Below are 288,358 nucleotides of genomic sequence, written 5' to 3'. Positions count from 1 at the left end.
GACCATGGGGCTGTCAGGCTGGGCTGCCCAGAGCACAACCTGGCTGGCTTGATAAACTTGCCACTTTTTGTGGTTTCACCTTAGCTGGCAACTAAGCATTGCACAGTTGCTTGCTCACTCTCAGACCTTCAGTGGGATGGGAGAGAACTGGACAAGTTCATGCATTGAAGTACAGGCTGTTTAATAGGACAGAAAAAGAAGGGAAAAATAATTAGAATATACAAAACAAGTGATGCACAATGCAACTGTTTACCGTCCCTTGACTGATATCCAGCCAGTACCTGAGTAGTGGCCCCTGGCCAGCTTTCCTCCTAGTTTATATCCTGATGTCATAAGGTATGGAATGTCCTTTGGACAGTGGGGGTCAGCTGTCCTGGCTGTGTCCTCTCCCACCTTCTTGTGCCCCCTAATCTCCTTACTAGTGGGGTGAGGTGAGAAGCTGAAAAGCCCTTAACTCCATGTAAACGCTGCTTACCAACATCAAAAACATCAGTGTGTTATCAACATTATTCTCATCCCAAATCCAAAGCACAGCACTCTACCAGCCACTAGGAAGAAAACTTTCTCTATCCCAGCCAAAATCAGAACACATTTCTGGCTCAACTCAAATCCTGGAGCATTTGTTTGTCCTGCCTTCCCCAGGCTTGCAAGGATGTGTGGCTCCTGTGGAGACTGAATGCAGGAGCAACCAACAGAGCAGAACTGATGGCTGCTGTGAAGGAGGCACAACAGGGTGTGCATGCCCTACATATGTATGGGTTCACATGTCATGCAGGTGTGCAGGACCCAGATAAATGGCTGCCCAGCTTGGCATCTCGCCAGCTGGTCATGTGTGCTTGGGATAAGTGGGAGAAAGAGACAAGTGTGTAGTGCAGCCTCTCCAAAATACTCCCTCAGATCCCAGAGATCTGAATTCAGGGATTCTCTGATCAGAGCTGCTTGGTTAAGCCACTGATAGGTTTGTCTTCCTTGACTTTGGTCCGCTGTCATTTGTATCCATGTTGAGCATCCCCAACACCCTGTGGCAAGGAATCCCAAGCCTAAGAGAGCACTGCATGAAGAACCACCATTTCTTTTTGGCTTCAGACCAATCCCTTCCCTCTGATGCTCCCTCTAGTTCTGGTAGCAGGAGGGACAGTGAACATCTCTGCCTTTGTCAGGTGCACTGAGATCTGCTTGGCTTTCCCAAGATCCTGGCAAGTCTAAGGGCTGGCTTAGACTGCATTCAGCTTGCAAGCTGCAGATTGCCCCTCACTTTTAGGATTTTCAATTTTCTGGACTCAGATGTCACCCTACAGCTTGGTCTTTAGCAAGGAAAGGGAGACCTCGGTAGATATATCTGCTGTCATGAAATTCCAGGGTCAAGGCACAGGCTGCTCAAGAGTTCTTGCTCTGGAGACAGAACTTGTAGGAAGACAGGCTGAGACCAAAGCTGTTCTGAGCTCCTGGTATTGCATCCCCCTTGCTCCTGTAGGCTTCCTGCCTGACTGGCACCTGGTGAACAGATAGGATCCCAGTCTGGCTATGCCACTCATGGGGCTTGAATACCTTGCCCCAGACAAAGTATGATGCAGAGATAAGCCTGTTCTCATTGACATGTGCATCAGGGGAGAGATAAGGCAGTGAGCCGATGGGACTGAGCCAGTCTGAAGGGCTGTGGCTGGGAGGAAAGCATCCTTGCTCAGTTCCTGTTCACCGAGTAGCAGCAGCAGCAGCAGTAGCTTATCTCTCCTGGGGTCTCCTGTCCTTTCAGCACTAGCCCTGCACACAAAGGGAGGCTGCTTTGCATGCCAGCAGGAGTGAGTCTAACCTTTGATCAGTACAATTGGCCCTTTCACTGATTTCAGCTGCCTTCTCCTCTCTGTACTCCCTGAAGGGCTGGAAGCAGTCCCTGGGGCACTGGGAGCCTGGAGATGGGAGCCCCTTGGCCTGGGGAACTGCTGCCCTGGTTATTTGAAGCAGCTGCTTGGCTCCTTTCAGATAGGCAGGTCTTTCTACCAAGAGCTGCAGCACTGAAACAGTGACACATCTACTCTAGCAGCTGAGGTCATTGCCGGTTGTCACCTGCACCTCCCTGTGCTGGCACTCAGAAGGGCAACAGGTGCTCAGCAGCCCTGCCAAGCCCAGTGCTTTGACCTGGCTACCAAGATGTGGCACCCCCTCTTTGGAAAGGTGCTCTGGTGTGCCAATGTACTCTTCAGGGATAGGGAAGAGTGATCCAATCCCTCTCCCTGGCCAGTGTGTTATGTGACAGCTTGGCTCAGGAAGCACTGGTGCACAGGACAACAGATCATTCCCCCCTTCTTTCCTCTTTCCTGTGTCTCAGGTTCTTCGTTCACTCTCTTCCATCATTCATTTCCCTGCTTTGACATGTTTTAGAAGTTTACCCTCAGTTTAGATGCTCCCCTAGAACACCCTTGCTTCAGAGAGGTGTACCAGGGAGTGAGGGATGTGGGGAGCAGCTGGTGCCAGCATCAGTCAAGCTGTCAGGAAGGCAGGTCTTGGCAGCCAAAAGGGGTAGAATATATATATAAAATATATAAATTTTTTTATTTTTTAAAGAACGCATAGAACCTCTAAATCCTAAATGGAAATCTGCTTTGTCAAAGGCCAGCCCTTCCTCCCAGAGTCTGCTGCCTTCAGTTTCTTTGTGCTCCCGAGCAATCTGCTCCTACATGTTAAGAAGCACTTAGTAAGTGACTAAAAGCCTCAGAAAAGGAATAACCTAAGGATTTAATAAACTGCAAACAAAATTATATGAAAAGATTTCCCAGGCAGTTGAGTTTTCAGTGATTAAGAAAATACAATTTCCTGTAATTAAATCTTAACAAGAAATGTTATTAAAAACGCTCTGTCCCGGCTTTTGTAATAATTGCCCATTCCCTCAGAACAGTAAACAGAATTAGAGTCTGCAACACACACTCTAATCCATGTGTCATTTTGATCAAATTTACCTTAATAACTTTATCTGGAGAGAAAAGTTGAATCACAGTGTCTGAAATGGAAAGCCCTGCACAGCAAATGCAGCATGTGTCTGCTTCTGGGGCTGGGGCAGCAGCCAGACTTGGTGGGTGATGCTGCCAGAATGGTTCTGTCCTTGTGTGGGCTCCCTCCACAGCTGCTGTGGCATCCTAAACACTGGGGATAAACATCTGGCTCTAACCCTCAACATCTCCATCCCAAAATTCCTTGGTGCTCTAGAATCCACCAGGCACCCCAAACCTCCCTCCTGGGAAGCTCTGCTCTGCAAGGGTCATTTGCCCTCATCTGTGGTTTCAGCCCCTTCCTACAATGTCTCTTGTGCCTCATAAAGCACTTCTGGTGCTCTCTTTCACATGGTGTTTGACAACACCATGGCCACCTGCATTTTAGAGCTGCTCAGGGGCTTTGTGCCAACATGTCTCTGTGCTCATTTCCTTGGGTCTGCCTGCCAGGGGGCTCTGGCTGTGTGGCTGCTGCAGCCTTGCCCGTGCTGCTTGACTCCTCTTCCCTGTCCTTGCCCGTGGCTACAGCCTGCTGTGCCATTTCTGCCCTTGCCTCATTGCAGCAGTAGCTCCCTTCTTCCAGCCCTTGGCTATTCTGCTTTCAGGCTCCCCAGCACTCTCCCATCACCATCTGGCCCTGGCTGCTGGCAGGGAGGTTTTTCTCCCGGCCCAAAAACTCTTCCCAGTGCAGCTGACAAGGTGTCATGCATTTCCCCTCTGATTTCCTCCAAAACCTTCTCCAAATGTCAGGTTTGGGAGTAAAAGTTGAGTGGAGCACAGGGTGGGGAGCACTGGAACATCTTTCCCAGGCAGCAGAGACTAACCAGGAGCTCTGTCAGCTGGCTGACAATTTCCAGCCTAACCTGAAATCCGTCTGACAGCAGCTGGGCAACCCACTCACCTGGTGGGTAATTCTTCAAGCCAGTAATTGCCTGTCATTGCTGCTGTGCCAGGCTATGCCATTCTCCCTGCAGCAAAGCCTGGATGAGGACCCTGCTTGCAAAAGGATGAAAGTTTCTCATGTGTGCCAAGGGTGGCCGTGGTAGGTATGGGGCAGCACCTGCATTTGCTGGGCGGAGTTGTCCTGGCTGCTCCTGCTCCTAATCTTGCAGCACTGGGGAGAAATACAGTCCCTGCTATGGAGAGGGGCTGTTTGAGGTGATGTGAAAGGGGCCTTGTGAGAGGCTTGCTGCAGAGAGCTGCTGGAAGATTTTTTTAGGAAGGGCAGAAAGACTTGGAAAGTGATAGTCTGGTACCAAGGAGAGGGGTGTGGGTTTGGATTCAGACTAGTCTAGCTTCAAGTTCTGCTCCCAGCCACAGGAAGAGGCTGATTTCTCTTGGAAACATTGTGCAGATGTGCTACAGGGCTGCACAGCCTCTACCAACAGTAGCAGAACATAGCACTGAGCAAAACCTGGATCCAATAGCTGCAGGGACTTCTAACATTTCAGTGGTTGCTTACATCCCTAGGTGGAGGTGAGTGTAGAAACTGGGGAGGTTTGATGGGAGCAGGGAAGCTTTTGATCTACAATTCCTTTTTTGTTTTTTTGTTAAGAGACAAAGCACCTGGATATGCTGTACAGTTTTGTCCAGCAGGACATTGCATTTTCCCACTCAGCTTGATTGTCCATTTGAGCAGTAGTTTAAGAACCTGCTGTCTTGGCTCTACTCTAGTGATCCATGGCAGGAGATGTAGGCTAACCCAAGCAGAGAGGATTCAGCTTCTCAAGGAGAATCTGAAACATGAACTATAAACCCTGCCAGAGTCTCTACTTGTGAGGAAGCATGGGTTCAAACCAGAAAGACCTAACGAACCAATGGCACTCTGTCTCCTGACTCTGTCAGTAGATTCCCAGCTGTAAGAAGGAGACAGATCCTGCCAAGGAGTTGCTGGCCAGCCAGCCTGGCAAATAGGCAGAAGAAAAGTGGTGGAATGAATGTCTCTCTCTCTCCCCCCGCCCCCGACCTACTGACCTACCTATTTTTCATTCCAACCATCCTTCTTCTACAGGCACACCAATCCATCCATCCATCCATCCATCCATCCATCCATCCATCCATCCATCCATCCATCCCTCTCTAATAGAGAAATTCCATATTATACTGTTTGATGGTAGCATCTCCCTCTCTGAGCAGTGTTTCTGTAGGGACAATCATTACAGTATCATGCCATCACCTACCTACAAAAGACAAGTCTTGGAAAGGCTCTGCACCTGTGAAATATGGTGTTGAACCATTTTCTAGCTCAGAAACCTCCAGACAAATACACAACAGATGTTGTATTTTCAAGCAGAGGTACCTTGCAAAACTAAGTTATTTGCTGTATGGGATACAGCAGTCCTGCTAGCTTGAAAAGATGCACGCTCCCATGAGACTGAGTCCTGCATTATTTCAGGGAGATAGCAGGGCAGACTGCACAGTCCACATACTCCAACAATGCATTTTGCTGGCCAATTTCTTATCTTTCAGAGTCTAAAATGCCTGCCGCTGTCAGAGTGTTTGAACAAACTGCCAAATCCTCACTCTGTGTCACACTGCTGGCATCTGTTGCTTGTTCTGGCAATAAACCAGTTTATACTGTCATGATCCAATCCAACGGTTCTCCTGAGTCAGTGCAGGATGGCTCGGGAAGGCAGTTTCCTTTTCACAAGGTTTTTATTAAAAACAACATTGGAGAGTAGAGTTTCTGTGCTGAGATGGTGGAAACAGCTGGGGAACTGGTTTTTTTCCAGCACACCATGCAGCAAGTATTTTATGTGCATTCTTCCTGCGGGGAATGGCCTTGATTCTTCTCTTCCTTCCGCAGGTGTAAAAGAGGAGTCTTTTTAATGGAGTTACCCTGCTGTGAAGCAGGTGTAAGTGAGAGGAAAATCATGCCCCTTCTAAAAAGAATTGGCAAAGTAAAAATCTTTGTGAGCATGTTGGAGATTGCTGCTTCAGTAGGTACTTGAGGAATATTCTCTGTCAACCCAGACAGCAGGGCTGCTGACAGTGGAAACCAAGTTTAAATAAAAACTTCCTCAGCTATTCAGTGAACAGCAAGGCTAGGGCAGGGCTAGGCTTGAAATACAAGGGCAGCCCCTGTGGGAATCTGCTTACCTCTGAGGGGAGGACTTGGTGCAACCAAGCAACTCTGATGAGAAACCAGGGATCCTGAGGCTGGTTTGAGCACCAAGTGGAATTTGAAAACAGGCAGCTCTGAACCTTCCAGCAAAGGAGAAATTATTTCAAAAGAATTAGTGTCATGAGTGACTGAGACATGGTGCTTTGAATTGGAGCATCCTGTGGCACCTCACCTGAAATCTGTTGGGAGTTGAGCTGTTTCATGCTTGATGTGTCCACAGCAGAGCCTTTAGCTGTGAGCCCTCACAAGTACAGAGAAATGCAGCAGAGTCTTGCCTGGAAGCTGGTGTCCAGAGGACTGGGAAAAGTTTGTTCAGAGCAAAATCATTTTGTGGTTCTCTCATTACCTGCTAGAATTCCAACTCAGGGGGATGATATGCTCCTGGTATTTCACCTTGTACCTCTACTTTTGGAAGTCTGGCCTCTTTGCCTGCAGGGGAGAGAAGTGATTGGAAGCTATCTAGCTCCAGCCACTGAAGTACTAGGCTTTATCTGTAGCAAAGGAAGGAGAAGGCATCCAGCTGGGCCACAGGAAGTGTTCCACAAGCCCTCTGGATGCATTATGAAAGCTGGAATGGTAACACTGAGACCTCAGATAGGATTTGTGAGGGAAGCAGGTACTATTCCTTGTGCACACTGTGCCTTTTGCTGGAGGAGCCTAATGGTCACCAGCTTCCCTTAGCTAAAACCCCAGCACCTCTGCCATGTTTAAAGAGGACAGTGCACATTTAGAAACTGATCCTAAATTCTTGTCCATCTAGTGATCCAACTCTTGGGGACCCAGCGCTGGCAGATGTAATCAGACCAGAGCTGTGCTGATACAAAGCTGTGACGTCAGAGGCGTTTATCCATCAGGAAATTGTCACACTGATTTCAGCAGTGAGGGGGTTTAACACCACCTCTGTGGTCCTGCCTAGCAGTCTACAGGCTTCCCACCTCAGTTCTTTCCCCTGGCCCTGCAAAGAGCTGGTGCCCAAGCTCACTTGTCTTACCTCCAAACTTCAGTGTCCATTGCTCTTCCATTTTCTTGGCAACACAGTCCCCTCCTACCTCCACCTCCTCTAGGGAGGAACAGCATGATGTGATTAAAAGCAGAAGGCTTTATGGAAATGTGGCTTTTCTGTACTAGGAGACACAAAGAAGAAAATCTACAGAGATGGTGTGGCTGGCTCAGTTTCTTTAAGGTTTTGAGCTTTTGGCTGATGACAGGTATTAAGTTAAATCACTTTGGTCATGTTTTATAGTCATTAAAATCACCCCAAAGATAAAAAGTGAGGGACCATAAGCCATTTTCAGGATTTCCCCTTCCTTGGTATTAATGCAAAATTTTAATTCTTTTGCTCTGCACTTTGCACTGACCTTTGGATGTTAAGACTGAGACCTTAAGCTGAGGATCGTGCTCTAATTTGGCATCACTGTTGCATAATATTACAGCTCCCTTGACACTTTTTGCAAATGTTGAAATCTTCTTCTAAAAGCTGCACTAGCTGTTGGAACAGCAGAGCTCTCTGCTTTGGCCTTGGCTCTTTTGAGCACCATTCACTGCACCCAGCCTGCCCTAGGAGATCATGCAATCAAAGTGACATTCTTCAAAGTCCGCCTGCCCTGCAGATGTACGCATGCAATTAGTAACCTCCCTGCATTTTTGGTATCAACCCTTCCTTCCCTTTGGAAACACCTCAGGTCCCTGTGATCTTCATCATCCATCTGAGGCCCAAAGAATGGTAAAGTTAAAAGAAATGTGAAAATAGTCTGTTTTTTTCCTAAGTGGACCCAATGCAGTGAAGATCCGTGAGGCTTTGAAGATGAGGAATTTCTCCCCAGAGTATGTTAAGCTGCCAAAGTTTACATGGGTCTGAAAGAGACTAAACCCAGAGGCAGCTCCCAAGGAGGACCTGTGCTCCTCCTTGGTCCTGACACCCCTTCCTTCTGGCTGATGGGTGGGCTGAGCTGATGCCCATCTTGCAGACACAAAACTGCTGCATCTACCCATCTGTGTCTCTGCCCATCTGAGGGGCAAGTACATTTCTGCAGAAGGTGCACAAATATATAAAGTAGGTGCATGTCAAAGTTACAGCACTTGCTTTCTGGAAGCCACAGACAGACGTTAAAGCAAAAATGCGCCTGTCTGCTTCCATTCATTTGAATTTTGCCTGGCTGTGTTTGGAAGGCCCTGAAAGGGCTCTAACTTTGTACTGTGTTATGCATGTTCAATAATGCATTTCCTGCTCACAATGTTTAAATGGTTATCTTCATTGTTATTTATTAAAACATCTTCAAGAATGTCTGGACATTCATGGCTCTGCATCTCAAATGATTCATTAAAACACCCACTTTCCCTGTCAGAAACTCCACTCTTGCATTATGTTTTGATCTCCACCACTGAGTGAGTGAAAGGCTCATGTCAGATGGAATAACATCTTTATCCAACTGCACATCCACAGGACAGAGGTGTCTGTGCAGTTTCTTGCAGATGGAGGTGAGCACAGACTTCCAGTTCTCCCCTCTAGGTTACAGTGAGTCAGCTCTCCCCTCCTGCTAACCCCTGCTAGCAATATGCTGGGCTGCACCTGCCCTGCCTGTCTCTGCAGCATGGCTTAGGAATTTAGGTGTCATGCCTTGATAAACCATCTACACTACTTCTGGATTAGAGCTGGCTGGTGCCAAGCTCACAACACAGGCAGACAAAGCTGGCTGGCAGTCTGCACTGCTACCTGCAGTAATCATGATGGAAAGCTCCTGCAAGTGTGAAGATGGTATTTGCAAGCCCAGGGAAAGCATGCTGTCTTCAGTCATCCGTCCCCTCTGTCTGGCGCTTGGAGAGAGCATCTGGAGTACCAGCTCCAGTTTGGGGCTCCATAGGAAGAGATACCAACAAAGTGGAATGAGCCAAGAGGGGGGACATGTTGGGGGCTGGAGCACCTGGCATGTGAGGAGAGTCTGGAGATTTGGGGCTCTTTGCTATCTTCTGCTATGAAAAGAGCCATTGCAAATAGGATGCCAAGTTGTTCTCAGAGATACATAGCAAAGGATGAGGGACAAGCATAAGTCCCAGGAAAATTTTGATCAGATATTAAGGGAAAAAAATCTTCCCTGTGATAGCGATCTCAGCGCTGAAAGAGGTACCTGGAGAATCTGTGGGATCTCTGTCCTGAAGATACTTGCAGAAGGCTGGACTAGATGACTTCAGAGGTCTCCACCATGAATTCTTACCTTTTTCATTTATTGGTGGCAACATTTTATAACCAGCTGTTCTCATAACAGTCTTCTCTTGATCTCTGGCCTGTTTCTTAAGCAATACTTTTTTTTGCTTCCTGTCACCCTTACACAAAACACAGTCAAGGGAGATGTTTCCTCCTTCCCAATGCCCAGACCTCCTGGCAGACTCCTGGCAGACTTCCTAAGTGTTGGTCTCCCACACTCTGCCTTGCTCCCTTGCAGGTATGACCACCCTCACCTCAGCCAGGTGTCCCAGAAGGAGCTTTGCAGGTCTGGGAATTAGGTCACAATGTTACCTAAAGTCTCTGGAGGAACAGCAGTGCCACCAGATTTTGGCTTGTTCCCTCTATCCTCCAATTCAAGAGCAAGTATCATCAAATAAAGCTATTGGGAGCTGGGCTTGAAAGAAGCAAAAAGAAGCATTTCTTCCCAAAAGAGATAATTACTCTCCCTGACTCTGCTGAAGGAGGCTATGATAGAGTTTCCACTAAATCCAAAAGAGGAAAGCCCACAGCTAATTACTAAGCATGACAAAACGACCTCTGTTTCAGCAAGTCTCTGTGTTGAAACTGCATGGAAAGGAAAGGGATTAGGAGGAAGTTTTAGTACACTCTTGTCCTGCTCTGCCCTGGCCCCTGGTCCCTGACTGGATCCTGGAATCCTGTGGAATACCACACAGATGTTCTTGTAGGGGGGGATGGCATTTTCCTCACTGCAAAACTCACTCTATTGCAAAAAGGCAAATAAAGATCTTCTGTCTTTTGTCACACAATTAGCTAAGACAATGAGTGGCCTGGGCTTCTGTGTTTCTTGGGAGACTATGCCGCTCCCACCAGCAGCTGTGCAGTCTCTGGCTTTTAACCTGGTCTATTGAGATTTTTCAGAGATGTAACATTTGACCATAGCTGTGCAAATAAGCGCTGCTTTTGCTTGCTACAGGAACAGCAGCATTAAAAAACCCCAACAAAACAAGCCCACAACTGGGGGTCATTGGGAAATTCATTATTTTTCCGTTTCCCACTGAAAAGAAAAGCAGGAAAATCATCTTGTGTTGAGTAAATTACTCAGTTTGAAAGCAAATGTTCTGCTTAGGGATATATTAAAAAAGGTCTAATGGGCTATTAGAAATCTGTAAAAATAAATGGCTATTTCAAGAAGCTAAACCAGCTAATTCAGAAAATGTTGAATTGGAGCCTTTGAACTTCTCAGTTTTCTTCCCCTAAATGGAAATAATTCACTGATTTTTGCAGCCATGCACGACTTGGTTTGGTCAATGCAAAGCAGAATCTTTCAGTAAGAAACAGTGACCCTGAATGTTGTCTCCTTCTCCTCTTCAGGATCACCCCTAAAATGTCCTCCTGCTCCTGCCGCACTGATTTTCAATTGCTGCAGCTTCACTGCTGTCCTTGTCACTAATCAGCTCGCTGGCACATCTCTGAGACACTGCTTCCCTGGTGAAGGTCCTCTAAAAAAAAAGCTGTTACAGTGTTGTCTGCCTCATTTCAGCCTTCTCCTCCTCAAGGGTCTTTATAATTTTTTTTCCTGAAGTGACTGGGTGGCTTTAGGTGTGCTTTCAGCTGGACAGCACACAGCATTTATTATGGTCCCTGCTTTTCTGCTTGACATGGAAAGTGCAGAAAAGGCAAAAGCAGCAAAAGTTGCGAAACTTTTGTGGAGACTTTTGTTATTTAGGAGGGATGATAGTGGGTACATCATCTGGCTGAAGGTCTTAGGATGCCACAATGCTTTTGCAATGCAGATCCTCATAGCTGAGTTCATCTGTTTTAAGAGAGGACAAAGTGGATGTTAAGCATTTGTTTTTAATCTTACAGTGCTAGGTGGATAGGGAGCAGAGGGGTGCACAGAGCTGTGGATTTGGAGGTTCACTCAACAGAGGAACATTTCAAACACAGGCAGGATTTCTGGGTATGTCCATGCCATGATGGTAGCTCAGGGCTTTACTCTGCATGCCAGCCCAAACTCCCTGGCTGTACCTTATCCTTGAAGGCTGCCCCTGGTTGGCATGGACACAGTCAGCTGGAGCCTATGAGGTGGTGAAGCTGGGGGAGGTGAGCTGGGGCAGAGTGAGGTTTTGCATGCTCTGCTGCAGATGGGTTGCATGTCCTCAGGAAAGAGATTTCCTCCCTTGTCTCCATCCCCTGGAGTGGCACAGGGAGGGTAACCTGTTTCCAGGGGGCTGTGAGTGAGGCTGAATTCATCAGTGTCCACGGGAGTTCAGAGGTGGCTGTGGGGAAGGCTCTGGGGAGGGCATGGTGGTAATTAGTCCCTTGTGAATGCCCCATGGTCACAGGGATCCAGGCACTTGCTAAACCCCATTCCAGGTAAGCAGAGTCCCTCTCTCAGCTGCTCTTCCTTCTCAGCCCCCTCTCACTTCCCAGAGATGAATGCGAAATTAACACATTTATCACACACCGTCTGAAAAAACAGAGAGTGATCAGTTTAGAACAGGTTGTATTTGCAAATATCTGAGCCCAAAATAACACAAACAAGCAGCCTCCTGACAACTCCATGGTTGCTTTTCATCTGAAGCCTTTCACTGAGTTGGAGCATGCCTCTTGCTTTGCTTTTCACTGTCCTCTGGCAGGGGATGCAATACACTTCCACACTCAAATCTCCAGTTAATCCAGCAAAAGCTCTTTAAGGGGCAACAAATAAGATCTCAGCCAGTGACCCATGTCCACTGCTGTCTGCCCCACCACCCTTGCTTGCTGCAGGGTGCTTTTCTCTGGGCAGCTGGGGTGTCCTTTGTGCTCTGATCCTCAGGAGAAGATGTTTTTGTCCACAGTGGACTCCCAGTCTGAACTGGGAGAAGCTGGGAATAGCTGCATTTCCAGGCTGGGAGACACTTTCTCCTCTGCAGTAAAAAGCAGAACCTGATTTTGCCCACACTTCCCATCAACAAACAGAAAACGTGGAGGTCCTGGAGGTAAAGGCCCTACCTCTGTGAGGACATACATTGCAAGAAGAACAGGCTCCTCTTCCAATATGGCCCTGCTAGTACATCTAGCCACACTCTCCAGAGATTCTGGTGGCTATGAAGAGCAGCCTGAGGTGCCATGGTCCTCAGAGCTCCCAGCCAATGCTCTCAAGGGGCTCTGCTCCCTAACATATGTTGTGGGATTTGTTTTGCTGTGGCGTGGGTCACTCCCATGGGCTAAGGTCTGGAGAGGTGTCTGCAGTGGAAGAGGCTCTCTGTACGGAGATCTTGGAACATCTGTGTGAGGGAAGGCAGTGACTTAGGAGGGGAGGAGACCTGTGGAGTGGATGGGACAGTCTGTTAGACTCCATTCCCTGCTGTCAATGACCCATGCAGAGACCTGACACTGGAAGTGTCACTCTCAGGGAGTTGTTTGTACAGACAGGAGGGGATGGAGGTGCAGTGACGTGTGGGAAGAGCTGTTTATTTTTAATCTATGCCAAGTTTTCAGAGCCCACTCCCTTCACTATGCTTCTTTCTCAGCTCTCCTCTCATCCCACCCTTCCTCTTGTCACTGTCAGAGGCTCACAAGGATGATGGATGAAAGGCCTTAAAAGCAGCTGGTTTCACATTTCATCACTGTCACATAACTTGCTTTCCTCTTTGCCTGAAATCACTCCTGCTGCCAGAAATGCCCTTGGCATCCCAAGGTGTTTTCCCTTGCTGGTGCCCAGCCAGGGATGGGCTGCTGGAGTCAGGTGTCTCTGTAGTTTTGCAGAGCCCCTGGATGCCTTGAGAGGAGGGATTCATCATAGGCCTCTGCTCCTGAGAGCTGGAGACAACAGCATTACTTTGGTCATGGGAAGAAGGGAAGATTTGAGGTTGGCAGGATTGTCCAGGCAGAGGTGATGGAATAGCTCTGATGAGGAAGGGAAGGGAGCTGGCATGGGAAACCTTGGTGGTCCAGGGACATGTGGGAATGCCTTTGGGACTCTCTGTGCTTGTGTAGCCCAACCTCCTGCTACTTGTGTGCTGGGTAGCTCTGCTCTGCCCACAGGGAGGTGTGCTTCAGGTGCAGTGGGCATGACAGTGGCTCCTTTGGAGATCAGCACTGGGTGTCTGGGGTCCCAAAGAGGCACCAAAGTGGCACCAAAGAGGATTCCTGCCATAGGCAGGAGCACCCTTGATGTGAGGAGCAGAGGAAAGCAAGTCCCAGAAGGACTGCAGTGCTGATGCCCTGATGCCCATGGATAACCACGCTGCATTTCCATGTCATCTCTCAGTGCCTGCGCATGGCAAACCTCAATCTATATCCCCTGTGCTGGCAGGCTCAGGTCCAAAGCATGCCTCCCAGACAATCCTGATCCTCAGGATGGATCTGGGCAGGGACTAGGTAGAAAATATTTATACAGTTGCTTCTCAAATTTCCGCCATTTGCAGTGCAGGCAGGTGAAAAGCTGGGTTGCGACCCCCCCCCCCCCCCCCTTGCGGGCAGATGTGATTGAATGCCTAAGGAGGGGAGGGGAGGGAAGGAGAGGAGGACAAGAAAAGAAATTATTGAATAAAAAACCCCTAAAGTAAAATAAGAATCAGTGTGAAGCGAGAGAAGACATTGTAAATCAAATTCTGCAAAAGGAGGCAGAGAGCAAACACTTCAGCCAGGTCTGAGCCACCACCAGTTATTTATTCAGATAACATATTATTAGTGAGGAGAGACACTCACATCTGATATATATCTCCCAGTCCCAGAGAAATATGAAAAGGCAGCTGGCTCTGCTCCTATCAGAACCATTCCAGATGTTTTCAGCTGGTGTCAGATGTGCTGCTTGGCATGACAAAGCAAAGGGGGGGGGGGGGGGAACAGAGAGAAAGAAGGGAAAAGAAATGACATAATATTTTTTTTTAAAACACAGAAGGAAAATAAATCATGGCTTCACATATTAAATGTTTCCCCTGGCAGCTCCTGGTGTAGTCGTCATTAACAGTTGAAACAGCAAGGGAGATAGCAGAACACAAGGCTTCTATTTACCATTGTTAATCAAGCACTAATTGGTAGTTTAGACATTCTAAAATTATTGTGGGGAACATTTCAAAAGTGTCATGAACCCAAGATCCATTCTCAGAAGTGTCACCCAAATCTGATTTCCACATCTGAGTCATTAAAATGCTTTTGAAAATTTTTACCTAAGCAGTCACAGCTGACACTGGAGCATAAATTCTGGTGCCTTGCACTGCTGCATGGAGCAGTGGCTGTGCCCCAAAGGTTTTGATGGACGTACAGGAGGAAACTCAGTCACCCTGTTCTACAACTGAGGGGTTAAGTTATGCAGGGATTAAGGGTGGGATCTATATTGCTTTCCTGGGTAGTCCTGGAAACCACCCAGGCTGGTGTGTGTGCACAAGCCAGCAGTGCCACCCCACCTGCCCTCACAGCATGCCTCTCGTGTGGCATCTTGCTGATGCCTGCTGGCACCTCCAGGCTCCTGCCAGGCTTCAAACACTAATGTTGTGCTTTGGTGATTAACCATCTCTGCTGTGGACCCATAGGGACTCTCAGGTGATGAGCAGGGAAGGTATGGAGTGAGGAAATGCTTTATCTGTGGGGATCTGTTTGTCTGTGGTTAACACTGTCTCTGGGAAAGGAGGCTGGGAGCTGTTACAAGACCTCACTTTTTGCCTTTGGTCATGAGAAAGGAGTAAGCTGCAAGTGGAGCATCGAAGATAAACACAAGCACTATTGAGGAGAGGCAAACATGGAGCTGGGATGCAGCTGGAGACAGTTACCATAGTTACTCCCCATCCCTGCAAGGAAGGAGGCTCAGGCAGCTGCCCACTGCTTTGGCACACAGAGCCAAGGTGTCTCCCAGAGCCCAGGGGTGCTGCTGGATGTGGGAGTCAGCTGAGGGGCACATCAGTCTGCTTGTCCTGAGCTTAACCCCTTACCTGTGCTGACCTGGGCAAGGGAAATGTGCCAGGCACCCGACAGCTAGCAGCCTTGGGGGTGGTGGGGCACAGCTGGGCAGGCAGGACCAGGGCTGGGATTTGCTAGAGGATGGGCAAAGCTGCAACAGTGCAAAGAGCATCCAGAGGTTGGTTGCAGACTTAGCTGGGATGCTTGTGTAGATATGGGCCTAGGAAACTGAGGGGGAAAGAGGGCTTTCCTTGAGAATCCTGGTTGGGATCAGGTCAGGGCAGGGCAGGATAATTGACATCTCCCAGTCTGGTTGAGGGATTGAGTTTAGATCTCCTTAGGGCCATTGGAAGAGGTGCATGCAGGATGATTATGCAGATTGATGGCTGAGATGCACGGAGATGATTATGCAGCCCCAACTCAAGCTGTGCTTTGGGCTGTCAATGGAATGACATGACATGGACAGCATGCTTTACTTGTATTCAGTATGAGCCTGAACCCCAGAAAAGACAGCTAGAAGCTTGAGTCATGCTACTTGGTGACTACAGAGAAAGAGTAGTCATTTTTCCCCATCAAGAAAAAGCCTTTTAATCACATCAGCTGATGCACAGTGACACCTCATTAGCCACTAGCTGGCTTTTCCTCTTAGAAAGAGTGAAGAGAGTGATGCACATGCAAGAGATAAGCAGCCTACAAAATGAACCACAGGGCCCTGGAAGGTGCCTGTTCAGCTCCAGCTTACCAATGGCCATCCACAGCATGTCATCTGGGGCTTGTCTCCTGATGGACAGCCCCAGCATCAGCCAGCCCTGCTTATTCTGGCTGCCAGCAGTCCCACTGCTGCTTCCCTTGGGTGCTGGGCTCACCGTGGAGCGGGATGTGCTCAGTGCTTCAGTGCCAGAAGTCTGCAGATACAGAGAGCTGATGCAGAGGTGGCAAGAGAAGTTGCCAATGGAAGGTGGTGCCAGGCTGCCCTGTCCCCTGGGAAGAGGTCAGGATGGCACACAGGCTCTCAAGGCTCAGCCCACTCCGGAGGATGTAGCTGGGAACTGGATATTGGCTGATTGGGACTGTAACCATGGCAGCAGCAGCTTCTGCATCGCAACATGGCTTGGGGACCTAAAAAAAAAAACAAAAACAAACCAAACCCCCCCAAACAAACAAACAAACAAACAAACAAAAAACCCACAAACAAAAAACAAAACAAAACTCCAGAAAAACAATTAGAAAGTCTAATAATTATGTAAGTTTGGTGGCAGATCAGGTTTGCTGAATGCCTTCCACCTAGGCAGGCCCCCCCCCCAGGCACCAGCTGAAGAAGTGATTTCTAGAGGAAGCCAAGCATGTGCTCTGGGAAATCAGGTTATGAGTGTTCAGCTAGTGCCAGGGAATGGGCTCTGCTGCCTTCTATGCTCCTGCAAGCTCTCATTACACTAACAGGGAGCATCGTGGGCAAAGACATGGATACCAGCACTCTTACTGTGCACTTAATAAAGTGCCTGAAGTTCCTCTACGTATTTTTATTAAAAAAACTGTCAGTGCCTCAGTGAAAGGCAGGAGGGAATGACTAAATTGCTGTTAAGTGACATGTTCAGACACCAAATCAAGCAGAGCGCTACATTTTTAAATTAGTTTTTGACAGTCTTTTCCCCAGCATCTCACCAGGCTGCAGCTTCTTGGAAGATGTGTCCAGTCCCTCTCTTGTTCCCAAAGCACAGAGGTGCATCTCAATCCCGTTCCTCGACTGGGACCTGCAGTACCAGGTTCTCATTTTGTGGAGGTGAGATGACCTCCCTGCCTTATGGACCCGTGCTCCTGGAGTCTTAGGCACCTGGTGAGAGCTGGGACAAGCGTGGTGGGTGCTTCAACATGTGTTGGAGTTCCTCTGGGCTTCCCCAGCTCATGTGGGTGCACAAGCAGCTGTGTGAGTGACCTGTGACTGCTTCATGCCATCATGGATCTCATGTCAGGGTGATGGGCCCTCTCTGGGGCCCTGTCTCCCAGGAGCTGGCTGTGATGACCCTGCCAGACTCCTGCTTAACCTGACTCAGTGATGATCCCAAGTTTCATGGCTCCTCAGTATGAGACTCTCCCACTGCCAAAAGCAGCTCTTGGTCCATGCCAGCCCAACCCACGCCCAGCTGCCCATCCCGTGCCCCAAACATATTTTGCCATGTCCCTGCTCTCCTGTATGGCAGCAGAGGTTGGGATGATGGTAAGGTACTGCTAGGGAGAATATAGGTGTGTTGGACTCTCAGCAGTGCAGAACTTACAAGCAGATTGAACTGTGTGTGGAGAGGCAGGCTTGTTCATGTCACTCAGTACCAGAGAACACCCCCCTACCACCCTCTCCCCAGCAGAGGGGTGAGGGATTCAGCCCAAAATTCCTGAGCTCAGTTTGCTTCAGCTTGTCTGGAATTTTCATGTGGGGGTTTAGATTGCAAAAAAAGGGCTTTGCAAGTTAGGAATCAGGGTTAGGAGCCTCATTAGCTGTTACAGAGAAGACAGCAGTGACAGAGTAGGGAAGGGTAGAGGAATAATGAGAAGCTCAGAGAGAAACTGTGGACTTGTGCAAAGCACTGGATGTCTTCAGGGTCACTCTGTCCCTCCTTTCCCAGCCCAGCATGCCGTAGGGGTTCCATTGATGTCTGTGAAAAGTAGGAGTTGTGAGCAAGGGGCTGTGCTGCTTTAGCATATGCATGCCAGGTAATGTGCTGGATACCAAGGAAGAGCTGATGCAAATTCAGGGATATGCTAATGCAAACCCAGGGATAGCCATATACTTGGCCAGCCAGGAGTCAACATGCACATCCCTGGTTCCTGTATCTCAGCATATGCACAGCCATGGTACCTCTCCTCCAGTGGCACAGCAGGGCAAGGGGCCCGTGCAAGCCTTGTGGCACACACACCTTCATCCCTGGCAAGCAGTCCTTGAGTTTAAGCCTCCTGAAAGCATCACAAGATTTCTCTCTGAGATTTTCCGAGAGCTCTTGGGCTGCATTTCTGGGTGCAAGAAGCTCACATGTACAACTCAAAAACTCACCTGCTGTGCATCTCTTGAAAGCCTCTTGGGTCAGAGATGTGACGACAGTTCATGGAGGGAACACAGGGGGCAAGCTGTCATCTTCGATGGGCAGGGCATTGCGAAGAAAGGAAGAGTTTCCTGTCTGACTCCCGCTGGTTTCTCCGATCCATCGCTTCTGTTATGGACTGTTAAAAATTAAGCGAATCCTGTTCGTCATTAGCATGCGCTGCCTTTGTTCTCCAGGCTCCTAGTACCCATTTGTAGGGCTTTTGTTATGTATTTTTCAGCACTTTGTCTCTTTAATTGCTCACTTCTCTCTGATGTGCTGGGCTGTGGTTTGCAAGTCAGCTGGAGGGAACAGAGGGGCATTTTTATCGCTCCAGACTGGATGTCAGGGAAGGGAAAGGCTCGGCAAGCCCCGGCTATAGCAGCCAAAGCTGCTACAGACCCTGCAGTCTCCGGCGCCTATGCACCAGATGCTCTTTGCTTCTAGGCAGGCAGGCAGGCAGACAGCTCTGGAGTCTTTAATCCATTCCCAGGGAGAGACAAGGAGGCTTTGCTGAAGCTTAGGCTGCCTTTGCTCCTTTTTACCCCTTTCCTTCCAGACGAAGTCCTGCTGCTTTTCTCACTCTCTGCTCTCAAATGTTGTAGCTACTTTTGGCACCTCGAAGTGCAGTGCGGGGCTGGCTGCACTGCAGGCGCTTGCATGGCTGTGGAGATACCTCCAACCAGAACCAGGCTTTCCTGATATTAGTCGCTTCTTCTGGACTTAAGTGCTGCCTTCACTGGAGTTTAGCTGGGCCAAGCAGGCCTCCTAACAGCTTGTATGGTCTGAATCCCCATAAAAATGGATGCGGCATGGTAATCCCACCAGCTGGGCTGAGACTGAGCAAATGCCAATCTCTTGTGAGCTTCTGCTCCACTCTTGAGGCTGTGGTGCAGGCATCACTGTTGCTAAAGGGAGGTGGGCATGCGAGACCGTGGTGATCATGAATCCTGAGATGCCTCCTCCCGCTGAGGGCTCCAGAGAGAAGGGGTGGAAACAGAGAGTGAGCTCAGTAGTAGGCACACAGACTGCTCTTGTTGTCAGGAGAGCTTTCTCTTTGCTGACCTGGGAGGAAGCCAGGAAAAGAGATTATAGGATAGGGTACTATTGCTGAGTCTCCTGGGGCACCCCGTCACTTGAAGCTACCAGTCAGGCTGGCAGTCAGCTGGAGAGCACGAAGAGATGGGTCAGCTGTTTGATGCTCATGCAGAGTGAGTCAGTCCTCTGCCCACAGCTCCCCAGTGGGATGCTGAGCAGAGCTGACAGGCAAAAGCGAAACATCTGCTTCAAGCCCTTGTTCTTTTCAAGCTCAGAAATTCTCAAACCAAGAGCTCACCTCATGGAACAGAAGTCCCCAAGGGAGAGGTACCAGGACCTGGGGTCTCTGATTCGGGAACAGGGGTCTGTTTGGCACTGAATCCTACACTTTTGCAACTTGGCAAGGAAGAAAGACTTGGTTTTCCTTTGAATATGGACAATTAAGACTAAGACTGGGACTTACCACTTTGATCAGCAAAAAAAAAAAAAAAAAAAAAAAAAAAAAAAAAAAAAAAGCCTAGACAGGATGTCTGCAATTCAACAAACCATGATATTAGGAAAGGCAAAGATAATGAGAAGTTTCTTGTGCCCTGAACCTCTGGGTAACACCCTGAATGGAGGAAAATTTTGGTCTCAATTACCCTGGTGAGTCTCCTAATGTTTCTTATTAGAAAGGTTGTAGATCCCCAAATCACTGATGTCTAAAAGCACATCAGAAGGACTCAAGCCCTTTTGAAAATGATGTAAATATTTTCCTTGGCTTCATTAGTGTTTGGATCAGGACTGGACTCATTGTGGTCTCTGCATGCCCACTGTGATTAAAACACCCAGCAGCAGGGGTGATGGTAGGAAGTGTTAGAAGGGGAAAGGTTGGTGTCAGCATTCCCTCTGAGAGCTTTAATGCCTAACATGTTGAAATTTAATAATTAAGGAGTTACTTTCAGTTTTTCTTTTTCTTTTTTTTTTAATAGTCTGACAGCATGAACTAAGCCATTCAATAATTAATTGATAAAGTTGAACTGCACATGCCAGCAGCCGAGCTGAGGGTGTGGGCTCAATCTTTGCAGACAAATGAAGTGAGAAGTAATTGCTTCATGAAGAAAAGGACGATATTAACATAAGATTTGTCAGGTCCCTCATAGGAATTCATCATAGTGGGTCTGGGGCTTCAAATGGGATTTGTGCTGCTAATTAATCACTAATTAACACTCTAAATTGGCCCAAACATGAGGAAGGGAGGGAGCTGGGGCAATTCTAGATTACAGCAAGAGAAGGGAGAGAGAGAGAGAGAAATCTTTTCTTTGTATGGGGGATGATTCAGAGTGAATAAGGAGGAGATAAATATGGACTGCTCATGCTGGACAATATTTACACGTGTGTTTGCTGTTAGGAGGGATCTAGCAACACCGGCATCCACTGGGATGATCCCAATGTCTGGATGGAGACTCAGTTCTGAGGGAGGGAGTTTCAGTTCCATTCCTGGCTGACTCCAGTCTCCTTCCTTCTCATCATTCTCGGGACATCTCTGCTGTTGCAGATGTTACATCTTTTCTGTTTGGTGAGATTAGCAATTCAGCCTGACTCTGGTGCCCTGCTGCCTGAGCCTCTCTCCATGAGAGCGAGCCTGTAAAAGAACAAGGTGCCACAGCGAGGGGAGGCACCTCTCCAACACAAGCTCAATGTGCCTCTGAGGTGCTGCTGTAATATGGGAAAAAACAGATCCTCCCAGCTGCCACCTACAAATGGCAGCTCTACCTACAATAGGACGTGACCCCTCAGAGTTGCAGCAATAATTTAAATCTGTCTCACCAGGCTATCTGTCTCTCTGTCTCTGTATGTGTGCTGTGTGACTTGGGTCTCTCCTAAGTACTTGTTACCACGTGGGACAGCTCCACAGGGAGAGACAGTGAGGGCTCAGTCATTGTGCCTGAACCTGGCAGCTGGGTACTAACTAAACTTGGGGTGCACTGTTCTCCTCCATGTGCTCTGATTCCCCAGCTATTAGAGGAGTGTCACCTTTCCTATGATTTTTTCTTTTCTTTTTTTTCCTTTATGAGAAAGCTCAAAAGCCTATTTCAGCATGATAAAACCAACAAAACCTTGAAAAATGCTTCTAAGAGTACAACTTTCTCCTTCCCATCTCCCAGTTTATTCCCAGGACAACAGATTAGTAGCATTTAGAGCTACAAAGGATCACTGGTTTAATCAATAGATTAAAAAAGATCACAACTGTTAGTGCCAGACTTTGATTTTTACACTGCCACTACATTTTATGTGGCTGCCTCTCCCTTTTGTGGAATTTTATAGCACTCAGGATACCTCTGTGTTACCTCAGTCCAATTTATGCCCTAATTTTATGCTATTCATCTATTCCTTTGCTATCCCTCATCTCCTCAGATCTTCCTGGATCCATGTCCTGCTGTGTTTCCATCATTCACAGGTGGGAAGCAGTCCCTCGAGAGACTGGCAGCGTTTGTGTGACTTTTCCAAGCAATGCAAGGGCAGTCTCTGTACTGCCTGCTTTTCACTTCAGGACCAGCAGCTCCTGATTTTGGCTCGAGGCTGACCAGGGACATGTGATTTGTGTCCCCAGACACTACAGCAGAGTACTGAGCTAAGCCTCTTCCCCATGAAGGACAGAGTGCCAGCCATGCTCAGAGCACCTGAGCAGGCTGCCAGAGTCCTGAGATGGGACTGTCAGGAATGGGGTCATATCCAGTGAAGAAAAGGTATTTCTCTCCCCTTTTCACTGTTTACAGAAGCTGAGCTACTTACTCCCTCTCCACCCTACATGTTTTTGATCTTTGCCTTGCCCGTGGTGACAACTCTGAAGCACTCTTATGAAAGACAAAGTCGCAGGCTTCAGGCAAAATGTACTGCTGTTGGCTGCTGCTCAGAAAGGGCAATGGCCAGAAGTGCCTCTGTGCCTCATGTTTGCAAAGAAAAATAAATGGATATAAAGAACACACTTGTTTCCTCAGAAAGTCAGCTAGGAAGGTCCCCTGAACTTGTGTAATCATTTTGCTGCCCGAATGTGACTAGATATGTGAGTAGATGGATTGAGGTGCTGCAGCAGGACAGGCTACAGACAGAAATGAAGGCACTGACAAATTACAGTGTTTCTTTGGTGTGGTTTATTCCAGAGACCTTGCTGCACTTTCTAGGGAAGGAGTTACTCTTGAGGGAATGCAGCAAGTTTTCTAAAGTCTCAGGAGATAAAACCTTCCACAAAAATGCTATATTGGCTTCCAGCCAAAACCCCTCTAAGGAGTATCTCTGGACCTTTTGGGCTTTGGATTATCTGTGGATTGCATGCACAAACATACCCCTTCCTTGTGTCATATACCCTGAAAAGGAAAATGTAGGTGTCAGCAGTTTTTATGACTTTTGGAAATTTTGAAAGATAGAAAAACTTAGGCAACTTCATTGAAGAGAGCTACAAGTCCATTCTCTGACTTCCTTGTACAAGTCCCTGGATGAGTTTTCTCTAGTTCTGCTACAATGAATGGAAATTTCTATCCCAACCTAAAATTAATTGGCATTGCGGCTCTCTACTCCATTATATTTGCAGATGGGAAAAGGAAAAATCCCCATGTGAGGTCTCCAGCTCTGTATTTCTGTCTCTGGAGAATCAGCCTTCATGTCATCCCCTTGGACATTTCTGATCTAGCAGAAAGCCCCCCACAAGATTTTTTTTTCTGCTGATCGTCAAATCTTCATCTTCACCAGATTTTCTCTTTGGGTTTCAGAGTGAGTTGGGAATCTTAATAGCATTTGAGCACCATCTCTAAGCCCAGAACAGCTATGTCATCTGATAAAAAACTTCTTGTTAGTCTTCTGTCTTAGCTACAGAATGATTTCTGCATTGGCTTGTGTTTGCTCTAGTGATGATGTGAGTTATACCCTGTTTCCCATGCATGCATAATCAGACATTGATTTGAGGGGGGTTCCTTCAAACACTGCAGCTTTTGTGACAATCCTCAGGATTCTATGAGGTCAACACCTCACTTGTACCTTGATGAGGACACTGAGGCCCTTTGTCCAGAAAACAGCAGGGGAACCTGGATGATTGTCAGCTATCAGTACTACGACTTCAGGAGAAAGTTTCTCTCTAAAACTGATCTGGGATGCACAGATCAGTACTGACCCAAAGGGTAACCATGGCAGACTAGAAATACCTGTTACTGGATCCCCAGAAATACAGATACCCGTGGCTTCTGGATTCTCCTGGGCGGTTTCCTGCCCCAGAGGCAGCCAAGGACTTAGCTGAGATTGTGAGCATTGCCTGAGTGTGTACACATGGTCCAGAGGATAGTGCAAGCTTCCTTCTTCAGTGAGAACAGCAAGTAGATGCAGCCTTGGAGAAAAGATCAACTCCTTTACTTCCACGGCAGGATTTTTAAGACAGAAGAGCTAGAGGACAGGCTCTGCTCTGTGAAATTCCTTTGGAATTGTGTCTTGCCACAGCAATGAAGGTGGGATTCTATCTAAGGAATGTTCGGATAGATTGGCTCTGCTTTTGGTGTGTGCAGGGTATATGGCAACTGGTGGAGAGAAGAGTGACACAACTGTGGATATTCCTGTCCCTTCAGGTGGGATTTCTGCTCTTTGCCACATGCTGTGTCCTGCAGCATTTGAGAAAAATGTATGAGGGTGAAAGTCTCTGATGCCTAGAAGGCAGAAGATTTCCTGTGAATACTTGGACCAAACAGATTTCAGCCAAACTGGGGCCCGTTGCACTAGAAAAGACTCCAGGTTAGGGGGTGGGTCTGTGCTGGCTATCAGGAATTCTGCTCCCATGTCTTTCACAACCTGGAATATTTCCCTGGTCTCACATTCAAGAGTCCCAAGACACATCCCAAAGTGCTATAAATCTTGAACCTTTTTCAGTTTAAATGGTACAAATCAGATTTCTGCTTTCCTAGCAACATGGAGGCTGGAGAGTCCTGGTTGTATTATTGCTTCACGGTGCCAAGGACTCTGCATCAAACCTATTACTTTTACATTCCTGCCTTCTGAAAAAGGGACGCAGGTAGCAGCAGAGTGTACCTGGAAAACACATCTGCAATGTTAGTTTAGGCTTGTGGCTCCCTGGAAAGTCCTAGTGAACTGCAAGCCATAGCAGTGCATCAGAGCATTGCAAGGAAAAGCAATCCATTAGCTCTGTACAAGCCCTGGTTTGGCTGCAATAGCCAGCTCAGGCAGCTCTAACAGCTTTGCACTGACTGTCTGCTGGAAGAATGACTCCTGGCTCGAACAACAGAGATGTATCTGTGGCCAAAGGAGGTTCCCTTGTACCAGCGGCTGCTGGGAGCTCTGTGAGGGACACTCCAACACTTCCAAGCCAGAAAATCTGCAATCAAAATGATCCTAAAATATCCACTTCAGTGACATTGAAAAGAAACCTTACAGCTTCATAAATCAAACTGTGGTGAGGAAAGGAAGTGGAGGTTCTGCAGTCTGAGTCTGGAGGGTATAAACATGGAAGGAGCACCTTGAGCCATAATGCTCAGGGTCGGTTTTATCAAATTTTTAGGAGCAAGCAATAGTGTCCTGGCTGTGTCTGATAGAGGATGGATGGCCTGGTACAGTCCAGGACAGGCAAATCTACAGCTGAGCAAATAGAACTGGACATGCAATACATATCAGGCAACTCAGCCTCTTTTCCTCCTGGGGGGAATGCCAGCCATCTGCCATTCACTAAATCCTGTTAGCATACAAAGTAATGGGAGTGACTTGCAGAGTGGGGAAATTATCACATTTTTTGTAAGTGACAGCAAAAGGATCAGCTGCGAGGGTCTGATCTGCCATGGCTTGTGGCAAAGCTCTGTAAACTTTTCTGGCCATCCTTTAGGCACATGTAGTGTCTGCTTTGCTTCTGTCGGCTACTTAGAAAATTGCCTGCCTTAAGTAACCTGTCCATCTGCCCTCCACTGGGGACTGGTGACTTCTTCTTCCTTCCAGTATCAGGGGTGGAGCAGAGGGTGGGGATGTTGCTGGTACTTCACAGAGCCAGGGGCCGAGTCAGCAAGAGATGGAGGAACATCCCACGGGAGCCACCACAGAGCTGACACTGATGGGCAGAGTTATCAGAGCAAGACCAGACAGGGAGAGCAGAAAGGTGTCACCTGCGCCTGGGGAGGAAGTTGTGGTGTTCCCTAGTCCCCTCCACAGCCCTGACTGGGGCAGCTAGGGAGAAACCATGCTGTGGGGTAAAGCACCAAGGGCAGGAGCCACCCAAATCTCCTTGGTTTGTCACCTCTTTACCCTCAGCAGAGCATTCCCTGTCCAAGAGGAGCTATGGTGGAGTGGGACAGGGATGTGATGTGGGGAAGGGGTGATCCCACTCCCAGCCATCAGTGAAGTGTGCTGCCAGCGGCTGCAGGGCGGTAACTCTCCCCCATGTAAACACTCAGCGGTTCCTTCATTCAGGCAGATGTAAAAGGAAATCCAATGCCGTTTACAAGCTCCCAGCCCATTACCGAACGGGTTCATAAAGCAGCCAACAAAGGCTAATCAATATGCTGAGTGCAGGGGAGAGGGATCCTGAAAGCATTGGCTAATCAGGGGGTTGCTGCCGGCCTTATAAATAAGGAGGGTGTCTCTGATGGGGAATGGGCCCAGGGAGCAGTTTGGCACCTTTCATCTCCAGTCGCCTCTAAATGTCTCTCTCCAGTAATGAGCCCGGCGCTCCCTTTCCTCCCCAGCGCGGAGCGGAGCGAGGAGGAAGAGGCAGGCGGAGCTGCCGCTAATGGTAACTTGCCACAGGGATCAATAGATGGGAAGCAAATTAACTTAGATCCCGTGGGAAGGGATTTGTTGATATGCGGGGTGACATCGGATCGGATGGCTGTGCCTTTTCGGAAATACCAGCCTGTAATGAACCCCCGAGGGAGGAGGAGGGAGGGGACCTTCCTGCCACTCTGGAATGCTGTCTTTCCTCACCTCATCCTGCCATTAGCATACACACTGCTTTGATTTTTTCCCCCCTAACGAGTTCCCTCGCTCCCTCTCTCCTTCTCCGAAGTGCTGCTCTCTCCAACAAAACTTCTTCCCCAGATGCCCATGGAAATAGGGTAGCATCCTCAGAGCCCATGGAAGGTGACCTAGGTGGCTTTGCCTTAGGATGTATCTGTAGCCCTTTGTAAGGGGCTGGCAGCCTTCTTGCCCTGGAAATGTGGCATGTGCCTGAAAGAAAAGCCCTAGTGTATTTAGCTTGCCTCACTGTCGTGGCTCAGTGCTGTGAGGTGGGGAGGTGGGCAAGAGAGGGCTCAGCCAGATGTTGCTCCCCCCTTCCTTCTCTAGGCCTGGGGAGCGAGGCACTGCTTCTCTAGGCAATGATGCTGGCAAACCAGACTCCTTTTCCAGCCAAGCCTGGCAACTTGGTCAGTCTTTGATTCCTGTGTGAGCACTCCCAGAGATGGAGATCTCAGGCCCCTCTGCCAGCAGCCAGCACAGGAGGCTGGAGGAAGAGGCTGCTCCCAGCCAGCTGCTCCACAGAGCAACCTCATGGCTGTGAGACTGTGACGAGGCTGGGATTAAGGAGCAAGCATCTTCAGCAGAAGCTGATGCAGCCTGTCCAGACTGCTAGAATCAGAGAATCATTTAGTTCAAAAAAGACCTTTAAGATCATCAAGTCCAACCATTAAAGCAGCACTGCCAAGTCCACTGCTAAACCCATGTTCATAAGTGCTCCAGCTACGACATTAGGGGAACAGCCTGACTTGTAGGGGGCTTCTCCTGCCTTTTCTCCTCTCCTGCACACAGGTAGCCCAGCACTGTGGGTGTTAGTCTTGGCATTCTGCACCTCAGCTGGAGCCAGAAGAGTTGGCAGGAGGAAAGGCAAGGCTCAACTGCCTGCTGGACCAAGAGTGGCTGGGAAAGGGCAGGAGCTGCAAGTTGTGGCACCTGCTGGAGATGGTTCAAACAGGAAAACTGCGTGCAAGTAGGGCTTTTAAGAACTGGAACAGCTTTCATTACCTTCATGCTCATATAAGGGTGGCCTGGCAGAAGGGTGGGTGGATTGGAAGTGCAGTAGCAGGGGAAAACAGTGGGCTAAGAAAAGCAAGTCCTGAGCACACACAGAGAGCAGGATGATCCTGCTGGAGCGTCAGTCACATCTGCAGAGCAGATCCATTTTTAGTATCTCTCATTCACTGCAGATTTCAAGGCATAGCAGAGAAAGGGATCAGTTGTTTCCTGATACAGCCAGGAACTGGATTTCCCAGGGCAGTCAGCCAAGAGGAGGGAGCCCTGGACTCCTGGAAGCCACTACCAGCATATTTGCAAGGCAAACTGTGCCTGAACAATGCTGAGCCTTCCTCCTGGATCTGACCAAGGAGACTCTCATTGTCCTGAAACTCACTCAAAGCAGAAGTCATGAGTGAGGCCTGAGTCCAGTGAGTTTTTTGGAGGACACCCAAAGTTCCCTCGGAAGTCTGGGGAGTGGGTGGCCTGGAGATGTATCCCTAGGCATGCAGAAGTGCCTCTCGCTCTCAACACTTGTGGAGGTGGCAGCAGGACAGGGTTCATCCGTCTGTTCTGTGGCAGGCAGTGAGTTCTGGCAGCCACTGCTCTGAAGGAGCGGGGGCGATCTCCTGGCTGTGCTGCTTGTGCTTCTCCGGCAGGGAAAGCTCTCACTGCGCTGCCGGCCCCGCCTCGCTGCCTGACAGCTTATGCCCCGGGGGGCTCATTTGGTGCAGATCCAGCAGCGAGTTCAAACCTCATTTAATTTTGCCCACACGCACAAAAGAGAGATTCCTGTTGTTTCTGCTGCTACCTGCTTGATTGGCTGTCCAAAAAAACAGGGAAGATAAAGTGACCCAGGGCATCTCTACTAAACCACAGCCAAGGCTCAGTTGAGCAAATGAACCTGCAGACAGAGAACAGAAAATGGCATGAATTTGCTCTGCCTTGGCTGTCCTCCCCACCAAACACTGCTGGTACCCAAAGGAGCAGAGTCTCCTGGACACCTTTCCTGCTGGGGTTCTAGGAGGACTGGAACAGCTTTCCAGGTGGGGAGGAGTGAAGGGAGTCCTCATTTGGGAAACAAGAGCACTGAGTGATCAGCATCTCGCTTACAAGGTCAAGGACAGAATTTCTTTGAGAGGTATGCTTTGTCCAGCTGCTGGGACTGCAGCTTGCTCGTCTGCCCCACTTCTCTGCTTTCCTCTCTGCTTATGGCTGAAGAGTCCAGTGTCTCTGGGCATACTTAGGAAGGCATGCTCGGGGCCATGCTATTTAACAACTTGAAAATAAACCTTCCCTCACTCCTTCTGTGTCCCCCTCACTGCCTTCTGCACCTTGCTTTCTCATCCTTCCATCTTTCCTTCCTGATCTCCACCTCCCTTCCTTATCATCCTTCCCGTCTCTCCCTCCTGTTTGATCTCATCCTCCCTCTGCAGTGGAGCTGTGCCTTTCAAGCAGCCTATTGAAGGGACCTGCTGAAGGAGCCATTAGCTGGAGGAAAAGCGGAGGCCTGTGGTGGAGGGCGGGGAGGGAAGAGCAGGTCTGTAGAATCCAGCTCTTCTCACTGCCAAGGCAGAGTGACCCCCCTCGCCAGGCATCACTCAGCCACGCTGTGACAGCCGTTTGTGAAGAGTTCAAGCATTCCCATCTGCATTCCCTAATGAAGACAGAGGCTCACAGAGCCCCAGCTGCATCACAACTCACTCCCTTCAGCCCCATTATGCTAAGCATGAGTACCTGCTGGAGTTTCTGCTCCTCTGGAGGAGGCCAGCTCTCGCCAGGAGGTGAGAGGAAGGTGTGTAACATGAGAAGGGACCTAAGAGAAATCTAGAGGTGGCAGCAGAGGTTGGCAAGCTCCTGGCTCTTTTAGGCTGTCAGAAACAGGTGACAATGACTGTATTGTGCCAACAACAACACATTTCCTTGTTGACATATCAGGGGCTGGGTGTGAAGGTCTCTTGCCTTTTCGTCACTATTGGCAGTGACCAAAGAAGGTCTGTGTATAAGAATGGAAAATAAGATCGGATTGGACATTCTGCCTCTCTGTGCTACAGCCCTTTGAGGTTAAAATGATGTCTGGATTTAGGAACGACTTCTGTTGGGACTGGTTGGCAGGATCTTCTGAGCGTTACTGTTCTTTCTGTAACAGTGAAGCCTGGCTGTGTCCCCAGCACCATCTGAGCACTTTCCCTGCACAAAGCTCTGCCCTAGCAAAGAGCCAGTGTGTGCCTGCGGGACTGCTTGCTCTTTCTGTGGCATCTGTGGTCATGGAGTGTCTTTGCTTGGGCAGAGAGAGGGTGCCTGCAGGATGGCTGGAGTTGTGTGTTCAGGGCTTGTGCACTGCAGCCAGTAAAATACTGGGATGCTATAATTTCATGTAAGCAAATGCTAAGATTCCAAATCCATCTGTTAAGTGCTTTAAGATCATTGAATGCAACGTTTGATATAAATGCAAAATAATTATTATTTTAAAAAATATTAATTTCCTTCCATTATACTCAAATGCACCAAGAAGTACGTTCCCATTGCCAGGCATTTGCACACAATCTCTAGAGAGTGGCTTGTCTGATGTGTTTATTCAGTGTAAATAAGTTAAATGCTGGAGAATGAATGGTTCTACTAATTGAATTTATTCTTGTAAATTTAATATGTCATTCTTGCCAAATGTGCCATCAAAAATGTGCATTATTTTGTTCATCTGCATGGTCATAATTGAAATTCAGAGAACACATTTGAAATCCTACTGCATGCTTGGAAGATACAGTCTTTCCAGCAACCCATGGAACTACTGCGTGGGATTTCAGTATTTGTATATCCAGAATGATGGCAATTGTAATGCTGAAATGTGCTCCCTGTTAGAGAAAGTACAGTTTCTCAGCTTTCCTTACTCCTTGCATATTGATTCTTTCTAGGCTTAGAGTCCCTCCTATGCTTGGTCTCTGCCAGAGAGGATTTTAAAGCAGGGAGGAAAGGGACAAGAAAAAGCTATCAGTTTTTGTGCTTTGCACACGTTGTAAGAATTATACCTGGGTGTAACTCAGCATCAGTAGGGTATCTTTTGCTCTGATTCTCCTGCTCTGTAGCTCTTATGGAGAACTGACTGCAACGAAGGAGCTGTTTGTGAGGACACAATTGATTTGGAAGACCTGAGGGTTGGAGTTTCTTTTTCAATCTGAGTGTTTAGAAGGTCTTTTACATTTCTTTAAGCTCTTCATCCAAATCTTGCACTGCAGAAGGTCATGTATCTGCTGCAAACTCGGTATCACACTTTTCAGCCTGTTGTGTGGCAGTTCAATAAGATGGTTCAGAGGTGGAGGAAGCTCCTGCTAGCCCAGCCACAGGGAGGAAAATAAAGCAAAGCAGAGAATGTCATTATGCCGCTGCCCACGTGCTGAGTAGGGTATTCAGCTCTGGCTCCTCCAGCTCAAATGCCTTTTATATAGTAGAGCTAAAAACAGCTCAGAGCAGCAAAGATGACCAAAGGTGGGAAGTGATCTGGGTGTGAAAAATTATTAACTGGGCTAGGACTCCCCTGTATGGAAGAGGCTGGTGTGGAGATGTGGAATTGTGAGTACTACGGAGAAGGAGAGCAAAGAACAATTGTTGTCCCAGCAACAGGACTGGGCTGGGGTTAGGAAGGAACAGGCAGGTGGTCTTTCAGAAGAGTCCAGAGAATGTGACTCTATGACAGGGGTGTTCATGAGCTGTGAAATACCTGGCAGCAGGCATCTGGAGCATCCCAAATGTGAGTGGACAACTCTGTGGCGAAAAATCCAGGAAGTATTGTAGACAACAATGACACGAGTGACTTAGTATGTCTGGAAGCCAAAAGTGGCTGGGAGGGTAATCTGGGTAAATCCTGTGGCATGCTTGCCCTCACCTGCTGCTGTTTGGAGGCAGGCTGTCACATGAGATGGGTGTCTGGTATTACCCAATATGATCATTATTGCACTTCTATGTCAATTGCTCAAAAAACACCCCGTGGTAGTCAGTTCAGCTCTAAGACCACTCAACTTCAGAAAGTTATGTGACTATTAACTGCTTTATCTTCCTACCATTAAGTATCATTAGGTCCCTACTATGGGTTTAGCAGTACCCCAATGAGCCAAGAGGGAGAAATAATTGCAGCCCATATGCTGAGATCATCCATTCCACTAAGGACTACAATTCAGCTTATGAGCTGTAATCACATCAATTAACCTTTGTTCCATTGAACATTAGGAGGGCCATAGAATTACAGTTTTTGTAATTAACCTCCTAAATAGGGATGTATCCAAAGCAGAGAGAGATCCCTATGTCTCCCAAGCCTGTGCAAAGGCAGGGAGAGGGGGAGATGAGGATTATGGAACAAAAATGAAGAGGGATTAAAATGCCCACTGAACTCTGTTGTTGCCTTGCAAAGGGAAGGGCTGCTCTGAGCCCTTGGGTCTTGTGAGCCTCCCAGACACGTGGCAGTTCTGCAACAAGGGCCTTGGATCCGATGCCAGAGAAAGGAGAGATGTGGGATCAGGAGTGGGGGAAAGAGGAAGCACCCAGACCTAAGCAGGGGTGAATAAAGGAAGCCCCCACTGCAGAGAGGCAGCCCATGTGGCATCACAGCCCCCGGGATCAAGTGCTGAGCTGAAGATGCATGGGATGCTTGAGACCTGGTCTCTGCTGCTCTGTCAGCGGGTCAGGCAGCAGAGCTGGCCTCAGAGGGGAGAAAACATGGGGCAGCCAGTTAAAAGAAGAAATGAAGATTCACTGAGCAGTAATGGGAAAGTAATTGAGCTAAACTGAAATGTAATTGGAAAATAATCATGGTGAGCTGCAGTTGAACACATTTTATTGTAATCTGAACAGAAGGTGCTTTAAGAGTTTGTGTTCAGCTCCATCTTGGGGCTTGTGGTGTGTCTATGATGTAGACAAAATACTTTTCCTGTGGCTTGGAACTGAAGCTAGAAAGATACTCTGCTCCCTCATCCTCACTGCCACCTCTGTCTCCACATTCAGTGTTGAGGCAGAGCAGGAGGAAGAACCTGGTTTCTCCAGCAGTGTGGGAAAAGGATGGTGATAGCATCCACAGCAGACTATGGCAGCTGCTGGCCATGGGGGACAATGCTGGGAGACCTCACTCCATGTTAGTCAAGAGTATTTTCCATCCATGCCTCATGTGTACTGTTCTGCTCCAAAGCTGCTTATAAAAGTGTTCAATAAATACCCCTGAAAAGTGGAGGAGATGAACAAAGTAATGTGAAGATTAATGAAATGTCCCTCAGCCTCTAGGGAAGCAATATTGACCAGCTGTGGAGAGAGCTCATAATGAGCCAACTTTACCCAGAGAGAACAATAATAGCCTTCCTTTCTGTAGCCCCTGCTTGCCATCTCTCTAAATTGTGTTTGCTCAAGAAAATTATTTGTGCAGGAAAGGAGCCAGGCAGCAAATGTGAAGTGGAAGGGATGATGTGGAGGGAAGGAGAAAGGTTGCAGGGGGAGTCATGGCTTGGATATGGCTCTGCACAGTCACTGCTGCAGACAAGATCTGCAAGGTGTAAAATGCTCCTCTGGACCCTGCTGGCCCAGGATCCTGGGGGAAGAAGGCTTTTGGGTCTGGGAGCCAGAGCTGGCAACAGGGAGTGGATCCTGTGCTCAGTGAGTGTGACCCTCGTCCCAGTCATGGTTGTCCCTTGCTTCACTCAGGTCTCTCTGTCCAAACCTCTGTTCTTTATGCAGGGGGTGTGATCTCTGCACTGGCCACACTCTGTCCTGACAGTCACTCCAGGTCCTGAGCAATGCCCCTGCTCCCAGCCTCTGTTCTGCTGCACCTGTCTGGATGGAATCAGGAAACTTGCATCCTGGACTCACTGACCAGTCTCCCCTGGCCCCTTTACCCACCACTGTCCCCTGTGGCGATCTCCTGAGCTGTGGCAGAGCACCCAGCTGAGATTGTGTGTCTGGGCAAATGATCAGCCCCACAGGGGTGTACCCAGAGTGCCCAGTGACAGGGCTGCAGTTTCACACCTGCAGTGCCTCTCGTCTTCTAGCTCCTGACCTGGGGTTCCTGGTGGCCTCTCCAGCACTACAATGTCTCTTGTTTCAGCAGTCATGGAGATTTCTAGAGAGCACCAGCTGTTCACCTGGTTTTAACTGTGCTATCTGCTCAGTGCAGCATCCCAGCTGCATTAACCTTGATCACATCATCCCTTCCATTCCTCATTTCCATTCCTTGCCCCCTTGTTATCTGGGGAGGCAACAGGTCTGTCACTTTGCCTTTCTGTTCTTCCTATTAATTTCTCTGCCTTTTACTGTCAGAGCTTCCTTTGCCCGCTCCCTCCTTGAGCAGCATGCCAGTTGGGACCAGCATCTCATTAGACTGCAATTCCCTTTGCCTTGGTCCGGTGTACAAAGTGCCAGAACATCTCAAATTGAGCCGGGACTGTTTCCTCACAGACAGCAAGGTCACTGCAATCCAAGGAGTTTCTAAGCCTGTGTGTATTTGAGGCGGCCCACATTCACACAGTGCAAAAGGCAGCTCTGCAAACCGTAGAGCTGAGTCCTTGAATGAGTGCATTAAAGCACCCACACACTGCATCATTTCTTTGGCAGATTTGGTTCTATTATCATTATTATTGTATCGTTTATTTCCTCTGTAATGTCCAGAGCAAAGACTCTGTTTCTATGGCATGTGAGAAGAAGGTGCAGGAGAAAACCCCAAATGGTTAAGACCTGGGATAAGGCAGGGAGCTGATAAGGGTGACTGGTGATATTAGACTTGATGTGTGGTAGATCACAGATACATGGTGATCTTGTTCCCTGCTACACTCTGATGCGGCCCATTGTATGGCCAAACCAGGCTGGGTTTTTCAGCCCTTTGTGTTGCTCTCCAGGTCTCACCACAGCCTTTGCAACAAGGGGTTTCTCCCCCTGAGCTGTGCACAATCCCACATGGCATCCTCATGGTGTGTCCATCATCCTCTGCCAGGCAACAGAGGGGTTAGGCTTCACTGTGCCCTGAGGAAAAGGCTCTGGAAGCTGTCAGCCTAATGCGAATTGGAAGAGCCCCCCTACTGTGTTCAATCTGTTGATTAAAGCAGTAACTGATCTTATTGTCATTCCTAGCAGATCAGCCTGAGTTTTCCCAGGCTGCCTCTGAGCCCATTGTTAGTTTGGCTGTTGCAATGATATGAATTTATCCTAAGGATTTTTGGTTTTTCCTTCTTACAATTTTGAGTCTGCTTGGAAAAAAACCTTCTTTTTCATTTTGTGTTCATTGGGATTTCATGTGGCAGAACCTGCCAACCTGGCAAAAAGACCTTTGATAATGAGCTGCTGAGAGCTGCTGAAGCAAGTCAAACTAAACCAAGCCATGTGAAATCCAAAAACTCTAAGCTATGACCAAACCAGACCAGATTCAAAAAGATCCATCTGACCAGCCTCAACCAGAGTAAACCAGAGACCTACTTTAACTTGACCAAACCTAATTGAATTAGTATTTGAGTTAGGGGGAATAGAAAGGCTCTTGGGCAGAAAGGCATTTTCTTTGCAGCATCTACTGACTCCAGGAAAAGTTCTGCTCTGCTTTTCCCAGATAAGTGGGCCTTCTGCTCAAGTGCAGAGCTCCCTAAAGTGAGAGAGTTCCTCAGAGAACTTGCCACAATGCCACAGCATTTCAGCAGGGATGTTTTTTCTATCCATAGTAAAAGACAAATAAAAGCAGAGAATTGTCCTTACCCAGTATATACTTCCTTAGGAACCTCTGGAAAGAGCATGTGGAATGGTCTCTTGTTATTACAGCACTGACTATGACTTTTCTGGTGTGGTTGACATCAGAGCTGGATTTCCTCCTGCCTGGAGGTGACACACAGCTGTGATCTGAAGGAAGGGATTGGGAAGCTTTGTGCCTGTCCTTGTGCCTGTGCCACACGATCACAGTCAGCAGCACCAACTCATGGCCTTGCTGCTGTCCACTCAACAGGTATGCAGTAGCAATCCCAATCAGGAACAGTCATTGTCAGATGGAACACTTCTTTGGATACCAGGTATTTACCAGGCTGCCACTATCCATTGAAGTCCCTTATGATTTTTTTCTCACAAAAACAAGGAAACAAACAACCCAGAAGAAATAATTTTCTGCCATCTCAACAGTTAGGATAAAATGTTTGTATTTAGACCTTCTCTTCTTCCCCATGCCTCAGGTTGAGCTCATTACTTTCCCCAGCTAATTAGCATGCAGCCTGCAGGTTCCACAACATCAGCTAAATATAAAGCATCCTTTTATTTTTTCTTTTTTTTTGTTTGAGGGCTGTTGACAGAGCTTTTTGTTCACTTGAAAGGTAGAGGATTAGCCATGTGAGGTTCATTCCTCATGTCTGTCTCCTGTCATCTCATTAGCCAGGCACACATCCAAGGCAATGCGCTGGGCAAGGTGTCAGACAGGAAAATGTCACAGCCGGACTCAAGGGAGTGAGCCGGGCTCTCATTTGGCCACAGTCAGGACAGGAGCTTAGCTCTCAGCACTCCTGGCTTTTCTTGCCTGCCTCTTGGCTGTTACAGGCAACTTACCTCTCCTCAAAGTGCTTTGTGTTCTCCACATTGTTTTACTGGAACAATTCTATTTGGGGAGAAGAGTGGCTGAGGTCTGAAGAGTGGCTGAGGTCTGTGACTAGAAGAGCTGGAGTGGGATTGATCCCAGTCATCATCCTTTTGGTTTAACCAGCCAGTGCCTGTAAAATTCTATGAGATTTGCTAAAAAATCAGCCTCCAGCATACATGGGGCAATGATATGTGTCCTCTCCATGTCCTTTCATGCTTCTACCAACAGAGCTGGCCCCCATCTCTCTCTTGTCTGCCAGTTTGTAATGTTTTAGGAGTGATGACGTTCCAGACTGAGGAAGAGTGAGCACAGTTTCTGATGTTAATTTCTCATCGTTTGGTGCCCCCTGTGTCCTTTTCATACCCATTAGGAGGACAGGGTGACATTAAGGGAGCCACAGACCGCATTTCAAAGCCTAAGGGATCCCATCTTGGCTGAACTGTAGCTGACATTTCACCCACCCTGGGTTTAAATTGCAGCAAAGACCCTCTGGGCATGATACACAACCGTTTTATAGAGCACTGAAACAGCATTTTCCAGCTGGGATAATAAAGGAGGGGATTCTTTTTTTCCAATGGCTCCTGTTGGAACACATTATGAAATCCTTTGTGAGAGGCTTTAAAAAGTGCCTTTAAAATTAATTCAAATGGAGTGAGACTTGGCAGAGTTTGACATGGAAGAAAAATGTGGGGGATGGAGAATCTCCAAACCAAGGGAAATCATTCCAGGAGCATGGAGAAAGCTTGTCAGCAGGATTAGATCTCTTTCTTCCTCCCAAACAATGAAGCAAGACTCAGATTTCCCTCCCTGAAGCTGACACAGAGTTGTCCAGTTCATCACTGAGTCACAGGTTTGGTCGCACTTTCGCTACCCTACAACAACAAAGAGCTTGGGGTGGACCCTCAGAATGTGCCTAAAGTGTTAAGATTGGTAGAGCCAGGGCTGATGTGTTAGAGGCTTTCTAGGGCCTCACAGTTCTGCTGGGTAGCCTGGAGAAAGTGGGTGCTTCCAGATAAAGGCTTGCTTTCTGACTCAGATTGAAGGGTTTCTGAAAGGAGTAAGGGATGAAATTTGAAGATAGAGATGAGTGTGAGAATCTGTATGGTAAGGTCTCTCCTATATATTGAAGTCTTCTTCAGAGAAAAGAGAAAAAAATTAGTCCATTGCCGAAGCACAAGAGAGATGGAGCTTTCTTTGGCCTTGGGAGAGGGAGGGAGGAGGGGAAGAGTGTTTATGGATCTCCACAGTCTGCCAGTGACAACTTCCGGTGCAGTTCAGGTCTTGTGTCATTGCTGTGATTTCCAAAAGCAGCCCGATGGCATCAAAACAAGAAGAGAAGCTAGAAATCCTGTGGCTCGATCTCTAGCTTGGCTCTGGTATCTTTTCCTTACATCCAGACTCATTGCTACACTAGAACCACTAGTTTCAAAACCTTGATTCATCTGTGCCTGCTCCAAAGTTGATCTGTATGTTAACTGTGCAAGCTGGGGTTTTCAAAACTGCAAATGTGCCTTGGGCTGTTTTAATGTTTCATCTAAATTGGGTCATTCATTTCTGAAGAGAAGATTAGGGAAAAAACAAACACCACTGCTCTGACCACACTGAGCAAAACTCTGACAGATGGGTTGTGGGGAAGTGCAAGCCTGCATGTTGGAGACTGGAATCAATGTTTGTAAAACTCCACTCAACCTAACTAGAACTGCCCCAGTGAAAAACCATGCATCTTTGCAAACTCCCTGGTCCATCTATTTTCTGTAGAGACTGGCTGTATCTGGACTGCTCTGTCCTCAGAAGCACCTGTGTCTGCTGAGCTTGCTCTGCCTTCCTGTAGCTCCTGCAGCCCAATATGACAAGCACTTCTAGGTGATTTTTCTGGTGCAGCTGTTACTCTGTTGTATCGTGGTAAAGTTTTTGGTCCACAAAGCATCCTACAGCACTACTGCTGAAAGCTGTTTCCCCAGTTCCCCATTTTCTAGAGGAGTATTCCCTGGGATGTAGGTGAGGGTAAGGCTGGAGGAGGTTCCCCCTCCAAGTGCTGCCTTAGCTACAGCTCATGGTGAATATTAGGAAGGACTAAATGAGGGAAATGCAAAATGCAGAATGATCTCATGCTGCCCACCCCAAGAGAGTGGCTTCTTTTCTTCCTCTGTCACTCTGCTCCTTGCTGTCAGGGAAAGGTGGCATAAGGTAAGATGTTCATTGAGAGCAACTCATTTCTCCTTTCCTGAATAATGAGCCTGATTTGTGCTGTTCCTTATTATAACCAGATGGATTCATGCTTCAAACACATAAAATCCCATGTAAACCCTGAAAAATCAGACTTCAAGATCTTTGCAAATCTAGCATCCCAAATTAATGATAATTTTGAATGAATTTGGCTTTTTTTCTGTCCCTCAGTTCATCAGGTGTGAAGATAATAAAGCCACCAGATTCAACAGGGAAAGCACTGATGAATAATTCATTAATACCTGTGGCACTCAAATGCTGTCATGAGCAGAACTGGGGAAAGGCTTTGAGGAAGATCTTGACTCTGCTGAAGGCTGTGAACGAGCTGGAGCCAGAAAGGCAGAGGGAAAACTGGAGGGATTGGAGCAGTGGGAGTCACCATGAGCAAAGAAAAATTACTATCTGTCATAGTGCTCCCTCAGCCTGGAAACCTTCTCCCTTCTCTGAGGGGAGAAGACATGGGGATACTTGTCTGGGTGTGCTTGATGATAAGACTGGAAGTGCTGAGGAATAACCATGTCCTGATACTCAGGAATAGGATCTCCAGATGGGATAAGAGGGTCATCTCCGTTACAGCATTCCATCATGCAATTCCCACCTATAAAGAAGCACTGAGCTGAAGAGACAAATGGCTGTTCTTGTGGGAATGTGGTATTAAAAGAGGAGCTCCACCAAGCCCTGGCTCTACTCTGTGTGCCGAGCTACAAGGCAGGACAATGTCAGCTGGCTTACCTGTCTCCATGCTGCTGGCCTTCATGATTCCTGCTCCCTGGCCATCGTGCAACCAGGCATTGGACTGGGAGCAGGCAGCTTGTGCCATCAGCCCAAATACAACCAACCTGCCAGGGAAGGAGAAACGTGTTAAATATTAAATAGTGCATGGCCATGAAGCACTTCTGAAAAATTTCAGCTTGGGTGTACAAACTCACATAACTGCGAATAGGTGGGTGATCTCCCAAGGGCTAGTTTGTGTCAACAGAGTGGATAAATGCTTCTGCACACAGTGCAAGGCAAAACCATCCCCAGAGCTCTGCTCCTCAGATGGGTTTCCTCCTGCTGTTTCTGACCTCACATACACAGTTTTCTCAACCCCCAAACTGTGTCTTTTCCCTTAGTGCCTCGAGGTGCTAAATTATTGAAGGGTTTAATTTCAAGTATCGGTACGACCAAAGGGCAAGAGGTGTAATGTGAGAGGTGGCTCACATAAAAAAAAAAAAAAATTGGATTCTTTGGCTATAATGGGGTGGTTCTCCAGTTACTGGGCAATTCAAAGCATCTGACATGCTTCTCATGGCACAGTGGTAGTATGAACTCCCTTTATGCCACAGAAGTCCATACCTTATCAAAAAAATCAAAGTGACCTAAGTGATGAGAATAATCCATCTGGAGAATTGGTGGAGGTAATACACATCCCCAGGTGATCCAAGTGTCTAAAACCCTGGTCACTCCAACTTCTTCCATGGTATATCACCAGAACATCAGGATATGGGTCTGCAAGAGTCTCTTGACTGTCTTGGCTCCAGGTGGACAGCCTAGGTCAGGTCAAGCAGTGAGATACTATTTTGCACCAGGTCAGAAGTTAACCTGATTGGGATAGACGTATACTTTGCAATAACCTGAGAATTTTGAGCTAATACTTGATCAAGAAGTGCCACAGCAATGGTGTTTTCCAATGGAAAGCTCCAGTTTATTGAAATCCAGAGTATGTAGCAATAAGAGCTGACTTCAGTGATGGGGAAAAAAAAAAATATGTGAAAGAGCATACATTTGTAGGGAAGGAAAAGTTCCTAGACTGTCAAAACCACAGTGAAATATTTGTGGCTTTCAATTTGCAGCAGCTTTCCATTCTTGAAAAGTTACTTAATTCATACATAGAAGAAGAAAAAAAAAAGCCTTGGAAACAGTAAAGGTTGAAGAGGCTGCATGAATAGAGGTCTGTAGCCTTGGAGCTGTTGGAGAGGCACTTTTGCCACATGGAGCCAGGCTGCCTGTCAGGAGAACAATATCTGCCATCTCCTCAGGGGAGTGCCCAGGCAGGCTCTCAGCCCCAGAGTGGTAGCCAGCAGCTGGCTAAGAGCTCCCAGTCTAAAGGGCCGTTTGGCAGAAAAAGGACACTGGACAAAGGGAAAGACACTGTGACTCCCTCTTCCTGCTGCTTTCCCCTCCCAAGCCACAGCTGGATCCATCCCTCTCTCTCTCAGGCAGAGGGGAGGGAAGGGGAAGATCTGGCAGCAAGGAGAGCTGGGTGATAGCAGTCTGTTTGTAACCTCGATAAATGCCAGAGTGCAGCCAGCGTGAAATGAAGAAATATTGCTTCTGGTAAATATTTATTTTATATCAGAAATTAGCATACCAAATGTAATTAAAAACAAATTTATGTGCACGTTCCTCCCCCCCCCCCCCCAAGTCTGTCAAATTACAGCTTAGAATAACTAGTCATAAAGAATGTGGCCTAATTAGCAAGCATCCCAGCCTACTGCTGCTGCTTGATAATTACCCTACAATGAGCTTCTGAAATAGGGATTTCATTCCTCCTTTCTGCTCCCCTCCAGACGAAACCAGCACCTTTCTGTTGGTGAATACCCGAGTGCTACATGCCAGAGCCATCCTTGAAATCCCTCGCTTTGCTGAGCTGGGGACAAGTGAGTGACACCTGCCAGCAGAGCCACCCCTGTCACTTGGGACAGTTTTTGCAAAGCAGGCACTGGGGTGTCACCTGTGCTCCTCAAACTCCTTGTCCAGACACCCCGGGGCTTGCCTGAGGTGAGAAGAGGGATGGGATGGGAGGGCTTGGATGAAGGGAGACAGAAGAGAGGCATCGGGAAGTGCAATTAGAAAGGTCTCAAGACAAAGAGGGAAGCCGTTAATCCCGATCTGGCGTGTGGCTGCTTAATTGCTTATCCCGGGGCTGCTCAGGGAGTGCCTGCGTGCAGAGAGCCTGCTGCCTCCGTTCACTAAGGCATGCAGGAGATAAAAAACAATTTTAAAGTCTTAAATCCCCCAGAAATGACCCATTAGTGGCAGGGAGAAAAAACAAAACAAAACAAAACAGCACAAGAACAACAACAAAAACAACAAAACCCAAACACCACCAACAACACCACCAAAAAATAGCCCCACCAGATGGTGCCTTGTGAAAGACAGCCTTGTTGCTACAGTAAAACCAAGGCTGCTTCCCCCAGCCCTGCACAGGTCGAGCCTGTGGAGAGTGGCTCCTGGGGACCCGAGGTTTAGGAACGTGTGTGGCTCATTTTCTCCTCCTGAGGTTTTTTATTGCCAGTGATCCTTGCATCTTGTGTTCATGTACACCCTTGTCTCACTCTGGCCCCTTCCTTGCAGATCCGTTCTCCCCCCACCAGCATCCTCAGACTCCCAGGGGAAGGGTGGATGGGAGACAGTCCCTGAGGCAGGTCTTCGGGAGACTGCCTGCCTCAGCCTGCTTGTCTCTGAGTCCCTTGCTCCCCTTTCCCTAGGGCAGAGGACATGGTGCTTTTAGGACCTGCTTTGTCTGACTTAGTTTAAACACTGACCTTAGTATGAGACAAATGATGTCATGGAAGTGTCTGTTTTCCTCACCTGACCAAGCAGAGACCACAGGGTTACTTGCTAGATAAGAAAAACCACAGTGAAATGAATCCTGTTCTGAGATCTTGTTTTCCCACAAACAGAGGCTAACCAAGACAAAAGAGAGGAGAGGGGCAGATAGTCTCAAAGAACAGCAGAATTAACTCTAATGGGAAGCGTTTCACAAGAGGCTTTTTGAAAGAAGCTTTTCATCAGCACACAAGAGAGGCATTGCCTTTGTCTGCCTTTGTCTGGGATGCTTTACCAAGAGGAATGAGGGCACAAAGAGATGACCATGTTGGAGAGAACCACAGCCGAAAGGGTCACACTGGAGTCCTTTGGAAATTCAGAACATTCATCAGTGGTGGTTTTGACAGCTTTGCTGAAAGGAGGAGTTTTAAGGGAGCCAGAGGCTTTAGGGAGAAACCTTGTGCCTGTCCAGGAAGGCCCTAGGGACTTCTGTTCAAGCCACCCACATCTCTAAGGGCAGAAGAACAGCATTGTCTTACTCACTGCTTCCATCCCAAGTGGACCAGAGACTCTGGATGCCCTCATGGGTTAATGGCTGGTGGGGCTCTTTGGGTGTGAGGAACACAAAAAGTGCTGTACTGCTGCTGGGCTGAGGCATGCTGATAGCCTGAGGGAGGGCTGGAACAGAGGGAAAGGCACCTGGGTGGGTCCGGAAAGCCTTCCTGAGACTCTGCAGTAGCCTCTGTCCTCGTGCTGACAGTGCTCCCAACTTTATGGAGACCTCCTTCTCTTCCTGAAGAGGGCAGAGAGGATCTCCACCCTGACACTGCAAATGCAGCAGCCCCAGGCACGGGTTTCCTAATTGCTGTGCATGGCAGAGTCCTCTTGGGGATCAGCAAGGAGGGTTATTGAAGATAGTGAAGGCTGGAGTTTCATTTAAGTCATTAGAGAATTCCTCAGGGAGCTGGAGAGCAGACAAAGTGAGAGGGGTGGTGGGGGAGAGAGAGGGAGAGGCAGGAGAAGAGGAGAAAAGGAAAGAATGAAGGAAGGTGTGGGCAAAATACGACGGAAACATGGTGAAGTATCTGGAAAGCGGAAAAAGAAGGAGAAAGAGTAGAGAGAAAGAAGAGTGGGCACGGGAGGTGGGGGGGTGTGGTGGAGGAAGAACGCCCCCCTGTTGAGGTACCGTGATGAGGGTAAAAAACCTGTTACTTACCAAAGCAAGGAGCAGGAGCACTGCAAGTTTTTTCCCTGGTGTGTGCTCCGATCCTGCGGCCATCTGCTTCTTCCACCCCTCTTCCCTCTCTTTTACCCTTCTCTTCATGTCACCTTCCCAGTGTTTCTCTCTTCAGTTAGCGCTCTGCTGAGCTGCTCTCCTGAGTTGGCAGATTTTTAACCTTGGAGGTTTTTATTTTAATTTCTTACAGCAGTGAGAGCAGCATGGTCTCATTCACCCACTCTCTATTTTCCTTCTTTCTTTATTTTCTTGGTACCTCCTTTCATCCTATTTTCCTCTTTTTCCTTTTCATTTTTCTTCCTTCCATTTTTCTTTCCTTCTCTCCTCCTCCACCTCTCCATGTGTCTCTCTGCTTTTGAAATCCTAAAGTCTTTTCCATCCCCTGCTTCCCGACCCTCAAAGGTGGGAAGCAGGCAGCGGCTTGCAGAGCAAGGAAAGGAGCTGACCAGCAGTGGAGTGAGCTTAGCATCACAGTCCGTACTCTCATGAAGTTCTAATTGGAAATAATTCACTTGTTTTCTTTGGAAATACTTTCTCATGAAAAAAAACCCAAAACCTCTTTTCTATACACTTTTTTTTTTCCGGGGAGGGGTAGCAGATTGTTTTTTCTATCAGATATTATGCTTTGTTGATGGAGGAAAATCACAAATTTGTATAACAAATATCTACTCTCTTCCTCTATTTCCACATAGGGAAAATTACATGCCTGAAAAAGTGAAGTATTTTCATGGGTTCTTTTGAAGAAAGTAATCTTTTTTTGTGGTTGTAGAGCAAAAGATAAAAAAAGATAGTTTTAACAAATTCTGCTGGCATTCTGAATAGACAAGGCAAAATAACCTCACTGCAGCTGATTCACTGCTGTCTTTTAGCAGGGGAAATTGAGACATGCCCAGCTTCATGGGCTGACTCAAAGGCAAGCTCTGAGACTGTAGGAAAGTGAAACCTCATTCCTGGCTTGCAGGCAGTGCTACACTTGAAATGACTTCCCTGCTGGCCATGAATCCCGTACATCTCAGAAGCTCAACATCTCTGTGAAGCCTAGGAGGTAGAGGGAACCACAGTTTTGCTTGCCCTGAGGATGGGGGAAGGGGAGAGGAGCTGGATTAAACTAGGCAGCTGTGCCCAGTTGCCTTACAAACAGTCACCACCTTCCAGGCTAAATTGCACCATGCTTTCTCCCCACCATGCACAGTACATTTGACCTCACCTGCTCCAGCTGCATCCCACCCCAGTGCCAGCTGCACCCTTGCCCTCAGGGCAGTGGGCACACTGGTTGAGAGCTGTCCAACAAGGATGTTTCTGCAAATGAGGAGGCCAGGGAGGAATGGGAAGAAGATTTAATTGCTGAAGCTCAGTATGTTTTCCAGAGCTTGCAACACAGACTTCTTCAAATACGGGATGCGTCAAACCTAATTGCTCTCCAGGCTGGCCTGCTCCTTAATTAGAAAGTGTTTTAAAGCCCCGTGTCAACTCCCTGCTGATAAAACTGCTTTGCAGTGTGAAATGAGATCCAGCTGCTCCAGCACCCTGCAGCATTGCTAGGACAGAGGCAGGAACACAGGCTACCCCCAGGGCTGTGGTGTCGTGGGGTTCAAGGGTGGCCTCTGCTTCTGGCTGACTCATCTTCCCTCAGCCTGTTTCCAAACAGAACTGTCCCACAGGATATGTGTACTTCCCTGGCATAGAAATTCTTCTACTAGAAATCCCAGTTCGGTGAAGATATGAGTGATTGTCATGGGTTCAGTCTTGAGGCTGGACAACAGGGCAAGCAGAAGAGTTGCTCCCAGGCTTTCCCTGGCATGGAGATGCCACTGCATCAGCCCTCCTGTCTGAGTTTTTCCAAGCTGTTGCAGACCCATGGGAGAAAGAGGAAGCAAATAGTTTCCAGCGCAGTTTCTTCTTTCTGAATGTGCCCCCCTCCTCTACCTTTCCCCAGTCTGCCATTGTCATTTCCCAGTTGGCCAACTCCACAAACATCTTAATTTCATGCCTGCTTGTCAGGGCTGCTTTGTGAAACATCTGAATGACATTAGCACAGTTAAGGAGTGTGACAGACTGAGGAGCAGCAGCCTCCTGTGATCTCCTATTCCAGATGGTTAAGTGACAAATCTCACTTCTGATATCTTAACTAGAGAGGTGCAGGAGGAAAATATCTCCAGGGAACACCAACACCCCACCCCCAGCTCTGAGCCTTTTCTGGGACCAGGCAGCGGTTAATGCAGACAAAGGGAGACATGCAGCAGATGTCATGTTCTTTAGGGACCTTGGAAATATTTTCCCCTCCCTCTGACTTGTTGCTGTCTCATATCAATTACATCAATTTGTCCATCAATTTATGGACAGCCATAAACAGCTCATCCATACCCAGTGCTTTTTCCAAGTGTCATTCACCCAGAGACTCTTCTCACTGGGGTGATACCCTCACACTGCTTTCAGAGGGTCTCTGCAGTCTCGTAGGAATGCTCCAAGCCCCAAGCCATTGCAGGGCATTTGGGAAATGAAACTGCACTCACAGCAGGAGTGAAAGGCAAACACTGCTGGGGGTGAGTTTAGAGTAAAAACTTGGGGGGGGGTGTGTGTAAAGGTAATGTAGCAGAGGCTCCTGAAGCCCCTGGCTCAGGGCCTGTAACCTGCTTGCATCTTAACTGCCTTGCTGCTTGCAGCTTTACTGTCCAGCGTAACCTCTCCTGGGTCTCTCATTAGTGTAAGAGTCTCCTACTCCCACCACCTCTGGGAGTGATAGAAATGCACTGTGTGACCAGTGCTGACAGGTTCAAACTCTGCTAGCAAGAAAAGCTAGAAGTTTCTGCGTCAGCACAACAATAGCGTGTGTGAGTGTGTTTATGGGTTGCTATTCTAACTCTTGAAATGCTGCTGACCACAGCCTGAAGCACAGCAGCTGATTTGGAAGGACAGGACTGGAGGTAGCAGGGCAGGAAGTGAAGCAAAATACTGTAAAACTGGGGAGGGGTAGTTAGTGATCACCAAGAGCTGGAGTTTTGTGCCTCCTCTGCAGTATAGCAGTGTTACAATGCTTCCTTTTGTCCATGCAATATAATGTAAATTCCCATCCTGGCTCAGGATCTGGATCCTGAGATGATGTTGTTCTTTCTCATGCTGTAGCAACAAATGTATTCTGGGTCTGCAGGCCACAAAAAAAAAATCAACACACAAGGTCAATATTTCGAGGCTGTGTCCTCCTATGCTCCCAGGTCTGTTCCCATTGCTATAGTTACAGCATCTGTGTGTTTGCTTCATAAATGCCCTTGCCTCCCCTAATCCCTGCCAGCCCCAGTCTCTATTCCCAAGCTCAGACACCTCAGGAACAGAAACTCACAGAGCCTTTGCTGCCAGCTCATCTGGTTTGCTTGTGTCAATAACCTGGTCAGGGAGCTGAGCAGCTTTACTAGCCCCCAGGCAGGGAAAAGTATCCATCCTTCCTGCCCTGATTCAGCCTCCCATCCCTGAAGAGAGGGCTCCCTGCCTCCTGGAGCGAGAAGCCGAAGTCATTAGCAATTGGTCTGGGCAGTGGGAGTAAAAGCAGCTGATCAGAAAATAAAACCAAAGTCTCTGGGGAGAGGAACTAAATCTGGCTTTTACTGATCTTACATAAAATAGCAGCAACCTTGTAGTTAGATAATTGCTTTTGTAAAATGCTTGGATTTCAATCTAATGGTTGAAGGTTTCCTGGTGATGCCACATGAATAAATTTGGAGTCGATGCAGGTACTGCTTTCGTCTTGATGAGATGTTTGCTTTTGGTGGCAGGTGACTCACAATTGCAACTAATGCTCTGTTCTGTGCTTACACTCAGCTGCTGCAGTCTGGAGGCAGGTCTGACTTGCAGGCTCTGGAGAAGTGCTCACAGGAGGCATCCATCAGCATCCTCATCTCTGCCTGCCTTCCTGCTGTTGTGATGGAGCACATCTGTTACTTCAGAAATATCCTTTGAGCCTCTTAGAAATAGAAATACTTGGGAATTAGTATGTGCTGTTGAAACCCTATCTTCTGCCCTCTGCAGATAGGAGGCAGAAATGGGGTTGGATCCAGACAGGATTACTCTGGATGGCTGAAACGATCCCCAGTCTGGTCCCAGAAGAATGATAGGCAGAAAAATGAATGAAGGGGGAACAGATGTCTGAAACCTTGCCAGTGGAGAAATGTTTCCAGTTAGACACTCAGAGAAGAAAGCAAATGTTCAAGGGCCCAAGACAGGTGACCTGGCCTGATTTAGTTCACCTGAGTGGCTCTGGGTGTAAGGAATCCCCTGCCCCAGCCTTGGCTGGGACATGGTGTTGCTCATTACCTCCAGCCTCTGCTCCCCTCCCCAGGATCCTGGAAGAAAGTGACAAGCAGAACAAAATGGAACCTGTGGGACTCGGGAAGACAGCAGCAAAGTCCCCAGCCATGAGTAAACTGTGCATTTCTCAGCGCTTTTAATCTCCTTATTATGGTAATGGGCTGATAACTGATTGTGTAGTTAAAATGGAATTTGGCACCAGGGCTGCCGTTTCTCTGACTTCAGAGAGATTCTGCAGTAAACAACCTGGTAAAGAGCTATAAGAGCTGATGTTCTGCTTCAAACCTGTGCTAATGGGAATATGAAGAAGTGCAAGAGAATAAAGGGAAGCTGAATTTATGTGGATAGAGGCATCAAATGGCCCTGGATAAATAAAGCATTTCTTGGCCTAGAAAGGGGATGGTAAGAGAGGTCACCCTGTGGGTGGAGATGAAAAGGCACGGGAAAAGTGGGAGCTGTGCAAATTAAAAACTCTGGGGCCACTGCCTTCAGTGTACAGCATCTGCACAATCCTGCTGCCATGGCTGCACACGTAGGCTCAGCAGGCAACTGGCTGAGCTGACATTGGTGGTCCCATCATCCTCTTACCCCTGCAGGGGCACATCACATTCTTCTGATGTGGCTCTCCTCTGTTAGTCCCAGCTGCTCACCAAGTCTTTTTACTACATTTCTTTTTCTTCTGCTGTTTTATTAATTCATAGATGCTGATTTTGTATTGTCTGCTGTATTGACTGCTATGAGGTCCAGCGTGAGACAGCATTTTGGCTAAGCATTTGCCTTCCATGGATTTCCTTTGAATTTTCCAAACATTTCAGGACTTAACTCTGTTGCTTGACATGATCTGACAGCTTTGCTCCTATCCTATCCTATCCTATCCTATCCTATCCTATCCTATCCTATCCTATCCTATCCTATCCTATCCTATCCTATCCTATCCTATCCTATCCTATCCTATCCTATCCTATCCTATCCTATCCTATCCCATCCCACCCTACCCTATCCTTCTGCACATCCCACTGTTCAGTGTAAGACTTTCCCAGCAAAGCACAGACTAATGTCCATGGCTTGTGGTTTGTTCTTGTATATTCAATTCATTGATTTGTCATCAAGCTGTGTTTCTACAAAGGAGGAAAGGGATTTCTGTCATGGTCCTAGCAATTAAGTTGCAGAGGATAAGAAACACCAAAGTTACAGGGCTGCAAACCTATCTTTGTCTCCATCCCTATGAGCACATTTATTCCACACTACAGAAAAAGAAGGTGAAGAACTTCTTGCCACTCACCCTTCTGAGATAGGTGACAGCTGATAAGGCAAACTGCAAACACCTCTGAACTGCTGGACTTCCGGTACTTTTCCAGATCCTTAATTCTGAGGGATTTCAGGTTGATGGCTGCAGGGAAAATCCTTGAGCAGTCCTGCTGGGTTTACCCCAATGAAGATCTCTAGTCATGCTCTACCAATTACCTTGCCAGCTCCATTCTCCCTTTGAAAAACAGAAAGGAAAAAACATCATGATGAGGATCTGCTTTTACTTTTTTCTAAATTCACAGTCAAGTACATTTGTAGGGGACAAAAGACCCATTGAATTTCAAGGTCTCGGGCAGCAGCTATTTCCTCCATTAAGCAAGCGGACATGGGGAAATGAGGGAATGTGTATTGATTGATTTTACCAAGGTCCATTATAGGTTGTGTGGATTGAAATATCAATCTGACTTTGACATTAGGCAGAGAGGAAGCTGGACTCCAGAGAGGATGCTGTAATGAGAAGGCACAGCCTTGGGTTTTTTGGTGGGCTCAGCAAGAGGAGGATGAACAGCATCCCCAGCTGCCAAAACTGAGGCTGTGTTCAGATGCTGCAGGTAGTCATGAAGTGCTCATAAGCAACCTCCCAGCCCATCCTCTTCCACCTAGAGAGCCATGGATGGTGTAGCCATGGGGTGTGTGAAGCCCCAGACCCCACCATGAGCACATAGGGATGGGGTTGCACTGGCTCCCCAGGCACCCTCTGCCCATGTGCTAGCACTGAGAATGACACTTAACATGGCTCCTTCACAAGAAAGGTTTGGGGACTGCACTCAGCCTGCCCCTGAGTGCTGGATGACTCCGGTGCTTGATAAAATAGCAGTATTTATGGAGGAGTCCACTGGAACCTAGAGCCTGAAAGGTGCTTCTTAGAGGAAGTACTGGTTGTCTGGTATGAGTAGCCGAGAATGCCATATGGCAGCTTTTATCCAGCTGCACACAGCATCTTCATGTCATGAGAGCAGGCCTGCAGAAACTCCTTGCTGGCCTTGCTCTGCAAGTGCTGGGAAGCGAGCAGGTCTGAGGGCATTACACTGTGATGCCCAACAGGGTTCATGGGCGAATGGATGTCTCACATTCACCTTTATTCTTGGCATGCGTAGAATAAGGAGAATGCACTGTGTAAATAAGAGTGAGTTCTGCTCCTTTAGGCAAAGCACTACCCCAAATCAAGCTGTGCTGGTGCACACAGCACGTGCTAAGCTGTGTAACTCCTTGACACAAGAAATTAATGGTGAGAATAACTTAACCAAGCTTGATGACACATACAGGTAGGCAAACCAGCATGTGTAGTAATACAGTCTTTGGGTCCACGGCATAAGATGGAGTTTCTGTTCTAGCTGTTAGGTCTAGGGGGTTTTCCCAACTGTTTTTTCAGCCTGCTAAACACATACATCTTTGCTATATGCATTCTATATGCATGCTTCTATTTGCACTAATTTTTTAGCAGGGGATTAGAGAGGTAACAAATGTTTTTAATCTACAGGATGCTGCTTGGCTGATGTACCCTGAATCATAAATGCAGCTCACAGGAGTCCATGTGGTTTCTTTCCTTCCCAGAGCTGTCAGTAAATCCAACAACACCATCCTACAGGTCAAGCCCCTTAACCAGTCTGGCTGTTGTTTGGGAAAATTTGTGACCTTCTTCAGTTCTGACAGTCTAAATTATGCTCTAACCTTCTGCTGGGAGAATCTCTTTGTCCTTTTTTGTCTACATCCCAGCTCCCTCATCCTGAACTTTGGACTTGTCAGACATTGCCCATCAGCTTGGAACAAGCAGAGGCTGTTTGCTGCCTGCTCTGCTGCCTCCTTCCTAGCCTGTCACTGTGGTTGCACACCAGATTCAAGGCGATGTTCCCTGGTGTGAGCTGGGCTCTTGTCTTTTCCTTCCCCTCCACTGCACATCATTTGTGTCCTTGTCACCTCTCTGATGCCATGATGCCTTCTCCCTGGCCTCTCCTCATTAGATGCCACTTCCAGCCATCCCTTCCCTTGACACAGTCCAAGGAACACCCATTAGCATGAGACTTCCCCTCCTTGCAAGTCACAGGCAGACCCACTCCTTTTGGGTTTAGTGTCTAATTTTAGCATTACTTTTTCTTACAGCTCCTCTTCCCATTAGGTCAGAAGTGAGCCTGCCCTGTCAGAAACATTATTGCCACCATCAAAGCCAGGCTTCTCAGAAACAAGCAACCTTTCTTAGGCATTAGACATGCTGTGATGTAGGGTCATTAGGCTAGGCTGGCACGGAAAAGCTCACACACACAACAGCTGGGGGTCCCTCCCCAGCCCTGCACTGGGCAGCAGAGGGGTGTCCCTTTCCTGCTTGGCACTGATCTATAACCGTGCTTCCCAAGAAATTACACACAGGCCAGGACTAATGCCATCTAAGTGCTGCCTCTGGGAGCAGCTCCCTCTTTTTCTTCCCAGTTCCCAAGGTGTAGGTGATCCCTGCAGACTCGCCTGGGTCCTTACCCAAAGGTTTTTATTCTGCTTTTGTGTTTCAGAGAGGCATTTAAGTGCTGGGGAGAGCAGAGTGCAGCAGAGGTCTCCCCTAGCTCCTCTGGGAGAAGGATGTTCTTTCCGAAGCAGGCATTCCCGGGTCATTCCACATCTCTGTGAGTATGGCTTTTCACAGAAACTGCCTCTGTCTCTGAGCTGACTGACACCCTCTGTGAAGTGAGCTGCCTTTTGGTAGCACTGCACTCATGCTATGACAGGGCTGTGTATTGAGGTTCTTCGTGAAGAAAGGCAGCCCATGAATTATTTAAGCACCTCTGTTTCTGATTAGCTTATGACTAATGCTCATTGCACTAACCCCTGAGACACAGCACGTTAAAACTAATGCAGAAAATATAATGGATTTAATTGCTTTCTAGGTAGCAAGGTACACACGGAGCTTTTGTGGACTCTTGTGTGTTTGTTTTGCTTTTAGTTTTAAATAGGTATGCTGAAAGAGAGCTCAGAAAGTCTGCTCAGGGATTGGGAGTCCACAGTGGGCCTGAATAATTTTTCAAGGTCAACAGGGAACAACGGGGAGTGAATACCACAGCAGACAAGGGAATAGGAGAGAAATCTTCTTCTGATTTTACATCAAGGTTTTAAAAGCCTTAAGACTAGGAGCAAGGAGGAGAGATTGCCTTGAGATAGCCTAGGGAATGAAGGGTGCATAAGCAACACCAGAAAATTTTACATCATGTTGAAGAAGCACAGAAAATAGTGTTGGTGGAGCTCAGAAATCAGAGCCTGTTGTTAGAACCAGTTAATAAATGCCTGGTGTGCACTGACCTCTTTGTGGTCTGTGGCTGGAATTGGAGGCCGTTTCTCCTGCTGGAGTGGATCTATGACAATCCCAAGTACCTGCCTCTTACCAGAGAGTGTGAGACTTACCTCACAGCTCAGCTACTAACTGCTGGTGGAATGAACACACCAGCTCAGGACCTGGCAATTCAGATATTTAACTAGCAGTTTCATGTAGGATTTAGATTTTCAACTACAGTTTTCCAAAAGATTCCTGTGCCTATTGGCATACCCCCTTGCCAGGTGGCAGAGCTGTCTTTGGGTCACTGGAGACCACGAATATCTTTATGTCTGCTTCCCTTCTTTCTTTGGGTCAAATGAGTTGAAAACTCTTAGACTGTGCTTCTTTATTCACATGCACTGACTGTTAGCTGTGTGTCCCTCTGGATACCTGTGTGCTGGCTTATTAATCACCTGAGTAGTATTTGCTAGCTAAGGGTCTTCATCACAAAACCCAAGCAACAATAAAAAAAAAAAAAAAAGAAGAAAGCTTCATTATTCATTGATTATTTACTGTATTGTTCCACAATTACAGAGCCACCTGTGCCATGTGTCTCAATGGTGTTAGTTACCTGCAGACCTTTTCCTCAGCTGAGCTCCCAGTTGAACAAAAGCCACTTAGAACAAAAGTTTGGGGTCCAGAAGGAACAACAGGATATTCCCTGCTGGGAACTTCAAACTCCTGCAGCCTCCTTCAAAACTTGCATCTGGTTCCAAAACTTCTTTTTTTTCCTCCATATAGGTCCTGTCTGGGTTCTTTTCATCTGAAGGAGCACTATTTCTTGGGTTTAGCAGGATTGTCTGAGACCCCACACAGCATCAAGAAAAAGGAAAAAAAAGAAGTAGGTTACAACAAAGATAAGAAACAAGGTCTCAATAGCACAATGTGCTATTCATTGAACTAAAGAGCATTTTCAGTGGGTGCTTCATCTGTTCTCTTCATCTGGAACAGATAAGATTTTTCTTGTCCTTAAAAATGCTCTTCTCCAATAAAAGGATCCTGGGGTGAATATTTCACACGGAGGCATGTGCACAGCAGACATGCAGAGGGTGAGCCGGAGGGGGCAGATTTGGCCCCTGGTTACAGAGGCAGATCACAAAGATGAGACCTGTCACTCAACTCTTCTACTCACTGCCTTGTAAAGCAGGAACCAAAGTGGTGTTTTCCTGAACAGACCCAACCAGTGAGTCCCTGTTTAGACTTGGGAGCTTCCAGCTTCTCCTGGGAGCAAAGGTGGATTCAAAATGTCTTCCAGGAGCTTCTCAGTGGCTCAGTTAATTTGAGGGATCCCACTGTGCAGTGGCTTGTGTGTGCCTGCATCTGATCCACAGCCCATTTTCCTGCCATGGGTGCAGAGGGTGTGGAGCACAGGCTCTCCCATCCCTGCCACCCTTGCCTCAGAGGAGGCCAGCTGAATCACAGCTCTGAATTCATGTGGGTGCCTGTTGCCAGTCCTACCTCACTCATCAAGGCATCTCCTCTATGTGTGGTGGGCACTTCTTGTCCTGCCAGTTTGCAGAGACTGCATATCTCAGGCTAAGGCAATAGATGTGGAATCTACTTATGCTTGCTCCCTTCTCTGCCTTTGGGGGGCTAACTAGGTCTTTCTAGCCCTCTGAATTCACCAGAAGGTCTTACCATAGTCAGGTTTTCACCAGATTTCCTAAAATAAGTAGGATTTTGCCTGGTCAGTGTCCCTGTGGGAAGCCTGCAGGGCACATGCAAAGGGCTAAACCAAACAGCAGTGGCATTCAGCATCACTGACATGGTGTGACATGAAGGGAGGCTTAGATGCAGGATGAGCAGTCTTGTAGTTAAATCCTGAAATGCCGACTGCAGTGATGCCTTGACAATTTTTAGCCCTGATTTTATGACCATACCACAAAGCTTGTGGAACTGCTTTGTGCACCGCAGCTCCCATTGGGGTGTTCATTGCTGCTTGCCTGATTTTTGCAAGTGCTGCCTCACAGCCCACCCCAGGGGCAGCTGCACTGCAGCACAAAGGGACCCTGTTACTTTTGGGAGTCCCTTGAGAGGGGAGATGCCACAGCAGTGTGTTGATGGTGGCACAAGAGGGGCTGTTGCTGGGGACCAGCTGCTCTCCCTCTCTGCCATATGTCTGTTTCTGTTTGCAGCACGAGTGCAAATACATTTTATTAAATAAAAACGCCTTTAATTCAATGAAACTTCCAAAGCTGGTAGGACTCCAAAAGCAATGTCAGCTCCAGGCACTGCTTTCCTTTTCTCTTTGACTTTTACCCTCTTAAGTCCAAACGTCTCTCAGATATTACCTCTTCTGCATTTTCAATTGGCAGGGCTCACAGGTTTAAAATATTTCTGTGCTCAGTTCAAGGAACACCATGGCCTCAGGACTGCTGCCAGCAGGATGCATGCATGAGGCCATCCTACTTTAGGAGGTGTTAGTTTAGCTGCATGGATGTCAGCACCACACCATGCTGTTTGCTCTCCTCACCAGACAACAGTTCTTGGTCTCTGAGACCGGGAGAAAAGGGTGTTTTGTCCTAGCAATTCTGGTCTCCTGATGTTCCCTGCCATTGCTTCAGAGCATTGAAGCCAGGCTGGCTATGGTGGGAGATACTTCACCTCCAAAGTCACCATCCTAGGAAAAGGATGGATTGAGCAATTGTTCAAGAAGATGAAAGCACTCAGAGAGGAAATGTACTGTATCTCCCTCAACAACATCTGAAAGGCATGGCACCAGTGTGTGGGAAGAGATTCCCCTTCTCTGACTATTGCTACAGAAGCAATTTTCTGCTCTGAATTGTTACCATCACTTGCACGATCATGAGTCTTGTGCATACCAAGTGTTCCTTTCAGCTTCTTTTCCATAGTGACCTTGCTACAAAACATCCTGCTGAACCTGTCCTCTCCTTCATCCTTTCAGTGTCAGGGTGCCTGTCCCTTTGCTACACTCTGCTGCAGCCCACTAAGGAATCTTTCTTCCTGGAGTGCTGATCCCCACAGTACACATAGTGTGCTGAACCAGCTGAAGCAAAGGCAGCTGCAAGGGACACGTGTCCTGGTGGTGGCATATGGACTGGGACCCCTGAATGGAGAGTTTGAGGGGTAACCAGACTCCAGCAGGGCGTTTTCTTCATTCCAAGTTCAGCCTGTGGCCACCACACAAAAGTCCTGGCTGTGCTCCTCCCACAGACACCCAGTGCCGGAGCATTGCAGAGTGATGTGCTCGGGCACTGTGCATTAGGCAACCTTGACATACACTGAACTGTTGTTTCCAAACAAAGACAAAGGCAGTCATTAGTGTGCAGACATTATCTCATCCATCCTAAAGAACCCACTCTGGCTTCCTCAGCGTTCCTCATGGCAGCCTTTCCACAATGACAAGAGGATGGCTTATCTGTCTGATTCCTCTTCATTGCACTTAACTGCTGCTCCCTGCAGCCAGCACCACAAAAAAACCTGTTTTCTCCTCACAATACTTTCAGGTTTGGGATTAAAGCAGTGAGAAGCCAGGGATATTTCCTTTCTATACAGTGAGGCTGTTGCCATTGAGAACCTTCATTTGACTGGTTGAAACTCAAGAGTGGAGCTCGGGGATCTGCAATCAGAGCCAATTGCTTCTATCACTGGATGCTTTCAGCACTCACCTGGACACAGTCCCCAGCTATACCTACTAGCATAATTTCTTGCAATGAGAGCACTTTGCTTTAGACAATTGTCCATGCTATGCTTTTTGCAAGACTCTTGCTTAATGCACTGCACAGATCATACGATACTATCACAAATCCCTGGCATCTTTAGTGCTTGTTTCAGGGGATATTCCAATTTCTTCAGCAGGTTTGGGGTCAAATCAGCCTCACTCTATAATCACTGGTTGGGGGTTGTTTTATTTCCCTGAACACAGAGTACCCAGTTCCTTCATGTATCATTTATATTCCCTGCACCCTGGCAAAGCTCTGGCCATTTCTCTATTCCAGCCACGTTCTCAGAAATGTTCATTTTCTTTCAGATTCTCTTTATAAAAACAGAGCTCCTCTATCATCTCCAATGACTCTGAGGATAGGTGATTTTATGAATTTTCCACAATCTCAGCAAATGCTTTGTCTGCAGATTTAATAGACACTGTTAAACTATGCAGTTGATTATAAATTTTAGCCACTATTATGGTGAGTAAACTGCCAGAATTTTTTCAGATGTTATGCATTGTTTCCTCTCATAGCATAGGGTGAGCAGTTTTCTCCCAAGACACTGGAAAAGCCTGTTTTGCCCAGAGCTGAACATGTTTAATCCTTTCTCCTTTGCCCTCTGCATGGCTGGACTCCTTACATCACTGTACCTACCCTGTGCAGCTCCCTGTGCTGTATGAGGGGGTTTTGTGGCTCTCCTCATTCACCAGTAGCCCAGAAACAGGATTGAGCTGAGCTGCAAAAATGGAGAGGGAGAAAATGGCTGTAAGTCCTGAGGGCTGGTTTGTATCCACAGCTTGGCAAAGAGATGATTTTGTGCACCCATCTGGGGGGAAGAACTGTACCCTCACCTTTTGTGCTGCTAGCCAGGTCTCCTTTATCTTTTCTGTCTTGCAATTCACAGCAGAAACTCTGCCAAACCCTGCAATGGGTTTGCACAGCACGGACCATGTTGTGGTTTAACCCCAGCCAGGAGCCAGGGCCCCCAAGCTGCTCACTCACTCCCCCACCAGTGGGGCCAGGGAGGGAATGGGAAGGGTAAAAGCTGTAGAACTCGTGGACTGAGATAAAGAGAGTTTAATAGGGAAAGCAAAAGACAAACACCCAGGCAAAGCAAGACAGGGAATTCATTCACCAGTTGTCATGGGCAGGGAGGTGTTCAGTCATCCCCAGGAGAGCAGGGCTCCACCACAGGTGCCAGTGACTTGGGAAGACAAATGCCTTCACTGCAAATATCCCCCTGCTTTCCTCCTCTTTCCCCCCACTTTATATCCTGAGGAGGATCTCATACGGGCTGGGGTCACCCGTCCCAGCTGTGTCTCCTCCCAACATCCCATGCACACCCAAATTCCTTGCCAGCCATGGCAGCATGGAAAGCAGAAAAGGCCTCAGCTCTGTGCAAGCCCTACTCAACAATAACAAAATCATCTCTATGTTATCAGCCCTGTGTTCAGCACAAATCCAAACCAGCTCCATACCAGCCACTGGGAAAAAAATTAACTCTACTCTAGCTGACACCAGCATGAGCCAGCACCTCATCTTGGCTGGCATCCCAGTTGCCATGGCACAAACAATGCCAATCTGCAGAAAGGTTGCTAGCAGGCTGCTGATACTTCCATGCTGGAAAAATGACAGCCTGGTGGGCTCTGTGCAGGCTTTTGCCTTAGCTGGACTATGTTTGAAGCAGAGGGTGGCTGCAAACTGAGCAGGTGAAGCATTACCTGTACCTCCTCCTTCCCCAGGCCTAGATTTCTTTCTGAAGGCAGGGTGCTGGCTGGCTCATGTGGCTGCTCTGTGAGCCTGGACATCTCTAGCCAGGAGAGAGCTTCCCACCTCTTTCAATTTTATGGGCTGGCTGATGAGGATCTGAGGATGCTCAGCCAATTAGCACAACTCCAGGAGAGCTTCCAAATCCTCTCACTGTCTTCTAACTCTCTGGCTTCTGATCCCATTGTTTTCACATGACAGCTGGACTTCTCCTGACAGCTGGATTTTTCTCCTGGTCAGCTCTTCTCCTCTTTCTTCTCTCTGCAGCTTGCAGTCGGTTCAATGGATGGAGGCTTTGGGACAGGAGCAGGACAGGAGCAGGAGCTGGATGGACAGAGCAGTCTGTGAATGTGTGATCCAGAGTCCTCAGTGTCTTGTGCAGAGGGTGGGACCTAGGAGTTATGATACTGTTCAGTATCAAGAAGCTGGACACAAAATCCCTTCACTCCCGTGATGTAAGATGGAAGTGTTGGGATGGCCAAGTGGTCTCTCAGGCAGAAGCAACTGAAGCAGGAGGAGAAGGGCTTTACTGATGTCTCTCAGCCCCATGTCTTCAGACAGAGGTTACACGGACCATAGCAGTCCCAGTGCTCCTCCAGAGAGCTCTCTGCTCTGGGTTGAAGTTGTCTCTGCTGAGCCATTCAGGGCCCTGGAGTCCTGGGAGAGATGGATTAAAGCAGAGCACACCTAAGCTGTGGGAAGCCCACAGGATCTGATGCAGCTGAACAGAAAGGCAGCTATTGAGTCTGCTGAATGTTTTATAGTGCATTCAAGTACTGAGACCACTCTCAAAGCTGGACATTATCCATTTAGAGCCTTGTCTTCAAAATAAATGATAACCCTTTCAGGATGAGCTGCTGACAAGTGAAGAAGAGAGGTTGTATGTCTGATATGGGAAGAGAAACTATACCAAGAAAGCTGAGCGTCCTCACCTGAAGGGCAGAAGAGATGGAAAACGAGCTCACAGAGTGCAGGCATCCCTCAGATCATGGCATCATCCAAAGCAAATTTCCCGGCAAACAATATTTTTGTATTAAATTGGAGAATTTTGAAACCAACACTCCCCAGAGGAGAGGGTTACCTTAGCACAGATGGCTTGGGAAAGAAAGAAGAAATAAAAAGGACTGTGCTGAATTGGGAATGTGATGCCATAGGCACTGGCATGCAAGGGAAGGCGACATGGGTCTGAGGAATCTGAGGAAGGAGCTGTGCTCTTTGGGAATTTACACTGGGTGAAGATATTGTGGGTAAAATGGAGATGTAGGTGTGGGGAACAGGTAATGGGATATAGGAAGATTTGCAGAGATCTGCAGGGAGCAGTGGGACTCATGAACCCTGGGGGCGACGGGGACAGCAGTGGGAGAGGGCAGAGCTTCCTTCTGCAGGAGGCGTGCGGAGCAGGTGGCCATCACCCACACAACAGTAAAGCTCACTGTGTGCCCAGCCTTGCTCAGACACACAAAGAGACAACTGCTGCATAGAAAAACACATGAGCCATGAATCCAGGCAGTAAACAAAAGGGTGAGGGAAGGGGAAGCAGAGGGCCACTGTGAGCACAGGAGGTGCCACACTGGACAAGATGAATGTCCCTTTAGGCCCTTATCTCAATCCTGACAGCGGCTGATATCAGATGCTCCAGTGAAAGCTGCAAAAACTATCTTCACAACACATCTGGGCATCTGTTTGATAGCATCCCCACAGGGGCTCTTCCTGCCAGACCCCATTTGCTGATCAGCCTACACATGGAAATCAGAAGACTGAGAGTTCTTGTTAGTTTTGCTCTGGCTGATGTTGCAGCCAGAAGGACTTTCACTAATATAGCCTGCTAGCCCAGCTGGTTTCCTTCCCCACTTGCTCTGTTCTGTTCCGGTCTGGGGTGCTCAGCCCTTGTGGCAAGCCCAGACCCATGAGCTCTGTCCCTAATCCCCTTGTTCCTGCAGACAAGCACAGCCAAGGTGGACTATACCCATTCTAGCTCCATCTAATTGCCGTGGGTTGGGGGCTCACCCTTCTTCATCCTGCTCTTTTAAACACTTTGCAGCAGCATGCCACCACCACTCTCCCTCTGTGGAGGGCCATTCCTGAAGGTTTGCAGGAGTGTGAAGAGCAAACCAGGTGATCCACATATCACTGCCATGGAAGTAATGGAAGGACCAACAATGCTCCATGGCCCAACTGGAGGGTGTATAGCAACACTTCCAGGTGCTTGAGGCATTAAGTCTGCTGTCTTCATTCTGCACATGGCAGGACTGATGAATAGAGGAAATAAATTTGAGGAAGGATCCCAGGAACATAGGACAAACATCTGGGATTTACTGACAATTGCTGATCTGGAATTTATTGGCAATTGCTGAGCAAGTTGATGGAGTGCAGCATTATCACGAGAGGTCTTTGACAGGTCCTAAGATGACATTCCAAAAGATACCAGAGTATAATCTACAGACCCATTGTACATAGATCTCCTAATGGAAAACCTACACTATCTGTTCATACTCCAAGTACAAGGAGACCAAACAACAAGAGAGAGAGAAATTAAAAAGGAACGAAGGAGCTTTAAAAGTTTTGTTTGGCTGTAAATGAAAGTTGCTCCTGGCTCTCTGCACATGATGCTCTTCTGGAGAATTTCTCAGCAGCTTGGGTGGTCACAAAAATCACAGGTGATGAAACTCTGATCTAATAGATTTTCTGGGATGTGATTAGATGTGAGCCTGGGGCTGCCTTCAGAAAGACCTTCCCTCTCCTCAGCACTGTGTGGGAAGTTGCAGCATAAACCACAGAGGCTGCTGGCTCTCAGCTAGTTCAGTTCCTCTGACAGACTGCTGGTAACACTGGGAGGTGTGGGGCTTCGTTTTCAGCCCTCCTGTCCCTTGCATGCACACACATGCATACATGTGCACAAGTGCCAGTGGTTTCAGGTCCTTGAATCTGTGATTTCCCCCAGCTGCAGGATTACACACCCAGCCAGCAGAAGTGGTTTTGTTCTATTCCCCATGCCCTCCCCCAGATAGCTGATTTGGGAACACACTGCACCAAGTCATTGCTACTCATTGATGTCCCTACTGTGACATCCTTGACCATGGATCATGGTCCCTCTAGCCTGTTAGGTGTGTTTGGGCTCACACCACTACAGCCCCAGGCAGGGGCTGAATCTCACTCTCCTCGCTGTGCCTGCTCCTGGAGGAGCCCCAGGGAGGTGAGTGCTTGGCTGCTCCCTGCTGCCAGCTCTCTGGATGCCTGTCCACATGTCCCATCTGCCCTCCATGTCCCGCTGCAGCCCCCAGAGGAGGCGGCTCTCTCTCCCTGACTGGCTGCATCACGGGGTCACAGCTGCTGCCTGTGCCTTGTCACTGCATGGCATGTGGGACCACCTGAGCACAGCAGGTCATTCACAGGAGTTCCAGCACATGGCACTTGGCTGGGTACTCCAGCTGCATTAAAATCCATCGGCAGACAAATCAATGGCTCTCCAGGGAGGATCTCTCCATGTACTGGCCCCTTCCCTCTTCTTTCTCCTGGCCTTTGTGGTGAACTCTCAGCATCACAGAGAGGTAAGTAAGGACACTTGAAATCTATGATTCACACTTGTAGGCCTATGCTGCCAGATTTTTTAAGGCTCTTTTTTATTCGCTGCTGGGACACCACACTTGTACTTTCACAGTTTCTTTAGTGCGACTGTGTTCATCACACAAAGCACTGTTCTCCATGGGTTAACACTGCCCTTCCTTGGGAGCAGTGGCAGTTCTGCACACTGCTCGTTAAGTTCAAGGTGACAGCAATAGGTAATATTTCTTGAACTGCTAATGGCTCCTGGTTCGGTTCATGTGAGCTTTGTGGTTTCTGGTACTTGGTTTGTAGTGTGGCTTATAATGCCTAACGAAGAGCAGGGAGCAAAGCTTACTCAGAGACCACATGAATGCTTGCACTTTCTTTCCCTTTAAATTAACACTTTCACAGTGTCAACGTGGAGCTTTCCAGTCCACAGAGATTTGGGGACTTTATCCCCACTTTAATGTGATTTTTTTCTTCAATACTCATTGTTGGATTGTTGGTTTGTTGGTTGGCTGGTTTAAGGTTTGTTTGTTTGCTTATCTTTGTGTTGGTTTGGTTTGTTTTTTAGAGGTAGCAATGCTTATTTATAAGCTGCTTCCCCTAAAAAAAAAAAAAAAAAAAAAAAAGCCTTTAATCAGGGTGGGAAAACCCACAAATGATGCAAAGGCAGGTATGGGCTGACAGAGGTTACTGAAGGACACTGGACTTCACCACCCCTCCTTACAAGAGCCGTGTCTGCCATTAACACAGAAACACAGAGCAGAGATTCATGAAGTATTCCTTACACAGTTAAAAGAATCCCCATGAAATATCCTCCCCTTCATATAGATTATAACTACCCCTCCCTCCCTTTCCTCTCCCAAAATGAAAGCCCAGTTTGGAGCTAGGGTAACCCCACTATCCACACCGTGTTGTTCCACAGCTCAGGGACAGCAGCAGCCAGCTCTACACTGCTGCTCCCCAGGCTTTGCAGCGGGGCAGGGGTGCCAGGGGAGCGAAGGTTGTTTCTATGAAATGAGTTGGAAACAAAACCTTGGATTTTGAGCTTGGATACTCAGGAAGTCAGAAAAGGTAGAGATGGGAGAAGGGCATAACTGTGCCTCTGGCAATACAACCATGTAGAAATGTGTTTAGTTGAATAGAATAAGATCATCTCAGTGTCACAGAATATGTGTCTGTGTCCAAATAACTTGCCTCCAATGCTTCTGATGCACACACCGAGGTGGAGGACTGAATGATGGATTTGTAGCTCCCAAATTGCTCATAACAAAGATCCCAATAGTGATCCATGCAGTGCCTGTTATTTATTCTGTGCATAAACAAAAGAATTCATCCTCCAGGGACTCCGAGTCTAGTTTCTTTCATTAAGAATAAATGAAGTATTAATAACAACAAAAAAAATTACAGAACAAAAATTTTTAAAAGTGTTTTTTTGATTGGAACCCATTTCCGTAAAGCTCTGTCTGGAATAAGCAGCTTGTAGTGCAATGTATTTCAAATAGAGAGAAATAATGCCCTAAATAACCGGGCTAATTAGATGTACTTTCTCCACAAAACCACAATTCTAATGTTCCTGTCTCGCTGTAATTAAAGAAGCATTTACCATGCATTGGAACTTTTAATTAGGTCTAACATCTAATAAACTTGGAGTAAATGAACAAATATTTTCTCTGCCAGTGGGTAGTTTTTAATCAGTGTTTAGAGGTTTAAAATTTCAGATAGCAGATATCAGCCAGTGTCTAAAGAGCTTGAAGAGGCTTTTGAGCATAACCATTTGAGTAACTGTTGTGCTCACCCCGGTCATGTTGAGAGAACAAGTTCCCAGCTTTTTCCCTTTGGTAGTTTAATTTTTGTGGGAAGAATTACTCTAGAAACTGTATTTGCACAAGGTTTTCTGGGCTGTGGAGCAGATGTGGGTACCTGCTGGGTGCCAGGTGTGGGTTCCTTCCCCCTTGCAAACAGCTGTCCAGAGGCTAGACCAGCATTCCTGCTGTAGTGGAGGAAAAGTAGGCTCATTTCCTATCAAACAGTGTTTAAGAGAGGCGAGGCCTGCCCCCTGCAGAAGATTCCTCTCTTTCTCCATCAAGAGAGAGCAACTTAGTGGCCATCCCAGATTAAATGTCTGAATTTTAGACATCTGAAGAGAAGTAAGTGGTTCCCTGTCCTGTTCCCCAGGAAAGCCCTGCTAGTATGAGATGGAGTTGTGAGTTTGCTGACATGTCCCCACACTGAAATCAGAGCACGGCCCACAGGAGAGCTATTGGGAAGGAGAAGACATCTCCTGGTGGCAATGGGATTGCAGGAATCCAGTGGGGACAGCTTGTGCTAGCCATGTAATGAGCAGTGTCTCTTTCCTCAGGAGGGAGGGACAAGGCTCTTGGAACTGGGACCTGGATGATGAGGAGGACAGAGGGACTGGGGGCAGAGCTGAATCCACATGCTGTGCCTGTATGGGGTGGGGAAATGGACATGTGAGAAGAGGCTGTGAGTAGGAAGGCTGGCAGGCCATCCTAAGCAGTTTGCCATGGCTTTGTTCAGGTTCACATGACAGGAAGAGAAAAAACACATTGCAGTGGCTGGGCATGTACACAGATGGACAACAAAAGTGCACAGAGCTGTCTGTGGTTGACAGGTCTGAGTCCACGCAAAGAGGTCACCTGAGATCCTTAGGACAGACCTCCCTGGCAGAGAGTAGAGTCTGCAGTGGAGGAGAGCATCCATCTGCTTTCCCATGGCTGTTTCAGTGGGATCAGACAAGTGTAGATCCTTTAGGACTCGCCCTCTCAGGAAGTTTCCTGTGCAACAGGACAACCCTTTTGAATCATAAAACACAAATCCTTTTTTTTTCCTCTGGAAGGTGGGGCATGATGCTAGAGCTCCAAAGCATAATCAGCATATTGTGTCTCTACAGTATCCTAAACTGCCTCCAGGAACCAGTCATGCTATCTTCCCATGATGAAATAGCTCAGAAATTTCCACATTCTCTGCAGAAGAAAAAAGGGCAGGGGAGTAGAGTATAGGTATGTATGTTAAAGAACCAACTGAGGAAACAAACAGAGATGTCAGGAGGCTCATGCACAGTAAAGACTGGGGGTATGCTCTTGAGGAAGAGAGTGCTATGGAGGATTTGATACAGTGAAGAAAACTGGCAAGATGTGGAAGGGGTAAAGACTTTCAGATTTGGTCATGAAAATGGGGTTAGGACACTTTGGAGGGGCAGGATGAAGCCCAGGAGCTGCTGAAAAATGGGCACACAAGACAGTGCCCGTGAAGGTAATATTTGTTTCAGTACAACTGACACGTGCCAGTGCTTGTGGAACAGAAGGTCATACATTTTATTTTCTAAGTCTCCTGTGTCTAGGGAATTACTTTAATGTAGCTTGAAGTACCGATAAGTGGAATAAATATATGCCATTACCAATAACAATAACAGCCCTGGAATATTTTCTACCCAAAGATCTCAAAGCAGTCCTTTTTGTGATTTATTCATTGACTCTTTGTGTCCTCAGGGAAGGAGGGGATTATCACATTCACCCACTTTACAGATGGTGAATGGAGGGCAAGTAGCTGAGCTGTGAATAGAGCCATGACTGTTATCTCTCAGCATCAAGTTCCCAAGCCAGTGGTTTGGAAGGAAAAAGTTACAGCAAGTGCCAGGAAAAGCCTCTGGCATCCCCAGGATGATGCTGAGGGGTACCTGTTGAACATTTCTAATATGACTGTCATGTGAAGACAGACATTTGGACACCATGAGGGCAGAACCAAGCAGGCTCAGTCTTGCTCCAGGCAGGTTCTCTGGTGCTCTGGCTCCTGTGGTCTGGATCCCAGCTCTATTTGGAGCTGCTCAAGCTGCAGACCTGTTTTTGAGAAATAGATTTACATGGGTGAACCCCAGCTCTCTCTCCCCTCACTCCCAGATACCAGGCTGGTTTCTCACCCACTCACAGTGGGCAACTCACAAGTCAACAAGGGTGTTTGGTGTGATCTGAAAGTGTGGAGAATATTTGGGGTCTGCTATGTCTCTCTGGTTATAACTGATGTTCAGGCTGGCTTTTAAGCTACCAGACCAAAGGAAAGGGGCACAGGTCCACACAGCTATGGGTGACACAGTGGGTGTGCTCTATATGCTGTACTGTGTGCAGTACATACAGATTTAAATGGAAATTTGATAGGGAATTTCCTATCTCTGTGTATATCTTTAAGAAGCCTACTTGGAACTTATCTGGGAGCTATCAGTGCAATAGACTGATAGCTCCCAGATAAGGCAGCTCCCAAAAGGCAGCTTTCCACAGTTGTACAGAAGGTTGTCTCCAGAGGCAGAGCAGAAGTTTAAAACATTCCTGCTGCAGTGGGAAAAAGCTCAGATCCTAACTGGACAGGATACAGTTAAGTTGCTTGCCCACAAGCTCCTGGCCTAGTAGGAGGTGAGTGAAGCCTCTGTGTTGGTGAAGCCTCTGTCTCACTTCTGCCTTACCTCCTGACCCTTTTCATCAATGTGACCCCCTCTTTCTTCACTTACTGCCTCTACTGGATCTGGCTGAAAACACACACAAGGAAAGCAGACCATCACGGCCAAGCTCCTGAAGAGGTTTTTCCAGTGGGGGCCAGCAGACCAGCTCATCCTGGGTGGAAGGTGGCCTAACCTTGCTTACACTGGCTGGCTCTGTCTCTCAGACTAATACAGGCTAAAGTGAAAAGCCTGAACTTGCCTTCTGCAGCTGAGGAGGGGCTGGGGGAGTAGTGTGGCAGCACTGAGAGTTATTGCTGTGGCATTTATGGAGCATGTTGCTATGAATCGATATCTCACCATAATTACCTCATTTGCCCGTTTTTCAAATTAGATAACAAGGTTCAATGCTTGACCAGATCATTCTTCATCCATTTGCATTTCCTCCTCTCCTTTGCAGTGGAGGGGAGCCCCTCTCCTATTAATCAGCAGGCCTCGGGGTTGAGTGGGATTACACCCTGAAAACTCCTTTTGTCTCTTATGCTGGAACACTGTCATCAAAAGGTGGGAGGCCAGGCCAGACTGCCCACTCTGGGAGGACAGGGGGTTGTTTGTCCAGCTGGCTGCATGCTGAGATGGGAGGCAGAAAGCAATGAGCTCATGCTCTGCTCAGACAGTGACATTTCCGTGGGGCAGGGCTCATCCATCATGATGTGGTGACTGAGGAGAGCTGTTAACTGTTTCGAGCTGCCTGCCTGCCTCCTGTGCTGCTGCAGCTGAGGTTGCTCCCACAGGGAGCTCAGAACCTGCAGCATCCCTGGGGAAGCAGTGTATGGATCTGGAGAGAACTCCCTCCTAAGCAAGGGGACAGTAAGGAGGACAGGAGACCCCCACCGTGACTCGGTGTTTGGGGAGCAGAGAGAATCCATTTGTAAGGGAACTGCTTCTGTTTCACCCCCAGCCCTGAGGAGATTTTTTTCGCCTTTGGACTGGCTGTCCTCCTTGCAGAGGACAGGCAAACTCCCCCAACATGTTTCCTGCTTGTGCAGGAGCTCATGGTTTGTGTCACAGACATGCAGCCTCTTATCTCAGGGGTTGATTTCTGGCTGAGCCCATCACCCTCCATGTTGTGGCTGGGGCTTTTTTGTTTCTTTTGCTCAGCAAAGCATCACGCTCATCTGGGTGGTGACTTGGCTTTTGTAAAAACAGAACTTGCTCAAAATCAGAAGATAATAATATCCTCAACCCCTCTTCATGCCTCATTCTCCCGAGCCAGCCTCCAAGGCAATACATATTACCAGGTATTACAAGCAAAGCAAATTCTTGTAGTCAGATGGCTCATTAGCTCCTGCTTCTCTGGGGACGCCCCTCTGCCTTTCCTCTGCTCTCTCTCCCCTGTGAGGAGCAAAGGACTCCACCTTTTCCAGGGCAAAATAAAGAACAATTAGACAGTCATTAATCTGCAAGAAGGGAGGGCAGGAGGAGCACCAGCTGCTGAACTGCTGTTGCACAGCTGAAGTGTGGTTTCCCAGGGGCGGGTGGGAGTGCAGCTTGGATCAGAGATGGGGGAACTGTCTTGTGCCTCTCCCTTGCTGTCAATTAGTACAAGAGGTTGGCCTTACCTCCAAGTAGCCAGAGACCTCAGGAGCAGCTCTCAAAGCTGCAAGCAGACTCTTTGGAGACTAATTGGGGTCTTTCACCTCCTTTTAGCTGCTTCTCAGCAATGCACTCTGGAGTGCAAACAGGAGAACATATACTTATTTTGCCAGGGAGTCAGCAGGGATTTACCAATTCCCTGGAGCCTGAGGGGTGATAGAAAGAGACCTGGGAGACACGGCCCTGAAGTCAGCAAGCCACTTTCAATCATTTACCAGTAGTCCTGGCAAACTGGGGAGGACCCAGATTACTGAAGGTCAGCAAATGCGACGCCCATCTATAAAAGCCAGAGGCATGATCCAGGAAAATATATGCCTGTCATCCTGATCTGAGTACCAGAGAAGGTCATGGAGCATATCATCTTGGATGGCACCATGTGGCATGTATGGGACAATCAGAGCCACCACAGGTTTATTAAAGGTAGGCGCTGCTTAACAAACCTGATCGCCTTCTGTGACAAGGTGACCACTTGGTGGATGATGCAAAGGCTGTGGATGTATCTGCCTGGGCTGCTGTAAAGCCTCTGACACTATTTCCTCCAGGAGAAACTGGCTGCTCATGTCCTGGATTGGTGCGCTCTTTTGGGCAAAAAACTGTCTGGATGGCCAAGTCCAGAGAGTGGTGGTGAACAGAGTCACACCAGCTGGTGGCTGGTCACAGGTGCTCTTCCCCAGGGCTCAGTGTCAGAGCCAGTTCTGTTTAATTTTTATTGATAATCTGGATGAGGGCATTGAGTACACCCTCAGTCAGTCTGCAGGTGACACCAAGATGGATGGAAGTGTTGATCTGCTGGAGCATAGGAAAGCCCTGCAGAGAGATCTGGACAGGCTGATTGATGGGCCAAGACCAATTGCATGAGGTTCAACAAGACCAAGGCTGACAACAACCCCATGCAGTGATACAGGCTGGGGAAAGAGTATCTGGAAAGCTGTCTTGCAGAAAAGGACCTATGGTGTTTAGCCTGGAGAAAAGGAGACTCAGGAGGCATCTTATTGCTCTCTACAATTGCCTGAGAGAAGGCTGTAGTGAGGTAGGGGCTGGCCCCTTCTCCCAAATAACAAGTGACAGAAAAAGAGGAAATGGCAGTGAGTTCTGCTAGTGGAACTTTAGATTGGGTAATGGGAAAAAATACCTGAATGGGTAGTCCAGCATTTGAAGAACAGGCTGTCCAGAGAAGTGGTGAGGTCACCATTTCTGGAGGTGCTTAAAAGACGCGTAGATGTGGCACTGAAGGACAGGGTTTAATGCTGTGCTTGGCAATGTTGGGTTAATAGTTTGACTCAGGGATCTTAAAGGTCTTTTCCAGCCTAAATGATTCTATGTTTCAATAAGGTGCTTTGTGGCTGGAGAGAGACCCTTGCATGGCAGGTGGTACCTGCACTGGCAGCCAGCATGGAGGCTCCCCATCCCCAGCGTTCAGACCCTGCATGAGACTCCCTGCTCCCTGCTCATGTCCATTTCTGTGCCCAGGTCCTTGGGCCAATGCTCATCCAACCTGTAAGGGACCACTTGCCTTCTCCTCCATGGAAACATGTGGGGGAAAATGCTGTTTTGCCAATGTGCTGCAGAGGAGGAACGTGTACATCCACATGGAGAAGCCCCCCCTTTCTCCCTCCTGCCGCAGGCTCATGGTGGCTTACATGAAATAGTAACAGAAGTGTCCTGTGAAAAGGGAAGGGAAATGACTGCCCAGAGGTCTCCTGCAGGAAAGGTGTCTCCTCCTGGGGAGAGCAGAAAGGGATGAGTCCAGAGCATCTCTGAGAAGATGCTCTGGACTGCAACAGAATCTGCCATGCAACGAGTTTGAATGGCAACTGGTTATGAGCCCCAGTGGGGAGGGCAGCAGGATTCAGGCTCAGTTATTAAGACCATAAATCATGGAGACAGTCACGGGAAAGGCTGATGAGAAGAGTATGTGCAGCCAGGAATGCCAGGAGGGAGAGACGGTGGGCATCAGAGGCACAGAGCTTCTACGCATTGTGTTATTTTAAGAATTTTTCTTTTTTATGGCAGTGCTGTCATTTTTATCAGAAGAAGGGACCAAATGATTTTAAGCTCCCATTTCCTGAAGACCCAGGCATGAAGTCCAAGTTGCTCCTGATAAGAGCAAAGGCTGTCGAGTTGGGGGTGAATCAGCATTGGCCAGGGCTGTAGGGCAAAAGTGAAAGGCAAGGACAGGGCTGGAGTGAGGCACCAAAAATACCAGGAGCCACCTGTGTTTGAGGCAGGGGCCAGCCAGGATTTGGGACTGCAGTATTTTCACTGTCAAAAGCAGAAGGCAGGTTTTGGTGAGGTGGGGAGGTCAATGCACAGCACTGTCTGCGGGGGAAGGTGGGGCTGCTTGAGGTAGCTGGGAGGGAGGCTCTGCAAAGCCAGATTTGCTGCAGCCCTTTCCCTTGGGCAGCCTGTGTGGCACTGATGGCTTCTCTGCTGCCCGAGCCCTGCTGCTTGTGGTCAGCTCTGGTATCTCTGTGCTGTGCTGTAGTTGTGATGCACAACTACCTGAAGGGTACAACAGGCAGATCCTTGTCCGCTTGCAGCTGTCCAAGCCTCCCATATCTCCTTAGGAACTTTCAGCTCCTTCTGGTTAAATGCTGAAGTCTCTCAGAAATATCTGGGGCAAGGAGAGGCTGTCCCCCACAGCTGTGCAGCCAGTGTGCCTGGTGACTGCTCTCTGCTGTTGGGCTGAAGGAAACTGCCTGGCTCTGGCTTAGCTCTGACTTTGGTTTTGGCTCTCACTCAGAACATCAGGCACAGCTGGAGCTGCACAGGGACATACAGGGAGCTTTAGGCACTACTCATGTACTGACAGCAGGGCTCTGGCTTGCTGCAAAGCCCATTTAGGACACTGGGTTAGAAGAGGCTGAATCTTGTGAGTGTAAATCTACTGGATGAAAGATACCTCAGAGGTTTTCCTCTGCAGTGTAGCTCTTTTCAGAGGCAGATGAAGTTGAAATCATCCAGGGCAGCCCATGAGAACATAAAAACTGGTCCTTGTGTTTTGAACAGATGAAGTGCTAACCAGGCTGAAACAGGGCAGGAGCCTGTCCAGAGGCTGGAGCTCAGTGTTCAGGCATGGGATGGGACCCCCTTCCTTCTCAGTGGTGTGGAGCATTTTCTGATGCTTGGACAAGCAGGAGGTGATACCTTTGACCTGCTCTGTGGTCTGCTGACAGGCAGCCCTGCACCTTGCAGGAGCAGCCCTGGCCCTTCCTCCTTGTCTGCTCTCAAGAAAGGCCTTCAGAAGTATGTCAGTCTGCCTTTTGCATGGAGCAATCTGTGATGCCTCTGCTTTCCCTCGTGCCCAGGGGCTCACATGGGATGTGGAAAAGCCCTGCAGGAATGGATAAGTCATCTCTGAGCTCCAGCTGCCAAAATCTTTGGCCTGCCCTGGCATCCCCCATCATAGCCACCAGCTGCAAGGTACCAGACTCTGAGCTAGCCTGTCTCTTCTCAAGGCAATGTGAAATAATTAGCTAATTAATCCCCATTCCCTCTCTGTGGCAGGGAGCAGTACTGGCTCAGTGCCAAACCGAGGAGCAGGCAGCAGGCAAACAGGAGCAGGCAGTGCTCTTGCCTTATGCTACATGAGTGGAGCCATGCAGGAGGAGGGTACAGCGTCCCCAGCCCTGGGTGCAGCAGGTTACAGGGCAGCGAGCCCAGGGGACCAGACTGCAGCATCTGCCTCCCCCCACTAATCCCGAGTGCAGCAAAGAGGATCAAGATACAGCCAAGGGAGGCTGAAGGGAGACAAAGTGGCTGTCCTCGCACAAGGTGGGACAGTGCTCCCATAGAGGGAGGAGAGTTTCCCGGAGATCAGAGATCCAGCGGTAGCAAAAGTCCAGGAACAATCTGTAGAGGGCATCAGCACAGGGCTACTGCTGACAGAAAAGGGCTGGGGTAGGGAGTCAGGTTCATCCCTCATGGGGATGAATGTGGGGCATGTGCACGGGGCCACACATTGATGGAAGAGTGTGGCAGTGTGGAGAAATGCAGCTGGAGGGAGGTGCCCCCTCCATCACCTGATATCCAAGCATATGCTAATCCAACAGGTCTCCTCCTTGCCATCCCCACGGAGCTGATGGACAAGGCTTTCCCAGCCAGACTCAGGACCCAGCTCTGCTCTGGGGCTCACATGGGCTGGCAGGATGCTAATGTGGTAGGATGCAGCTGCAGCCTGTATCTCTAAATCTTCTCAGCTTTTTAGGTCACTTTGTTCTGCTTATAAATCCTGGTCTTGTCTTACAAACCATAAATCTTCCTCTACAGTCAGCACCATTTATTTTTTCCTCTGGTCTTGTTAAATAACAGGGTCAGAATATTTAAAATCCAGATTGTTGCATTTTTTGTGGTTTTTGCTCATAACAAGTATTCTCTCCCATTCTGGGAAAATGCCACAGACCTGTGGCCAGACAGCCTTGCTTAGGAATTTGTAGGAAGAGAAGAATAGGGAAAAGGGGGTCCAAAGGATATGCTGAAATAATCTGCCACTCACACAGCCCTTGCATGTATGTATAATTCCATGCACGTGCTTGGCACAGCTGATGCACCTGGGTGCAGGCAGCCTTACCTTCCCTGCTTTCACACATGTACCACTTCGTTGGCACCTGCCACCTCTCTTCTCTGAGGCACAGCCTTGCACAGATCAGTGCTACACCTTGTCCCTCCACCTCTAACCCTCATACCCTCATATCCAGTCCCAGGCATCTGGCAGGGAACAAGTGGTTCCCATCCTCTCCCTTGCCAAGCACGGCCATTCACACAAATCTGGTCTCTGCCATCCCAGCTTGGTGCTCTGAGCCTTGGCACCCTCCCCAGTGTCAGGAGCTACTTCCCAGCAACCTCCACACCCAGCTGTGCTCCTCACCCTTTCCTGCAAGGTGCTGCTGGGTGCTCCCCTGGCAGATGCAGCACCTCTCTTCTGCTGCCTGCCCAGGGAGGAGAGAGACTCTGTGAGAGTTGGGTTCATGTGTTGGCACAGCAGTAAATGGCCTCTGCCAAGCACCGGGACAGCCCTGCATGGGATCAGGAGCCTGCCAAAAAGTCATGTGTGATGGTGCAAGGCCAGCACTCCATGCTCAGCTAGCCTGGAGCCCGCAGATACGCAGTGAAGCATCCTTGCGTCTGCATTACAGTTCTCTTCTTAATGACTGTACAGCTCGTGTTTCTGCAGGTTTCACACGAAGGACTCTACTCACTTGAGCGTGCAGTCAATACTCCTTTCGATCTTCATCACTCACTGTCTGGCTCCAGGCTTTATTTATTGCACAGCATCAAATCACCAAGCCAAAGACAAAAGTGGCTCGCTCCCTTGTGGCCCTTTTGCTGGGCATTCCCAGTGATCCAGCTTTAACAAAATTAGCATTGCTTCTACCTTTGGAGGTGATACTGCTGTCTGCAGTGCACACAGGAGGGACTGAGCTGCAGCAGCTGTGCAATCAATAGTACAGAGCACCTTGCAGGAACAGCCTGAACCTCAGCCTGGTTTCTAATCTGCCAGCACATCCTCTTCTCCCGTAGGGAAGAATTGCAACATGAAGCTCAGGAATGTATTAGTGTGTGAGAGTGACCACAGATGGGGTGTCAGGCAAGCACAAACTAAACAGTAAATTCTGGGTTATCAGAGGTAATCCCCAATGGTGATGCCCTGAGAGAGCCAGAGCCCAGGCTTTTACAGTATATGTCATTTTACAGCTGACAACGCACTAAAAAATTTGAGTGCTTCTGTAAAGTAGACCTAGTGTGGGGACAACTAGAACAGCAAAAATTAACAATTAATGACAAAAAGGCAAAGTTCCAGGACAAAAGCTAAGCGGCTGGAGCAGACTCCAGCTCTCTGGGTGATTTTAAACAATCTTACATTTTCCTTCTTTGGCTGCCCCCCTCTACCTCATTTCCTTCCCAGCCTGTGCCCATTCCTTCAAAACACAGCCTGTTTTCCTGCCCAGTCCCTGTCCAGCCTCAGAGCTGATCTGGCCTGTGTGTGAAGGGAGAGGGACTCTGAGGAGGAGTCATGGCAGAGTGGGACTCTGTGTCTCATGTGCATGACAAGGGTGAGCTGAACTTGGGCAGGAATGACAGAGATGAGTGCTACGTGCATGCATATATATGCAAATATAGAATATATATGTATGTTACATATATATACACACACACACACACGTATTTGTTTAATAGTGCTTTGCAGTACTTTGACCTGAATCACCACATCAACTCCAGTATGCAGCTCCCTTCAGACTCCCATCTGGAACAGTTATTTTTCATTATGAGAGGGGAAAAGGAAGCATTTGCTAGGCGTGATTATTTTCACAGAATCATAAAATCAAACATCCTCTTTGCCAGTGGGTTTCACAACTGCTTGTTGTGAGGGAAGCACAGGAGGCAGAAATGTTGGGTTAGCTTGGAAGACCCTTCTGTGTTGCTTTGAGCCCTATCCCAAACTTTCTCCAGGCAACTCAAGATGCCACGGAGTCATCATCATTAACACCAGCTGAAGTGGTGTTAATGGCAGGGGTATGGCAGTAGTTCATGTGATCCACTGCCCCACAGTCAGGGTAGGCACCTGGGTACTGCTTTTGTTTTAGAGTTTGGTGAGGTTCAGCCAACAGCAGCTTGTGGCACGTAAAACAAAACTATGTTTGGCTTTCACACACAGTTCTCTTAAGTGTTGCTCTTAAGGGCTCAGATGAGGCAAAGTTAACTTAGGGACTAAGCTGAGTAGCCCTGCAGATCTCATGGTAGAGAAGACATGCACCCAAGAACATCTTAGGCATCACATGGGTCGTGGCTGGCATTGACCATTCTCTGATGGGTCCATGGAGTAGCTGGACCCATGCTGGAGACCCTGGGGTGGAGGGGAGTGCCAGGAAAAGGGGTCCTGGCACTACACTGATAGCCCAGAGCAGTTGGCTTGTTTCACACCTACTAGTTTTGGAGCTGCTGCCTTGGCTCATCTTCTTGTGGGAGAAGTCAAGAGCAAAGGACAAACTAGTCAGTTTTGAGTGGTGTCATCAGAAGCCAGCAGCCTCAACAGCTGCAGGTCTGGGATGGGAAGGAGAGGTTTAGAAAAGGCAGGAGGAGCTGGCATGTCCTATGCCCAGCCCCTGTGCTGGGGTTTGAGCAAATCTGAGAAGCCTTCCCCAGGGACTTCTAATTAGGTATTTTGGGAAAGACTCAGGGTCAAACACTGGCATATGCCTCAGTGCTGGGCAGCAATACAAGTTCCTCCCTGTCCCAGCCACTGTGAGCACCATTTGCAGGCTGCACCTTGTCACCCCAACCCCACAGAGAGGGACACACAGGCTCACCCACTCGAGTACTGCAGCTTTATTTGAATGAAACAATCCACGCTGAGAGTCTGTAGGTTACACGGCGGGTGCACTGGGGCTGGGGGGAGGTGGTAGATGAGGCAATGCTTATAAAACATCTCACCCTGTTTAAAAGGTTCAGTTCAGTCCCTTTGTCTTTTGTGCTTTTAACGATGTGGACAGCTTGGCATCATGGTGGCAAGAGGGTCCCAGCTCCACTCAGTGGTGGCGATGGCACTCTATGGGATGTGGAGTGGGGATGGGACAAGACATGGTGGCAATGAGGGAGGTGGGTGGAGATGAGGCTCTGTCCCAGGATCCTCACCTAGGACACTGATAGCAAAAAACCCAAGAGACACCAGAGGACCCCCCTCCCTCCTCCACAGTATCCCCACACACATGGACTTTGTCACTCCATTTGGGGCTGTTTCCAAACACTTCTGTCAGGTCAACCAACACTTTCCTACTGGCCTTGGTGACCTGGACGTGTGAGGTGATGCAGTCCCACTGGAACTAGATCCCACTGAAGTGGCTCACTGTTTGGCCTGAGCTGGTTCTCCCTGCACCCCAGAAGTAGAGGACGGGATTTTGGTGTGATCCCCTTCAATGGGATCCAGGGATGAAGTCTGCTGCTGTCTCTCCAGGCTGGAAATGAAACACTCAGTGAGGGTAAGTAAGGAGCAGGGGGATGGAGTGAGAAAGAGTGTGGAAATCGCTGTCTGATGCTCACTTCTGGCCAAAGGCAGATGCCACAGTTGTTTCCCCATGAGACAGTTGTATCTTGGATGATGGCCCCTTTCCTCTGCTGTGCGTATTGTGATACAGGCAGGATGGTTCTGACTGGGGAAAAGGACCCAAGCAAAACCATGCTGGCACTAAAGTTCCCATTCCATCTAGAGATTAGAGATTGTCTCCATGCTGTCAGGCAAGGGCTGTGACTAAAACCACAAAGAAGAACCATGTATCTGCAGCATTCACAGCTTTTAGGGAATGTCTTGAGATGAACGCATGCTGTGGAACCCCCTGCTGTGGAATGAGATGGTACATCTAGAAGATCCCAAAAACTGGAAAACAGGCCAAACTCATCTATTTGAAAGCACTGACACTTTACCCAGCTTTAACACTAACAATTACATAAATGTGCTGAGAAGCTGGGGATGGGCAGCCGAGACGAACAAAGTTTGACAAGAGGAAAAGGTCACCTCCAGCAAACTCTGAGAGAGCCTTCTTGTCTCAGGATGCTACATGCATAGGAAAGCTTCTTTGCTCCAAGTCTGTAAATACCTTTCCTCATCAGCATCTGAATTTTCCCAGGGAAATGTCTAGTGCTCACCAGTCCCTTGCTCAGTCCCTGTGTGGTACGTGCTGCCACCCATACAAAAGACCAAACACAAGTCCCGTCAATGCCTGTGGCATTTCATAGACAGAATGGTATCTATATTCTCCTCTCAGCACAATCTAGGTGCTGCCTGAGCGGACCATGCTGCTACAGCATGGCTGTCACTCTGTTTACTCACACCCACAGTTGGTTCTTGAGAACAAGGCCCAGTGAGACACAATATACCAAATGCCCCACCTTTGAAGGTACTCTGAGCTAGAACATGGACTGTGGGGAAGGGAAAGGTGGGGACTCCACCAGTAAAAGGGGCCCTCTCTCCTCCCTGCTGCATTTCTGGCAGTTGCAACACACCCACCCCTCAGCTTTTAGCTTTGATTCCTCTACAAGCTGCTAAGATAAACACCTTACCAGCGCCAGACCTACAGTGCAAGAAACACCTGGGAACAGCTTCATCTCAGCACCCCATTGCTTATCAGGGTCACCAAAAGAAAACCTGTTGGTGCCTGCCTGCAGAGGCTGCAATGCAGAAGAGGAAGAGGGGTTGCACTTGCTCTTGGCTAGTTTGGGCTCAGCCTTGAGCTGCTGGAATGCTGAGAACAAAGGAGGTGCAGCTCACTCAGCGGCCGAGCAGGACTGCTGACATCTGGCAGGTTCCAGCCCCTACCCAGGACCTGCCTTTGCTGATGAATTGAGGCTTGCTGTAGTTGTGGAACTTCTGAAGATCCTGGAGCATCTTTCTGTTGTAACAGCTGGGCTTTACACAACTGGAAGCCACTTCACTGCCAAAACGGCAGGACCAGAGCCCATCTCCCCAGCCAAAGCAGATCCCCACTGGCTCACAGCAGCAGCAGCAGCAGGGGGGCTTTCATCTTCCTACAGACTTGGCTGGCAGACAGGACAGATGCACATGGCTGGCAGAGCAGACAGGTACCCTTCACTTGGCTCAAAGCTTCAGGCAAGGGCCCAGCCATTACAGCATAAGGCACATCCATCACTATGAGCTCTGGGCACTGGCACTGCCTGGGGACTGGCACTGTATGACAGCTGTCCAGCTGGCCCTATCTTATACTAAATTTAGGCCATCCTGGGGGTAAAAATTCCCACTCTAATTCAAACATTCATAGCCTGATTTCCTTTTAGAACAATAGTTAGTGGAAGCACAAAATTTTGTCTCATTCTACAGGAACAAATTGTTTATAGGCCGTAGCAAATGTCAGCAAAACCTGGATTTACCACAGACTTGCACAGGTCTCTACAAAAATATCTAATCACCCAGCTCTACCTTTGCAACAGTAAAGACAGCATCTCTCCCTTTCCCTTGTTCTCTGTCCCATGCTGGAAAACCCTCACCAGAAAGGCAGCAGAGGGAAGGACAGTGCTCACAAGGTGGGACCAGCCCTTTGCAGCTTTCCTCAGTGATCACCCGTGGGAGGACAGTGGCTTGCCTGGCTTCTTCATGTGCTGAGGATCTGGAGCATTTTACTAGTGCATTTTACTGGGAAATCTGGTCTCAGGATTTTCTTTAGTCTCCTTGCCCAGCATCTGAGCAGCCTCAGGTCAGAGCCTGCTGCCTGCCCTCAGTGAAACAAGGGACAGTGCACTGTGGAGCTCATCTTTCCCCTCTCCTCTTCCAGAGAACACAGACAAGTTCTGTTCCATCCTTTCAGCCATGCATGGGACTGTTTGTGAGCCTCCTGTGCTCTGACGAAGCCAGGACATGACCCACACTAGGTCCCTGATGGAACCAACACATGCCCTGAAGTGCTCCTGCTCCACCACCACCATCCAGGCAGCCCCACCAGCACCTCAGGCTTTGCCAGGGCTGCAGGGAGCAAGATGGAGAAGGTGCCAGAGCAGATCCAGGTGATCTGGACCAAGCCCCATTCCCTGCAGCACAGGGACACAGTAAGTCCTGCTGACTTTGCTGTCTCTGGAGGTCTCTCTCTCTTTCAGAAAGGATGCCCGACAGCAGAGCCACTGAGCATGCACCTGAATCACAGCCCAGGGTCTGGGTGTGAAACACACATCTCAGACAAAATGGAGTGGGATGGCACTGCTTTTCCATGGCCAAGAGGTTGTCCTGCAGATGGCAGTTGCCTGCAAGTTGCATCCTCTCCCTCTCTGGAATGGTGGGTTGGTCAAAAGTGGCCCTGGGCTGTCCCACAGTGCTCCTTGGGGTGTTTAAAGCCTCCAGGGCACAAGTGGTCTGACATGACCATACCAAACTATAAGTAACCATCAGAAGACCCCAAAATCCCCTGTGGTGGGCTGGGTGATGGCAGATGGTCAGCCAAACCAACATGTGCCTTAATCCCAAGGGAAGAACTGAAAACACCTATGGACCACAGCCATCATTTGGGATGCTGGATGTACCAAGGCCTTTCAGCTCCCTGCTGGAAACCAACAGCTGCCAGTTATTACCATTTGATCAGGTTAAAATGCAATATCCACAGCTCTCCAGGACTTTTCTTCTGTAAAAGCCTTTTGTCTCAGGATGAGCAGCTATCAGTTGGGCTAAAGCAAATACAAATTAAGGCAACAGCCTGCAGAGGGTCCTGCTGTTGCACACTTGTTGTTATGAACAGGGGTGCACCCCCATTGAGGGCAGCCTGGAAAAGACAACATACCAGGGCAGTTTAAAGAGAGGCCTTTCCCAAAGCTAGGAGTGCCAGGAGGCCTATCCTTTGCACAAGAAATACTCACAATGCAACTGCTTGTCATCATTGCAAAGCAGGGTCCTTCTCCCTGGGTGCCAGAGCTGGGCATAGCAGGGGCACTGGCACCGTGTCCCACCACGCCCAGCTCGAGGCACAGAGCCCATGTGATAGGCTCCAGTGATATGCCACAGATATGTTCCTCTGTGCCACTGCTAGGACACCCAAAGGCACCCAGGAGGAAAGGAGTGCTGCAGCATTTCCAGAGAAAAACGGATATCTGCGTGGTGCTGACAGACAAAGGTGACTAAAACAGCAACATCCTGAAGCAGCAGCAGCTTCCTGAGCTCTCTGATTTAACAAAAAGGTTTGTCTCTCCAAGTGGGAGGAGGTAACACCATTTACTCCATGGAGGAGGGAAAATGCCCTGGTTCCTTTGCCTGTCCCTGCCTGGGGCAGCATGAGGACCCCCGGGCAATTCCCATAGATAAAATTCCCTGCCTCAGCCTCGCTGAGAGCTAATGGGGAGCAGGCCTTGCTCCTGACAGCACCTTGATGGGACGACTTCATGCTGGAGACAAGGCTCAGGGCTGTGGTGGAGGGATGCTTCTCCCACCAGCACCAGTGACTGTCCCCCCCAGGCTGAGAAGCACCCGGCACCAACCCAAAAGCCGGGCCCTTCTTGGCACAGAGTGACAGGAACAGGCTGAGGAGGAGAAATCCAGCCTCTGCTCTCCCTTTGGTAGTAAAGCAAATTTTTTGTAATTCTGGAGTAGTGCACCCAAAGGATTTCGTATAGATAGAAATTAAATTTCAATACTTTGGATAGCAATAGGGAATAAAATACGATTTGTATCATGTTTACTAAACTCATTCTCATATCTCTAAATTATTTTTGCAAAAAAATTACCAGCTTAAATATCTGAAGCTCCCCCCCCACCCCTAATTTTTCCCTGATTGCTGCCATATTTCTTTCCAGAAGAAAACCAGTTCCCAGAAGAAGGGCTCCCTATCACTGTTGCTACAGCTGTTCTCCAGGCAGCACACTGTGCAGCTCTGCTGGAGCAGCTCTGCACGCCTGCCAATCACAGAATCCCAGAATATGCTGAGCTGAAAGGGACCCACAAGCAGTTCCCAAACCATTTGTGCACTATGCAAAGTTTTTCATATACATGAAACAATTTTTCACTCTCATACAGCTGGGAAGAGTTGCACTCAGGTGTTCCTAATTACTTAACTCCAGATCAAATGGAACATATTAGGTCCATCACTTTCCAGTGGCTGATCTTTGTGGAAGAAAAATAGTCTATTATTATTACCAGCCAGGAACTGCATTTCAGGGCAAGCAGCAGGAATTGATGTTCATATTGTTAAAAGCCATGGATTAAAGTTCTGTTGATGACCTGCTATTTGGACTTGCACTGAACTGTAGAAAATTAAAACTAAAAAGTATATTTTTCAGAAGACGATGAACAACTACAAAAAGAGGTTTAAAATGTAAGTTTCTTTGTAAGCCCCACTTGTAACCACACAGCAGCATTCACTACTTCTAATATCTACAACTTATACCCAGGAGCCTGCACACTCACATATTTTCTGTTCTACACCCTGAAAAAAAAAGAAATTGAGTATATATCGGCTAACACCCACACAGCATTCTTCCTAATGTATTTCTACAACTACCAAGCAGAGGTCTCCTTGTAAATAAAAGCAGTCTCTTAAATTTATATTGCACTTTTCTTCTGCAGGGACTTTCATACTATATACAGGAATAATATCCACCATTGCTGAAATGCAGCCACTTCTGGAGTGGAATAAAGCAGCTACTTCATAGGCACAGAGCAACATAAAACATCAGGAAGAGAAACATAACATTGGGACTGCAACAGATATTTAAGAAGACAGACAGTAATTAAGCTTAAGGACTGTAATTTAGCCAGAACAGTGTGAAAAATGTGAAAGGATCTTTAATTGGAAGGGGTAAGGAGCATGGCTTTACATCTCACCAGGAATGCATTACCTCCACAAGGAGACTTGCCTCTCAAGCTTGGGGGTAGTAAACCACAAGTACCACTACCCTCAAAGAAGAGGGACCCTGCCTACCTTCCACCCCATCACTGCACAGCTTCCCATCCTTGCTGCTGAAGTGCCTCTTTCCCCTGATACCATCTCTCAGCACATCTGCCAGGGAAATGAAGTCTCTCCTGTTGTCCTCAGTACTTCTGAGAAGCAGGGGCACTTGGGTTAATGACTCTTCCCCAAGCTCACCACCAGCTGCTTTCTAGCCAGAGATCAAAGAGCAGAGGTCAAAGTGGGAAGGGGCTTCCTGAGACTTTTACTGAAGCTGAAGTTCACCTGACAGCAGGAGAAGGCTTCACCTCTGGCTGGGACAACCTCCTTGCTCTGCCCTGCACCTACAGCCACCAAAGGGCTTCTTGCCCCCTGTGCCATGGATTGGTGTGGTGAGGCTCTTACATCTTTCCTTGCAGGGGCTGGCAACAGGGCATGGACTCTCTCCCTGCAGGCATCCCTTTCTAAAAGTGTGGTGCCCTTTTGCTGATACTTGCCTCATGGGGAATGCTTTGTCCATCACCCTGAACCTTCAGGCTGCACCTCCCCAGCCCCACAGCACCTCTGATGCCCACTAAACACCAGCAAAACCTGGGTGCTTGTGCAACCTGGGCTGAGCAGTCTGTAGAAGCAAACTCTCAAGGCCTCTACCTCAGAGCTCAGAAGGTGAGATGGTTGCCCTGGGCTATCTCTTGCCAATGGGGAAGCACTCCTGTCTCCACCTCCTGCCCAGCAGAAGCCTCCTGCAACCAGCAATGCAACACAAATGTTTTGCTGCTGGCAGATCAGGAGCCATTGTGAAGCTCCCAAGTGCCCCTGGAAAGCACAGTCTCTCTCCTAGGAGTGAAAATGGACTCTTACCAGGAGCAGGGTGATGACTTCTGACCTCCAACAAGCACAGAGGAAAAGAAGAGCACAGGGCTGAAAGAGCTCAGCCTAAAAAGGCAGCCCCGGCTGCCCATGAAAATGGCAACAGACAGCAAGACACAGAACTGCTGTTGGCACCCACTGCATCCCATGACACTGCCTGGCCCTGGGCAACAGCCTTGGCTTTCCTGGTCAAATGTGCACTGTGATTGAGGTCTGGGCTCTGCAGGGAGGAGTGGAGACAGAAAAGACACAGTCTCAATTCCTGGAAATGGAGAAAAGCAGAATGAGCTGGGGAGACCTGTATCATGCCCTCCCACTGTCTTGCAAGGCCTCCTATGAAGAAGGTCCCCTTGTCCCTCAGAGCTGACATCCTTTCTCTCTCTGATGGTGGCTGGATCTGCTGGGAGTTAAGAGCTTTCCCCCTCCATCAGTGAAGGCAATGAGGCCCCAGCCATGGTGGGAAGCTGAGCAATGCAGGAGGCAGCTAATGCATTCAGGTGATTTCAGACAAACATGGCTGTCTTCGAGAAGCTGATATATTAATCAGAAAGGGGTAAGGTGCCATGGGTACTGGGTCTTCAGTGAAACAGCTATCTTATCTGTGGTGCTCCAGATAAGGATTTTGGATGGGGTATTCCTTAGGAGGAAGAGTCACACTTAATTAATTGCGAGTGTGGGCTAGTAAACCCCAGTTCACAGCCTTGTGGGGCTAACTCTGTCCTGTGCAGGGAGGTAAGTCATGACAGAGCTGCCTCCAGATGCAACAACACTATCACAGCTCCTGTTTGGCTGGTGCAGGGCAAATCCTTCTGGAAGTTCATCTGGAGCAGCATGTGCCTCCACCTTGAGGAGGTCGGGCCAGACCTGCTACAGGTCTGCAGCAGAGAGAAACAGCAGCTTCACCCACTCATGATATCGTCAAGAATAAGGTGAATTTCCCCCATCCCTGCTCCCTTGTTCCTCAGTGGCAAGCAACACCATAGCTCAGCACAAGCCCCTCTTTCAGGCCAACTTCCTGCCTGCATCCTTCTTGGAGCAGCTTCTTGCCTCTTCCACCTTTCAGCTTCTCTGCCCACTGCCCTGGCAGTGGAAATTGAGTGCCTGTGTGGCTGCATGTGCTGACAAAACTCAGCAACCTCAGCCCTGAGCCGTGATGCTGTTGCCACCATTTGCCCACACTGTAGTGAATGCACTGTGCATGTAAAAGGCCTTGGGAGGTGAGAGGGCAGCACTGGAACTGCCTGAACTGCCAGCCCAGGGGCTGGGTCATGAGCAGAGGACTTGCTGCCTGGATAAAGAACATTTAAATGCCTGACTCTTCCCATAATCCAGAAAACTTGAGGTGGAGGAAGTAATGGAATAAAAAACAAAATAAATAGGTAACAAAATACAGGCAGAGAAGCAATTGTGGGTTTAGGGCTGAGGCAGCTGCCATCCCAATATTCACAGGGGAAGCCAATGTGCAACTGCTCCACCCTTCCAGTTCCATCCCATCACACTCCACCCCTCAACCCCAGAGAGACCAGATTTTCTGTCTGCAGCTCAGACCTGATCCCTATCCAGCAAGAGTGCTGAGAGACAGAAAGAGGCTCTTGGAGGCCCGTGCTGCAGCTGGATCCAGACAGGACTGCACCACTCAGCGTGGTCCATGTCATCGGTCCCTTCCTTGCTCCATCTTCTTCAGGGCAGGGCATGAGGAGAAGCACAGAGCTGTGGGGAAAGGCCAAAGCAAACCACACCGGGGGCAATTAAGTACATGAGAGCCTGGGAGACGTGGATGGATGGAGACACTGAAGCACATGCGGTGCGAGGAAAGGCGCTCCGGCCGCCGGCATGCCGGGCGGCTGCTGCCCCACAGACAAGGCCGGTGCTACTGCAGGGAGCTGAAGCCGGAGCGGGGCAGCCCCAGCCAGTGGGAAAGCATGAGGAGACAAGGGGAGTACTGCAGGGTATCATCCACTAAGCTGTGGGCTCTGCAGCAAAGAAGGTAACTGTTCTGGTAGAAATTTGTGCTTTAATATATTTTTGTTTGTTTGTTTAAAACAAGTTTGCACTTCCCTGAGGAAGCCCTGTTCGACATTCCCAAGGAAACATGGGTGTGTTTTTTTTCTTCTTTCATTTGCTCTTCACATTTCTTCATTCCCATTTTTTTGTGTTTCATTCCTTCTTTTCTCCATGTGTTTCTTTCCTTCCTCTCTCTCTCTCACTGTCTCTCGTGCACGTGCTTTTTAAAAAAAGTTTTGTCTTTATTTTTAAATTTTGTTCTAGACATTATGACTTTCTCAAGGAGTGCTCCAGTTCTGAACCAGATCCCTTTGCATGGTCATGCCTGTCAGTCTTTGGTAACATATGGACACTTTGGTGTGCCAGTGAGGAGGGGAGGAAGAGGAGCAGAGGTGGCTGAGTAGGAAAGGAGCAGGAATGTCTTGGTCCGAAGACAGGAGCGCTCGCTTGCCATCATCTGAGCAGCACGTAAAGGAAGAAAGTCAATGGGCCACAAAGCCAAGGGCTGTGCAGGGCTGGGACACCACTTCCTGGAAGAGCAACAGCTGCCAGCCGAGAAGGGAGAAAGAGAATTAGTGATGGGACAGATACAGACCTCATCAAACGAGCTACATCTATGTTCTTCTCCCACCCCGAAGGACAGAGTTTCCTGACCTTTTGGAAGATACTTTGACCCTTTCCTGGACGTTCTCAAGGTTCCCCAAAACGAACTTTGGAAAAAAGGTTGAGTTTTAGACTCTTTTGCAATCCAATCCTTTCTTCCCCAGAACTTTCAGCCTGAGTCAAACACAGGCTCTCACTGTGTTATGGTTATATCCTAGGCTAAAAGAGACCTTTAACTGCATCGAAAATTTTGAAAATTTTATAGTCCTCTGACTTTTGTTTCCCTCTTCTCTGGAGTTAAGAAAACTGCTAGAAGTGACTCTTACTCTGAAGGTTTTCTTGCTTCAAAAATAAACAAACGAAACTGAACCTTGCTCTCAAGTGCCTGTCTGGCTCTGGTTTGCAGACCCTGAACATCTGATCTCTGGCCCACCTGGGGCATGCTGTCAAGGGCACAGGCAGGACTAGGGCAGAGGGCACACCAGGGATTCCCACCCAATGCCTATGCACACACCTCGCCGTGGCTTCAATCCGTGGTGCACCCTACTGACAATGGAGTTGTCTCCATTACTGCAGTGCTGGCATCAGTTTATGTGGGTGGACTGGAAAGGGGCTGGTGGGATCTAGCCTGGTGGTGCCTCTCTGCTCAGATGGCAAAGGAAAAAAAGCACAGCTCTCCCTTGTTCCACGCCTCCAAGAGCAGATTGTTTTTTTCTTGGAGTAGGACTGACTTAACACTACAGAGGCCATGAAAGCCTGCAGAAAGTCTTTCTCTTTTCAAAGCTTCCATAACTAGCGTTTCCAGGAAATGAGGTATTGCAGAAGTCCTTAGCTTATTGGGGATGACTTGCTAGCTCTTGACTGCATAGAGCAAGCCATGTTCTGAAATCAGCTGTGCAGCCCTAGCATGCACAGTTGTGAATGCACTCCTACCAGCTTGTTGGCCTCTGAGGCAGACACAGTCTCACCCTTATTCGGTCCAATTGGCTTCCTTGGGCAGTCTCCCTTCTTCAGAGTGACATCATCGATGGCAATGTCCCCCTCGTAGCTTGTGCCCCGCACACCTTCAAAGATGATCTACAAGCAGAGCATGGGAGAGAGCCCAGTGTGAGGCTGCAGGTGTGGAGGGCCCTTCCTGCACTGCAGGGCTTTGCAGAAGTCAGCAGGACACAGAGCAGAACTTATCAGGCCCCTAAGAGAATTATTTCCTTCCCGTTTCTCCAATACTCATAGGCTCTGGAAAGCCAGATCCCACTGTTTATGGGACCAACCTCTTTGTACTGAGAATCTGTGCAGTAAGAAATGAACATTAGAGCTCTGCTTTATTATGTGTCCTGCTCTAACAAGCCAACCAGTACTGAACAGAACTTGCAAGAGTAACTACACTCTTATTTACTATTTTGAAGTATCCAAAAGCACACTGGGCATTTTGCCACAGCGCCACAACTTAACCAGCCTGTACAGGGCAGCTCTCACAAACATCCTTACAACAGCAAAGTAGCCTGTTGGGTAAAAACCTCAGCCATAAAAGCAGCCCACTTCATGTCTGGGTACACATGAACAACTCGATGAGCACATGCAGAGTGCCCAGCTCATTTTCACAAGAGCTCCCAGTGCTCCCACCGGCCCCTGTGCTACAGAGGAAGATGTCTTCCAGGAAATCTACATCCATGGCCCACGGACAAGGCCATGACTCCTTGACTGTGGGCTTGGCTTACCTGGAAGGGCCCAGGGGGGTTGATGGGCACATGTGCTTGCTGCCACACGTTGCCCCGATTCCCACTGAGGGACCAGACCTGGGTGTCGATGGCTCGCTTGTTCCGCACGCGGACCAGCAGGTTCAGGGAGCCTGTAAGAGAGAAACAGGCCTCTTGGCGTGCTGGGGCAGGCAGCCAAGCCTGCCTGCTGGGCTGGCTCCTGGCACAGCTCTGGGCTCAGCCTTGAATCATGGCTGGAAGCCCCAGCTGGCCCAGGGACAGCCTGCAGAGCCGCAGTGGCCATCTCTGAAGGGAGCCAACTTTCTCCCGTGTTCATGGATAAGTCCACTGGCAAGGTTTCATCCACCTGGCCTTTCCTAGGGAAGCACAGACCCAGACAAAGAGGGGAAGGATGAGGAAGAAGCAGTGTGCAGCATGGCTGGGGTGGCATGAGAAGGGGCTGGCAGAAATGCTAGCTGCCAGGGACCACCAGAGGCATCCCATCCGACCTCCTGCTTGAAACTGTCTCCTGCTCTCCATGAGGGCAGCATGGTTTTGCCTGGCCAATCTTGAACTTCCCTGAGGAAATCAATTTTTTCTACTGTCCAGTATGAACCTTCAGCACTACCAGTTGTGGACACTGTTCCTTATCATATAATCCAATACTAGGAAAAGATTTTGGTTCCATTATCTTTGAATTTCCCCTTGAAACAGTTAGGGGACAACGGCTGATAGCAACCTCCTCTTTGCCAGCCTGAGCAAGTCCAGCTCCCTTAACTTCTCTTCCTAAGGACTCCTGCTCTTGGCCCTTGACCATTCTGATGCCCTTCTGCTGGGCCCCACCAATTTCTCCACATTCCACTTGAAATGGGGAGCCCAGAACACATATTTGCCTCCCCCTGTTCACCACTGACACCTGAAATACGCAGTGCAGCTAACAGGGCTCTCCCTGCTCTTTCCCTGGCCATCAGCTGTGGAAACACGACCAGTGTCCTCATTCACCACTTGCCCTGGGAGCAGCCTTGGAGTGAGCAGCTGTTCCTTGAAGCACCAGACAGTGTTGCCTGTTCCACCCCATCTGGTACCATCCCAGCCCAATGTTTTCAGAGGTTCACAAAGATCCTGCGAATCAATGCCGACTTCAGGTTCTTTCAAAAAAAAAACAATCCCAAAAGGTTTTGTCTATCATTAAACCAAAATCAAAGCCAACAAATCTCAAAGCATTTCCAGTTCTCACTTTGAAAACAGTGTCACAGCTTCCTACCCTGCACCCACACACAAAACCATCTCAGTTTGTCTTACTGCAGCATTTTGTTAACATGCCCTCAGATTACTTATTTTCCTTTTTTGCTTCAGTGAAAAAAAAAAAAAAGTTAAACATTCAGTCAGGGTTGACCTGAAACACTTTTTTTTCCTCAAGAAATCAATCAATCTTTAGTCATGCTGTTGCTCATCAGGGTTTCTGGTCTCCATAGACAGATATATTACACCTGAGAGTATGGAGGAAATAGTAACCCTTACTTATCCATCTGTAGTCTATCTGCACTTGGGATGCTGCCTTCCCACATGGCTATGCCCTTTGGAAAAGCACCAGAATGAGGTCAGGGGAAGAGACAGGGAAACAGACTTTCCTCCTACACAATCCTTAACCTCCCTCCTACATGATCCCCCCAAATCCTTCATTCTTGGCACATCCACCTTAGGGGCACTGTGTGAAGGACAGGCACCTGGAAATACTTCTATCAAGCACCTGTCAGAAACTGAGAGATACATCGCAGGGAGTTCAGATCATGATAAAGATGATGAAATGTTTAGATTCTTAGTGAATGACTTACAAGAAAAGGTTAAAAAATGAAAAATGTAAATTATTTAATGAAATGAGGACAGAAAACACATTATTGTCTGTAAATATTCAAAAGCATTAACTGTAAGGCAAGCTGAGAAGACTAGATGAAGGCCTGACAGGACATAGAAAGCATATCCAATCCCCTTCCCTGGTGATACTCAGTTTGGGATGCACACCACAACTCAGGACAAGGAGAAAAATAGCTTGTTTCTCTCTCTCCTGAGACCAGCTGGCACTGCACAACCTCAGAGGATCCAAGCCAGTGAGACCTCCCTCCTGGAAACCCAGTGCCACAGATAAGAGAAGTCACCATAGGAATCTCTGGCAAAACCAGCTTTGAGCTGCTGATTTCTTGGCATCTTCCCTGCCCTCAGCGGCTTCCTACGAAGGAAAGTCTCTCTAAGGATACCTAGCCCTCATGGAGCCCCTTGTCCAAACTGGCAGCTCAGGCAGGAACTACATAACCCCATAGATCAATGTCAACAGGAGTGTGTTCAGAGCAGCTAATTACACACACCAGGGCCGGTGAGGTGAGGGATTGAGAGCAAATGAAGAATTAATATGAAGCGGCTAGCAAGCAAGGATTAAAAACAACCATTGTCTATTCTATCCTCATTTGGGGACTTGTAGCTAGGATTTGCTGCACAATAGCCTGGCTGAGTAGTCAGCACTGGGACAAATCACGCAGCAAACGAACTTTGATGCCCTAGGAAAAAAGCAAAGGCGAGATAGAAAGAAACCCAGAGAAGCATCTGGAATGCAAATAAGTGCCTCCAAAGCACTGGCTGTGAATGCCTGGCCTAAACCCAAACCAAGCCTGAGCACATCCTGGCTGACAGCTCCGTGTCCTTGCAGCATCAGGAAAAACAACCTTTTGGCCCCCGAATTCCCTAATACAACAATACTGAATATGAGCAGGCATTCTTCAAATGGTTTACAATTGGAAAGGAATCTCCCTTATCTACTCACAACATGCAGTGTTTCACTACTGTCTACACATGGAAAACTGAAGGTCAAAACAGAAGAGCAGCAATCCCATGGCTACCTTAGAAGTCAGTCAGAGTTGTGAAGGGCAGCCAGCTCTCACAGCCCTACCTGCAATCCCTGCTAAGTTACAGAAGTTCCCTGGGACTGGGAAGGAGCTATAGTACCTCCATTTTCCAGTAACACTGTCACTGGGAATATGCTTCTGGGAGGCTCCTGGACGTGAAACAGTGATGAAACCTCTATCCCATCTGAGCTGAGTCCACAGTGTTGTAGATGTTAAAGTTTGTGCAGCTCTTTTACTTTACTTCCTTCTACCACCTGTCAGTCTGCCTCCAGTTGCCAGTAATGTTAAGGGCACATAGCCTGTGATGGAGGTACCTGTAAATGAACCTCCAGATCTGCACTCTAGGCAGATCCATAAAACATGGCAGACTTGGACTATGGGTGTCTCCAAGTCATCTTCCTTTCCAGGGCCTACAAACTCAAGAAGAACTGAAGTGTGACCTGCTCTCCAACTCCTCATCAGTGGAGATGAGAAAGACCCATCAGAGCCAGTTGCTGCAGTCACCCTTTTTGCCTGGTTTCACACTGCAATCATGCTTGGTTTCCTCTATCAGAGTCCAAAGCCAGCTGGACAGTTTTGTTGCATATTTCTCTCCTTGTTGCCCCTTCCCCATCTCCCCTGCCTGGCCCTTTCTAAGGGCCCCGCTGGTGAGGCACACAAAAAGTTAGACCATCTATCTGCTGCTATATCACTCCAGCTGACCAGAGAAAGACAAACAAAAGGGAAATCCCAGGACACCAAGAACCCTGTTGTTACCTCTTCCCATACAAGGCAGTCTTTGCATTTGTCTTGTAATCTGTATTATTCCTTCTTCCCAGTCAAAAAGGAGAATAAAGGCAAGTGATGAGTGATGAGGAATTAATTACAGGCAGAGCCAGCTGTACCTTCTGCTGGCTGCCTTGAAGACCAGAGATGGCATTTCAAAAGACTGGCACTCACACAAAAGACCAGCTGTGCTGCCAGATAGAATAACCCAAGGGATGCCTTTAAATGTTACCTTCTCACAACAAAAAAAAGTCTTCACTCAGTTTCCACGGGAGGGGGACTTCACTGTCACACTGAATTGCAGAGTAGCTCCAGAAGAGCTGGTGCAGGGAGCAGTGGAAGGGATGCAGGGCCTGTAGGGGCAGGGCCATCAGCACAGTCGGTGTGGGATGGCAGGGAAGGTAGAGGTTTCCTCAGGAGTTCCCTTGGGGAGTTAATTCAGGGTGATGGGTGGCGAAAAGGCTAAGGAACAGCTCAGTTTACATGACTCAGATGGAAGGCAGGCAGCTGGAGCAGTCAGGAAGCAAAGGGAGGATGGCACTACGCACTGAGAGATGGGGTGGCATGCCAAGAGCAGCAGAGCTCTGTGGGATGGGTAGGGAAGGCTGTTGGATCCACAGCCAGGAGCTGGCACACAGCCTGGTCCCACTGCAACTGCCTGCTGCACTCCTGTAAGATCCCTGCTCCAGTATGGGGCAATCTCAGGAGATCAGCTATGGATGAGGATTCCCATCTGCAGCTCCAGTTTAGATTTGGGACTCAACTGGGAATTCAGGGCTGAAAGCCCCCATGGAAATTCCCATGGCATTTCCAGTGCAGGCAAGGTAGATTGAGGTAAGAAGCTGACTGATTGCAAGAGACATCCAGTAGCTAGAAAGAGATTCATGGTGTGGAGAGGACTTAGACCTTGCACAGCTTAGCAGAGTCACTTGTAGACCCAAAATGAGGGCTAAAACCAATCCAGGGAGAAAAGAGCTCTTACATTTGCTAACAGGGGCTCTGAGCACTTCTTTGAGTGTTTAATGTTAATGCCACTGATCAGAAACTAAAAGCCCAAAGCTTAGTGCAGGCAAATACCAGGAGCCAGTGACAGTCTCCAGAAAGAATCTATTACTGTTTATAATCTCCACAACAAACACAGATCTCTCTTCCTCTCTCATTTAAATGGATGTTAATGAATAGCAGTCAGCATCAGGCTGGTTACAGAGCTGGGGGGAAAGTTATTGCTCTGAGAGCTAGAGAGCAGAGGGTGGAAAAGCAATTGTAGCACAGACAGAGATGCAGAAATAATACCAAGTGGTACTGACTCATAATTTCTAGGAATGTAAGTTGTCTCTGTGCCATGGTAGGATGTATTTACTCATTCACAGTCTCTCAGGATGCTTCACACATTATCATATGAGGAGTAAGACAATTAAAGCCTCTGGGCTGCTTTCCACTTCTGACTACAGAGAACTTTTATTTCTACATGTCTGTCACTGTTCTCAGCTTGGTGTGCAGGGTCCCCTGTGTCCAGTCCTAGGGTCACTGCACAGACCTGTTTCTGCAGCCACCACTTTGCTAACTTCAGAGCAGGAGGGTCAGAGAGCTCATACTGGTCGGAGTTTGGAAAGCTCCATGATCCCACCTCTACTCACAAGGCATCTGCACTGGGGCATGGAGAACGTTCAGCCTGTGCTGCCAGCTGATTGCTGTGGTACACTCCATGCTCCGGTACAGTAGGGAGGCTATGGAGAAAGGAATCAGGGGAATCAAAGCCTCCTGTTTCCCCTTGTATCTAGGACTTTCTGGGGATATAAACAGCAATAAAGTAAGTTTGATTGGCAATGTTTCCCCTACAGCAAACTTGTGAAAATTACTTATATATGGCTACAGGGAATTTTCTTTGGAGTTAACTGCGGATTTCAAAAACCCAAAGAAACAAACACATTTCCACCTCTGACCTCCTAAACCATCATCAAATGAGGCTGGGCTTGAAGCAATATTCCCTGACATGGCAAAGCCAATTGCACAGATTGATCTATGATCCATCACTATCTATCTGACCAGTCTGGCATGTATGGCAACTTCGGGATGGAGGGAATGTACCAGCAAAGAAGCAACAACACTCTAAAAAGGCAAAGCAGACATATGGCTGGGCTCCTGGGGAGACACACTGGGCAGGGGGAACCTGGGCCCTGCAGACAGTGGGGTAAGTGCAGTGCTATTGTCATTGCTGTCTCATGATGGGGAATAATGGGAAGAAGGCAGGCAAGCTACAGCTATAGCTCCTTCTCTCCAGCATATCCCCACCTGTCTGTGTACATAGAGAGCAGATGGTGATATGGCAGGAGCAGACTCACAATGGAGCTATGCTTGAGCTCCTTTGCTCATTTGATCCACCAGTCTAATTAGAGAAACTGTTAGCATAGAGAGATGAATGATACAAGACTTCCATCTTTGATACTGTGTTTATAGAACAAAATCCTGGCACCCCTTTTTATGGAAAATTCCCCGAGAGGCTGTTTGGGACCAGTTACAGGCTTTCTATGTGTGGACAACAGGATGTGGTTTAAGAAATTCAAAAGAGGGAGAAAAAAGATCTCCATGCTCCATAAAGTTAAATTTATGCTATCTCAGAAGAACAAAGGCCCATCTGATATGCAGCTGGAACAAAACAGAGGGAGGGCACAGGGAGGGTGACTCAGGGGTAAGTTCAGAGCTGGCCTTGTTGGGGCCATGGCTGCATAGGAGCCCAGTGCTTCTGCTGACTCAGCTCCAGGCAGGGCCAGGGGAGCCCCAGGTGCTGGGCAGGGAAATAGATGCTCTCCTTCATTTCTCTGTGCAGGTGCTGGCAAGCAGGATGGGAAGATGCCAATGGGGGCAGCTCCTTCCCTCTTTCCTGCTGTAGCTGCTGGTCCCCAGAAGTGCTGGATACTACTTTAGAGAGGAGAGGCCAGCCTGGGGGAAAATCATAGAATTGTTTACATTGGAAAAGACCTTTAATATCAAGTCCAACCATGAAAACTAAGAATATGATAATGTCTTAAGTTGCAAATGCAAGATGAGGCTGGGGGTGTGTATTCCATTGCCTGTTGGAGGTGGGACAGTTATTTTCTGTTAATTGGGCGAGCTGTTAAAACCAGGTAGGGCAGTTTTCTTTGTATCTTCCACAACCAATCCTCCCTCCAGGGAGGTATCTTCTGTTAATGGGCCATTGAGTCTCACTGCATGACTGATAAAATTACATCTTCCTATTGGAGACACTCCCAACAGGGGGAGGAGCCAAGAATTCCTACCTGGATATAATCTGAGATTTGGAACACCATAGGCAGCCTTTTCCACCACATTCCCAGAGGAAGACCAGGCCCCTCTGCACCACCACTGGACCTTCAGAGGAAAACTCCACCCTTCTATAAGATCACTGCTTCAACAGAACCACATCTGTCACTCCAGGAGGATTGCAGCCACCATTTAATCAGACTGCTACCAACATCCTGACCAACAAAGTGTCAGGTCATATTCTGACTCTGTCAGTGTTGTTTGGCATTACTGCATTTTTATTTGTTTTTTCCTTTATTATTTTTTCCTAATAAAGACTGTTATTCCTACTCCCATATCTTTGCCTGACAGCCCCTTAACTTCAAAATTATAATAATTCGGAGGGAGGGGATTTACATTTTCCAATTCAAGAGAGGCTCCTGCCTTCCTTAGCAGTCTTCTGTCTTTTCAAACCAAGACAAATAAACCTAGGAGGAAGGAGTTCTTGTATAGGCAACTTTTCCCACCAATTTTGTAGACTCAAGAAGCTAAGTGAACCATAGTTCATTTGTGAGGTCTGTTTGCTCCTTGTTCACCCTCTGTTTCATGACATGCCCAGATGCCTTCAGGCAATTCTCTCTCTCCTCCCAGCTTTGATAAGGGGCCCTTTGATCTTTGGCACCAGAGACAGCTGGGTCCTTTGCGGAATTCATGTGCTCAGCTCTCAGGCTGAGAGCACGCACTGTGCTCAGTACTCTCAACGAGCTGAAACAAAGTCTGCTTCATAGACACTGCCCGGTTTAAAAGTGCACAACAGCCAGACAGGGGACTCTGCCTGTCTCCCTTTTGTGGGCAGGCTTTGCAAAGACCTCAGCAAGAAAAGAAGGAGCCTCCCAGAGCCCACAAAATACAAAAGATGTGTGTGAAAGGCTGCTGACAAAACCCCTGCAGACACTGATGTACTTATGCTGAGGAAAATTTTGCCTGTCTCCTCTCTACCCTTATTAACAATTTCCCTATTTCCCCATCATCACCCTGTCCGTGGTGTCTCAGTCCCAGGAGCCAAGCACAGCAGCTGCAGGGCTGCAGGGCTTGGAGCAGATGGGCTGTTTCACTGCAATGCTGAAGCCAGCGAGACAGCAGGAAGGAGCAGCTGAGATCACATATTCTCCCTGCTGAACTGAGGACACCACTCAAAAGCTGTTCTCTGGCCTCATCCTCTGCCTGACCCAGGGAGATGTGAGAGGATGAATGGCTCAGGCCTCGAAAGTGATTTGCTGCAGGAAGGCTGTTTGTTAGAACAGCCTGTGCTCCCAGCTTTGAGCTCAGTATAGCTGGGATGCATTACAGGATGCATCATAGCAAGAGACTTTCCCCACTTCCTGCCTTGTAGTTTTGCACCACAAAACTTCAAGGCGACTAGCTGAGACAGTGAGACTCCAAACCTGGAACTGCAAACTCCTTCAAATGTTGGGGTGCCTGATCTTGCAGAGCTCTCTTTGGGAGACAAAGTCACTCCTAGAAGTGATGGTGGTGACTGACACTTTGATTTTCTGGGATTCTGCATTTCCATACATTACAAAATCATGTCTGGTTGAAGTTCAAGTAATGAGAGGGATGGATGCACAAGTAGGGTATCATAGTCTGCACTCTGTCCCCATAGCCTTTCTCCTGTCAGAACACCCAGGGGGATGTCCAGATGTGCACCTGCAATGACCAACAGTGAAATAATTAACGGTCTATGGAGATAATAGAAGAGTGACAAGGGAGTGCTAAAGAAGTAGCTGGATATGCTCTGAGAGCTCCCGTTTCCTCTTCAGTGTCTGTTAAGTTTTGTATATATCAATTTCAGAGTCTGAATAATTGATGCAACACCTGACGTCTCAAGAGATGATCAGGTTGCAGTGTTTCCTTACAGCTCCTCAACTTCCCACAAGGCTGCTGCTGTGATTAAAGTCTGAATGAAAAGATGTTCTACTGAATGAAGGGAGGGGGGACCATAGCAATGGTCCATCAGAGTAATAACTGTCTCAAATCAGGTGATCAGGAGCAAAGAAAATCTGTGGGAATTCAGGGCAGCTGCAAATGAAGCAATCTGTGCTCCAACAGCCTTCCCAACAAAACCTGTAGCAGAAAAGTTGTCAGATGTTCAACTGGTAAGACAGAAGAGGGTTTTTGAAGAAAGTAATATTTCAGTGCCTATCTGTGCTGGGAACTTGATTCAGTGATGCCCTTTAAGTCAGGGGCAAGGAAAGGCAGGGATCAGTGGAGCCACATTCAGGGTACTAAACAGAATGCCTCCATCAGCATGAAGACACAATATCTGGGGATTGAAAATGTCATGTCATAAAGAAGAATCTTTAGATGTTAAATTCTTTGGTTTAGGGATGACCCAATCCTACCTATCAAACATGTCATTGGTGCTTTTTGTAAGTTAACATCTAATGAAGGTATAGGCACATAGTATTCACTGGGCTCTAGCAAAAGTAATTTAAGGGAATTCTCTGCCCTTGGTTACGCAGGAAGCTTGATTAGATGATGTATCAATACCACTGGGTCTCAATAATCTTTAAATCTATGCCTTCAATCCAAAATTCACAGAATTCTTTAGAGAAACAATGACTTAATCAGTCTTTGGTTCAGAGCCACTGCATTGAACTTACAGAGGCTGAATGACACTTTACAAATACGTGGTCTTCTTGCTAGGTATTTACAATCCTTGCTCACAATCATGGTATTTGACTAACCTCCCAAAAAACCCATGCAGATACTACTAGAAGAGACCATTATCTATCCAAAGGGTCCATACCAAAGCCCACAGGAAGGTGCTGGATCTCTTAACAGATCGTTAGTCAAATACGTAATTATCGATGGCCAAAACCACATCTGAGTAAGTGGAAAAAGAATGAGCATTAAAAAACTTGAATGCACTTTTTCACTACAAACTCTTCACTTAGGTCTAAATGCAACTTGTTTTCAAGAGCCTAGAGGGAAGTGAATCATACTCATGAGGAAAATCAGCTTCTCCTCAATCAATCCAGGGATGTAATCCCTATTGTGTAAAGTAATTGCACTGGAGATAATGGCATGGATTTAATGAACGACACATTTCTATAGAAGGCAAACTTCTATGTTTCTGTATTTCTATATAAGGCAAACTTCATATATCCAAAAGAACTCATCTACCTCCAGGGTACCACCTGGATTACTGCGCAGTGGCAGGGTGCTGTGTTCATAAACAAAGTTTGGGTAGGAACGAGGGACCTGTGATGGTGGATCTCACAGAAATGATGCCTCTGTGGTTCAAGCTGGTTTTTCATTGACAGGACCAGTACCTCTCATTTTGTGTGACCTGACAGCTCTGGCTAACATGACTTGTCAAAAACAAGCCACACGGCACCCGCTGGCTCCTATGTGTGATCATCCACCATGGCCTTTCAGACACACTTTGCACTGATTGTCTGATCTGAGCTGAACAAATAAAGAAGCAATTCAGTTTGGCAGGCCTTCCAGACTTGGATTCCTCCTCAGCAGGAGGGCTTCAGTGATGGCACTGCCTGTGTAAGTGGCCGGCCCACAACCCAATTCCCTCTGTGAAACAGCCATGGCTTTCTTGAACTCAGATGCTGTGGCAAGCAATCTGATCAGGTCTCATTGTTTCCAGTGACTCAGAACCAAAACCCTTCTCAATCAGTCCCCAGAACTGCTCCTCATGGAATCTTAGAATAGAGTAGAAGTAAAAAAAAAGGGAAATGAAGGGAAAGAAAAGTTTGAAAGGACATACAACCGCCTGACCACTTTGATCACCTCTCTAGGAAGCCCATTCCAGTGTCTGATGACCCTTCCAAAAAATTTGATCCTTCCCTGATGCAGTTTTGAACCATTCCCATTCATCCTGTCATGGGATTCATGGATCGTCACTTTTCACCCCCTTTGCTTCCTCAAGAAGCTGTAGAAAGCAATTTATAATTTTATTGGAAACTTTCCATCCTGATTATACATAGACCAGACTTAGCTGGGTGTGTCAGCACTGGAACAATCACACCCTTAACTCTCCATTCAGTGGCTGAAATTTCCACATCCCTCTCAGCAACCTTCATCCTGTGAGCTGACCATGAAGCCATCTCTTGCTGCAGGGCCTGCAGGAGCATCCAGCAGTGAGCAGGAGGCTGCACAGATCACAACCTGGCTACCACTGAGTTAGGAGGCATGAGAGAAAGATGGCAGGGGACTGTGGTAGAACTAGTCTGTCAGGGAAACTGTCCTCTTAATGCTCCCCCTCTGAGGCAGCCCCTGAGAAGGGAGGAAGAGGAGTCTGACGGCTGAAGCAAGGACTTGAGGATTTGCTCCCAGCCACCTTGACAAAGAGGCTTTTTGAACTTGGCAAATAGTTGCTAGCTGCCATGGCTAGTCTCCTCCCCTGAGGAAAGCAAACAATTCCTCAGAATCACAGAATCTTCTGAATGGGAAGGGATCCACAATGAGCATCAAGCCCAACTCCTAAGTGAATGGCCCACACAGGGATTGATGCCATGACGACAGCATCATTAGCACCAGGCTCCAACCAACTGAGACTCATTTGACATTTCCACGCCAGCTGCAAGTAAGACACTTTTGTTCTTGAATGTGTAGTATATGATGTAGATAATTCATGCTTTGGAAACTGTATAAAAATTATAAAGATCCAACCATGCCTCTGACTCCCCATGGCCAGAAGCAGGGCTTTTCATTTCCAAAAGATTTCCCGGACTCGCCCAGATAAAACCATGGCCATTAACGAGTGAATGAGTCTTTCCTGGGTGATCAACAACCATCTCCCAAGAATGTCCAGAACATTCACCGAACAGTACCTGGGAGAGATTACATTGGAAAATGGCAATGTCTTGGCTACAGCTGAAAGGAAGACCATTTCGAGGAGCCCAGACAGCCATCCAAGCCTATGGAATGACTTTTGTCCGGGACTGCATCTGTATAGTTCCCATTATACATATGTAGGAACTTACAGAAATCTTAGGTCATTTCTGCTCCAGGCAGAATAAACTGTATCTCAGCTGGCTACTTGGAGCAGTTGGTGTGACACTCTGGGGAGACGCTGAGTCTACGTCGGTCTGTCCCAAGTTCACCCAGCGTCAAAGTCCAGGGTTGACGCTGTCTTGGCTGTGGCTGTTTCATAATATTCTATTTTTGGTTGTCAATCTCATAAATTTATAAATTTTTTTATAAATTTGTCTGCCGATTTGATCATTTACAACAAATGCCTGGTGGAAATGGGATTTCTTTTCTTCTCCTCCCCCTGATTTTTGTGTTGGGGCTGGCAGGATCATAGGGCAATGTGAATGCTTGCTACAGAGGGGGCCAGAGGAAGAAAAACAGATGACCAAATAACTTCAGAAGAATGAGGATTGCCTCCAGGGAGTTCCCCTTCATCCTGATCTCTCATCAGCTGAGAGATATTCAACAGTATCCTACTCTGCTAGTCACTGAATATTTTATATCATGGCTACAACCAGTGCATTTGTATTCTGTTTCTCTCTTTCGTCATATCTATTATAAACGAGTAGTGTCTGGGAACTCTCCCAGGGAAGATTTGCCTGGATGGCTACGGATATTTTATAGTCAAATTGTGAGAGTAAACCAGCTTTCAAGTTCTGTAGTGGGGGGGGGGGGGAAGGTAATAAAAGAGTTATTAAAAAAATAAATAAATGTCGGGATTTTATACAGCTACTTTTTGTAGTGACAGAGCTTCAGTTTGCTCCACAACAGAGACTTGGAATGGAAGACACCCTCTTGCTGGCATTTTCTGCTGACAAGACCAATCTGATACAGTCTTGCTGGCACCTGCCCTGGCAGCACTGTGCTGGCACTAGGTGAGCCAGGGGCTGTGACTGCAGGCATCAGGGATAGCTGGGTCTATGGGAAGCAAAGCATGGCTCAGGACTGCAGCAACCCCACCTGTGCCCTCACATTGCTGCACATGTGAGGTGGATGGGAGGGCAGGGTCTGTCTCCTCATTTCACAGGGGAAGTCCTACTGAGTCTTACACCCTCCTCTAACCCAGGGCTGAAGAAGAAGAGCTGAATAAACTTGTTTTGCCCTAAGAACTCTGAGAGGACTTCAGCCAGTAAGGGCACCAAGCCTGGCATCAAGGTACTGAGTTTCAATTTGCAAGCAGATATACGGTGAGTTTGCTGGACCAAGTCATGTATTTCACAGGCCAAGAGAAAAAGAACTTTTTACTCATTTCATTCTCTTTCAATCTATGTCTAATCAGTCTGATTTTAAAATTTGCCCTCAGCTCACAGCACCCACCATGGAAATCATATGGCATTAAGGAGTCTATCCACCTCACAGAAATTTGTCAGCCTTTGTACAGCAAGAGGAAAAACAGGGATCAAACAGAGGCCAAAACATTGGGTATGAAGAGAAAAACCAAAAGATATAAAAGCTGTCTGAATATGAGGAACAGAAAATGGTACTTAGAGGCTTTCTTAGGTCTTAGGAATCACCATCACTTTTGGAAATTTGTGGGTAGAGCAAATCAGTAAAGAGTTAAAATGCTAAAAGAAAAAAAAAAAACCATAATAAATTGATTCTCTGGCATGTCCAGTCCACCTCATCTCCAGACAGACTACCACAAAAGAACTGGTAAACCGAGCTCTTTTCCAAAATCAAAAAAATGTTGAAGAGCTTTTATTTCACCAGTGAAATGAACGTAGGAATCTGACATAAGAAAAAAATTAAGAGAGACCTCCTCTCCCCACATCTTTTTTTTGCCTATCTCCCACCAGTCTGGACCACTCTTCATCAAAGAATGAGACCCCTTTCCCAGCCTCCAGGAGAAGACAAGCAGGAATCAGGCAGCAGAGCTGACTTACCATAAGGGGCAGCTGCAGGGAACACATGAGTTTGCCAGACAGCATTAGCAGCTGGACTCTGTCAGCTAAGTAGGACCAGCAGCTCCAGGAAAATCTGGTTTGAGCCAAAACTGACAGTGCTCTGCCTGAGCAAGCTGCCACCGCCAGCATGACTACAGCATGGAGCAGCTGGTCTCCAGGGGAAATCCAGGTGTGTGAAAACACCTCTGACCTAGCCCAATTCCAAGTGCAGAGAGCAGATATGAACCCTCAAAACACAGACACAGATGGAGACCTGCTCAGTGAACTGCAGCCCGGCTCCTAGCCCCGACACTCATGGTGTCAGGGTTCCAGCCTTGCCCAAATTTTGCAGTTTAACCTCTCAGCCTTGCCACATGTGAACAGAGATGTGGCCAGACTCAGGAGCATGTTCCCTCCCAATGACATCTGCAGTACTGAGCAGAGAGAGGTTAATTAACCCCGCTTATTGAAGGGCGGACACATTCCTGCCTGGGCCCTGATTTTTCAGTCAGGCTCTAGTCCAGCAGGTGATTAATAACCCTGTGTGCTGTGCGAAGAGTGCATCTATTATTCAAATTAATGAAATTATAATCAAGAGGTGACGAATTAGCAGTTGCTCCTTGACTGGATATGGAAACTCATTAGTGTGCCAGGCGCTTCTGTGGTGCTCGCTGCACTTGAGGCTTACAGGAGCCAGGCAGAGCAGGCAGCCCCTTAGCCCAGCTGGGGGAACACACATCCTGCACACCCCAGAGCTCTCTGGTTCACAAAGCCCCTTCACCCTCTTCTCCTGTCCAATGGACAGACTGACTGTAAGGTGCTGCCCCAAGGACAGCCTGTGACAGCCTCACAACCCTGACACTGCTGGGTTACGGGACAAGTATTTGAGTGCAGAAGCCCACCCTGCTGCTTGGAATACTGGAGTAGGACTCCCACCCTCTGGAACAGCTGGTCGCAGGCACAGCTGCTGGAGCAAGAGGCTGGAGATCTTCCCCAAGAGCCCACGAGGCTGAGTTGAGCCTTCCCCAGAGGGGACTCACCAATGTGCTTCCCGTACATGTGGTAGTAGAAGGAGACGCAGTAATACTTGGCAGTGATATTGTACAGGGGGCTGATGAGCCGGGCTTTGTCTCCTGTCACACGGGGCCGGGACGCCTCGATGAACATGTAATAACCTGCAGAACGAGAGGGAAAGGTGGGCAAAGGCAGCATGCACTGGGTCTCCCTTCCTCCAAAGGATGGTGTGCCAGTGTGGCTGGGAGACCGCCCCTCCTCTGGGAGACACGGCCTTGCTGTGCCCAACTGCTCTGCACCCACCGTGATCCCAGCCAGAGACACTCGCAGGATCCCCCAGTGCCTCCCCTGCCTCAGCAGTATTTAGGGAGGCACGGGAGAGAGAGGCATCTGCAGACTTGCTGTGGGCACACGTAGCAGGTGAACCCCTGCACATCTGTCTGTGTGGACAAAGAGCCCCAGAGCTGGCTGCACTGTGCAGGGAGTACACCAGAAAGAGAAACCATTCCAGACTGATTTCTCTGCCTCAAGTAGAGGGAGAGAGGATTCGGTACATCCAGCCTGAACAATATTGTTGTCTAAAGAGAACAATACCAAAGCAATTGTTAACAGCCCAGGGAGTAAGAGATTAGCCATTTAATTTGTTAGCATCATTTTCAACGCTCAGTCAGGTTGGGTGTACCGAAAACTAATGGGAGAAACCATTTCCTTAGCGGGCCATTGGATGTTTCCCAGTTTTTTCTGAATTCAAAGATATATGTTTGCATACAAATTTACTTTTCTTATTACAGAAAGAGGGATGTAGTATCCATTTAAACTGGGAGCATGTGCTCCATACACAGCTAGGGTGAGCAATACATAACACCAGTCTCCTCCAGCTATAGGTAAGGCTTCCTTCCGCCCCAGAGGCAGCTCCTGTCTGGCCTCTTATGCTTCTGTGCTTGGTACTAAGGAGATCTGTTTGCATCCCTGAAAATTTCTTTGAGGAAACAGCTCGCTAAAACCTACAGGGCCATTTCTAGATGTTAGAGATATTCTCCTAGTTGTTTATCCATTCTTTTCTTCAAAACAAGCATCAAACAGTGCAAGAGCATTAGGCATAAGGCAATTAGCTGACAAGAACTAATGCTCACACGATTCCCTTCAACAAAGTTGTAGGTGTTTTAATTGTGTGTTTAATTCCAATCAGTAACATGCAAATTAACTGCGTGCTCCCTGCACCCCGTGTGAAGTAGAAAGCAGATCAGCTCTCCATCAGCTCCCAGAGCTGTAAGGCTTCTGACAAGAGATGGTGTGCACCTCCCCTCCCCTGCCAAGCCAAAGGAAACCCAGGCTGGTGCCGACCCTCCGGCGTGCCGCTGATGTCCGTGGGGGGCCCCGTGTTGACGGTGCGCTTGGGGTTCTGCGTCAGGGCGTTCTGCCGCGTCCAGTCAAAGTTGTCCATCTTGTCCTGCACGAAGCCGCAGATCTTCTCGTCCTCAAAGCGGCAGGTGTTATCTGTGGGGATGGGAAGGGAAGGGCTGCTCAGCTGCTGCTTTTGCAACACCCTCCCCAAGCTGCCTGGGTGCTCACAGCAGTGCTGTGCCACCACTGAGGCTCTGTGTCAAGCCAGGGGCAGATGGGCAGCCCCTGGCCTCAGCCTCAGGAGGAGGCTGAAAAGGAATGCATCATAGAAATCATAGAAATCACAGAATGGGTTGAGTTGGAAGCAGCCTCAAAGTCCATTCAGTTCCAAACCCACTGCCATGAGCAGGGATGCCATTCACTAGATCAGGCTGCCCAGGGCCCCATCCAATCTGACCTAAAACACTTCCACAGATGGGGAACACATAACATCTCTGGGCAGCCTGCTCCAGTGCCTCGCCATTCTCTGAGTAAGGAATTTACTCTTAAAATCTAATCTAAATGTCCCCTCTTTTATTTAAAAATGTTCCCCTTTTTCCTATCACTACCCATAATACATCAGTGATCAGTGTTACTACAGAAGTGTTAATCCAGGCTGATACATGTGATGGTCTGACAAAATGGAAAAAAAGCTATTATGGCTAAAGAGATTCTCTGAGAGATCTGAAGGGGCAAATGTAGAGGAAGGTAAAAAGACCACCAAAGGCAAACTGGCTACAAGGGCTTTTATATCAGAACAACTTGATGGTAGAATAATTTCCCCAGGAGAGAAGAAAAAGTAGCAGCAGATGACCCCCCTTCAGGCTATATATTTAACTAAACTATAACACACATGAAAAAAAATCAGCTGTGGAGAAGAGGTCAGCTCAGCAGGACAAACGTGTCATTTAGCCAGAGTACATCTAATTTACACCAGCTAAAAAGCACATTTGATTTTGCAGCTTATGCTGGTTCCCCTAACAAAATAAAACACGTAGGTAAAAGATTTTTATGTAGGATCAACCATATGTGAAATAGGGCTCACTTTTATTGCTACCACAAGACTGTTACACCCTACAGCAATATTGTAAGACAGATGAAAAATCTCGTGCATAGACCTAACTCAATATGGACTTGCAGAGATTGGAATGAATTGGACATGACCAGGCTGAAGATTGTAACCTTTGTGTTAAAAAGGTAGTTTTGAGTCACAAAAGCAAAGGTCAAGAACCTGCTTTACACTGCTGACACAATAGGAGAGGGATGGATAAAACAAGCAAAAAAAGAAAGAGAAAACAGGTCCAAGAACCAATATGAAAACTGCTGTGTGTTTTGAACAGTCCCTGGGCAGAAACCACGGCTGGAGAATGAACTGGAAGTGGGATCTTGGACCTTGTGAGTGATGTAGATATGGCAAGCACAGATATCCTTAATTGCTGCTTTTAAGTAAGAGCAAGGAAGTGTGCTATGAAGCTGAAAGATAAAGCCATGAAAGAACACATACACAAAGGAAAACAAGGCTCTCCATGAGGGCTTAGAATGTGCTAGGAACCTCATCCATGGCATGCTGGTGCAAGGCTCAACTTCTTGGAGTTTATCTCCCTCTATTATTTATCATGCCTGGATGAAGAGAAGCCCAAATGCCTCCTGGGGCTCCTGCATCTTTGTATCTTCAGTGATGACTTGCTCTGGTTCCTGGGCAGGAGACTATTCCTCCTAGCATGCATGACTCTGGCAGGACATGTAGGACAGGTCCTCAACCTTGGCTGGGTGCCAAGGATGGAACACACAAGGGAAGTTTTCTGCAATGCCAGGGCCAAAAGCTCCAGAAGCAGCACAGCGTGATGGTAGGAGCTTCATACATCTACCATATACAATAAAATCTGTTCTCTTGCACCAGAGAAGAGAGACTACCCATGAAATGTACAGAATCTTGACTCTGAGATGCTGCACCTTCTGGTGGCTACCCTACCTTCTGGTGGCTAGCATCCTCTTCATCCCCTCCCATTTGGAAATGAAAATGACTAATCCAAATGGACATCAAAGGTCTGCACACCCCTGGGGTAGGGAACTGGGCTCCCCTTCCTGCCCATCTCTTTCCAGCATCCCATCAAAGCAGTGAGAAAAGAGGATGCAGCCTCCTGAGGTAATCTGCAGAAATGTCTTGGCCAGCTTAGGTTGGACAATGTGTGGCAAGCCAAGGGCCTGTTTCACAGACCAGGGCAGCTGGGTTTTCAGTAAACTCAGCAGGAAACGCTGCATGCCCACTCCTCCTTTAGGCTGAGCACAGCCATCGGGAGCTTGTCTGGGCTGGCCACTTAACTGCTGATTAACCCTGGCTAAGTGCTTTCCACTCAATCTGCTCATTCCTAATTAGCATCCAAATCCAAATTAGCCACTGCTCTGCAGTGCCTAACACAGGGGCCCGAATGGCATCTGGAGCTGACGGAGAAGGGAGCAGAGGACAGGGCAGATGCTTGCAGGGTCTGAGACAGGGAAACTATGTGGGGGACCCTTTCATCCCCCGAACAAAGAGATGGAAGGAGAAAAGAGTCAGAAGGCACCTCCTAAGTGTCCTTCCTCAGCTGTTTTGGCTGAGAGAAGGGAGTTCATGGCTCTACCAGAGCCCCAGTAGTCCTCAAAGGAGATGCTGGAGCCCACAAGCTTGCTGATGTTGCTGGGTGGTGTAATACCCCAGGTTTCTCTGCACTGCACCGAAAACATCTGCATGACTCCAGCTCATGGGTTGCCAGCTGCAGTTACAAGAGATACATTTTCTCTCAGAATGGCATTATCTTACACAGCAGGATCCACAATGACTGTCTCCTTTTGCAAAAGCACCAGGGCAGTTTGCACCTCTGACCCTGTTGAGAACATGGACTTTCAAAGAAAGATGACATCTTTCTCCAACACAGAATTACCTTAACAGGGAATATGAGGTGGAAAGCAGAGTTGGGAGCTGTAACACAGAGGTCAGCCAGGCAACTGATTGAGAGGGAACAAACCACAAATGAGGAGGCACAGAAATCAAAGGAAAGGCAGATTAAGGAGAAAGCACAAGCTCAGGTGGGTATCAGACAGAGTTGTGCAAGGCAAGAGGACCTGAGGACAGCATTCCAAACTTAGCCCCAAGGCCTGGTTGTGACAGCCTGTGGGCTGTGGTGGACTACTCTGCCTTCATTTTTAAGAAGCCGCAGTCCCACACGTGGGATGAGCTTGTTGAGAGAAGTTGACTCAAAAGTCTTACAGACAGTTCTTTTAACATCCAAATAGGGCCCTGAGTGCATTTCTTCTTCTCACTCCAATGCAGCTCCTTCCAGAAGGCAATGCTTCCAGCAGAGCACATGAAATAGAGAAGGGTCCCGTGCACCACAGATCAAGCAATGCTGTTGCTTAATCAACAACATGATCCATCTTATGTGCAACAGCACTTGCTGTGCTGGAGTTTGAACCTCCAGCACATCGCCTCTGCTTAGCTTGGGAGCTCAAGGCTCTAATGAACTAATGAACAAGGCTTCCTAATTTCTCTGTAGCATAAGCAATGCCTCTTTCTACACATCCTCTGCATTACATGGAGGAAAATAGATGCACAAAGTATAAAGAGACACATTTAAGGTCACAGCAGGCAGTGCCTAAGCTGGAAACAGAACCCAAGTGCTCTGACTCCTGGTCCTTTGGTATAAAACAAGCCACAGGAAAGCAAAGCTCTGTGGTTTCTCTGAGCTACAATGGAGGTGCCATGAATAACTAGGAAGTGTTCAGTGTGGTTTGGGAGACTGCCAGCATGTCACCTCTGGATTGTTATCACCAAGGTTCACCAGGACAAAACTGGCAGGTCCAGCCAAGAAAAAAATCTTTATATCACCTGCTGTACCTCAGAGACCACAGAGGTGATCTGACTTTTGACCTTGACTGTGTGATGGAAACCTTCTTGAATACTTTTGCCAATTGCCAGGGATCGTGGTTCATCCTCAAGGAGTAAATGAAGATTCCTGTTTAAAATTTAAGCAGTGGACTTAAATACTGAACATAGAAGATGTTCTCTGGATTGTTACAAGTAAGGTGGAGGTGGCAGGGGAGCTGGCTCCTCAAAATCTGGACTTAGTGCTGTCTTCACCACACAGATTTCCTTGGCAGGCTTTGCAGTGGTGGCAGCTCAGAGTGCAGAGATGTTTGCTCTCAGTTACAGAGACCTTCATGCATTCCCAGGGGAGAGACCCTCTACTGTGGCTATTAGCATTTCTTGTTACTTTGCCTTCTTGAGAAACATAATGGAGGTTTTCCTTTCAAGTCCTTAGGGGAAAGCCATCCCTGGTTCTGAAATTCTGGCTGTGAGATGAATGCAAAAAATAATACTCCTATTCTAGCTGCAGACTATGGGTGAATAGCAGATGGAGTGCACTTGAATAAAACTGCCTTCATCATTTAGCTATGGTGTGACAATTGGCACTGGCGTGGAGCATAGAGGACCATGCTCTGAGCCCCAGCTCTGTTGCAGACCTGCTGTGTGACCCACAGCTCACATTTTCTGGACATCAGTTTCCCCATCTAGAAAATGAAGACAATGAGAACTATATTGAGACCTCAAAGTATGTAACGATCTAAGAAAGAATATTTAACAGTCTCTCCCACTGCAATTTTCTAGGGATTTGATACGCAGTAATGGAAGAAAGTTTCACAATGCTGTAACTGGTTAAGCCATCCTATTTGCCACCAGGATAAAAGGAACTGTCACCTCTTATCACCTTTGCATTACAAAATATTATTGAAGAATGGGCACAAAATATTCTTGAAGAATGGGCACAAACTCGAGTAATCCAACTCTAAACACGGGCTGACATCTCATTCCCACAGGTTCTCATCTGAACAAACTTGGATTCCTCTGGATTCTGAGAATTATCAGAGACCAGACACACCAGCAATAGATGGTAAGCAACAAGCCAGGCTAATCTTCAATAACCAACATCTGCCATGGATCACCACCCACTGTACCTGCCCAAAATCCCATGGTCCCAAAATCCCATGTACCTGCCAAGCCCATGGTCCCAAAATCATGGGTTTAGCACCACACACAGCCAGACTGCAGGTATGTGAGAAACAGTATTGCTGCTCTGAAAGGGCAAGACAGGTTGGCCAACCAAAAAATAAACCAGCAATCCCATATACTTCTTAATGACATCATCATCATCATCAAGGTTACAAGGTTACATCTGATAAAACAAGGGAAACCAAAACACCCAGGGAGAAGGAGCTGGAATGGCTTGTGGGGCAGCACTCCATAGAAAGCAAATGTTACATCCAAATAAAATTGCAGAGGAGTTAAGGACAGAGAAGATTCCCCAGCACTGGAATGTGGCCGTGACATTAAACCAATCAGTTACTCTAAGAGAACTTTAGGGTAAGATCTTAGAATTCATGTAATTCTTAGGCAATTTTTAAAACAAAATTTCTGCTTTTTAGAACCAGATTAACTGCTTTTTAAGATTCAGTCTTACTGGTAACCTCTAAATATTTGAAATTCCCAATGTCTTTTGTTCACTTCCTTTGCTTTTCCTTTCTAACCCAATGCCTGGCTCTGTAACCGTGCCACACGCATGCCTGCCCCAGTGTTATTAACATCTTATTAGGCTGAGAGAGAAAATGCATGAAGAAGTAATTGTATTAAGTGACTCTCAGAGTTTGTAAATTAATCACCATTGTGCATGCCCTTGGATCAGGCTGCCAGAGGCATTAATCATCTAATCTTTGCCTTTCACTCCAGAGCTTTCCATGTTTGCTCCCAGAATTTGGCTCAGCAGCCTAGTGTGAACTTTTCCCCGGGGGCGACGGTAGCAGGGGAAGTATGAAAAGCAGAGGTAGCAGGAGGGATTTCCATGGTTTTGGGATGAGAGCTGGGGAACTCAGCTGTGGTCCAAAGAAAGAGCTAAAAGCCTTTGGGCTCATCTTTCACTGGCAGCAGGTCTGAAAGGAAAGGGCATATCTGAAAGCAAGTGTGGTAGGTCTGATTTTAGGCAGTCAGTCTCAAGATGTGAATGCACAGGCAAGGCCCTCACCCCTGGCCCAGAGGTCCCAAGAGCCACCAGAGGCTGGGCAATTTGGGCAATTTATATCAAGAGGAAATCCTAAGTGTTGGGTTTACTGCATGAAAAACACGAGTGGCTGAGTTATGTTCCACCACTGGCAAATTTCCTGCAGTCGTTCTGGACTCGATAAGGCTGCCAAAGGTACCCCAGGCAGGCAATCTGAAGGCTCAATTTACAAAGACCCCAAGAGATCGACACAATTAGGACTGAAGTTGCTCTGGGTTTACCAGTGATTTATGCAGTGTAAAAGCAAGTGGCAAAAGGCCAGACTTTGTCACTTCCACCTGTGGGCTGGGACGCTTGCCTCCTCCAGCAAGTACTGAGGGACACATCCTAGAGTAGGTCCCTGGCAATATGTTCCATGTTTCCCACTGAGTCTTCTTTGGAGAATATTTAAAGTAGATCACGAAGTGAGGCAAAGAAAACAAATGGAATCAGGAATTAGAGCCACAAAATCCCAATGACTCTGTAAGGAACTCCTACTCTCAGGCAGAGTATGGTTCATCAAACCATCCTTGGAGCATGAATGTGCAAGAATTAACTCCTTGGGGCTGCCTAAACAAGAGAACTCCCTATTCTGCCATCACTTATCCTGGCTTCTCCTCTCTACTGGTACCCTGCAGTCCAGCAGCAGCCCTTACCTACACATAGACTAACACATACAAGCACTGAATACTGACTAAGCAGCAGGAAATGGGGAAACAGCCCCACGCTCTCCATGGAGCACTAACAAGTAGTCTGCCCATCTCTGCCCAAGAGCTTTGCCTGGGCTTACATCCTACAATCAAACTGAAAGGACCTCATTGCATCCCCTGCGGATCCTTCCCCCATCATTTACAGCAAGCTAGAATTCCTCTTTTATGCTCAATGGGCACTATCATGTTGGTGTTAAAGAACATCTTTCTTAGACATTGTGTATTCAGCTCTTAAAATCAATGGGAACTCTGCACGCTCAATACAGACAGGCCTGCATCTTGCCAGGAATAACCAGAAGGTAAAAAAGCAAGTTAACAGTGATGAGACTGAAGGAGAGGAAGAAAGGGACTGTGCTCAAAGAGTTTGCAAGAAGAGACAGATCTGAGCTGGAGACTGCTCCAGACAAGCCTGCAGAGATACCAAGTGGTATCATTCCTGGTCAGAAGAGGATGGGGAATATTCCTAAACACAGATATTTTGGGGAACATTTAGCAGCCTGCTTACTGGAAGTAGATTGCTCGTGCTGGGGCATGGGAGTGGGTGTTCAAGATCACAGTCTGCCCTGTCACAAAGATATCAGGTGTGAGTGAGAGGCATAACCCTGGCATAAATCTCCTGGCAATAACTCAAGGTACAACAAATGGCAGTATTTACTGGAAGCTTTATTGTATGCAATTTCATCCTCTTTTGGGGAAAAAAGATTTGACAAAGTCAGCTGTGTATTCCAGCTGCTTGTCTCGCCTGATCTGCTGGAGCACTCGACTGATGTACATTACATTCAAAGCATTAACACAAAGGTCTTGTTGCTTACCTGTTGGATTAGGATAGTTGATTGCTGGAAAAAAAAATAGAAAAACAAGTCAAAACAAAAGCACAAATCATAATCAAAGCCTGAAAATAAAACAAGCACATCAAGAAATGCACGAGTCTCCTGGCAGCATCCCTGCTAGAAAGCAATGCTTGGTGCCTGTTTTGGTGATGGAAAAAGATGCGGACACTCTGATGCAAGCAGCAAGAGACCTTAAGAAAACCCCACCTAAGGGGTGATCCTGGGATCACAGGAAAAGCCTTCTGGAAACCCAAGTAGTTTCCTTTTGGAGCACCCAGTACGATAGAACCCACTTAGATACCAAAGCTTGGTATCTAAGGGGGACATCAAAGCAGTTTGATGCACTGTGGAAGAGTGACGGGACAAGTATGCTGGGGACACTGGTCATGCTGTCAGTCCACAGGACAGGAGGGTTGTGCGAAATCAAGCAAACAGAACAGGAGAAGGATCTGTACTTTCTGCTGAAATACAGGGTCCAAACTCCTGTTGGGGAGCAAAGGAATCATAGAGTTGTGGGAATAGAGAGATCTGTGAACTGTTGGGATGATGCGAAGAGAAGTATGGTCAATGTATACCAATCAGACAATCTGGGATTCAAGGTATTGGACAGAGCTACGGCTTTAGGAGTGGCTAGCTAGGACAGGAATCATGCATTCAGCTCTGGAAATAACAAGTGTCCTGAGATTCTCTTACTTTTATGGGAGTGTGGCTAATACACAGCATCCAGTGGCTATCTTGTATGATAAGCCACTGCACCACAGGGAGCTGCAGCATGGCCTGACTGGGGCTTTGGGCATGTCCTGCCCACAGGGTGCAGAGTGCGAGTCAAAGCTGCTGAGGGAAGGATGAGTGGAGACTGACCTTCAGAGATCTCTAGTGCTCTGCATTGATGGCAGCATCCAAAATATGGCTTGAATGCGATCGCGCTGTGCCATCAGAACTCCTGAGAGCACAGAGACCACCCAAGGGTGACAGAAGAGCACCTCTGTGCATGCCCACACCCCCTGAGGCTCGGGCCTGCTCTCGTAGGCAGGACCGAGGAGGAGACACCTACGTTCCATGTACCGGATGATGCGGGTGGCCATGTCTCCAGCCCCAAAGCTGGTGATGGGCGTCAGGCGAACTTCATAGCTCTGAGGCACTTTCAGGTTGGGTAAGATGTGCTCCAGCAGCAGGCCTTTCTCCATTTTCTTCACAGGAATGAAGGTTTGGATGGTGTTTCTCTGAGACAGCTGCACAGAAAAAGGACCCATAGTGTTATAAAACCCCTGAAACTGAAAACTTGAGCAATTGAATCCATCATCTAACACCCTATTCCTCCTCTTTCTACACAGATGTACACCTGGCTGCCCCATGAGATCTTCATGCAGTTTTGGTTTGAAAATCACCATTCCTGGTACAAAACAGTGACCAGGAGCCCAAGTTCTCCCTGAAGGGAAGCCTTGGTGTCCTCCAAGGGAGAGACTGTAGGGACAATTTGAACTACAGGTCCTGAATCAACTTTGTGTCAGAAGCAATCATTTCAAGAGGGAGAAAATGAACCCAATTCACCCCTGTTAGTGCATCCAGGTCCAGTGTAAACACAGCATGGCACTGCACCAAGATACCCTTCAGGACACAATCACTGCTACAGAATTCATTCATTTGCTGCCTGGGCCATGTGGTACTTCATTTGGTGTCTCACTACTACCAAGCAATCAATGACCATACTGCCTCAGAAACCTTCCACAGGGTCCATCCTTGGTCTACAGACCAGAGCAAGGGGTCTATTTCAAGTTGATGGTTCTCTGGGGTCACTCACAGGCTCTCTTCTCCTCTGGTTCCCATTAGAAGGGCTGAATTATGTTAGCTGAACCATACCAGCTAAACACTGCTCAGTTTGCTAAGGCAGCAGGGAAGTTTCAAGAAAACAGGGGAAATATCGTTATCAAAATCACCATCACTAAAAATGATGAATTACATGTCAGTGAAACTTCCCTGCCATGGTCATGCTTGCTTGGCTGGGAAAGAACAAGAACGGGGATTGCATTATGAAGATAAAATTTCCTGCTTGTTGCTGTGCAGTGCCTGGATCCTTGTGGTAAGACACATTACTGGGGATGTTGGTGCTGGTAAAAAGACCATTGGCAGGACTTTCCATAGTCCAATGTTAACTAAGCTTTCCCTTGCCTCTGATATGTCCTCTAGGCTGAAGTTTCCATTGCAAAGGCAGTTCTCCTGCCAGGCAGTCTCAGAGTCCATCATTAACTCAGAAGTTGCAGGATTACTGGAACTGGGATGCATGGAGGAAGGCTTACAGCAAATGTGTCAGTGGGCCAAGAAGATGGAGTGAGGGCACAGCAGAAGTGAAGGCCACTATCGAAGCAGGGCAGGGGGCAAAGCTGATGTGGTACCTAGCAAAAAAAAAGGGCATGCAATTCCTGCTCTGCCTGTCTCCAGCTCTCACATATGTAACTCTAAGTTCAAACCCAGAAGCAATGTCTGCAGCTGTAGAGCCTTCTGTGCCAAAGCCCCATTCATTTCCAACACAGTCAGGACCCACTGACCCACCTCCTCGATCTGCCCACAGTCTGGAAGCTGGTCCCAAGTGAAGAGGAAGGGACTGGTCCCTGGGAACCTGTGGTTGCATGTGGTTCTCACAGCGAAGAACAATTCTGCACTTGCCTTACAGATTGCACCTAAAGGAGACCTTTGTACCTGCACACACCAGGGTGTAAGGTGCGTGAGGAACTACTTGCTGCACTCTCCTCCTCCTCCCCAAGAGGCAAGAGGGAGCAGAGAGCTGGGAGCTGTTCTGGTGTCTTCCCCCAGCTGTTCTGGTGTCTTCCCCCATCTTCTGGTGATGCTGCCCCAGGGAGCAGTCCTAGTGGGCAGGACCAGGGCAGTGGTTCCCAGAGGCTCCAGGATCTGCCAGGATCTGTTCATGTCAACAACGCCCTACCTGCACACATGCCAGCTGGGCTCTGACCCAGCTGATGTTCCTATTGCTCAGCCCTCCCATCTGCCAGCCCTCCACACCATTGCTCTGGCCAAGCAGTGGCAGAGCTGGCTCCCAGGGGCAGGGACTTAAGCTGGGCTCATTAGCACCAGACCTCCAATTATCTGGGAGAAAAGGAGCAGTCAGAAGCCAGAAGCAGAAGGCTGGAATGCCACAGCTCCTAGCATGGGACTTTTTGGGGAGCAGAGTGTGACGGGGAGGGCTGGAAGCAGCTCCTCACAGGCTGCCATTTGCTGGGGTGTTGGGAAGGCAGCCAGCAAATAGGAGGAGGTCAGGAGCCATTTCCCTCGTCTAGACATAACCTTTAGAAGAGAAACAAAATGGAGAGTCAGAGAGAAGCTTGAGGGTGAGATTCAGACAGTGCAAATTCCACCTCAGCTGGGACTTATGTGGAATTTGGGTATCTAAAGCTTCTGTGAGCAAGGTCAAATCACATACTCTTCCACATCATCTAATCCAGGACAAAATGAGAAATCAGCCTCCAGTCTGGACTGCAAAGCTCTGGATCCCCTAGTTGAGTCTATCCTCAGGGACTTGTGTAACCAAATAAATAACTGGCTGCCACCCACGTTTGGCTGCAAAACAGAAATAATTAAAGGCACATATGCTTCCTATGGGTTGCATCCTCCCTGCTTTCTAGAAGAGACCTGGATCACTAGGTAATGGGAAAGGCACAGCCAAGGCTCAGCATGTATCTCCTCCTGGTGCTCAGAGGTAAAGTTTTAAGATGTCTTTTCCCTCCACCAAATATTTTGTAGCTATATTTTCTCCCAGTGTATGTCCTGTCTCTATCCAATATGTAACTTGGACTGACACAGAAACTGGCTGCCAGCAAAACTGCCCTCTGCACATCTTTACTACAGTCTCCACAGTCCTGGCGTCACAACAAAACTGGATGTCTTTGGAAAGACTGGCTTCTCTGTGAAAAGCAGCATGGGCCCTGAGCTAGCTGCAGCTGTCAGTAGAAAGAGCCAGGTGTGCTGCCAGCACAGTTTAAAGGGCATGAAATTAGTGCAAGGGAGAAAAGGGGGCAGCTCCAGCCAGCTGCTTGCTGTGTGCATGCGGAGCAGGTGCTGGCTTACAGTCACTAGCACAGGTCCAGCAGACTGAGACATAAAGGCCAAAGTCTGCCTCTGCATCCCCCTCCTTAAACATGCTTTGTGTCCCTGGCTGCCAGCAGCAGGTCTGTGCAGAGCTGCATGCACCAGTCCAGTAGGAACCCATTTTTCAATCCACCTCTACTGCCAGCTGTTTCCCTTTCTCCTGCTCCACGTGTTCTCATGCTATCCCGGTATCTTCTTCCTTCCACCCCCTTCTCAGCGCCTTTCCTGCGGATCACGCTGACCCCGTGCTCCAGTTTAATATTGCTGCAGTGCAGTTAATAAAGCAGAGGCCGGCGCAGAGGACAGGGAAACACTGGCCACCTTATTAGAGACGCTGAAGCCTCACTGGAGGAGCTCATGCTACAAGCTCATTCATCACCAGGCTCAGCAGGCTGGCTCAGGGGCCAGAACAGGAGCACTGTGCAAAGCACACACTCGCCTCTGCCTTTACCTCCTTCCATTCCCAATACTCTGAGGAAGGGGATAGGAAAGGAAAAAAACTGAACAAATCCACAGCTCCTACCAGCTGGCTGTGACTATTACACAGGCTGCTGAGGTGAGAATGTTCTTGTAGAATGGGTTCTCTAGAAACACCTTACAAAGGGCAAAGTCAGCCCCATGCGGTGTGTGTGCATTCACGTGCAGTGTATGCAACCTGTCCCTGTCCCTGTCCCTGTCCCTGTCCCTGTAAGCAGTATTAGCAATCAGGGGATTGCTCACTCACATGCACTCAGCCACCCAACCTCTGAGAGCTGTAAACTGGGGCTGCCCTTCCTCATTCCTCACCATCACCTACCCTGTTGGTGGGCACTGTCTGTCACTTGAGCCAGCTTGTGATGCTTGCAGAGTGCTTGTCCCACTGTAGCCAGCCAAGCTGGCCCATGGACTGAGAACACACACCAAGAGTCTCAGAGACAAAAGCAGGATGCCACACTACCCCTCCTCCTGCTTCCATTCCCAGCTGGGGCATTGACATAGCAGAGGGCCCATGGTATGACACTGCCACATCTACATTTGCTGTTGATATAGGCTATTAAAGGAAAAAAACAGGATGATGTTTTCAGACTGAATAATGTTTATGCCAGATATGTACTAGCTAGAAGCCTTAATAAAGCTGAAGGATATTAATAAACACACCTGTCAAGAGTTACTGTCGTGGCTCTACACCACCACGACAACCTACCTGTGCTGAGACTGGTGTGGCTTGTGAAGCCGTGCATGTGGTCTCACAACTGTATATTAATGCTTGTTTGAAAGGAGAAATTAGAAAGAAAATCTGTTTCATCACCAAGCCCCAAGGTATTTCTAACAAACAACAACTAGAAAAATGAATATTAAAATCAGGTAGACCCCCCAACAAGCTGAATGGAGCAAAGGAAGTGTTTTGCAGGCATCCAGCTTCTCAGCATTGCAATTCACTCTTTACTTGTCCCACTTCTTCAGCAACTTCTCAGCTCAGGGCACAAGCACTAGCTCTGCTTTCCAATATCTCCATTCAAATCCTTTCCACACACGCTCGCTCTTTCACTCCTTTTTCTCAGCCTCATTCAAATTCCCCTGGCTGCTCCTTCCTGCAGCACCAAAGAGACAGGGATGGCTGCCTGCATTCCCACTCCAACCTCACTAACTGCAGATATGGACTGCAGGGACAGCTCCCAGGTCCTTCTGCAGCCTCTTCAGCCTCTCTGAAGGCAGAGGAGGCAGCAGATAAAGGCAGGCTGGTGTGGCACAGCAGCCTTGCACGCAGGCTCCATCCCTCTGACAGGCTCTTCCTTGCTCCCTGTGCAGCTCTGCACACCAGATAAATGCTGTCTCTGGCATGTGTGCAGGTGGGGTGTCCTAACCTCCCCCAGTCTCCCCCCCCACCATCTCTGAGTGTCAGGACACTCTGGACAGCAGACATCCACTGGACTAGGTGCTGTGGAGAGCCTGGTGGTGCAGGAAGCACAGGTATCTCACAAAGGTCTGAAAAGAAGCATGGGGCAATAATCTGGACAAAATAATCTTCAGCTGCCTGTGCAGCTGGTCGGCTGTACTCCTCAAGCAAGGTGGTCTTCAAAGCTCAGGGCCAAGCTACCCAGTTTCTCAGCACACATGGATATCCTTGTTTAGCAAGGGGCCAGGAGAAGGTGAGAGTAGCAGAAGGGCGCTTCTCTTCTGACAGGCAATACCACCCAGGGTGTGACAGAGCCTCCCATTTGTACCATTTCAGCCTGTTTGCACAGAGTCTTGGCTTCCTTATGTAGCTTTGTCCCGGAGTGCTGCAGGCATCATCTCTTATCAGATTTCCCCAGTGGCTTTGACTGCAATGACCTCATCCCAACAAAGTCCAGCTAAGATACTGCTGCTTCCTTCTTAAGGGAGTGTTGCTCACAAACACCAGAAACAATCACACCACTGCCCTCACCATGATGGGACAGCCAGGACAGATATTCCCAAGGTGCTGAGCTTGTTTATGGCACTGGTAACAGATCCTGGGATGAACATGGGGCTCTGCCATGCCAAACCTCCTGCTACTTATCAGTCATTCCCTGTCCTCAATTCCTGCCCCAATTGTGCCTCCAAAGCTACAAGATATGTGGCAGAGAGGCAACCTCAAAGAGTTCAGAAGCCATGGACTTCTTAAAGTTTTAAAAAAAAAAAAAAAAAGGAAATATGATTACAGAATTTATGTGTGTTGGAGTTTATAGTACCAAAGACTGAAAGAAAATTATCTAGTTCTCCAGTTTTGGAGAATGAGAGCTCAGCATATAAGTTCCATAAGTTAAGGTAGAAAGAATTTCTTGGGAAAGTGGAATGAAAAATTCTTAGGAACAGTAGGAACAGGGTCAGAAGGGAGGACGGGATAGGAAATTTTGGGGAATTCTCCTCTTGAACCTGAGGCTCCAATATGTTCCACACAGCTGGAAAAATATGACAAAAATCCGGCCCTTCCTTTCCCCTTCTTCCTATTCACTCTGACACACAGCAGTGGATTGAGATTGTGATCCTGGATGTCACCTTGGCACCACAGGGCAGAGCAGAGGAAGATGTCTTTGACATTCCTTTTGAACACTATGAATTGGATGCTTGATCTCTGTATTTTGGCAGAGGGATAAAACCCCAGAGTTCAGAGAAGGGCAAAACATGGCTTCAATCTAGGGCACAGCAGGGGATGTACACTCCTGGCTGACAGGGTCCAGTCCCCTATCTCCAGAGGAGCTGCCTCTGCTTATTAACTTTATGTATGTATCACGTCTTATCTTAAAAGTGATTTGTTCCTTTTAGACCTGCTCCTCCCCCTGGACATCTGTTCCAGAGCCTGACCGCCCTAATGTTCTCATTTCCAGACTGAATTTATTCACATGCAGCTTGCACCCACTTACCCTGGGCCAGTAGTGTCCTTTAGCTTCAGTGGCTCTTTTCCCTCGCTGCTGCTTGACCCCCTGATGTTTTACAGACAGGAATCTCGCCACCTCTCAGCCTTGGCTTTGCTGGGCTAAGCAGGCTGAGCACTCTGTGACTGCTCTTGTAACACAGACTCTCACTTTCCAGGACTGACTCTACAATGTTTTTCTGCATGATGCCACTTGCTGGAGTGCAGTGCCAGCCCTGCATATAGGATGTAGTGGCACTTCTCTACCTCGCCCAGAAGTCGAAACACTCAAGTTTCATCTAGGAGTACATCTGCCCTTTCTCACACCTGCATCTCATCAGCAGCTCCTTGAAGTCAACTCAGTTGAGCACTGAGCTCAGTTGAGCACTCATTTTCCAAACATGAGCTTCCAGCCTGCAGCACCTTCTGCATCTATGACCCTGCCTTTGTACCACTGCATTTCATCCCACCAGAACCACTCAAACAGTTTTCCATCTTGCAGATCTTTCTTCCAATCCTTCCTAATCTTTCACCAGGGTGGCATTGTCTCCCAGCCTGGTGTCAGCTGCACAAAATTTCAAGAGCACAATCCTAATAGGGGATTGTGAACTCTGGCTGGTATCAGCTGCAGGGAAGATGGCTGCCTACTCTGGAAAAACTATTTGGGTAAGTTTTGGGTAGGGAAGACAGTTTGGATATGAAGATAGTCATTGTTATGCTTCTTTATAATCTCTCGTCAAACCTTCTCTGCCTGTCACATTGAATTAAAATATTTTCTTTGGTTAGTACTTAATCACCATCTTGGATGGAAATGATGTCAAGCATTAACCTCATCTATTAAAGGGTTAAGGTAAGTTTAAAGTTGGATTTATTTCATTTTCCTTGCTTGATAACCATAACTCCTAAGAGGTTTCCAGAACAAATAATCACATTGCAAGCACAAAGCTGGCATTTCCCAGACAAGCACATCAGTGAACTGAAATTCATGCCTATGTTTTTCATCAGCCAAGCACACAGGTTCAGATCCTGGGATTAAGCAAGGATGGATGCCCAAACCAAACCCATTATTCAGTCTAAATGAGGAGTCCTGGAAGCTTTTTGTACAGAATTGTCCTTTATCAGGAGGCCCAGTTTCTCGGCTGAAACATTCCCAACTAAAGAGAGAGAAGCAACTGCAACCTTCAGTGGTTTCTGAGGACAGCTGGAGCCATCAAGGCTGGGAGACAGTCTCTCTCTCTTCCTCTTGCACAGGCAATCAGCTGCCCATCCTCATTAGGTGCAAAGAGCAGCAGTTTATGGCTTCCTAGAGAAGCCAAATTGGTGCTGTCATGAATTACTGTAAGTGCTTGTTCCACACTCTTCAATAATGTCTTTCATTAGGATCTGATCAGAAAGCAATATGTATTTTATTAACGTATGTTCCCCGGTCTAAGGAAGAACAGACTTAGCCTTCACTCTGTCAGAGAGGCAGTCAAGCACAAGCCTTAACTGAGCCTCTTTTCTACTGTCTCACAGCCTTATTTTCAACCCTGAGGGCACATGCAGTCCTTCTGTTTCAGACTGGAAGCTCTCTACTCTTACTGCAAGTTCCTACCTGTACTGTCTCTTGACTGTGCAGGGCAGAGCCTGAGATCACCTCTCTGTCTATTGTATGGGCACGAGCTGGGTAAGAGACACCATCTCTCATGTTCCTCCACATCCCCCTCTTGCAGAGAGAAATGGTTCCAGACTCTTTTGAGCTTCACATCTGAAAATCAGCACTGCTTGGTTCCTAACTGATCCAGCTTTATACCCATTCCTACATCAGTAAAAGCACAGTCTCCTCTTCCTCCAATTTCCTTGCACTGGACACATCTGCTTGCAGCCAGACCCATGCATGTGCCTATGCACTGTGCTGTCACCAATTCTGACTCCAAGAAAAAAAAAGCAATTTGGTTCTGCACAGCCCAAGTCTGCCCAGCTGCAGTTAGGTTGAGCTTTGAGCCACTTTGACTAAAATATGGGTGTAACTTGCAAGCAGGACATGCTCCACCAATGGGAGCTTTGTTTCTTCACTTCTCTACAGACCCTGGCAGAGCCCTCTGTTAGGGCACCTTCACCCTTGAAAACAACTAATAAAGGATGGGGCTGATGCTTCCTGGAGCAGAAAGAGCCTTTTTGTGTGACTCTGGACTTTCCAGTCTGGTACCTGTAATGAAGGTTTGTAGGTAAGTACCATTCCAGAGCCTCTAGGCTGTCCATAAAGAAGAGGCAGAGGCAGCACAGGATATGCAGGGAGATCCATAAAGCCCTTCACATTGTTCCATGCTGCCCGCTTCATTTATTTATGATACACAGCCAAAACATCCATCTAGTGCCTACTCCTTCCATTTGTGACTAGCTATGGGAGAGACTACATCTCTCTTCCAAACCCTTCCCCTTCATAATTATCTCTTACCTCCAGTGTGTTCTAGGAAGTGAGAGCCAGGTGGAAAAAGAAACAAAAAAAAGGAACAAAACCAAAAAAAGGAAACAGAAACAAAAGAAAGAAGAGGTGGAATATAGGAAGGAGAGCAGGAAAAGGTCCATAAAGAAAAGACAGTGAGGCAGTAGGAGGAACATGGACTGACTACCGAAAATAACAGATGAGCAGAGTAAATATGAGGAAGCCACATCACAGCCTATCAACAGGGACTTTCAGAAAGACTCAATACTAGCATGTACCCCTTGAAGCCACCGGAGTGTGGATAAGAGATGCACAAAAAGGACTGACTTTGGTACCGGGCAAGCATTTTTCATTCTGTACTCAGCTCTGTAAAACACAAGCCAAGAGCCTGCTGGATACAAACAAGCACAGTGGTATGGAAACAACATCTGTATCCTCTAAAGCTGCTATGAGGAGTCTTTTGGTTTGGGAAATGTGATTATCTCTTCTCTCACATTTTTCTCACCCAAAATGAACACTGAACAGTGGTGGTAGGAACTAGAAAGACATGAGATTTTCCTTCTAGATGTGTTTTAAGATCATATGACCCTGTCCAGCAAGATTATTTGAATTGCTCTTCTCAGTCGCTGCAGCTGATCTGAACACAGCTAAAACTGGGATATGTGCTTGAAATACTCCCTTGTACTAGGAAAGCTGAACAGTATCCTGCTTTCCCTCTTGCCCAGTTAAGTACTTGAACGGCATTAGGAGCAGTCCTTCGAAAAGTTAATGTTAGGACAAAATCTCTCTGCAAGGCACCTGATGAGTGGCCAGACACCTTGGAACACTGTCAGCTACCCTGTTTTGGGCAGGTTACCTTACGCTTTGGATCTGGCTGAGACAGAGGTAATTTTCCCAATAGGAGCCCTCACAAAGCTGTGCTTTGTGTGGGTAGCTAGAAGGAACTTGATAACACACCAGTGTTTTGGCTACTGCTAAGCAGAGTTCCCGCAACAGTAGTGCTGTCTCTCCAACACTCTCCCCTCACCAGTAGGCTGGGGGTGAGCAGGATCTTGGGAGGGGACGTCATATCCAGGACTGCTGATTCAAATTGACCAAAGGGATATGAAAGTATGACTGTGATGTTTGTCTTCCAGAGGAACTGCTGCATGTACTAAAGATCTGCTTCCCACAAAGGGACTGGACATTGCTTGCTGATGGGAAGTAGAGAATCCATTGTTTTCCTTTGATTCTGCGCATGGCCTTAGATGTTGGTTATTAAACTGGCTTTATCTTGACCCACGTGGTTTTTTCAGTCTTATTTTCTCTCCCCCTGTCCTGCTGGGGAGGGGAGAATGATAGACCAGTTTGGTGGGTAGCTGGCATCCAGCCAAGGTCAATCAACTACACTTTACTTACTTTGGGTAATCACAGAAGAGAAATGACACCTTAAGACTGAAGCACAACTGATCTGCCACTGCTCATATTAGTAATTTTCCGACCTAACTGATTACAAATGACCTGTGGACTAAGGAAAACCAGCTCAGAAAACCATGTATCATACTGAAGAGCAATTTGTGAATGCAAAAAGACAGAATTAATCAAACTAATTTCAGTAGTTAAGCATCATTTGCTAAGCTCTCATGGGCAAAGGGAAGAAGTCCCAATTGTGGCATTGGAGCCTGTTAGACTACCAAAGGGGGAAACCTTATCCCATGGCTACCAGTCATTTCCACTGAAACCACACCTGACCCATCAGTGCTGGTCAGGCCTGTGCCAAGCTTTCCTGGCCACCCTTGTAGAAAACACTCTGATCCTCTGGCTGACAAAGCCAACAGCAGCCATGGCCAGGCAGACATCTCCACCTGCAGTGAGCAATGGGAGGGGAAACCCTTCCTTTGTGCTGGTGGAGGCTCTGCTGTTATCGACTCAGCCAACAGAGAGTACAAACATGAAACATAGGAAAAGCTCCTTGTTTCCACCCCCACCAAACATTCAGCTATCCTGGGATCTTCCCTTATAACAGAGGTGGAGAAGACCTTGTTCTAGCAGCACCTTCTGTGACAGATTGCTAGGGATGAAAAGGGAGATGTCTCAATGTGCTATCAGCTGCAGTGACTGATGGTGTGTCCCATTTCCAGGCAGCAGAGAGCACAGCTGAGGTAAGATCCTGCTGTCTTCACTCCCATATGCCCGTGGCAAAGTCACTGCTTCACCTCCAGGTCCTGCACAGCAATCTTATTAAGCTTCAAGGACTGCTTGTCCACCATTAGTTATTGATCAGCCAGCTCTCCTTCCACGGGCATGCAGCTGACACTCAGTCCCAAACCCCTCCTCCTCTGCAGCCTAGAAAGGCAGTGCCTCCTCTCCCCCCTCTTGCTTTCCCTAGCTTTGCATCATGATGGCTGTTCAAACCATCCACCATGCACACCTCCCACTGGCACTGGCTTATTTCTGCATCCTTTTCCACCTCTTCCTTAGGGATGAATCCTGCCCAGCATCACGTAGGTCACTAGCACAACTGAATGCAATTGTCTTGAGAGCACAGATATAATCTGCCTATTCTCACTGCCTGAACAAAAGCTGAAATAAAAAAAAGAGCATCAGTAGGGAGATAGAATAGTTAGAGCTAAAAAAAAGAGACCTTTTCCACTACAGAGGATGGTTCTGCAGGTAGGTGGAATTGTGTTGATTTGACATCCCATATGACAGCAGCCTGTGATCAAACATCAAACTGGCAGACAAGGTAGGCAAAAGAAGAAGAGAGGGCCAGAGAAGCTTTCTGACAGATGTGACTTATAAGCCATCCTGTAACAGAAGGTCTGCTTTGAGATTCAATGCTGGGCAAACACTGTGAAGCCAAGTCACTGGAGTCCCCCTTCCTAACACCAGTGAAAGCCTGAGCCAGACCAGCAGAGCCTGTATCAAGTGCAATGATGAGGCCACCATGTGCTGCTTCAGGAAAAGCCACACTCCCTTCCTGGTTGCAGCCAGCTGTGACTGTGATGCTCTGGGTAAAGGGACTCACACATGCCTGTTCTGTGTGCCCAGTCTGTGTCCTACCCTGGACACCAAATTGCCCTGCCCAATTAGGCACCCTGTCAGCTGGAGGATTTTTTGGTGGATGGGGCATCACATTCCCTTTTTCCAGGTAACACCAGGCCAGTGCACCACACAGCATATTTTATCCAGAGCAGGATGGATACCTCCCTAGCTCACAAGCTGCAACTCTTCTTTAAGCTTTTCATTTTCCAGTATGAAGCCTAGGATAGCCCTGACTGCTTTTTAGTTAAGTCCTAAACCAACCTTAGCTCTTGCAGCATGCCCCAGCTGAAAACTCCCCGCAATACTACTGTGGCAATGCACAGGATGGGGCCAGTGGGGTCACAACGCACCAGAGAGCCTTGGGATGAGGGCTGTGGACCCAGCCTGGTCTGCAGCGGTTGCCTTGGCAATGGCAGTGTTGTGCTGTGGAGCCAGCAAAATGTCAGAGCCTCTGTAAAGCGAGTTCTGCCACACTGAACTCTGCCTTGTGCAGAGCTGCCTCCTCACCAAGCCTTTGGTGTCCCGTCCTCCCCCCCTTGCTCTGGGGTGCAGCCCCCAGGCACCCCCCAAGGTGCCAGCTGCTCGTTTTCCCCATCTTTGCCTGAAGCCATGGTTGCATGTGCAGAAGAAAAGGAATTCTGTTCAAGAAAAGGAATTTTGTTCACCTCCCAGAATACGCGGCTGGGCTGCTGCAAGAGCCACCACTGCTCGAGTACATCACCTTTCAGCAGTCACAGCCTTTTCTAAGCTGGACCCAAAGGCATTCCCAAGCAAACATTCATGGGGAAGTGTGGGGGGTGTGCTGTTCGTTCCCCCTCCCTGTCGTGCAGCACCACCCCTGCTTGGTATAAAGAGGGAGAGACACCCCTGCCCTCTGAGGGCTGGCCGCCTCTGGGAGCCCATGAAGCCAAAGACAGGCTGCAGCAGACAGACACTGCCCAAGTGGGCTCAGAGGAGGCAAAAAGAACAACTCAGAGGCAGAAATGAAGTGATACAGATCCATAGTCCGTGGACCTCGGCATAAAACCTCTCCTGCTGTGTTGGGATGGCCATCAGCAGAGTTAACCTTCCACTCTAATCACAGTCATTAAATTCCTGCTAACGCCCCTGTCCTGTGTCTGTCCCAACAGCTCTGTTATCTGTCACCTCCCCACATGGTAGGCAGGCTCCCCACGGCTGCAGCTCTCATTAATGCTGCTCTGGCTGGCTGATGAGGCAAGTGGCAGCCGGCTCCCAAGCCCAGATGAGTTTTGTAGACAGCAGGGAATGTTTATCCAACATGGAGAGGATGTGAGTACAAACAAAGAGGGACCATACAATTACTCAGGCATTGCACAGGGCCAGTCTCATTAGACGGTCTCCCTGACAGGAATTAATCTGAAGTGACAACCCAGCGAGTTAATTTAGCAAATGGGTCTGGGGCCTGGCCCAGTGCAAATTTCAGGGGTCTTTCTGGCACGTAGACTCAGCCTGCTCTGGGGAGGGGAAAGCCAGGAATATATAAAGCTGGCCCCAGTTCTGGCCTGAGCCTGTGTATGAGAAGGGACAGAGGAGACAGCAGCCTCAGGTCGCCTTGAGGGGAACAATGAAGATTAAACTTTCCTACTGCACCAAGAGCTTCTCCTTCCTCTTTCTCCTGAAGCCTCGGGTCACAGCTGGGTTCCAGCTCATTAAGTGCACAGTTATTCTGCCACAAAAATCCCCCAAAACCATAACCACCAGCCCAACTTAGATCTTTCCTCCATGATGCAACCTGCTTGCAGTATTAGATGGCTTTTCATTTCTCTTTAATGTTAGAGCACAGCCCTGGGACGGGTATAAAATACATAGAGAGAAACAAGCAACTTAAAAGGCTTTTATTTTTTAAGCAAAGATCTGGTTTGGGGAGGCTGCTTTGAATCCCCAAGCAATGAAAATTATTTTCAGTTGGAATGCAGTACTTCAGAACCTTTTCTACACTGCAAGAACACATGGAAGAAAAAAAAAGTTGACCAAACAAATAGCCCCAAAAGCCTTGTGGCATCTGCCCACAACCAAACCACCCAAGGCTGTGACCTCATTGAGGTCACTGGCTAAGGTGAAGCAAGGTGGTTGGCATTTGGATCAGTTGCCTTGCAGCAAGAAAGGAAAAACCTCCCAAGCTGTCAGGACAGACGGCTGTGAGGCCCCCGCTGTTCTGGACACGTTTTCCCCTCTGAACTGCAATGCCATTGCCCAAGCCCACCTGAACAACACCCTCCAGGAAATTACAGCCTCTTTGCTGGGACAGAGAGTAGAGGCTTCACAAGAAGCTTGCTCCAAGTTGCTATCATAGGCACTTTTCTGGGTCAGTGGCTCCAAGCTGTCAAGCTGCTTATATGGCTTTAATCAAAAGTTAATTCTTATTCTACTGGAACTGGTGCGTCTGTTGTGCCGCTCAGCCTGCTCTGCAGCGCTGGGAACAATCAGTTCTGGTGGAAGTGCATCTGCCCATCTTGCTGGGAGCCCCCACACATTGCTTAGGAAACCAAATTCCCCCAGACTGCTTGCAATCCCCCCAGTAATGCCCTAGGAAGCTCCTGAACAAGAAGAATTGGAGGAGGCATGGAGCCAGCCAATTAATAAGCAGCGCTCTGACTCTCACCCAGCCCCATTTTCAGCAGCTGCAGCAAGCAAATTTAATTCAAGTGTTCCCAGGTGCCTTGCAAAGCATCCTGCTACTTGGGGATCTTCACATTACATATGCCAATAGCTCCTTGAGCAAACCAGGGAGTGTGAAATGAAAACCAGCAAACTAAATTGCAACCAGTGGGCATCCCGGCAGGTTGCCTTTTGGATTCCAGCTCAGCAAGAGTTAATTCTCCTCTTTTCATCCCCTCTTCCCCCTGACATCCCCTCACTAACCCAAGACTGCAGGCTGCCACATCCATTCATCCTGAAGAGCCCCTGCCGTGACCACTGGGGCTGCAGAGCTCCCGGGACTGGGGGAGAAAGTGGGCTGGCTAGCTGGCTGGGTGAGCTTCCCCAGCTTGATGCTGGCAATAAATCACTTGTGTCTGGCCACATGTAAGGCCCATTTCACCTAAGGAGAATATTCCACTCCAATCCAAGATCTCTAGGAGGATTTTTGTGCCACCACAGCTCGTGCCTGGAAAGCCAGCATGTCCAGTGAGGAGTGTGCGCGGGCAAACGGCAGCTCCACACTCAGGCAGACAAATCCCCTTTCTTAAGAGCTCTCCAGTCAGTAACACTTCTATGCTTTTGAGCTTTTCAGTTATATTCACTAAGGCCACTATGTTTTGCAGTCCAACAATGGAACAGAAAGATGCGCAGCTTAGTCCAGGGACCCCAGCACAGAGAAAAGGGTGGGATAAAGCAGCAGTATCTGCAGCAGAATCTGCAGGACATGGGAGAGGGTGATGGAGCAAGGGAAGGAGTGAAAGGTCAGAAGGTGGCACACGGCTGCTTGGAGCCCAAGTGAGACGTCACAGTGAAAACACTGGGAAGGCAGCACATGAACAGAGGGAAGCAGCAGGCTGGATGTGATCCTCTGGGACAAGGAAATGAAAAGGACCCCATAAGACCTCAGTATGGCTCGTGGAGGTGGAGACCTCACCATGAAATGCAAGTGTTTTCATTGGAGAAAAGCCAGGAGGAGGCAATACCATGAAAACCTTTTCCAATGTGTCTTAGTTTCAGCCAGGGCAGGGTTCATTTTTTACAGCAATATCACAACACAGTATTTCCTTCTCATACTTGACAGAAGTGGGAACAAAGCTTCCCTCTCTCCTCCTCTCTCTGCCTTTCCTTATTCAGTCCCAGGCCTCCAGGATGACACCTGCAGCCATTTCTAAGAGCTTTCCCATACACATAAGACTGGGCTACAGCAGGGCCTCAGTATCATGCTCCTCTAAAACACAACACTCAGTAGTCACAGCTACATCATGATGCTGCAAAACAGTAACAGCAGTAACCAGTGGGGTATGAACCAAACTGGGTGTGTGTGATTAAATTTGCATGGCACTCAGCTCCCTCCATGTCATAACTTAAAGGAGAAAAGTGATTTTCCCTTTTCTTGATCCCTTTTAGTAGGAGCTCAATGAAGGATAGAACCAAGATTACTTTTAGACATTGTGCAAAAAGGAAAGAGACTCAGCTTACTGGAGAAGGATAAAACCCACAAATTTGTTCATTGAGTTGCAGTGCTGATAAAAGCAAAACTTGGCTCAGAGGGAAGATCTACTATGACAAACTGCCTTCATTATTAGAGTTTCCCCCGGGTCCTGTATTATTATTAAGCACTGACAACGTGCTCCATACGGTATGAGTAACAAACAAAGGCTGTCCCACCCCAGAGAGCTCACAATCAAATGGAGACATAAAACTGGAGCCTACTGTGCAGAACTAGAGGAAAGAGGCACTTGAATCTTTTTAATTATTTTGTTTTCTATCTACAGTAAACAAAACTTTCCTTGCAAAATGCATTTGCTTCTCAGCTACCAGTGAATGGCACGAACCACCAATTTTACGTGTCCCCATTTTTCAAAAATGTTGAACGCGGGCGCTTTCCTGGGCATGGATGAAAGCACCTGGCAATCCTGCTAAGATAATGTGCTCTTTAAAAACATCAAACTCTTTTCCCTAACCTTCTCCAACCAGTGATGTCTTCAGATTTCACTCAGTTCTCTACCCCAACCCCCAGTATGACTTTTCTTCAAACTCAGAAACCCTGAAACCCACTTCTCTTCCCCTGCAGAGTTCATACAGTCCAAATAGCTTAGTTAGTGTGACAGGATGAAAACCCTTCTGCAACACACAAACAGCCATTGACTTTTTCCTGGAGTTCCTGCCTGGAGAGCTCTTCAACTTAATCCCTTTTTTCCATACGAGTGAGGAGGGTGGAATTCCACTAGTTTGAATCTTTGGCCTACCAAATCTACACCACCAACTAATGGCTATAAGGCATCATTCCCACTAAAATCCCATTCAAAAAACTGAGCATGAACAGCCCAACTGGGGCCACAGGGCTTTGACCTCGGCTGTACCCAACCCCAGAGGTAAAAGCGAACACCGAGCTGTGCACCTGGCCTGTTTCTTCCATTCAGTGGGGAAGGTGCAAGACCATCAGGATCTGCCAATTTCATCACTTTCAGCTCTTAATCAGCAAGAAAACATTGGTGTAGTTGCCTCCTGAAAGGCCATATGCTGGGGCTCCAGGAGAGCAGATCTTACCTGCCGGACTTCCAGGCGGTACTTGAGGATGGGATCCACAGCATCAGGCTCCTTCTGGGTCCACTGCAAGACGTAAGAGTAATTCTTGGATTGCTTCTGGCTCAAGGTGGGGTTGGGAGTGTCATAGTAAAACTCTGGGCTATAAGCTTTTGCTGGAGGGGAAAAAAGAAAAAAGAGGGAGGAAAGTAAAAGAGTGGGATCAAGGGGAACAAAAATTACAAAGAGATGTGGTGAGAGTGGAAGAGCTCCGCTCACCCAGCTTATCGACCTGCCTCTAACACAATGGACACTTTTACTTTGCACAAATGTGCCACTGTTTTCTGTGAATCACTACTGTTTTCACAGCCTAAACTGCTGGGAGGATTAGCAGCCCTGCAACACCAGTGGGACATGACCAGCACCTGAGAAGATGGAAACAACTTCAGTTCTCCAACTGGAACCAGCTCTAATCTTTTCTCTCTTGCTTTGTAGTTTAGATTGAAGTAACAGCTTTAAACTGGCATTTCTCCCGTTTCATCTGCTGCTTTACAGAGACTCCTGCTAACAAACCATGAGGAAAGGTCATTTGGCCAGTAGGTCATAGGAAAAGTGTTATTTATCACACAGAGACCATGGCATTAAAAAGGAGACCTTGCTCCTTCTGCATCTCCCCTGCCTTGGCAACACAGTGCTCCAGCCTCTTTGTAACACAACAGTCAGCTCGGCAGCAAAGAGGACACTGACCTCAGCCTGGGTAAAAGCAGGGGGAGCTTTGGCAGGGGCGGAGATGTGTTTTTCAAACCCACGTCTCTCCTTAAAAACAAAGTGCAGATGGAGAAGGGAAACACGGAAGGAAAGACGTACCAGAGAGAAAACGAGCAGTTCAGAGAAGAAGGGACTACCCGTCATTTCTCCAGCAGTTTCTGTCCTGAATCACAACCAAACAGAATTCTAAGGCTCCTGCCATGCAGCTCAGCAGCTGGAGGACTAATGCACAGGGAGCACAGGTCTTACCCACAACTGGTTTTGCCCTTTTTGAAATTACAGTCATTTCACCCAGTGAATTTCAATTTTTGCCAGGTCCTGTCCTGACCTGGCAGGAGTTTGACCTGAAAGAAAGCTCAGGTGTTTGGGTTCAGGTCCAGTCTGAACCAGCAGAGACCAGAAGATGCCTGGGCAGCAAGGGATGCTGGAGAGCAGAACAGGAATAAACACCATCTCCTCAGGATGTCTGCTGCACCTTTCCATTTGAATCACCGGCCCTGCCATTCTGTATGGTTATAATTAGGCTCGACAGGATTCAATGTTTATTTTTTATGAACTCAGATGTATAATATTGATATTTATTTCCAAGTCCTTTTTCTCTTATTATTTTTATTGACTTGAATTTTTGCGCAAGCAAGAAGTTCAGAACCACCTCAGAGACTAATTGCTGCTTATTCAACTTGTATTGACTATGGAAGTCAAGCTTTATAATGGATTTCGAAATAAAATCAGAACTGATAATAATCATCATCTTGCATGATATTAATTCATTATTAATTGACTCCAAGATGGAAATAGAAGCTAGAAAAAACAAATGCTTTTTGATAGAAATGCTGCATATCAAAATACTTTCAGAACTTCCTTCTGGAAGCTTTTACTACTGCTGGAAAGTTTTGTCTTTTGCTTACAGCTGACGGGAAGAGCTGAAGATTATCCACGTCTCAATTACAGGCTCTTCTGTGCTTGTGGCTAGTGAGGGAGCAGATGATGAACAGTATGGGCTGCCCTGATAACTTCCTCAAGAGGAATGGGTTGAATGCTTCACTATCTTTCCAAAACATTTTGGAATGCTAATCACTCATCCAGAGAAGAAAGTAATCCCATCCTGGTCAGATACATGCACTGTATTTTCAGAGCACCTGAACACCCCACAGTCAAAAAGAAGTCACTTTTTGTTGCATAGGAAGGTTTATGGTATTTTTTAGCACAGAGAAGAACCAGAAACAGAAAGAGATCATGACACTTTCTCTGCTCAAATAGGAAGGCTGTGGCCAATGGGAATTAAAACTCCAGCAATCCTGAGTCCAAGCAGAGCAGTCTAGTCACTGGAATATTTTTCATGTTGCTCTACAGGCTCAGAAGATCTAATTAATTTGTAACTGTCCAGGACACAGGCAGAGATGTCTGGAGTTGAACAGCTACAATCAGATATCAATGTCTTGGTAAAGGAGAAGGGATGCAGGAAAAATGAAGGCTTGCTGCTTTCCTGATCAGTGCTCTCTAGGCATGAATCCTACTTTCTGCTGAGGGGATCTTATCTCAGGCACAGCATGGCACACAGGGTGCCAATAAGTATTTGTTGCTGCCACCAGCGAGAAATTCCTGGGAGCATTCCCAGGCTTGACAGGGATGCAGTTTTCTGTGATGGCTCATAGAGGGATATGGTTTGCTATCACAAAGTGATGTGAGAGTTACAAGCACATGAAAAGGGTAGACAGGGCCAAAGCTTTCAAGCAAAATTTGCTGCAAGACAAATGCCAGGAAATCTCAAGGGGTGAGAGCAAGGTCCTGAAAAGGGACCCAAATAGTAGAGGTAGTTTGGATTCCCCCATTTCTGTAAGCATCCCAGAGTTATAGCATACCTAAGCTTTCCCAAACCCTAGGAAAGGCCTGATTCAAAATTAGGCCTCTCTGGATGTTACTCATTCTCATTTTTTTCAACCCAGGCTTGAAAAGTATTATAAATTGGCCCTGGACTCAAACCTGAGTATTTGGACTGAATTTATTGCTTATTAAGGCAACTTCATAGGAGAGCTCTTCTAGAAAATTGTGCCCAGGTCAGTTCTGGGGTCATGGGAAAAGCAGATTTAATGCTCAGCTGGAGAGGCCAGGTCAGATGTGCACTTTTAGATGCTATAAGTCTGCCATTCCTCTGTGCAGTTGCAGGTGCTGCAGAGGAGGCCTGTTACAGTGAGTGGATGATGGATTCAAAAGAAAACTGTGAGCAGCAAATCCACTGTGTGCTAGCAACCATTCCAGCTCATGCTTTTTCTAGAAAGCACTGTGAGACACAGAGAGACAGGAGTCATACAGAAGGCACAGGAATACACAGTACAGTTTTTGTTTCTTTCTTTGTTTGCTTTTAAACAGGAAATCTGTTGGTTTGGAGCCTGTTGGAGGGATGTACAGAGCTTTTCACTTCCCCTTGGTCAATACTTATCGATGATACAGGTTGTCCAATCTTCAAAGCTGACTGTGGCCTTGAGTTTAAGTCCTGTAAGTGGTCAAACACTGCTAAAATCTAACAGGGGCTAGCACTTAGCTGCTCCAGGTCCATCTGCCTGAATGATGGAGACAGATCTCCCTGCTGGCTTATGGAAAATTATTCCTCCTGAACAGAATGCTGGGCACAGAGGAAGCAATAGATGCACTGTAGTGGCACCAGTTTATGAGGAGCAAGCTTCCCATGACTGTGGTATTCACATTCTCTGAACAGAGAGAGACAAAATTCCCAGGATTTTTCCTGGGAAAGGCAGTGAGAAGCTCAGAGGCGAAGAGAAAATAATTCTTATCTCTACTGTCTGCTCCCGTTGTCTGGGACATGTGGAATGTGTTATGGAGATTGTTTACCAAAGGTGATGGTTGTTTGGATTGGTTGGCCAATTAGGTCAAAGCTGTGTCATGGCTGTCTCCAGACAGTCACAGGGTTTTCTTGAGTATCTCTTTAGTATAGTTATAGCATAGTATTAGTGTAATATAATATAGCTTAATAAAAGAATTGTTCAGCCTCCTGAATCATGGAGTCAGAGCACATCATTCCCTGGCTGGGGGTCCCCTGCATCGATACATGACCCCATCCAACGTGCTCTGATGCGCATTCTGTGACTTACCAGACACCTGGAAGAGGCAGGCGGAGACCCCCACATCGTTGGAGATGCTGCACTCATAGCTCCCACTGGTCTCCCGGCTGACACTGTCCACCTTGAGCTCCGAGTAGTCCTGCTGCTCTGCCAGGGGCTGCGCCAGGAGGCTCCCGTTGAAGCGCCAGACGGAGGTGGCCACCTTCATGGGGCTGCCCTTGAGCATGGTGCAGCGCAGGGTGACGCCGTGCCCCATGCCCTGCCGTACGTCCTGGAAGGCCGGCTCCACCACGGGGGGGACTGGAGACCCAACAGAGCAACAGACAGGGATGCAATCAGGGAGCATCTGCCTCACCCAGCACAGCCACCCTGAGCACCTCTGAGAAAACAGGTACCTATGATTTCCAAGGGGTTGAAGCCAGATCCATCACATCAAAAGCAAAAGTTGTCTGACATTCCCTTCTGACTGGGCTGGGGCCACATTCTACCTCTCTCCCAGTTAGAAGGCAGGGGTAACCTTTAGCAAGCATTCATCCCACACTGAGCACTGCTTGGAGGAGCTACCAAGCTCTGCTCTCTCATGTGGGAACTGCGGCACCAGCAGCTGTATCACAGCTTGGATTCAATCCTCAGGTCTAATCAGAACGTCTCCTCCTTTTATACAGCACAAAATGCACTCCCCGAGCAGGCAGGTAAGCTCCCAAGCAGTCATTTCTCCTTGTCAGTGTTTGGCAGGGTTATCAAGGACACTGTGTTTAGATGGAGGGATCTGCACTGGCTCTCCCCACAGACCTGAAAGGGTTTTGGAGGGCCCCTCCCAAATACATCAATACAACACATCACGGACTGGCTACAGGGACTCTGGGTCCTATTTTTATCTCTAGCAACAATTCCCTGATGTTGGGAGGTGAGCCACATCTATCCATGTCAGCTTCTCTGCCAGTAGTGTGAGAATGGGAATGGCGATGTGTGCTCACCTCCTTAGCAAAGGGAGACTACTATGTCTTTTGCACTTTCGCCCTTGTAAAAATTTATGGGAACCTCATGATTTGGGCATGGTTGAGGCACAGCAAGGAGAAAGTCGGATTGGTACTGTTTGGGTTATTCCTTATTTAATACAATGAGAGAGGACTTAAATCCCCACTGTCTCTGATAGACATGTTTCATTTGCAATAAACTCTTAATTAAAACATTACAGCGTGGGGATAAACAGAAGCTCTCCATCTAAAATAGGAAAAGCTTCCTGAACACAAAACAGCTGTTAGCCTCAATGTAAGAGGGAGAACTGATTTATAGCAGTTTCAGCACAATCACAGCTGACTCCAGGTTCAAAGCAAATGCTCTTCCACAGTTTCTATGCCCTACAGATCACACAGAGCATCTGCATCCTCTAAAGGTCCACAGAGTTGCCAAGCACAACCAGACCCAAAAACATGCAACACCCAGCATCTGCAGCAGTTGTAAGACATGGGTCCACCAACAACCAAGGGTCACTCTGCATCCCTGCTGCCTTGAACAGAGCTATGCTGGGAAGGGCTTCAGCACACCAGTCTCCTCCCATAGCCTGACCCCAGCAAAACCCAACAGCTCTGTGACACTAGTGACATCCCTATCTTCCCCACAGATGAAGGTGCTGCATGCACTGTCCCATGTGTGGGCATGCAGTGTCCCATCTCCAGGGGGCACAGATGCATCTGTGGGTATCCCGTGTACCATCATCCCCATCATCCCCTCCACCTGGCAGCCTTTGTTTGATGGGGCTGATTGCTTTCAAGGTACCTTGTTCTCAGCTCCAAGTCTTTGGGCCCTTTGCTGTGCTTAGGTGGATTAAAAGCAGCCCTTGCCTGAGCTGAGGAGGCCGTGCTGAGTGGCACGGTCAGCTCATTACAGATGGCTTTCCTGGGAATGTGTCTCTGCGAGTGCTTCGAGTGCTGACTTGCCTTTGGCTCACACGTCTCCCACCTCACAGTGAGAATAATGTGAGAAGTTGTTTGATTAGACCTAGTGCCATGCATGTATCATCTCCATCCCTAGCTGCTATCCCATTTCTTCAGTCACATCTGATCCTTAATTGAAGCCAGTGGGGTCTCACATTATAATCTAGGCCAGCTGGTGATATAGGGAAAAGAAAGAGAAAAAGGGGAGAGAAGAGAAAAAAGAAGGCTCAAAAAAATGGCACAGCCACTTCAGATGTACTCAGAGCAGTCTGTCTCCTGAGGAGAAGAGAGATGGGTCGGAAAGCAGCTTCCCTCACTGAATCTAACTGTGCCAGGTATGGGGCTGGGACAGAGGAAAAGGTCTGAAACTGGACAAAGTGTCACCTGCAAAGACGTGCTGCAAGGAAAGTGCCCTGCTGGGCCTCACTGTGGGACTGTCTGGGGCTGGTAAAGGGTCACAGAGGAACTGGGCTGGGATGCTCCACAGACTTCCTTAGGTCACTGGAACAGCAGTGCAGCCAAGGATGCAGAAGATATTTAATCTTCTTCAGCTGGAAAATGGGATTTACTTGATTTGCACTGGGACAGGCTCCAGGACTATGTTACCATCTTGCAAAGGGAATGTCTGAAAGTGTCTATCAATTAAAAATTGATTATATTTTCTCCTCTTGTCTCTTGCACTAGAAAACACCCAACGAATATTAACTCTGCAGGTTGTCCTGGAGCTCCTGGGTTTTCTGGAGAGAGAGCTGAAGCAGGTTATCCCATCACTACAAAGTACAGAGAACTACACCAGGGGTCAGCTATTCCCCAAGGTTCCCAATGCATATGAAAACAAAGGAAGGTCAACAGCAATTACAGAGCCAGACATCAGCTCTGGCCTCCAATGCCTGCTGGGGAGCTCACACTTGGTCAAGGAGGTTAAACACAAAAGGCAGACTCACCACAAAGGCAGGGATTCAGAACACAGCCTTTTCTGTTTCTGTTCTTTTTCTCTGGCTTAAAGGCAAAAGAAAGCTTGTTTAAATGAGCTGGGGCTGCTTCTCCCCAGAACTAGGATCTGAACAGCTCCAGTACACCTGACATGGGGGGCTGTCTTGGAGGAGAGACCTGTGATATGAGCCCTGCACAGACACCTTGAGAGACCTGCAAAAAAGAAAATGATTTTCAAAGTGCTTCTTATACTCTCAGGGAAGCAGCATTTCTGCTGGCTATAAGGAAGTTGAATTTGGCTATTCTGGCTTGCTAAGCTGCTATGATGCTCTTTAAGTTTTTAGCCCAGTTCTAAAGGTGAGTCCTTATCCAGAGGCTCCTCAAATGCCTTCCTGTATCTCCCTTGAAATCCAGCACCTGTGTCAGAAGTGCTCTTTTAAGCAGCTTCCACATTGCAGGCAGCAAGTTGCTAGGCTTCCAGAAGGTAAGAAACTCTGTGCACATAGAGAAATTCAGAGTCCCTTGGCAAGAAACACAGCAAACAAATACAATTACTGTTCTCTCTCAGAACAGCTTAACTCTAGAAGAGCTTGCTGGCAAGAGCAATGATGAAAGGGGTAAAGAGGCAGTGTTGAAGTGAGGGTCCTTCACCAATCTTGTTAAGATTCCGCTGCTGCGAAACATGAGGCAGGGCGCTCTGCATTTGCAGCAGAATTAGCTGGTTAGGAGCAATTCCAGTGAGCCAAACACAGGCAACCTACCCCAGGGTGCCAGGCACCCTAAAGCAAAGCTGGGCTGCAGGCAGCTCCTTGCTGATAGCCAGAGCAGATGCTCTGCACCAAAGGGCTGGTGAGCTAACACTGCTCACAGTGATGAAGGGCAGCAGTGAGGGAAGAACAACAGTGAGATGTCAAGCACCAAGGAGTGTTGCTTTGTGTCCCAATAACCTCTTGTTTTCTTAGTTTTACTGGAAATAACCAGAACAGAAATGCTGATCCTGCTAGGTGAGTCAGAAGTGCCCTCCCACAGTTTAGAATTATGGTCTGCTTGGTTTAAGTCTGTTTTAGTTTTAGCCTTGAGAAAGGGTAAAACTAAACTAGGGCTTTTCCTTACAAGAGCTCAATGGAGCGACCACAGTCTCTCCTTTCACTGTCACTGTGCTGCCCTGCTTGGGCATAACTCAGCAAGGGCTACTTGGTCCTTGCAATGCTGTGAGATTGTTGCAGGCTTCCATCAAATTCAGATGCCTTCAGAAGGCAGAGATGTTTCTTTCACCAGTGATGAAGTCAGAGCATCCCAGGATAGCAGAGATGCACTTTGAAGCTTTTTACTCGTGGGCTAAATAGAGAAAAAAAATTTCCCTTGAATTAGAAACTGGCAGTGTTGTCATGAGGCTGCTTAATCCAGCATGGATGAAAGGCAAAGAAAGGTTCCTGTTAAGTGGACTCATGCACAGAAATCAGTGACAAGCCTAAAGACAAACCAAGATCAGCAGAACAGGGGAGCATTGAGTGACCTCACACAAATTGTTCAGACAATAACTGAGAAGGATGAACATCCTAGACATCACAGGATAATACTACTATGCAACACACATACTTCTACACTGTAATTTGGTAACAGTGAATAGCATAACCTGACCAAATCTCAAATGCTGGCTTGTTTTGGAAAGGTTGTCAGAGCTTGGGAACTCTCTCACAACCTGCTTTCTGACTCACAAGCAGCCCTGTCCCCCATGTAGCCATGTACAGCTGACAACAGCCATCTCTGTGGGTGGTGAGCTGCCAGCATTGTACCGCTAGTGTGTGCAGCTGCCATGGGCTGCTGCATTCTTATTTTGCTACAGGAATTTTCTTCCCACAACACTTCCTCTGCTGCAAAGAGCACCACAGCACAGCAGTGTCACGGGGAAAAGGAGAGGCATGAAGAGAAAGATGCCCTAATCAAGGTCACACACACAGCAATCAGACAAAAGCAGCACAGGAGTCCTTCATCCTCACCTTCGCTATACCTTCCATACTAGGACCCATATCCTGGTCCTTCTACTCTTAGCCCAGTCTTCCTGTCTGTGAGAAACACCCTCTCCTCCATCCTACAGAAGCAGTCTTTAAATTTTTATTTAAATCTAGACAGTGCAGTTCGTAACACAAGTGATGAAAATAGCAAGCTCTGCCAGATTAGAAAACTGCTTAATTTCAGCAGCTCTCATCCCACCCTACCCACTGACTACCTCAAAGCTTAGCTATGCATCACAGCACCAGTGGGACTCCTGACTTTGGTCTTCACCATGTCCCTTGGTGAGACCCAGCTGACCACCCATTTGTAGGACTAACACCGCAAACAAGGCACAGATAACCTGGCATGGAAGACTGCCCGGAGTGGTTAGTTACAATTCTTAGCTGTGTCTCATTATCTAAAGAAGCTATTGACAACAAGAAGTAATTTCTTTCTCTAGAAAGCAAATCAGCACAGGCAGCTATTTGGACCTTATGAGACCTATATGAGCCTATCCAGCATCCATTTATTTTCTTATAGGTATCCTTTTGCAGACTGCTGGATGCAGTCTTCCCTAATCTTCAACAGACAGCCAAAGCAACCTCAGCAAAGGATGCCTCCCTTTTCCAACCCCCAGCCCCACAACTTGGGGTAATAAAGATATCACAGACAGAAAAGATACTGCAACTGTTTTCTCACAGCAGGAAGAAAACTCCATGGTTTCAGTTCCAGGAGAGACCAAAACTCTCTACCTGGACAAGAGGGAAGCTCGTTTATTGTCACAAGGCTGGGAAATCACAGCTGAGCAATTCTGTCCCTTGCAACTGCACCTACACCCCACACCCTAGGAACACACATTAGGCACCAACAGTTTTCCATGTGGAGACAAATATCCAACCCATATCTACAAGCCCAGTCTCATATGCTTGTTTAATATACAATTGAGTAGTTAGAAGAAGGGAGATCCAGGAAGGCTTGCTCAACCTGTTTCAGCTAAAAGCCAAGTCTCATTCTTTTATCTTATGTGACTTTTGCCTTTGCACTTCAGTCTCTCCATGCATGAAGAGATAAAATGTGTGGTTTTTGCATAGTGCTTGAAAGCCAAGTTGCAAATATTGTTATTTCAAAGAAAACAAATTTGTTCGAGTAAATTTTCTGCTAGATGAGCCAGGGTCTGAAGAGGCAGGGCTCAGAGAATGCTTAGTTCTGCGCTAGTTGACTGCTTTTAAAAGAAGAGCAAATGAAATGTATTCACTACCAGCTTTTCTGCTTTCCTCTTTCCTGAACTTTCCAAGCCAATTAGCTCAACCAGTCTTCACCTATTAATAAAGAGGGATTTACTAAAGGATTTCCTCTTCTTCATGATGAACTGTGCTGATTAATACATGAGACCCCTTGCTCGCTCTACAGAGTGCTTTGAAGAAAGTCCATCCTGGGTGGGAATTTCCAGACCTTTAGCCTCATAGATATGCCTCCTCAAAAAAAAAGATCTGTCCCAGACATGCTGGAATGCCACTCAGACTCACTGCCCAATTAATTCACACTAACAAGACACTACAAAGACAAGTATTCTTCTGCAGTGTAAAGCCACCTCATTCCCATGCCTCACTTACCTTCTGGTGTCTCGTTTTAAAACAGTACACTCCCCTAATTGAAAAAGATAAGTAGAAAAAGATGCTGCATGTACAGAAAACACATACACATTTATATGTGAAATGCATGCTGCTAAGCCTTCCCCCACCCATACCCCACCCAATCAGCCAAGTTGTTCACTGGAGAAATATAGAGGATGAGTGGACATTTCAAAACTAATACCTTCAAGTACTGCCAGACCAACAGCAGAACCCCAAAATTAGATTTTTTTTTTTTCCCACAGACTAAAATGAAAATATTTTCTCTAGCTCACAACCAAGTCTGCTAATTATAACATGGTGAAGCAGCCTGACAGCCAGGCTGGATCTGCCCAGCCTTCATTCTCCTGCCCACACACACACCCACAAGAGGGGAGCCCTCCCATGTGTAGCAGTGCCAGACCACCAATGCTTCGCTCAGGTTCTGCCTGTCTTCTACAAGATAACAAGGTGTCACCTCATAGCCATGCATCTGTTATCACATGTCTCTGTTTAACAAACTGGGCTGGCAGTGACACGCCACTCCCAACTGCATATAAATAGTTTAGATGCAAACATTCACTAACAGTCAACCATTGATATTCTTTCCCCAAAAGCATCCTATATGCATTAACTTTTGGCAGAGAAACAGTTATCTTACTGTTCAATAATTCATAGGTGAGCTACTCAGCTGGGCAGTTCTGGGAATAAAGCAACTCATTGCCAGCGCAAACTAAGGAAAAGAAAAAAAAAACAAAATCAACCCCACAAGAAAGGATAAACGAGGTTTTTCCAAAGCAAAGAATCCACATCTTTCCTCTTCAGAGTTTACCAGTAATTTTTCTTACCATCTAACCTAATTCCCTTGCTTCAGTTGAAGCCTACTGCAAGTCCTCCCCATAGGTGTTTTCATGTCCTAGCAATCAACTCTGTACTACCCACAGGGTGTAAAGAAGGGAAAATAGAGGGAAAACAGCTAATCTATGAACTTCATCATCCTAGTACAGGCCCTCCACATTCCTGAGAAAGATTTGGAACAACTGGGAAAGGACAGATAACCTTCCCTCCCCAAGTATGACAGCAAAACTGGTGCTAGGACTTTAAAGCCCAAATTTATCACGTTTTTCTTCACTGATACACTCATCTTAGGAATGCCACCTCCCTCCAAGGCTATTAAGTGAGAGGGACATCTCCAGAGGATGATTCAGATGGTAGGAATTTCTATCTGGTATCTGAGCCTCTGTCCTGCACCTGTACAGGGAGCTTAAGGTGATGCCAGCACTCCCAGCTCTGCTAGGTGGGATGAAAGCAGAATGAAGCAAATGCATTGATGTGGCCAGTGCCCCCCTTCCCTATGAAGCGCTCATGAACTCCCAGTGCACCTTGTTTGATGAGTTGATCAGTAAGCTGAGTCTAACACACACCTGAAACCTGGGCAGCGTATCCTGCTCTTGGACAGGAGACACCTCCTGTGCTCCAACTGCTGTGTGCCACAGCAGAGCTCACCTGGGCAGGAAAACAGGCACCAGCCTGCACATTCCCCATAGCAAACACACTGAGAAATCTCTGGACTCCAGGAAATGTCCAATTAGTGCCACCACTGGGGCTCCTGTCCAGAGAACACAGCTGCCTCCTATGAGGAATTGCCTGAATTCCCCCTTGTCTCCTGGAGGTGAGAGCACCCCCAACCAGAGGAGCAACGGGGCAGAGGTGACTGCTGATTCCAAGCATCAATCCAGTAGCTCCTGTTCCATTGCCAGCTGCCATAACGATTCAATTACTTCCATATATTTACCCCTTTAATAAAAGAACTGAAATTAAAAAGCTGGGAGGCTGCAGGAGAAAAGTACCTCTGAGGACTGCAATCCTGTCGAAAAAGAGAAGAGCCCCTGCTTTAGAAATGCAGTTATTGTCAGGGCTGCAGGGGATCAGAGGCTTCTGCTCACAGCTGGACCACAGCATTACCTCACCTTCTGTTTTCAGTTTGAAAACTAACTTGGGACCACAAGACAATCCCTCCAGGGCTGCTTTCCAAAGAGGCAGGCAAAGTGAGAGGCAGCACTGCCAGAATCAGAAACACTGATTAAAAAATCAGACCTGCTTTAGTGTTAGTGAGTGGGGCCAGAGCTGGAAAGGGGAGAGATCCAAGTCAGAAAGAGCCCAGTAGGGGAAGGAAGGCCATCCAAAGCAATTAATATAACCAAATACTAACCAGCACTCCTTAATATGTTCACTTTGAAATCTTTGTTCACAGTAATAAACAAAAAGGATGCATGGGGCAAAGCTATACCAGAAAGAGTTAATACAGTGGTTCACCATTTATCTACAAGGTGGAAAAAACACAAGCTTCCCCACACAAAACAGGCTGTTCCTCAGCTTCTCCTTCAGACCTAGTGGAGAATTTGGACCAAGGATGAAGAATTCTGCATAGAGCAATGCTCAGTTCTCCATCACTTCTCTATCTGCTACCTCAGAGTTTTGCTGCCAGTTGTTTAATATCCTGCTCTACAAACTGCCATCATTACCCCATTTTTCCATCCTTCACCCTTGATTGGTCTTGATTCATCTGAGGAAGATGACGACAATGAAAACGTAACTGTTCAGAAAGAGGCTGAAAGGATGCTCAAACTAAAAGATTTATGGCAAACACTCAGGCTCATAGATGAAACAGCTGAGGTCAACAGATATCAAAGCAATTTTTCCCATAAGAATTAATGTAACAAGGGGGGCAGTGCATACAGGAACTCAAGAAATGCATGCAATTTAAAAACACAGGATCAGTATATATAGCAAAGAGAAAGGAGAGGCAAGAACATTTTTTACTGTAAGCATTTTTACTGTCATTCTCTGGATGGTTACCGCTTCATCATTGTCATCATCATTTTCAGATGACTCAAGGTAGATAAAATCAATCACAGGCAAAGGATGGAAAAACGAGGATGAGTTCACGAGGTCTTCAGATGAAATGGCTGAGGTCCTTCAGAACAGTTACTGGCTTCAAAAAGTCAGCTGCCAAATGGCCACAATCTCTGCCATCTGTACATCCTGTTTTTCCCCTCCATCCTTCACACCATCACCTGCACACATTTAAAAGGTGTGACATCCATAAGGACCTTGGCCCATCTCCTCCTCTATTAATTAATTACTAAAAAAAGACTTTATCTGTCCTATTAGTACTGTCATAGCTTTTCATGAACCTATCTTCAACAGATTGTGCACTTTATTCCAAAAGATGCTGCCTGCCTTTGGAGACAGCAGAGGATCTGTCAGTCCCATTTCTTCAGGAATGGGTAATATCACCCACCTCAGAGAATGATATGGATTCAAGCTATAGAAGACTGACTCCTGCACTGGAAACTCCCCGTTTTCTCTTGATGCTGGCTCCGTGTTTCTCAAGGCACACCAGCTCTGCTGCTGAAGCAGGTGCAGCCCTGTAGCCCCTGTCTTTCCCTGCATGAGGGAGACCACTTTCACTTCTGACACTCACGGTGCTGTGGGCTCCCAGAAACCACTTTTCAGGGCTTAGGGCCTCTTCTGCAGCAGAAGGCACAGAAAGGAGGCCACTGAGAGAACTGGCAACCATTCAAGGACAGCTGCCTGCTCCTCAATCTCCCCATCTGGCTATCGGCTCTGTCCCATCTCCACTGGACTTGGATCAGGAGAGCAAAGTTTATTAACAGTCTCATTCACAGGATAAATCTGATCTGACATTTCATTTTCCATGACCGACCTCAAACTGGGCCAGTACAGCAGAACTCTTTGGATGAGCAGCATCCCTGCAATGTGGTCACTTGCCTATCTCCTACATTCACTCCTTTGCATTGGCCGAGGAAAGCTTCAGCTGCAGTCTAGGTGACATGCAGGACAAGTGGGAAGGACACACTATTTCTTCTTCCAATTCTTGGATTTTGGTCCAACACATAAACATCTGAAGTTGGTTCCGTAAGTTTTCATTATTCTCATTCTCAACGCTCCCAGGACACAAAAGTTAAGGCTGTTACCTTCCTCATTCTGACCTGCTGCATCAAGATCTGGAAGTGGATCCTGGCCTGAGTCAATCCATCAGCAGTCATCATTCTGAGGGGCTGCACCAGCACACACTGCAGCACAGCATCCTGCTTCTTCTGCCCTCTCTGTAATAAATAATAATGCCTCCCAGAATCAGCTATCCCAGGTAAAAGGACATTTTAAACCAGCTTCAGCAACGTTTGCTGAGACATCCCACTGTAGTGGGCAGGAAGGAAATATAATTCCGCATACAGTTTTGGAAAGAACCTGTGTGGTTCTTTCCTTAAATCTGGAAATATTTCTGGCTAAATCTGTGATACAAGCCAGAAAAGCAGGAAAGACAGCCTATGTCTGTTTGTAAGACTCTGGCTAGGTCTATGTACCCTGATCTGAATTCATCAGTGCAAAAATGGCAGACTAACAACAGATCATAAAAATCTTAAAAATGACACAGAAAGTAGTAAAATATCTACTTTCTGTAGAAAGGGGATATTTTCTGTAGAAAAGGGAAAACTTCATCCAGCTAGGCCATTGAGGGGAAGTTTGTGATAGCACCTTGTGAACACCAGAGGAGATAAAATTATTCTGTACTCTCCACGCAAGCACTGCCTATGGAGGTACAAACCAAATAACTGGGTCAACCTAAGCAGAGGAAACCTCAGAAAAAACAGCAATAAACCTTTTTATTCCTCACTGATTCCATAAAAAACCTCATGGAAGATGAATGTGGGATGCAACCTTCCAAGCTAAAAATGAATGATGATTAATATAGTTTTACGGGTCCTTGGCAGACAAACCAGGTAGTGTTTGAGAAAGCAACAAGAAAAGTAACTATCTTGTCATAACATCCTCAGGCTTTGGAAAGAACCTGGCTTGCTTCCACACGACAGACTAATTGAAGATGTAATACTACTCAAATTCAGCCCACATTAAGCAGATTAAAACCACATTAACTGAAAGAGTTCAAAAAGAAATTTTAAATGGCTGCACGCACCATTGGGATCTCTCTAGTGAGAGGGAACGCCTATTCTAGGAAGACATCTCTAGAAAGAACCCAGATGAACCTCTTAAACTGATGCTATTTCCCATCTCCATCAAGGTCAGAGATCCAGAGAGCAGCCTGGCAAAGCTAAAGTATATCAGGCTGTGTAGCCAACACCGCACATGACCACCTTTAGTTTCTGAATGACCTCACATCTGTTTGCAGCTGGTGTGGCTGGGTGCACACTTTGGCACATCTGTGGCATGTGGCTTGGGCTGTGCTTCCTCCCCTCCCACACAAAGGCAGTGATAACTGACAATCACCATCCCTAAGTGCCTGTGTCAATGCAAGAACCAACATTTCTAGATACAAAACACGTAGCAGTAAATGACAAACTAAAGAAGTACCTCTTACAGGACAATTTGGCTTGCCTGATGGAATAGTCTTTTGGGAACTTCATTCAATTTGTCCTGGATATTCACAGAACCATAGAATATTTGGGGTGGTAGGGACCTTTAAAGGTCATAATGTAAAGGTTTTTAAAAGAAAACTGTTGAGGAAATATTGTGTCACTCTTGCAAGAAAAGCAACGATGGGTCCAAGAGGAGCCTGAGTTAATGTAACCTATTAACATCAGCTTTCAGCTTAATTCTGTGGTCCAAAGATGTCCAAATCCTTGGATGATTAAGCCAAAGCTCACTAAACATATTGTGAGATGGGCATCACATCTGCACTGGTGAGATCATTTTTGAAAGCCTGTTTAATACATGTGGCCATGCTGACAGAATGATGTTGAGAAAAAAGTGAGAAGAGGGCTATAAAAATAAATATAGGGCTGGAAAACACGCCTTGTGGTGAATAGCTAAAGAGACTCTTTCTGGATTGCATACTGAAAAGGCTAAGAGATTACTTGTTCTGGTGTCTGAGACTACACGAGCAAGAGACTGCTGATAACAAATAGCTCGTTATGTGAGAAGACAAAGGCATAAAAAGAGCTTGTAGCTGGAAACTGAAATGAGACAGGCTTAGATTAAGTGATGACAACAGAACCATGAGAGTAAAAAAACACTGGGACAACTTACTGAGCAACACACTGAATTCTCTGTCACTTCAGGGTGTGAGGAGATGCTGCACTGAAAATGTACAAATAATCCAAGTTTAGCTGTGCAAAGGTAAACTCTCCTTGCTCCTCAGCTCCATCAGTGATAGGGACTATGCTTGGCATATAAATAAGTCTCCTGTCCAGCACAAAATGGTTAGAAAGAGATTCAAAGAGCTCTTGTTTTCTCATAGTGATTGGGAAGCTGGAGTCATGGCACTTTGGATAAGCAGATTGGAGCACGTAAGCCTCCCTAAAGGGTTTAAAAAAAAAAAAAAAAAAAAAAAAACCCAAACAAACAAAAAAAAATCCCACCACAAAACCCAACTCTTTCCTCCTTTCTTTAGAATAATTTAATTTGCATTTTTTCATTTATACGTGTAAGTTGGCTCCTAGAAAGTGAATCAGTATGAAAACTTACCCACTTCCATGCATAAGCTTGGACTTTTGCAGAGCCTCATTACTAGCAGCCAAAGTGAAAAACAAAGATTTCCAAATCACAAAACTCTATTTTGAGTTGCTCTGTTTTCCTCTGATCGAGCCAACTGCTGCCATTTTCTTATCCCTTCAGATCTACTACAGTCTCTCCAGCAACCCACCTTAGACGGAGTGCTGCTCACTTTCCCTCAAGCCCCATTTCTCCATTTTACAGCATTCCAGAATGTTGGCTGAAGGGCCTGTATTATGCATAAACAATGAACTGCTCAGAAAATCCCAGCAGACTCAGTGCTATTAAGCTCATCTGTATTCCATTCAGTTATTAGATACTGTATTCTAGCTTGTGATTAGGACAGTGGAGTTTCTCCTTGCAATCAGCACTTTGTAAGGAAAATCCCTGTTCAGTGCAAATGCTACTGTCACTCATTGTTCTCTTGACCTCAAGCACAGCCAGTGTTGGGAACCTCTATTAGTTTTGGCACTCCCAACAATTTCTCCTGTAAATCTTGGTCGAATTTGCCCCAGACTTGTAGCATATTTGTATGAGATTTGCAGCACTGGTTTCATCACCTGTGGGAGCAGGTCACAACAGATCAAGAATCTTATTTTTCCTTCCACCTCCTTCCAATCTGGGCTACCTGTAGAACTTGAGATCTCAGTCTCAACCCCAAATTGCCATTTTGGTCTAGCAGTAGGTTTAGGGTTCAGAGAACCGTGAAGACTACAGCTGCAGCCATATTAGGACTGGGAAAGGCATGCCAAGTAGAGCACAACACTGCACCAACATTGATCTCTCCACATCTTTCTTAATCTGTGTCACCCATGGTACTGGGGACCTCAGGCTCTGTCCAAAGCTGCAATTAGTGGTAGGGTTCAGAGAAAAAAAAAAAAAAGCCTACAGTTCTAGGGATACTGGGGCTGGAAAGCCTGCACTTCGAGGAATCCAAAAATCCCAGTCACAAGTGCTGTTCCCCAGGGCTCAGTGTTGAGGACAGCTCTGTTTAATATTTACTGATGATCTGGTTGAGAGGACTGGTGGCACCCTCAGTCAGTTTGCAGACACACCAATTTGGGTTGAGAACCAATCTGCTGGGGCATAGGAAAGCCCTGCAGAGGGGTCTGGACAGCCTGGATCAATGGGCTGAGACCGACTGTAGGAGGGTCAACAATGTGAAGTTCCAGGTCCTGCCCTTGGGTCACAACAACCCCTTGCAGCACTGCAGGCTGGGGCAGAGTGGCTGGAAAGCTGCCCAGCTTAGAAAAGGACCTGGGAGTGCTGGTTTACAGCAACTGAACATGAGCCAGTGTCTGCCCAGGGGGCCAAGGAGGCTGGTGACATCCTGGCCTGGATCAGCAGTGGTGTGGCCAGCGGGACCAGGACAGGGAATGTCCCCCTGTACTTGGCACTGGTGAGGCCCCACCTCGAATCCAGTGCTCAGATCTGGGCCCCTCACTACAGGAAAGACATTGAGTGTGTCCAAAAAGGGCAACAGAGCTGGTGAAGGGTCCAGGACATAAATCCCACAAGGACTGACTGAGGGAGCTGTGGTTGTCCAATCCAAAGAAAAGAAGGCTCAGGGGAGATCCTATTGCTCTACAATTATCTGAAAGGAGGCTGTGGCAAGATGAGGGCCAGTCTCTTCTCCAGGCGTGAAGTGATAGGACAAGATGAAACAGCCTCAAGTTGTGTCAGGGGAGGTTTGGGTTGCGTATTAGGAAAATTTTTTTCACCTAAAGAGTGGTCAAGATTGGAATAGGCTACCCAAAGAAGTGGTGGATTCACCATCCCTGAAAGTGGTCCCAAAATAAGTGGATGTGGCACTTTGTGATATGGTTTAGGGGCCATAGTGGTATTAGCCCAGAGGTGATCCTGAAGGTCTTTTCCAATCTTATGATTTTAAATGAGCAGTCTCAGAAGTCAGCTTCCTCCCAGTCAACAGTAACAAAAATTTCCATGGTTTCCTGTGACCACATGTGACCCTAGAAACAAGGACGCCAAAATTAAACAAAATGCAAGGTAGGCATTCAAATAGGAAATGGAGGCATGTCTGTCAATTCCTGGGACCAATGATGGATTTGAAGGTTCATTACTGGGATCATGAAAGAAAACCAACTGTTCTACCTCGAGTAATGGAGGCCAATTTTATTTGAATCAGAAGTTAATAGCTGACATAGGGAAGGAGTGTGGGCACACTTGTGCTTATTTGTGTTTGCAATAGCGATGCAAAGGAGAATGGAAATCAGGAACTGGATGAAGTGAAATAGGGTGAAAGGGGTGAATGTTGGAAATATGATTTCTGCTCATTGAGAAAACACTATTTCCTGGCTTCAAAGAAAAAACAGTTTCTTGCTCAGAAACTGACCCAAGTGGAAAAGCCCAAAACTAGTCACTGAGCAGTCCCCCAGAAAGCTCCCAAAATTTCTATGACCTTGCTAAAAACAGAGCCCTCAGCCTCCCTGTAAAGTCTCCAAACACAGAACTGGAAACAGAGAGACTCACTGGGATGTAGAGAAGCCTGAGCACCTCTGAAATTTAATTCTCATTTAAACAGTTTCCCTACAGGGGTGAATGTAATTAGTGCTGTTTCAGAGCTCGGGGTCAGGATGGTCACAGCTAATTCAAAACACATCCAGGATGCTCAGTTTTTTACTGGGGCTTCTGTTCGTATCAGGAATGTCTCAGGGGCTTCCCTGCATAAATCCTCTCCTCAAAAGTGGCACCACTATTCTGTGCCTTGCTTCCACATGCCTGCTACAATACTCCTGGGCTAGAGGAAACAGCTCTGTTCTAATGCCAGAATCCAGAGAGCAGGTGAAGAGTAGCACGGGATTCTGCTCCTGCATGGTCACAGGTGCTACATGACATGGTTTACAGCCCAAAAATCCTGATAGGAAAGCAAAGGCACAGGCACAATGCCATAGCACCACATAGCGCTCTCTGGAAAAGAGGCTGGGGGAAAAGGATCTCTGCTTCCCTGGCACAGGTCTTGGGTCAGGTCTGATGGCCTATGCTGCTATGCAGGTGTGGACAGCTGTTTTCACTTCTCTGTGCCTCAGGCCTTTGTGCAGAGGCTCACAGTTAACATGAGAAAATGAATCACAATTTTTGTTTGCTTGGTGATTTCCTGGTTTTCCTAGTGAGTTTTGGTCCATGGCATCTGTCTCTCTTCACCAGCAAGAAGCAGAATTTGATAGGGACAAGCCATTCCCTCTTTTCCTGTCCTGTGACCCCAGGCTCAAAACATGAGAGCTGACAGCAGGTTTCTAATTTGCTCCATCTTCCACTTCCCTTGCCCCATGACTGCTGAAGCCTCATTTCAGCTGGCACAGAGTTAATTTTCTTCGTAGTAGCTGGTATGGTGCTCTGTTCTTGATTTAGGTACAGTGATGAGAATAATTTTGATAATGCACTGATGTCCTAGTTGTTGGTAAGCAGTGCTTTAACTCATGGACTTTTCACTGTCTCATGCTCTGCCACTGAGCAGGTGCACCAAGAGCTGGGAGGGAGCACGGCCAGGACAGGTGACCTGAACAAACCAAAGGAATGTTCCATACCATAGAATGTCATGCCCAGTATATAAACTGGGGGGGAGATGGCTGAGAGGCACCAGTTGTTGCTTGGGGATGGGCCGGGCACTGGTCAGTGAGCTGTAAGTAATTGTACTGTGTTTCACTTATTTTTCTTGAGCTTTACTCTGCTTTTTCCTCATCTCTCTCCCCTTTACATTACTATCATTACTACTAATATAATCCTTTATTTCAATCTCTAAATCATTCCTACCTCAATCCACAAGTTCTACCTTTTTTTTTCTGGATTTTTCTCCCATCCGTAAGAGATTCCCCACGAACTCAGATACCAGTCCTATTCATCACCCTCAGCAGAGAATATCCCATAACCCCACATTCCAGGATCCACAAAGCTTTCTCTGCCTTGGGCAAGTTCCCATGTCTCTTGGACCTGAACTGGTGCTGCACAGGCCCAAAGAGAAAGCAACAGCTGGAGTGCCAGACTCACTATCTCTGACTTACTGACTGAAGATAAGCACATGGCAAAAGTACTCACACAGGAGTGTGTTACACTCCTATGCAAGCAGAGGCAGAGCAAGGACAACCTCTCCCTCCAGCTAGGCTGTCTTGATGCAATCTGGGAATCACCAGGTCTACTGCACTTTGGAGAACTTTGATATAGGTGGTTTTACCCATGGTCTAAGCCTGGACAACAACACGACTCAAAAAGAAGCAGTTTCCTCAGAATGGCAAGATGGGAAGCACTGGGAAAGTGTCTTACAGTCCTCTGGCAGCAGAATGCTCCTGTGACTTAAAGAGAATCACACGTGTGGGTGAGACCCAAACATGCACAGCCTTGCAGGATGCTCAGCACAAAGAATTTGAGAGGATTTTGGAGTTGTTTCTCATCCCAACAAGTTGATAGATACCTAGGTCCTACAGGGAAAGTAGCTGCCATGTCAGGAAAACCTTAGAAGGAATGTCTGCATCAGAACAGCATGAGATTTGGTATTCAGCCCTGAAAAGGCCACAGGTGAGCAAATATTTACAGAGAGATGACCAAGATTGTCTGCCATCCACTGTGTCTATACAGCTCTTGTCTCTCCCTTCCTGACAAAACTGTACAGCTTGAAAGCGTCTCTCTCAATAAAATTAAGTTGCTCTTCCTGCAGAGTCTGGCCAAAACCCAGGATAATGGTGGATTATGGAAGGTGTATTTGTTTCTCCCAACAATATCTGAGAAATGGATTAACCGATTTAAACCAGTTCTCTTCTGAACAAACAAATTCATCTCTCCAGGCGACGAGCTCTCACACAAGCTTTTACTCAGCCTATTATTGCAACCACAGAGGTGCTGAGAGATGAGCAATGAGCTGCACAGAAGCTGAATGGCTGCGCAGGTGGGCTGCAATCTCACGTAGCAGAGCCAGGTTCCAGCTTTAAGGCAGGCTCCCACCTTCCTGACGCGCGTATCTGGGGATTTTCCTCTCTCCTTTCATGGTCTTTTACGCAGGGCACAGCGAGGAGGCTTCCCTGTACTTTGCATCTGACGTGTGGTGCCACAGACTGGACATGCCAGCTTTGCAAAATCTGCTCCACTGCCTCCGAAATCGCCCCGCCATCTGGGCCTTCTGCTTTATGTCTTAAGTCTCTCCCATCTCCCAGCCACCACAGGGTGCAGACATGCCCTGTCAGACCAATTTCAATCAAAGAGGTAAATCAGGAAAGCTCTCAGGGCACAAGGGAGGCTTCCCAAGAAATCCGAGTGAGTGGCAGCACATGGGAACCTTCCCCAGAAGGCAGCAAGCAGAGAAGAGACCACAGCTCTTGCAGGGCAAGACCCAACTGTTAAACACCGACGACAAAAATTCAGACCAGCCAAAATTCATACAACTGCTCTACTGTGAAATATGGGTTGTTTGGGGTTTTTTTTTAAAGCTGAATATAACAAATGCTACAAAAAAACCCCCAGCCCTGGGAGTCCTGGGGCTTTGCTGTATGAACATAAAGGCATTCCAAAGAACAAGGCTTTAGCTAAGCATCCTTAGCCTGCCAGACTTAAAGCCATGAGGCTGGCAGGAGGGCAGGACCAAGGAGTCCTACACAGTAACTTTTGGTACAACCCCATGTGAGGACCCAGTCCTAAACTAATGTAAGCACTCTCACAGACTCCATCTATCAGGCCTCAGGACCAATACATGGTAATTGTTTTGACAAATCTGAGGCCAGCTGTAAGTGTCTGTGATTATTACTTTGCTCTGAACTGTGGCCATTTGGGTTTACAGTCATGACAGAGTAAAACTTCAGCCTGTCCTGAGACTGACAACTCTAATTAGTTGTTAGCAGCCTGGGCACTGGGAAGCAGAGTGAGCAATCCTAATGCCATATCATCCAGGACAGGGCTGCGTGCACAAACATGAGCTCTAAGGAGCTTAATCCCAAACATGATACTGCAAGAAAAAAGTGTGTTGACCATCAGGAATGAAATCCTCTGCTCTTAAAAAGGGGAGCAGAGGGGTGCAGGGTATTGAGGGAAATGCAGAAATTAGATGTATACTTTCAGTTCAGTCACATAAACCTCTTATTTGGGGATAAGCGGGGAGGATTTCCATCAAAGTGAAACCTAACTACCAGGTCAGGCTTTGCTCAGACTGGTGGTTCAATATCATGCCCATATCTATGAATTATTTTATTTCTACCAATTAAAGTCTCTAAGTTTGCAAAAACTGAACTTGTAGAAGGCACAGTTTTCCTTTGGCTTTGAATATAGACACACTTGCCCTAGAGCCTTAAACCTTTGATGGTGTAAAATGAACCAGAACACATCAGAGTTCTAGATGGCAGGAGAGCCCGAGGTTTCCCTCTCTTGCCAGCAACACAGGTACCATGGAGAACAGCAATAATGAAACATGAATGAAAGAGAAGGAAAGCTCCACTCCAAGAGCAGAAAAACCATCTTCTGCCCCCAAGTTAGCTCCTGAACTGTGCTCCTCAGCTTGGAGGAGGATATCAGGATGAATTGCACCAATGAAAACAACAAAGAAAAACAAAACCATCACTATAAATAAATACACTCAGAAATTAAACCAACCAGTCTAAAATTCTTAGCAGATGGCTCCATAGTGCAGCTCACATGGCCAAGCAGCAAGACAGATAAGCCAGCTCAGCCACAGACAGAGGGGTCAGCTCTGGCCCCTGACAGCCTCATTTCTCTTAGACTCCCTTCATAGCAGGGAGAGCTGCAGGGAGCTCTTAGCAGCCAAAAGCTCCGTCTTAGCCACTCTGCAAAAACATCTCCATGCCCAAAACACGTCTCAAGAGCACTTTTAAGAGAGCAGTTAATATCCAAGCTTATATTTCAGGAGGGGGCAGGGCACCAGCAAGAAGCACTGACATTGAGCTATGGCTTCAACAGCTGATCGAAACAGTTTAATGCATTTCCATTTCCAGTTGCATGGAGCCAGCAATGTTTCTTACTTATTTACAGTATCACCCCCTCCCCTGCTCCCCCCTCTTGTGTTTGCTACATAGATAACATGGGGAATTGATGCTGACTCTCGCCTGCCTGATGTACAGCACTGCCGATGGGTTCAGCAGGATTTTAAAGAGGAATGAGTCAACAGTGTGTGACCAGGAATAACATTTGCCAGTGTGTGAGCTTGAACAGGAAAACATATCTGTGCCCACCTGAACATTAGTTAAAGTGACAATGGCAACAGATGCCCCAGCAGGACGTGTTCTGGCAGTCTTCCAGGTCAGGGCAGAGCCAGACCTGCTAGCCACCAGCCCTATAGCAATGCCCGTGTCTAGGACTGTAAATGGCTCCTGAAGTCCTGATAACCATCCCACCAAAGGGAATGCCAGCCTGCTTTCCTGATTACACCTAACATTCACTATGCTTTGAAGATAAAGCACAATAACCCACCTGCTGCCTAATGTGGCAGAACTTTATCTAAGGGCAGTAAGCGTAATCCTTTGGAGATCAGTCACAGATGATTGTGAGCTATTACTTTAGATCAGAAGAGGTAAATTCACAGGCCATGGTCTTGCAGAGAAGGAGATACTCAGGTGAATTCCTTTTCCTTTTCTAATCTTTCTTCCTGTGAAGATTTCACCTGCTGTGTGATCCCAACACGGGAAACAGGGACAACTTTCAGACTTGACTACTGAAAACAAAGTCAGCCCCATAGAGCTATCACTCTTTCCTCCTACTCTTCTTTCATTGGGCACTCAGAGATACCAAAACCTCTGCAAAAGATAAAAATGGCAGCAGCAAAAATCTGCTCATCTCATCTTCAGAACTTGGTGAAGTAATTAATAACTCAACAGAGGACACAGGTGCTCCTCTACCAGGCTGTGATGGTTATCTAAAGAGGGAGAAGCCATTCAGATGGTCAAGCATGGGCCTGAGACAGCAAGTAGTGAGTGCTGTGAAGGAAGATAAACCCATCTGCAGGAAAATATGGGAGCAGACGTATTGAGGACCAGGTGGGATGAGGAGTGCAGGGCTGAGCTGCACCTGGACGGAGCTGAGCAGTGGTTTATGAGATGTTGTCCAGGACTGGCAAAGCATCAGAGCTGACATAATATTATTCAAGCAGGAAAATGTAGTAAGATTGCAATTTTCACCATACTGTTTTATGAGGCTCTAACAGAGCAAAAGTCATATTCACCATGGTAAGGCAATCATCTCAAGGGCTGCCTCTAGCAACAGCCAGAGCTTAAAGTCACTACTAACCTTTGTAATTCCTGCAGATACTGCTCTGAGCAGTCTTTTAGGTTACATGTCTAATACATGCCTTTCAGGTTTTTGTTACATACTTGCTAAATTAACATCTAAGTAGCATCCTTTATGTTGATCCACACATGCATGCTTTCTTTCCTCTTCTCATACGCAGTAGCTCAAATGACACTACTGAGTTCCAAAACCCAGACTGCTGCACATTTTCAAGCCCAGAGTGTGTTTCACAGCCTTAGACAGGGTGGCCCAGCCCAGATTTTAAACACACCTCTGCAGAGGATTCATTTTTCTGATGGGATTTTCTACAAGTACCTGGTCCTGAAAAAAACCCTTGATAACAGCATCAGTGATAGCATTGATATTATTAACAGCACTCCGCCACTCCATTAATATTTTTATTTCAAGACTTCAAAGTGCTATGTTTATTATGCTCCACAAATCTTTGATTAGATGGATCAGTTTTATTCCTGTTTTGAAAGTACAGGAAAAAATGACAAGACATTGCCAATCCAAGTGTAGATTCCCAGGAGTTCAGACAAGCCCAGTCTCTCACTACAACCATTATACAACATTTCCTCATCTTAAACACAGAGATATAAGGCTGCACAGACTTTCATAAACTTATTAATCTTTCAAAGCTCTACATTACAAACCTAGAAGTCCAGGGAACCGATCATCCATCCTGTCAGAGAGCTGATGATAGACAATTTCAGCTCATAAGCTACAAGAAAAGCAATTTCTTCTGCTTTCTAAATACAAAAAGAAAAGCAACTTTTTCTGCTTTCTAAATAAAAAAAAAACCTAAAAAGTCCAAACACCTTTTTTTTTTTTTTTTTTGACAGCTGACTTGTTCTTTTTGTCTTCTTATTCTCTTTTCACTATTGCAGTGCAGTTGGAAAAGCCTATTTCCTGACTGGTTTGTTACAACACAGCACCGTATGCATGAGGATGAAAGGAGAAAACCAAGGGAGAAGGGAAACACAGAAACCGGTTCTGACATCTAATCAGATCTGCTGTATTGATTTTGCAACTTTAGCTCCGGAGCAAATCAGAGAAACAGCGCGATTACCATGCGGCGTGCGCGGCTCCCCGGAGCGCTCCCGGGGCCGCACAAACGGGCGGGCTGCATGCGCGCACACGCGCGGCCCCGCGGGTGCGCGCCCCTCCGCAGGGATGCGCCGCCTGCGCCAGGCGAGAGGAGCGCTCATCACCGAGGCTGCAGGAGCCACACGATCCCCATCTCCAACAAGATGAGAATTCCAGAGCGATCCGCCGAACTAATGAGCTGCCCACGCTGGAAAGCTGGGTTTCAATTAACCACAGCAGCCTCTCCCGCACCCACATCCAGCAGCATGGACAAGGAGGACAGGGATAAACAGGGACTGTGTTGTTTCTGGGTCTGTTTTCTGCATGAAGGGAAAGGGAGGAGGCTGTAAAAGGGACGAGGGCAATTCTTGCCCTACTTTCTTGGTTTGCAGTTTCTTTTTCATACTAATAGAAGGAGCAATCGACAGCACTGAAACCAAAGCTGCCTGCTGAGGCACAGAAGAGGCAGTGCCACCATGAAGTCCTTCCAGATTTTCCAGCCAGGAGTAGACAGCTCAGGTGTACAAACACTCAGTATCCACCCAGCTTCCACTAAGGGTGCACAGAACTGATTGACAATGGAAGGGGGCTGTTTGGGTGGGCTGGCATGTGGACTATATGACCATTACTTGGGCAAATTCACAATAAAGCGTTGCTTGGCCATGGGATGAGCTATAGGAAAAGCACGTTCAGCTACCCTTTATACAGAAGTTCATCACACCTTTGCTTTCTTGAGGGTCACATCATAGTCTCTGCCCCAGATAGCTTCTGGCTCACACCTACCATCTTTCTTGTGTGGGGAATCATGCCCTATCCCTTCAGCCCAAGATTCAGCCCAGGTCTGTGATCCCCCTCCAGACCACCTAGCATGAGTGAATTCATCCCAAGCTCAGCACTGCTGCTCCCTCTGCAGGGGCAGTGAGGGTCAAGCGAGGTCCACACAGCTTTCAAACAGCAACACCACACCAGGGACACCAGCCAGTCCGATGGTTCTTTGCTCCCAAGTGAAATTTTGCTGTATCTGTCATTGTCTCTTGATGTGATCAAAAGTCACCTTCCCTGCCATGTCCTTCCAAGTCCCGTATGACTGAACCAGGCTGCTTTCCTCAACAGCTCAAACCAAGACTCACATTTTCACCCTTCTTAAGGGAAGCTTCTCCACACATACTTACCTGCCTGGAAATCTTCACACATTTCCTTATCTCATCCTGTAATCTAAGCCCACCATGCTCCTGAATAGATAAAGATAATTTTAAAAAGGGGCTCTTCAAATACTCAAAGTGCCTGCAGGATTTCACACACCTCTGTTATTGCTGTGCTCCCAGCAGCTCACATCTGGGAGCAGTTTGTCTGGTTGGTTTCAGCCAGGTTGTCTGCTCTGGTCTCACTTCTCTTATTCCTGGGGAGCGAGCCTGGGAGAAGTGTGGCAGCATGTCTAATGAGTGCTGCTGTGCTGTGTCTGGAGGCTTGTCACTCACAGCTCACAGGCAGCATGCCCGGGTGTAAATTAACCTGTTCCCTGCCCGCCCCACACCTGCCAGATCTGCGCTGCTCAGAGTACTCTGCCAGTGCTCAACAATCACACTGCACTAATGGGACAAGATCTGCAGGGAGAGCCAAGGCGTTTTATCTGGCTGCCTTCCCCCAGCCTGATTTCAAGTCTTGTAAGAGAGAGAGCACAGACTGCTGCATGTCAAAACACACCTCAACAGCTGCGGGAGCTGAGCAGGCACTCACTTCTCTGGAGGGAGAAACCACTGCAGGGAAAAGATGGAGTTGTCACCCAACGCAGCATGCCACCCTTTATGCTCACCTCTGTCTACAGATACTGCCTTCAAGGGGGGCTGGGAGAACCACCCATAGCCAAAATCACCCCACACACCTGTTAAGTATCAGCTTCCTGTTACTCACAGCCTGGCTGTATGAAAACCATTTGGGAGTACACATTCCCTGTTGCCTACCACTGCTTTTCAGGCAAAATGAGTCAGGCATATCCAGGGGTAACTAAGTTGAAGAAAGCGTTGTGGTGTGGAAACGATCTAAATAACATTCATTTTCCACCTTTTGAGTTCTTGACTTTACAAACTTACTAACATATCCTGAAGGTATTTTACACACATGTAAAGCACATAAACACACCTGGTAAAGCTGCACTCATCCCCTGACACAGAAATAGAAACCATTGTACACAAACAGGCACAACACCTCTCTCTTCCACTTGCAACATGCTTGCCATATGGTACCCTGCCCTTAGCCTGACCAATTAAATATAAACTGTTCAAAGGTCCCCAGACAAAAGAGATGTGTCTGCTCAGCCCAGTAAGAAAGGTCAACCCTGTCTAGCCCCCAGGCTTTTGTGTACACAGGCATTCAGGCAGGCACTCCAGCGCTGCATGGCTGTACTCACACTGCACGTTGAGCTGCACCAGGGCTTCCCGGGGTCTGATGTTAAATCCATTGTACCTGGCTGTCTGACACTTATAGGTCCCGCTCATTTCTCGGCTCACACTCTCCAGGTGCAGCTTCCCATCGTATGTCTCCATTGTCATTGTCCCTGAAGGCATGGGGGCTTCCTTGTCTACCCGGGACCAGATGATGGGTGGCTTCGGCTTTCCTCGAACCTCGCACTGCAGCTCTGCCCTGGAGCCTTCCCGCACAGTGATGGCAGACTGACCCTTAGGCACACTTATTGTTGGTGGCACTAAAAGAGAGACAAGAAGGGAATCATTTTACACTGCATTTTCAGCAAGTAATGAATAGTCTTGAGATGCTTCTGATGGAATCACACCAACAGCCTTGAACCCCCAAGGTTTCCGCTCGAGACACTTCAACCCCTCTATGAACACACTGTCCATGCAAGTTATCCTGTAGGGTCTGGAGCTTCAGAGCAACAAGGAGGATTCCAGCCTTTCCAGCAGTGTGTCCCAATATCAATGCCAAGGGCCAGGTGTATTGGGGCAGACTCCAGGCTCCAATTCCTCTGTGTGCAAAATGCTATGCAGCTGCAGGAATAGCATCAAGGAACACAAAGGCAAAAGCCTCTTTGATCCATTTTTCAATTTCTGGTCAGTGAATTTCTCAAGTGGAACTGCAGTCTTTCTATTTTTTTGGCCAAAAATAGAAGTCATATCTGCTGAGGTATCTAGACACCTTATCCAGGTCAGACCAAAACCAAGACTTAAAGGATAACTGCTTATAGATCTCATCTCCAGTCTTCTCAGAGGTCCAAAATCCCTGTTTGTTCCTAAACCATGGCAAGGAATCAGCTCTTTCTAAGTGTCTTTGCCTATTTTACTTTTATTACATATTTTACTTTTATTATCTATTTTGTATTTATTGGTGAATGCAGTGTGAATTTCTCACACCAATAAACCTCTGGCTCATCTGAGTGAGAGATGGGTCCCAGCACCAGTCACTCCTGGCATCCCTTCGAGGTTGGGAAGGGCTCACCCAGCAGAATTGCTGCTGAGCTGAGGCTAGAGTTGGAGGCACAGTAACACTCAAAAGAAATATCCAGCTATCAACTGGCAACCAAAACTTTGCTGATAAACAAAGCTTAATAGAAATCCAGTGTATACAGGGTACAGAGATGTCAGTGGGAAGAGGTTGGCTGTTCACATCCCCAATTCCACCAAGAGCCCAGGAAAGGGAATTTCGTGTTAAACCACACCTAATATTGACAATTTATTTGTGCTACACTTTGGAGTCAACAGTTCAGCTGAGGCAAATATGGTCAAAATCTTTTCTGAAAGCTCCTTTTTCAGCCCTTCCTGCTGACAGCGGCAACACTTGGATTGACACTTCCATAACTGCAAGGGCCATGTACTTTGTTTCCATTTAAATCAAAGTATAGGACTACAGAAGCTGTAACAAGCTGGTCTGACCAACATTAGCTCAATTCAGCTCCAGCAAAGGAGAGTGTGCTATGGTAATTGTACATGTTACAGCCTGCAGCTCTTTATGAACAAATTTAGGATGGATCCAGCCTAATCTCCCTCTGCAATGACCTCCCCATGCAACACGGAGGGCACATTTTCAATTTGCAGGTCTCCCGTGGGCTGGGGAATCTCATCACACCCTGTCCTGCACGGTGTGAAAGGACAGCAGCACTCTCAGAGCTAACGCTGCCGGCAGCCGCTCACCTGGTGAGCAGCAATTTTCTCCACAGGTAAAGTTGTAAATTGCATTTGAAGATTTTTTTTTTTTTTTTAATTAAAGCTATCACCTTGGAGCTGCTCGGTGGAGGCAGCCACTTTGATGAGCTCAGGCTTTGTTCAGTGGAGAAACATGGAGCCACTGCTGCTGTCCTCTTGCTCATCCTGTGGAGCAAGGTGTTTTATATGGGAATCACATGTTGGAGGTGGCTTGTTGCTGATTATGGGGATGTTGCATGTTGGACAGCCTTGGCTGCTGCATGGAGGGCTGTTTTCATTCCCTGGGACACAAAGCAGTCCTGCTGGCTCAGGCTGCCAAAGAGAGGGTTCAAAATGCCCCAGGCTGCCCTCCTTCCCTTCCTCATTGGCAGCATCCACAAAGGCAATGGGACTCTCCTCCAGACAGGCACAGGGCAACCTGTCACCCCAGACACTTTAAGACACTTCCTTTAAGACAGCAACTGGCTGGTGCTTGTGCCAACACCTGCACTGTCAGACACTGCCAAGCCTCTTGGTGGAATCATCCCGGGTCTCCCAGCTCTTCACAGCCTCCCACCCTTGCAGTCTTAAACACAACTGCACTCTGCCATCTAGTGATCTTGGGCAAAAAGAATTGTTCCAGGTGGTATCAGCCATACAAGTTTGGGAAAGCCAATTTTGCACCAGGATTGGTGAGCTCCCCCAGTTTTGTTCCCTGCTGATGTAACAGAGTTGGTGTTGGCTGACATGGAGAGGTCCTACGTTCCATGGCTGTCCTCAAAAAGGAAGGACCATTCTTCAGTGTTGAGTGGATCCACAGCACAGTCAGGGCTCAGTCTCCAGGTTGCCAATAAGAACTGAATGCAATCCTATCAGGAGCAGGCCGGCCCCAGAATTTCTAATGGGAGAAAAGGGCTTCCCAAAGCACCAAGATTAGTTGCAGCACTTTTTTCTGGGGAGCTGAAGTGAGCAGCATCCAGAATCAAGACTTGAGATCTGGCCTGTGGATCCAGTACAACCAGGGACAGAGAAGTAACATTCTGTGAAGGTGCAGGTCTAAATCTGTGGGCAGCTGACTCCCCTGAGGAAATTTCCATCAGATTACTAATGCAGTGCTTCTTTGTGCTGCACCTTCATGTTCCTGAAAAGGCAGCACAATGACAAGAATGTAATGGAGAGCACAGCTGGACCCGCCACTTCCACAGAAAGAGAAAGACAGCCCTGAGACTCTATATTTTAGTCCCCAGCATGACTGACAAACACTGACATATTTGTCCAGTCCTCACTGGGCCATGGGGTGAAGCTCTGACCCTGATTTTAGGGGGGAGGCATTTATAACACTGACACTTACAGAGAGGGCCCAAGACAGACTGCATTTGCAATCCAGCAAACATTAAAAGTCTTCACTGAAACTGTATCCTGGAAACAATGCCAAAGAAAAGAAAGAGCAGCTTTTTTTCTTTTACTCACTTCTAAGCAAAGGGGCACTCGAAAATTGCTGAAATACCACCACTTCTTCCTTCCTTCACAGTGTGGAGGTTTGTTTGAACAATCACACTGTAAAGCTGTCTCTGTAGCTGGAGTGCACTTTGGACTTTTCATAGGGAGAAAACATAAAGGAAGATCTACTTGGTACATTATACATCTGACAGAGAAGTTGTAACTACTACCCATCTCCAATCTGAGCCAAGTGCTTTCCTGAGGATATAAGACCTTTCTCCACTAGCATTCAAGATATGCATGTGAAGTTCCTCAAAAAAGCCAGAGGCAGGGGGCTGTGGGGCAGCCAGTGATGCCAAACACTCCTCTGGGGTCCCCACCTGCCAGAGAGAGGCTCACCTGTCTCTGAGGAGATGTTCACCTCCACACTGAGGTCAGGAATAGGTGCTCCCTGGAAGGTAGCCACGCACAGGTAGGTGCCATAGTCACTGAATCTCAGGTCAATAATCTCCAAGCTGCAGGTCACAGGAGGGAGCTCGGGGTCATTGCGGGTGATGAGCAACCGGTCTGAGAACCTGGCTGGTTTTCCATTCTTGTACCACGAGTAGACAACCTTCTCCTGGGGGACAGCATCTACATGGCATGAGAGCTTCAAGTCCTGGCCTAACTGGATGGTCTCGCTCTCTTTGATCACGTCAGGAGTGATTTGGAATGTGGCATTCTTCATGGCTGAGATGAACAGAAATGCAAAACTGGTTAGGGATATCAAAGTATCTTGCATGGGACAGGAAAACTGTTCTTTGCACCTCAGCAAGGCAACATTTCCACGCAAAATCTGCCCAAAGACCTCTCCCACTTATGTTCCCACAAAATGTCCCAAGGGCCTCACATCTGGCACCCTGGGCTCATCCAATTCAGGATAATGCTACAGTCCAGGATGAAGCAGCAGGCAGCGCTTGCACAGCCATTGGTCTGGGAGCAGAGAAACTTGCACAGGCACATCTCCAGAATATTAATTACTACTAAATATCACCTTCACCCTCAGCTGTACAAGAACAGCCAGGAGGAATGCAATTCCCCCTCTCCCTGAAAACACATGCTCAGAGAAAAGCAGCAGCTTACACCGCACCAGCAGGTTCACAATCTTCTTTGCTGGGTTCCCCACGTTGTTGATGGCCGTGCAGTTGTAGTAGCCGGAGTCCTCCACGCGGATCCTCCAGATGGTGAGGTTGCCTCCTTGCACAAGGCTGTTGGGAGGCATTGGGCCAGGAGAGTGGGACCAAACCACTTCTGGGGTCGGGTCACCGCCCGTCAGAGAGCACTGCATAGTGATGTTGTCACCAGGGTTGACCACCAGAGTCTCATTGACAGACAGCTTCAGAGCAGGTGGGGCTGGAAAAGCACAAAGAGGGACACTTCAGAGCTTGAGAAAGACCCATCCACTTGCCTGTGCACAGCTTCATACTTTTAATGATTTGTTCTTGTTGATGGCTGGTTTGAGTAGGGACAGCCGGAAAGATCTATGAATTGATTACAAATATGAGGTGTTTGTGAATCTAAAGTATGATCATTATCATATCTTTGAATGAGAGCTCTCTGCTCTTTTATGGCTAGGAAACAGAGCAGGCAGGACCTCACACTGCCCCAGAAAACACTCTACCAGTTGTGCTTAGGACTGGGACACAAAGCAGCTATGACATCTTATCAGTGCTCAGTGCAGGTTCTCTATGGCTTTAGGATGCAGGTCAGAAGAGAAGCCCAATAAACCCACTCTGCACACGAAGGAGTGGCAAACAGGCAATATTTGGCAGTGAAAAACCCAAGGCCTGAAGTTTCAGGCCACTGAACAACTGCAGCCGGGCCTAAGGGCAATGGAAACCTTTGTAGCCTTGATGGAGAGGTGAAGGAGAAAGGATAGCCTCAAAGGAGCCTGCTTGAACCCAATCACTGCCTGTGCTCAAGGACAGCTGGCATCAAACCACTCCTCTGATTCAGAGTTTCCAACGCAAGGAGCGAGCTTTAGGGAAGGTCTATCCCTAAAAAAATCTTTCCTCAGCCATGCCATGATACACCTCTCTATCTCTCACACCCAACTAGACATCTTGGAGAGGCAAAGGCTTTGCCAAGCAGATAGTCCTTGGAGCTCAGAGACTGAGATGGAGGACCAGGACCTGTCTGCACCTTGATAGACCATTAACAGCAGCTCTGACCCAGCTCTTCATCTCCTTCACCTCCTCAGGTGTTTAATATGCTTTTCTGTGCACCTGGGGGCCATCATAATCAGAGCAGTTCTCCTTCACATTCAGATGAGCTGAGACTGATTCAAAGTGTCTCTCACAACCTCTCCTTTGAATGCCCTGGCACTTGTTTTTTTTTGTTTTATTTTATTTCTGCACCCTTCTCACTACAGCCTCCTCCAGGAACTAATGCAAAATCCTTCCCTTTGTATTCTCCATTTCATTCCATGAAAAGTCTTTCAAAGCCTCTATGAGCACTATCACTGGCTCCATCCAGACAGAGCTGAGAAAGTAGCAGTCCCCAGCAAAAGAGCAGGGAGTATGTTTTAAGTAACAGCCATAATAATGCAAAATAAGACATTGTTCCATATTCATGAAGCCTGATTTAACAGCATCATTATTTCTGCCTCTTCTCTCCCTGGACCCTGTGTTAATGAGCTGTGCTGGCTTTGTGTTGGATCCCTGAATTACAGCCCATACAAACAAGGCAAGGAGGACTCTCCTCTCCTCAGCACCGGTGCCATAATTTAGTAGCACAACTACTGCCACGCTGGGATATTGCTTCGGTGTACTGAATATAATGTCCTCCCTGGCCACTGCACATGCTATTTGTGTCAGAGGTGGCCAGCTATGCCTAAGGAAGAAGGTGGCTCTTCTGCTACCTCCACTGGCCATTTTGAGGCCAGCAGTTGGAGCCTTTGAATTTCAGGAGGCCACAGCCTGCACTCAAAGAGACTTTGTCAGGTCTCTTTGCAGGAGTCTTGTAACTAGTGTGCAAGGGTTAATGCTTATTAAATAGCAAAGGAAGGATTTGTACATCCTCACCAAGCTCCAGATGGTTTCATGAGATAGTATGAAGCCCAGAAACACAATAGCTCAACTCACCGTGGTGGGGCAGGACACATTCCTGTCACTAACTCAGCGTAGCTGACACCAAATAGCTGTTTCTGCCCTTGGACATTGGACTGGTCTCAGGTTCACAGTGCACAGACAAACTGGCAGCTGCAGCATCTTGCCTGGGAATCTCCATCCATCCCTGTCAGAGACAGAGAAAGCCTGAGACCAGCCCATGTCCAGAGAGAAGGTGTCAGAGCTGGGGAGCACAAACCAGCGGTCCTGCAGGCTCTGGCTAAGATTTAGGGCTCTTGCAGGTTTAGGCTTGGATATGCAAATATCTGACCCACACTCATCTTGCCCAGCTCTGGGCAAGACAACGTGTTAAAAAGGTGACACGCTGGTGCAAGCCCTGCATGAGGGCAGGCTGTGTGTGCATGCATGAAGGAGGCAGGGAAACTGCAAATCTGCCACCTGCCACAGCTCCAGGAAGCAACTCCCGTGACACGCCCCACAATGGAGCCTTGGATGTGGCAGCCTGCGTGGGCTACCACTCCCCACTCCCACTCCCACTCCCGTCAGCAGACAGAGGTTAACAGACCGCAGACATTGTTATGCAGGAGATGATTCTCATTTATTTGTAACCTGTGGCAATTCCTTTTGTTCTTGGCTCAGAAAACCTGCTGGCGGAGTCTGCCGAGCAGCGAGGGACCATTAAAAACAAAGAATCGCTTTCAATTCTCTTTGAAGTCCAATTTGCTGCAGTAAAACTGCAGGAGAATTAACCAGCTGGGCTGCTTAATTTTACAGAAATTGAGGAAGGGGGAAAAGTCAGGCTGACCCTGCTGGAGCAGGCAATGGCAGCCTGGTGCTGAGCTGGTCCTGTAGCTCTGTGGACCCAACCTGCTGCTCTGGAGCCAGGCAACAGCAGCAGAACAGAGAGGGAGCAGGGACATCTCCTTCCCACTAAGGTTATAGACAAAGAACCCATTCCCTGCTGCAAGGCCCAAGTTGCTGAGTAGAGCTTGGGAGAAGTCCATCTCCTTACCAGAGACTATGATCTGCCCAAAGGACACTGAGGAGCCAGCTGAGGAACAGCAAATGAGCTGAGGAGATTCCCCTGGCCTGACCTGACCTGACCTACCAGTTCACCTCAAGGTCTGTAGTGCCCGGACTATAAATATTTAAGAGAGAGAAATTTCCAAGCATTTCAGCACCCTTTGGGGCCTTCTCAGTTAAAAAGGCAAAGGCATCCTGAGTGAAGCTGCTCAGGATTCTGGGCACAGCCAGGTCTAGAGAAACTGTGAAAGCGCAAGGGGAAGAGAAAAGACCTAGGCAAAATAGGAGAGAATTAAAGAATTTCATTTAAATATTTCCTCACCTATGCACAATACTACCTACAGGGCAAGTAACCCATATAATATTTCATGTTAAATATAGCCATGCTATTTAACATAAACCCTGCTCACACCGCAATGCCAGCTTCATTTTCACTGCCAACTTTTAATACAATTTGCTAAGAACACATTTTCCATGGCCCCTTTGAGCTTGTAGTGCCAGGCTCCACTGTAACTATGTATAAATATGCATTTATAATTATAAAACAGGAGGAAAAACCCTAGATAGATGTGCTTAAGAAGGTGGTGTAAATTGAGCCATATCGCAGACTTGTCATCAAGTATAACCTGAAAAATACATTTTCCCCATTCACTTAGGACAGGGGCTGGATTGAAATGACGAGTAGTTTCCCCGTGCTTGGGCTGGTAGGGGGAGTGGACATAAAGAGAAATTTGATTTTCTAACTCTTAAAAGGTAAAGGTACACAGGGAAGAAGAGCTGTATAAGATCCCTTTCTTCATCATGAACAGAAAATAAGTTTTTAAAGGGAATATTTCAACATTTGCTACACTCTCATCCTGAGAGAAATTCAGCTGATAGGGTGAGTTGTTTGAGACATGTTTAGAAATCTTACTACAAAGAGAATACTTTTTTTCTGACATCAGCTATAATTTGATTCCTTAAGCTCATTATTTTTCCTCCTCCTACATAAAATGAGGATACTATTCTTCAGCACCATGGAACTCAACTCAGATCAATAAACATAATTTAAACAATATCAAGAGTGTCCTGTCAACAGTTAACAACATCAAAAAAAGTTCTGTTGCCACTGCACAAAGATGACACAAGGGATGCAAACTGCTTTGTGTTACATTAGAGAGGTGAATAATTCAAACAGCTACAATGCCTTTCTCTCTGATCATGGAATACTCCAGGGCTGGAAGCAATTTCCTGACATTTACTTATTATTTGCAAGTATTCAACACGCATGGGGGCTTTATGGGTGGGGATTTTTTATTGTGTGTGTGGTTTTGGTTTGGGTTTTTTTAATGGACAGGTTGCAATCAGGTCCTTGCCACTATTTGATACACGACACTCAGTTATCGTTCACTTATTGCACGTCAAGCAAGAAGCACCAAAGTGAATCTGCTCACAACTGGAGGTGCCCTCAAGCACTGCCAGCATAAATGTGAGTGTAAAATGTATTTATTGGGAAGGCACTGGAGATGTATGTTTTCCACAAACACTGGCACCAGCGGAGCCCATTACCTGGGAGGTGCCTAGAGCACAGCCTGGTAAACCAGGCTGGAGTCACACATGGATGAATTATTTGTAAGAACTCCTGCAGCACTGCCCCACTCTAGACTGTATCAAATCTATTTTTAAAGTCACTTAGAATTATAAATAAATAAAACAGTGTATGAATTAGAAGCTACATAGTGCCTCAACACCTACACGTAGTCGGTTTTAATGATCTCACAGCAGGCCTGGCCACATGCAGTGCTACAAGAAACTAGAGCAGCCCTGGACACAAGATTTCCATGTGAAGGATCTGTAATCCCAGCAGCCATGTAAATGATGTCAGGGTGCTGCAGGCCCTGGACAGAGTGCTGTGTTATCCTCCTGGAGGAGTAAAGGCTATTGAGGAGGTGAAGGGTCAGAGGGCTGCAGGGACCATTCCTGTCCCCTCTTACCTGTGGTGTTTGTGAGCTGGAAGGTGATGGATTTGTCAGGAATACTGCAGACATTGCGGACAGACACCTGGCACGTGTAGCTGGCATAATCCTGAGGTCGAAGGTTCTTCAGCTTCAGGACTTTGGTTTCACCCTGGGATTTGGGAAAAACAGGGGCAAGAAAAAACACAGGTGTGCAAAGCATAGACCATCATTCCAAGCCCATATCCTGTCCCAAAGTTTACAGCTTACCAGCAGCTCCCATGAAAACCTTAGAGGACAGTGCAGATTTCAAGCCCCCCACAGCTCTACATAAAGGAGACACAAAATGTTTGCAGTGGTCATTTCACCTCCAGGGTTTCACAAAACACCCGGCAACTGACTGATATGACCTGGCAGCACTGCCAAACAGGTCTGGGCATAATTTCTCATTAACTACTGCCAGAAACATCTTGTTGAACATGACAAACCTTAACCACCACAGAACAGACCCTGAGATCTAACTCTGGTATGTCAGTAGGAACCCAAAGGAAGTCACTTGGGGACTCAACATTGCCATACCAAAGAAAATCAGAGCAGACTGAGGCACTAGTACTGGCCTAAATATGACAAGTTCAACAGTTATGCTCTGCAATACAAGAGGGAAAAAAATACAGAGAAATACACAACTTCCAAAACTTTCTGATGCCTCTTCTCCAGATTCTAATCTCATTTATGCTGATGTAAATCCAGAGTGACTGCAGAGACTTTGATAGTCTTTTCTCATGCTAAGGTAAAAAATAAAAACACTGCCTGCACTCCACTAGTTACTGGCTTGTTACAGAAACAGAATCAAGTTGTTACATTAACGACAGACGTGTTCCGTAGACTTTTATTTATGGAATGCAGAAAGTTCTGAGAATCATCCTATGGTCTGCACACCCTGCAACTCGTATGTCTTCTGCTGACAGCTTGTTGCTGTTGTTCTCCTTGAGTTTGTCTAAATCTCTTTTGGAGAAACCATTCCATAACCGCAAGCGTGAGGAGGTGTCAGCATGACAAATCCTCCAGAGGATAACCTCGAGGGACTGGACAATGAGCTCAGGAATGCTAATATGCAGAGAACAAGGATGTGGAGTGAGCAAATTAGGATGATGAAACCTAGGGCACCAGTAACCCAAGAGAGTCCTGTCCCCTGAGAATTTTGTAGCTATGCCACACAAATTATGGCATTTACAATATGCATGTCATCTACATACTTACAGGGTCATCTGTATCTCCTGTTTATTGATTAGTGAATTTAGGTATATGGGTATAAACCCTCAGCATAAGTAAGTTTTAAAAAGCTTCAACAGTGAAATCTTCACCTCATTTTTAATGTAAAAGCCTATTCAAACCTGACACAGATAGAGGTTCATCTTTAAGACAACACTGCAAACTCCAGTGAAGGGTACTTTGTTACTTTGTTAAACATTCCAGCCAGATTTTCCCTTTCCAACAGCACTGCAGAGCCGTGTTTTTGTTAACTTCAACTCTTACCACCCCAAACTTACAGGCTTATGCTGGTGCTAAGGAGAGGACCGCAAGGGCATGCCTGTCTGAGCACAGCACTCCCAGCACCCTCCTTCAGAGCTGGGAATGACCCATCATGTCAGGAGCATTGCCTGACAGGAGCTGCAGCACGCTGGGCCATTTAAACATTAATGCTGCAACATGGTGAATTTTTGCCAGATGCCTTATTTAGCTAGAGAAAATATCCCAAGTCCTAAGACATCCTCTCATTAAGCAACATCTCCTGTTAATTACACTGAGCCTAGTGAAAACTGGAAGAGCCCATGGTGGCTTTCTCCAAGGCCAGGGATGTCCTAGTTGGGAGCCACACAGCACACAGACAAAGCTGTCTTCAGGGCCAAACAGCAGCTCTGACCTACAGTGTTTCTGCAAATCTGCCACTAACCTGCAGCTCTCTCCTCCCTCCTCATCCCCCTGAATATTTCCATTTGGATGCCCATTTCCACGACCTACAGAGATGGCGTGTTTCAATAAAATATGAACATGACTACATTAACTTAAAGGTTGCCTGGGGCATTGCTCAGAAATCAAACTCAGCCAGAATGTGCTCTGGGCTGCTCTGCTCCCAGCTTTGGGAAGGCAGGAAGGTGCTCGGGATGAAACAGGAGCCCTGAGGAGCTGCCCTTTCAGCCCTCCCTTCCCACCCATCCCTGCCATGTGCTCCCTAGCAGCCTTGCTGGAAGTACTGGGGCTGATTAGCGTCTAAAGTACATTCAGCTCCTGAGCTCAGCTTAGGGTAACATGTCCAGAGTGCCCTGGCAGAAGAAAAGTTCCCTTCCATCTCCCATTACACTGGCTGACTAATTACTGTGAAGAAAGTGGTGTTTACAGGGGAAACCTGGTTGTGCAGGGCAAGTGCAACACAGGCAAGCAGGAGAAGGAGAAAAGACATGGACAACTTGTCCCAGGACAAGTCAGGAAGTGCCCAGGCACTGGGATCCCCAATTACTTGTGGCCATTAGAAAAACTCATGGATCCTACAGCAATGCCTGCCATTTGCTCACACTGCTAAACAGGAAGCCTTTCCCTGATATATGGAGCTTGGGCACTCAATTAGGAAAAAATAAAATTAGCAATGGGAGATAGAGGAGATCCAATCTTGGGATTTTTTTGGATTTTAGTCTCAGCCATCCAACAGCTGCATAACCTCAGCAGGGGAGCTGTGTCACTGCTCTCAGGGACAGTGATAAAAAGGGAAAGGTCCTCCTAGGCCACACTCCCTCCTACTGCTCTGCTCCTCTTGTACCCTGGGAATTTGCATGCAGAAGAAAGGTCTACCTGCCTTTCTGGAGGCAGCCTGCACCTTCTCCCCAGCATCATAATCCATGCAGGGAAGGAAGCACCACCCAAAACAGTACCCTGCATCAGCAAGACACTCAACACAAGTTGGCAGAGGTTTGCTTATTTTCACCTGTGTGTAGAGGGGCTCGTAGATGTCCACACCATTGTCCTGACTGTGAGAAAGTGTCTCAGCTCCCCGTTTCCAGATGAAGCGAGCTGGCGGGTTGGAGTTGACCGTGCAGCGGAGGAAGACGGTCTTCTCCTGGTAGAAGCTGCCCCGTACATCACTGATGGTCTGGTGAACGGTGAGAACAGGTTCATCTAGATCTGCAAGGGAGGGAAGGAGGGTCGCAGCCGCTGTTAGCAAAGCTTGGTCTGCGTGCACAGCCTGCAGAGCAGGTGATGCTCCAGGTACCACTGAGGAGAGGGGAAGGTCCCACACATCTGGCTGATGACAACTGCTGATTTAAAAGCAGTTTTACTACCTGAGGGCAGGTAGTACAACCAATATATAAAGGGAACACACAGGAGAAGCCAGAATTCTCCCGCTCACCACACAAACCTTCAGGGGATAGAAAGCAGTCTCTGGCTTGCAGAGCCCCATGCAGTCCTCAAAAACACCCACCTGCCTGCCACATGTGTCTCAGAGCAGTGGGCTGCCTCATATTCCTCAATGGTACCCCCCTACAGAAAATCACTACTTTCTGCTTCAGTGAGAGGATCCCCGGAAGCTCTCTTCCATCATAATTTCTCCATCTTCTAGCTCCCAAATCTCTCCTGAAATCATGGGACTAAACCCAGGATGTGAGATGTCCATACAAATGACATGACAAGCCTTCAAGACAAGGAATGAAAAGTAAAATAACAGGACAAGATCAAGGAGCTGAGTTGGAAAGTCATCTAGACAGAGCAAATCTTGTGAGGAATCATGGTAATATGCAATGCAAAACACTGTAATAGGTATGCATAATTTCTCTCTCTTCCTATTGAATATCCTCTGTGTATTTTCTTCAAAGCCTGTTTCAACTGTCCTTTGGCAGCTTCTAGTCACTGCAATACTATTACCTCTCCCTAAACTCATCAGATTCTTTTGTTCTCTTTCTTTACAGAAGATGCTCCTTTCAATTTCCTTATTGTACCTGCATCAGACATGCAGTCACCATGACTGAATCAATGGTTATCAGTGGCTACACTTGCAAGGACAGAAGCAACAGCCCTGCAGGAAGAGGATTTTCTCCATCCACACAGAGCATACTGCCCACTACAGTTGCTCACCTGCTAAAAAGGGATGATTTCCTTGGAGGTTGCAACAGGTATCAATGTTTGAATATCAAGGTAGCATGGGGGACACTTCAGAGGCAGTGGATCTTTCTCCACACAAAACAACTTTGAGACTGAGGTTAAATATAAATATCCCTTCTGACAAGAATTGGCCCTCTAAAATGGATATCAGTCCCTGTGTCTTTAAGTATGTCTATAAGGCACCTTCTGAGCTCAAGATGAAGCAATTCTATATTTTCAGGAGCATTATGACACATCTTCAGCTGCAAGGAAACCGAGGTACTTGTACCCAGTATCCTCTTCTGCTGCCAGCACGATCCTCTGCCTATGCTTAACAGGTTCATCACCTCCTGCCCTCCCATGCCACCTAGTTTTCACAATATTTTATTTTACAGATTTGTAAGTTTGGAGATCTGACTTTGAGAAAGGAAGAGGGAAGCAGGGATGAGTTTCAGCTAACACGTCATCCAAACAACGTATGCTCTCTGCTGAATCACAAGTGTCAACTTGTGGGTCTGCATCTTTTAGAGAGTGGTATGCTCGGCAGACAGCAATTGTTATGCGAACTGAAATTTGTCTGCTTGACCATACTGCAGAGATATGAGTAGAGCCATTAATGGAATAATGACATGACACAAAATATAACCCAGAAAAAAAGCTCCACCAACGAAAAAACACCCACAGCTGAAGAAAAACATATGCAGATGGGAAAAAAAGCCTCCTCTCCATACAGTGCTGTCTTCATGTGGCCACAGGTTGACTGAATATCAAATTCTTTTGGACCAGGACCTTGAGCACAACTTCTCCTCTTTTCCTCCTTCCTTGTCTTTAACCTTACTTTATTTGTTCAAACTTCACATGAGTGACTCTGTAGCTACCATCCTTCTGAGACTGTCTCTCGGCAGGTAAAACACTTGCCTTACTAACTGAGAAGAAGCAGCTCACCATTCCAGTCTCCTGGCTCCCAGCTACTCCCCACACAGAAAACAACACCTTCTTTTTGGTTGCTAAAACTTTCCTCCTTTGAATTCCTCAGCCCTCTTTTGTAGAAGTCAGCTCTAGGTCTAGCCCTCCTGAGAAAAGCTAAAGTAAGACCTACGACAATGTGTATGTCCTTGATGTACGAGCAATGCCACCAATGTCAGTGAGCTGCTCCAATGATAAATTTGGCCCAAGGCAGTTCATGGAGATGATCACATGGGATGTTTCATGCACAATAAAAGCTTGTAAACATTCACTCTTTTCTTTTCCTTACTTTCTCTCTCTCCCACATGGAAATACTCAGAAGAGCAGCTGCCTCTCTGCCAGTATCCAGCCAATACTTTTAAGCCTCACTGATGCCCACTTGGGGCAGAGGAATATTACGCTACGTGGGTTAGTGTTCCCAGTTTAATATCCTCTTGGCACCAGTGATGCTCTCTGTGCAACCTCACTGCCAAACACTAAAAGTATGACTGAGGAGCAGCAGCAGCTGTCAAGGACACCAAGGTACACACGAGAGTGATTACTTACCTCTAACTACAAAATGGGATGCAGGAAAAGAAGGGGTTTGTTTTCAAATTCTGGTTCATTCAGCTGAGGGTTGCCTGGGTGAGCGTTCAACAAAAACTGTGGCTTTTCCCATGTGTTCCCTTGTACCTACTTCAAATACTAGCAGAAAATAGTTTCTCCTCCCCAAAAACCAAGTGAGCAGAACAGAGGTGCAGTACCAAGTCCATCTGCAGAGTAGATGTTAGTATGAGAAAGCCCTTGGCCACTCCATTAGCCCCACAGTTCTACAGGTCAGAGCTGCATGAGGGACCACGGGATGCTACGTCACTCTAGCTCCAGCCTGCACCATGGGAGCACCCTCAGGTCATGAAGAGCTTCCTGGCACAGTCCTGTTCCTAGAGATGCAGGCCCTGGCAAGGTGTCACACTAAGCCTTGAGAAAACCAAGTATCCTTTGCAATGGAGAGTTATCATATGCCTCCACTACGTGGAGGAGAAGAAACAGGCAGAGAAGCCAAGCAGATCTAGGGTGGATGCCAGAATTTTTCTAAACAAAGTGATGCAATGCCAATGAAAAAACACTCATCCTATCCACAGTGGCTGCTGTGGAAGCAATCCATTTCCACAGCCTAGGTAGGATACTGCCCACACTACACTAATCCAGCAAAGGGTAGGGCTAGGAAGGAGCAGATGGGAGCTACTCCAGCCATACAGTATGACAGTGGATCATGAACCTGCCAAAAGGTAAGGATGTCCAAGTCTCTGGCACATTTTGTGACAGTCACATCACAGCTGGGCTGGACAGCAGGACTAAAAGGAAGCAATCAGGCAGCAGTTGCTGTCAGCAAAAAGGTTTGCCCAGACTCCAGGCTTGTACTGGGGTTTTGAAGCTTGGATGTTGTTCCACTGACAGATGACCGCAGTGCCCCTCAGCTCAGAAGGAAGAAGAACATCTAGAAGGAATCTAGAACAGCTCATGACAGGTTCAGGGACAGATTCAGCTGCTTTATGATACTTTATAACTTTTTAGCATCAACCTCTTGCCTTCTCAAATAATATGAGTGAGGAGAGGGATTTGGTGTTAGTTGGGCTGCAGAAAATTTGAATAGTGGATAGTCAAGGACAATGTAATGCCTTCTCCAAGAGAGCAAAACAAGTTTCCTAGGTATTAAATCTTGAATTTCTCCCATTTGGGCCTTACAGAGTAAGTTTAGTTTCTCTCCCTTTTGAACACAGCAACCCAAGAATAAACACTAAGTCCAAGAAACCCTCAAAAATCGAAGCCCAAGGTGGAAAACCACTAGCAGCATCTCCAGAACTCAAGAAGGATGGGTACCAGCCAGAGAAATGTTGAGTCACGTTCACATTATGGGCACTATGACCAACCAGGGCAACGCTGAGTCACCTTCACATTCACCCTATCACAGCTCAGCCTCCTCAGCTGCATTCCAGAGTTTTCAGCTCTATTTCCAGCATGCTACAAAAGAAGCAATGCTGGGCACAGGACACTGGTTTCAGAAACACCCCCAACATGCGTGGCACTACCAACCTCAAGAAACATGGCTTGTTTCAAGCTTCAAAAGGAAGACAAAGAAAGCAGAAGCCACACCCAATGCTACATCCAGGACACGTGCTAGGGTACCCTGTCAGTGACAGACATCTCAACACCCAGGTAAGAATGAATCACAAGGACAGCAGAGCTGTATTTTGCAGGGATGGATCTAATCTCCCCTGCAAAAAAGACACTGGGGAGAGCACGCCAGTCCCTCTGCTCCTGAATCAGGTGCGCGTGGTCCTAGGGCAATGCAGCTCCCTGCTGGCCCCGCAGCGAGGCAGAGACACGCAGTAGAACTGTGGGAAGGTCTGGGTTGCCGCTAAACGACTTACACTGCACATCTACTCGAATGGACTTGATGGCAGGGACCCCAACCCCATTTTCTGCTTTACAGTAATAGCGGCCCCCCTGCAGCCTTTGGATCTTCTCAATCCGAAGGGTCTCGTTAAGCACTGACGTCTCTTGGAATTTGTCCGACGCGCTGCCAGCGGTTTTGGTCCATCTCACCTGCATGGGAAGAACAAGAGAAATGAAATCAGGGACACGAAACAGAGATCCCAAGATTCAGCAGAGCTCCTTTTGTTGCTCTTCCCCCTCTTCCCTAGCTACTTCCATAAAGAGGTCCTACAGCACCACCAGATTTACCAATGCTCAACTACTGATGTCAGTATGTCTCAGTAGTCGCTGCTTCTGGTCCACTGCCAATCCCCATGTCAGAGTCCAGGGTAACCCCTCAATTCACCCAGACACACACTGCATGTTTGCCACTCCTCCTCTGACCCGGCAGACCAAGCAGTTTTATGCCACCATTTGCACAGCACGGGACTTTCAGTGATCAGCCTTGAGAACACATGTGGCTGGTAGGCCACAACACTGCAGCAGACACCAGCTCACAGCTACAGAGCTTTTACTGCAGTCCACACTCATCTTTTTCTGGACAGCAAGGCTGTTTCTACTTTTGGCTTTTCCATGAGTGAGAAAAGGCAGCTGCTATCTGACTCTTTCCCCTTTCCCACTGGAAACCCCTCTTTACTTTATTTTTGTAAGTCATCCTTTTGCAGCACACAAGATTTTTCTCAGTTTTTAAAGATACAGGGGAAAAAAAAAGAAAAAAAAATCCCTTCAGACTTCAAGCCACCTTTTCATTTGTTTGTCCTTATGTTACATGTCTCAAGATCTTGGCCTGAAGGGGCAACAGAGCTGCATGATAGTTCATGGTGAATGGTGGCAAGAAGACAGCAATCCCAAAGACTGAAGGGTTTCTCTTTTATCTGGAATGAGGTACAGCCCTTGCAGTAGCAATACAAGATTCCCCCTTGTTTGGGGCACTCCACACAATGAAAGAGAGAGACAGCTTTTCTCAGCCCATTGGTTTTCCATACCTGCAACCTTCCTTCTAAAGGCTGCTGACTGCCAGCCTCCTACTCTGGGACACTTTAGACCCTGGAACTGAGATCCAGCAAGATCAGCCAGCAGAAAGAAGAGAGACTTTCATTTAGCATTGACCACATACCAAATACCTTGGCCACTCTTCCAGACTTTGCCTAAGGCTCACTGCCATCACCTGATTGATGCTGATGCTCCAGAAGGAACAGGGGTGTCTCCATCCCATTCCAGAGCACCAGGCTGAGCAGACTTTTGGAGCTATTGACCATGGATTTATTCAGCCTTTGTAGGCTTGTGAAATTGTCTGAAGGCCCCAAGACTCTTGGAGTCTCCTGCTTTGAAGGACACTTCAGCCAGCTCTTTAATCTTCTCAATCACAATCTCATTTTGGTATTTTGGCCACATTTTCATGCTTTAATGACTGGCTGATAGAAAGGGAAAGAGAAGATTAAACAAAGGTTAGGATAAGAGCTTAGCTGGGGAAGAAATCAATCCATTAGGAGGGAGGGCAGAAATAGGATGCATGCCACATTTTATATGTGCAGGTTCCAGTCTCCCTGCTCATGCCTGTTTCTAGGCTCTGGTGCCCCCTGTGCAGGTCTGGCAATGACAAGCCAGAGTATTGCCCACTATCATGCTGTCTGCAACAGGCTCTGCTCCAGAAATCTCTCTAGATACTCAGACTCAAATCCCTACAACCTGCCTTCCATGCATTCAACAACCTTAGGCAGGGCCACTGCTACCAAATTCCCCATTTCTGATGCACACAGGTACCATTTGCCCATCACTGTCACAAGCCTAGCCTGGTTGTTTTTGCTGACTTGGCTCAGGTAATTTTCCTTTTATTGTTTCCAGCATATTTTGATGGAAAAACCATTTCAAATCCTTGCCTCTGTCACCACCTCATTGCCAAGTAGCTCCTCACAAGCAAGCCCACAGAGGCATTAACTGGCATGAGAAATGCATGGTTTCTTGCCACAATGTCTTTGGCAGGACTGAGGAACGGGGCCAAGGCAGATATCACACGTGGCTCCCCTGAGTGTATTCTGGCACATCCAGCCTCGCAGTGTGCACCAGCTGCCACTCCTACCACGCTCTGCCCCAGAGCTGGCAGACCCATGCTCTAGGCCAGTCCCTTCACGGACACCTCCACACTAACACTGAACTGCCCAGCTTGAGTATCTGAGGGGTGCTGAGATGGCTGCACGGGCCTGAGGCTGTGCAAACCTCTGGGCACCCCAAGAAAGGACTGCAACCATTAGCCAAGCTCAGTTTTGTACCTCCCCAAGGGACTCTGTCTCTGACCACAGCACGGATGTGTCCAGTGCTGCAAGTCTGGCTCTGCCTCTGCTTGGTGGCCACAAAGCACTGAACAGCAGGTTCTGTGTGGGGCTCAGTGAGGTGCACCACCAACAACTTCCCGAAGCATCATCCACTTGGCTGCACATCCAGAGAAGCTGAGAAATGGATGGACCATGAAGGACCAACTCCTAAGGTAAGTATATATCAGAAAGCATCTTCTAGGATGTTCTACTTTGTAGTAAGAAAGTTAAAGATTTGAGATTTTAGTTTGGACTTTAGGTTTTTGGAGGGACTTCACTTACTGAAGACAAGCAGAAGGTCTTTGTAAGCTTCTGCAAAGCTTTGTGGACTGTTTCCCATGAAAGCAAGCTTAAATGCTTCATAGCTTAACAAGCTAAGTGCTTGCAAAATGGGACATCCCTACCCAAGTCCAACATGTTGGAGAAAGCTGGACACCCCGCTGCCCACAGTTCTGCTCTATGTGGAGACTACAAACAAGTACCATGGGGGACAGGCAAGACTGAAGGCTTACCTGTGGCCGGGGGTGTCCTGTGACCAGGCACTGCAGGACCAGCGTGTCCCCCTCCCGAATTGTGTAAACACGCTCACTGATGTTATCTTCCTTCACCACGCATGCTTGCCCAGCATGGATGATTTGAGCCTGAGCAGGAGCTGTAGGAAGGAAAGAAGAGGTAAAGATGGAAATCTCCTGATGCCCACTGCCCAGGGTGGCTTCCTCCACCTCATAAGCCACAGAGGGGAAGAGCCAGGCAGTTCTGGGAATGAATCATGGAGCTCTTAGGAGATATGTTATTAAGCAATTTTCCCCATTTCCTGAGTGACTGATATCAACTACTACTTTAAAACCATTGGTTCTGTAGGTATGAGCAGCTCTAGACACTGAAAAGCAGAATATGGTGCTTTTTTGGGGCGGACCCTCCTGCATAGGTTGAGGACTAAAAATTTCCTGCTGTCGTCTCTCCCAGAAAGGAGTATGTGCAAGCAGCTATAGCAGGGACCTGGTCAAATCACAACTGCGCCATGCACTGTCTAAAATAAGCCTGATTACTATGATTTACCTTGCAGGGGGCTGGGATAACTACTGAGCAGAGTAAGAAAGGGCCCTGAAGCTCTTTACAGCTATTAGCACATATCTCTAGAACAGGCATAGCAAACACTGCAGGAAAAGCAAGTCTTTCCCATATTAAATAGCAGCCTGTCTCAGCCCTGAGCCAGAGGAAACAACCTCTGCAGGACCAGAGGACCCCATAATCTGTAGAGATTTCTCCACCCACGGATGCTAATGGAGACCAATTACTGCCAGTCCAGCCAGGAAAATGAGTGAAGACCAGTGCAGTGGAAAAGTACACAGACAGAAAGTTCCCAAAACAAAGTTATAAAATGCCCAACAACCCCAAACACCACCTATATCCCACAAAATCCCTGATGAGAAGCAGGAAGAGATGAGCTCTAGTAGAACAGGTTTTTATAAAGAGAAAAGCCTCAGCTCTGAAATTCTGTGCAAACAGCCTTTGGCTCCCTACTCCAAAGTGTTTGTGTGATCAGAGAAGTGGCTGAGCTGCATTGAAGGTGACTGTGCAGCCCAACCGCACCCCTGCGCTTGTTTGAGGGGGAAACTCCAGTTGCACTTCAAGATACAGAGAAACCCACAAACATGTCAAAGAGCTGGTGTCTCACTGACAGTCCCCTGGGATACTTACCCAGCTCGTAAGAATGCCTTCAGGGGACTCTGGAGTCACAGCTCTAGCTCCCATTAGTGAAATACAACAAAAATGAACAAACCACAGAGGAGATGATCAAAGGGTTTAAAGCAATGAGCCTTAGAGAGCCTTCCTAAGCAAGAATAAATTTTGCACAACCTGTTAAAGCTGAACCAAGCACCCACTTTTTCCTGAAGGTTAGTTGAGCTTCAAAGACTGCCTTTTTAAATATTATTTTCACTCCCTTGGCACAACCAAAATGCTCAAGACCAAACTAGCTGGGCAAAAAAAGAGCTCAGGTTTTTGCTGGTCTAATCCACCAGCAGTACAGACAGCAGGACAGGCTGGGCTCAGGCAGTGGAAAAGATCTGCCTTTGAGATCAGCTGTTATAAGCTGGTGTCACCACAATGCAATGACCAAGCTGCAGGGACATGAAATTGGGCACAGGGCTAGTGGGAAACTGCCCTTGCTGCTGGGGCTTTACAGCCTGCCATGGCCACCCAACATCCAGGCAGCAGCACTGCACATACAGCAAGATAATCTCTCATCTTCCATCATTTCCATCTTTCCAGCATGGTGGCACTTTAAAAAAAATTATTATTGCTCCCCAAATTGTTGACAAACAGAAGCAACATGTCCATTTGAAGAATACAATGGCACAAACATGGACAAATCCCTCAGCCTCTACTGTCTTCCCCTTCTGCCTCCCAAGATGCCTGCCATCGCTCAGGCATCATGGAATGCCAGAGGTGACTGTTAAAACTTCACTGATACAACTGAGCAGATGAGTGACCTTCCCCTGCCTGGATGGCGGAGAGTCTTTGTGCTTTCTCCAGGAGAAAGCACAAAGCTGTATATGTGCTTACAAGCAAACATGTGAGGACATACATGCAGATATGTAAATACAATAATTAAAATAGTGATTTATCAGGAAAAGACATCATGAATGCCTCTCAAGCCAACAGTCACAGGGGATGAATTCAGAAGCCTACATAACCTCTGCTAATACACCTTAATCTAAATGACAGCCTCTTGTGCTGTTTCAGCCCTCAGATCAGTTTTCTGCAGATCTGCCATAACATCTTTAGCCCTACTGTACTGCAGAGCACTCCTTACAGGGCCGAGACATGGGCTGTGATGCTGATTGATCTCTGTTGATTAAAAGAGAGACTCTGTCCTTTCCCATCCTATGCCAGATTCCCCCAGTCCCCAAACTGTGCTGCCTGCATTTTAGCAGGGTCCTGGCACCCTGAAGCAGCAAAGCTCTGGTAACCTCTCTTGATGGTCTCTGGGCAGCATTTGCTAGCTGGTGGCTCTATTCTCCCTATGCAAACATGACTTTGCTGTAAAAACTAATTTCCAGACACCCCAGGGACAATCAGAATATTTATCTGCAGCTCTAGTTCCCAGTTAAATGTTGTTCTTAGGTTGCTCTGCTGTACCCCACATGGTATACAAAGTGAGCATTGCAACTTTCACTCTTCCCTTTGTCTATTCCAATTCCATTATTTCACTTGTGCTGTGTCACCCTTTTCTACCACTTGTCCAGAGGCACTTCCACATGGGGAACTTCCAAGGCAAAATGATTAGGTAGAGTGGTACAGGACTAGAAGGCTTTTGTGCAACTATTCTGTGCCAATATACCTTGGTGTGATTTGCTGGCATATCCCTGAGTTTGAGAGAAACATTATTTAAATTAATCCTTATAAGGCACTAGACTACAACAAAACAACAGCCCTGGGGATAAGCCCTGGGTCATCATTTGGTCCTCTTCCCCCACATTCTCCCTGGATACACTGAGCTGCAATGAAGCTGACAAGCAAGGGTATACACATCTAGCTTTGTTTGCAGGTGTCTGAACTTCCTCGTGTCACCATCACTAACACCTTTCAGCTAAATCACTGGAAGGGGACATCACTTCCAGGGAACCTCCACTGCTTAAGCTGTAACATTTCTCTGTCAATAACAGCACCAGGTCCTCAGCAGAACAACCACCATTTTGTCATGTCTTAAACCCCATGTGAACCCAGATCTCTCAAAAAGGAACTCAAAAAGCTTGGGATTGTCTTGGAAAGAAAAGCACTCAGGTAGATGCACAGGAGCCTGAGACACTGCCTTTAGCTTGGTTATAACTTGGCATTAGTAGGTGGGAGCTGAGCAATGAACAAACCCAGCTCTTTGGGGACTGCATTAAGATGAGACTCAGGAAGGTCTCTGTTTCAAGCTCAGCCTGCCACAGCACACAAAGGCTGGGAAAGTCACCTCATGCTGTATTACAGATGGGCAGAGAGCATGCAAGGATTAATTGCACTTTTAATGTGCTTGAACAGAAAGAATACATTATTGTTTGACATCATCCCACGTCTCCTGGAGGATTCCAGCATGCAGACAGCTTGCACACTGCCAGCACAACAGGATGGCAGGACCATGCCTGTCACAGGAACAGTTTCACAGAAGGCCCTTAGGAAGGCAAAGAAAGGCTGGAGATGAAGGAGTAATCACAGCCACTCTCAGCGGTGCTCCACACAGAACAACTCTTGCACAGAGACAACCCCCCCTGTTGAGTCCTTCTGGGGCAGAATCCCTCACCTCAGGCCAGCCAACCCCAAAGCAGAGGTCCAAGGAAGACCTCTGACGGCCTCTATGGAGGAAGAAGGGACAGATTGCTCTCAGAAATTTCGTGGGACAGAGGTATCATCACTTTTATTCAACCTTCAGGTAAGAGATCAACTTAGAAAAGGCTCTCAATACAAAGTCCTCCAGAGAAACTAGGCCAGCCACATATTGAGTATCAGATGCTTTAGAAGGGAAAAAAAATCAGACTATGAACATGCAGCATTAGGCCCTTGCTCAGAAAATGGCTGGCCTGTAATGCATTTGGCCTCTGCACCAAGATTTCCTACTATGCTTTCACTTGATATATTTACACATTAAAACAAAAGGAAATTGAAGTGGATAAAATAACTTTATTCCCAGTGCAGTGTACTGTACAATGTTATTATTACCATAACCTCTAAAGTTTATGAGACTCTTGGTACTTAGAGGTTGCTAATACCACGAAAATGTAGAAAAGGAGAGAGAAATGGTCTTTTGGAGAAGACTGAGTCATCTGTATTTGGTTTACAGGTCTAGCCATCCATCTTATTGAACCTCAGATCTCATCAGTAAAATGATGACAACGATGAGAGCTCCTTCCCAGAGAGGATGGTGAGTGACAGATACTGCACTGACACTCCCTCAGTCACTGTCAGCACCCACAGGGGCGGCTGCTCCCCGTTCTGCAGCGCAGCACCTACTGCACTTCTCCGCTGCCTTCCCAGCCCTCCCACAGCAGCCACCACGTTTGACTCTGTCCCACCACTACCCCTGCCTTCTGCACACCCTGCTGACTGCCTCAAGGATGGAGAGCATTCATCTCCAAAGCTGCTGGGCCAATACCTGTAGCTGAGCACACAGGGGCACTGAACCCACCCACCTCTGCTACCATCCTCCTTCAGGGTGGGGAGAGAGGGAAGCTGCATCTAGAGCTTTCCTCTTCCTAAGCCTGAATCTACCCCCCTGCTTTACAAGGCAAGAAATGGTCTTCCATGCATCTGGTGCAGATATCATTCAGTCTCTTCTGCACATACCCTAGGCAAAGGAGCCAAGGTCCTTCCCATTCACTGCTTAGTTACACTCAAACGAAGAGGGCATCAGCTGCTAATCTGCAGCTTAAACCTCTCAAGAACCTGTTTGTCTCCTTTTCTCAACTTTCCCATCCCAAGCAAGTGGCATGTAACAGACGAATCCTAAAGGGAGTTCCCAGAAATGGGAAAACACACGGTGTTTATAGACCACGGTGGGGTTGAATAAGCATTTCACTAAGGAAATCCACACGTGGAATTTCTTGCTGAAGAGGCACTGTCAGCGACTGCCTCTCCAGGAACTGCCCTGCAGCACTGTTAGCTACACACCACGCATGGCACAGCACCCAAGGGGCAGCTCTGGCCTGGAAGGCGCTGCTGGAGGCAGTGTTTCATCCCTTCTGCTCAGCAACACCCGGATCTGCCTGGAGAGCAGGGGCACACAGACACGGAGACCTACGAGGAAGGGGCCATGTCCCCTCAGCAGAGCACAAAGGAAAGGCAGCACACGTGTAAAGGGAGGACATGAGCTGGCAACACTCGGCAGCAGCAAGGAAGGTCTCATACAATGGGAAGGGTCTGCAGGGGCAGCATCCTGACAGCCAAACCAAACATCCTGCTCTGGGAGGGGATGGAAACTGCCTTGATGTGTGTTCCAGAGCTGCTCTGCTGGTCTCTGATTGCTCCACTAGGGATGAAGACCACAGGCTTTGCTGAAACTTTAGACAAAACAAATTAACCAGGCCAGATCCAGCCCACAATGCAGGGCACAATATCGATGGGCCATCTGAAAAGGAGAATTCACTCCAGCTTGAGGACAATTATGGAAATAATAATACACAATCAGTGTCCATTAACACTGTCAGCAGGGCGGTGGATCAATACTGTATTAATGGCTGAAGAAAAACCAGCCATACCCATTAGTCAGCAGTAAAGACCAGCACAAGAGCAGAGGGAGAGGAGGTGGCAGTGGGTGGGTGTAATCGAGCTCAGGCGTCGATGTCTTTGTGCAGCCTGCCCAGGGGAGCCCACTTTCCAAACCAAATGCCACCCCCATTTTCCAAACACATTCCCTGGGGCTTCCTCAGGGGCCTCCTTCTCCTCACCTCAGCCCCTCTCAGCCTCTTTGCCCAGTGAAATGCAAAGGGAGCCCAGTCCCTGCAGGGAACTTTCCCCATGGGAGGTGCTTTGTACAGTTCAGTCTGCTTAAACTCCAACTTTTAACATAAGGCCAGGCTGGTCCAGCAGCACAGAGAGAGGCAATGCAGAAGGCCCAGGGATAGCAGGGGATCAAAGCATATCCACAGTCCTGGGCCTCCTCCCACTTCTTGGACTTCTGCCTTGTCCAAGCTCCTCCTGTTGACACTTCCAGTGTCATGTGCTGCCTGGGCAGCTCTGTGCTACCGCTGTCCTAAACCAAAAGACATCAGGAAGCCCTCCCTGCCTACTGACACTAAGGGGTACCCCCCCAAACAAGGCAGATCTCCACCGAGGCTCCTTGGCTCTCACACCCCGGTGTTTTCACTGCAGCCCAAACCACATATGCTCAAAAAAGAAGAAAAATCTGCTTACTGCACACCCGGCCCAAACTTGCCGCAGGAATCATGTCATATTTCAGTAGCAAAATGTGACTGACTCCTTTGGTGTTTGTACACTGATCATGATAAAAAAACAAACATCAATTCACCCACAAAAAACCCACATCCACTCACAAGATATGCAAGGAACCATGTCTAACCCCACACAACACTTCACAGCTACTCTTGAGCAAGAAGAAAAAAATAAAATTTTCAATGAGAAGTGCACAGAAAAATGACATAAGTGTGGAAAGTAATCACAGAGCACGAAACTTGGCTACTTGAAATAGTATGGGATTTTTTTCCCTTGGAAGAGACCAAGACTATGTCTTTACATCTCTGTCTGATTGCATCTCCAGAAACCAAGTTTCTTTTTGTAAAGCTCAGCCAGATGATTTCCACAGCCTTAAAATAACTTTTTGCTTAATCAATGTCACTTCCTTGAAGCATCTCTCTAATTTTGTTTATTTTAGAAAAATGCCAGCAACAAAATCATGTGAGATGTCATGAATAGCAGGTACACCCCCCAGCGGCTGCAACACCTGCTCCTGAGACCATTGTTCAACTTTAAACCAAAGCAGGATTATGTGCTTTACTAAAGTATCAGTTACCAGATCATCACTGATCACCTCAGTCCCCTTCTCCACTGCCTGCAGCAGCTCACTAGCTTTCCCAGATGTTCCCAAAACATTCTTATTTTCCTTATATTCCAGAATATAGGTCCACCTAAATTTAAGAGTACTAAGTAGAACAGAAAAATTGATCAGCAACTTTGTTTGATAAGAATCAAGTGACAGGGGTTACACACACAGAGCATTATGGTATCATAAACTCTACATTGCTGCCTAACTCTCATGCCTGAGTGGAATTTCTGTAGACAACTCAATGCCAGCAACAAGAAGTAGCTTGTTTTCAAATCTTTGGGGCTCCAGATACAGTGGCAGTCGGAGCCTGCACCTCAGCAACACTGCCCTGGAAGATTCCAGCTTTGGTTGGGAAATGAAAAAAGCATGCCTGTCTCATAATGGCCCTAAAAGAGATTTTATCATCTCTCCCAACCCTCTTCCTGCTGTGCCAGCTACAGAGCCTGACATGTATCTCTAAATCTTGGTGCAAAACTCAATGAGCCACAGAGCCACACTGGGTGAGGTGATGCTGCCAAGCTGATTGCTCAAAATATTGCACATTTCTTTTCTTAAATTTCCTGAGCATTCATTTTAGGGAAAAACACAAATCAGGCAAGCAGCCTGGAGGAGAAATTCTCTAATCTAGGAGATGTAGACCAGTAACAGAATGACTTGTTTATCAGCTGGTAAAATACCCAAGAATGAAACAGTCCAGTCAGAGAGAAAAGGGCTACAAAGAGAGGAGCTCAACTGGACATGGGTAGCACAGACACTTGTTTACCTGACCCCTGTGCTGCAGGAACAGGTGAGTACTGCAGGACAGGTGAGCACAGGCTCCTTGGTAGGTTTGATCATTTGTCTCCTTTATGTGAACTCACACCAGGTCTCCAGTCCCCTTAGCCAATCTCCAGCTGCTCCATGCCCCCACCACCCTCACTGGGCAATGAACAGCTACAGGCATCCAGAAGGAATGCAGACCCTCTGGCCTTTGGTTTTAGCTTTCACTGCACCCATCCCCAGGGGCCTCCAAGTGGCCAGCTCACCAGAGAGCCAAGGCTAGCTCACATGGAGATTCATCTCACACTTCTGCTCCCCCTTTTCTGCCTCTCTGTCACAGCACACAGGAGCCACTGGAGCTGCATATCCCCACTCAGACAGGAAAAATGCCTTTCAGAGCCATGCTGCAGCTTGCCAGCACTGATAGCAACGTCCAACAGATGATGTCCCTACCATCTGCTGCTAATAACTTGTGCAGGCAAATGGGCTTTGTTTGAATGGTCCCAAGGGCTTTACCCTCTCTCCCCTGAATTCAAGATGAGCTCATTTCTGAAGCACCACTGGTGCTTCTTTTTCTCCCTTTTTATTCTTTGAACCCCTTTGGTACAACAGTGACTCTCCAACAGAGAGGTCCACGTGCACAGATCTTTAAACCAGAGTACTTTGAAACTCATCTGTTGTTTCATGGCTGGATCATTTGACATAGGACATAAAAGGAGAGCACAACACAGACACTTCAGTCCTTCAAAACAGGGAAAAAAAAGACAATTTGCTAATCATCTGTCAACTAGATTAGAAGCCAAGGTGCATGAACTCTAATCAATGAATAACTACAGGCACCTTTTCATATCAAAACCAGAAAAAATATCAGATGACAGCTGTTGTTCCTGAATCATGAAAAATAAGGCAAAGCAGAGGTAGTGGCTTCAAACTGCATTCCCCAGGTAGTGGGATACAGGGAGAATGCTCCAGACTTTGCTGGTGACAACTCCACCAGAGTCACATCCACATCTTAAAACCCACTCTGTAAACACAGGAAGAGAAACAAATTCAATCTCCAGGTGTACTAAAAAAATGTAACAGAAGAAACAGAACAAAAACCAAACTAGTACACAATCAAAGTGCACTATCAGAAACTGCATAAGAATGGGAGCAGTCCCATGCAACACCAGCTGATGCTGTTCAGAATGCAAAACCCTGAGGTGCCTTCAATGCCAAGGCGGAAAATGGAGGACTGGCAGAGAAGAGCTCTCAGAGGAGAGGACTTCTCTCTATGTGGAGAGCCAAAGGGGATGATGTATGCTCAGGGCTGCTGGCCCCAGAGAGGGGCAGACATGTGCTGACATGGGGCAGCAAAGCAAGGCAGAGACTACCTGGTGCCCCAGCTCTCCTGAAGACCTCCCTTTGTACGTGACCAAAGCAGATCCCCCACTGCCAGGAGAGTTTCTGCAGAGGCACAGAGCTCTGAGCAGACCACAAAGCCCGGCTGTGAAGCTGGGTAAATACTCAAGCACTGAATCAATGCTCAATCCTCACCTGTCACAGCTCCACTGCTTCCAGGGCCCCATCCACAGAGCTCAGAGTGAGCTGGGGATGTGAGAGCAATCATGCCATGATGGCAGTGCAAACATTCCCTTCACACAGGAGAGGAAAGATTCAACAAATGTCCATGTTTACCTACTGCTATCCCCATCTTCCATGGAAAGCAAAAGGGTATTTCAACTGTGAAACAGAGGGCGGGGGGGGGGGGGGGGGGGGGACACAGGGGAATGAGAGCAGGAGAGAGTGGCAAGAGGCGCAAGAAAAAGCCACTGGAATAAAATTCCACTGAAAGCCATTTTAGAACAAAACATAGAAAGAGATGGAAGTACAAACGCTACCCCCCTAATTCCACTGTCTAAAGCCCAATTTTACTACTGAAAAATGGTGGGCAGCAGGCACTTGCCTTTCTCCAAAGGTCTAGGAACAGTGGTGCCCATCCCACATACACCCCAGGTCCCCTGCAGCAAAGTCACCTCCCAGGGGATCAAAGCACAAGATCGGCTCTCAGCTCCAAGCCACTTGGTGGGACAGGACAGACAGCCATGGCACCAACCCCAGCACAACCACTCACTGGCAAACCTGGCAGAGATGCCCAGAACCATGGGCACCACAGAGACTTGGCAGCCCTGTGCCGGGCACCCATCTGCTCCCAGTAAGATCCAGGACTGGAGACGCTGCTGATGATACATGGAGGCTGCTTGTGACACGGCCCCTCCGTGGAGAGAAGCCTGTGTGCTTGAATGAGTTCCAACGCAGGCCCTCACAAAACACAGAAGCTTTTATCCCCCAGGCAGGGCTGTTAAGCGGGGAAGGGCTGCTATCATGCTTTGCCATCCTTGGGCAGGAGCCTAAAGCACAGCCAGGGATCAATCCATACCGAATTCCAGTCTACAATGCAAAGGCCAAGCTCCACCCGAAAGGAAGGGAGAGAGCATCAAAAGCAAATGCCAGCAAATTGTCAACAGAACCGAGGCAACAGAGGCTGAGTGACACCCCTGGAAACCAAGCCAAGTAATGTTTTATCTTGACAGCATCTTTTACGTCCCTGCAGTGCCTTTGGTGAGCTGAGTCCTAGAAAGTCCCTGGTACTTTCCCTCTGGAGAACCAATAATTAACAACCACAAACTAGCAGACAGGCGAGCAATTCCCTCTGGCTCCGATAAGAGGAGCTGACATCTCTCTAGCCCCAGCCACCTCCATTGCTTTATTCTCTTTGTTTATTGATCCTTTTATGCACATAATGCAAATTGACATTTAATAATTCAGCCGAGTTAATGGTGCTTAAATATTAAAAGGCTTTTCTCTTTTAATTAGCTGTAACAAAATAGGCAACAAAGGAGTGCTAGATAGACGCCATTTAAAATACTCTTGTCCAAGTTCCTTGGCATTTTTCTAGGGATGGAAAAGCATAGTTCGACAGAAATTTTGTAGAAGTCTACTACTGTCACCAGGAAGGTAACTAACCCACAGAACCATTTCCAGAAGCTTTGATTCATAGAGCATATTCATCTCTGCCAATTCTTCGTTTTCTCTGCCTTCTCATCTTCTCCCAATAAAGACAGAGGGGAGTGGAAGGAGGGGCAGAGGGTAGAATGAAAATCCTTCCCGAGAAGAAGTGCCAGAACCTATGTAGCATGTTGTAGATGTGGATGCAGAAGCCTTCTGATACACCATTGCAAGACCTGCATCCAGGTGAAAACAGAGCTAAAAGGTAGCAGTGCACAAAGCTATTTGAAGAGTTACAAACAGCACAGAAATCTTGCAATTATTCCCGGGGGCAAGAATAGCTTATTTAGAAAATTAATTGAATATTATGCTGGTGAAAAAAAATCCCATATATAGCAGGGTAAGGGAGCACTCATTTCTCTTCTGCTCATTATGCCAAAGGTTCAGAATAAGAGGGAAAATACACGGTATCTTTAAACCTCAGTTCCATCTCAGCTGGAGCCGATGGCAGTAATACATCTTAGTCATAATGTTGCTGGTGTGAATCACCATAACTGAAAAGACTTGTTATTATTTGGGATGTTTTAACTGTGCATACCTCCTCTCTGGATTAGCGCTCACTTGAAGTCCTCAATTGGTTTGAGTTTGGGACAATGATTTCCCACCTAACCCAGAGGAGAACCACACAGTCACAATAATTAGATATAGAAACTGTTAATAACCTAGTTTAATTACAACCTATTTTCTTCAAATTTAGCCTAGACATAAAATTTCAATGAATTCTAATTACATGCCATGTTTGAAGAGCCTGTGTTATTACATTATTAATTCCAGACAAAGAAACAGACTGACAAACACTAAATTCCTTACTGAGGATACTTTAAAAAATTAATCTTAATTCAAGTCAATTAATATATTGACTTGCAAATTCTGTGCAAATTCATTCTTTGAGGGAAGACTACGCATTGTAAATCTGTAGAGGGAAAGCTGTGTTTTTCACACGTAACAAAAATATCAAATTCCCAGTTTATGTGCAAAATTGAGTTTATCCTTACCACCAGATCTGCTAGGGGCATTTCCACAAAACACTGAGTCACTGAGAAGCTGCCAGGCAGGGCATCTTGTTAAAGGATGTCCTCACATGCAAAGGCACCCAAGGACTTCAGGATCATGGGAGAGCGCAGAGCACTGGTCCTTCTGTCCAGAAGTGACTGTGCAACACACAGAGCCTTGTTCACACCCAGCATCCCCCCTGCACACAGGAGAGGGCAGCCAGGCACATCTGAGACCAGCCCGTTATTCTTTTAGGACTGACTTTTAGGTGGTGAAATTCAGCTGCAGGAGCTGCTACTTGATCGCCCCTTGCACACAAAATCTAGAAAAAGGTCTTCTACAGCCCTCTTGGACTCTGGTTACCTCCTGTGTTTGGAAGAACATGGGGAGCCACCCCTGGCCTCTCTAAGGCTCTGCACAGGGAGCATTTTCCATCACTCCACATCCACCACATGCAGCTCATGCACTGAAATACTCTCGACACCGTAACAACAGTCTGCATTATTTCCCTTTAATAGAATATCCACCTACCCCTTTCCAGCTGTGCAGCACATCTGGCTCACTGCCTCTCCTGGGTAGGCACTCCTTACTCCAGTTTTCTGTTTATTGTTACTCAGGAGGCTTAGGAGGTGACAAGGGAGCAAATGCCCAGTGGACAAGTGGCATTTCCAGGCGTTTTCAGAGGTGATAAAACACAAGTTCACTTGCAGCCTCTTCAGTTCTGAGCTGCCACTTCTGGCCCTGTGTAGCTGTCAGGACTCAAAGAACGCAGTTAACTTGTCTCAGAGCACTGTCAAAGAAGGAGGTTTTCCTTAGGATAAGCCACTACAACTGGCTAAGGTGGGAAACAGGAGGGTGTTAATTTCAGGCCCCCATGGATGTGAAAGGTTTGGAATTGGCACAATGGACAAAATTCCACCATGCATACTGGGGTGAAAGTGCAGATGGCAACACAAGAAGATGCCAGGCCTCATAAGGCGGATCTGGGTAGCCTATCCAGACAAAAATTCCCATCATGGCTAACTGTGAGAAAAGGAAGCAGCTGCTTACAGACATGGCATCCCAAGTTGTGGGAGTGGCACATACATCTCTTGGATATCCGTGACCTGGACTGCACAGAAGTGGTACATCCAGAACCTGGGGACTCCCACCACAGAAAGCACCAGCAGGAACCCATGTGGTGGTGACTAGAATGTGTCTAGCTCCCTCTAACACCCTCCCTCCCCCTGCCCCTTCCTATCTCTCTCTCTACCTCACATTTCCTGTTAAATAAAATCCGAACTATTGACTTTGGCTTATAGTCTCGTTTGCAACTTAATCCGGGCAGAGTCATCTTTTAATAATCAGAAGCTATCATTATTTTGGTGTCTCAAAACATTATTTTCATGTGAGAAGTGAGATCATAACATTGGTCTCCCTTCCACCTGCAGCTATTCCAGGTGAGATGGGGCCACACCCTGGGTACACATGTGATTAACTAACTGGAACTACTGTGATTAACTGACACACTACTGGAAGTTCATCTCAAATGGGATGAACTTTGGGTCGTGACTATAAAGGGCTCTCCTCAAACACAAGTGCCAGATGTTGGCCTGAGGAGCATCCCCCAAACCCTGCAAAATATGGGTAACTCTGGCAATGCCACATCCTGGCTATATTGATGGGAGTTCATTCTGACAAACAGCTGCTGCAGCTCAGACAATCAGACTGGGGGAAGAAAATGGCAAAAAAGAAAAAATTGCAAACAGATTAGCAAAGAGTTTTGTAAAAAAAAAAAAAAATCTGATTACAGCTGAAACACAGGGAAGGAGAAGTGAGGCAGGCTGATGAAGGCTTGGCTGTTCCCCAGTGAGAGACCAACAGCAATGAACTTAGGAACAAAAGTTCCACAAAGGGAGGTTATGAATTTATTACTCTGCATCTGTGCAGAGTCAAAAGATTGTCTGAAACACCAGCGACTTGCAAAGGAAATTGGGAAAGCACTAATCCACATGGGATAGTGTTTAAAATAATTTCTCAGCTGGCTGACTGCACAGGGGGTAAGAACAGGGATTAATTCTCTACCCAAGATCATGCATTTGTGCAAACATTGTCGAGCTGCTTGTTCAACAGGGGACTTGGGGACTAATGCAGCCGTATCAAAGCAGCCAGGGTCTGGCTGACAGCTCTGCAAAGGAAGTAAGATGATCTTTGACACGAAGGAAATAAAGCTAGGAGAGACTAAAATGCTGACAGGCACCAGCCTCAAAGCCAAAGCATCTCAGAAGAGGAAAGCTCTTTAAAGACTTTTGTTCTCAAGCTCTCTTCTGCAAGGGAAAAAGCTTTGGCCTACTTAGGCGAGGCCAAGGGCAGGCTAAGACCTCAGTATATTTTGAAATCACTTATCTTCAGCTCCATTTGATGTTTTATTGATATTAGTAAGAAATTTCACTTTATTTAAAACACTCCTGGCCCTTCAGCTGCATGTGGACACAGAGCAGTCCATACCTTGGAGAACGAAATGGTCCCTTGGTCTCTGAAGGGGACAGGAGAAAAGCAATCCCACACGGAGAACAAAGTCTTGCAACAGCCTCCTTTCTTAGAAGCCCTCAACCAACCCAGTCTCCTGAAGAACACCCTGGGAAAAATGAACACAAAACTAGGGAGTGGGCTTCCCATTTAAAAGAGTAAATGTCTGCAGAGGAAAGGATACATAGCTTCTGAAAATGTGAATTTACTGGAATTTCCATCCCCTAGATGAGCAAATCCTTTTTTGGGTGCAGCCCATCAGGCAAAGAATTGGTTTACTTTATAAACTCTAGTTTTGCCCCCAGTATCAGTCTACTCCAATTCTGCACTGATGGTAAAGATTCTGGATCAGGTTATGCCCCAAGGAGCCTACCTCTCCAGCAGTCCACCAGACTGATGGCTGACAGGGACTGTGAAGCTACATCCCAGAGTTTGTCCCACAAGACACGTCACCAACCACCAAGGCACCACCAGTCAGTTTCACTGAGATGCACAGCACACCTGTCTTGGGGCACTTCAAAGCTCAACGGGATAAAAGTTTGCTTGGTATAAATTTTGGGGAAATGACCAAGAACCATTCTGAGTCTTGCAAACCACTTTTGCTAATTCTCGTCTAGAGAAACAGAAGTTAGCCTGGACAAATTTAGGAAACTGAGTAGGGCAGAAAAAACAGGTCATGTCTTGCTCCTGCAGAGGGTACAGCTAGGACTTCTGCTCCTTCCACAGGCCAACAAGCACGCATGCTGCTGAACACCCAAAAATGAGCCACTCTGTCGTATCTTACAACCACCATGCCTCCAGAGTTCTCTCCCTGTTTGATCGTATCCTAAAACACGTGGGAAGCAGCAGGCTGTTATCAGCGATGTGCTTTCTGTATTGATGCCTGCCACAGAGGAGGCAGAAACTCATCTGAGGTAGCTGGGGAGCTGCTCGATGCCCTTCAAAGGATTTCATTTGCAGCAGCAACCTTCCAAACCAGCAGTAACCATCGAGCACTGATGTGAGCTCTTCAGGACCCTATTAATCTCAAACTATCCCAACTCCATCCAGGAGGCATGGCATCCTGCATTTTTGCTCACTTCCATGGACCTAATGGTCTTCAGATTATTTTTCACCCTCTACCACTCTCATACATCCCTGCTTAGTCATGACACCAAGGAAGACACAGAATGAGAAAGAAACCCCAAAACTAAGAATAATCTACAACGAGTACTTAGTAATTGCCTTGATGTGTGACCCTGGGCAAGCGGGTTCCTCCCTTTTTGGTTCATCTTTGTCTCACCACGTGTTATTTGAATAATTGCACTACCATGTTGTGCAGGGTACTTTAAGGCTTAGTGTTTATACAACTTTTTGAAGATGCAAAAATCATATAAATGCTAAGTCTTATTGTGGTTATTACTTTCCTCACAGGGGGGTTATGAAGCTTTGTAATTAATGTTTGTAAAGCAAATCTCTGTTATCGGATGAAATGTAATGTGCTAGAGAAGTGTGAAGGATTAATATCCTCAGTAATCTGATGTGGGTTTTACTGCTCAGTGCAACACTTAAAAAAATAATTAAAAACAAACCTAAGCTGATACCAATAGGAAGGATGAGGAAGCAGAGACAGATGCATGTGGGGACAGACTGCTCTCTGTTAATTAAGCCCATAATCATCCGTCTCCAAGACACTGCCAAGTATCTTCCCGTGTCTGGTGATAACCATTCAATTTAAGGCTGATTTTGGTAACCACAACTCTTGAGCACCGCAGAAACACCTTCAATGCAGTGAGAAATACCAGACACATCTAAAGCAGCACAGCTCTGGCCCCACAACTTTTACACAGGAACCGCTGCCTGGGGTAGACAGCAAACAGGTGAGATATGCTCAGAGACCTAGAAGAGAGCAGAAAGAAAGCTGTAAACCCACAGGGTCCCTCTCCCATACACCTAAAGCTCTGGTCTCCAGTCACTAGCTTGGAGGTGTAGAGAAATTTCACTCCTGAGGCTGTGCAGGATTCAAGCCCCCTGCAGCATCAGCAGCTACCAGTCCTATGCATTAAGTGCCACCAGCTCAGTGGCTCTGCAAAAATACATTCCAGCTTCAATTTCTTCAGCATGAGAAATGTGGCTGCTGAAATGTTCTGCAGTACAGCTACATCCAAGTGCACATAGACGGAGAAGCATTTGGAAAGTCTCTTGAAGAACAATTACCACCAGAGAAGGAAAATTGCTGGCAATTGCTTTAACTGCTTGAGTACCAGCTTTCTCCCAGCACAGCAGATGCAGCCAGAGCACCTTCCTCCCAGTGTCTCCATACACGCAAACAGCCCTCCAGATACTTCACGTGACTGAGTTCACATCACACATCCTTGTATTTGGGATGAGATAGGTACTATTTATATAGTGTAGATGTACTGTTTATATACTGTACAAAATGATATGGCTATCCTCCCTTTACATACACAGCCTGCAACAGTAGCTCCCTGGCAGACTCCAAAATCAACAGGATGTCCAAGCACTGCAGATTTTTTTTGTGCAACTGTTCATCAGGCTTCACTCTTATTTACTGCATTTGCCCACATGCCACGGGCTTCTGGTGCCAATTCTCTTTGATTAATGCCAAAGGGATAAAAGCAATACTGGTTTTCCCCTGAATATGTGCATACAGATATGCCAACACTTTCCACAGCCAAGAGTAAAACTGGGAGAAGGTACAGAAAGAGTTCAAGGAACCACACATATTTCAGACAGAGCCCCACCATACTGCCAGGTCGTCTGCAAGCCTTCCCTACAGGCTGCTCCACAGTGATCAGCCTGACCAAGCTTTAAAATGTCCCCAGAGGAGCATCTCCACAGCTGCTTCCACGTTTGCATCAGGAACTTGTTCTGGCATTCAGCCGCAGTTGTCCAAACAGAGGGAGGCTTAAGAGAGGCTGGAACAACAGCACCCAAAGCCCTGTCTTATAGGAGACATAACATCTTTTCTGATTATCACCTGAAGGCACACAGCAAGGGATCTGAGCTCACATCAGGTATTAGAGTAATAGGTGTGATTACCAATAACCTCAGTAGTGCCTGATACACCACCACAGCAAGCAAGACACACATCCTTTCTCTTCCCATCAAGTGATGACAGGAAGCAAACTGCACCACAGCAAGAAAGACATCAGCCACTCAGGAGTCCCTGGGATGGGGTGGGAGCATGAGAAACTACACAAACACTTCTCTTCACCTGTGGGACTTCACTCATTACTCCCTTTTAAATCCTGAGAAGGCACTTACACTGACTCACTCGAGGCTCAAAAGAAATCCAAACCATGTGGCGCTACAGAGCAGTGTAACACACCTCCTCTCCCTGCCCTGTGCAAAGGATCAAGCCAAATGTCCCTTCACCATCTTCAGTTTTACAGGGGAGAAGTTGGAGGGGGTGTGCTTCATTGCAGGAAGCTCTCCTAATCCTTGCTATACATGAGCAATAAGGGCAAAGGATTAGCATCACCAGCTGCTCTGCTGGAACGTGCAACAAGGAAAATCAGATGCATATATGCAGTGTGGAGCCATTAGGAAGAACTGCCTCAAGCACCTCCCCCTCCCCATATTGCAGCTCATAATTCCCCATGTCATGAGCACTGCACTCCCCTTCAATACTGCCTTTAACTCTTGTCTCCTCTGCAGCCTGTTACCCCAAATGCCATTTCCACCCCTGAAACATGCCCCACTTTCCCATCAGCACTGCTAAGAGCCCACAAACCCATGCACAAAACCATCCTGGGCAGCTGGTGCATGCTGCAGAACCGTGAGAGAATTCAGCACCTTCTGCAGCTTGGCCTTAGCAGTGTGGAGATGCCTGACACCCCAGCTGTGAGAAGTGGTCAGTTTGTCTCACATTTTCCTATCATTTGTCATATCAAAAACACTTCATATGCACACAGGTTGGGGAAGAGGGGCTGCTTTCACGACAAACAGAACACAGCTTCCTCGGAGGTGGAACACAGCTGGTTAACAGGGCTCAGGAACATTATCTAATTGCTCAGGCTAGAAAGGGAAAAGCAATCTAAACTGATTTGAAGCTTCAGAGGGAATTAGGGAACAGAATATAATAACCTCAGTTGGAATTTGGCCATGACTCATGGGAAATGGAAAAAAAAAGTGATTCTGGTTTTTCATGAACACAAACAAATTGCAACTTGGTCTTCCATTTCTTTCCAGAGTGGTGCAGGCATGCATTTGATTTTGTTCACACAAACAATGCTCTTTAAGAAGGAGCTTTGAGGTTAGGAAAAATGCACAGGCTTTATACCAAATGTAGCTGTTGATTACATTGTGACACTATGCTACAGAGGACACTACGTCTCACATTGCACAGGTGACCTCAGCTTTGGGAATGGGCAGATTTTCAATCCTTGAACTTCACTATTTTTGAAATCCTCCAGCAAATCTTCAATAAATCAAATACACACTAACAACCAACTGCAGCCAAACGCTTTTCAGAATATTCCGTATCTGTCACCACAAGACTTTTCACAAAGCACCCATGCAAGAACAGCACGTTTCCTAAGGCCAGCTGCACAGCCCTGGGTCCATGGCACAGGACAGTGGCACTGGCCCAGGCTTGTGCCCTGGCTGAAGGTCTTGGTGGCAAAAGGCTCGCTCAAACCTCGAATCCCCAAAGCAATGTTGGTACAGGTCTTAGCAGTCCTAAGGTACAGTCAGATGAGACCAGAGAAGTGTGCATTATCAAGGCAGCAAAGATTTCACTTTCATTAGCTCAGGCACATGGCTGTTTTGAATCCACCCTGGTATTTTACAAATTGTGAGAAGGATCCAAGCCAAACCCAGTTTGTTTTAAAGAACAGACTCCCACACGGGTCTGAAACACTGCACAGCTGCCTGCAGCTCACATGAAGTCCACATACGGGACAGGTCATAGCTAAAACAGTGCTTGGATAAAACTGTCAGCAGTGCCAGACTGCTCCTTTTCCACCTCCACCATTACAAGTGTCTGTGAACAGATAAAGACAAGGCCGGTCCCCTTCTGCTTCAGCCTACCCAGAAATACAGCTCTGATGAAGCCTTTGCTGTTCCTGCTGCAGACGTGGCAGGAACAAGCTGGAGAGCACAGAAGACCCTGGAGAGCAAAGCCCACTTCTGTTCCCCTGAAGAGAGGATTTTTCCCACAGCAGCCACTGCCAGCCCTAACTTTGAGAGCTTTGACAGGCATGAAGAGAGCATGAAGGCCAGAGCCCCCATCATCCCTACCTGCCCTAGCCAAGTGCCTGTTTCATCCACTCCTTAGTGTCAGCCTCGTGCCACTCTTAAAGAGCAAGGACAGAGCTAATGCTGGGCTGATTGAGCATTTAGGCAGATTGATCTGCAAAGAAATTCATGCCCATGCTTTACTACAGCAAGGTGTCCACACCCAGACAAGCCAGCACCAGTGTTAAGCCCATGGAAATAAGTGGATGTTACAAGCTACAGCCACTGCAAGTGCCATGCCAGCGTGGGCTTGAAGATTAGTCCTCTCCTAAAAGGATTACAAGGGGACAGGTAGGACACCAACACCATCTTTGCTGTTCAATAGCAGTCACAAAGCTTTGACAACATTGCTGTTCTTTTCTGAAGTAAAAGAGCAGGTGGGATTGGAGCTGGCTTGGGGGAGATAGGGAGGTCTGCCAGGAGGAATTAATTTCAACAGTTTTAATGCTTAATATAATCCAGAAAAAAATAAAAAAAGAAAAACCCAAAGAATTCACAAAATGGAAACTGTCAGAAATTAAAACACTTAACATTTAAAACCCATGTACAAACAAAGGAACAAAAGAAATTGGCAGTAGCCTTTGCTCTCCACCCTGTCATGCTTAATGGTAAAGCAGGGTGGTGGGAGACACTGTCCACTGCAGACTGAGTGAAACACTGGTCACAGACACTTAGAAAGTGCAATGACCTTGGAAAAAGGCCCAGTGGAAGCCAATGATGGGTTTTCCGTGTCAAATAGGCATGGATACAATTCCACCTTCCGCTGCAAAATGGCAACTTTCACTGCAGTTGATGGGAATTACACCTATTTAATAGACAGACAAATTGATTTTGTGATCCCACATGCCCAGGCCTGCAAGATTTCCAGCCCACGTAACTTCAGATAAAAATCCAGCAAACCCCAAGATAATGAAGTTTGAGATTCCACAAACACTGCTTCACTGAGCAAAGCTCGGATGTGCTTGGAGCTCAATGCAATCACAAGCTTCTGCTAAATTACCTTGGGCCAGAAGCATTGCAGATCAGGATATTTCCAGGCAGGTTAGGGACTAACGCCATGAGAATTGCCACCTAAGGGATATTTTTATCGCTACTCAATTGCTCCTGGGCAAAATGCAAAAGGCATTATGTGTACACAGAGCTACAATTTCCATCTAAGAGCTGAGCCCAGGATTCACATCAAGCTGTTTGACTTTACACTGCAAGCTTTGCTCGTCACAGTGAAAAGGCACCGACCTGTTTAAGGAGATCCCGTTACAGACAGAAGGAGTGAGCCAGGCAGCAGGAGCAGCTGTCACCTGCTGAGACACGGCTCAGCAGCTCAGTCGGTGTCACACCGAGGGCTGTGAAGTGCCTGACAGGGGCTACAAAAGGTCATGGAGATACACTTCACTAGCTGATCCCGGCACCTTGATCAAAGCACTCTTAGGAAATGGGAAGCCTCCTCAGCTTTGCTCCCCTTTGTGTTCTCTTCACACTCCCCTTGGTGAGCTTCTGAACACGAGTCCAAGGCAAGAGGCTGCTGCTGCTGGAGCCAGCGGGTGCCTGGCAGCTGAGGGAGTTTGGTAGAGAGAGCTGAAAAATACCTGAGGCACGAGGACAAGCATCTACACATTTTCTCCCGAAATACTTACTCCTTTCTGTGTCATGGAAAGACTCAACATGCTGGAAGAGCACGAGGCATCCCCACAGCACCAGTGGGGAGCTGAAACTGGAGCCACACTGACCAGCAGCCTGGGAGCTCAGCAGGGCTCATTTAGCAGTGCAATCCCATGGAAATGCCTGTTCCAGACCCAAAGGCTGTCCTAGAGTCCTGAAGATGAGTTAAGAGTGTTTAAGCAAGACTTTGGCTGGAAACCCCTGTTCCCTCAAAGAACACATCCTCTGCTCTCCTCCTCCCTTAGGAGCATTCAGGAAGTGTTAACTGCTTTCAGTTCAGCATCCATGTCCATTCGCAGTAACTCCACCCCAGGGGACCCTATGGACCTTGTATAACATTGCTCCTGCTGCTCAGAAATGGCACAGTTTAGCAGCACACTGGTCACAAACTGCATCATTGTGCATTATTTTGTTGGCTCTTGGCCATAGTGATGGTGGCCTAGTGGGACAAGAGTGGATGCAGCTTCCAGGGAGAAAATCCTGCTCCCAAACCCACTGCCCCTCTCCAAAGGCAGACTGCTGAAAGAGGTACTGTGGCACCTTGGGGGAGCCTGCATCACACCTGGAGAAAGGGACGTGGGAGAAAAGGGAAACAAACACATCACCTCTCCTCTCTGGAGGGCAAGGGCTTAGATTGAAGGGATTCAGATCACTGCCTTTCCTCTCAGCCTTTTACAGGCTTTGGAAAGGGACAGATGTCCCTCGTGCTTTGGAAAGGGACAGATGCTCATGCACCCCTGGCAGGCTGGTCAGCAGCTGCACGAGTAAAGGAACCGGGGACAGAGAGATTAAGGATTGTGATGGGATATTCAGGGAGTCAGCTGTTCAGTCCAGGAGCTCACTGTATTCATTTGTGCCCATAGCTATGGCAGTCTTCAGCAACAAACAGCGTGGAACAGCCACTCTGGTGCTCATCCTTGCAATTTCCAGTCCAACAGCCCAGTCACATGTTTACCAGCCTTCCACAAAGGGAATCACAGGATGGGAAACAACAGGGCCCTCAGGGTCTGTTTTCTGTTTGGTATCCAACACAGGTTAGCAAAGGCTGCCTGGCGCATCCCTATGGTAACACTCACTGCAACAGCTCACACCCCACAACACCCCAAGAGCCTAGAAAAAGAGGTGCTACGAGATATGGGGGGGGGTTATTGCACCCATAAGCAATCTGGTTTGCTGCTGGAGAAATCCAGCCCCTGGGGAATAACACAAGGGAGAGAAGTGATGAGCAGGCAGTAGGAGACTGAGACAGAAAGCTTTCTTGGTGTTTATTAAAATAGTGTCTGCTAGTCACCTCCTGAGCAGTGGTGGCATTTAAGCAGTAAAGCACCGCCTTGAGGCAGAAGCCAGCAAACACCTCATTCCCACAAGAATGCCAGGTGGGAGCTCACATGGCTGCAGGTCTTTCACTTCCAAATTGCCCAAACACATGGAGCCCCTCAGTCTCCTTGAGCCCTGTCTCACATCCCCACAGCTCTGCAGGCCATGCTGCCTGCCAGGAAGGGCTGTACTGCCTGAAACACCAAGGGGCAGGGAGGAAGGACTCAAGGGAAAAGGGCAGCTGGAGATGCAGGAGCTACCTACCTTAGCTAGACACGTGGTCAGCCCAGCCACGAGAACTTGCTGGGATTGCCATGCCCCACAGCAAACACGAGCACTGCCCTCCCAGTAACCTAATAACACCAATTACAGTAGGCTGGATCCTTCATCAGGGAAAGCACAAGGTCTCCCACACAACCTCTTCAACAATGGGCTTCATACAGCTGAAAAAAGAAGGGTGGAAAAACCAAGGTGGCAGCTAATGGCTAAAGGCTCGGAGTGCCCTCACCTCTGCAGCCATGGCAGTAGTGCTGCTGGGCAGACACCACGACACGAGTTCCTTCACAAAAGGCATGAGCTAGACACCCAGGGATGGCTGGTGCCAGGGGCTGAGGAGGGTGGGAAGCAGTGGGGAATTTTAGCCCAGACACAGCCCCATCCTAAGCTGTTAATTCTCCTGGGGTGTGTGAGTGCTCTAGGAAGGACTTGCCTCAGGAGGCCACTGGAACCAGCCAGGTCTGTAAATAGATTTCTCAGGGCACCATGACAAGTAGAAATTCCAGGTTCATCTGGCTGAAGGCATACATGCTGCTTTCCTTCCAATACCTTCCTGCCTAATGCTGCTGGCTGCCAGGCCCAAATGAGGCTGGAAAATGAGTGGGTAGTTTCAGCAAAGAGTATGGGGAAAAAAAAGAATAGCCTGCTTCAGTTGTTTGGAGAGAATTAAGGTTACTCTCAGAGAGAGAACAACAGGGAGCAGCATCAGACCTGCAGGGGAAAGGCAAGTCTCTGCTCACCAGGGGGATGATATTTTGTTGAAAGACAAGAGAATAGTTAAAACTCAGTTCTGTGCTCTGTATCTAAGACAAGAATAGATGTGGCATAAAGAGCAAGTTTCATCCTGCAACATGAGAATTGCCTTAAGTTTCTTTGGATTGCATTTCTCAAACCTTTTTCTTCCCTCCATGCCTACAATCCCTTCCAGAACTAAATCATGCCTCTCCTGCAGATACAAGGCTGGAGAAGAAGCAGGAAGCATCCAAGCTGGGAGCCAAAATCTCTGATGGAGATTCTAATGGAAATACAATGGGTTACAACGATTTAAAGGTAACATGATTCTAGCTGCATGTCAGAGGAATTACTAGAGCAGGAACCACCTGAACCAATAGAAGACAAGCCTTTCAAGGAGCAGAGCAAATGAAGCAGTACCATGACCTGAGCTGGCTTAGGTGCCCAGTGAATCCACACAACACAGCACATCTCCTGTCCCAAGCAACCACCACAACAGATGGAGCCAGAAGTCATGGACTGAATGAACTCAATGGACATTTTGTAGACATTTATGGACATTCTGCAGACCTTTCACGGGGCTGGTCCATCAGCTATGGGAATGGTAACTGTGAATTATACCAAAGTGTGGGAAGGGGGGTACAATGGATGGTATGGGACCTGAGCACGACAAACAGTATCTTTAAGGGATGAGGAATGTTCTGGGTTTGGCTGGAATAGAGTTAATTATCTTCATAATAGCTAGTATGACCTGGTTTGGGTTTGTGCTGGAAACAGCATAAACATCCATGTCACAAACGTGGTAACACAGGGATGTTTTCTTCACTGCTGATCAGTGCACACATCAAAGTCCTTCTTGCTCATCACCAGCAAGGGGGCTGGGGGTGCACATGAAGCTGGATTGGGATACAGCCAGGACAGCTGACCCCAGCTGACCAAAGGGACATTCCACACCATACAGCATCGTGCTCAGTATATAAAGCTGGGGGAAGAAGGAGGAATTGGGAACATTTGGAGTTGCTGTGTTTTACCTTCCCAAGGCACCATTATGCATAATGGAGCCCTGCTTTCCTGGGGATGACTGAGCACCTGCCTGCCCATGGGAAGCAGTGAATGAATTCCTTGTTTTGCTTTCTTGCATGCACGGTTTTTACTGTCCCTATTAAACTGCCTTTAACTCAATCCATGAGTTTCCTCCCCTTTGTTCTTCCAGTTCTCTCCACCTCCCTACACAGCGGGAGTGAGTGAGCGGCTTTGTGGTGCTTAGTTGTTGGCTGGGGTTTAACCATGGCACAGGGTCAGGAGCAAGGGCCACTGAAGGGAGTTGATCACTCTGGTGTCATGGCATCAGACCCAAGCAAGGAGGAGATGCACCCCACATGTGCATACACACATTGAGCAGCATGAGACTCAGAACTGGAAGAGACTGAGTCGAGCAGTGCCCTCCCCCTGAGTAACAACAAACCTCCAGCAATGTGGGCAGGCAAGCACATAAATAGGCAGATGTGAGCGCAGCCTGTAAGGAAGACTTCCTCTCATATTCCTGGGGAAATAACCCTGCCAGTGGTGTCACCTCGTAAAAAAGAAATACACCATACAAGACATTAAAAGGGACACATGAATAGACATCTGCAGGGGTGGTGGAGGAAGCAGGTGCTGTTTGCTGTAGTCCTGAACCAGACAGAGCCAGATACCCTTTCTAGGAGAAATATGATGAATCTGTCTTGCACAAGAGCAGGAACACCAAGAGGGTGTTCTTCTGAGGACCTGTCACAAACTGTGCTGAGCATCCCAGGGACACACTTGGCTTCTACACATACCCCATATTACCTTCCCAGTAGTCATTTCCAAGCCATACTCCACAATATACACTACAAAACTTTAAATGTTAATTGGCGAAAACAGTTTCCCTAAGTCTTTATGATAACTTGTGAGCACTATCCCTCCCGATCCCCTTTTCTTCAGCAAGGGTCACTTCCAGCATTCTCTCCCTACAACCAAGGCAAGGCAGCCCACAAGAGCCTTCCTGCCTGGTGCTATCCCAGCAGTCCTCCCCTGCCAGGTTGCTGCTTGGTGCTGTGTACCACATCCCCCCACAGGAGCAAGCAGACAGCCTGACACCAGCTGAGTTCCATCTCCTCAGCACGCTACCAAAGCACAGCTTGCTTGCTTGCTTTGCTACAGGAACCAAAACTGCAAAATTAAGTTAACAGAGACAGTTCAGTTCCCTCCTACAGCCTGTGCCACAGCCCAGGAGGAAGGAGACAGTGGAATGAATGCCATTCAAAGCAAGGCCAAGGACCTGCAGTTTGACAGCTCTGTTTCATGAGTCATTCCCCTTTCTGCTGAAGCCCGGGGCACTGGTCATGCTTAGGTCAGGCACTGGACCAATTAGCTGGCATGAAAGGCTTAAAATCCAGCACCTAATGGGAGCCAATCACTGGTGCATGTCAAGCAAGTGGTACCTTGGATTTTAATTGTCTCCCTGTAGCCTGCTCAAAAAGCCTGGCACAGCAGTTGCTCTGCCTGTTGTCCAGAAAGCCACGATACAAGCTGGAGGAATGGGGCTCTCCTTCCCTTGGGAATGTGACTGGCAGCCCTTCTGCAGCAGCCAGCACCCTTGCCAGCTGGGCAGAGGAGCCTGTTCTCTGCCAACCCTCCCCTCCAGCACCGTAACAAGCCTTCTGCTAAGCAGCATCAGCTCATTCCACAGCCCCAGTACAGTTAAATACTCTCCTAAATATTACAAAATGCTGCTGTCATTGTCCCCATGCACATTCCCCTCATGCCATCAACTGCAGGGATCTCTACCTGACTGCTTTAAAATCTCATAAACTTTCCCACTCTTTCTCAAAGCTGGAGTTACTGCTCTCCCTGGTACTCAGACTGGTTCCCTGAAAGTTATGGCCAAGTCAAAAATAAATTTGTGGTTTAAAAATTGCACAGACTTAAGATTTAAAGTCATTATTTATTTCTGCCTTCCTGCCTCCTTCCTCCCTCTAAGTGTTTCTGTGACCAACACTAAATTAAAGCAAGTATAAACAAGGCTGAGGAGAATTCCAGCTAATTTTGAAAGCTAAAAGCAACATCTCTCCCACCCTGTTATTCCCTCCTACTCCTATCCTTGTATTTCATACAAAGGATGGTTTTCCCCTCTTCCCACCTTTACTAAGCAGATTTTCCAACGCATGCTCCCACATCTGGGCAATTAATGGAAAACACACAGTGTGGTGTCACACAATAATGTGGAAGCCCAATACAGGCTTAAGGACCAGGAGCTTGGTCAGGGAGCTAAGTTTAGAAGTAAAAAACACTTCTTACATATATCAAGACACAACCCTGTTGCTTCTGGCCTTCTCAGAGGCAGAGTGGATGCTTGTATGCACATAAAAGGTCTTTCCAAAACATTTGCATATCCCTCCAACCACAACTCTACAACTGCCTCAATGCCACAACAGACAGGCTAAACCAAGCCTGAAGATATCCAAGCTGTCACGGGGCTGGTAGGAAGCAGTTGGCATCAGACCTGCTGCAGACCCAAGAGGCAGGGAAAGCCAGGAGTCTTGCTAACCTCGTCAGCTTTTTTGCCACCGACATTTCTGGAAGCTCTTGATACCTGCAGCATCTGGATTTAAGGGACGCTGAGATTGTGTTTCCTTGTCTGGATTACTTCTAAAGCAATCATGGAACAGGCAGCCAACAGAGAAGAGTCAGAAGGGGAGCTCCATGACTCTATGGCACCTTCAGCACAGCTTTGGGTGAAAGCTGGGACCTCAAGCTTCTTGTTATCTGGCAGCTCCTGGCAGACTCCAAGAAAGCACTGGGATCCAGCAACCCCTGTAGCAGGCTCTTACATTGAGAAGCATCACCCACACTGGCCCTCTCCAGCAGGAGCAAACTGGGGTCAAACCAGTTACAGAGCACAGCTGAACCAGCCTGAAACCCAGCCATGGAGAGAGCCATCCAGCCACCCTCGCAGGAAACCTGCTCCTGGCCACACGTGGAGGAAAGGAAGGATGGGCATGAGGCAGAAACCACTTTTGCCCTCTCTCCCCAACTCTTTAAAAGGCTGCAGGAAGGACAGCCTTCTCCTTTCCAGGGCCCTTTGACGTGCCAGTCCTGTGTCCCCCATGCTGAGGGGATGCACCGAGCTGTCCCACTGCCCCCTCAGGCAAGCCTGCTGCAGTGCCCAGATGGCCCAGGGAGGCACATGGAGGGTGACCAGCTCGGAGTTTATCCAGCCTTTTTTTTTCAGCCAGTTACCTGGCTCAAGCTTGATTCCCACTTGAGAAACACCACCCTGCAAACCCCCACGACGGGGCCCCCCTCTGTAGGCTGTGCAAATTGGAATACAAATCAGAGGAAAAAGCTTTCCTCTGTTTGAACAAATTGCTATAGATTCACCCCCGTCTCAGGTCAGAGCCCCCGATGGGAAATATTTTCACTGGCTGACTGCTAATAGACTCTGGAGCAGCCACTGGATCGATACCTGAATAAGAAAATTAGCCAAAGCACACAATCTGATTTTACCTTGTTTTGAATTACAGCAGGTTTGTGTTTATTTCACTCCCTCTTCCCTCCTTCCCTCTCTAGCACGCTTCCCCCATCCTTGCTCCCTGGTTACCTATCTATCAAATCTAGTCAGATTTGTGGGAATATAATAAAGTACGTGCAGGAAGATGTAATGCCTTTTGAAGAATGTTTACATGCATTAATATTTTCTAGTGACACTGCAGCGCTACCACTCCCTCAGAGGAGAATACTTCAGGAGCAACTGTAAGATTTCTATACATCCCCCTCAAAAAAGCCATATGCAAACAATTTAAAAAAAAAATCTTCAAAGTAGGATGGAGACTTGGCTGCACACTCCCTCTCAGAAAACCCAGGAGGTCAGTAGCAAGGTTTCAGAGCCAGGAATTTAACATAATAATAGTAACAACAACATCAACAACAACAACAGCTCAGTCCTTTCATTGGGTGTTGGTAGCAACGGGGATGTGTAACCACACCTGGGCTATATTTCAGATTCAGAGAGAGCTACACAGACACCAGAAGTCATCCTCTTCTTTGAAAGACTTCACCAGCAAAGGGACAAGCAAAATGCTGCCTTTCAAAGAGATTCAGTGCTGTGCTCCTGACAGCTGAACACATGAACCACCCCAACTTCCTAATCCTTTCTTGCTGGTTTAGAGCCTATTTCATTTTAATCTGGGAATGGCCCTACAGGAAGGGGAGAGATAGAGAAATAGATCACAGATACTAAGCACATTAAAGAAAAAAAGCAGCCAAACCAACTGCTCGGATAGGGCATGCTGCCCAGATAAAATTCAGTGGGAGTAAAATAATTCCTTCTACTTCCTACCCCAGCATCCCACTCTTCATGCCACCTACAATTGTGTCAAATGAAGTGAGAAAGCTCAACTCAATCTTCAGCTTCCTGCTCCTGCACATCATGCTGTGAAGCAAAGCCACCAGCCAGGCACCCATGGAGAACTCCAAGTGTAAAGAAACCCCGGAGCATTCAACGTGAGCTGAGGTCCCCCTGTTACATTAACACACCACAAGGGGCTTCCAACTAAACAGTTCGAGCAGAACCTCACACCATCCTCTTTATAATGCTTCCCTGAGAAACTGCATGTCTTTCTTCCTACCCAGCCACTTACTGCTACCCACTGGGGACCCTTTTGACTTGCACAGAGCACAGGGCATCTGCTGGACATTCCCTGCTTTCTGTTTAAGGAAACAGACTGGGTATCCCAAGAGCAAAACTGCAAAATCACTCCTGTGTCCAATAAGTGAATATATATATATATATATATATATATATATATATATATATATATATATATATATATAAAATATATATATATACATGCAAATACACATTTAAGTACATTGATACTACACACACAGCTATTTTACTCCCTGGGATATGTGTTCAAGGGGTTTCATACCCCTCCCCACTGTCTCTAACCCCATGTTTATTTAATCATTATGTTATGCTCATGGAAGACTACTAAGTATAACTGTCACCACACATTATGCTGCACATAATGGAATATATACAAATGTCTACCAGCACATCTTCAGTTCCCCTCTTTGTCTGCAGCCGACTACAGCAGGAGTTTGCTAATTACAGCATGTTAATCAAGGAACTCTAAAGAGGAGGATGGGCCATAAATACCAAGTAGCAAGGACAACCTCAAAGAAAGAAAATAGAAAAGACATTTTTTTCAGAAAGCAGCACTTACAGTATGTGATCCTGGATGAAGTCCAGTGAAGGACCACCAAAATGGCCAGGCAGGTGGAGCATACAGCATATGAAGAAAAGCTGAAAAAAATGTGGGTGGGTTTTTGTGGTTGGTTGGTTTGGTTTTTTTCCTAAGTCTTAAAAAAAGACAAAGCAGAACTTATTGCTTAACTGGGAAGGGGTGGATGGAGGGAAGATGGAGACAGAGTCAGACTCTCCTCAGTGGTGCATGGTAAAAGAAAGGCAAAACCCACCAGACACAACACAGGAAATCTGCATTTCTAGACAGAATCTATTTCACCATAGATTTGGTCAAACACCAACTGGGGGGCCCAGAAAGTGTGTGGACCCTCCATCCTTGGGGAAGATCGAGTTATCTGGATGAGATATTTAACATCCTGCCTTAACTTCTAATATCAAAACAGCTCAGCTTTGAGCAGAGGCCTGGACCAGGTGACTTTCAGAGGTCCCTTCCAACCTCAATCATTCCATGAAGAAATCACACACAAAACAGGCGTAAACTTGGTGGATGTATCAAAAAAGGTAAACACCAAAGCCACGGAGGAGGACTAGCATGGACATCAGACTTGTTAGCATATATTTTTCTTCTGACTTACTTGGTCTGGGAAGGTTGGTTTTTAAGATTTGTTCCATTATTGCAGATGCTGTCAGAAATTAACGAGGGTTTTTATGGTTTAGGGCCTTTAAACCAGGCTGCAATCCAGGCAGCAGGAATTTTCATCAGTCCTTTCACTGAGATTCAGACTGAGGCCTCAACTACCATTACTTTGGTGGAGATTTAAATCTCTGGACCTTGCTATCTCCCAGAAAAACTGAAGAGGAATGGAAAATTACCATTAACTAGCTGCAAGCTCAGTCACAAAGAAACAGAACTTTTTTTCCTTTAAAAACAAACATATATTTCCCTCTCTGCTCTGTTTACAGTGTTGATTTTCCCCAGTAGGAAGTTACTCTACCACATCCCTCCTTGAGGACCATAAAACCCAGACAGAGCTTCTGGGAAGGTGGCCACAGAGCTCCCAACACAACACAAAATGTCACAGCTTTCCCCAGGCAGGGATTCTAGAGAAATCTAGCAGATTATCAGAGACAAAAGCAGTTATTCCCAAATGGATGAGCGATGCCTTTGCCGCAGTGCCTCCAACTGCACTGCTCATCCAAGGCACCTGGCTGCTGCCATCCAAGGGGCTGCACGCTCCCAGGGGAGAGCCTCCAAATACTGGGGAGGAAGAACAGACCAGCTATGAAAGGGGAAAAGTCACATTCCTGAGACTCCTGGAAGGTAAAAAAGGAAGGTCATGCTATGATTTAAGCAGGTGAGAGCCTCATGCAATTCTTTCCTCCAGCGAAAAGGACTGCACTTATCGCTACTCAACCCAAGCATCCCCAGCTGCTGCAGAAGAACTGCAGATCTCGATGTATTACTCACTGGTTAGCCAAGAAACAACTACACACTGATCCAGCTGACACAAACATTGAGAGCACAAAAGTATCTTGAGGAGACAGCTTTTTTCTCCACCTAGGGAAGTTTAGTGTCCGGGGGTTATTCTGGAACATGTGGAAGTTAAGTTCTGGTTTTGTTCCAGCATCAGCACTGGGCTGAGAGGTAACCTGGCCCAGCTGAGCCCCACCAGGCAGGGCAGTGCTATGGGAGACACACCAGCTCCAGAACTCGCAGACCTAGAGCCCACACTTCTTCTTGGAGGGTGATGAAATTATGAACAAGTGATCTGGGAATACATCTGCCCAAGAAAGGGGCAACAAAAACATTTTTAAAAATACAATAAAGGCAACAGCAGCAATAATGTCCGTGTTAGGAATATCATGAACTGAATTTGTGCATGTAAATCAACACATTTAGTTGGACAAGGAAGTATGTGAAGCTGGAAAGGAGTCTCTAGGAAGGAAGACAGAATAAGGGAGCATTGGGAATCTGGAAAGCTATTTGACAGAAAAAAAACCAAAACAAAGCAGCTGACAGTAAGTTTGCTCCCTCACTCTTGCTCTAAAATGGAAGAAGTGATGAAAACTCACACCAGCAAACACTACAGTAGAGATTGCTGCTGTGGCTACGGAAGCAGCCCTGGAAGACTTCAGCCCTGCCTCAGATCACATCTGATCTCACTCACAGCTCCCAAGAGACCCAGGAGCCCTTAAGCCCAGACCCCCAGCTCCCTGACAACCACCAGGCCAGGTTCTCACCCAGTGAGATGAGACATTTAATGTCAAAAGTGTACAAATAAATACCAAAACATTAACAGAAAGGAAAGGAGAGACATGGACACAGCAAAGAAGTCCATCTCCCCTGGTCAGCAGAGCAATCTAAACACATTATACCCAGGTCTTTCTCAGCTGTTTCTCTGCTGTGCTGAGCTTTCCAGTCACCATTCCTTTAGCAGGTGCTGAAGACACTTCTACAGAAGTGTTCAAAAGCTTTGTGGAAGAAGGTCAGAAAAATACCCCTCATGAGCACCATGCCTGATATTTAATCTTACTCATACAAAAAGATCAAACCAAGCTTCCAGCTGCTGTTTGCCTTCAGTGTAAAGGCAGTATAAAGGCATCACCTGGGTTTTCTTTGCTGCTTCTTCAGCTGTAGGAATTTCCATTGTATCTGGAATTAGCATGTAGGAAGCAGGGGAAAAGGGTTTTCTTCAGTTGCAGACCTCTTACAGGATTTTGTTGACATACTCATTTTATGTGCAAAAGCATACAGTCCCCTCCTTTGCAAACTCCTCTTTCACAGAGCCAATATGTGTATTTAAAATAATGTACCCCTTTAATACAGTTTTTATTGTTCAAACAAGTATTATTTTAAGCACAGTGAATACAGGAAGAATTCCAAAGGTGAAGCAACAAGAACTGAGGAAAGAGAAAAGGCAGATGGGAAGACAGCAGTGACAATGGGACAAAGATTCCTCCCCAGCAGGTCCTTATCTCCAAAACAAAGTGAGATCCTGAACACCAGCTCTATTTATGTCCCTTCCTTTTAGCTGCACTGTTTAAGGACACCAGAAAAGTTAGGGAACAAACGTAGGTGACATAGGCAAGGAGAAAAAACTTCCACAACTGTAGTGCAATTAACCAACAGAAAGGAAAATTCCTATTCTGGCATAACACAATAATAACATAATCCTGTGGGAAAGCAAAGGATGGAGAAAATAAAAAAGAAATCCAAATAACTCTTGCCAGCTACTTGGAATTTACTTCAAAACACCAAGGAGAGACAGGCTTGCAGTCACTAGAAAAGGATATTTGAGTGGCATCACATATCAGATAAAAGAGCCAGAAAACTCTTGGGGTAGGAAAGACTGCTTTTCCCATTATTCCAGACTGGCCAATGGTAGTGGGGGCATGACTTGGAGAGAGTTAAACTCTGTAGTTCAGGCATAAGAATTATCCCATTCTGGAATATTCACAAGCACAATCCAAGTCCTGCAGAGTAGTGGTGTTTGAAATCCAAGTGCCCAGACGTTTTTCAAGCCAAGAGAAACAATCCCCCTGCAGAAACAACCATCTCAGAAAGCAGATCCAAAAACCAGGGACTGCAGCCCTTGGCCTCTGGGGCAGCACGCTGCCTGGCAAGGCAAATCTCGAGGCACTGCACTCTGGTTTGACAAAGCCAGCACACTTTCTGGAGGGGGATCACACTCTGGGATGTTCTGAGCTCTGGTGACAGATCTGTGGTCAGGTTTTCCAGCAGCAGCTCAGGGAGTGCCTGAGTGACAGCAGAGCAGTGACTGCAGCAACCAGGCAGTGATGAAAAAATGCTCACCAAGGCGGCCAAGTGGAAACGAAACTGAAGTTTAAAAATGTCTTGAGTGAAAATTTAATGGTGATGGGGTGGGGGAGAAAAAAAAAAATGAGATGTCCATGAAAACTGTAAACTGCTAAGGCAGGACACCACACAAAAACTGTGGCTGCCCTGTCTATGCCCCCTCCCTTCACATCCTGATGAAATCACCTCACTGAAATCACCAACTTCATCTCCAAAATCTCTGAGGCAGACAAATGGCACACCACCTTCCATTCACACAAGCAGAAGGGCAGAAGAAACAAACAGATTTTAACTTTTCTTTGTGATTTAAAGTGAGTTTATTTGTTGCTGGTTGTTATGTTTTGGGGTTTTCTTCTACTTGGCTTACACTGAAGTCTTTAAAATAAAAATGTCATAAAGAAAGACCGAGAGCAACAGGATCCAAGTCATTATGTGCAGCATTTTAGGCCAGCATTTTTAGGAGAAGAACAGCTCCATTGGATTTAACTCCCTTGTCTTAGAATTAAAATGCTCTCTACAGGAGTAGCACAGCAGAGCCAAAAATTGTATCAAAGAAAGTGAATCCTCTAAGATTTCCTCCATCCTGCTTGTAACTTCTTTTTTCCCTGAGGATCTGAGGAAACTCAAGCATTTCTCCTGGTCAGGCAGTAGCAGAGGCTTGAGTCAGAGTTTGTCCAGCAGCTTTTGCTGACAGATCACAGGCACAAGGGCTGCCTGCTCACACCCCTGCAGCAGCATCACTTCTGGGCTGACGAATAAAAAGTCATCCGTGACATCAAGGTGAGCAGGTGTGACAAAGCACATATGAGAGCTAAGATATCAACAAAAATCTAATCAGCCAAACATGCCTCCAAAACTAACTACAATGACTCACTGGATCAGTCACAGAGGGAGAAAAACATTACAGGAAAAAATCAATCATTTCAGCAACTGATCCTCTTAATTACAAACTATCCCCCATTTGACACCACCCTGGGATTTGGCTCCAGTCTTGGTGTCACCTACATGTGTTTACCCACAGACAGCGGCACTGCCCCCAGAGCATCTGGGACCCTAAAAAAAAGTGTCTAGAAGTACATGCACAAACGCTACATTTATCCCCCTTTTTCTTGCAATGGAAGTGCTAAGATAAGACCCCTTTTACACGACCCTGAACTTACAGCTGTTGCGTTTTGTCAGATGTGCAATCCTGTTCAGGGAAGGCTTTGCCTGATGAGGATGGCAGTTCTCACTTGCTCTTTCAATCCTTTATTTTCAACAGCAACAATGTCATGGGTATTATCGTGAGATCAGTGAAAGAAAGAAATATTCTCATTCCTCAAACTTACACACCATCAACAGCATCCTTTTCTTTCATTTTTTTTTTACACCCAGCAATAGCTAGAAACAGTTCCTTCTCATTTCCCTGTCCACCTCACCAATCACATCACAGATCCTAGCATTTCCTCCTTCTACAATGTTTTGATTTAGGACTACCAAGCAAAAAGCTCACAAGCATGGTTTCCTTCCCCCAACAGCCTCACTTTCTGCTTCCTCTAGACTTACTTTGAGACAATCAAATGTAATTCTTAAATTAACCTCTGTCTCTTATACTCCAGCAGAAGTATCAGTTCTGCTGGAGCTTTACAGCTCACTGTTCTATGTAAGAAAACAAAGTTTGCAGCGCTGTGAAGTGGGGCTGGTTCCTCATTTTTCCCTGCTGCTCTTTTAAGTGTCTGTACAAAATGCCCTGCTGACCCAACTGAAGCTGAGTGATAAGCAGCTGATCTACTGTCTTTTCCCCGACGTCTCCTATCTAAAACCATCTCCTTAAGCAAGCCATATGCTGCAAACATACTTTGAAATGTCTCCATAATAATCCAAGAAGCAGAACTGTTTGTCAAGTAGCACAGACACTACTGCTGGCCACTTGGAATAACCATCAGCCACAAGTAGGTACATATGCTCATTGTGATCTGCAAAAATCAGCATGGCATCTTTGCCAAGGCTTAGCAAATGCCAGAGTGGTTTCTGGTTTCAGTAACTAACATTCACTCTGGCTAATTTCTTCTTCTACATGAAGTTCCAAGTCTGATTACCAACCACAAATACATAACAAATTGCTTTTTTCAATTTGTTGTGGTGATATTCATGCCTCTCACCCAACATCCCAACATGAAAGATTTATGGTATTAATCATGCACATCATAGTAAACAGTCATTCTCTACTGTCAATTGCATTTTTCTGCTGAAATAAGGATGAAAGTGCTGAGCTGCTTATCGTTTGACCAGCCAGAACACAAACTATTATTGTGCTATTTTAACTAAAGCTGGGGCTTAGTTTCTATGGGTAACATCTTCAGATGCAGCGACACAGTACAGGAGCTTGACTATCCTATTTAAAAAAACAATTTAGAAACTTAATCACAGCTAAATGCAGGGCTTGTCTATGCAAGGAGTTATTCAGAAATAGCTTTTCAAAATTAAAGATTAATTCCAGACCTCCTGTTCAGAGGTTCTCTTTCACCACTTAATGCAGAAAACTGCATTAAGGAGTTTACACTCCTGCATCTATGCTTGTTTGAAAGACACCGCAGATCAAGAAGAACCCTGGCATTTGTCTCGCTGGAGTTTGCAGCTGTGGGATTGCAGCAGCTAAGCTGGTGCAGCCATCAAACTTCCAACTGCACCCCACAGTAAGCCACCTAGTTGGATTTACAGGATTCTCATGCAGTGGCACTAGCAGGAGTTGAGTTGACTCCACTTATTCTCACTGCAAACCAAAGGAAGCATGAACCTGGTGTAGGTGCCCCAGCATGTCGCTGCCGGGTGACCCCAGGCACAGGGGCTCAGCACAAACCACGGGGCTCACTCAGGATGTTGCAGGAGTGGCTGGAGCACAGGCCAGGCTGAGCTCCACGCTGCTACTGCTGCGCTGCCATCAGGAAGCAAAATTGTGAATTTAAAGCTAGCTCAAGAGTGCACGCACAAGTCGTAGTCCTACTTCTTCGTAGGCGTTAGTGTGTGTGCACTGTAAGTCAAATTGTCAAACAAATACCACTGACACCAAGTTTTTTTGGTCTTCATTAGCATTTGGGAAACAAACACTAGAAATTTCTCTCTGTCTTACTAGAAATTTCTCTCTGTCTTCATACTTATAAGAAAACTAAGAATATGGTTTAGCACATACCTAAAATGACAAAATATGTTGGAATATTCATATATTCTTTTTGCTTCTTCAGAAGCTGTGCTCTGCTCTGGCACCCAGCCATATTTTAGAGTCATAACACTTGATATCACAACTTCTCCCTTGTCCTAGGCACTGTCCTTAATCATGTACCTGCTTTTCTTCCCATCCCAAATCTTTGCTCCTTCATGGCAAACACAGCCTTTCTGTCTTTCCACTAGGTACCATCAATAGTCATTTAACCTCCTCCATTCATGACAGAAGTTTTCCATAGCAAGAAATACTGCTTCTTTGATCAACTGCAAAATAATTTAAATTTCTGCAGTGAGTCAACAGTTTCCAAAACTGATCCTTCTGCAGATCCAAGCACAGCAAAGCCACGTGTGTAACCACAACTGAAACATTTCTGTCTCTCTGGTGCTCAACTTCTAGAAGACCTCCAAAGGGTGTCCTAAAATAAATTCTAACCCATGCCAAAGATGAGCTAAATTGGTAGTGAACAACAAAACATGGTTTTGTTTTCTAACTAAAAAAAGCTTGATTCTGTGATAACTGGATCAGAGCCTATTTTCAATGGCTTATGCCCTCTTTTTTAGGATGTATTTACCTTGGATCCATCAGCCACAGGGATTGCACTTAATACCAACAGCACTTTACCAGAGAGAAAAGGATGGGTAAAACTTTGCTGATGTTCGATTCTCCATTCTGCCATCGGCAAATCACTTTATCTCCATCTCATTTCCCCACATGCAGAGTGGAATAACCAGGCAACAGAAGCATTGTAAAGGTGGAAGCTCACAGATATTGAAGGGATGGGCGACACATTAGCCCACAAGAAATCCTACATGCACGCTGTGAGAGGGATTTTCAGGGTCTATCAACTGCAGATGCCCCTACCAGTTGAATATTCTTAACACCCCAACTGTATTCACATGACTGGCAGAGGAATTCAGTCTCCCATCACCAGCTGGCTCTTGCTGCCCGGGTTACTTTTATGAGCCTCAAGTTCTCACTGCTCTGCTATTTTGAGGAATGCTCCAAGTCAGAATAATCCATTTATTAAACTTAGGAAAAGACACTCATTCTTCATTCTGAATCTACAAATGCCTTTTTCTGCTATGCAAGGCATGCAACAAGCACCAGAAGGTGAAACAGTATTTGTAAGCAAAACCCATTTTGACACGTTTCTCAAACATCTGTCTGAATCACATCTTTGTTTTTCCTTTTTATTTCATCATAAAGGCACATAAGAGATGCACAAGATTCCCATCCACATTTATTTTAAAACAATTTACGCTAATTAGTGAAGGACCATTTCCTTCTGAAACAGAAGCAGCAATAGCAAGCAGTTACTCTTGTATTAAATGTCCACCTGCAGACATCCTAAAGCTTTTCTCACAGCTTGACTTCAGCTTTCAATGTTTTGTCAGTTCTTCTTTAGGCAACATTTGCTTATTTGTCTTCAGAAACTGCTGTTCTTACTGCACCTTTGTCAATTGCTATCCTCACCCTGCCATTTCCATTTACAGGAACACAGCAAAAGTATCTGGATGCCATTTGTCCTATGTTACAGCTCACAGTGGAGAGAAACCACAAGCCAGCAGATCACAGCCAGGAGGAATTTTAGTTACACTGGTGGTGTCTCCCTTATGCAAGCTAAAGCAAAGGGTAACAGCCATGAGTGATTTGCAGCAGGAGTGAAAAAGGAGACACAAGAAAGCAAGAGCCTGGCTAGAGCAATAAAAGCTGCTCGAGGTCCTTGCTTGCCGCCTCGATGCACCCTCTCCCTGGAGGTCTGCAGCCCAGCACAGAGCCATGACCAGCTCACAGAGCAGAGCTGGTGACTGCACATCACCAGGCCACTCCAGCACAACAGCTGTCCCCAGTGGGCTGTCCTGCTCTATTCACAACCACTGAAACACAGAACTGTGTCTACACAGCTGTTCCTTGCTAGCACAATACTGAGAACACTGAGTGCTTTGCAGAAGGAGCATCCTTCTCAGAGGAGTTCAAGCATTACTAGAACCATAAAGCTCTCTCTTCACTTTGGGAATACAGTCACAAGCACACACTGGAGTAACCACGTTGCCTAGTCTAGAAGAACAAATGGAAAATTTAAAGATCTAATTATTTATATTCAGCTGCCTCTCTACTTCCCTGGTTAACTTTGGGTGTCTCCTTTTGCCAGCCACGGGCCATAGTATTTGGGCATCAAAATGAAAACTTTAGTCAGAAGCTGACCTTGGATACAGCGTGGCAAATACAGTGGTGCAAAGAACTCCCCGCAGGTAGCCACAATGCTCAGAAGACACCACTGCTCTAGGCTAGGGTCCCTATAAGCCATGTTTTCCAAGGGCCAAAGAACCAGCACTGATCCTACACCTCTGCTGTGGGCCACTCAGCTCTGCTGCGTCACAGAACCAAGGCTACAGATATATCACAGCATTAATGACCTCAACTGAGAATTTTAAAGCCCAATAGTCAGACATCACCTTTCTGTCTTTTCTTCCTCTGCCAGAGCAAGGCCATGCATCAGTATCTCTCTTCCCTCCCATCCATTCAGATTGCTTTAATCCTACCTTTTCGAGAACCAAAACCAACCAACCAAAAGCCTAAACAAACAAAACAAAACAAAACACAAACCCCCAAACCACAACTACACAGATATGTTAAAGGGGGAAAAAAGAAAAGAAAGAGAAGAAAAAAATGAGGGAAAACCTAATGAAGGATTTAAGAGGCCTGCACTCACTTTTTTGAAAAATCTTTGTTTGGAAATGGACAAGAAGGAGTGGAAGAATAGCACATTCATAATCCAGGAGAGTGGAAGGAGAGAGAGGAAAATAAACAGAAAAGAGGAAATGGTAAAAAAAAAAACAAACAAACGGGGGGTGTTTATGTAGTGCTTGGGTGCAGTTCGACAGAGCTCCAGATCCTAAAACAAATCCGGGACAGACGCAAAGCCACATGCAGGCAGCCAGCTCCAAAACCTGGACGCGGCAGCTCCATCCAGGGCGCTCGTTCCCCACAGCCTCCGGGAAGATGCCGGGAAGAAGGACAGCGGGATGCCGCCCGAAGGTGGTCCCGGGAAGCAGAGCCGCCTGCGGGCGCCCCCCGTGCATCCCGGCACCGGGGCCGCGCCCGGCCCGCGGCAGGCGGGAGCGTGTCCCGAGGAAATGTCTGCCCCGCTCTCCCGGGAAAGGGGCGCTGGCCGGGCCCCCCCGCCGGGGCCGCGCAACGCCTCCCTCTGCCGGGCAGCGGCGGAGGCGCGGCCCCGCCGGCCAGATGTGCTCCGCAGCCACAGCTGGAGAGGAGCCGCCGGCAACACGGGGAAGGACGGGCAGCCTCTTCCTCGGGTGGGAGGAGAAGCAGGAACGGCCTGCGGCGGCGCTTTCTGCGTGGGCAGAAGTCACAGAAAATAAGCGGGAGTCTAAACCTTCGTTCCGAGAAACACCTGACCCTGGGCACAAAGGCTCTCGGCCTCCCATCATGCGCTGTCCCAGCTAACCTGGGGTTAACAGCCCTTCTCACGCCAGAATTTCGTTGAGACCAGATCAGTGATAGCCCAGGATCTCCTTTTCCTCCTCCACTTCTCGAGCTCTTTCCTAGCTCTTTAATGCAGCTTTTCTGAGTCTCAGCTCCATGGACTGTCACACATTTAATTTCTTCTTTTAAACAGTAAGCAAGTAATTAGCTATAAGAAACAAACTTTTGTTGACTCTTCAATCACCTTCCCCAAATGAGGGACACATAAGAGCTCTTTTTCTTTTCGAATCAAAGTACTTTGGATCCTACCAGAGTAGAGATCTCACCATTTAAACATGGGCACAGAGACATAAAAGACACAAATTCTCCTTTTCCACTTCTCAACACATCACTGTCTCTGGCAGATCCTGAAGGCCTTCCCAGATCAGCATTCTGCTGTGTGGTGTCAATGCCACAGTTCTCCCCTTTCCTCCACAAGCTCAGGGGACACTGGCACATTTTACCCTTTTCAATTTAAGCCTGTACCACACCAGAGGATGATGATCAGCAGAAAGTGTCTGGGACACAAGCACATGGCGTGTTCACCTTGACTGCCTGAGAGCGGAGATGGTAAAGTTTTCTTAACAGTTCCAGCATACCTAAGATATGGTAGCCCAGCATCTCTGGGCTGCCAGGTATGGCCTAAAGAAACACATACTGTATCACCAGATGTGGGCACCCACTGCCTTTCCAAGAAAAAAACCAGCATTATCCACTGTCACTTGTCTACAGGGCTCATCTTCCCCACAGCAAAGCACAGCCCCTTCTGACAGCACAACACAGCAAACCCTCTGCACAAAAACCACCAACATCTCACCTGATGAGAACTTCACCAATGAACTGTCTCTGCAGAGCTCACACACAAACCATTTGCCTGTGGACTTACCTTATGCCACCTAGAGAAGCCTTTTGCAGGTAGGGTTTGGGACATTTCCATGAACAGAGTGAGAAACACTTTCCACCCCAAGCTGTCTTTCACTAGTACAAATGCCTCTCTCTCCACTGCTTTTATCAGCACACTGGCACTGGGCAGAAGGCAATTTTCCCCCACCCCCCTCTGCCCTCCTGATAACAAGCCACAGCCATGCAGGCATGGTTCTTAGCTTAATGCTAATAGACTATGCTTAATGAACCAAGAGAGCACAGTGTGTATGGAGGGAGGGACTGGAAGCCTGAAACCGCACTATTCAAGCAAGCAGAATAGCAGTAACTCATCAAAACACAGGCAAAACTGTAGGGCTTCTGGTTGATGGGAAGTGTCACAAGATCCCTGAGTTACCAGCATGGAAATCATTTTTATCTTTACTTCAAAATAAGAACAGCAGCCTCAGCAGCACAGAACCCCTTACTGCCACTACTGAATTACTGTCTTGAACCTCCAGGGCCATCTTCTGCTCCATCTTCCACTTATTGGGAGTCACTTACTACACCCACCTCCCCCCCTCTTTCAAACTCATCTGAAATCATATTATATATATATTTCAGAAACTCCACTGTGAACCTGACACGGTGATAATTTTAAAAGCTGTGCTGCTCACGTCAAATTATTCAACATCTGTCTTCATGTTCCCACAAAAATTAGCATAGGATGGTGGTTTCTGATGACACCTATAGTGAAATATTTTGACTTCATCCAGCAAGTTGCAAACAACCTGTCAAGAGGATAATGTCAGTTTTCTAGTACTGCATATTAAAGTCAATTTTGGGCTTATCTGGTGTGTGAAGCTACTGACCTGACCTAAAACCAGAGGCTCTAGTGTCACAGAAGAGTAAATCTGACACATTACAACTGAAGAACAGCAAGGTATTCTGAAGCTGGACAGATTTAATGCCTTGACCTATAAGAGCTGATCAGAACTATGCAAATCTTGGACCAACCCAGTCCATTGGTGAAACTAGTCCTACGGCACTCCAGTTAAAAAACTCATTCCTCAAAAGACTATGCAGCCTAGGCCAACACAGATTGAAGAGCTGGATAGCAAAGAGAAATGACTGAGCACAAAGGATGTGTGTACATCCATGTGTATCTGTGTACACACACACACATATTTAGTTTGGAGGGCCACTGTGTTCAAGCATTGCATTTTCCCAACACAATCAGCCAAGAAGTGGCTCACAGGAGCCAGCTCCATCATTCCTTTAGCCAGAAATCTCTTCAGCCATTTCTGAAGACACAGGGTGCACTGAGATGACAGCAAGGTACTTGAAGAGCTCCATGTCTAGGCCCCTGTTACTGGTGGCAAAATAGCTCTAGACATAGGCACGTGAGAGGGATGGATCCAGATCAGCAGGCTCCAGGTGACATTAGAGTGCCTGTGCCCCTGCCAGCAGAAGACATGGATGCATACAGGTTGCAAGAGGGTGTGAGGCAGTCTACGTTAAAAAAAAAAAAACTCTAGGAAAAGTGTTTTTACTTTAAAAACCCAAAAAACCAAGAAGAAAACAGGTAAAAGGAGCAGGAAACAAATCGTGTCATGTGTACAAGAAATGAAAAAGTGTGGATGTTTATAGCCTAAACACCGGATATGTTTTACTATGACACTCCTCCATCACAGACACAAGAAAACAGTCTTCCACTAGTTTGGAGGTTTTTTTGCTGTCTGTAGTGGCATCTCAGGGATGATTCAATGTGATGGTGTCTCTTAAAACAAAGAGCCTTAACAGGTCATTTATTCCCCACCTCCAAGGCCCAGGCAGGACTACCCCACACTCCAAGTGCTTCACCCCACCTGTTTCAAGGGCAGCCCATCCAGTCCCTCTGATCATGGTGCCAGGCAGCTTTCCTTGCTGCCCAACCTGAACATTTCCTTTCATTCCCTTTCCATCACCTTGCTGTATGTAGCCCCTCACCACACACAGTGATGCCCATTCCTGCAATGTCTTTTCTGGAGTTGAATTAGGAGAGGCAGGGGACAAAACATCCCACTTTCTTATTCTGCCCGAAAGGCCGCTGTGGATCAGTGGGACTGTGCTAATTGCAAGACAACCCAGAAATGTTAATTATACACTGCACATGGAGCAAGCACAGCAGCAGCAGTGTGCACACCAAACCAGAGCTACCCAAGTCCTGGAATCTAGAAAGCAGAGTGGGAGGAAAGAGGCATGCTTTTCCCTTTGAATGCCACCACCACGCCCCAATCCTCCCCTCGCAGTCTAACTTATAGTCTTTAAGTGTTGATAACTACAAGCCTTGAAGGGCAAGTCCCCAGTCTCCATAGCTCTTCCTTCCTCCTCCTCAATTCTGACATTTTCTAGAGATCTATTACAGTTGGCTTCTCATCTTGACCAGCAGCACTAACACACCAGGACTGAAAAGCACATGCAGTCTGGGAAATAGGCTACCACAAAAGGCTGATAAAAGTTGCCTCTTGGCAGCCTGCTGAATTGCCTTCCCCATCAGGCCAGCCTTGTCTCACTGCAACAAACAAGGCTGAAAGAATGGGATCAGCTAATGAGAAGAGGGTTTCAGACACACTTCAGTCATTACAACAAATGCCAATTTATATAACAAGCCTCTTCAGGTAGCAGGCAAAAAGCACCTTGACTCCTAATTAAATTGCACCTCAATTGCAAATGCTTCTTTCCCAGAACCCCCCTTATCCACATTTTATTTATACCATTCATCTCAATAAACCTCTCCAAAGACTCTGCTCTCCCAGACAGAGGTCTTTTGTGCGCATCCATGTGGGTGTATTATTTAAAGGGTACATCACTTGGATACTTTATCTTGTTTAATCTGATTTAATCTCAGGAGATTTGCTAAAGTAAAATATATTTATAGACCCATATAGATGCCTCCCCCAGTCTCCATTGCCAATATGCAAAGGCAGGAAAAGAGATCTGAACCGTGACACATGAGTTCCCATAATTTTTACATTAGGTGCTACATGAGATTGACATTCACAACACAGAATGCTGAAGTACAGCTTAAAGCTATGGCAAGAGACCAATACAGAGGAAAAACCCAAGTGGAGGCGGGGCAGTGGGACTAATTTCTAATCCTGCTTTTTATTTATCCTTGCACATATAACAATATTAATCCAGCTCTGCTTGAGCCATCAGTAACAGCAACCTCACATCAAAAGAAACAGTGCTGGCTGCAGAAGGCATGAAATCAGCCCAGGGTAGTGGACTGAAGGCAGAATTGGTGAGGACAATATGAGAACTATTAGTCACCGTCCAAGTTTGCAGCGTGCTGATTCCACGAGACACTGCTCTGGGCTGCACTCAGTGACAACTGCGCATTAACGCTCCTGTTGTTCGATAGTTTGGAGAGGTAGGGGTGGGAAGAGGAACGAAGACACTAGATTTCCCCTTTGTGTAGTTAAGTAAGAGAACAGATAGAAATAGTGGACCATTTTGGCTTAAAAGGATGCCTTCATCTTAGTGTATGTGTGCATCTGTGCTTTCTTTTGTACACAGCTTCTTCAATCTCTCTCTGAGAGAAAAAGACAAAAACATCAGTAAGTTGTTCTGAAGATCTAATAGCAGCAACTCTGTCAAATGCAAGTGCACTGAAGTGTATGAAAAAATACAACAGGCAACCCTCTAAAGCACATTCAAGCAAACCCGGTTTTAAGCTCTGTCCCTCTTGCTATAATCCTAGGCAGCAAGTCCATTCTACAGCAGCTGACAGCAAAAACACTGAAGTGAAATAATAAAAGTTCAGCTAGAAGCAGATCAGCTGTTTTAAAAGATAAAATTATATGCCCTGACCAGGCTTCTGTACCACAAACTCATTCTACTCCTCATCTTTCCAGGACTCGTACATACAATTTTGATCTGGATATACAGACTGGGAGAAGGAAACACATATACTGAGAAGAAAGAAAAAAATAAAGGAAGCTAAACACCCTCTATTTAAAATGGTTATTTTACAAAACAGACCGAAACCCAAATTAACATCCCAGTCCTCAAGGAGAAAGGAGGAATTGTTTCCATTAAAGAAATACATCATTAAAAAGTGACCTACAAAGACTTACCCATAGTCAGTGAGACTGAACTGATCTTTGCCAGAGCTCACACAAGAGACTGGCTGCGTGCTGTTAAAAAAGAGGGAGCGGGGGGGCTGGACTCTCTCACTGGGGTCTCTCTTCAGAGCTCAGAGAGCTTGGCTTGTTAGAGGCAGTGGCATGCCTTCCAGAAGGACTTAACAGCAACGCACAACTGAGTTGTAAGCCAAGATAAAGCCGGCTTGTTATGAGAGACAAGTCTTGTGGGTTGCTTTTATTTATTTTTTCCCAGTGTATTGAAAATGCAGATCTTGCGAAGCAAGAATTCAGAGGGGGCTGGGAGAAGGAAAGGGGGGCTGCACGTCTGGCTAAAGTAGACCCCGGGTGTTCTGTCAGCCCGGGGCTTGTGCTCGGCAGAACGGGGTGTCATCCCCCGCCTCTGCCCTCGCACTGAGGGGCTGCGGAAGCCAAACCTCTCATGAGACCACCCGAGCTCGCCATTTGCCACTCTGCCTGCAAACAAGGAAAGGAACTAAGCTCCGTAAATGCAAAAATAATAATAGTAAAAAAAGGGGAAAAAAAAATCAAGCAGCTCGGCATCATCTCTGCCACAGACCAGCACCCACCCATCTCCATCACCTCAAGAAGAAAATCAGCCGCGAAGTTCCACTGGGCGCAAAAACAGCCTCGCCTCGCCCCCCCTCCCCGGGCAGCCCGGCGGGGCCGGCCGTGGGGAGCCGAGCCGGGCGGAGCCCTGCCGGTGGCGGGAGCGGGGAGCCCCCGGCACGCAGGGAACGAGACCGGACAGCCCGCACGCCCTTCTCCCTGCTTCCCCGTGCCGGTGGTCCTGAGAGCAAGGAAACCCTCAAGCGCATCGCCGGGAAGGGATTTTCCGTCCTCCCCCTGCCCCTAAGAAAATGCAACTCGGAGGTGCTCCCAGAGCCGCCCCCGCCGACATCAGCGTGGCGTCCCCACGCGAGGCGGGTGGGGAGAGGGGAGGCAGGGCCGGGTCTCCAGTCGCTCTCCCGGCAGCAGTCCCGCCGGCGCTCCCTCCGTGCCATCTCGGCGGACTTGTACATGGGAGGCGGCCAGAGGTTACGGCGAGAAATTATGAAGTAGCTACAGGCGCTGGAAGCCCTATTGCTGCTCAGGCTGAGACGAGGTTCGGCGGCATCATTTACTTTCTCCTGCAGGTGCTTTTTAACTTTGATCCCACCGCCGCCGTCTGCGCCCTCGCCCCCCACCCCTCCTTCGCAAACAGCGACAACCTCTCTTACCGTACACCCCTTGTCCCCCGCTGTACACCGGCACCAGAGACAGGAATAAAAAACAGATCATGTCCATCTTCAAGGCAGAGCCTTCATCGCCGGCGAAGAAAAACAGCCAAAACAGCTCAGGCAGCATCCGGCGGGGGAGCAAGGAGCAGCCGAAAGCCTCCTGAAACACCGCCCCATGCGCCCCGCTCCGCGCCGGGCACCGGCGCCCCTCGGGCGGAGGAAGGGACCCCCCCCACACAGGGGCCACCTGGGGGGTAAAATTTAAAATTTAGAAGAAAAAACAAAAAAAAAGTAAAGAAAGGAATGAGAGAGCGAGAGAAGGAGGCAGCAGGGAGGGCAGAAACGCGGAGTACCGCTTCCCGGTTCCCCTCTCCAGGTTGCTCGAGGATCTCCAGGCGAACAGGCAGCCGCACCCGCACTCGGGGTACGGGGAAAGGCCAGCCGGGGGGCACCGGGCCGGCACCGGGTAGGGCAGGAGCAGGACCCGGGCCAGCCCGGGCTCCTTTGTTCCGCGGGAGCTGCCGAGCGCTGCCCAAGTCCCACGCTGCCCGAAGTGCTGCCAACTGGGGCCAACTTGAGTGAGTCCTCACCCTCCCTCCTCCTGACGAGGCTCTGACCGCAGCCCCTGGAGCGGACGGGGAGAAGGAGAAGGAGGTGGAGAAAAAGGGGGGAAGCGAGGGTGGGGGGTAGGAGCCAGCTGCTGAAAGGCGGAGGAAGGGATAGGTGATTCTCGCTCCTCTTTTCCAGATCTTCTGAGGAGGGGATTGTTGTAATTAATCAAATCCAGGAAGGATTTTTTTTTTTTTTTCTAAAGCGGCTCCCAAGAGCTCCCCCAGCTGCACTGCACCGCCCCAACCAGCCTGAAGGGAGAAGCAACCGAGGAGCAGACAGACTACGCACCCTCGCAGCGCCTGCAGCTCAGCCCGGCTCTCCTCGCCTCCTCCCCAGCCTGCCAGGTCCTTCGCCCTTCAAAACTTTCCCTGATGTTGTGTGCCAGCCTCGTGTGGGTGCGTCGCCTCCGTCTTTGCCTGCTGAGCCCGCCTCGCAGAGGATTTGCAGCTGTACAGGGACCCGTGTCTCTCTCCTTCGAAGGCTGCCGGAGCTCCTACTGGGAACTAACGGGCTGCAACTGGAAGGTAGCGGGCAATGAGGGACAAGAAGATGGGCAAAGTTGAGCTACTCCTGCCAGACGCCAGCTGGAAACCACTTGGGAGGGCTCTACCCCACCGCTGTTTCCTGAAGCGCCAAAATCTCCTGCAGAAGTTGCCGGGAACGCCACCCCGCTCCCTAGGCGGCCCCGGGGCGCTGCGCTCCAAAGCTCCCGACGGGGCGTCCCGGGCTTCCCGCGCCCGCCGGCGGGGCTGGCCCGAGGGCGCCTCGCTCCTGCCTGCCGGCTCTGCCAGCCGCGCCTGATTTTCTACTCTGTTGGCTTTCCAGGCTTTCCCCCTGCCCTCTTCACCGTTTCATTACCCTTCGCTAAAAAAAAAAAAAAGAAAAAAAAAGAAAAAAAAAAAAAGAGCCAATTAAAGGGGGCGTGCTGGGGAGAGCCCTGCCTCCTGCCCAATTCTGCGAGCTTCCCCACGCCTCACCCAATTATGGACAAGACCGCAGGGATGGGAGAAAGAGGGACTTGCTTCGGGCGGGAGACCGATTGTCAGTCCGGGGTACTCTTATCCTCAGGACCCCCGCGGCGAGGTCGGCTTCTCCCCGCTGGGACCTGAGGTGGCAAGGGATTGGGGACAACGCAGGTTTCCGGGTTATATCCCGTGCTGGTGCTCGCTGATGCCAGCAAAGTTTTTGAGGCCCCCCAGGTAGGTTGCAGGCTGGCGGGGCTGCCTTGTGCATGCTGCCGGGGAGCGGCGGGGCGCGGTGCTCCGGCGGGGCGGGGGTGCTGTGCGGGGCCCAGCCCGGTGCGTGGCTGCGGGGGCCGCGGTCCTCGCCGGGCTGCCAGCCCGGGCCGTGGGGATGATCCTACGTGAAACCCGGAGCGGAGAAGCTGTGCATGCCCCGCTCCCCGTGTCCCCCGCGTAGGGCCCGGGCGAGAGGCCGGGAGGAGGAAGAGGATGCTGAGCGAGCCCCGAGCAGCACCACCGGCAGCGCGGGCTACGCGGGGCCCTGCTTTACCATCTCTGTCTCCGTCTGCTTTGCTAGGGAGATAAAACGCTGCTTCTGGGAAGCCTAGACCTGCTCGTCCCCGAGCTGGCGAGCCCACCCGTGCATGTCCCGAGTCCATAGCAATGAGCCAGACCGTAAAGCGGAGACAGCGCCGTTGAAGCCCCTCTTAGCGGCGCGTTCTGCTCCCGGGAGCCGGGCTCCGACTCGCCTCTAACCCAGTGCTGGCTTAGCTGGGGCTCCCGGGCACGGGCTGATGCGGGTGTCCCTTAGCGACAGCGAGTCCTCTCCGGCTTTTCCTCGGGGCTGGCTCCTGCGTGGCCCCCGCCTCGGCCACGCGTGAGCTTGGCGCGCTGCCCCAGGGGCTCCCGGCCCGGCATCCACGCCCGCTCCCCGCCGCAGCTGGCCAGGGGTGCGGGACCCTGCAGGCACTGAGTTGTCATGTGAACAGGGCACTCCCTGGATAAGAATGTAATTTAAAAAAAAAAAAAAAAAATTTTGGCCCAAAGAGCGGCTGGCTGCTCAGTCATGCTCTAACAAACAAGCAATTAATAGATATAGCCCCTAATTAGCAAGTAGTTATTCCTATTGTAAACGGTGCTTAGTCAGAAAGAGAAAAGCAGAAGCATGCCCCCGGAAGAGAGCAGCGATACAGACAGGACATCATCACCCCAGAGCCCAGCGTCCCCCCAGTGCCCGGCATCCATGCATGTGGGAGGCAGGGCAGGCAATTTCCCAATGGACTCTCTTCTATCACTTACCAGGATACCACCCGTATAAAACTGCCTTGTTTGGTTTTGTGGTGGTTTAGGGTTTTCTTCCCTTTGTATTTCTTTTTGCTACAACTAAGGGGAAATTTGCCAAGAAACTGTGTTTTTCACGCTCTTAAGATGCCTTTTCATAGCTGATAGCATGGAGCAGGGCACCTGTGAAAGCACCTGTTATGAGCACATTTATTCTTTAATACAATAAACCCTTATCTGAGAAGTATTTAATCCTTCCTGCAGTGGGTGGTTGCAGCGTTTATAAAGGGTGCATAGGTAGAAGGAGGCAGCCAGCACCAGGAGGATAGGTGGATCAACTCCTTTGCCACGGCATGAGGAGAAGCAGGAGCTGATGATAATGAAACAAAATAAAATTATCTACATTTCCACAAAGCAGGCTGAAGGCAACCCAAGGAAAACAAGATGAAGAGATGTTTGCAGATCCAGGAAGCTTCGTGGTGATAAAATAAAACCGTGGAGACATGAGTCTTGTTCTTTTCTATGCATAATTTTGAAATAAGGATATTTATGTGGCATTTTGTAGCCCTTCCATTATTTTTTTTTCAGGGATTCTTATTAAATTATGGAATAGTGCCTCGGTGTTTGAATGAGTATGAATTACGTATCTGGCTAATGAGTAAAAAAAAATCCAAAAAATGTATGCTCCACACCCCTTTTTTGTGTTAGTATTCAACGCACATGCTCATGTTTCACTGGCACAAATGCTTATGAAAGATGAATTTCAAAGTAAACTGCCAAAGTATATTCTGAGTAGAAAAAAATACTGCCAAAACCCAAGAACATAACTGCATTTGCTAAGTAAGGTAATTAATAATTATTGCTTGAGGCCTAATAAATCATAGCATTCATAACTATGGCGTTTCCAGTGGGTGACAGCAAGGCAGCACTCCCATGCACACTTGCTAAGCAAGCTACTTGCTATAGGGAAACCGTACCCTGTAGTGATTCTACTTGTCAGCAAGCAAAGATGAAGGATGCCTTTCCTCCCCCCGACTGTTTCCACAGAACATATTTGTCCCATCTTTCCATCTGGGAGTCAGTGTCTCCGGTCACTTCTCAAGACCCCACTTGTCAAATGAGTCCTGTCTCTGAAATATTTATACATACTCCATCACCTATATTTCACAGCTCTGTTAAGAGGTAGACAGTCTCTGGGACAGCTGCTGTGTTCAAAGAGAGCAAATCATATAAAGCATGACACCAGGCAGGAAGCCACTGAGGAACCTGTGAGGCCAAGGTCCAGTTGCACGAACATTAATTATCTCTGTGTCAGTGTTTTCATGCTGTACTCTGGTGCAGTCTGTCATTTCATTCTTTCCTGGGATGATGCAACTATCTCTGGGCATGGTGATCTCTTCAGCTTGTGGCCTGACATTTCTATCACCTCTTTCCTCTTCATTTGCTTTGCAGCAACCCATCCAAGAATGTCTCCAGGATCTATGAAGTTTGATCTCTTCCTCCTTCCACACATACATGGAAGCTTTACTGCAACATTTCTCTTGCTGTGTCTACTGAAAGGGAGTGGAAATAGAAAGTAGGAATAGAAAAGGAACATAATGGAGCACCTTAGAGGCAACGGGCAAACCCAGGGTGACTCCAAATGCTGCAGGAGAGATGAGAGTTGGGAAGGAGAAAGCTGGAGGACTCTGTAACACTGCAGCAGAGATGTTAGCAGGGAGAGGGGAAAACAAGGGAATTCTAACTGCATCATAGGTCTGCATCAAGGAGCTGAGCATACAGAGTTGTTCCTGTGCTGCTTCTGAGCTGGAGCAGGTCCTGCAGCAGTGTGGAACAGGGCACCTGTCTGATGTGAGGCAGCAAAATCAGGCAGCAAAGGAGCCAGAGAGGGGGAACCGGGAAAGGCAAGGGAGAGCCAGTGTGTGTGAGGAAGGGGAGCCCCCTCGAACTGCTGCAAACAAACCAGACACAACAGCACCAGGTACTCTGTGACACACAAACTCCTGGGAGATGAGAAGCTGGGCAAAGCTACAATGACAGGATGCAGCTGAACTGTCTTCTGTCTGTTTTCTTTATGTTTAATTTGTCTTCCCAGGAAAACTATAAAAAAATACATTAAAAAATCCTAGTTTGCCATTCTGAAGTGCTGGAATCAGAATCTTTGTGCAAAAAAATTCCCCTGGCCTGGAGCAGTGTTTCCCATTATTCATAACACCAAGCTGGTGCTGTTGCAGTCCTAGATTCTCCTGGGTATCTCCTGCTTTCAGTATGAAGCATGCCAAGATAGAGCTATAAATCCCAAGGGTTCTGCTTTGCTGTCCTCAGTTCTCCTCATCTCCACTCCAGGGAACAGACCTATGCTGTGCTCACTTTCTTCCCAGATGCATTTTACACCACTAGTGGTACCTCTGAGCCTCTTGTGTATTCTCTGCATTTTTGATTATCTCATCTCGTCACAGATAGTGTTTGGTACTGAAAAGAGTGATGGAAAGGGAGTCCATCTCTATTCTTCACCCAAGGTATTCATCCTACCTGAGCTTTACAACCCTTCCTCCCTGCGCTTCCCAGATGCAGTCAGTCAGGGGGCTGTGCCAGGATTTCTGACAGCTGGTTGCTATTGTATCAGATTCCTGCCTCCTGCCTTCACCCAACTACACTTTGACACACTCCTGTCTCCTGGTTAAAGCTTATTTGAAAGCCATTGCAATCCCTTGCCCCTGTGATCTCAACGTGTGGCCACTCTTTCCCTAGCTCAAGTGCTCACCCCGTGCCCTCCCCACTTCCCCCCTCCCTGCTTGTGCACTAAACCCAGAGGCTTTTAACACAACGTTTTCTACCAATCTCTATGCTTCTTAGCCTATATATCTAGTTTGACAGAGATCCTGCTGGGTTGGGGTTTTTTTCTCTTATGCTTTAGGACAGATTTGGGCTGGTATAGGGACGCAGACAAGTGTCTCAGCATCACTGAGAACATCTTTTCTTGTTTCACCTTTTCTTTGATCTTTTTTCTCTTCTGCCTGTTTCTCCTTCTACATTCATGCTTTCTTCTTCCTTCCCACCTTCCTTTTCATGTGTAAAAAGCGAGTTGAGAAAATGTCAAGCTGGTGCTGGTCAAAGGAACCTGTTCTTCTTTCTTCCACTTCCTTTTATTGCCTCAGTGCCCTCTCCTAGTCTATGTCTCCCAGACTGTGCTGGAGAGGGATACTTTTCCACAAAGAGCAGAGACAAAGGGTTCAAGCATGATTCTCCCCTGTTTCTGCCCTCTGCCACTACAAGCTAAAGGTGCATCGATTGTAGGTTTTGTCAGGGCAGGCAGCTGATCCAAAACATGCGATCCCTGCCCTGAGGTGGAGGTGGCGGTGCAGGTGAGAGTAAAGGAGCTGCTCCTGAAGTAGTTGCCTCCATCCAGAGGGCTGTGTTTGAACCAGTTGTCAGCACTCCCAGGAGAGTGTGCTACTTGAATTTCCCTTGAGGGGTTTTAAACACCACTCACAGCATGGGGATGGTCCGTTGGCTCATACGACTCTTGGATGGGACCTTCCTGTTTAGGCTTTGGTGGAGGCAGCCTTTGGCCATAGACAGCACATCATGTCTCCCTGATGAGAGGAGGAAGCCATCCTCAGAGTCACTTCTGTGGAAGCACTCAGGTGAGGCTGTGACTCGCATGTCCTGGCATCTCTGGTTGGTGAGAAAACACTCCAGCTGGTGTTCTCACTTCAGCTGCCCAGTGGCCACACTCATTTTTGGGAAGATGATCCCATCAGCACACAGTGACTTAAAATAACACACAAGAAGTTCCTCAGTCCCTTTTTGTCCTTAGAGAGAGCCACCCTCACTTCAAGAATTGAGCATTTGTGGTTTAGATGATAAAAGGTAGCTGCAGAGTAAACTATTTTTCTGCCAGAATCCCTTTTCACTATCAATCCCAGACCACAAGAGCTGACAGAGCTGGTTGCAGAAAGATCCAACAGTGTGCCAGGCTGGCTGCAGAGAAGAACATCCCATTCAATGCCTGAAGGAGCCCCACTGCTTCCTGGGGGACCATACCCTGCTGTTCAGAGGTGCAGCTCTCCACCAGCCTCTCACTGCAACACAACAATGAAAAAAAAATTGAAATCCATAGCTGTCAAAGCCATTGTGCACTGCCAGAGTCTGAACAGCTTGAGCAGTCAGACCTTGGCTGGGATGGGCTTTGTTCCACCCAGGAAAATGGGTGTGCAGTCCCCAGCTCACATGGCCATCACTGGCTGTTTTGACTGGAGATTCCTGAGTCAGCCCAGTGCCTGGTGGAGGCTTCCTCCTACTCTTTTCTTGGCAGCTCTTCAGCTGATTGCTATTTTCCTTCACTACCACAAATCCACTCTCCAAGCCTGACCCATCTTCCCTCTGCCCAAACTCCTTCCAGGAGTGCTATAAATAAACACGGCTTTGACCTGAGTTTTGGAAATCCTGAGGCCAGAGTTCTTGTTGGAAATATAATGGTCCCTGTGTACTTATCTCTTCCAGAGGCACTCAAAGATGGATGTGGACACTTAGGTTTTAATTCAAAATGACTTATATGGCCAGTTTCACTGTCATTCCTTGCTCTGCTCGTACCCATAGCTCAGGGTGGCAGGTGAATACATCAGAGGGTTTTCAGGCTTAAGGAGAGAATGCAAAGAGCTGCCTTTCTGGGCAATGCATGTCTCAGTGCCACTGAACTTCCTTGCTTTGGCTCTGTAAGCTGATGAGGTCTGGAGGGATAGAGGGCTGCAAATCTTACTTCCATGAGGGAGGATGCTCTGAGCTCATCTGCGAGGACAGGGTATCTCAGCTCTCATTTGTGCTCCTCAGCAGTCTCTGCACATATACCACTTGTATAAAAACATTATTTCATCTCAGTGTTTTGATCCTGTATTACATTAGGAAATCTTGGATGCGTGAAGTCCAGGTGCTTTGAGAACACAAAGAAACTCATGGGTAGTTGGCCCCTCTGACTTAATCTAAAAGTCACTCCCTTCTCACCACCCAAATCTAGCCCATGGCGCAAAAGCAGCACACAAGGCTCAGCTGCTTTAAGTAAGCTTGAGAATAAAGCCCCTGCAGTTAACTTGTCCAGAAGTAGTTTCCTTGTTGGATATTACATACAGTCTACGAGCTGCCCTTAAATGTTGCTATTGCCTCTTCATTTTCAGGTGTTGTTTGCCACTGCTGCAGTACTTGACTCAAGGATCCAGTGATTTTTTTTTTTCCTCTTTTTTTGTGTTAACCTCTATGTACACACACATGCTCACACACACATACACACACACACACACACACACATCCTCATCCCTTCTGTCCAGTGATTTTCCCTTCTGTCCAGTTGTACACTGTAGCTACATTTTTAACAAACTGCCTGCTGAAGTGAAAATATCTTTAAAATTCATTGCACAAATCCAGAAGTTGCAAAATAAATGTTGAAAGAAGAGAAAATGTTCAGAACTGCTGAAAGGATGCAAGACAATGCACACACACACACACACACACGCACCAAGGATTGCTGCTCCCTCTTTACCTTTGGGGGTGAGTCGGAAACACGATTCCATGTTGTCTCTATGCTTAAATATTCTCACATCCTTAAGGCTCAGCAGCATCCTTGTTTTCCCTCTGTAAATGGATCCATTTTAGTAAATCCATGGTGAAATACCCTGTTTAAACTTCACATGTTTATAATACAATTGTACAGCAATTCAGAGTTAGAAGAACCATTACTGTAAGACTAAGTAACACTAGATGCAACATACAAGAAATTAACAGAAAAACCCTGCTAATTTCCTGCTGAGAGGAAATTATAGAAAAAGCAACCCCATTTACCAACATATTTTTCATTGCAGTTGCTCAGATCATTTTAGAGAGGCTGGGGCTGGGGCTGGAGCTACCTGGGGACACAAGACAGATGTGTGAGTTCTGTGTAGCATTGAAACACTGCTCCTGGGGAGGCAGCTTACCAGCAGAGCTGCTCTTGCCAGGATCACCCATCTCCTCACTGCTTCCAATCAACACAACTTGCACTCACACAGAGGGCTTTTGCTGGCATGGCTGTCTCAGTCAGGAGTTGCAACTCTGATCAAAAGCGAGCATGAAGGAGCACTGGCCTGTGTGAGGAGGGGGCTGAAACACAGAGCTGAGATGTGACTCACCCAAGCTCAGACAGCGAGGCAGAGAGATGAGCAGAGCTGGAACTGGGTACTTTCTTGCCTCATTTCTCAGCATGGCTGCAGACAGACAGCATTGCCAGTGAACTGTGTATTCCAATGTGTAATTACTTGCTTATTAGCTGGCTAGCTCATTATGCCAAGAAAGTTATTGGGAATGTGGAACAAAGACATTTCTCCTCTTCATGCCCTTCAGACTAGAGAAATGCCAGATCATACAACCTGCTGGGAACCTCCACCTTCTCCACCCTTTGTAGGCTGTCAGAGGTTGGAGTTTAATTGATTTCTCAGTTACATCTAGTCCTCAGAAGAAAGAGAAAAAGAGCTAATCATGCTAGCCTGATACTAAAGTCAGGGACTTTGATGGCTGTTGCTACTGCTGCTTCCCAAGTGATGTGCTGGGCACATGGGTGATCTTGTCTGGGTGATCAACCTTGAAGATGTTGGGAGCAACCAGCCTTACCACACACCACTGCTTGGTACCTCACAGATGGGGAGGACTATGGTATGGAGTGTCAGCCTGAGGTAAAGCCAAATACAGGGCCACTGAAGCCAAGTTAGAGCTTGATTTACCTATTGTTTAGGTGACCCTTTCCTAAAGCTTGCAAATGTAATCCTTTCTGTTGCAACCTCCCTCTAGGGGCTCACCAGTCACTGCAGTGTTTTAAGGCATATCAATTCATGTCTGAAGTGTTGCACACTCACCCTGTGGGTTTCCAAAGAAGTCTGTCCATGCAGGGGCCCCAGGTGACTGCCCTCCACTGAAGGGTGAGGTGCTTCTCCCTCCTGAACCTACCCCTACATCCCAACTTCCCCAGGCAGATCAGTCAAGGGTTTTGAGCAGCAGCAACAGACTTCCCTATTAGCTGTGTCAATCAGTAAAATTAGTGGGAAATTGCATAATTTTCAGATGGACCAAATCACTTCGATTGCAGAGACAGAAGGAAACACTGCTGGTCTGATCTCCTGTTCTAATCAAAGTGCATTGTGAGGAACAACCTCCAGTACTGATTTCTGATAAGCCAATAACAAACCATTCATTTCTGTTTCACACAGAGAAGTGACATATTCCATCAGGATGCACAAACCAGCATTCTGAAGGAACAAAACCCATTTGGAATCAGATTTACAGCTCTTCAGCAGCCCTCAGATTTGCAGGTAGACCACAATATCTGACTTGCTGGAAGGTTTCATGGCATGTGATGCTGGCACTGAGGAATTGATGCCTCTGATTTTCCCACTCCGATTTTCCCTGGTATTTGGTATGAAGAATGAGGGAGACAGGTGCCACGCTCCACCCAGCTTCAGGGAGGACTGGAGGAACCAGCAGCAATCTGGTGAGAGGGAGGAGCTAGTGGGAAGTCAGGCAGCACCAGCTCAGGCGTTAATGGGGTGGACAGAGAAAGGTGGGGCTGGAATATGGCTTGAGGGAGAGATGAAAGAGGGCACTGGTGCAGCTTGAGGCATGGAAGGAGAAACAAGGACTGCTGGAAAGATTCTGGGATTAAGTAGACGACTAAAGCTTGGGGAAAGCTGGAATGAAGAAGGCCCTGCTTCCTTGGGCTGAAATGTGGTCCTGGGCCATGGGTGTGGCAAGGGGAGGCTTGTTGGGGGGAGGCTGGGCAGGGTCCCCAGCACCTGACAGCTCTGCCCCTCCTTTCTGCCCAGCTAGCGCTTTTTTTTCTCCCTTCCACCTTTGTGCAACCCCTCACTTCCCTCACACCCTGCCTTTGCAATGAAGCCAGTGGAGTTGGAAGGGCTGATATGAAGGGGGAGTCAAGAAAGAATAAGGTGAAAAGTGTTTCCTTGTGCCTTAAGCTTCCCGTTCAGCTGTCCTGGGCATACCTAGTATTGGGAGTAACATGGAGATGGGTCATTGCAGCTGACAGGGGATGAGCTCATCCCTGCCCCAAACATCCTGTGTGAGGTGTCTCATGTTAAATACTCCTCTGTATTCCCCATGTACCTTTGAATCCCTGAAAATAACAGACATATTGATAAAAGATGCCTGAGAAAAAATATTTTACAGGAACCAATAGATGCCTTTCTCTCTGGAAAATAAGCATTGGTTAATCAAGAAATTACCAATAGAAATTTCTCATATGAGCACTTCCCCCCCCACCTTGTTTGTCTGGCTAGAGGATCACATTTCATTTTCAAACCGCAGTTCTACATTTATCATCCCTGATTTAGCAAATTGCCTCTTGCAGAAACAATGTCTAACCTACCTTTATTTAAGGTTTTGCAGGATAATGTGTTTATGTTGGTCTCAGAGAGGCTAACAAAAAAGTGGCGAACATATTGCAGTGGAGGTAATATAAATTATTTTAGATTCAAAATATTCCTCCTCAAGTAACACTTTCAGAATATATTGTATTGCCAGTAAGACTTAACTCTAAAATCTTGAGGCAAGAATTTTGTTGTCTTTCTCCTTTACTTTTTTTCTTAACAGGGATCAGAATCAACCTTTCAATAAGCCTCTCTTTGTGGCCAAAATAGAAGAAGGTGATGATACCTCTAGTCAGAGTTGGCTCAAGGCTTATCAGCAGGGTAGGTAAAATTTAATTTTGCAGCCCAAAGATTTTCACTTCACCCTTGGGCAAGCAAGTCAACTCTGTGGCAGCAGCAGAGTGGGTCCCTCCCTAGGTGTGCTTCTTCTTTTCTATCCTCTTTATAGCACGCAGCTTGGAGGGGAAGGTCTGGACAGTGGGATCATGCCTGCTGCAGCCACAGCCATCCCCACCTCTTCCAGCCAAGCAAACTAGGCTGCTGGTAGCCCCTGGCAGGCTCCTGCCTTTGGCAGCCAACAGCTTTGCCCATGCTTGAAACCAGCCCTGTCTGTAATAAGGTAGAGAAACTCGTACCTGCAGAACTGAGACTGGGATCATTATCTTAGAGCTGCAAATGGAGCCTCCCACTTCAATGGAAGGATGCAGGTAATTGGGCTGTCTCGTAGAAAACAAGTTCTTCTGCCCTGCAATCAGTACACGTGACGCAATCTCACTGTGCCAGGGTGGAAAGGGGAGTCTTGCGAATTGGGGGTGGCTTGCTCACCTGAGCAGGAGAGGAGTTCTGTGCCCTTGGCACACACAGCTAAACTCCAGGAGATCATGACAGTCCCACTTATGACCCCTTTCCATTTGAGCTCCATGGGAATACTATCAAGATGATGATTTCCAGTGAAATCAATAAGAAAGTAATAGGGCATCAACACAATTATTAATAATTTCTCTCAATTATAATCTAGTTTCTTCAAATACAGCTGTGTCTGGAGCCTCCAGCCAGAATTAATGATACGGAAAATCTGGAGAACAATAAATGGTATATCCTTGAGCTAGCAGGATGTGAACAAACAGTAAACAAAAATGAAAATGGCAAAGGGGGTAAATCTTTAATAAACTACTCTTCCAATATTGTTTGATAAGCTCTTCTTCAGATGTTACACAATATTCTCACTTGCTTTCAGAGCCAGCCTGGTCTTTTTCAAGCCAAACACACTTCACAAGACAGAATTGTAGAGGAACTGAGATGGAGAAACAGATTGTAACCTCATTCTTACATTTTAAAAGCAGTAACATGAATGCATGACTTCACATTCCTCATAGCTGGGATTCCTCTTTCCTCATAGGCACAGAGCCTGTCCTGTGTTCAGCACAGAGCTCACTGATGTTCAGTACATTCTGCTTGTTTATAAAGCAAAACAAGCAGGTACATTTTGCAGTTGTTAATACCAAGGGTAATAATATACACACACACATGCATCCACCCACACAAGCACAGAGAGGTTAATACCAATCTAAAAATATTTTGTGTGGCAGAAAGAATACAAAATCATTGTCAGTGGAGTTGTTGGAAGATAGTGTCAGTTAATGGAAGTTTTGTAGTCTTGGGCACACTGTCCATCCTGGGCAACTGCTGCATTACCTCTTGTAAAGTACTTTATCAAATGCTTTGTGATGAAAATGCCACAATCCCTGTCTGCCTTACATAAGTAAACAGCAATGCAAATGAAAGAGGCACATTCATGAAGCCAAGGAAGGAAAGGACAAATTATCTTAGGTCTGATTTTATGTCATGGGTGCATTTTTGTTACTTTTAGACTCGTCATGAGTGACTCAAAATGCCAAATTCTTATCTCCCAAGGCACAGAGACAATCAGTCAAAGGGGAAATGCTGAATTCCCAGTATCCAGCCTTCTCTACGACAGCCGGTCAGCTGTGTAATGCAAACTAATCTGTTTCAAGCATCAGCTTTTTTGTTGCTTTCCCTGGTTCACATATATACATATCCAGTGGGAGAGAGAGAAAGGAAAAAAAAGAAAGGGAGGGGAAGAGACAATTATAACAATTATAGATAGGTGTACATCTACACGTATCTATAATTGTTGGAAGAAAATAGCTAATATGTGGAGCTAGACCTGGAGAAGGTGGGACTGCTGTTCAATTCCCTTGGTGAACTATAATTAAGATAGGTCCAGAACTATCATAAACAAAATACTGCATGGAAGACAAAAATCAGGGCATGTTTTTAGCCGTCTGGTGGGGGGAAAATAGCTATAGATTCTGACTGGGAGAAGCAGATGGCGATGAATTACGAGAATAGGGCACTGCTGCTGCTGCAGCCGCTGCTGCAACTGCCACAGCTCAGCTCTGCTCCATCTGACAGAGGGGCCCCTGGGCAGCCACAGATGAGTCACTCATGTGTGTGCAGGCATCTCTGGAGTATCCCAGCTTTTCCCTTTCGTTTGTGTGACACTGCTTCAGGGTTTGAAAAGAGTCACACAGCCCCTGTATCCTAAGAGCACCCTTTCCCTTTGCACTTACTTTTCCCAGTGTCCGAGGTGTGGCCAGCCCTGACCAGCACAGTGTGGCTGGCTGGCCTCATGCAGGAGGGATCTCTACAGTCTCCGAGCAAGGGTGATATTGCCATCCTCCAAGTGGTGCACCAAAAGTCCTCAGATGATGCTGAGATGCAGAGAAGGAGCCATTGAGGACACCCACATTGGAGCCATCTTGCTTGCACTCCTTGGGAAGACCTGCACCCAAGGATCCGCAGTGCAGAGGCTCAGGATATGGCTAGCCCACTGAAACCTGTGTTACCTGTTACCATGGGTGAATAGCCCCCTTTGGCTCTGGGAGACACTGCAACCTCTGAGCAACACTGGCCCAAAACTTCAACAAAACAGTGGAAGCAGAAGGAGAGCGTTGTGAGCTGGAGGCTGGCCAAAGAGCATCCACGGCATCCACAGTGTGAGAGCATCCAAAGAGCATCCACAGTGTGAGAAGCTCTTGCCTGCTTGCAAAAGAGAAACTATGCCAGCGCTGGCACCCTGGATTGCTTTTTTTTACGGAAGACATAGATGTTGGATTGAAGCTGAGATGTTTCCTATCCTCAAAAGACTATTTTAAGCTGCTCCACAGAGAGCAGTTGTTGAACAAGCTCTGTAAATACAGAAGAGCAGTAGCAAATTCATTTCGCCTTCTTAGCTAATGGCTTCCCCTTCTGGAAAAGAGATTCCTGAGGAAAGAAACAAACAATCTCTGCCACTAAGCCTGACCTGAGCTTCCTTGCAGCAGGCTGCTCCCTTCAGCAGGTGAGAAGGAAAGGGGGCACCTCTCTGATAGAGGTGTCTGCCTTCAAATACAGGACTGCAGGCTGAGGGCTGTAGTAAAGGAGGGGAGATGAGTTGGGTGAGGAATTATTGTGTTCTGTTCTTTGAAACCTTCTGGGAAAAAATTAGGGGTACTTAGCTGCTGTCACACAAACATTTTATGCAAATCTTATCTTTATCTTCTGCATACTGGTACATAATTTGCATCTGATTATCAACTTTGGGTCTATTGTTTTATTCTAAACAGAATTCCTGCTGCTGAAAGGTGTTAGATTGACAACCCTGGTGAATAAAATAACCTCATCCTCTCTCTATCAAGAGGGTAGGAGAAGAACAGCTTCTCACACAGGGCTCTGCCATTATTCCCCAACCAGGGCCAGCAGTGAGGATGCCAGCCCTCATCATCTTCTGAGCCTGCCAGCTGATGTATAGAGGAGCTGTGAGTGTGGAATCCCTGTGAACTTTCTACAAAGACAACCTAAAATCACTTAAAAAGGCAGCAAATCTGTTGGGTCAGATTCACATGTGCTGCACACACAAAGGGTTCCAGCATCTAGCTAGTTCTGGAGTCACACCCAAGGTTCATGAAACGGTTTGCATGGTGGGATCTTCACACCCAAAATGAAGGCCTTTACTCTCTTGACTTAGAAAAGAGCATGTGCACGAATATTGCCAGCTGGGTACAGCCCTGTCTCCAGCAGAAACACTTAGTCCTTTTCCCGACTGTAGCAGGGTGTCCTGCCTTGTGTCTTAAGTTAAAAATATTTGCCTGGAACTAAAATGTCTCAAGTCCACTGGACTCAGCAGCATGACTGTTCTACTTCAGTTTCGCCCACTGAGAATTTGTCTCAGGTACACCACATTAGCAGGAACGTTTTGGGAAACCCCATGTAGGAATCAATGACAAGGAGAGATCATGGTCTTCGAGTTTTGCAACACGTGGATCTTATCACTTACCTCCTCTGTCTCTGGAAAGATACTTTTCTTTCACCTTGAGTGAGGGCCCAGAGTGCCTTCCCCTCCCTAATTCTGGGGAAGAGCAGGGAATTATTCACAGTAGCCGCAGGATGAAGTGGGGACTGAATTAATCCTGCAACACAAGGCTGCTTCAGTCAAGCCAAAGGATGAGGACAAACGAATGTTAACTGGATTCTCAGGCTTCAGCAATCACAGCACTGAGCAATAGGAGTCTGTCCACTTGACTTTGGGATGGATGCCTTTTCTAGCTGGGTTTGTCCTTTCGATAAAATATTCAGGCCCAGTAACAGCTGCTTCTGTAAGAGCCCCAGATTAAGACAAATAATGCAGACTTAGTGCTCTTTACATGGATTGCATGGGCTGACCCTGCTCCAATATGCACACCCACAAATCTTCCCAGCTCATTACCTCATTGAACACGGCTGCTGCTCTGTGAGGACAGGAGCCTGGTGATACCTCGACAGAATTCGAACACGACATGCCGAGTCAGAGATGGAAAGAGCTGACTGAGAGCTCAGGGCCTGCCTTGGCAGGAAGGCACATCCTGTCAAAAGATGCAGCCTCAAGAAGAACACGACAGCCCTGATGGACAGGACCCTTGGCATTGTGGAGGAGCTCATTAAGACATCCCTCATTATTTCTATTCTTGTTCTTTGGTATCACCCCCTTAGTATTTCACTCCTCTTCTGCTCTGCACAGCCAGTTTTGGGTTAAGAAAGGAGGAGAATGCATTGCGTAAATGAAGCTTGTTGTTTTTCTTTAAAGTACGTGGGAAGGCTTTGAAACCTCAACTGAAGCCGTTCCCAATAATCTCAACTTTCTGCTCTATTTCTCTGGTTAACCTTGCTGACTCAAAACAACAAAAAGCATAGCCTGAAGGAAACAGTGCTCAGTGCTTTCTTAACTTTCCAATGGCATTTTCCCAGAGATATTTTCTTTTTGCTAAGACCTTTGAAGTCCATTCCTCTCTTTCTTTGTGGATTCCCACTGAGACCGAATGACTCCCCAGCCTGCTTCCCCAGGCCTCCATGGGGTAAGAAGCATGGCTGCCTTCCCCAGGTGATATCAAGAAGGAAGAGTCAATGAGGGGGCTGCTGAGCTGACAGCAGTAAACAAGTGAGCACAGAAATGTGTTTTGTTTTCTTCCCAGAAGATGGTGGGAGTGAGATCTTCCCTCACATGTCCCAGTTAGAAAATGACGACGTCATCTATTAGGATTTTGCTCTACCCATCTAGTAAGACTGAGCATGTCTCTTTTCCATATTGCTTTGCAGTCAACACAAAAGGTCACTCTTGACTCAAACAAATTTTCTTTCCCCATACATACTTGTTTCCCCTCACCCCTAGCTGCAGTTAGATACTGATTGCCTGGAGAAGGAAGTGATAGGAACTTTACATTAAGGCAGGCTCCTGTCAAGCTCTGCCAAGATACCTGCCTCGAAGAAGAGGGTGAAATGTGCCAACAAGATCACTTGAGGTAAGGCAGACACCCTTCCTTGCTCCATTGCTGCTACAGAACTTCTGGACAAGAGTTTATCTCCTCCCTTGTCTGAGCCCAAAGGAGTGTGTTTTCCTTGACAGCCTCAGGTGTGCTTCCACATGCTGGTCAGTGGCTTGACAGACAACCATCCTGATGCCTTAAGTTTAGCTTTCATATTTTTCAGATCCTCTGCTGCCTTGGTGTGTAACACTGAACTTCTTGTGAGGTGTTAGCAAGTTCTCTTCACAGTTTAGTTAGACAAAACCATCCTTTTCCAGCCTGAGAACCAGGGACACCGTCGCATCTTCGGGCCCAAAAAGTGAAACCAATGGCAAATTGAGGGAAGAAATTTGGGAGGATGGGACTTCATAACATGAAGCTGTAATTGGACGATTAACCCCAATATATACATAAACCAAAACTTATAATAGTGTGAGACGCCATGACCAGTCGTGCATCTTGTGTCCATCTTGGGTCCATCTGGGGTAGAGCCATGGCCAGGCTCTTGTGCTGCCCAAGGTGTATCCTTTGAAGGCCTTTTAATAAATACCTACTTTCTTCTTCAACTCTGTCTAGCCTCTGTTCTGGGTCAGCCTCTCTAGGCATCAATCCCACGACTGCATGGCATAGATAATGCTTCTGCCAAGGTGCAAATCCTGAGTGTGGGGAACGTGATGGAGAAGGGCATTTGCCAACTGTGAAGTGAGAACCACAGCACTACACCATACAGCAGCCTGAAAACCGGAAAGACACACAGCTGGAAGATGTCTCTGCCAGGACAGCCTGTCCCATAGGCAGAGCTTTCATCCAGACCAAGTCAGCAGAAACACCATGTACCAGCCTGAAAGGATTCAATATCACAACCCACAGCTTCTGTCTCATTTCTAAGGAAATTTCTTCCGGGGAAGATGAAGAAAAAGACATTTTCTGCTTCCATAAACACCAGCCATTCCATTGATCCATGTGATGTGTAAAGGGAGGGAGAAAGGACTGTAGGAAGAGGCCCCTTGAACATAACTGGAGAACTGGACTAATTTGATTTGTCCTTATAAACAGTCCAGAGCTGGGCACTAGACTTATCCACAACAGATAAAAATTAGTAACTACATAATGAGGTTAAAATATTCATTAAGCTAATTGCATGTTAATTAAGTAAATGACGCTATTAGGGATCCATTGAGCTCCATCTATGTGTGCAAACAGGAGTGAGAATAATCACATTAGAAAGCAGAGGAAAAGACTGTGGCAGCACACAGGCACTAGGGGTGGAAGGGATAATCAGTGGGGGAAGATCCAGGTCCTGGGAGGACTGATAGCTTGGAAAAGGAGGGTGGTCTCATGAGAAGAGAGGGCCTGGTCACAAGAAATCCTAGGTGCTGTTGCCAGCACTGCAAGTGGGAATATCACTTTCCCATGTAAAAGACATGTAAAACATGGACCATAGCCTTGTCTCAAGTAAGAAAATTAACAAGGGAGCTCAGGAAAGGGTCCAGCCAAACTCACCTTCACTATTGTGTCTGTTGATTTTATAAGAATTTCTTGCAGGGGCAGAGATCCATCACCCCAGAAAGAGCAGTAGGACTCAAGCCAACAAGCCATAAGGCACTGGAAAGGTCTGTTATTGAAAATGGCCAACAAGAAGGCTAAAAATAAGGAGGCAGAATAACTCAAGCATTTAAACTTCCTCTGTCAGCACCATGGAGGACAGTTTCTAATAGGTACTTCGTCAAAAAAAAGAGAAAAAATTCCATCTGACATAATTATGGCCAGTGTTCTATACGGCAGAATAGGGAAAAAGCCTACATATTTCATGTTAAAATTCATTAATAATGAAAGGCAAGGGTTAAATTATATAACTGTCACCCTAAAGTTAAATAATATTTTCAGCAGAAGGAAAGGGAGATGGGACAACTCCATAACCGGTGCGTTTATTTCAGCACATGAATAATTTAGGCAAATAATACAACAGCTTTTTAAAGGGGAGAGGATTTGATGAGGAGATTGGGTTAGAAAGGACTCACACTGCATTTGGAGATTTGAAGGACTGGGAGAATAATTCATAATCAATCATTCATTCAATTAATTTGTCCTTTCTTTCAGGCCATTAATGGGCAGATTGTTCTTTTTGCAAATGCACTTATAGTTTGAAGTTACTGGAATAAATCTGGTCCATGGTTCCCCTTGCATGGACAGTTTTCTGAAAGGAGACACTGCACAAAATGGGAACAGGTTTGGATGGGGAGGTCATCTCCCAGTGGGCTTCTGATATCAGACTAGTTCCTCAAGTATTTTTTCCATGAATCTAAATTTAACATCTCATCATTCTTCTGCAATAATTGCTTAACATTTCTTCTTGCCCAGGTAGACCTGGCAGCTCACCCCACTTACCCTGCATGGGTACAAAGTAGAAGGCAAAACTGGAGTGAACGTGAATGAAGCAGATTCATTAAAAATTTCAGACCATTGTTAATGAAAAATTAGTTTATTGTGTTAGCTTGTCCCCAGTGAAGCTGGCAGTGTTCCAAACTGCCCTTCTGATGAGTGGGAAGGAAAAGAACTGTTTAAGTCATTCATATTTCTGCAGTGAAACCTGACAGATGACGCTTTATCCAGAGGCTGATTATTGTCTTGGGAAAAACAAAAAATATCCCTGTAGATTCTGCTAAGTGCCCAAACATATGTGTTCTGCTGTGCAGACCCAGAGCCTCCCAGACTCTGGCTCATGAAAGATGCCCAGGAGAATTGGCACAGCCCTTCCCACAGGCTCCCAGATAAAACCTCTGCAAAAGTTAACCAGATTTCTCAGAGTGGCTGGAGCTGTTGGCAAGAGCTCTATGTGGGTCTAGGGATGATGATCCCTGCCTGACAACAGAGCTCTGGTGCCCAGAAACCATTCTTGTGACTGACTCAGCAGGAAGCCTTAATCCTGATTATTTTATGGCTTTTAGGGGCCTGTGCCTAATGATTTTTGTCTGGGTTCTCTGCCCATTTCCAGGTAGATAAATGTCTGTGTAGCAAAAGCAGAAGCCTTGTTTGGCACTGAGATGCCTGCCAAGCCAGGGATCTCAACAGGCAGCCTCGGGGCTCCTGCTCACTTCAGTCTCCACTCCACATGTAGGGAAAGCTGTTTTGCAGTAGAAGGGACAGACAGCCAAGGAGGCACAAATAATGCTGCTTCTGACCTGGTAGTAGGAATAAGCAAAGAACACCCATCTCTGAGGATGCTAATGAATTCTGCACAACATTCTCTTCATTTAAAGAAAAATGATAAATATTAAAAACTTCTGAAAATATTTCCATTAAGTTTGAAACACAAGTGAAATCTAGGGTATTCGTATATGCAGGCAAACTGGACAATGAGCAATAATGAATCACAGTGGGGGTATGTGTGAGCAGGAAATTTTATCTGCTATTTTATCTGAACTGTTTTATGGGGGTAGAGGACCTAGTAAGTCTTTTCCATCTCTAATTTCTCTGCTTTACCTATCTCTGCTATCCCTAGTTTATCATTAAGGAATCACTCACACAAATTCAATTAAGTATTTAACATTTTCCTTCCTGTAGCTCCCTGCCTCACTCTTCCTCCCATTTCAAATCTCAGCTGCCAACATCTCCTATCTCTCTGGCTCCCACTTCTTTGCCCTTAGACTAATTACTCAGTAGGAGTGTGACTTAATCCACTGAAATATTTTGGATTCTCTCTTTCTTGCAAAGGAGACACAAAATGCAGCTGCAGTGTAGGGCACTAACAAAGCCCAGCTGCTGACTGCACAGCTGTGTGCTGCAGGAGATTAGCCTGCTGGACTGTCAGCTCTGATGACCCCAGTTCAATGCTGCATTAAATGAATGCAGCGATGAAAATGAGGTTTTACTTTCCGTCCCTTATGTTCACAGGCTAAGTACAACATATGGGGCTTAGCCTAGCATGAGCGTAGGATGGGAAGAAGCAGGCTGTGGCATGGGCCAGAGGAGGGGCAAGACTTGTGCAATGAGAAGTTAAGGGCTGGAATAGCAAAAGGTGAATGGGTTGCAGGATGCACAGCAATGGTGCACACTGGTGCTCAGTCTCAGCCAAGAATTACCGCCCTGCTGGGCTTTGAGAATGAAATTTTAGCTGCTTACCACCTTGGGTTTCATTTTTCTGGGTTTTCTGCCATTAGTCTTCTGGGTTTTTGTTCTCTCTGGCGTATGCTGCCCTCCCTTCCCACATACATGTTACTGCAATTATATGTAGGCTTGCTCCAGTTGAAACCCAATGTTCTACAAAGGCTCAGGAGCAGGTCCCAGCTAAGTGCATAATTACATAGTACTTGGAGTAATTTTCCTTTTCCTCTGAAAATGCTCATTGGCTCTGTTTTTTCTATCTGCAGATTGTAAGCTCATAATTAGCAGTAAATTACTCACACAAGTGACAAATTTTGTGCTTTCAAGTAAACAGACAAAATACCGTTCACAGATTGCCTCGTGGTGGCACATGCACCTGGCTTTTCCTTCTTCCATCTATCCCACTTGTGAGAGGGATGGAAGCATCAGGAAACATTTCCTCAAGGAGCTTGGGTGAAGATACCATTAACTGAGTTATCACAAAAATCTATAAAAGGCAACTGCTAAGCTGATGCTGGCCAGTCCCTGAGGATTGTGTGGCTCGGCTGGGTGTGAGCAGGAGAGCATGTGGCAGAGGGACTCAGGAGCAGAGGGTCTCCCTGCAGCCAACCCAGAGCATCTGAGCACATCAATAAGCCCTCGATGCAACAACTGGAACTTCCCCTCTCAAGCAACAGGAAAAAAACATGTGGTCTGGAAAGCTGCTGCAGAGCACTGGAGGAAAATCAAAGTGCTAAGCTATTGTGGAGCAAGGCCCAAGCTGAGCCTTGAGAGTGGAACAAACTCCTTAAACTGCAGTCTGGTCTTGGGCAGTGCTGTGTGATGGAACAGTGCCAATACAATTTGTTAATCATAGTTAACAGTGGCTGCCAGGGGCAATAGCCCAGACAGAGTGGGTGGACTGCAGGGCAAACAAGCCAGTTATTTTCCAGTTTTAAGAGCCTTCAGCTGAGAAATGGCTTCTGGAAGAAGCCCCAGAGATGGGTGTAGCTGGATGGAAGATCATCTATACTGACTGGACATCTGTCTGAGACTCAGAGAATGGCAACAGGCCTATTCATCTGATTAATGAGCTGTATGTTTTCAGGGATCTGACCTGATGGTCATCAGGGTCTTTACTACATAGCAAGAGGGTGTCTGAGGAAAAATTACCACAGCAATTATCAGAGAAGTAGAGATGACAACAGAAATTTCTCCTGGGGTTAAAAAGTAGTTGTTTGGTTATGTGTAAGTACAAAGGAGGGATTATTGGAACATGCCATTAGTAACAGAAGAATAATGTGAGGAGGTTCTGCAGGAGGGATGTTGATTTGGGCTAGAGTAACTTTCAGGAACCAGTGTGTACAGCGGCAGAGCAAACCCTGTTCCCTGAACACTGTCATGGATGCTTCTGTGAGAGTGTAGGCATAAACAAATGCAAAAATCATATTCTTGTTTCATCTTCACTGGAAATTCAGGGGGGAAAACACATAATCTACCCAGCAGCAGAAAATAACAGAAAAGGAAAGGAAAGATGTTAAAAATGGAATTTAAAAAACAAACAAAAAACCCCAAAACAACAGGAAAAGATTATATGAAAAAAAAAATTGAAACCAGAGATTGCTGTTGGCCTGGGATCATAATCCGTTTGTTATTACATGTTAATATGTAAGGGATGTTTGCAGGGAAAGGATAGGATAAAACAATCTAGAGCATCTATCCAAATAGAGGCAATTCTTTCCTAAGCATAGCATTATGCAAATGCATTGGAAACAGAGCTGATCACAGAATCATTTCGTATAGAACTCACTCGCATTGTTAAAGGTGGACTGAAATTTTCCAATATATATACATAAATATATATTTTTAGAAATACGGTGTAAGTCCTCAAATAATAGTACTTTGCACTATTGTAGCAACTTCCTTGTGAAGAACTCAAAGAACTTCACAGAAATGAATGAAGGAACTTTCTCCAACCCACTGTGAGGGAGATAACTGCTTGTCCCTTTTATACAAAGGGGAAGCAGGGGAAAGAGCAAGACAGAATAGTTAAACAATTTGAGGAAAGTCAACCAGTACATCCAATGGTCTGAATGAATTTAAGAAGGAAGCTGCTAAGCTGCTGCAGAAAGTATGCAGCCTGTCTGATAGCAGCTCAAAGGAGAATCAGGGGCTGGCAGATGTTGCAGCAGCCCTCTGCAATAGGTGTTAGGGAAAGCAGAACAGGAAGGGTTAGTTACCTGGGATGAAAACAAGACTGGAATGACGAAATATCTGAAAGTTGCAGATATAACAGGGACTCTGGAAGGGCATTTGCAAAACCACTTCAATCTATTAGCACTCTTTGAGCGTGTCAGCAAACATGGGACAAATGAAAATTGTCTGCCTGTTTTCACTTGGATTTTCAAAGCATTCTCAACTGGATCCAAACAAGAGAGTAGGCAATCAGGTACCCTATTAATGAGAACATCATGCCGTGGCAAACAGACAAGCTGGCTAAGCATCCAAGAAAACAACTACGTCATTTAGCATCAAGTTTGCCATTTCCAATGCAGAAAAATACTAGTAGCAGCATGCATCTATCTCTGAGAAATATCTCTGTTGGTTTATAGATTAATGGACAATGTGGTAATGGCAAAGTCAGTAAGGTGGAGATACTTGCAAATGGTAAAAATTCTTTGTCAAACCTAGAGAAAGATGTGAGTAATCATCCATATAATGGTGCAGAGTTTCCTGGTAACAAATGCATGTTGGAAGGATTCATTTGAAGTGTCTATATCTGTTCCTAGGTTCAAAATCAGAAGGATCTGAAGTCCTCTGATGCTGCAGTTTACATCCTTGTAGCACTATGCTCCTCTGGGGTCTCCATTTGTTGGGGCATGTATAGAGAATGGGGCAGAGTTTCTTACTAAAAATGGTGTGAGATCAGTATGAAAAGAGCATTATGTCCAGAATGCTGTGTTCAGTTCTGCATTCAAAGAAAATTATAGCAGAAATCAACAGGGTCCAGAAATAGTCAACGCAATTGTTTCAAGGAATAGCATGACTTACATGTGTGAAGCAAATTAAATTGCAGGTGTATTTATTTTAGAAATCTCATTAATAAAATAGGCATTCAAAATAGTTAGAATAAATTATGTAGAAAAGAAAATTCAATGTTCCTATTTACCTTGTCTTTCACACTCCAGCACCAAAGGCACATCTCATTAAACTGAGAGATAGAGAAAGTATTCCATCAAAGGGAATACTTTTCCTCAGGCATCCTCATTCACCTGTAGAAATCTCTTCTACAAGATATCTCTGAGGTGCAGGGTGTGGAAGGATTCAAATAAGAAAGAGATATTTGTGGATATTGAAATTTTCCAGATTTACAATGGAAGTTAAGATACGAATGATTAATATAAAAGCTTCACGGCTTCACACTACAGCATGTCAGACAACCACTAATGAGGGTGCTAGGGAAGCTGTTTCCCTAAGCAATGGTTATCCTTAACTGCTCAGCATGAGATTCTGTGAGCCTTCCTTTGCAACTTCTGGTACACATCAATATCAAAGACAAAATACAAAAAAAATGAATAATTGCCCAGATCAGACGTGGCATTTCCTGTGTTCTTGAACCTTCTTTTCCTCTATTTCTTTCTGTCATCAAGGCCAACCTTCCTGTCATCTAAAGTGCACGGAGGTACAGTTGAATCATTTAACATTTCTATCGATGGTTTTTTGGCTCTTTTAAGCAATTGAACTCATGGTGCCCAGCATCAGCCTCACTGCCAATTTTGACTTGACTTGGTCACAATTTTGCAAACACTGTCAATGCCAGAGCAACAGCTGAAATGGAAATTTTAATGATGTTAATGAGTAAAAGCTTAAGCTGTGCTTCCTGCACCTGGGCAGCAAAAGTGCATTTATAATTACTTGCCAAACAAGCCTCCTGGCTGCATTCTATTTGCCCCAGGCAAGCAGTTAACTGAGGTTCTCTCCTTTCACCGGGATTATTTTTGAGTGAAAACTTCTGCCAGTGAAAGCTGTTGGATTGACAGCTGTGGAGGCTGAAGTCCTCTATTATGTGACAGAAGTGAGAAAATCTGTAACAACAGATTTTATTAGGTCAACTAGTTCATCCCTCTGTCAACACAGGATTCTTCATTATAATACATTCTTGAGTGATTTCCACTGTCCCTATTCTTCTCCTGCTCTTAAATATAAATCCCTAGGTCTTTTCCATTTTGCTGCACACTCTCTTTTTTACTGACATTGTAGGAAAAAAACTCCTGTGTGTGTGACTATGAAGATATGCATGTGCGTCTTCCAGGCTGCCAGCCTTCATTAGAGAAAGGGCAACAAGAAAGTTTGAAATCTTCAGGGAAGATGCTGAGAAAATATCAGATAGCAATTTCTGTGGAACAATGATTTTCCTCCTAGAAGCATCCTGAAAAACAACGTTCTTTACCTTGCTCTGATGCTAATGCACTACAGATTGTGTCTGAATGATCACCGCCTTTTTGCCAGTAGAGCACCCTTAGAACTTAGAGCAACCTTGCATTTGTTTAAACAGCAAGAATTGAGACACAGGGGGGTTAAGGGACTTGCGCAAGCTTACGGTGGGTGAAATGAGTCTCCTACCTTCAAGACCAAAGGCTAAAATCCTCTCTGGGGACTGGTTGATTAAAATTCGACTACTGATGAATCTTTGTCCATGGCAGGATACTGGTCCCATACCAGAGCAGTAGGAGCAGAGAAGTCCTTCAAATCCCACATAGCATGGATTTCTGGGAATTCCGATCTCCTCTTAGCCCCTTCTCCCCTTGCACGTTGATGGGATTCATTGCCTCCGTATTGTAACATAAGGGTATTAATTCCAGATTACATCCTTCTCTCTGTCAAAGTCAGACCAACAGATGAAAACAGGAGCCTGCATAGTCTCATGGAAGGACTGTGACAGCTGTTTCTCTTTGTGCATTTATAGACTCACAGAATGGCTTGGATTGGAAGGGATCTTAAAGACCATCTAATTCCAGCCTCTCTGTCATGGGCAACCTTCCACTAGAACAGATTGCTCAGAGCCCCATCCAACCTGGCCTTGAACACTTCCAGGGCTGGGGCATCCACAGTTTTCCTGGGCAACGTGTTCTGCTGCTTCACCACCCTCCCGCTATTTGACCCATGAATGGGAGTGGGAGCCGGAACTACACTAGAGATGACCAGTTTATAGAGATGCAGTTTCTTTCTGTTTTGAAATCATGTATTCACAAATAATTCCAATAGTCAGCAGCAATTGCCACCCAGCCTTTCTTATCAGACTCCTTCCACACTACCAGTTATGGTAGTGGAACAGACCTGTGCTAGATAGCTTCCTCCAGAGAGCCACTCTGAGCATCCTTAGCTTCAAAAGAGCATTACCAGTATATAAAATGGCCAAGACTAGTGTCCCAGACACGATCCAGTTTGATTAGCATTTGGGCTCCTGCCATTTAATTGTGTACATCTGGTTTAAAAAAGGATCTTAGCTGTCCAGTGTCAAGCAGTAACCAAGTGTGTTCAGTAAGGGAATTACAACTGATGTGTTTACTGCTGTGATAGTGCACAGGGATGGATCGTAGACTGCGTGCCCAAACACAGAGGGCATCTTCTGCCCTCACACTACAGAGCATACGTCCATCATGCAGAGCATCTCATGCGGAAATTTCCAGGTTTGCACGTCATGATTTCACTTTGGTTTCAAAGGCACTGGAGCTTCACTGTGTGGTGCTGGCTCCAGGGAGCTGGTCCTGCTGGGAGCAGTCTGCTGGCATTGCTGTGCCACTTCCATGACCTGACCTAATGTTTCCATGCCACTCCCTGCTGCTGGGCTCACTCAGCGCTTCAGCACAGCAGTGCACTCTGCAGTGCGGACGTGCCCTCAGGTCACTTGCCAAAGTCATTTTATTCCTCCCAGCTCATGCCATGACAGCAGTGCAGCATCCAGATGTGGTTATTGAATAAGAGGGTGATTACAAGAGGATGCAACAGTCTTGAGGAGTGTGTACAGGAGAAGGGCTGGCTCAAGAGAGTCAGAGCAGGAATAGAGCTTAGAAAAGAGACTAAGACTGGGGACAGCCTCTGTTGGGATTTCACTCTGCAAGAGAAAGGTACATGCATGGGCCAGATTCAGCAAAGAAATGAAGGATATTAGAAGCAAATCTATGCTGCAAAAGAATCAGCAAGGTGTTTTAAAAAAGTGAGAATCTGGGTGGCAAATAGGGGTTGTGTCAGATATCTGACTCAAGCCTGGCCACCTGGCCTCCTTCTGTCTTATATTGTTATGTTGTGCTCAGCAGAACAAGGTCTGGCTTGCTGTGCAAAGACACCTGGAGCCTGCCCCATCCTGGAAGAGATTCTAGGCCTGGCTCCCAGCCACACTCACGCACCACAGAGCAGCCAAGCAGCTACAAGGACCACCCTGGGGTCTCATCCACACCACACCCACAATGCTCATCCAGAGTCACACTGTCTTGTGCCCTGGCAAAATTCATGCCCTCTCTAAGTGAACGATTTCCAAAAGAGTAACACAAGTGACTCATTCTGTCTTACAGTCTTTCACATGTAAATATTTTATATTCCTATTGAATATTTTTAGATGATTATGAATTCTTGATGTGATGAGGACCTTGCTATGAATTGCAGGCAATACCAAGGACTCCACAAGGAGGGAAAGCATCCAAGAATAAAAAATATACCATTATAAATGACAAGTTAGAAAGAGCTGGGGTAAAAACATAGGCACATACCATTCTTTCTTCCTCCTCTGCCTGGACATTTTCAGAAACTGTCTGGAGCTCACATAATGAACTTTGCACATGGATTGATATGGAATTGGCTGCCTCTCATCCCTTCCCTCCCTCTCTCTATCTCTTTCTTCTTCCAGTTCAGATTTTGTTTCACTGTTCCTGTTGAAAGATGCAATACCAATAGCCCAAGGGACCCAGGACTGGAGTCACTCCAGAGCTCCTGCTCTGTCTGCAGTTTGACTCTTTCTGCAATGCCCCCTGAACCCCAGACTGAGCCTCTGAATCCATGCAGTGAAGTGGGACTGGAGGCAAGGAATTTCTACAAAAGAGATAGATCCTGAAAGGATCTGGACAAGACAATGATTACTTTTATAGCCCTAGAATTGACAGTGGCAGTATGAGCTTCATGTTTGCAAGTATCAAAATGCCTCAGTGCCAACAGGAGGGACCTCTGCTAGATTGCAGTGATGTCTCTTCTGGGTCTCAATCATCCAGTTGGTCAGAAAGACGTGCACACATACAGAAGTGAAGGGGTGAAAAATGTTAAGTCTCAGTCAAGTTAGGACAAGGTTTGTCAGCAAAAACCTATCCTCTTCATTGAACTGAAATAAGTAGGGTTAGTTATAAATAATGTTTTACCCTATGCATCCATACATAAGCTTGGCTTCTCTTCTAAAAGTCCTTGCCATGTGCTAAGAAAGGGATTTGTAATGCCAGTTGTCTTTGTGATGTCCTGACTGGCAAGATATAGGTGTCTGTAAGTCACCACAATCCAGCTGTGGCCTCACATGCTGGTCCAGATCTAAAAGTACAGAGCTTTATCCAAAGGGCATGCAGTTTGTGTTGTTGGTATGTCTAGGTAAACCAGGAATAATAGTCTTTCCAAGGTTTCTCTAGGATCCTCATTGTCCCTTGTCCAAGGTCCCAGCAATTGCATCTCTTAGAAATCCTATGACAAGGAGTCACACTGCTATCTATACAAGAATAATTTCTCAAAGCCTGTACAGAGCACAAAGGTGCCTTAACCTTATTTATGTGATGAGAGAAGAGAACATTATCTTTGTCAGAGATAAAGCTAATTTGGACAGATCTATACTAAAAAAGCTGACTCAGAAAATGCTTATCTGACCCATCTTCCAGACCTGTCCACTTCTGCTCATGCTTCCCCAAGTAGTTGTCTCCAAGCACAGCCCCCCGAGACTGCATGTTTAGCATGTTGCCTGCAAAGACAAAACATCCCACTGTCTACCACGGAAATGTGGCCAACCAGCACAGCAAGGGAAGTTCTCAGCTGAAAAATCCCAAATAAAGATTGCACAAAGGACCCTGGTTATCTGGTCCCTGTTGTGCTGGTATCAAAGTCCTGCACTGAGCATTAGGGCTTCCACGTGTCCCCAGGGTGCAGTACACTGACTTTGCTTGAAGTGCAATTTAAGATTGATGAATTCACACATTTTAAATCAACTGCAAGCATCCGGGCTGGCCCCTTGATGGAGGCTATTAACTTAATGAAACTGAAAGGCTGTGAAGTCAGATAACAGACATTAGAGTCTTTATTTACCTAGAGATTTAAGGAGACTTTTCTGAGATAGCTCATGGTTTCTCTTTTGAGAAGTATAAGCTACTGCTGAGCAGCTCTTCCCGTGCACGTGTACACACACATTCAAGCTGCCAGGAAGGCACTTTGTGCTGAAAAGTGCTCATTCCCTCTCAAGCTGGCTGACAAGTCCATTGTGGCACACAGAGAAAGGCTCATTTTAAAAGCCCAGGTTCTGCTGCAGTGGCTGTCCAGTATGAAAGAAAGGACACCAAGCAAGCACCAGGGTTCCATGTAGCCAGCCCCTCAAAAATTATGCAGTTGCGTGACTGAGGGATGGTCTTGACCAGGTGTGTGCGAGGTCACTCAGCAAGTCAGCAGCAGGGCGAAGGAAACAGTCTGGCTCTCTCACCTGCTGCCTGGCTTTGTCGGCCACCAAGCACCGCAGCCTCCTCCCTTACACTTCAAAAGCTCTCCATCCGAGCGAGCCAGTATGTAGCAGCCGCCGGGATCCCCCTGCTCCCCACCTCATGGTTAATGCATGCAGTGTAGCACCTGCGTGCTCGCTCTGAGTACAAACGTTATCCCTTTCAACTGCTATCACTCCCAGCCTCTCCGATAAGCCCAAACATTATGTTTCCTGCCTCTCTCCCACTCCCACACACAGCTACGGTGACGGCGGGCACGGTTCGAGCGCTCGGGGGGCTGCTCCGGAGGCGGGAGGGGCTGGGCCGTCTGCCTGGCTGCTTCCAGGCGGGAGAGGGGAGCGGCAGGGCGGGCACCCAGCACGGAGCGATCCCCGGGCACCTGCCCCGCACGGCATCCCGGCAGCAGGGCACCGCCAGGGAAGGAGCAAGGACGACCGGAGTAGAGGATGGAGAGCAAACAGATCTAATTACCCCCACAAGCCGCTTGCCTCCTCGGCAGTCAGCTCAAGAAGGAGAGAGGGTGTTTGGAGAAATAAAAGTGCCCCAGCCCTGAGTCCCTGCATTCACTGCAGTCAGTTTACACAGCGCTGAAATCCAACCAGACTTCATGAAGCACGGAGATTTGAGGTGAGAGCTGTTAGAGTCAGGGAGTAGCTTCCTGCAAGGCAGTAAGGATGCTCCACTCATGAGATAATCTAGAAGAACCATCTTAAATGGAGCACTGGTGTTTGGATGTGTTTGTAGTTATGCCTCCTTTATTCAAAAATAGACCCTTACTCAGTCACTGAAATGCAGCAGAGCAAAATCTTTATTTAAGTCACTTTTGTCCTGGAAAACCCACTGCAGACTCTGGCATATCTTGCTCAAATGTAGCTGGGCTCCTCCCAGCCCCAGACAGAAGAACTTTCAGAAGCATGTGATAGAGGATTTAAATGTCAAAATAACTAAGGAGTATTAGGGAATTTATTTTGGCTCAATGGCATATGTTTCAATTTGCACAAGGCTGGGGAGTATTCCATTTAAGCTCTTATGCAGATGATTTTTGCTCTTGTTCACCTAGATCTAGCCATGTGTTTTCAGAGAAAGTGCAGGGGTCACTCTGAAACTCACTTTCTATTCAATTCTTTTAAAAAAGGGGAGCAGGTAAAGTTTACCTTTTAAATTCTTTCCAGTTTCCAGTTTTCCTCTTTTAGTGATGTAATCCCTCTTTGGATTTTCCTGTGGGCTGAATGCATTAGTTAGACTGTAGCAAACAGACTAAATTTAAATTCCAGAAAAATATTCCATCTGCAGAAAATTTAAATCAAATATAACATGCAAGTTCTTGTTTATAGGCACAACGGAAATGCGAGCACATGCACATGTATTTTTATATATGTACTTAAACCCAAGAATCCGTTGCTGGTATAATCGAAGTCTTAACAGTGTAATCCAAGAATAACACTCCAGATCTGACTGCTACACAAAAAGGAAGCGTACTTCTGTACAGAAAAAAGCCCTCAATAATAGTAATAATGCACTTTAAAACTTCTGAGTTGGCACCCCTTTTCCTGCTCCTGTGTTCCCCTTTCCACTGTTCTTCCAGGTCTTGATGGTGGTGGTGGTTTCTCTCTGGTGACGGGGAGAAACCACCACCACCCCGTCATGGTGTGTTGAAGACACACCATGACGGGGTTTGTCATGGTGTGTCTTCAACATCTGGAGTGCTTCACCAGAAAAATGTGATGTTAATGTTGATGGTTCCTTATTCCTCACTCTAGGGTCCTGTTGGGGACTGTTTTATGTATCTGTTTCTATACCTTGCTCTTTTTTCATTGGTCTGCCCCCCCACATTACATCCAAATGTAATTTGTGTGTACAGATACTTGTTCCTTGTTCTCTTAGTTACCCAAGACCACTGGTTTTGGGCAGCTCCAGAACAGCTGTCCAGCTGCATTTCTTAACTGGCTGTTGCTGAGTGGTTTATAGCCATGTAGCTTCCACTGCCAACCTGTGACCCATCTCCTGCCATCCCATACTTGTACTCTTTTAAACCTCTTCATGCTTACAAAACTGACAGAGATCCATGTGCAGCACAGCCCTGCTGGTCCAGGCATTTTTACCTCAGTGTTGTTCTTAACTGTCACAAAAATCTTGAAGACCAAATGTAAAGACAGGGAGCTTTTTACTTTGAAATCCCTGTGGCTTTCATTCCTCTTACCTGCTGTCTTCCACGTCTAATTGAAGTGCAAGGACCATGTCATGAGGTTGGTGAAGTTGTATCCAGACTGCAAAATTTGTTTCCCAGCCCTGTCACCAACTTCCCAGATGACATCAGACAAAAACACAGAGTGTGCCCTTTGTTTTTCCCTTTGTAAGAAAAGGATGGCATCGCTTGTATTATCTCCGCAGAGACTCTGAAGGAAGGGCAGATAATGTATTGACCCAGGTTTGCAGATGAGCTCTGACAACTCAGACAGTGAAGGAGAGGCTAAGCCATAGTAATTCTCTAACCAAGTTTTCACTGCTTGTAGTCCTGGAGCAGAGAAAAGAAATCCTGGGGATCACCAACAATAGAAAATTTATGTAATCCCTTAGGGATTATCCACCTGCAGGGGAAAGTGAAACCTCGATGATTTCCCACTTTTCCCATATCCCTCATATGCTCAGTGCCAGGGATGGTCCGGGGATGACTTAATACAAGAGGCTTGTGCCAGCTGGATGTGAGGAACTCCTCAGCAGTCAGGTACCCATCCCCTCTGGCAGGACAACAGGATGCAGAAGGTCTGATAACCTTTCAGAGGCTGTAATAACAGCAATAAGAGGATCTGTCTCTCTTGCAGCCTGCCTTCCAGAGAGAGAATTTCTTGCTGAGATTCTCATCCTAATTCACTGCTCCATGCCTCCTGGGCTGCAACTACAGAAGCATGCCATTGTGCTCAGAAACATTTCTGTGTATGGCTTCTGGCTCCATTATTAGAAAATTGTGCATTATCTACTGGTGAGTGACTCGCGTGTTAAAAGTCACCCACGGGGCCCTGTCCCCTGTGCACACAGGGTCTGCAGCCTCGGGTCACTAAGATCCAGCACTTTGTTTCAAGCTGCTGCACACAGTGTTTCCTCTCCTTCACTGTGTTGTTCTGCCCATCTCATTGCTGCCCTAATGCTGTGTACCAATGAGCTGCTCCTGCTAACCATGGTGCAGACGGGCAGCAGTCTTGCTGGCAATTGATGGATATATTCCAGGGGGGGAGAAAGCAGAATTCAGCCTTCCAGTTCTCTGACACATCTCCTGCAGCAGATGCAAAAAAAATACCATAACACAAAATAATTATATCTCCTACATCTTACCTTTCAGCATTAGGAATTGTTATGGACCTGGATGCAGCCCATATCCTGAGTCAGGATTATAAATTTTGCCTTTTCAACACGGCTGATAATAGGTATCAGAGAAAAAAGAAAAAGCAAAAGAGCAACAAAATGATAACCATTCCTTCCCCTATTCCCTGCTGGAGGATTTCTTCCCTTTGGTTGTTGCAGAGCCAGAGAAATAGCAGGCTGACTGGCTGTCAGATTTCTTCTTTGGCAACTGGCCTTCCAAAGGCAGTGCCTTTTCCTTTCTCCTTTTTGACCTGTGAGACTGCTTCTTCCTGTGCCCTCACCTTTGGTTTTTGTCTTGCTTGGCAGAAGCAGCCAAGTCCTCATGCCAATCTGAAGTGATATCAGGGTGATTGATATAGGACCCCTTCAGCTTCACAGACTCACAGAATCATTTAGGTTGGAAAATACCTCAGAGATCATTGAGTCCCACCTGCATTCAAATACCACTTTTTCAACTAGATCATGACACTGCATTCCATGTCCAGATTTTCTTAAACATCCCAGAGAAGGTGATTCCACCAGGTCCCTGGGCAGTCCATTCCAATACTTAACCACCTTTTCTGTGAAGAAATTCCTTCTGATGTCCAGTCTGAACCTCCCCTGGAGCAGCTTGAGGCTGTCCTTGAGCTTTTCTCTGGGGAAATGAAGGGGAACTGTAAAGGAGAATAACCAAACCAAACCCCTTATCATTTGTGAGAACAATTATTATTATATCCACTGTGAACTACTCTAACCTATCCCTCCTTTCCCCTATCTGCCAGGTTACATGTCCTAGGTGCTTGAAATGAGAAACTACCCCAAACTGAGATGTCCTGGAGTTACCTGAGCACTGCCATGTCTGTACAAGCAGCTGGGATTGTAGCCCAGCCTATGGGCAGCTACCTCCAGCTACCACAGAGAATTAAGGACTCTGTCAGCTGCACTGCCCAGATACCCTGGGCAAATACATCATTTACCCTCTAATACACGAGGTGGATTTTACAAGGTGTAACTACTGTTTTGCCCAGTAACAAACCCAGAGAAGCAGCTACAAGAGACTCCAGAAGAGGAACACCTTCTCCCAGCTGTGAAGAAAGTTCTGCATTGCCTGCTGCTCAGGCTGGGAGGGCCCTAGCCACATAGTGACGGGGCAGTCACATGCTCCTCAGAGAGCAGAAGACCCCCAGCTTCTGGGTCTTTCAGCTGTTCACAGCCCTGCCTTGGCTCTGCCTTCCCCACTAGCTTCTCCCTTGGAGGGGAATTAAGCAGTGCCTCTCCAGCCAGGCTGGCCCTGCCCCATGAATTTAGCCTTTTCACTCTGTCATAGCTGGATTAACCCTCCTGCTCATCTGGACAAGCTGATTAGTTAAAGAACTTGTTCATCCCTCTCTAGGGCTTTATTTTTCATCTGTCATTTTCCTCTTTATTACTCCAGTAAGCTTCTGCCTCTCCAGCTTTTTCCATGCTTCCCACTCACTGTCCCCTTCAACTCCTGGCCACTGGACTTTCCCAGTCTTTCCCAGCTGGGGTGAGAGTGCAGAGCCTTCCCATTCACCTCAGTGTGATATTTCTCCATGTCCTTTTACCTCCTTCCTTCAGATGTTCCCTTTCACCTGAGTTAATGCCCAGTTTATTCCTTTCTTACTCCCTTCTAATTCATCCCCCTGGGTCCATGTTGGTCTCATGCACAGCACTGTGCCTGAAGACTCTGGTGCTCTTGCACATTCCAGCACTACTGGAGGGAGTCTCACAGGCTTTTATTGCTGTGCTTGATAATCCTGGGCCAGGAGTCAAGGCAGAAACTGTGTGCAGGTAGCTGTCCTATAGAACACTTACACATTTGTGCTTGTTTCTGGCCAAAAGCAGCTTTGGACCATGAAATGGAGGCTCCAGGACTCTGCAGTCCATTAGAATGAGCTGTACTGAACCTGGCAGCTTTTCTCAGCCTTTTGCAGGCCCAGCAACACCACTCCCTCAGCTGCCTTACTCATCTTGGCAGCTGGAACGTGGCCTTATTTCTCCTTAGCTCTGTCTAGTTTGCTGGTTACCTGATCCTGACCATTGCTCCCTGCTCCTGCCATCTCCTCTCTCTGCTGTTGTCCTTCCAAGTGTCCCTGCACATCCTTCTTTGTCTCTGACCAATACAGGCAAACACTCCAAATGGTGGGCAATGGAAATGTACCTTTAGGGAGGGAAAAAAAAAAAAAAAAGCAAAAAGAGCCTATGATTATGCTGCTCCTGTGGCTGCCAGCAACAGCTCTGATCACTTTGATTGTACATTGTGACCCCTTTTGCCATGCTCCATCTGTTTGTTTTTATCATCTGAATTGTAGCAGCAGCAAAAGGACAGTGTCTTCTTATTTGCATCTGCAGGGTCTCCTGTGCAATCTGCCCCAGCTCTGACCAAGGCCTTGCTCTACAGGAGAGATCAGGAAGGATAGCAGTAAAGAGGGAGCCACAGCCAGCAGCATAGCCCTCCTTTCGAGAGCAGAATAAGACAATTAAGGAACGAATTCTCAAATAATCTAAATGAAGAATACAAGGGAATAAACATTTAATACTCCCTCATGCAGTTTCATCCTCTCTAATAATCCCTAATGTTCCTACAGCGCCTTTCAAAAGGGAGCAGTGCATAAAGGGCAGATGCAAAATGTGGCTCCAGCAGCCCAATACCCTCCCTCTTCCCCATTGGGATGGCAAGTGTGCTGCTAGACCCAGGACATGAGGGAGTCCTGTCAGTGGCAGCCACAGCTGTACCCCCATGGAGCTCTGTTGAAGGATATTTCTGCTTAAGCCGTAGCTCTGGCTGTATTTCATACTCTTACTCCCCTTGACTGCACAGGCAGGATCATGCAGAGATTATGGATTTAGAATACAGTAATGCTCTGTTTAAAATTGAAAAAAACCAGTTCACACTTTTTGCAACACAGTCCATGTCCTTGTCTGTCTGGGGGCTCAGCAAGTTACTCTTCTTTAGGGGACAGGGTGCACTGATCACAGCTTCCCTTCAAGAAACCTCTGCATTACACAGACAATTTCTCTGTCCTCCTCTTGCCCAGGCATTTTCAGGTGTCAGGCTCCACTCAGGAATTCCCAGCACATACCAGTGATGGTATGAAAAATACTGATGTCCAGGCTGGGTCAAGGGGAATTGAGGACAGTGGGAAAGGACAGACAGATTGCTGGTGGATTGGAGTGGCAAGAGAGACAGAAGGACAGGCAGAGGAGCTGGATGCTGGATATGCACCTGGGATATGTGCTGGATGTTTTGGGGTGGGAACATTTTACCTTTGTGTGTGGAGAAAGGGGAGGATTTCGACAGTCTGATTTTCAAACCTTTTTCCCCTTGTCTGATGAACAGTTGTGATTATAATCAAAATTAACAAGCCATGCTCCTTCTAGGCAGATAATATCCGTGAACAAAAGATGACATATATATATATATATATATATATATCAGGGAATGGGCTACCTGCAGAGCATCTGCAGCCTTCTCCACTCTCTAAAAGCAAACTTGCTCTATTTTCCTTCTTAGTAGTCAAAGGTTAGCTGCAAGCAACTGGCAGGAGAGGGAAGAAGTTACCAAGATGCTGCATCTCTGCTTCTGAGAGTACTTGAGTGTATTTGGGAAAAAAGAATCCCAATTGCAAAGGATGGATTCAGATAAATCTCACTCTGGGATCGGATAGGCTTACTGGGGATTGTGTTAGCTTCCAGAGACTTGGACAAAGGAACCACAAAAGTTCTTCAAAAGTTCTCTGGATTATATAACCCTATTCGATTTTCTGCAAAATCAACCATGCGTATGGAGAAAGCACCCGCTTTGTAAGGTGGTCTCAAGGTGGTTTTATACAACTCAGTTTCAGTCCTGCCTCCCAGGATGAAGACAGGATGGCATTTCAGAAAGGCATCATTTCAGTAGTTTCCGTGCAACCACGAGTGCAGCACTGTGTAGCGGCAACCTTGGCTGGAGAGAGGAGCAAAATAAAGAATTGCTGAACAATCCAGGCTGGAAGTGACCTTCTAACTCCTGCTAACTTCAAAGCTGAGTTGGTTATACAAGGCCTTGTGCAGGTGAATTTCAAACATCTTCAAGGATGGGGCTCCCACAACCTTGGTGGGTACTTCTCTCATGATCATCTTCCTGGTGAAAAATTCTTTCCTTATGTTCAGCTGGAATGCTGTGTGCTGCAATTCATGTGTGATGACTGCCTTGTGCCTTTTGACCTCTGGGAAGAGCATTTTCACTATCAATGCCTTTAGGCAGTAGAAGACAGCAATTGCATCTCCCGATTGTCTTTCCTGCTTAAGACTAAGCTGAGTTTCCCTCAGCCTCTCTCTCTGCACTGTGTGCTGCACCTTCCAACCACCTTGGTAGCCCTGCACTGGGCTCCCTCCAGTTAGCCAAGCTCCTTCTTTTACAGAGCAATCTCATAGTGGACACTGGACACTAGGTATGTCCTCATGAGTGCCAAATAGAGGGACTAATCCCTTCCTCCAGTTTGATAGTCAGCTCAGCTTCCCAGATCTGCCCTTAACAAATGGGGCACACCATGGATGTGTCCTCTGCAGTTCTGCTCTAGGCACTGCATACATGTTAGAAAAGGAAAAACTTACTGCTGAGTGTCAGACAAAATTTCCTTTAATATAAAAAATTAAAACACTTGAAATAACTAATGTTTGAAAGCTACAAAAAAAGGAAGAGTTTTCAAATGTCCAGTAAAACTTAAGGGCCAATTGTGTATATGCTTTTGGGATGTGAGTAGGTGGCTGAGTGGGTGCCAGTAACATTAGAAAGGAATTCTTACTGCTTTTTAAAATAAAAAACGTTAAGGATCAAGCAGTATGAAATAGCAATTACTATGAAGCATGTTCCCATTTCTGAATCTGGTATGAATTTCAGGCTCTGTAGCTATTACATTTTGAATAAATAGCAATTAACATCTAAGGCTTTTCTCTTTCTTTTAATTTCTTCTTCTTGCCTCCCAACTTCTGGGTAACTGACAAACTTCAACCATTCTGAAATTCAAATACCTTTGAAAAGAATGTCAAGATCTCTACATCACCAGTAATGAAAAAAAAAAAATCCAAAGCACATTATCCAGCTTTGAGATTTTGCTTTATCTTCCTGAACTGACAAGCGCTGACCACTTGGGTTGTCATTTATTGTAGTGTCAAATGCCTGCAAATCTCATACTGACTTTGCAGCTGATTTGTTTTTCAGCTTTTCATTCTAGAGCTTCGCTGTCAAGTTTAGACTTTTTTATCCCCTTGTTTGTACAATAAGACCCATAGCAAAGTTTTGCAGACCATGTTCTACTGCCAGTGGTACCTGAGCAATTCTACTTTGTGGTTCACTGACAGTGATGCTAGAGCATATGCTAAGTCTCCAAATTGTGCCTGAAGCAGAAGATGTGGGATGCCCACACCAAGACTTGAAAGTGTGAAAAGGCAATGTGGAGATGAAGTATGGAGAGCTGGAGCTTCAGGTTACCCTTCCTGGTCTGTGATAGTGATGTAGGAGACATAAAACAGAAAACCAGTGAAAATGTAGTTATCAAAGAAAAGAAAACCCTAATTCTCAGGTGGTATATTTTCCTTTCACTAAAATATCCTTTCTGACCTATCTCCTTCCCTTAATGTCTCCAGCCAGTATGTCTAACATCTACAATTAGAAAAAAAGCCTTGAACATGAGATGAAACATCCACATCAATGAATTAAACCATTCTTTTCAGTTTATGAGCTCTTTAAAAAAAAAAAATCCAGTGTAAGTGTTATTTATTTCCCATAGAACAAATGTAAGACTGCATTCCTGTTTCTTTGTTATCATCTGAACATCCTGTGGGAGCAGTCTGTGAACTTCCAGGAATCTGCCGAGCTCAGACTGAAAACGATCGCAGTGATATATGTGGAACGGATACACCGCCTGCAGAGCAGCTGTTGGACTGGTATTCAGCAAGATATGAAAGCTTTGGAATAGACAAAACACTCCACTATTAACCTCTGTTTAATAGAAAGTGCTGTTGCTGGAGGGCTGATGGGAGTTTTGCTCCTGAAGAGGAAGCAGTACCACAAGCAGCCTGCTTGATCCTGAAGTTCATTCACCTCACCAAGCAAGTGATGCAAATAGACCAACACCAGCTACTGCCTGCTCGAAGGAAACCACACTCTGCCCCTCTTCCACGTGTTACTTCCAAGTGTACTCTTCGAACCCCCTCTGAAGCCACCTGGGGTGCTGGCAATGCCTTCAGAGTGTGACACAGACTCCAGTCAGCTGTCCTTTACTCTCTATTCCTGCTTTATTCCACATTACCCTCCAGAGGGCACAGCGGGAAATCTGGACAAAAGATTCCTGGAAAGTTTTCTCCCTGCAAGTGCAGGGGGAGGATGCAGCCTCTGCTGTGGTTTCCAGGGGACAGAAGCAGGGAGCTGAGCGGTGTTGCTGAATCTTAATTCATGGCCATTATCAGAGGTCACTTTCAAATGCTTCTCCCTTAATGAAACGCTGGCTGTTCCTTCCTGGTGTTTCATTAAATCACAAGCTGGAACAGGCAAAGATGCACTGGAATGGAAACAGGGAAAGAGGGGCCCCAGCTGGGCCCCTCTGGGGTCTTCTGGGACCCTCCTTGTCTCCTGCATCTGGAACTGTCCCCCAGTTCACAAAAGAATAAACTATTTTCTGTGTTGGGGGGTTTTGTTGTTGTTGTTGCCTTTTCCCAGTGCCGTGCCCAACGTTCCAAAGAGAGAAGAGAATATTTGATTGCAGTAATTAGTTAATCAGTAACTGGCATAATTTTTTCCCTGATTAATGTTCTGAATAATCATTGCAGCCCTATCTGTAGGCAGTCCTGTTATCAGAGTCACTTTGAAAACAGCTTTGAAAAGATGGATCTGCATCCCTACAGATAAAATTAGACAGGTCAGATGCTCCACCCTCCAAAAACTGCTCTCTCATTGAAATTGGCCAGGGGAAAAAGGAGATCAAAAATGCTTTCTCTTCTCTCAGCTCATTCATCTGCACTTCCCTGTAAGCACCATTCTGGAAAAACCTGGGGAATGAATCCACATGGAAAATTTCAAGCTCACAGGGCAGATGGAGGCACAGGATGGGCCTTCCAGGAAATGAAGACCAGGAAAAACATTTATACCAAGACTAATCCATCTCTGTCCCTAGAGCTTATTCCACTGCTCCAGGGGAATGTTAAAACAGAGGACCATATGCTGATCTCAGGGAAGGTCAATCTCAGTGTGGACTCTGTGTGTTTGCATATATTTACAGTACATGCATATAAATAGGGTTTTTTTAGATATATACTACGTTTTTGTATAATTTGTGTATTTCTTATTTGTGTATTTATATATTTGTGTATTTCTTATGTCATGTAAAACATGTAAAACATGTAAGACATTTCATATGTCTTAGACATGTAACATAAGATGAACAATAAAGCTAACTTCAGAGAAAGAAAAAGATGTGATCTTTTCCACCCTGCAGGAGCTAGACCAATCCCTAAAGCAGTATCGAAGCTCAAATCAGCCTTTGGAGAGATGAAGAGTGTAACTCCAAAATTTTTTTGTAACAAATTTTTAATTCTGAAAAACTAAATCTCTCCAGAAGAACATCCCAGAATCAGAAGCAGTCTCTTAGCTCCTGGGTGAGATTTCTAAATTGAATATTTCCAAGAGGAAAACTTCTGTGAGAGCAACAGTACAAGTGAATATATGCAATGCTCCGAATGCTCAGCACAATATAGCGTTCAATGGGAAGGGCCCAGCTGTCAAAACCATGGCTTTTCCAATTGACTCTGAAAACCTGAACCTGAGTTTTACTCATCCATGATCAGTGCTGATCAGTCTCTTGCACATGAGCTATTTTGAATAGCAATATTTTGAATGTGCAAGAGTCCCAGACTGTCATCTCTCACCAAAAAAGCTTGATAGAAGTTTTCCTTTTTGTTCTTTTTCTCCCATGAAGCAGGGGTATTTCCAAAATCCTGAAGGTGCTGGGAGGATGAGATACCTTTTCCTGACAGCTGGACCACCTGCCTCCAGAAGCTGTAACATCTGCAATGGGTACATCAGTAGCTGTGGGAAGAGCCCATCAGCAACCATGACTTGATCATCACAGATACAAGTTGAATCCCCTCCTTGAGCCAGTTCACAAAAAAACACAAGGTATAAGGTGAAAATCAAAGGAAGAGAGAGAAGAGAAGAGAAGAGAAGAGAAGAGAAGAGAAGAGAAGAGAAGAGAAGAGAAGAGAAGAGAAGAGAAGAGAAGAGAAGAGAAGAGAAGAGAAGAGAAGAGAGAGGAAAAAAAGAGAAAAAAAAGAGAAAAGAAGAGCAGCAGATTGTGTGTGAGGACAGACAACGCATCATTCAGCTACATTGTGTGACCCCACAGATATCGGCAGCAAAGGGGTGAAAGAAATTCCTCTATGAAACCAGGATTTCCTGTAATTTGTGTAAAGAAACATATTTATCAATCTTACAATGTGATACCGCAAGTAAATCAGGAACAATGCGATAGAATTACAATCAGACCATCTAATCTTTATCTAAACTATGTCCTCAGTTATGTTATAACTTCAGTGAAAAATTGCTTCTTGGCAATGAGGCCATTCCTTCTGACCTTTTGCTTGTGGAAAGCCTCAAATCATTTGTCTTGCACCTCCAATGTTTCCTGGACATTTAACTTCCACTTAGGCTGCCTAATGCTGAGCTGACAAAAGCTGTCTTGGTAATGGGTACTCATACGTGCAAAACTACTACCTATACTCCTATCATATTCCTTTCCTAATGATTATTGTATCATATTTCCTACTTTCTCTTATGCTTAATACTATACTTAGACTTACTAAAAGAGTCAGGATTAAATGACAAGTGAACAGCTATCAAAATGGATAATACTATTCCCCTTGCGACAGGAAGACTCCCAGAGTGATATGGTCTGGCTGGCTGATGCATCTGTAGTCATGAGAAACCAAGCAGACAGACCCCTCCTCATTTCTGTCTCTGGAGGAAGGAGAGCAGCTTAGAGCTGCTTTCTGTCTGCGTAATGGGTAGTGGCCACTTATAGGGGAAAATACATTAGGACGCAGACAGTGATTGGAGAGGACCCTTGGACATCTCTGTCTCATTCCTGTACTTGGAAGAGCCAGGTCACTCACTAGTAAAGCCAGTAAAAACTATGAGATTCATTCTTGTTTTCATGATTTCAGAAATAGCTATCGGCTTCCAAAGACTGTTTCTGCCTTTGTAATTGACCTGGTCCTGCCAGTATACAGATATCTGCAGAGGGGAAAAGATGATAATCCACTGATGTTTACTCACTCTCATCCCAGTGGGGATGCAAATACAGAAGGTCGTGGCCTCCCTTGTCCATTTATTTAACTAAGGGAATTTCTGCCTCGAGCTGCCGGGCAAACCCAGACTGGGGAGAGCTGGGACTGCTCTCCTGTCCCTGCTGGTGGCAGCTCCACAGCCCCAGGAGACTCAGACTTCACTGCAAACACAGGGAGCAGAAGCAGTGTTAAATTTAGATGACGTTCATTTCTGCTGTCTGAAGGAAGAGTGAGCAGCTGCCTGTGCCCCGGATTCCACATCTGAGCTGTCTCCCTCACGCTTGGATGCTTGGGCACACAGAAAGTCTGGGAAAGAACTGGGGGCAAAGGCAGGAAAGCTGGAGGACCTCTGTGCAATCTCATCCCCAGGGAGAATCTCCTCAGGCTTGGATGTATTTTTAATCTGTTCCATCAGCAATAACAAACACGGTCAGAAGAAGTAATAACAGGGATTTTGCTGTGTATGAACTTGTTATCATGAAATGTAATCTCTCGATCAAATTAGAGCTGTGTTCACACATTCTCTTTACTGACCTTGGGCTCATCAAGAGAAAAACATTTTCTTTCAAAGTTGGCCTCTCACAGCTGAGTCCTTTAATCAGCCACCTAAACACTTTGCCCTTGTAACTACCTCTTTAATCTGTTGATGCCTTACTCCCTCTGAGTCAACAAGTAAGGTCAAAGCAACAAGAGATGCTGTCTTTTAATGTGAGATGTCCCATAAAAACCACCGCTGAGTCTGATCACTATCTTGTTACTTCTGTGCCTGAACCAGATACCAAGTCAGAAGAGTTGCAGTCCACCCTGGATTTATCCTATTGTCTTAGATAGCCAAGAGCAACTCTTTCCCTCATGCTCTTAACTGATGTGTAGCTAAGAACTGAAAGGCAACTGCTGTAGTTCACAGCAAGGCTGAGACTAGACCGCAGTGCGGGGCAGAATGCTACCTCAATGTAGGTAATAAGTTGGTGAAGTTTGTTAGACATCTTGGGTGGAAGTCATTCACTCATCATTCACTGAGACACAACTCCTTAGACAATCAATTCAGGATGTCAGACATCCTCCATCCCACAGTGCCAGTGCTTAAGGGCTCACAAGGACCTTACAGCTACTGCATCTGCTTGCTGGGGCAATATGATAAATGTCTGGGGGGTTCCTGAAACTGATCAATCAATTCTGTGGTGCAAGCTGGCTGAATCTTTGTCTGGTGCTCCAGAAGACTTGTCCAAACCCACACAGCAGAAGTTAAAGGGTAGAGGTACCAAATGACCCTGCTGCGTCCTTAATGTGCCGGCATGCATAATTCATCATCCTCAGATAACCTGCAGTCCTTCCACCCTTCTGGTGACTGTATCAGCATTTGCAATGCAAAGCACTCCTTTAATTTTATTTATTGAGGGACTGATTTGCACAGCAGGGCATCACTTTGTTTATTCTCTGCTATCGTTGTTACCTTTAATGAAGACAATGAAGAATTTTAAATAATAATTATAAAATATATCCCCCTCAGTTACCGTGGCAACAAGCTGGAGCTTTTTAACACTGCCACATATTCCATCTGTTTCTTTCTTTTAAATGACAAAACAGCTTCCTCCCATACCAGCGTTGCATGGAGGAGAGGAGACTCTCAGGAGGAGGAAAACAGAAGTTCCAGCTAACAAACATCTCACTTTACTACCCTGAAAGAAAGCCTGTTTCTAGTCAAGAGTGGCTTCCTCCCACCAGCGCTGTCCAACAAGGTTTCTCTACACAAAAAAAGGACACAGGTCTTTTAGCAGCCAAGCCTCCAAGACTTCATTCACTTCTTCAAGGAGCAATAGGTACAGTGGTTAATGTGTTCCTCCCTCACTTCTATTTGCAGCTAAATCAGCTAAATATCTTTCAGCTTGGTGCAAGTCTAGACCTACGTGTGACTCAGCCCTGTTTTGAATCAAAAGTGCATTCATGTGATACTGCACGAGAGATGTCACAACAAGGTGCTTTCCAATAGATTTTTGGGCTGTGGATTAAGGGTAAATAAAATATCATAAAAATGATGTTTTTCTAGAATCAGTTTCTCTCAGTATTCTCCCACCCAGATTTGCTGGACTGACTTTTTTCTCTTCCTCCTCTTTCTCAGACTCTGTTTTGGGGCTTACCCCAGCTCATCCCCATTCCCAGAAATTTCTTAGATCTCTAAAATGAACTCTGGTCTTCTCTCTTCCCTTGTTGGCAGATAAACCCTCTCCCCCTAAAGACTGGCTGTCTGCCACTGCTCAGATGTATGTCACACCTGCCTCCTGCCTAGCAGCTGACTCACAGATGGAACCATTTGTTGTATGAAGTCTCCATCTGCAAGATTTTACTTGTACTTGCAAGGATGTAAAGCCAGAGCAATTCTCCCAAATTTCCTGGAGATAGTCTGTCTTTTCTGCTTGCACTACCAACACCACAACTATGATCAAATGTTCCTCTTGGTCTCGCAAGTGATGTTCCACAGAGAGACATCAATGACAGAACTGAATGCTTAGAAAGAAAGTTGGGAAGTGACCTTACAAGCACAGTAAATATAAGCCTTATCTTCAGAAGCATCTTCAGAATCAAAGAGTTTGCACTCTCCCTTCCTTTCCAGCTTCCAGGGTTCATTTTGATTTGTGTGGAGTTTTTTTCCCCCATTATCTAAGTGTTTCCTGCTGTCTTCTACCTTCGTTTTCAGTTGGCATTGCTTTTTTTCATCTTGTGTCTCAGTTTTTCTCCCTGAGTCCGATTTAATTACCCACAATTTTATTTTCAGGCAAGCTGTACAGTGTTTTGGGGTTTTGCCTCTTCTCATATCAATCTGTTTATTGGTTCCTCCTGTTCTTATGAATAAACAGCAAATTGCAGCTGGGGATCAAGAAGAAGCTGGGAGGCAAACTGACAGTTCACCTACTGACAGTTCACCTACTGACACCTAGAGCTGTAGCAATTCTAACCAAGCTTGAAATGAGAGTCAGCTCGTGGCCAGGAGAGGTTAATGCCTTTTGCTTCTGCATACATGGGTCCTGACCAGAGCCAGGCCTCATCTCAACCACTGCTAATGGACACCAGATGAACCATCGTGGTGGCAACCTCTACTTTAGAAAGAGTCCAGGGCTGAACAGCTGAGAATCAGGACAGTCAGTAGCAAGGAGGCATCTGCAGGAAAGCCTGGAAGCCACAGACTGAAGTAATAGAAAGTGCTGTGCCACTGGCTGAGGTTGCCCCAGGACGTCAATAACAGGACATGGCCCCAGTGGTGCTGGAGGGAAAATTGTGCGGTGATTGCAGCATAGAGAACTGTGGCAATGAGACTGCTCTGACTGGAGGATGAGTAGGAAAGTCTAGGTGTGGACACAAAAGAAAGCAGAAGAGCTCTAAGAACAACAGATGTAAAAGACACCAAAATCCAGAGGTCACCAGCATAATGGCACATCTACAGGCAGTGTCCCAAGAAACTTGGAAAAAACTCTGGAAAAAATAAAGAACAAACTAAATATGGATATAACTTCTTTCTTTTGTTTTTAGTATTATAGCCCTGAAAAGTACCACTAGCCTTTCTCTATCACACACAGGCTGAGGTTTTCTTTCTTTCTTTCTTTCTTTCTTTCTTTCTTTCTTTCTTTCTTTCTTTCTTTCTTTCTTTCTTTCTTTCTTTCTTTCTTTCTTTCTTTCTTTCTTTCTCTCTTTCTCTCTTTCTCTCTTTCTCTCTTTCTTTTTCTTTCTTTCTTTCTTTCTTTCTTTCTTTCTTTCTTTCTTATCTTTCTTTCTTTCTTTCTTTCCTTCTTTCCTTCTTTCCTTCTTTCCTTCCTTTCTCCTTGTCTTCATGCATAAAAAGCAGACTCCTAGAACTGCTGTTAGTTTCCTGGAGGAAACAGTTATCAGAGCAGCAGAGATGTTTGCCTGTAACCTGATGAGCCATGGAGCTAAGAGTTGGGAGCCACGACGCTTGCCTGCTGACCAGTAGAGTGTGGGATGAATAGAAGAAACCTCCTCAGTGAAGCATTTGACAGTGGTGGAGAAGAAGCAGAGAGGCCACATGACCTTTTAAAATTGGGATAGAAGAACTACTGGATGAGCAGCAGCAGATGGAAAACATGGGCGTGTTTTGAGATACCTTGCCTTTGGATTTCTAAAGGCAATGTGCAGTGTCTGAATTATAAACTACCAGAATTGTGGTTGATCTCAACCTTTAGACATGCTGTGCTGAAGTCTTTGAAGGGCAGAAGGGGAGAACAGATCAGTAACATCTTCTGTAATATCACTCCCCTGAGCCTGGAGGGCTTGGGGCAGGAATGCCACCATTCTGCCTTGACCCTGCTGTTTCACACTTGTCCATTACTGGGGATTTTAACCTTCATCCCGAGGTGTCCCTTGGTGTCCAGTGCAATAAACAGGGCCCTGGAGCCAGATGGTCCCATTAGCAGTCCTGATGCTGGCAAGACAAGAGCATTGCACTTGGCACTTTACTATCTAGTCCTTTACATTGCTTATAACTGATGGTTGTGCTGCTAAGAAAAGGACAAATATGATAAATAATCATGGAAAAATCTCTGTAGATGGATATTCTACTGTAGACCATGTCTCTGTCCAGGGCTACTGCACAGTTGTTACCAAAAACAGCAGGGTAATAAAAAGCAAGATTTCTTACATTTTCAGTGATGTTTTCTGACCATGTGTAATATCAAGTGTTGAGAGACTGGCCAGAATTTCAGCCCTGGAGGCCAGACAAAACCTCCTCACGTCACACCTTCTGGGATCTTTTGCTAAAAGGAGGAAACCATTGCTGCTGGCCAGTGCTTGCCTGGCACCAGGCCCTCCTCCTCCTTCTGGTGGTGAATTTGCACCTCCAAAAGAAGCCAGTTTTTCACTGCAGTCCTGGTGATCATAAAGCTAAAGGTGCTGGCCCCTGACATTAGCTCTTCAAGGGCAAAAATCTTATTTAGAGAAAGAACAGAAGCATAATCTGAGGAAAATACAGAGTACCGTGGAAAATCCAGTGTCAGCAGAGAGTTAAACCCCCAGTTTTCCAGGATCCCTAATGACAGAGTCAACTCATCAAATTACTTTCTTGTACACTGATGAGGATGTGCTTAGGGCTTCTGGACACCCATCTCCCAAACCCACTCATGACTAGGCACACCAGCCAGGTTCCCACAGAATAAGCTGCCTTTGCTGTCTGAAAGCTAATCCCCCTAATTATTCACCCCAATTAGCATTCATACAGAGAGGATTTGCCTGAGTCATTTCTGCTTTCACAATGCCCTGACCATCAACTTTCACCTTATAGTCTGTAACAGCTGTCATTGTCAAGGTTTCCATCTCTGTTGTCTCTCTGGATTCCTTGATTTATATCTTCTGCAGCAACAACTTAGAGGATGAAAGCTAAAAGTGCTTAGCCAAGCAAGGACTGAGATCGATGAAATCAAGGGTTTGGTGCTCCCAGGTGAGGAGCAAGACATGAGTAAACACAATGTGCTCCAAGTTAGAAGCAGTTCTATCCTGTTACCTGCATCCAGGGAGACATGGTGAGTGGGCAGTTAATTGTTACCCCCAAACACAAACGTTCTCTGCAACTGAAAATCAATATTTCTTTATCTTACAAATCTATAATCCCAGGTAATTGTGGTTTATTGCCCTGTCACAAAGAGCACTATGAGTAGGGAATCCATAAAAATGGAAATAGTCAGAGTCAATTCTTCCTCTACTCGAGTAGACAGAATAAAGGGTCCTTCATCCCTTGGAGCTCTGTCTCTTGGGAATTGGCAGGCTGGAGAGATGACCTTTTTACTAACAACTGTGGATGTTAGAGGGGTTTTCAGTTGGATTTCTACCCCAGTGCGTTGGTAGAAGTGAAGCATTACAGGAGAGAAGAGCATTTGCCATCCTTCCTTCCAAGCCTTATCACCTTTTCCTAGCTGTTACAATGAGCTGAAGGATTTGTTCCCCTACCTGTCTTCCCTGAGCTATTTTTCATAGTGGATTGAGAAAGGCTTAAATGTTACAGATGGCTGAAAATCTTGTGGCATCAGCATGAAACGGCTGTTGCTGTTCATGCTAATAGCCTGAAATGAACAGCAGCAGCAGCACCATTGTGAGCCTTGCCCTGGCCCCTTCAGTATCTATCAGCTGAAAAAACATGAAGCAACATACCTGGTAGCAAATACTGTCCAAAGTCTTTTTGGCCCAAATTTGCCACTGTTTCTAAGGCAGGTTTGGTTACCTCAGTGATAGCAATGGACAGGTGACCCATCCAGAATGCACAGACCCAGAGAGTTGCCAGTATTTTTAATGTGGGGTTTTTTTTTGGTTTTGGGGGTTTTTGTGGTTTTTGGGTTTGTTTGTTTGATTTGTGTGTGTGTTGTTTTTTGTTTTGTTTTTTTTCCAAAGATAAACCTAAGAGGCTGTTTAGGATGCTTGTTTTTTATGTGAACTTCCAAAACCTCTAGTGTTTGAGACCATTTTGCTACCAGGTCCCATTAAGACAGCTCTCTACAATAGCTGGAAGTGCTCAGGTCAGTGTCACATAGCCTTTTCTTTGCTGTACAGTTTGGGAGCAGAATTAAAGGTGACCAGCATCTGACTAAGTGCTTTCTGCCTGTTAACCAAAGCAGCAGGTGAGTGTGCATCCTATACATCTGCACTTTTGCTTGGAAGGCTTCCCAACCTGTCCTTGTACAAGTCTTTCCTCATACTTGGTCCCTTCATGACCTGCCTTCTTTTTCCCTACTTCTTCCTTTCACTAGAATGTAACTGACTCTGGTAGGATGAAAAACCAGCACAGCAATCTGATTTTCATTCTCACATCAAGGAAAAGCAGTAAATCCAGGTTCTTGGTGCAAAAACACCTGTAATTGAAAGCCATCACTGGAGCAATGGAGCCTTCTGCTCCCAATCCTCCTTCTCCTCCATGCAAGAAAGGTATTTGCCAGCAGACATGGGTATCATCTCTAAAGCCTTCTCTGTAACCAAGTGTGTTAGGAGGGGGTCACCCACACCTGTGTTTGAATTGTTCATCTACCAACAAAAAAGTGATCCTTTTAAAATAAAAATATTCAAATTAAAAAGAGATGCATTTGCTGGAGACAGATTTCAGGGTGTTTCTGAGCAGCTGATCTTGGCTAAAATGATTAAAAGTGACAGGACCTAAAACTCAGTTTCCATGTTTTTCAGCAGATATGTTTTTAACCTCAACCACGATTATGCCTTGGACTGGAATCCTAGGAAAGCAGATGGGTTTTCCTGGCATTAGGTTTCCTAGGCTTTTGACTGTTGGAGTCTTCTGCAGCCTGTTGTAAGGGGAATGTATTTTGCAGTGCCATAACAGGATTCTGTCTATTTCCAAATATAGTGGTTCCCTCCTAATTCTCAGGCAGGAGGTACTGCCAGGAATGGCTCAGCCTGACACCATTTTACTACAATGGACATGTGAAAATAGCCTGATTTCTGCATTGAGATTCCAAGCCAGAAATTAATTGAACCAAGAACAAATAAGTAATTCCTTGTTTATTCCTCAGCTAAGGTTTGCTGCTGTTGTCAGGCCATAACAGGTCAGGGAGGAAAATTTCTCTCTCTGCCTCAAAGAAAATACTACTCGCTGTTACAGAAAATTAATAAATGGCAGAACTCCTTTTCCTCCAGGAAAAGGATGTGCTCCCCTCTTTTTAATTTAGTATTTTTTAATTTCTGTCTCAACTGCAAGTGGTTGGAATATCATTACTAATTTACAAAACATGAAAATCTTCATAACTTCCCTGAGGTTTTCTCTCACCTCAGACCCCTCAGTAGTTACCCAATGGGGAAGCTGTTAAAGTCACTGCTGGCTTTTGGGGCAAATGCAGGGACAATGTGCCTGGAAGCACTGAGCTTGTGAGCTGAACCCATAAATTTCCATGCAGAAGCATGGAGGAGTTAGTGAGTGAGGCGGTGTTCTACAGAAGATCATTGCCATCACCAAAGCCATGAGATCCAAACCACAACCTCCTTCTGAAGCTCTCCTTTCCACTATCATGCTGGCAACAGGATCTGCTGGTACTCACAGCCCTCTTCCTTCATAGGCACTTTTGAAAAGCTCCGTACCTTTTTGTTCAGGCTCTGATCACCAGGAGTTCACTCTTGGCTTTACATCTCAGGTGAGCACAAGGACATTTCCTAGCCATGTGAGCGTTGCTTCTGCACAGCAAACCCTGGCAGGAGAGGTTTCCACAGCGCTCAGCCTCCTCTGTTGCAGGCTTCTCTCTGGCAGCTGAGGGCACTCTCCATGGTCTCTGCCAGCAGGACAGAAGATGTGCAGCTCAGGAACCTGGCTTGTGTCCCAACAGGGGAGGCACACGCCCTGCTAACGCCCATCTATAGCACAGCAGTAGCCCATGGCCATGTGCTTGAAGTTGCCATGCTGTGGGGGCACTGCCAAGATGCCTTCTTGGCTAAGATTGCCTTTAGGAACAGGTTAATTAGAGGGGCACCTGTGAGGACACACAGCAGTCCTGCTGCAGCAAGGGAGGTGCCCAGGCCATCTCTCCCTGCTCGGGGCTGCTCAAGATGCTCCTCTGCTTGGTGAGACAAGGGGCTGCATCACGGTTCTGCTCCATGCCTCGGCTACCACCCTGTCCAGGACACGTGACTACTGTTACTGCAGAGAGCTTTTACCTTAGTATTTTACATTTTTATACAGATTTCAGTTTTAACATTGCTTGATGATCAACTGGCCCCTTCCATCACAGTGTTAAGCACCACTGAAATAATTCATAATTGGTAGAACCTTCCAACAGAGCTGGATTTTCCTCCAGCCTTGAGATGAAAAACTTGTGGAGAAGAGAAAAAGAGGCTGTTTGTGGTGTCCACTAAAATTATGCAAGAATACAGGACAAAAAGCAAAGAGAAAATCTGCACTGATCTGAAGTGTTTGGGGGTTTAACAATCATACAATTAGACAGGCATCAATGTGGACCAGAAAACCCTGTTTAGTGCCTCTCTCTGTTTAGAAAAGGACCTGAATTTTGTGCATGCAGCAAATAAAGAATTTACCAGAGTATTAACAACACCCCCATTCCTATATTAGGCACAAATATAAGGTTCAAATAGGCACCCTTGGTACAAATAGAAAGGTATTGCTGTCCACTCACAGTAGGCTGCCCTTGCTACTTAAAGACCCCTAGCATTTTGCATTTTGCCAGCCACTTGGAATATATATATACTAGCTATAAAATGATACTTAAAGAGTTCCTGCACATTGTACAAATGGCTATTTATGACCTGCCATCAGTGTTGTTCTGTGGAGAGACATGGGGAGGGGGGATTGATGGAGCACTGAGCCCAATCCATTAGTCACTTCGCTACAAACTCTAAACAGATTTTAATTGTGAGGCCAGATTTACTCCAGCCATCTGTATACGAAACATGTCTCCCCACTGAAACAGAGAAATACTTTATCCTGAATGTTCTTTTGCAATGTATATATTGTATCAATGTCAATAAAATATTTGTCACAGCAAAAATGTAAGCCTGTCTGCTGTGTAACAGAGAGCCCCAGTGGAAGGCAACATTCCCAGATTTAATGCTGACTAAACTTCTCAGTTTCACAGGAAATTAATGGGGCTGGGGAAGAGCCTTGCAATTAGAGGAGCAGGGCTACAAATTCTTGCCTTGCTGTTGGCTTGCTTTATTGGAAAGATCTCAGTTCTCTGAGCAGTACTGGGCTGATGGCTGGAATTGCTGGGAGCTTTTATTTCTCCTCAAAGCAATAAAAAAAAAGCCGCTGGCATGACAAGCTTACCTATGCCTCCATCCCCTGTTTTGCCAGAGCATCCCAGGTTGTTCCCCACCCAGAGCAGTGGATTTACTCCCCACAACCCCTTTAAACTACAGCATCACTGCTGAGACTGCCAACATGGGAGCCAATTAGGTGGTGCTGCAAAGATGTGAATGCCTGTGGTGTGAAATCTACCGGCTCATCTCAAATATCCCCTGAACTGCTGTAAGTGGTAGCAGCTTTTAATCATTGCTGAGCTTGACTCAGTTCAGGCCATTTCCTTGAGCTATCCAGTCTTTCTGTCCACCTTACTTCCACGATGATTAAAACTCTATTTACTGTAAGAAGGCAGTAACTTCCTTAAATGTTATTCCTTTCCTCATTGCTAGTCAAAATACAATTGCTTCTGAAGATCCTTGGGTTATGTGACTTCCCCCTCCCCCGTGGTAGACCCAGCCTGCCACCTCAGATCTCTGGGCAGCCTGGCAGAGTCCTCAAGACCTGGCGTCCAGTCCTGCCACTGCTCAGCTCCCTCTGGCACTCAGAGAGGCATTGCATTTCACCCTCCTCTCTGCATTGCCATAGACAGGCCCTTCCTGCCACTCACAGATAGGTTTTACCCAGGCAGAACAGCACTCCCTTGCAATTCCTAATGCATCTGTTAATGATAAAGGCAAAAAGTGACCAGTACAGCCTGAAAGGTTGGTCTCTGGGACTACTGAAAGTACTGTACATGTGAGAAACATTTCTTCCACAATCAAGTGACCACTGCATGCAAGTGTCATCCTTATTTTCTGTGAAGGTGCAAACCCTACCAGTCCCATTGCACTCACATTTGTATTTTTTCTCCTATGACATGTGAGTACCACTCACTCATTTGTTGTGTGTTAGGTTATTCACACAGCTTGGGGCACAGAACTCCAGTCTAATTAACCTGAATGGATGCTGGCATGCTAAACATTGCGTACTCAGATTTATAGAGGATCCCTCAAAAGCTTATCCTTGCAAGGCTTTTTATAATCCAATTTGCTTTTCACATTCTGCTGTTTCCTTTTTCCTTGGCCTTTCTCTCTGATGGACAATGGAAAGAGACATCTGGCTCTCACTTCAGTTTCTAGTCAGGTTTACTCTGAAATTTGTGCACTAACAGAGTAACATTTGTGTTGCAAGTTCCAAAAGGGGATTTTTCCTTGTTTTTAGGAACACTTCTTTCATGGGAAGTTTTTAATGAATTGATGTGTTATGTTTTTATTGTCTGTGGTATTTATGGGACAAGAAAAACCTGGACTGAGGGTTAAGCCCTAGCCTTGGAACTTCCCTCAAAATGGTGGCCCCTGGGCCACAGTTACTGCACCTAAAACATTCATCACAGGCTTTCAATGTGCATGAAGGGAAGAACAGATATTGACAGCCTCTTATCTCCATTTCTGGTCAGCCACGCTTGCTATCACGGCTGCTAATTCTCAAATCACCAGGTGAACCTCTGTGCCGTGTGATCCAGAGAGATCTGCCAAGGAAGAAAATAACAGGTCAGCGTCAGCCCTTCTGCGTTAACCGAGCCATGTTCATTGCACAGGCACGAGCCTTGTCTCCTGGGTGATATTGAACAGCCCAGGAACGATTCCAAGCTCCTCAGGCTTTGTTCTTGCTAGGCTGGCAGCACATGTCACCCTTCTCCCATTAGTGAAGTGAGACATGGAATATATGGATTTGAAGATGGGAAGGAATCCCAGTGAGTCAGGCAATAGTTTGGCAGTTAAATTTACCATCAAAACCACCCTAATGTATTCTAGAAGCACTTTAAGTGCACTGCATTAAACACAACCAGTAACACAAAACCAGAACAGAAATTCGTCTTTGATTTCCTTGCCTGTTTTTTATTGCTCTAGTGTGTGCTCTGTAAACCACATGAGCATTTGCATCCAGGATAAGGCTTTAAATGACAGTGAAATTCAGTGGGCAATGTTCCTGCCTTTAGGCAGCAGCATTGAAGGTCTGTATTTTCCTTCAAGCTCATACCTGCTGGTAGGAAAGCAGGAAAAGGCTGGAGGGGTAAGCTGCTTTTTGGACCAAGCATTAAACAGAGAAACATTGTGAGATGCAACAGGGTGAAAATGAGGATGCACATCACTCATTCCAGAAACATTATAGCAGAGTATGTACATCTGACACATAACAAAACTTATTAAAATGACAGTACAAAGTCAAACACTGAAAAATTAGAAAAAGGCAGGGATCTTCAGGCAACCATTAGTTTGCTCCCTTATGCATTAACTATGTGGCTACACAGTGTTTTCCCCGCAGGGCCCTGTTTCATTCACTGCACAAGGTAGGCAGCACAAACTTAATAAATAGCATTTCAGTATTTCCTTTCTCCTTGGTGCTCGCTCTGCTGCCTTCACGGTTAGGTTCCTCATCTCCTGTGCCCCTTTCTGCTTTCTTGGTCCCTGTACTCCCAGTCATGTTCCCCTCCCTTGCTGGTGTTCCAATCCAGAGCCCCTCCACCAAATCTTGCTGCCCTTTCCCATCAGTGCCTCCAAGACCTCCTGTTACATTTGTCTCTGCTCCCCTCCATCCTCCTCAACTCCTTTCCAAGGGTGGCTGCTGTCTCTAGGGTTCCACCATTATCTCCCCATCCACACAACCTTGGTCACCGAGGACTGGCCTCCCATACAACCCTTACCCCTCCTGTCCCCATCAACCCCAGGGGAAGTACCAAGGAGTCAGCACTGCATCCAGGGGCTGCAGGGGTTGGACTGTGACACGGAGAGACACCCTGCAGAGGGTTTTCGTGCCAGCCTGGGACCATGGCTCTGCAATACAGGCAGATCCCCAGTTCTCATCAGCCTGGGAAGGTTTAAATCACTTGGAGGGCTCAGCAGCTGATGTCCCTCCTGCAGGCTGCAAGCCCAGGCCCCATCTGATCAGACGCAGAAGTGTCCATCTGAGCTCATCATCTGGAGAGCCTTTTGTCGTCAGGCAGAGAAAACACAGCAGTCCTGGGGCATGATTCATCCTAAGCAGGCACTTAATATAGGTCAGTCGAAATGTTCCCTAGGAGTGCCACTGGCTGTACACAGAAATAGTGCCTGCAAAGCTATGCAAGTCGAATGCCACACTGGTGGCCAGGAGAGGGAGGTCACACAGGCTCCTAGACACGGTCTCAGCCTCTGTAATCTCAGTCCCAGCCTCAATCCCTGATCCCACTTCCCTCACCCAGATAATTTTCCAGGCCCAGTCCCTTTGCTGGCTGTGTCTCAGTCTTTCACTCTTCTCCCGACCCCAGCCTGGTTTCCCTCTCTCCCTCTTGCTCTTACCCAGGTCAAGTTCCACACCTCACCAGGCTCCTGTGAAACTCTGCTGGCCCAGCAGCCACTAAAAGCTGGCTCCACTTGGCTACAGACCTTGAACAGCAAATTCTGCATAACCTGAGGCATCAAACATGCCCAGGACAGAAGGACTCTTGAGGAAATGATGCTACTACAATCCAAGTAATTCCCATGTGCAAATCACAGTTTTTGGGGGACCACATTTGGGGCAGGTTCATAGAGAGACAAAGGGTGCATTCCTGACTCAGAGGCTACCCAAGTGCTCAATTTCAAGTCTTATTTCCACAGCATGCTGAACACAGAACTTTTAAAGGAAAAGGTCACCTTTATTTCTTAATGTGCACAAAGGCATAATTATTTTTCTGGCTTCATTCTTGAAAACTGTTACATCATTTTGGATATAACAAATATATGTATCCCAAAAAGGAAGACTGAGTAATCATGAAAAATCTCTGCCCAGAAATGATCTTACATATCAAAAAGTAAAACCTTGTGATGGGAAGTGCTGGACAAGCTTAATTATATGTGAGTCTAACAACCTGCACGTAAAGATGAGGCACTGTCAGGAACTGATGTGTCAAAAGAAAAATTGTTAATGCACTACATTAAAGAGTTGTAAATCACCACTCTCTGATGGCCCAGATTAAAAAATTCTGAAGGCACCTAAGAAAGAAATTTTGGAGGAAAATACATAATCTCTCAATAAATTTACTTAGATGGAAGATAGCAAACACCAAGTCTGCCATTTTCAGAAACACTAGGATTACTCATTCCATGCAAATCAATACATATTACTCTGATAAACAACTTTTGTAATGAAAATTTAAAACATAATTACACTGCCAGTGATTGAGATACGTTAAGGTCTAACAAGCAAATTTTCGACACAGGAAAATCATGCTTCATTGTTTGATTAGACTTTGGATAAAAAGGCAATGGAGAGCTGTTTGCTACAGGCTACTGGATTCCTACAGAACTTTTGACAAAGTCTTTCTTAAGACAGAATTGCATAAATTAAGTAGCTAGAGGCAAAGAAACATCATAAACTAGAGCAAAACTGCAAAGCAAAAGAAAATCAAGAGGAACAAATGACCAATTTTCATTATGGTTAAACACCATTAGTGAGATACAGTAAGTTTTAGTACCAGGGGATTGCACTATTTAACATAGTCTTTGGTGCTCTTGAAATGTGAAAAAAACCAGCAGAAAATCGAGCTGACGAGGTCCCTTTATCTAGCCAAGGATCTGTAGGACTGTGGGGGTTGCCAGGTGCCTGGGCTCCTCGAACCTCCAGGGGTCCACCTCTGAACCGCCAAGAACTTGGGTCTATAACCTCATTTAACACTGTAGTTGCCTGCACTGCTTTCACAAGACTGCAGCTGCCATGCTGCTTCTTTCCAGCTTTAATTCACAGTACAGCATTTGGTCTTCAAACAAATGCTCCTTGAAAAATCACAGGTATTGCTTATGAAGTGTAACCTTCCCTCCTGGGGAGCTGCCAAGCATAGCCCATGCCATACTCACTTTGGGCCTTGAGGATCAGCACTTGTACAACAGGGGTCTTTTCCTGGAAACCTTTGCTTCGAACTGTGACATTTCAACCATGGTTTTTAATAGCATTGCATCATGTACATTTATAGCATTATAAAAATTAAAATAGTCTTTTTACGAAAACCAGTCCGCTCCAATCAAGGGTCAAGCCAACCCAGGTCCTTTGTCCTGGCACATTTGGATAGGAGACTCCTTAAACTCCCTGCAGGGTCAGCCAAACTGAAGCCAGTTGCTGTGGAGGGTGGCTGCTTTAGTGCCTCACCTTTCTCTGCCTTTGAAGTCTTTTCTCAGAGTTGCTAAGGACAAGAATCCTTTAATCCCAGAAGCTGGGCACGCATCTATAGATCACAGCTCCCATTATCTTGGGCCTGACCCCACTTTTTGTTTTGGCATGAACAAATCTCCCAGATGGTGCATATAGTGGGTAATAAACATGTCTTGTACTCCCAGGTATGCTTCATTGCTGTGGCTGGGGAGCCAACGAGGGCATGCTGCTTCTTGTGGCCTCAGAAATAATTCTTTCTTGGGATTTTCCTCTCTCCTTCAGCAAGTAGGAATAGCAACACCAAGGAGCTTCCAAAAGCTCTCCACGCAGAGTAGCACCCTCCCAACACTGCAAAGAGGGACGTGGGGAAGGAACAGAGGAAGAAGAAGAGGCAACATAAACTTATCAGGAAACAGAGTCAGAAATGGGAAACATTACTAAGCCTTCACCTGAAATTCACTATTCAAAGTGGTCAGGCTGGTTTGGAGGCTGTAGTTCTGTGATGAAGTTTGGGGAGTGCTCTGGAAAGAGCTGGGCAGTGCCTAGCTTGGTGTCTCTGCAGTACAAAGGCAACATACTCTGTGGCTATTCGCCTCTGGGCAGTGCCAGCTATTGGGGTGGACACTGCCCATGCTCTCAAAGCTGCGTGTTTCAGAGGTGCTCCCTTGTCCTCTCTGTGTGGTCATTTCCTTCTCTGCACACAGTGTCAGGTGCTCAGCTAGAGATAATGGGGATCTTAGTGATGTGTGTGAGACAGACTTCACCTCCTTTGCCCCTCTACCTCTCTTCCACACCATATAAGCCACCCCTTGTCTGTACAATCTGAGGTTCAAGCTCAGTTTCCCATATGGAAGTTCATGTTTTTTATGTTTGACTTCCACAGGGGCCCTTCCCCAACACCCTCCTAAGAAGTAAACAAAAATCTAGATTTTTTTTCCTATTCTTAGACATCACGAAAAGCAAATAAAAATATTTACTGTTCCTTCAGCTATTTACAAAGGCAAGTGGACATTCCCACACCAGAGAGGACTGGAAGTAGTGTAAACTGTACTTAGGGGCTCCTAAATAAAAGCAGAGCAGCTGAGCTGAGCTCTAGCACCACTCCTCTGCCCTCCTTTCACTTCTCACACCTTTCTCCAAGTCTCCAGCTACAAAGAAGAAAAGCAACAAATCTTCAAAGGTCAAACACTGTTGCTGGCTTGCTGGAGTGGGAGAGTTTGGTGTCTGATGTCAGTGTGGGGCTGTTTTCCCTAGTGCTCATGTCAGTAAGACAGATTGCTTTGAGGATGACACCTCAGAAGTAAGATAAATATTTGGGGTCTGAGTTGGATGGCAGCTGTCTAACAGATTGAAAAAAAAGTCTAAGAGGACAGTCATGTGGGTCTGGCAGCAGGGGAGCAGCCCTCTGCCTAATATCTTCACATACAGGCTAGAAAGAAAGCTCTCCCCTCCTGGCCCTATATCTGACTGCTTCAGAGACAGGGGAAAATGTTTTTTGAAGCTCCTCTTGCAGGAAAGCATCTCTCAGAGCAAGGAAAACATGGTCAAAAGCAAGGCAGCTCTGGGGCATGGTGCACTCGGGTCTCCCTGATGTGCTGAAGTTACTGGCCTGAATGTGCACAGTTCGAAAAAAACCCTCAGCTGCCTTAAAGAGGGTCAGCCCATGGAAAATAATAAAACTTTTACATTTGTGCCATGACTTTTGTTCTAGACAGTCTCTATTGGGGGTCACATGTGCCCCTGTCTTGTACCTGCTCTTAAAAGGGGGGATTCTGGGGAGAAGGAAGAGGCAGGCCATCTTGGATCTTGCTGGCTAGATTCCACTGTCCTTTGCAGGGAAAGGGGGGTGACGGGGACTGCTGCAGCCTCCCGTCGTGACCCAGCATGGACATGTGTGCCATGCAGCTGACAGAGCACATCACAGAGCCTCCCGTTCCTTGGCAGTCAAGGCTAGGTGGGGCATCTGCACTTAGACCCAGGGTGGAATTGTGCCTGGCCATCAGCACACTCATTGAGGTGTTTTGGTTCTGTGCCTAAACCATCTCTGGGGGAAGGGAGATGTTTCAAACATACCTTCTTGCCCAAAACAAGGGGTTATATTATGCATCTATTGACATAAGCAGTTTAGACTATTAGAAACTGAGGGCAATTCCCACCAATTTTCTTTTTTCTTCTTTGCACTGATAAAACCCTGAGGACTGAGAATAATTTTGGAAAATTTTCATTATTGGATTTTCTGAGAGATGTTCATAAGTTGGTGAGGCACTGGAAAAAGTTCTGGATGTTTCATCCCTGGCAGTGCTCGAGGCCAGATTGGATGGGGCTTTGAGCAAGCTGGTCTCATGGGAGGTGGACCTGCCCATGGCAGGGGATGTTGGAACTAGATGATCTTTAAGGTCCCTTCTAACCACAATCACACTATGATTCTATGAAGTTTGCGGGGAAACCCAACAGGTAATGCAAAATTCCTCTGATGCTCTAATAGGACAAATGCTGGGGCCCAACACAGGTTCAGGTAAAGATCAAGAGCAGCAGCTGTTTGACTTTCTTAACAGTATCATGAGTCCTAATTAGCAACCTTTGTAGCAGAGCATCTTTTCTATTAAGGGTCAGGCTTTCACCTCATCCTTCTCTAAGTAATACGCCTGGGGAATAAAAAAAAAAAAAAAAGGTCAAAATAAAATCAAAATAAATGTCCAAGATAGGCTCTGTCAAGTTGTGTTCCCTTCAGCTAAGTTATCAGAGTTCAGCTCCACAACACAGCCACATACAGCAGTTTTAGTTGGGCAAACTGTACTGAGTGTGAAGCTGAGAGAAGGTTTATCGCTTTACACCATTCTGTCAATGATTTTCTCTATTAGAATTTCTCTTCAATAGGAATTGTTTCAATTTAGACCCTTAGGAATAGCCTGTGCATAATTTTTCATTCTGACTTAATGATATTAGCTTCAAAGCCAATGTAATTAAAGTAGTATTCCCTCCTCCTCCACAGTCACACTTTAACTGGCATAAAGGGACTTATAATGGTACTGTTTACATGAAAATTAACTGCATTAATTTTTCCTTCTCTGCACACCTGTATCACATGCAAACAGCTGCAACATCACAAGGGGATGAACTGGGCATGAAATACTGAAAGCCTTCTGACAAATTAAAATGTGTTCAGGCATAGGCAGATGATACTAACAAGGCAGACCACCTCACACCCTGGTCTTGCACTTCGTGGGACAAACTGAGAGTCAGCATCTGTAGGTTTGAGGAAAAGGAATCTAGAAGATATCTATTTGGGATACTCTGTCAAGAAAGTCCCAAAAGAATGGGGAACTTGCAGTTTCTGGTGTCACACCAGCATGAATCAGGATCTCTACTCCTGATGGCAGAGAACAACGTGCTGGTTTCAATTACTGCCTCTCACTATCTTCCCCTACACATGGTTCTGTCAAGTCTCAAAACTTGTTTGGATATTGGAGTTTGCAGCCACCCCTCCACCCTCCCCACCCTGCCATCTCCCAAACTCTAGGTCTCCTTCCAAAGCAACCAGAGGCATCCCACATCAGGTAAGCACCTCTAAGTCACCACAGTCATCTCCCCTGCACAGATGCCAAACAAAGTGCAACATAATTTTACAGTTGTCACTTCCCAGACTCCTTCCTAGTCTCCCTGATTTGTGATTTCTATTTCAGGAGCTCTGCAAAGGAGCTCCACTGATTAATCCTCCATCTATGAACTAAAAGCAGCTGTAATCCCATGGCATGGGGGAGGGACCCTTAAACATTCCTGGTGGAAAGAGGCAGTATTAATTCTGGCATGGGAACAGTACTTAGCTTGCCTGCAGAACTACTTAATTTGTTTCTTAATGGACACAATGCTTTGCTGATAAAAGCCCTAAAGTGCCTTTAAAAAAAAATTAAGAAAGTGATTGTTCCTTCTTTACTCATTGGAGATTTCATTTGTAATGTTTATGCCCCATCCTGTGAAGTGGAAAGGGTCATGCTCCTGATGGAAATTAACAGGTGCAGGCTCACGTACTTTGTTAACTTTGGAAGGGAAGGGAGGAGTCTGCCATTGAAGAAATGCTGAGAACAGCTCCTTGTAAGAATTACTGTCCAGCCAGAGGTTCAGGGCAGAGCAGGAGGGATACCTAGATATCCAGGGAAATGTTTTTTCTATGATCTTGTGTGTTACAGGAGGAAGAGATCAGAGATTAAAGCCAGTCTCAAAATTTCCCTGAACTGGACAGTAAGGAAAGTCAGTTCTGCCACATATCAGTAAAAGCTGGGACCAAACACCACTCCCAAGGCAGAAAGGGTTATCAGCCACTTGGCTCTTTCTTCTGATGCAGCCTTCAGTTCAGGTGTCATCATTTTCTTATAATTGCTGATGTCTCAGCAAAATGGAGGAGGAGGAACAGTAGATCCTAGAGATGGGAATAAGGAAGAGCTTTTTAGATGGTATCTATGACATCAGAATATCAATCAAATATTCAGAAACTGGAAATCAGATCCCTGCCCAGCTCTGGATCCTGGCCCAGCGATTTGTTTTGGCCATTTCTGCAGGCTGAATTTGTGCTACTGACCCCTGCCAGGCAGTCTAGCTCTGAGACAGATGAACCATTTGTTTAATCTAACATGACAGGTCCTGTGTTCTGTAATGCATGATGCATTTCCAGGGACCCCAGGCTTTCATCTCAAGCCCAACAGCCAGGTTTTGGTACCCAGGCTAAAGTGCTGGGGCTCCTGCTTGTAGTCCTTGCCACATTTGCCTGGAATTGCTGGGTGGGTGCCGGACCCAGCACTGCCATTTTTCCCTGTCTCCATGGCAGGCAAAGTCTTTCTGGCATCCCCTCAGAAGGTGGTGTGTGCTGGATATGGTGCTGCAGCAGGGTTCCTCATGTTTCCTGTCAAGGTTAGTGGATCACCTGCTCTCATCCCTTCAGGTCTGGGATCCCTTGTTCAGTTATTCCCATGCTGGACTTCTTGGAGATGCAAGATTGAAAGGACACCATCTCCTCTTATGCCTGGAAGCCTCTTCCAGGAAGGAGGGAAAAGCAACCCATCCTCTGAGGTTTATCTCTCTCTCCACGATGGGGACACAGGCTGGGTTGGACAGAGAGCTTGGAGACCAGTCTCCCCACAGCAGTAAGTTTCCTTCCTGTCCAGGAGATGAGGATGGAGCAACAGAGCTTCTGGAGGCTTCTTGAGGCCAGATTAAAGTAGATGAGAAACCAAAGTAAAACATTTGAGCTGACAGACAAAACTTGATGATCCAGGAGTATCAGTGGAATAAAGGAAGATCTTGCAGAGATCAGTGCTATAAGAGCAATAAAGCGAAAGAACGTGACTAGCTACTCAAAATAAACTCCTTGAGTCATACTGCATTAGCCCATGCAGGAGAAAAATACCCTTTGTAATGTACAGAGAAATTATATACAGAAATCCTGGGCCAAAGCTGAGAGAGGGGGAAAGTGCACAGGAGTCTCTGTTTTAGTGTCATTTTGTCACAAGCACCTGCCAAGGCACAAATGTCAATGAAAGCTGCACATCATCCTGCCCTGGTGGGCACAAAGGGCACCCTTGTGTCTGCAGGAAGAGACAGGGATGTGGCACCAGGTTCAACAGACACTGAAAATTCCTTGACATTGAGAAAATCTAGGTTGAAATCAGCAGGAAGTGCTGTACTCTCTTGGGCTTCCTATCCTCTTGCCTAGCAGGTAAAAATATTGGTACTTGTTCAAACAGGAGAAATCAAGGAAATCCCATTCCTAAATGCACTGTTTGCTGGCACTTAGCATCTAGCCCAATACTGATCTCACTTTTACAGGCATTAAGGCAGCATTAACATCATCTGAGGAACTTCAGACTTAGAGTGGTGTAACCACAATCAGAATCAGGCCTTCAATAATTTCTGACATGAGAGTCTGTTCCCCTCCCCCTGTTTCTCCCATTATTTTCTGTGGTCTATAAGATAATTCACTAAAAATATTACTATGTGCTGTTTGTACCGCCTGCCTCTTCAAGGTGTTCCTATGCCATCATCTCTTCCCCACTCCAATCTGTGGAAATTTCATAAATCACTGCAGGTTACACTCACCTGCCGTGGGGACATGCATCACCTAAATACCCTCTTCACAAACTGGCTTTCACCTCAAGGACGTAAGAAAAGATGCTCCTGCTGGCTAGTCTGCTTCTTGCCTCACAGAGGATGTGTGAGGAAAACTCCAAACACAGGAGTATATTGATCTAAATTAAACACACAGACACAATCTAATTGCACTGACAGGAAACTCGTGTTTAAAGGCAGAAAATTAAAGCTGTTAATATAATAATGAACAGTTGTGCTTACTGTCTGTGCCTCTGACATTTCATATTGTCATTTCACAGCTAATCACCACCTCTCCCTCTTTTGTGGGAGTTAAAATGTTTTCATGCATTCACCCAACAAGGTAGCTCTCCAGTTCTTTGACAGTTACTAATATATCTTACCTGCTAATGAGCCACCAAGCTGGAGCTGCCCAGGTGATGGAACAACAGCTGCCCACGCTCCACAGTAGCACTGGTCAGGTCAGGTTCAGCACACTAAAAGCCTCCTGGCTGCTTGCCTTGATCCCTCAGATGAGAGCAGCGCCCCAACAGCCCCACTCACCCCCTCGGTGCTGATGGGGGAACATCAGGAGCAGCTCTGAACAATGTTGTCAGGCTGCTGCAGGAGCAGGGGAGAGATAAAGCCACTGCATTTGGCCAGAGAGGTTCCTGCCTGGCTCAGGGCTGGAAAGTCAGGATGGGAACCCCAGCTCAAACTGCTGCACCACCCGTGGCTTTGCAGGGGACCTGCAGCTCTGCCCATGCAGCTTCCCAGGAGAAGCTGCAGAGGTTTTTGAGGCACTGCACTTGACACTGGTCCTGGCTGTTACAGTAATTTGGCTCCCCTTATCTCCAGCCAAGGGCTGTGAACACTTCAGCCTCCAGCCCATGAGGCTGCTGGGCTGGGCCACTCCAAAGGGTCTCTCTGCAAGTTTACCGGCCAGCTGTCCCCTGCCTGCTCCCCCAGAATCAGGGACATGAGCACTGCAGCTCGATGGCTTTTTTCGCCTGGAGAGCTGTGCTCACTGCTAAGTAAATATCTCTGTTCCACAGGCAGTGAGCCTGGGGGGAGGCAGGAGGACAGACTTGCCTGCGAGTCAGCAGCTGGACTGGGAAATGGACCTTTGCCCCAGCCTCCAGCATTGCCAGTTCCCATTTCCAACAGCTGAAGAGGGAGAAGGGGAGTGAGGCTCATCCGCCTTTAAAGACAACCTGCAAGCTGATTTCCTCCAATGATTTTCCAATAAACTTGGCTACATCGCTTGAGTGGATTCTTGACAGCCTCAGCATAACAGAAAGGGCACCACATTCACCTACAGTAGCCCCCACAAGGGCTGCAGAAGCTGAAAGCCTGTGGAATAAATGTTACATTACCCAGGCCAAGTCCTGCTTTGTGCTGCCTGCCAGTTATGTCCTGGGTGTCCTGGGTGAGTAACTACCTCGTTCATGGCAGAGGGATGACCTTGGAGTTGCCAAAGTGATTGAACCTGTGGCTACAGATCTGCATGACTGGGAGACACCTGCTTGCACAGCCAGTGTGTACAGAGTCCCATATCCAACTGGGAAGGAGCAAATCCAGAGAATTAAGGGTATTTCCATAATACATATTCATGCATATTTCTTTTTTTTTTTTTTTTTTTTGTCCCATTCTGTTTTTTGGACACATTAATTTTTGAGAGCAAGGAGTTCCTACAGACCTGGAGCTATGTATTACCCAAAAATAATTTCCTAGCTTTTTATGAGCAGCTTTTCAATACAATGAATCATCTCTGAGAAAGAAAATAATTATGAGCCTCCAGTACACTTTGTATAACCCATCTATTGTTTTACTCTGGTCTACCATGTTTTTGTTATTTATCTCCTGTGTTTGATGTAAAAAATCCAGTATTTTCCACCCTTTTTCTGCCTGACTTCCAGTTCCTTTTACTTCTCCTACAGCTTTTGTGGACAGATCTCCAGGGCAGAGTATAATATTACAGGTAAAAGCAAGCCATCTAACAATATCATGGCATTACCACATAGTTGATCTCCTCTCACATTTCCAGCTGTTCTCTGCCTTGCTTCACCACCTTCCTGCATACTGGAGGGGTTCCATAGAGTTCTCTGCACTGGAAAGCTCATTTTTCCTTCCCTTAAGTGAAGACATAGCAATGTCACCAAACAGCTTAAATTACCTTGCCTTGCTCTTTGCCCATGATGGCACCCACACCTTCAGGAAACAGATTTTTGGCTTTGTTTGGGTTAGCAGTTTTCCATCCCCTGCATTTCTGTCCACCTGACACATTTTCTGTCAGCTCCCTCTCTTTATGGACTGCAAGAATTGCCCACCAGTCCCTCAGTCAGCCCCATGTATGCAGACCCACACCAGCTGCTGGGAGCAGTGCTAGACGAAGATGAATGCAGTCCTTCCTCCTGCAGTTTGCTCTAAATCTTCAGCTGAGGATCTACAGGAAATCAGCCTCCAAGCCCAGACTTTCCACTACCAGAGACATGAAGAACAAAATAAATCTTAATTTGCCCAAGAGGGAAGCAGTACTCGTGGGTGACATCAAGTTCCTGTGGGGAACAACAAGGAAGCCCCAGATGCCATGCAGCTTTCACAGGTTCATTCCAGTACTTGGGTCGATTAAATCCAGAGGACATTCAGGAAAGGCCAATGACCAAGCAGGGACAGCAGAAGTCCTGTTTCAGAAGGAAAGTAAGGACAGCAAGGCAAAGTGGAGGGGTAGGGTTCTGCAAAGCAGAGCCAGCTCCACCATCCTCACCACCGCACTGCAGAGCATTAGTGCACTGGTCCCTGGGGATTGCTGC

At 46.8% G+C, this 288,358-nt stretch overlaps 1 protein-coding gene across 1 annotated transcript; it reads right to left on the bottom strand.

Annotated features, from left to right (window-relative positions):
• Positions 1-74,121: 74,121 nt before the first annotated feature.
• MDGA1 (MAM domain containing glycosylphosphatidylinositol anchor 1) lies at positions 74,122-222,109 on the bottom strand. Its single transcript, XM_059841385.1, has 17 exons — positions 221,979-222,109; positions 175,446-175,585; positions 172,558-172,732; positions 168,030-168,226; positions 165,089-165,221; positions 160,108-160,377; positions 159,385-159,714; positions 155,820-156,113; positions 131,107-131,376; positions 127,253-127,404; positions 110,191-110,368; positions 109,119-109,142; positions 101,490-101,642; positions 100,172-100,306; positions 85,376-85,506; positions 84,626-84,734; positions 74,122-83,599 (listed from the first exon to the last, which is right to left on the bottom strand). Exons 1-17 carry the CDS (start codon positions 222,103-222,105, stop codon positions 83,508-83,510), a joined length of 2,910 nt encoding a protein of 969 aa, XP_059697368.1. The 5' UTR covers positions 222,106-222,109; the 3' UTR covers positions 74,122-83,507.
• Between the last annotated feature and the right edge of the window lie 66,249 nt (positions 222,110-288,358).

This window comes from Haemorhous mexicanus, chromosome 3 (genome assembly GCF_027477595.1).
Source record: "Haemorhous mexicanus isolate bHaeMex1 chromosome 3, bHaeMex1.pri, whole genome shotgun sequence".
Classification (NCBI taxonomy): Eukaryota; Metazoa; Chordata; class Aves; order Passeriformes; family Fringillidae; genus Haemorhous; species Haemorhous mexicanus.
This window is presented reverse-complemented; position numbering and strand designations above follow the sequence as displayed.

What these genes read in the sequence shown, in the direction of transcription:
- MDGA1 (XM_059841385.1), bottom strand. Translation starts at nt 222,105, where the DNA reads ATGCTGCCTGAGCTGTTTTGGCTGTTTTTCTTCGCCGGCGATGAAGGC. An exon ending in CAGGACACCCCCGGCCACAG is followed by an intron (nt 172,733 to 175,445) that starts GTAAGCCTTCAG and finishes CTTCCCATGCAG; the next exon opens with GTGAGATGGACCAAAACCGC. An exon ending in CATGTACGGGAAGCACATTG is followed by an intron (nt 85,507 to 100,171) that starts GTGAGTCCCCTC and finishes TCTCTCTTACAG; the next exon opens with GCTCCCTGAACCTGCTGGTC.